The 288,358-nt window shown below is 39.8% G+C and overlaps 1 protein-coding gene, 1 long non-coding RNA gene, 1 other non-coding gene and 3 pseudogenes across 37 annotated transcripts, besides 10 other annotated features; 3 read left to right on the top strand and 3 right to left on the bottom strand.

The window, feature by feature from the left end:
* Positions 6,294-6,795: an enhancer, noted in NCBI's record as "NANOG hESC enhancer chrX:123057919-123058420 (GRCh37/hg19 assembly coordinates)". NCBI's record gives its function as "activates a minimal SCP1, AML or CMV promoter by ChIP-STARR-seq in primed H9 embryonic stem cells {active_cell/tissue: H9 hESC(primed)}" and the evidence as "EXISTENCE:reporter gene assay evidence [ECO:0000049][PMID:30033119]".
* Positions 41,458-43,566, bottom strand: STAG2-AS1 (STAG2 antisense RNA 1). Its single transcript, NR_130770.1, has 2 exons — positions 43,414-43,566; positions 41,458-41,630 (listed from the first exon to the last, which is right to left on the bottom strand). It is a non-coding gene; the product is annotated as an STAG2 antisense RNA 1 (long non-coding RNA).
* Positions 41,897-42,812: an enhancer, noted in NCBI's record as "H3K27ac hESC enhancer chrX:123093522-123094437 (GRCh37/hg19 assembly coordinates)". NCBI's record gives its function as "activates a minimal SCP1, AML or CMV promoter by ChIP-STARR-seq in naive H9 embryonic stem cells {active_cell/tissue: H9 hESC(naive)}" and the evidence as "EXISTENCE:reporter gene assay evidence [ECO:0000049][PMID:30033119]".
* Positions 42,341-42,530: an enhancer, noted in NCBI's record as "active region_29911". NCBI's record gives its function as "activates an Ori minimal core promoter by ATAC-STARR-seq in GM12878 lymphoblastoid cells {active_cell/tissue: GM12878}" and the evidence as "EXISTENCE:reporter gene assay evidence [ECO:0000049][PMID:35858748]".
* STAG2 (STAG2 cohesin complex component) lies at positions 42,785-184,881 on the top strand. Of its 35 annotated transcripts, none has more exons than NM_001441081.1 (36): positions 43,537-43,660; positions 43,951-44,331; positions 103,592-103,656; positions 104,756-104,896; positions 108,065-108,143; positions 113,186-113,350; positions 119,752-119,848; positions 124,794-124,870; positions 127,389-127,593; positions 129,579-129,730; positions 131,230-131,303; positions 132,411-132,534; positions 133,346-133,444; positions 133,540-133,619; positions 138,353-138,460; positions 140,091-140,202; positions 143,449-143,566; positions 143,996-144,099; positions 145,127-145,219; positions 145,341-145,430; positions 146,073-146,276; positions 148,101-148,171; positions 148,400-148,487; positions 148,581-148,661; positions 150,789-150,881; positions 153,374-153,548; positions 158,557-158,696; positions 160,182-160,283; positions 163,605-163,753; positions 165,646-165,774; positions 168,772-168,995; positions 172,800-172,989; positions 173,079-173,189; positions 176,243-176,369; positions 177,597-177,674; positions 182,799-184,881. In NM_001441081.1, exons 4-36 carry the CDS (start codon positions 104,853-104,855, stop codon positions 182,820-182,822), a joined length of 3,807 nt encoding a protein of 1,268 aa, NP_001428010.1. In that variant the 5' UTR covers positions 43,537-43,660; positions 43,951-44,331; positions 103,592-103,656; positions 104,756-104,852; the 3' UTR covers positions 182,823-184,881. The 35 variants fall into 35 exon arrangements, with proteins under 35 accessions (NP_001036214.1, XP_047297739.1, NP_001428006.1 ...); XM_006724727.2 differs by having other exon boundaries at positions 43,951-44,081; NM_001042749.2 differs by lacking the exons at positions 43,537-43,660; positions 43,951-44,331 and adding an exon at positions 42,785-43,091.
* Positions 43,511-43,560: an enhancer, noted in NCBI's record as "active region_29912". NCBI's record gives its function as "activates an Ori minimal core promoter by ATAC-STARR-seq in GM12878 lymphoblastoid cells {active_cell/tissue: GM12878}" and the evidence as "EXISTENCE:reporter gene assay evidence [ECO:0000049][PMID:35858748]".
* Positions 43,881-44,020: a silencer, noted in NCBI's record as "silent region_20972". NCBI's record gives its function as "represses an Ori minimal core promoter by ATAC-STARR-seq in GM12878 lymphoblastoid cells {active_cell/tissue: GM12878}" and the evidence as "EXISTENCE:reporter gene assay evidence [ECO:0000049][PMID:35858748]".
* Positions 44,989-45,088: an enhancer, noted in NCBI's record as "active region_29913". NCBI's record gives its function as "activates an Ori minimal core promoter by ATAC-STARR-seq in GM12878 lymphoblastoid cells {active_cell/tissue: GM12878}" and the evidence as "EXISTENCE:reporter gene assay evidence [ECO:0000049][PMID:35858748]".
* Positions 45,179-45,438: an enhancer, noted in NCBI's record as "active region_29914". NCBI's record gives its function as "activates an Ori minimal core promoter by ATAC-STARR-seq in GM12878 lymphoblastoid cells {active_cell/tissue: GM12878}" and the evidence as "EXISTENCE:reporter gene assay evidence [ECO:0000049][PMID:35858748]".
* Positions 69,156-69,358: a silencer, noted in NCBI's record as "fragment chrX:123120781-123120983 (GRCh37/hg19 assembly coordinates)". NCBI's record gives its function as "represses an EF-1alpha promoter that drives an FKBP-Casp9 reporter gene in an ReSE screen in K562 erythroleukemia cells {active_cell/tissue: K562}" and the evidence as "EXISTENCE:reporter gene assay evidence [ECO:0000049][PMID:32094911]".
* Positions 195,131-195,331: a silencer, noted in NCBI's record as "peak7422 fragment used in MPRA reporter construct". NCBI's record gives its function as "represses an SCP1 promoter by STARR-seq MPRAs in K562 erythroleukemia cells {active_cell/tissue: K562}" and the evidence as "EXISTENCE:reporter gene assay evidence [ECO:0000049][PMID:32103011]".
* Positions 209,508-210,165: an enhancer, noted in NCBI's record as "NANOG-H3K27ac-H3K4me1 hESC enhancer chrX:123261133-123261790 (GRCh37/hg19 assembly coordinates)". NCBI's record gives its function as "activates a minimal SCP1, AML or CMV promoter by ChIP-STARR-seq in primed H9 embryonic stem cells {active_cell/tissue: H9 hESC(primed)}" and the evidence as "EXISTENCE:reporter gene assay evidence [ECO:0000049][PMID:30033119]".
* On the top strand, positions 215,501-215,602 carry LOC124905280 (small nucleolar RNA U13). The gene has a single exon (XR_007068443.1). It is a non-coding gene; the product is annotated as a small nucleolar RNA U13 (small nucleolar RNA).
* Positions 254,960-256,923, bottom strand: ZIK1P1 (zinc finger protein interacting with K protein 1 pseudogene 1; annotated as a pseudogene).
* Positions 279,968-280,074, top strand: LOC124900500 (uncharacterized; annotated as a pseudogene).
* On the bottom strand, positions 286,957-288,101 carry HSPA8P20 (heat shock protein family A (Hsp70) member 8 pseudogene 20; annotated as a pseudogene).

The following is a 288,358-nucleotide window of genomic DNA, read 5'->3' on the forward strand; positions in this document are numbered from 1 at the left end:
TACTCCAGCTTGCGCAACGTAGTAAGACCCCTTCTCTAAGAAAGAAAACAGAAACAAAGAATAAGAACCCAAGAGAAATCAAAACTGTTATTTTCTTCTTGTAATTTCCCAGAACTTAAATTTGCGAAGAAAGACTAGGATATAATAAATTGAGATATGTATTTAAACAATGATCTAGCTTCAAAATTTAATTTTTCTTACAATAGACCTTACTGTTCCAAAAATATATTTTACATACAAAATTATTAATGTCTATTTGTTATGTGAACTTTTATTTTGAGAGTCAGTTTTCTTTGTGTGTGTGTTGTTTATTTTTTATTTTTTCAGATAAGTGACTTGGAAATGTTTCTTTAGCTTTTTCCTGTTACTAGGTACTGAGGATTTCTTTTTTAATTCCATTAGCTTATATAAGGGGCTTTGCATTTTTGGCTAAGGCATAAAAAGTGTATTTTCTCGTTGAATACTGGAATTTTGTTTGGCAGAGATTAGGCTCTGCTTCTGCCAGATTACTGACAATTATGTTGAGGAAGAAAGGCAAACACATGAGTATGTTCATGAACACCTAACTGTTGTTTCAGGGAAACTAGGATTAAAAACAAAAGAAAGACTCCAAATCTCCTCCCATAAAATTAATCTTCTGAAGTTGAGAAAAACTTGCTAAAAATCATTTTATTTTTCATTAAACAAACATTACACATGGATTTCTTAGTAGAAATTTAACAAAGGTCTGTGTTAATCATTAAGTAAAGAGAATGATCTAACAAATCTGGAAAAACCTGTTTTTCTTTCAACTAGATTTTGTTGTTGTTGTTGTTATTTGATTACTAAAAAGAATGTACTCTATGCTGTACCGTTCTTGGTTTTCTGTTATAAATTTTTAGATACATTAGATTTTTATGTGATCCATAATAACTAAGTGAAAAAGCCCGGACAGGGTGGCTCACGCCTGTAATCCCAGCACTTTGGGAGGCTGAAGTGGGTGGATCGCTTTAGTCCAGGAGTTCGAGACCAGTCTGGGCAACATGGCGAAACCCCGTCTCTACAAAAAAAAATAGAAAAATTAGCCAGGTGTGGTGGCATGTGCCTGTAGTCCCAGCTACTCAGGAGGCTGAGCTGGGAGGATCACTTGAGCCCAAGAGGTCGAGGCTGCAGTGAGCCGTGATTGTGCCACGGCACTCCAGCTTGAGTGACAGAGCAAGAGCCTGTCTCAAAAAAAATTAAAAAATAAAAAAAATTAAGTGAAAAGACCTATATTGTGTGAATTGTAAGTCAATATTTGACTAGTTATATGAAGTGAAACATAAAAATATCAATACAAGAGCGTAATAATTTCTGTTCACCTACCTCAGAGGATTGTTGTAAGGATCATATGAGAAAATGTACATGAAAGAGATTCAAAAAGTACAAACCCTCTATATAAGCCTGAGGAATCATTCCTCTAATTAGAGTTTATTGGACTAATTATGTGTTAGTTTCACATGAAATGAAACAGTCGTGAAACAGTATGATTAATCAGGGATATAGCATGATGAAATTCATTTATACAGCTTCTTAGCCATTTCCATGGCTCTCAAAACCCTTTATATACATTATCTCTTTGCCTTCTACTCTCTATATGGTTACTCCTTATGTTTAAATCAGTATATGGGTAATGGCACTGAGATAATTGGAGAAATCGTTGTTGTGTACCATTGTGGAAATTGTGTTCTTAAGTCCTGCCATTCAAGGGGCCCTCAGATTTACTTGGACAGTCAAATCAGTTCTGTTTTCTAACATGAAAATAAGAATGTATGAAACAGATAAATTTAGGGATGTTAATTTGTACTCTCAAAGGATCTCTTGATACATAGTAGTGATATCAATTTACACAACAGCATCTCTGAAACTGTAATTTTCTTTTCTTTTCTTTTCTTTTTTTTTTTGAGGTGGAGTCTCGCTCTGTCTCCCAGGATGGAGTGTAGTGGCGCAATCTCGGCTCACTGCAAGCTCCGCCTCCCGGGTTCACGCCATTCTCCTGCCTCAGCCTCCCGAGTAGCTGGGACTACAGGCGCCCGCCACCACGCCCAGGTAATTTTTTGTATTTTGTAGTAGAGACGGGGTTTCACCGTGTTAGCCAGGATGGTCTCGAGCTCCTGACCTTGTGATCTGCCCGCCTCAGCCTCCCAAAGTGCTGGGATTACAGGCGTGAGCCACCGCTCCCAACCTGAAACTATAATTTTCAAAGCACTTTACCTGCTTTGTTTTGTAACATCTCTCTAAAGTGAGCAGTTTATTATAATTCTGCAGTTAATGAAATGGCCACTGAAAGGTTAGGTGACTTGCCCAGGGTCATACAGATAGGTAGAAGCAAAGCCATAAAAATAACTCTGACTTCTGGTCTGGTACTCTTGCACTATGCCATTGTGTTTCTTATTCATTATATTCCTAGCATCTCTGTAATTTACAGCTGAGAAACCCCAGACATAGAGGTTATATGACTCACCTAAATCATATGGTGAATCACCAGTCAAGCTGTTCTTATAGGCAACAAAGCTGTTTCTAGCTAATTTTTGGCATCATTTAGCTAAATTGGCTGCCTCACTGTCTGATGTATATACGTCTAAATCTAAGCTCCTTTTTGGATGGCAAGACCTGGCTGGCCATATGATACCAAACCACAAAACCAAATCTATTCAACTTGAATTGAAAAATTAAAGTAATTCTTAAAAAAAAAATAGTTTAACTACATTTCTGATCTCAGGAATTTGGAAATGGGAAAGATAACTTTTCACTACACTGCCAAGGCAAACCTTGGAAGTCAGGAACCATGTCTCCCTAGTCCCTATGTTATCATGACTAGCACACTATCTAGTCCATTAGTAGGCACTGAGTTAATTTTTGCTCAGTACCTAAATATATGAGTGAAGGAATGAATGAACAAATGAATAAATAAATGGAGTGGGAAGACCTCCCCATCCAAAAACTGTGCATTGACAAGTACAATACAATTTGGATCAATACTGATGTTTTTACAAATTTTTCTTTTCTTTTCTTTTCTTTTTTCTTTGAGACAGAGTTTTGCTCTTGTTGCCCAGGCTGGAGTGCAATGGCGTGTTCTTGGCTCACCGCAACCTCTGTCTCCTGGGTTCAAGTGATACTCCTGCCTCAGCCTCGCCGGCTAATTTTTGTATTTTTAGTAGAAACGGGGTTTCTCCATGTTGGTCAGGCTGGTCTCGAACTCCTGACGTCAGGTTATCCACCCGCCTCAGCCTCCCAAAGTGCTAGGATTACAGGCGTGAGCCACTGCGTCCGGCCTCCTTTCTTTTTTTCTTTTTTTTTTTTGAGACAGAGTCTTGCTCTGTTGCCCAGGCTAGAGTGCAGTGGTACAATTCCAGCTCACTGCAACCTCTGTCTCCCAGGCTCAAGGGAAACTCCCACTTCAGCCTCCTGAGTAGCTGGGACTACAGGTGTGCCAGCATGCCTGCCTAATTTTTGTATTTCTTTTTCTTTTTTTTTGAGACAGAGTCTCACTCTGTCCCCAGGCTAGAGTGCAGTGGCTGATCTCTGCTCACTGCAACCTCTGCCGCCCGGGTTCAAGTGATTCTCCTGCCTCAGCCTCCCGAGTAGCTGGAACTACAGGCGAGCACCACCATGCCCAGCTAATTTTTGTATTTTTAGTAGAGACGGGGTTTCACCATGTTGGCCAGGATGGTCTCGATCTCTTGACCTCGTGATCCGCCCGCCTTGGTCTCCCAAAGTGCTGAGATTACAGGCGTAAGCCACCGCGCCTGGCCCTTTTTTTTATTTTTTGAGATGGAGTTTTACTCTGTCGCCCAGGCTGGAGTGCAGTGGGCGATCTCGGCTCGCTGCAACCTCCGCCTCCCGGATTCAAGCGATTCTCCTGCCTCAGCCTCTCCGGTAGCTGGGATTACAGGCGTGTGCTACCACGCCCAGCAAACTTTTGTATTTTTAGTAAAGACAGGGTTTCTCCATGTTGGTCAGGCCAGTCTCCAACTCCTGACCTTGTGATCCACCTGCCTTGGCCTCCCAAAGTGCTGGGATTACAGGCATGAGCCACCATGCCCGGCCTGAAATATATATTTATTTTATTTTATTTTATTTTATTTTATTTTATTTTATTTTATTTTATTTTACTTTTTTGAGATGGAGTCTCACTCTGTCGCCCAGGCTGGAGTGCAGTGGCATGATCTTGGGTCACTGCAAACTCTGCCTCCCGGGTTCAAGCCATTCTCCTGCCCCAGCCTCCCAAGTAGCCGGGACTACAGGCACCCGCCACCATGTTCGGCTGATTTTTTTTGTATTTTTAGTAGAGACGAGGTTTCACCGTGTTAGCCAGGATGGTCTTGTTCTCCTGACCTCGTGATCCGCCTGCCTCGGCCTCCCAAAGTGCTGGGATTACAGGCGTGAGCCACCGCGCCCGGCCACCTGAAATATATATTTAAATTCAGCCACCTTGATTAATGAGTTTAATAGAACCCATTTCACTTCACTGTTACCCTCACCACCGTCTCTCAATCCTATTAAATCAAACTAACACTGTGTGTTAAGTGTTTGATGTGTACCCAGAAATTCTGGGAAGAAGGATATAAGAAAACAAGACTCAAACTCAGCCCTCCTGGGGTTTATAGTCTCGTTGGCAGAAAGAGACTTACATACATCATTCACAAGCTATTCCCTGATTCCAAATACAATACAGGGGCATTGATAACTGTTGTGTTGTTTAACCCAAAAAAATCAAAAGAACAAAAGAGTATAAGTACAGTGTGATACAGCGATAGATTGTGTGTAATAGACTATCATTACAACAGGAACACAGAAGGACAAATGAGGTGTGGCCCAATAATTGGAGTAGGTTTTCTGAAAGGAGTGTCACAAAAGCTAAAAGATCTGAGATTGACCAGGTGCAGTGGCTCACGTCTATAATCCCAGCACTTTGGGAGGCCGAGGTGGGTGGATCACCTGAGGTCTGGAGTTTAAGACCAGCCTGACCAGTATGGTGAAACCCCATCTCTACTAAAAATACAAAAATTAGCTGGGCATGGTGGTGCGCACCTGTGTTCCCAGCTACTAGGGAGGCTGAGACAGGAGAACTGCTTGAGCCCAGGAGGTGGAGGTTGCAGTGGGCAACCAGTGCACTCCAGCCTGGGTGACAGAGTGAGACTCTGTCTCACAAAAAAAAAAAAAAAAAAAAAAGATCTGAGGTTGTTCCAGATCCTAAAGCTGTATGATCGTATATGATACATTTGTCATTTTGTTTTGTTTTGTTTTCTGTGCAAGGTGAATGATGGAGGACAAAAGGACCCACTTGGTCTATTATGTTATAAACTTATATGTGTGTGCTGGCATATGTCTTGCATATTTTAATATGTTTCCATGTACATTTTATTGAATAGTAACTCTTCAAACAGATTACAGCTTAAAATGAATCTAGCGTCCCTTGCTTCCAAACAAACAAACAAAAATTAGAAGCCAAAATTTACTCAAAGCACTGCTCAAGCAGTCTGTCTTCATTTGGAAATGGTCAATTAACTCAAATGACAAATCAATCTGGAATAGGAGCAACTCCACAGATGATTCATGGTGACTGAAGGCGCCTGGTAACCTTTCTGTCTCCATTTCTTCATCTGTCTGTAGGGAATAATGGTCTTACAGAGGTGTTACAAAAAACAATTAAAGTTGGTAATGTGCTTTGAGAGCCATGGATGAACCAAGCTTTCAAAGTGCATAATTACATACTGCAGCGAGTCTCTCATACTTGCATCCTCTACTCAACTCTTTAATAGGTATTTGAAATGACACAACTCAGGTAGGTTTTCCATGTTCTCAAGTTACTACTACATTATTTATCCACTGATACCAGTTGTCTTTAAAATAGAATGCAACCCACAGTAGTAGTAAGGACCATTAATCCTTTGGACTTTAGGATACTTAAAGTCTTTCTTCTGTTTTTTTGTTTTTTTTTTTTTGAGACGGAGTCTAGCTCTGTCGCCCAGGCTGGAGTGCAGTGGCGCGATCTCGGCTCACTGCAAGCTCCGCCTCCCGGGTTCACACCATTCTCCTGCCTCAGCCTCCCGAGTAGCTGGGATTACAAGCGCCTGCCACCATGCCCAGCTAATTTTTGTATTTTTAGTAGAGACACGGTCTCGTCATGTTGGCCAGGCTGGTCTTGAACTCCTGACCTCGGGTGATCCACCCGCCTTGGCCTCCCAAAGTGCTGGGATTACAGGCGTCAGCCACCACACCCGGCCCAAGTCTTTCTTCTTGGGGAGTATAGTTTTCCAGATCATTTTCTACCTTCATTTTTCAATTTTTCCACTTCAGTTGGCTCACTCATCTCCTCTCTGACAACAGTCCGTGAAGATTGTAAAAGATCAGCTCAGTGGCTTCACTGAAACCTAATAGGAGGCCCCTCTTTGCTTTGCTGAATACTTGGTAATTTCTTGTTTGCTGTTCTTATTCCTCTTCTTTCCCTCCACCTGCTCCATATTTTAATTGGCCTGTTGGAAACACACAGCAGGTGAAATTCTTTAGATGTCTCCACAGCAGGAGAAGGAAAAAGATGTTGAAATCAGAATGTTGAATATTTAAGTCGGGAAGGAGAAGGGCTGGGATTGGCCAAGCAGAAAACAAGAGGGGAGAAACCAGCAAGATGTAGTGACAACATCCCAGTCACTCTGGGTAGTAAGGGGAAACCTAGAACAACAAAGCCAGTTGAGAACACATGAAAAAAGAACTACTGACCCATAACCTGGGCAACCTTCCCACACACTCCTTTTGCCATTCTGCCATATGAGAGAAGGAAAGGAGAGAGTGTAGTATCCCTCTCCATTACAGGAAAGCAGTGTCAAGCTTATATCTTCTAATGAACTTGGATAAACTTGGATCCTACTTAGTGGCAACTTTATGTTCAAAGGAAAGCACATTTTCTCTGATAGCCCCAAAGAATCTAAATATTTGGTTCCAAGATGGAATATGAAATGGAATATGAGACTATGAGTATAAATCAAATATTTTTCTTTTTATCTTTTTTTTTGGGGGGGGCAGGAGGGACAGGGTCTTCTTCTGTCACCCAGGCTGGAGTACAGTGGCACGATCATAGCTCACAGCAGCCTCAACCTCCTGGGCTCAAGTCATCCTCCCACCTCACCCTCCCGAGTAGCTAGGACCACAGGCTGTGCCACCACACTCAGCTAATTTTAAAAAATTTTTTTGTAGAGATGGGGTCTCCCTATGTTGTCCAGGCTGGTCTTGAACTCCTGGACTTAATTGGATCTTCCTGCCTCAGCCTCTCAAAGTACTGGGACTACAGGCATGAGCCACCACGCCCAGCCCCATTTTCGTATGTTAGGTTTGAATTCTGTCCTTTATCAATGTGTGATGATTTTGATACATGAATTTCAAGCAAAAACTTTTCTTTCCTCCAGCCCCAAAGTTCTGTCTGAACTATATAGGGTGTGGGGAGGCTGTTTTCCTTCATAGAAACTACTACTTGAAGCAGTGACCATTGCTAAGGGGATTCAGCTGCCATTACTAAAGTAGAAATTTACTAAAGTACCCAGAAAGTGAGTCAATTTTACTCTGCTGGAAGGAAATATTTTCCTTTAAATGGAGTAAGAAAACACAAGAGGGTTCCACCCTTCTTGAAATACTGTAGCACTGCATATGTTTCTCACTCTGAGTGCAGAAAACTTTTGAAAAGTGCCTATTTATATAGCATTTTTTGAAATAACAAAATTTAAGAAGTGGAGGGCCAGAGTAAGTGGTTGCCATGGATTGGGGAAGGGAGGGTGGCGGTAGATGGGTGTGGTTATAAAAGGGCAACAGGAAGAATCTGTGATGCTGTAATTGTTCCGTATCCTGACTGTGGTGGTGGGTACATGAATCTACACAGTTGATAAAATGGTATATAAGCTGGGTGGAGTGCTGCCCACCTGTAGTCCCAGCTACTTGGGAGGGTGAGGTGGGAGGATTGATTGAGTCAAGGAGTTCAAGGCTAATGAGCCAGAGGAAAGATTGGGTGGAAGGAAATGAAGAAAGTATTATTATTATTATTATTATTATTATTATTATTATTATTAGAGACAGAGTCTCACTCTGTCACCCAGGCTGGAGTGCAGTGGCATGATCTCAGCTCATTGCAACATCTACCTCCTGGGTTGAAGCAATTCTTATGCCTCAGTCTCCCAAGTAGTTAAGATTACAGGTGTGTGCCACCATACCCAGCTAATTTTTGTATTATTATTATTATTATTATTATGATTTTTGAGGCAGAGTTTCACTCTTGTTGCCCAGGTTGGAGTGCTATGGCGTGATCTTGGCTCACTGCAACCTCCGCCTCTTGAGTTCAAGCAATTCTCCTGCCTCAGCTTCTCAAGTAGCTGGGATTACAAGTGTGCGCCACCATGCCTGGCTAATTTTGTATTTTTAGTAGAGACAGGGTTTCACCATGTTAGTCAGGCTGGTCTTGAACTCCTGACCTCAAGTGATCCACCGGCTTCGGCCTCCCAAAGTGCTAGGATTACAGGCGTGAGCCACCTCGCCCAGCCAATTTTTGTATTTTTTAGTAGAGATGGGATTTCTCCATGTTGGTCAGGCTGGTCTCGAACTCCTGGCCTCAAGTGATCTACCCGACTTGGACTCCCAAAGTGCTAGGATGAAAGGCATGGGCCACTATACCTTGCCTGTATTGTCTTTTTTTTTTTTTTTTTTTTTTGAGACGGAGTCTCACTCTGACAGCCAGGCTGAAGTGCAGTGGCACATCGGCTCACCGCAACCTCCGCCTCCTGGGTTCAAGCGATTCTCCTGTCTCAACCTCCCGAGTAGCTGGGATTACAAGCGCCCGCCACCATGCCCGGCTAATTTTTGTATATTTAGTAGAGACGGGGTTTCACCATTTTGGCCAGGCTGGTCTTGAACTCCTGACCTCATGATCCACCCGTCTTGGCCTCCCAAAGTGCTGGGATTACAGGCGTGAGCCACTGCGCCCGGCCTGTATCATCTTAATCAGATGAAATTCTCTCTTTCCTCTCTGGGGCTAAGCATGCTGTATTGTAGTTTCCTACTGCCTGTCCATCTCTTCAGATGGTCTATAAACTTCTAGAATGCAAGAACTGTGGCTTATTTTTCTGAATCCCAAGTGCCTGCCATATGCTAGGAGCTCAATGTTTGCTTCTTTAATAAATGAACGGTAAAGGCCGGGCACGGTGGCTCACGCCTGTAATCCCAGCACTTTCGGAGGCTGAGGCTGGCGGATCAGAAGGTCAGGAGATCGAGACCATCCTGGCTAACACGGTGAAACCCCATCTCTACTAAAAATACAAAAAATCAGCCGGGCATGGTGGCGGGCGCCTGTAGTCCCAGCTACTCGGGAGGTTGAGGCAGGAGAATGGCGTGAACCCGGAAGGCAGAGTTTGCAGTGAGCCGAGATCGCGCCACTGCACTCCAGCCTGGGCGACAGAGTGAGACTCCGTCTCAAAAAAACCCAAAAAATCCCTTCTCTACAAAAAATACAAAATTAGCTGGGCGTGGTGGTGGGTGCCTATAATCCCAGCTACTCGGGAGGCTGAGGCAAGAGAATCGCTTGAACCCAGGAGGCAGAGGTTGCAGTGAGCCAAGATCACGCCATTGCACTCCAGCCTGGGCAACAAGAGCAAAACTCAGTCTCAAAAAAAAAAGTAATCTCTACATAATCGCATTGAAGAAAACCAGATAATGACCTGATAACGATCATTTATTTGAGGAAGTTTGGGAGTAAACTGTTCACAAATGAAAGGAACAATACAGGAGAAACACAACTCCTATATGATATTCTAAGATGCAGTATAGCCAAAGCTCATAATTAAATTGCAACTGGTTCCAACACATTTCTCTTCCAAACTGAGACCCAGTTTACTTTTTCATTCCACTACTCTGATGGGCACCTTCAATTTTTTCTTTAACCACACAGTACTACTTGCCATTCCTGAGATTGACATACACTTTTCCTCCTCTGCATCTTTGCTTCACTTTGCCCAGAAAGCTTTTTCCTCCATTACCTTCCCGGAGAATTCCTATTCATCTTTCCATTGCCAGCTTGTCTCACTTGCTTATTGCTGCATAACAAAATCCCCCAAAACTGAGTGGCTTAAAACAACGTGCTTTATTATTTCCTAAGATTTTTGTGGATTGGCTGGACAGTTCTGCTGGTCTTGCCTGGGTTCACTCATGTGGCTGCAGTCAGCTGGTGGGTCATCTGGGGGCTTGGCTCAACTGGGACATTGTCATAGCTGGTCTTCTCTCTTTACATGGCTTCTTTCCAGCAGCATAGCCTGCACTTCTTTATATGGCAACTGGGTTCCAAGGGCAAAAGCAGAAGCTGCTAGTTCTCATAAGGCCTGCCTGGGCTCAGAGATCCCAAGATGTTGCGTTTGATTGGTCAAAGCAAGGTACATGGTCAGAGACTCAAGGGGAGGGGAAAGAGACTCTACCACTTGATGGAAGGAGCAGTAGAGTCACATTGCAAAGGGGCATGGATACAGAGAAGAATAATTCATTGGGAGCCATTTTAACAATCATACAGCTGAAATGTCACCTCTTAATTCATCATTTGTGATATGTATATATGTGTGTGTATATGTATATATACATGTATGTACACATACTCATCACATTTTCTAATTACTTGTTCCTATGTTTCCTCTGATGATATTCTGGCATGCTCCTGACACATAACTGAAGGAGTCAAGAGTTTAAAAAAATAGGTACAGCCCAGACATGATGGCTCATACCTGTAGTCCTAACACTTTGAGAGGCCAAAGCAGGAGGATGGCTTGTGCCCAGGAGTTCAAGAGCAGCCTGGGCAACATAGCAAGACCCCCATCTCTACAGAAAAAAAACATTTTTTAAGGTATACAGTCTGAAAGGACAGCTTTTGGTAATCTTATATGCAAAAAGCGGTATTGGGGAGATGAAGCTGGAAATATAGTTTGGGGTCATATCATCAAAAACCTTGAATGCCATGCCAAGGGATTTAGATTTAATTTTGCCAGCACTTAAAACTGAAGTCAAGAACATAATCTCACTAGGTGCAGTGGCTCACACCTGTGATCCCAGCACTTTGCTAGGCCGAGGCGAATGGATCGCCCCATCCCTACAAAAAAAAACAAAACAAAATATTAGCCTGGCGTAGTGGCATGCACCTGTACTCCCAGCCACTTGAGAGGCTGAGGTGGGAGGATCCCTTGAGCCCAGGAGGCAGAGGTTGTAGTGAGCGTGAAGATCGTGCCACTGCACTCCAGCCTGGGCGACACAAAGAGACTCCGTATCCAAACAAACAAACAAACAAAAAAAAAACGATAATCTCTTCCCAAACTACTTCTTTCCTGTTCAGGCGAATGTCAGAAACATGGACTCACAGCCCCACCCCCTTCATTCATCCAAATGGCTTCCAAGTTCTTATCACAATTCCTAACTATCTCTTGACTCATTCTCCCATCTACACTGCCACAACCTTATTTCAGGGCCTTGTCATTTCTTCTCTGACCTGTTATCATAGCCTCTTTTTTTTTAGACAGAGTTTTGCTCTTGTTGCCCAGGCTGGAGAGCAAGGCTGGAGTGCAATGTCACAATCCCAGCTCACTGCAACCTCTGCCTCCTGGGTTCAAATGATTCTCCTGCCTCAGGCTCCCGAGTAGCTGGGATTACAGGCATGTGCCACCACGCCCGGCTAATTTTGTTGGTCTGGCTGGTCTCGAACTCCCAACCTCAGGTGATCCGCCTGCCTCGGTCTCCCAAAGTGCTGGGATTACAGGTGTGAACCACCGCACCCAGCCCATAGCCTCTTAATAGGTTTCCTGATATCAGTCTTGCTCACTTGTCCATGCTCCATACTTCTACCAAAAGCATCTGCTGCTCGTTCCCTCATTATAAGCTTTTGTGGATTCCCATCACTCTCAAGATAAAGTTCAGTCTTTAGCACTCATTGCAAGAGCCCTCCACAATTTGGCCCCTGCCTAATCTCTCTCCACTGTTCTTTGCCCCTTCTCCTTTAGATTTCAGCAGTACCAAACTTCTTGTAGTTCCTCAGTTCATGCCTTCTTTACGTCTTGGTGTATTTGCCCATGCTAGACTCTCTCTCAAATACTGAATACTCTCTCATCCCTTCTCTGCCTAGGTAAACTCCCAGTTTTCTTTCAGTCTCAATCTCAGACCAGGCACGTTGGCTCACACCTGCAATGCCAGCACTTTGGGAGGCTGAGGCAGGAAGATTATTTGAGCCAGGAGTTCAAGACCAGCCTAGGCAATATAATGAGACCCCCATCTCTACAAAAAATATATTATAGAAAAATTAACCAGATGTGGTGGCACACATCTGTGCTCTCAGCTACTGGGGAGGCTGAGGTGGGAGTATCACTTGAGCCCAGGAGGTTAAGACTGCAGTGAGCTGTGTTCGTGCCACTGCACTCCAGCCTGGGCGACAGAGCCAGACCTGTCTCAAGAAAAAAAAAAGAGAAAATATACAATAGTGGAATGAAGAAGGCACTAGATAACAGCAAGACTTCCCTCACCTTCTCCTCAATAAGGTAAAAAATGAAAAGAAACTTATATTGTACTACACCAAACTAGAGAGGGACACAAAGAAAGTTTGAAAAACATGTAAGCTTGACCAGAATTAATATATTAATAATATGTGAAATACAATACAATAATACAGTGACAGGAAGCTTGGTGATATGGTTTGGCTCTGTGTCCTCACCCAAATCTTACCTTGAATTGTAATAATCCCATGTGTCAAGGGTAGGAACAGATGGATATAATCGAATCATGGGTGCAGTTCCCCCATGCTGGTCTGATAATAGTGAGTTTTCACAACATCTAATGGGTTTCTTTTTTCTTTTTCTTTTTCTTTTTTTTTTTTTTGAGATGGAGTCTCGCTCTGTCGCCAGGCTGGAGCGCAGTGGCACAATCTCGGCTCACTGCAACCTCCACCTCCCGGGTTCAAGCGATTCTCCTGCCTCAGCCTCCCGAGTAGCTGGGACTACAGGCATGCACCACCATGCCCAGCTAATTTTTGTATTTTTAGTAGAGACGAGGTTTCACCATGTTGGCCAGGATGGTCTTGATCTCTTGACCTCGTGATCTGCCTGCCTCGGCCTCCCAAAGTGCCGGGATTACAGGCGTGAGGCACCGCGCCCAGCCAATTTGATGGTTTTAAAAGCATCTGGCATTTCCGCTTCTGGCACTTCTCTCTCCTGCTGCCATGAGAAAAAGAACGTGTTTGCTTCCCCTCTGCCATGATTGTTAAGTTTCCTGAGGCCTCCCCAGGCATGCAGAACTGTGAGTCAATTAAACCTCTTTCTTTTATAAACTACCCAGTCTTGGGTATTTCTTCATAGCAGTGTGAAAATGAACCAGTAACAGTAAATTGGCACAGGGATTGAGTGGGGCTTTGTTAAAAGATACTTGAGAATGTGGAAGTGACTTTGGAACTGCGTAATGGGCAGAGGTTGGAATAGCTTGGAGGACTCAGGAAAAGACAGGAAGATGTGGGAAAATTTGGAACTTCCTAGAGACTTGTTGAATGGCTTTGACCAAAATGATGATAGTGATGTGGACAATGAAGTCCAGGCTGAGGTGGTCTCATATGGAGATGAGAAAATTGTTGGGAATGGAGTAAAGGCCACTCTTGCTGTGCTTTAACAAAGAGACTGGTGGCCTTTTCACCCTGCCCTAGAGAACTTTGAACTTGAGAGAGATGATTTAACGTATCTGGTGGAAGAACTTTCTTTCTTTCTTTCTTTCTTTCTTTTTTTTTTTTTTGAGATGGAGTTTCACTCTTGTTGCTCAGGCTGGAGTGCAATGGCATGATCTTGGCTCACTGCAACCTCTGCCTCCTGGGATTACAGGCGCATGTCACCACACTTGGCTAATTTTTGTTTGTTCGTTTTTTGAGATGGAGTTTCGCTCTTGTTGCCAAGGCTGGAGTGCAATGGTGCTCACTGCAACCTCCTCCTCCCGGGTTCAAATGATTCTCCTGCCTCAGGCTCCCGAGTAGCTGGAATTATGGGCATGTGCCACCATGCCCAGCTAATTTTGTATTTTTAGTAGAGACGAGGTTTCTCCATGTTGGTCAGGCTGGTCTTGAACTCCTGAAATCAGGTGATCTGCCAGCCTCGGCCTCTCAAAGTGCTGGGATTACAGGCATGAGCCACTGTGCCCGGCCTTCTGGTGGAAGAACTTTCTAATCAGCAAAGCATTCAAGAGGTGACAGAGCATGAAAGTTTGGAAAATTTGCAGCCTGATGATACAGTAGAAAAGAAAAACCCATTTTCTGGGGAGAAATTCAAGCTGGCTGCAGAAATTTGCATAAGTAACCAGGAGCCAAATGTGAATCACCAAGACAATGGGGAAAATGTCTCCAGGGCACGTTAGAGACCTTCAAGACAACCCCTCCCATCACAGGCCTGGAGGCCTAGGAGGGAAAAATGGTTTCCTGGGGCAGGTCCAGGGCCCAGCTGCTGTGTGCAGCCTTGGGACTTGGTGCCCTATGTCCCAGCCACTCCACCCATGGCTAAAAGGGGCCGAGGTACAGCTCCAGCCATTGCTTCAGAGGGTGCAGGTCCCAACCCTTGGCAGCTTCCATGTGGTGTTGAGCTTGTGGGTGCATAGAAGTCAAAAACTGAGGTTGGGGAACCTCTGCCTACATTTCAGAGGATGTATGGAAATGCCTGGATGTTTATGCAGAATTTTGCTGCAGGAGTGGAGACTTCATGCAGAACCTCTGCTAGGGCAGTGTGGAAGGGAAATATGGGGTGGGATCCCCCACACAGAGTTCCCACTGGGGCACTGCCTAGTGGAGCTGTGACAAGAGGGCCACCATCCTCCAGACCCCAGAATGGTAGATCCATTGACAGCTTGCACCATATGCCTGGAAAAAGCTGCAGACCCTCAATGCCAGCCTATGAAAGCACCTGGGCGGGGGGGTGGGGGGCTATACCCTGCAAAGCCATGGGGGTGGAGCTGCCCAAGGCCATGGGAGCCCACTTCTTGCATCGGCATGACCTGGATGTGAGACATGGAGTCAAAGGAGATCATTATGGAACTGTAAGATTTAATGACTGCCTTATTAGATTTCGGACTTGCATGGGGCTTGTAGCCACATTTTAGTCAATTTCTGCCATTTGGAATGGGTGTATTTTTATTTTTTATTTTATTTATTTATTTATTTTTGAGACAGAGTTTCGCTCTGCCCAGGCTGGAGTACAATGGCGCAATCTCGGCTCACCGCAAACTCCACCTCCTGGGTTCAAGTGATTCTCCTGCCTTGGCCTCCTGAATAGCTGGGATTACAGGCATATGCCACCATGCCTGGCTAATTTTGTATTTTTAGTAGAGACAGTGTTTCTTCATGTTGGTCAGGCTGGTCTCAAACTCCCGACCTCAGGTGATCCACCCACCTCGGCCTCCCAAAGTGCTGGGATTACAGGTGTGAGCCACCGTGCCCCACCTGGAATGGGTGTATTTACCCAACACCTGTACTCCCACCATATCAGGGAAGTAACTAACTTGCTATTTTACAGGCTTCTAGGCGGAAGGGACTTGCCTTGTCTTAGATGAAACTTTGGACTTGGACTTTTGGGTTAGTGCTGGAATGAGTTAAGACTTTGGGGGACTCAGGACAGGTGTAGTGGCTCACGCCTGTAATCCCAGCACTTTGGGAAGCTAAGGCGGGCAGATCACCTAAGGTCAGGAGTTCAAGACTAGCCTGGCCAACATGGTGAAACTCCATCTTTACATAAAAATACAAAAAATTAGCCTGGCATGGTGGCACATGCCTGTAGTCCCAGCTACTTGGGAGGCTGAGGCAGGAGAATTGCTTGAACCCGGGAGGCAGAGGTTGCAGTGAACCGAGATCATGTCACTGGACTCCAGCCTGGGTGACACAGTGAGACCCTATCTCAAAAAAAAAAAAAAAGATTTTGGGGGACTGTTGGAAGGGTATGATTGTGTTTTGAAATGTGAGGACATGAGAGTTGGGAGGGGCCAGGGGCAGAAGGATATGGTTTTGCTTTGTGTCCCCACCCAAATCGTACATTGAATTGTAATAATCCTCATGTGTCAAGGCCGGGACCAGGTGGAGATAATTGAATCATGAGGGCAGTTCCCGCATGCTGTTCTTGTGATAATGAGTGAGTTCTCATGAGATCTGACAGTTTTCTAAGAGGCTTCCCACTTTGCTCGGCTCTCATTCTCTCTCCTGCCACCCTATGAAGAGGTGCTTCCTGCCATGATTGTAAGTTTCTTGAGGCCTCCCCAGCCCCACAGAACGGTGAGTCCATAAAACATTTGTTCTTTATAAATTACTCAGTCTCAGGTATTTCCTTATAGCAACGTGAGAATAGACTAATACACTTGGTTATAGTGGAAATCACATAAATTTTGCATCCTAATGGACCTGAGTTTTAATTCTGTCCCTGACCTCCTTGTACAAGTCATTTAAATTATCTAAACTTCAATTTTTTTCACCTATATCATGGAGATAATAATATATAATATCGAGATAATAATATGGGAGGTTTAAAGATAAGGTACTGGGCTGGGCACAGTGGCTCACACCTGTAATCCCGGCACTTTTGGAGGCCGAGGTGGGTAGATCACTTGAGGCCAGGAGTTCAAGACCATCTTGGCCAACATGGTGCAACCTCGTTTCTACTAAAAATACAAAAATTAGATGGGTGTGGTGGCGCATGCCTGTAGTCCCACAGCTACTCGGGAGGCTGAGGCAGGTGAATCACTTTAACCCAGGAGGTTGAGGCTACAGTGAGCTGTGATCGTGCCACTGCACTCCAGCCTGGATGACAGAGCAAGACTCTGTCAAAAAAAGATAAGGTACTGTATGTAGTCCAGTGCTTGACACAGAGTAAGTCTTCAAAAAATGGTAACTTTTGCCCTTTATATCTCAAAACTCCTCATTCCTTTACTATGTCTTTTCCCCTCCCTCCCTCCCTCCCTCCCTGGTCCAATGACAATCCCAGTACCTGGGATTCCTTCCTTCCTTCCTTTTTTTTTTTTTTTTGAGACAGGGTCTCCCTCTTTCACTCAGGCTGGAGTGCAGTGGCATGATCAGGGCTCCCTGCAGCCTCAACTTCCCAGACTCAAGTGATCCTTCCACCTCAGCCTCCCAAGTAGCTGGGACTACAGGCACGCACCATCACGCCTGGCTAATTTTTGTATTTTTTGTAGAGATGGGGTCTCGCTATGTTGTGATCTGTCTGCCTCAGCCTCCCAAAGTGCTGGGATTACAGACATGCACCATCTGCACCATCTTTCTTTCTCTTTCTCTCTCTTTATTTCTCTCTCTCTCTCTCTCTCTCTTTCCTTTCTCACTTTCTTGATGGGATCTCACTATGTTGCCCAGGCTGGCATTCAGTGGCTATTCATAGGCACAATCATAGCATGCTACAGCCTTGAATCCTGGGCTCAAGTGATCCTTCTGCTTCAGTCTCCCGAGTAGCTGGGACTACAGGCATGTGCCATTGTGCCTGGCATCAAAGCACTTTCATACACATTGTCACAAGATCAGTTAGGGATAGAGAAAGAAAATATACCATGCAAGGCTACAGGGTACTCTGGAGAAAGTGCTGGGCTTGAAATCAAACAGACCTGGGATGGAATTGGCTCCATTATTTCCCGAGATATATGACCAAAAGGAAATTCCCTTTACCTTAGAAAAAAATTTTTTTGGCCAGGCACGGTGGCTCACACCTGTAATCCCAGCACTTTGGGAGGCTGAGGCTGGTGGATCACATGAGGTCAGAAGTTTGAGATCAGCCTGGCCAACATGGTGAAACCCCCTCTCTACCAAAAAATACAAAAATTAGCTAGGTGTGGTGGCGGGCATCTGTAGTCCCAGTTACTTGGGAGGCTGAGGTGGGAGAATAGCTTGAGCCCAGGAGGTGGAGGTTGCAGTGAGCAGAGATCACACCACTGCCCTTCAGCCTGGGCAACAGAGTGAGACCCTGTCTCAAAAAAAAATTAATATAGGTTCTCACTATGTTGCCCAGATTAGTTTCTTTTGTGCAGTGGTGCTATCTGCAATCTCCGCCTCTTGAGGCTAGCCCGGCCAGCCCAGACTAGTTTCAAACTCCTGGGCTCAAGCAATTCTCCTGCCTCAGCCTCCTGAGTACCTGAGATTACAGACACATGCCACTGTGCCCCACTTTCCTTAACCTCTTTTTGAGCCTCAGTTTCCACATCTGTAAAATAGGGATAACAGTATCTAGTTACTAAATGAGGGATTTTGTGCACTTATACATAGGCCTAAAAACCAGTAAATGAGGCCGGGCGCAGTGGCTCACGCCTGTAATCCTAGCACTTTGGGAGGCAGAGGTGGGCGGATCACGAGGTCAGGAGTTCGAGACCAGCCTGGCCAATATGGTGAAACCCCATCTCTACTAAAAATACAAAAATTAGCCGGGTGTGGCGGCACACACCTGTAGTCCCAGCTACTTGGGAGGCTGAGGCAGAAGAATCACTCAAACCCCGGAGGTGGAGGTTGCAGTGAGCCAAGATCATGCCACTGCACTCCAGCCTGGGTGACAGAGCAAGGCTGTCTCAAAAAAAAAAAAAAAAAAAGAAAGAAAGAAAGAAAAAACATACAAACAAAGAAAAACGACAACAAGAAAAACAGTAAATGAGTATTTTGGCTGGGAGCAGTGGCTCCTGCTTGTAATCCAAGCACTTTGGGAGGCCAAGGTGGGAGGATCACTTGAGCCCAGGAGTTGGAGACCAGCCTGGAACCTCATCTCTAAAATAAATAAATAAATAAAAATAAAAGCTGGGAATGGTGGCACGTGCCTGTAGTCCCAAGTACTTGGGATGTTGAGGTGGGAGGATCACTTGAGCCTAGGAGGTCAAGGCTGCAGTGAGCCATAATTGTGCCACTGCACTCCAGCCTAGTTGACAGAGTGAGACCCTGTATCAAAAAACAAAACAAAAATGTAAATCAGTATTTCAATTTGTGAGCTCTGAAAAATCAAAGCTTGTGCTTATTTGTGAGCTCTGAAAAATCAAAGCTTGTGCTTATAAATGACAACTAAATTTAGGAGTCATAGGCACCACCAAAAAGCTCAAATAATCTTGTGTGATTCCAATGACTTTGAGAAGAAATTTTTGTATAAAACCTACGTAATGCTTTGAATTCCTTGGTTCAAGCAATCATCCTACCTCAGCCTCCCAAGTTTCTAGGACTACAGGCGTGGATCCCTACACCTGGTTAACTAAAAAAATATTTTGTAGAGATGGGGGTATTCCTATGTTGCCCAGGATGGTCTTGAACTCGTGGCTTCAATCATCCTCTTGCCTCAACCTTTCAAGTAGCTGGGATTATAGCCGCATGCCACTATGCCCAGCTCCAAAATCTACTTTCTTTTTTTTTTTTTTTTGAGACGGAGTCTCACTCTGTTGCCCAGGCTGGAGTGCAGTGGCGTGATCTCGGCTCACTGCAAGTTCCACCTCCCGGGTTCACGCCATTCTCCTGCCTCAGCCTCCCGAGTAGCTGGGACTACAGGCGCCCGCCACCACACCCGGCTAATTTTTTTGGTATTTTTTTTTAGTAGAGATGGGGTTTCACCGTGTTAGCCTGGATGGTCTCAGTCTTCTGACCTCATGATCTGCCAGCCTCGACCTCCCAAAGTGCTAGGATTACAGGCGTGAGCCACCGCGCCTGGCCCAAAATCTACTTTCTTATTCCTAAGGTGGCTTCAATGGTGCCTGGATACTGTAAACAGGGTTACCAATTAGTGCACTGACAGAAATTAGACGCTGGATTTGCAGAAGTGAGTTGTGAACCCTGAATTATGTCAAATCCCTCCAAACTACAGCCTCTCTGCAAAGCCCTGTTTGGGTGGGTAGCTGGTCTCTTAGTGTGTCTATCCATAGGCTCTCCATCAAAAGGTAGCAATTCAGCCGGGCATGGTAGCTTACGCCTGTAATCCCAGCACTTTGGGAGGCTGATGGGGTCGGATCACAAGGTCAGGAGTTCAAGACCAGCCTGGCCAACATGGCGAAACCCCGTCTCTACTAAAAATACAAAAATGTGGTGGGCGCCTGTAATCCCAGCTACTTGGGAGGCTGAGGCAGGAGAATCGCTTCAACCCGGGAGGCAGAGGTTGCAGTGAGCCAAGATCGTGCCATTGCACTCCAGCCTGGGCGACTAGAGCAAGATTCCGTCTCAAAAAAAAAAAAGAAAAAAAAAAGTAACAATTCACAAGTTTACACACAAAGAAAAAAGACTAACTTAAAATGTTACATTCAGTTTTTATTAAACTAGTTGTCTCCTATTGAAAGAATTACATACATTGCACTTCTAGGTAGAGAAACACACCCACAGGTACACAAGGATGTTTACTATAGAACGGTTGTTAGCTGTGAAAAATAAACAATTTCTGTGTCTATCAGTGGGGGAATGACTAAATAAAATGTAGCTCATTCATGTAATAGAACACTATACAGTAGTTAATAATCATGAAGTATTATATGTATCAACAGGGATAAATCTCTAAAACATAATGTTGAATGAAAAGCACATGTCACAAAAGGGTATGTACAGTATGACACGATTTATGTCAAACACTATGATACAATACTATGTTCTATACTTTAGGCTTATAAACAAATTGGTATGTATGTATGTATTTATTTATTTATTGAGATGGAGTTCCACTCTTGTTGCCCAGGCTGGAGTGCAGTGCCACAATCTTGGCTCACTGCCACCTCTGCCTCCCGGGTTCAAGTGATTCTCCTGTCTCAGCCTCCCGAGTAGCTGGGATTACAGGTGCCCGTCATCATACCCACCTACGCAAATTAGTATTTAAAATACCAATTCTATGCCTACTTAAGTAGAAGTATTTAAAATATTTGTCGGGAAGGATGTGTACCAACCTAAAAAATGATTATCTATGGAAAGAAGGGAAAGAAGCAGGTTGGGATGGTGGCCAAGGGGACTGTGATGGTTAATTTTTTTTTTTTTTTTGAGACGGAGTCTCACTCTATTGCCCATGCTGGAGTGCAGTGGCATGACCTCGGCTCACCGCAACCTCCACCTCCCAGGTTCAAGTGATTCTCCTGCCTCAACCTCCCAAGTAGCTGGGACTACAGGCGTGCAACACCATGCCCAGCTATTTTTTTTTTTTTTTTTGTATTTTTAGTAGAGACGGGGTTTTGCCATGTTGGCCAGGTTGCTCTCGAACTCCTGAACCCAGGTGACCTGCCCGCATTGGCCTCCCAAAGTGCTGGGATTACAGGAGTGAGCCACCAAGCTCGGCCAGTGATGGTTAATTTTATGTGCAAACTTGATTGGGTCAAAGTGTACCTAGATATTTGGTCAAACATTATTCTTGGTGTGTCTGTGAGGGTGTTTTTGGAGGAGATTAACATTTGAATTGGTAGACTGAGTAAAGCAGATGGCCCTCCCCAGTGTGGGTGGGCCTCATATAATCAGTTGAAGGCCTGAATAGAACAAAAAGGCTGACCCTCTCAAGAGTAACGGGTAGTTCCTACTACTTGACTGCTTGAACTGAGACATTGGTCTTTTTCTGCCTTTGGACTCAAACGGAAATATTAGCTCTTGTTGGGTCTTGTGCTGGCTCTCAGAGTGGAACCACACCATTGACTCACCTTGGTCTCCAGCTTGCCAACTGCAGATCTTTGGACTTTTCAGCCTCCATGATCACGTGAGCCAATTCCTTAACACACACACACACACACACACACACACACACACACACACACACACAGTGGTTCTGTTTCTCTGGGGAATCATGACTAATACAAAGACTTTAGCTTCATCTTTTTAATGTTCTGATTTTTTTTTTTTTTTTGAGACAGAGTCTCGTTCTGTCACCCAGGCTGGAGTGCAGTGGCATGATCTCGGCTCACTGCGAACTCTGCCTGCCGGGTTCACGCCATTCTCCTGCCTCAGCCTCCCAAGTAGCTGGGACTACAGGTGCCTGCCACCACGCCCGGCTAATTTTTTGTATTTTTAGTAGTTTCACTGTGTTAGCCAGGATGGTCTTGATCTCCTGACCTCGTGATCCGCCCGCCTCGGCCTCCCAAAGTGCTGGGATTACAGGTGTGAGCCACTGTGCCTGGCCAATGTTCTGATTAAAAAAACATTTTTTGGGGGGGGGTACAGGGTCTTGCTCTGTTGCCCAGGCTGGAGTGCAGTGGCATGATCAGGGCCCAGTGCAACCTCAACCTCCCAGGCTCAAGCGATCCTCTTACCTCAGCCCCCCTGAGTAGCTGGAACTACATGCGCCACCACACGTATCTAATTTTTTTGAATTTTGATAGAGACGAGGTCTCACAATGTTGCCCATGCTGGTCTTGAACTCCTGAGCTCAAGCAATCCTCCCACATCAGCCTCCCAAAGTGTGGAGATTACAGGTGTGAGCCACTGTGCCTGCCCTATTCTGACTTTTTTTTTTTTTTTTTTTTTTGAGGCGAAGTCTCACTTCCCCAGGCTGGAGTGCAGTGGCGCTATCTAGGCTCACTGCAACCTCCGCCTCCTGGGTTCAAGCGATTCTCCTGCTGCGGCCCCTTGAGTAGCTGGGATTACAGACGCCTGCCTCCACGCCTGGCTAATTTTTGTATTTTTAGTAGAGATGGGGTTTCACCATGTTGGCCAGGCTGGTCTAGAACTCCTGACCTCAGGTGATCCACCTGCCTTGGCCTCCCAAAGTGCTGGGATTACAGGCATGAACCACCATGCCCGGCCAATTCTGACTTTTTAAAAGGAGAATGGATTCATGTATTACATTTATTATTAACTCTATCTTCAGAGAACCAAAATATGTCAAGCCTGTATTGTTATTCCCAGGTAAGATATAATGAAACTGAAAGGTTAAATGATTGTCCCAGTCTTTCCCCTTAGCTCTCCCTGACACATTCACAGGGAAGTTGCAAAGACAAATGCAGCATTATAATATAAAAGTATTTGGAACTCCTTGTTAACACATAGAAATATAAGGTATTGTCATTTCCTGATTTTTCCTTCTCACCTTCTTTTCTTAGATATTCCACACCAAAGGAGTGAGCTCACACACATTGAGGAAGACAGTGGAGGCAACAAATGTCTCATAAACATGGGAATTAACTCCATGTTACTTTCAAGGTTTGAGGATGTGCCAAAAGTTGTCTGACCCTCGGAGCATGGAGTGAATACGACTTTGGAAATCATTGAGAATCAATGCTTTAGAAACATAATTTATGGGCACAGTAGCTAGACAGCAACATTTGCAGTGGAAAATTCCTCTAACTCCCAGGTTAAAGGATGGGGATAATTATTCTGGAGAAGAAAAATGTACTTTGAAATATGTAAGAGGAAGGCAGAAAAAATTTAAAAGGGGGGAAAACTTTATGTGAATATGTGAATATTTATAAAATCCTGAAGTCTCTTGACTGTATTTTTGAGGAAAAGCATATTGACCTGAAATCTATTTGGGAGACTTTCTATTTTACTTAAACAGAGAAAAAGGAATAAAGGTGGTTCTGTTATCAACAGTGTTTTAAAACCCTCTTTCCACCAAATTAAGAAAAAGCTACTGCATCTTAGATCTCAGAAGGTCTTGTGTAACTACTTGAATCTGTAAACAGGGAAGTGGAACAGTCTCCATACCCTTCCCCCTTACTCCAAATCAATTGTTTGAACTTTATTTTTATTTATTTATTTATTTATTTATTTTTGAAACAGAGTCTCACTCTGTCGCCTGCACTATGCCCAGCTAATTTTTTGTATTTTTAGTAGAGACGGGGTTTCACCATGTTGGCCAGGCCACTCAGAACTCCTGACCTCGTCATTCGCCCACCTTGGCCTCGCAAAGTGCTGGGATTATAGGCGTGAGCCACTGTGCCTGGCCTGTTTGACCTTTAAATTAATAATGTTGTATTAGTTGTTACACGAAATGCCCTATTATACAAGTAGAATTATTCATCTTATCAAACTTGGTAGTTTATCAGGATACTTCTGAAAGCTGTTTTCAGAATTTTTCCTTTTCCCTGATTAAGTATGGCTTTCTTTAAGCAATGTACTTTATTTATTTATTTATTTATTGAGATGGAGTTTCCCTAGGTTGCCCATGCTGGAGTGCAGTGGCGCAATCTCAGCTCACCGCAGCCTCTGCCTCCCGGGTTCAAGCAATTCTCCTGCCTCAGCCTCCTGAGTAGCTGGGATTACAGGCGCATGACCCTATGCCCAGATAAATTTTGTATTTTTGGTAGAGATGGGGTTTCACCATGTCGGGCAGGCTGGTCTCGAACTCCTGACCTCAGGTGATCCACCCGCCTCAGCCTCCCAAAGTGCTGAGATTACAGGCATGAGCCACTGCGCCCGGCCTAAGCAATGTACTTTAAATGTATAAACAACAGTATTGCGTTTAAGGAATTCTAAAATGATTATGTGGACCTCTGGTTTGAGTTTGGCCATAGTTTTTCAAGAGACTTTATATGGTGTTTACATGAAAGTATGCTAATAATATTTTATTGTGAGGTTTTCATTACTTTTATCTGTAGAATCTAATTTTTCTCAGACTCTATCATTGAGCTTTTATTAAATATCCTAGTGCATTTCAACTACAATGAAAAAGGTTTTCTGAACTTCACATAATCTTTATTTTGCATTATTTGTATAAATATTTAAAATTACAATCAGAATTTTTCATTACATTTGAGATCCAAGACAAATATTCTGGCTTCATATTACACCTTTTCATTTCTTTTTTTTTTTTTGAGACAGAGTCTCGCTCTGTCACCCAGGCTGGAGTGCAATGGCGTGATCTTGGCTCACTGCAACCTCTGCCTCCTGGGTTCAAGCAATTCTGCCTCAGCTTCCTGAGTAGCCGGGATTACAGGCACCTGCCACTACACCTGGCTAATTTTTGTATTTTTAGGTGAGACAGGGTTTCACCATGTTGGTCAGGCTGGTCTCGAACTTCTGATCTCATGATCCACCCGCCTTGGCCTCCCAAAGTGCTAGGATTACAGGCGTGAGCCACTGCACCCGGCCCTAGAAAGATAATTTTTTAAAAACTTATGGTTTTGATTTATTTTTCGCAGGCAAAGGCACTATGTCTCACCCATTTCCCTGTCTTCAAAATAAATTGTTTGTAACTTTCTAAACATTTGCAACTATCCTCTTGAGCATCAAAACCACAATTTGGTTGAAGTAATGATGTCATGACAGCAACTTATCTTACATATTTTTGATTCTCTTTTAATTTTCATATACTGCTATTTGTAGATTGAAGGATAGAACCTGATTTTCCATCAAACAGCATACCATTTTTTGTACTATATATAAAAAATCTGATCACTGTACTTCAAAGCTCTTTGAACTCTATTTCACAACAGTTGTTATGAATGAGTGTCTTTTCCAACTCTGTTTTGTTATTTCTTCTTGGGTTGTAAGACTGAATTCATCAGGTGGGTGTTTTATTGGTCTTAACTTGCTGAATGGTAGGCTGTAAACCTTAAGAATGTTTCAACAACTCATAAAGGAGTAAAGACCCCTGTTTAAAAGTTTCTGATGATTGAGATCTTAAATAGACTACTAACCTCATTAAGTTTCATCTGGTAGTCCTTTTGACAACTTATAATATTTAGATTTTTATCACTTTCTCTTTCTAAAGGTTGTGGAAAAGCGTCATTTATTTATTTTTTTTAATAGGGACAAACAACTTGGTATAGCCCCTATTTTTTTTGCTTTTTCTTGTGCTACTAGTTGATATACTTCTTTAAGAATATCTAATTGGCTATAATGTTTTGCCCTGGAAAGTGACTTTAAATTGATTCTCAAAGTGTTCTATAAGCCATATTTAAATCTGAAAGGATAAAACCTCAGTAAAGACTCCAAGGCTGATGTCATTTTCTAATTTGGCACCTAGACATTTGGAAGTCCCACCCTCTGTGAAACAAGTCATCGACTTTCATTGTTGGTAGCCAGCTCTTCATTTACAGCTCTGAGAAAATGCATGCCAAGTTTTATAGCTTCGTAAATAAATCAAAAAGCATCTTAAAAAAAAAAGACTATATGAAAGGCATTCCAAACTAATGGATATATCAAATATTTATTGATCACCAAGTTTTATTTATTGAGCATCTACTGTGCTAGACAGATGTTTCTACTCTTGAAATGAATAAGTACACTAAGTTTGGCTAGGCAGCAGAAAACTTGATCTTGTATCCACTCTCTGTAAAATGTGTTCTCTAGTGGTGCAGAGAAACAGCCTAGGACTTGGGGATGAGAGGATTAGGGTGTTGCTTTTAACTGTTACTGGACAATGTGTTATACTGGGGAAGTTAATCTCCTGACTCTTCGGTTTCTTCTCTGAAAAGTGAGGTAGTTGGTGTGGATGCCCCTCTATGTATCTTCCACACATTCTTCCAAATGAAGGGAAGGGACAAATGTGGAACGCGATATTCAAGACAGATTTTATGCCAAGCATGTTAGCTCACGCCTGTAATTCCGGCACTTTGGGAGGCCGAGGTGGGTGGATCACTTGAGGTCAGGAGTTTGAGACTAGCCTGGCCAACATGGTGAAACCCCGTCTCTACTAAAAATACAAAAATCAGCCAGGCATGGTGGCAGGCGCCTGTAATCCCAGCTACTTGGGAGGCTGAGGCAGGAGAATTGCTTGAACTCGGGAGGTGGAGGTTGCAGTGAGCCGAGATCCTACCACTGCACTCCAGCCTGGGCAACAGAGTTGAGACTCTGTCTCAAAAAAAAAGAAAAAAAAGAGAGACTTTGTGGGGAATATGAGGCTTGACGAAGTCCATTGAAGGATTTAGAAGCCTGGGAAGCAAGCAGTGTGTCTGGGCATAGCTAAATTGGTTCCTGCTGCTAGGTATGTGATTACTTTTCGTTTATGGCATATAATAAATAACTACAAAGCTAAGATAATGTATATATTTACCTACTTCCTTGGGAAGACAAGTTTGAAAGATGCTTCAGGTGATTTGAGGATGAGAAAAGATGGCATATTAAAATATATTATTATCATTATTAGGTACTTATCACTAGGTTTTTCTTTTTGTTTTTGAGATAGGGTCTGGCTCTATCGTCCAGGCTGGAGTGCAGTGGCACAATCTTGGCTCACTGCAGCCTCCACCTCCTGGGCTCAAACCATCCTCCCATCTCATCCTCCCAAGTCAGTAGCTGGGACTACAGGCACACGCCACCACATCTGGTTAATTTTTGTATTTTTAGTAGAGAGGGGTTTTTGCCATGTTGCCCAGGCTTGTCTTGAACTCCTGAGCTCAAGCGATCCACTCGCCTTGGCCTCCCGAAGTGCTGGGATTACAGGCCTGAGCCACTGCGTCTGCCCTTATCACTAGGTTGGTTGGTTGGTTTGTTTTTGAAAATGTATCAACTCAGGTTAAAAGTAAAACAGAATAACTCATTGGTTATAATCACACACACAAAAATTCATAAATCTGGACATGATCTTTGAATTAGATTCCTGACAAATATGTTTTAACTACTGGCTCTCCTGGGGGAAAAATAGACTGGTCTCTAGTGTTTGCTGATTTCCATGGTGTAAATACTCCCATCATGGCTGATTTCAAGCTATCAACCTGAAATCACTGAACCAGAGTTGGGAAGACATGTGTACAATCAATTCTAGTGAGATGGTGCTAGAAGACTGTAGCACACCGCCACTGTATATAAAGTATGCATAAGGAATATATTTATATTACCTTTCTTTCTGAACCATTTGAGGATAAGTTGCAGGCATAATGCACCTTTTACCCCTAAATATTTCAGCATGTACTTCTTTTTTTTTTTTTTTTTTTTTTGAGACGGAGTCTTGCTCTGTTGCCCAGGCTGGAGTGCAGTGGCGCGATCTCAGCTCACTGCAAGCTCCACTTCCTGGTTCACGCCATTCTCCTGCCTCAGCCTCCTGAGTGGCTGGGACTACAGGCTCCCGCCACCATGCTCGGCTAATTTTTGTATTTTTAGTAGAGACGGGGTTTCACCGTGTTAGCCAGGATGGTCTCGATCTCCTGACCTTGTGATCTGCCTGCCTTGGCCTCCCAAAGTGCTGGGATTACAGGCGTGAGCCACTGTGCCCGGCCCAGCATGCACTTCTTTTTTTTTTTTTTTTTTTGAGACGGAGTCTCGCTCTGTCGCCCGGACTGGAGTGCAGTGGCGTTATTTCAGCGCACTGCAAGCTCCGCCTCCCGGGTTCAGGCCATTCTCCTGCCTCAGCCTGCCAAGTAGATGGGACTACAGGCACCCACCACCACGCCCGGCTAATTTTTTATATTTTTAGTAGCGACGGGGTTTCACCATGTTAGCCATGATGGTCTCTATCTCCTGACCTTGTGATCTGCCCGCCTCGGCCTCTCTGGGATTACAGGCATGAGCCACCGCGCCCGGCCTGTACTTCTTAAGAATAAAGATATCCTCCTACATAACCACAATGTAATTGTCAAAATCAGGAAATTAACACTAATTCAGTATTATTAGTCCAGGCATGGTGGCTCATGCCTGTAATCCCAGCACTTTGGGAGGTCAAAGCAGATGGATCACTTGAGGTCAGGAGTTTGAGACCAGCTTGGCCAGCAAAGTGAAACCCTGTCTCTACTAAAAATACAAAAATTAGCCAGGTGTGGTGGCACACACCTGTAATTCCACTACTTGGGAGTCTGAGGCACAAGAATGGCTTGAACCCGGGAGGTGGCGGTTGCAGTGAGCCGAGATAGTGTCATTGCACTCCAGCCTGGGTGACAGAGCAAGACTCCATCTCCAAAAAAAAAAAAAAAAAAAAAGTTTGGTCCAGAATCTAATCTGGTACTGTCTATATATTTGAGATAAATGTATTTTCTCAGAAGTTTCTATCCTTAGCACTCTTTTACTTTGCAAACCTCCACTCATCCTCTCTTCACACCTCTTAATCTTTCCACAAGCAGTTCTAGCATTAATTTCTAGTGTCTAACATTAGAAGTGCTATCAGCATATAACAGTAAACTTGCTACCAATGATAGACATCAAATGCTGATAGTAGTGATAGTGTTTTAATTCTGTTTCTTTTTTCCATTTTTTTTTTCCTTTTTGCTTTTGCTGATTTTCCTTTTTTATTGACCACCATGGCTAAGGCCAATAGTGTTTGAATTTTACTTAATGTTGGTAGTTACAGTAGCAAATACTTCACTTAAACTTAAATAGTCTTTATTGTCATTAATATGAGTGTCCTCCTTAATTATTAATATGACCTTGGCTTTATAAGCTTGTATGTGTACCAATAAAAGAGAGTCTTGTTGGAGGTTCTGGGCAATATTAATTTTAACTAAATCACTTTCAGCAATATAGGGAAAGAGCCAAAAAATATTTGTTTTTGGGGGTAGGGTTTATTTTTTCTGTTAACAACAATGCTTCTGTTTCTGTAAGTCTGAGTTGATAGGTCTGCTTGTGGCTTGATAAATGTTTTGTTGTTTATTAAAAGTTTGCACTGAGGCCGGGTGTGGTGGCTCACGCCTGTAATTCCAGCACTTTGTAAGGCCGGGGCAGGCGGATCACGAGGTCAGGAGTTTGAGACCAGCCTGACCAACATGGTAAAACCCCGTCTCTAGTAAAAGTACAAAAATTAGCTGGGCATGGTGGCGCACGCCTGTAATCCCAGCTACTTAGGAGGCTGAGGCAGGAGAATCACTTGAACCCAGGAGGCAGGGGTTGCAGTGAGCCGAGATCATGCCACTGCACTCCAGCCTGGGTGACAGAGCAAGACTCTGTCTCAAAAAAAAAAAAAAAAAAAAAGAAAGAAAAAAAAGTCTGCACTGAAAAAATAATGCAAATGTCATTTGTCTACACAAACTAACCCTATGACATGTTTACTTAATACAGATAACTAGCATCAATGGCAGTGTTAAGTCATGATATAATTAGTTCCTGATAGGAAACAATTATTTTGGCTAGTATTTCTCAAATGATTTAGGCAGAAGGTAGTTTTTCCTTGAAATTTCCAGATATTCATAAGTTTCAACTTTGCTTCCATGGAGACACCACCATTCAGTGAAGGCTGTGCCTCTATATGCAAAAGTACACAAAAAAAGAAAACTGAATGGATTATCAAAAAAGACAAAATGAAGTTGTTCACTGTAGTTACCATCTTGTTTCAGGCTAAAAAGCATATATACCTCATCTAAACCCTGGCTACATTTTCACTGCCACTGCTTAGTTTGGCCGCATCACTTCTTAGACTGTGTATCTCTTTCCAGTGCATCACGCAGATCGACATCTTTCTAAAATGTCAATCTGAATATGTAGCTTCCATGGCTCTCTATTGCCTATGGGATGCCAAAATCCTTCCTCAGCACTGCATACAAGGGCACTCTATGATTGGGCTCTTGCTTATGTCTCCAGCACAAACTTCTCCAGTTCTTTGTTTTAGTATTTCAAATTATTTATTTATTTTTTAAGAGGTAGCGTCTTGCTCTGTTGCCCAGGCTGGAGTACAGTGGTGTGATCATACCTCACTGCAACCTTGAACACATGGGCTCAAGTGATCTTCCTGCCTCAGCCCCAGTTATTATATATATATATATATATATATATATATATTTTTTTTTTTTTTTTAATTTGAGACAGGGTCTCACTTCCATTGGCCAGGTTGGAGTGCAGTGGCAAGATCACAGCTCACTGCAGCCTCGATTTCCTGGGCTCAGGTCATTCTCCCACCTCAGCCTCTCGAGTTATCTGGGACTACTGGCATGCACCACCCCACCTGGCTAACTTTTTGTATTTTTAGTAGAGATGGGGTTTCGCCATGTTGCCCAGGCTTCAGTTCTTTTAGTAGAAATCCCTGCCCTCCATTTTCTAGGTGTTAGCTAAATTAACTACTTGTAGTTCCAGGAGGAGATGGGCTCTCTGTTTTGATTTCCCATTCCTTTGTTCATACTCTTCCCTGGGCAAAGCTATCTTTTGTTTGCCTAATGAAGACTATGTCACTTTAATGCTTTTTAAAATTTTATTTTTAAAATAATTTTAATAGAGATGGGAGGTCTCACCATGTTGCCCAGGCTGATCTTAAACTCCTGGGCTCAGACGATCCTCCTGCCTCGGCCTCTCAAAGTGCTAGGATTACAGGCGTGAGCCACTGTGCCTAGTTCATCATTTGAGCTCTTACCATCCTTTTCTGACTCCCGACTCCAGAATCCTTTTCTGACTCTTGCCCACATTCTCCTTTGTGTGCACATTCTACTTTTGTCAATCTTCTATAATAGCACCTACAACACTTGATTGAATTTCTTTGATCCCGACTATCTTTTCTTAATAGGTTGCAAGCTCTTTAAGGTCAAGAGTTGTGAATTACAGTCCTCCCTCTGTATCCATGGGTTCCTCATTCTTGGATTCAGCCAACTGTCGATCAAAAATATTTGAAAAAGGCCGGGCGTGGTTGCTCACGCCTGTAATCCTAGCACTTTGGGAGGCCGAGGCAGGTGGATCACGAGGTCAAGAGATCAAGACTGTCCTGGCCAACCTGGTGAAAACCCTGTCTCTACTATAAATACAAAAATTAGCTGGGCATGGTGGTGCATGCCTGTAGTCCCAGCTACTCAGGGGGCTGAGACAGAAGAATCGCTTGAACCCAGGAGGCGGAGATTGCAGTGAGCCGAGATTGCGCCACTGCACTCCAGCCTGGGCGACAGAGCGAGACACTGTCTCAAAAACAAAAGCAAAAGCAAAAACAAAAAAAAACAACAAAAAAGAAAATAATACAAATTAAAAAACCAATACAGTAGAACAATTGTATTGTGTGTGTATATATATATGTAGTATTTACATTGTATTAGGTATTATAAGTAATATAGAGATGATTTAAAATATGTGGGAGAATGTGTGTAGGTTATATGCAAATACTGTGCCATTTTATATTAGGGACTTGAACATTTTGATATTCTGGGGGGATCCTGGAACCAACCTCCCTTGGATATGGAAGGATGACTATATTCATTTTTCTATGACCAGCCCATAGAATACTGTGTGGCTGGCTGGCAGAAGGCACTCAGTAAATACTGTTGAATGAAGAACAATTTTAATCAGAATTATCTGGATAGCCACTGTTCAATGTGGTAGCCACTAGTCACATGTGGCCATTTACATTTAAATTTGAATGAGTTAAAATTAAAAGAAATAAAAAATTCAGTTCCTCAGTTGCACTAGCCACATTTCAAGTGCTCAGTAGCTACATGTGACTACCATGCTAGATTAACACAGGTTATAGAAATTGCCATCCTTGCAAAAAGTTCTAAAAGTGCTGATTTAGATAATTATTTCTTCTCCTATTTCAATATAATAAACATGTATTACCAGCCTGGGCAACAAAGAAAGATCCCCATCTCCACAAAAAATTTAAAAACAAAATTAGCTGGGCACGGTGGTGTGCGCCTGTAATTCCAGCTACTTGGGAGGCTGAACTGGGAGGATCACTTGAGCCCAGGAGTTCCAAGTTGCAGTGAGCCATGATTGCACCACTACACTCCAGCCTGGGTGACAGAGCAAGACCCTGTCTCATAAAAAAGAGTTACTGATTTTCTATATGTCAACATTTGTGCTAGGCACAGTGGTTATAGCAAATGTGAACAAAACATTATTACTACTATAATTATTATTTGCAAGGCAGCCAAAATCTGGTAGGGAGAAGACTTCCAAACTCAAAGAGATAATTTCCCAAGGGGACAGCAGGGGAGGCTTTATGGAGACATTTTCATTTAAACCGGGCACTCAAGGATGAAGAGAATTTGAATGGAGGAAATATACAGAGGCGGGAAAGTTCATGGAAAACAGCAAGAATTTTATTTTATTTTTTGAGATAGGGTTTTGCTCTGTCACCTAGGCTGGAGTGCAGTGGCACGATCACAGCTTATTGCAGCCTTGACTTCCCGGGCTCAAACGATCTTCCCACCTCAGCCTCCCAGTAGCTGGGACCACAGGTGCGCATCACCATGCCCAGCTAATTTTTTAATTTTTAAATTTTTTTTTGAGACAGAATCTCGCTGTTATCCAGGATGGAGTGCAGTGGCGCGATCTCGGATCACTGCAACCTCTGCCTCCCAGGTTCAAGCAATTCTCCTGTCTCAGCCTCCTGAGTAGCTGGGACTACAGGTGCACGCCACCACGCCCAGCTAATTTTTTTTCTTTTTGTTTTTTTGAGACGGAGTCTTGTTCTGTTGCCCAGGCTGGAGTGCAGTGGTGTAATCTCTCCTCACTGCAACCTCCGCCTCCCGGGTTCAAGCAGTTCTCTGCCTCAGCCACCCGAGTAGCTGGGATTACAGGCACCTGCCATGACGCCCGGCTAATTTTTGTATTTTTAGTAGAGATGGGGTTTCACCATGAGGCCAGGCTGGTCTTGAACCCCTGACCTTGTGATTCACCCACCTTGGCCTCCCAAAGTCCTGGGATTACAGGCCTGAGCCACCGCGCTCAGCCTAATTTTTGTATTTTTAGTAGGGATGGGGTTTCACCATATTGGTCAGGCGCCCAGCTAATTTTTGTGATGCAGTTTCACCATGTTGGCCAGGCTGGTCTCGAACTCCTGACCTCAAGTGATCTGTCTGCCTGGGCCTCCCAAAGTGCTGGGATTATGGATGTGAGCCACTGTTCCTGGCCTAATTTTTAATTTTTTTTTGGAGATGGAGTCTCGCTCTGTTGCCCAGGCTGGAGTGCAGTGCACTGCACCTCCGCCTCCTGGGTTCAAGCAATTCTCCTGTCTCAGCCTCCCAAGTAGTTGGGACTACAGGCACCCACCACCACGCCCAGCTAATTTTTGTATTTTTAATAGAGATGGGGTTTCACCATGAGGCCAGGCTGGTCTTCAACTCCTGACCTTGTGATCCACCTGCCTCGACCTCCCAAAGTGCTGGGATTACAGGCATGAGCCACCATGGCTGACCTAATTTTTGTATTTTTAGTGGAGACGGGGTTTCACCATGTTGGCCAGGCTAGTCTTGAGCAATCCTCCTGCCTCAGCCTCCTAAAGTGCTGGGATTACAGGCATGAGTCACGGTGTCCAGCCTGCAAGTAATTTAGTTTGCTTTGAATGCATGGCATAATGAACAGGGAGTAGCTGTTTGTTCATTCATTCCTTCAATCATTCAACAAATATTTTTTGAGCACCTATCCTATTTCAGGCTCTATACTAAGGGCTAAGGATGCAACAATGAACGTTACCTCAGCAGAGTTCACTGTTATGAGATTTGGATACGACTGTGGAATGCACTGAAAACTACCCTAAAGAGTTTGTACTTGGTTCTTCAGATCCTCACTGCGCAAACTGTGGACTTTAGACCAGCAACCTGGGAGTGTACCGGAAGTTTGTTAGAAATGCAAAATCTCAGCCAGGCAAGCGTGGTGGCTCGCGCCAGTAATCCCAGCACTTTGGGAGGGCAAGGCAGGTGGATTGCTTGAGCCCAGGAGTTTGAGACTAGCCTGGGCAACATGGCGGAAATCCTGTCTCTTAAAAAAATGCAAAAAAATATTAGCTGAGTATGGTGGCAGGCGCCTGTAGTCCCAACTACTTGGGAGGCTGAGATGGGAGGATGGCTTGAGCCCAGAAGGCAGACGTTGCAGTGAGCCAAGATTGTGCCATTGCACTCCAGCCTGGGCAACATAGTGAGACCCTGTTTCTACAAAAACAAAACAAAAAAACAAATCCAAAGTCTTAGGTTCTGCCCTAGCCACAAACTTACAGAATCAGAATTTGCATTTCAGCAAGATCCTTAGGTGATTCTTATGCACATTAGTGTTAGAGGAGCATTGTTGTAGGCCAACTAAGACAATAAGAGAGTATGTACATTGGTCACTAAGTTAAAAAAAAAAGAAAAAAGAGCATGTAAATGAATGAGCCAGAGTAAGCAAGAAAGTAAGAGAGCTAGTAAGCATGCACAAAAATAAGGAAGTAATCTAATCAGGATTGGATTGGATGTGAAAGAAACCGGACATGGGACTATTACTGTAGTTAGATGAGAAGTGGAAGGGGTTAGATGTGAGAGATAGAATCTTTTGTAAAAAGATAGAGCGGGCCGGGCGCGGTGGCTCATGCCTGTAATCCCAGCACTTTGGGAGGCCGAGGTGGGTGGATCACAAGGTCAGGAGTTCAAGACCAGCCTGACCAAGATGGCGAAACCCCGTCTCTACTAAAAATACAAAAAAATTAGCCGGGCGTGATGGTGGGCGCCTGTAATCCCAGCCACTCGGGAGGCTGAGGCAGAGAACTGCTTGAATCCGGGAGGTGGAGGTTGCAGTGAGCTGAGATCGCGCCACTGCACTCCAGCCTGGGCGACAGAGCGAGACTCGTCTCAAAAAAAAAAAAAAAAAAATAGAGCTTTGGCTGGCTAACATGGTGAAACCCTGTCTCTACTAAAAATACATTAAAAAAAAAATTAAAAAAAAAATTAGCCAGGCGTGGTGGCAGGCGCCTGTAGTCCCAGCTACTTGGGAGGCTGAGGCAGGAGAATGGCATGAATCCGGGAGGCGGAGCCTGCAATGAGTCGAGATCACGCCACTGCACTCCAGCCTGGGCGACAAAGTGAGACTCCGTTTCAAAAAAAAAAACAAAAACAACAACAAAAAAAGATAGAGCTTTGGTTCCATTAACTCATACTGGGAACATTGCATATCATTCAAAGTAAAAAAAAATCAGCAAATCTAGTAACAGGGTATTTAAGATGTCTTAAAAGGTGCCAGTTATTTGTTTTAGACAAGGCTTATTGGTATGTCTATTTCCTGTTAACGCCACAGGTCCAAGGTCTATTTCTAAGTATTGCAGCATCAAGCCCTTAATCATGTAAGTTCACACAGGGGTAATGATAAGGATCTTGGAAATTAAGTCATTATATCCAAGTTTACAAAAAGCTGATTTGTAAACCAGAAATTCAATTTATTAATTTGCAATAGAGTAATTATCTTTCCACTAACCAGAGAATTTTTTCAGTTATTACCACTGTCATTTTTTTTTCTTTTCTTTTTTTTTTTTTTTTTTGAGATAGGGTCTCACTCTGTCTTCCAGGCCGGAGTGCAGTACTGCAATCTCGGCTCACTGCAGCCTTGACTTCAAGCGATCCTCCACCTCCAGGGCTCAAACCAGCCTCCCACCTCAGCCTCCAGAACAGCTGGGACTACAGGAGCATGCTACCGCGCCTGGCTAGTCTCAAACTCCTGGACTCAAATGATCCTCTCACCTCAGCCTCCCAAAGTGTTGGAATTACTGGCATGAGCCACCATGCCCAGCCCCAGTGTTAAATTTTTTATTACAACTTTTTATTTTGAAATAGTTTAGGACTATTTTATTTTGAAATAGTTTAGTTTGCTACAAGAAGTAGCAAAAATAGTAGACAGAATTCCCACGTACCCTTCACAAAGCTTTGCCCCAATAGCACCTTGTCAAATCCAGGAAATTGACAATCGATACAACACTATCAACTCAAGTGCAGACCTTATTTGGATTTCACCAGGTTTTTTCATGTACTTATGTGTGTGTATTTGTAGTTCTCTAAAATTTTATCACCTGTAGATTTGAGTAACCATCACCAAAATCAGGATGCACAATTGTTCCATCACCACAAAAAAATCTCTCGTGTTACCCCTTAATACTCAGTCTTTTCCCAACCCTAATCCTTGCCAACCACTGATCTGTCCTCCATAACTATAATTTTTCATTTTGATAATATCATATAATGGAATCATTGTAACTCTGATTTTTTTCCCACTAAGCATAATGCCCTTCAGATCCATGTAAGTTTTTTGTATGTATTAAGTTTATTTTTATTTTTATTTTTTTTGAGACAGAGTTTCGCTCTTGTCGTCCAGGCTGGAGTGAAGTGGCACAATCTCGGCTCACTGCAACCTCCGCTTCCTGGGTTTAAGCAATTCTCCCATCTCAGCCTCCCGAGTAACTGGGACTACAGGTGCCTGCCACCATGCCTGGCTAATTTTTGTATTTTTAATAGAGACGGGGTTTCACTATGTTGGCCAGGGTGGTCTTGAACTCCTGACCTAGGGTGATCCAACTGCCGTGGCCTCCCAAAGTGCGAGGATTACAGGCATGAGCCACCGTGCCTGGCCAATAGTTTCTTTTTATTGCTGAATAGTATTCCATTCCCTGATGGAACCAGTTTGCTTAACCATTCACCAGGTGATAGATATTTTGGTTGTTTTCTGTTTTTGGCTATCACAAATAAAAGCTGCTATAAGTACTTGTGTGCAGGTTTTTGTGTAAACATAAATTTTAATTTCTTTGGGATAAATGCTCAGGAATGAGATTGCTGGGTCAGATGGTAAGTATGTATTTAACTTTGTAGGAAAGTGCCAAACTGTTTTCTGGGGCAACCAGTATAAGATCTTAAAACTTCCATAAGTAATACATGCTCACTGTAAAAAAAAAAAAAAAAAGAATAAAATAAGGTGGAAATATATAAAACGAAAAGTAAAATGACAAGTCATGGAACTGTACTGCCTCTTTCCTGAGTAGTAACTGTTGTTAGGTTTCCTGTATATTCAAGAATGTTTTGGCTGGGCGTGGTGGCCCATGACTGTAATCCCAGAACTTTGGGAGGCTAAGGCAGGAGAATTTCTTGAGATCAGGAGTTTGTAACCAGCCTGGGCAACATAGTGAGATGCCGTCTCTATCAAAAAAATGTTTTATGCATATGCAAGCAAATACATGTGTATATAAATATATATATATTCCAAAATGTGATCACAGTATACAGGTAATTGCAACTTGATTTTTTCTCATAACTTAGACATATTTTTTTTTTTTTTTGAGACAGAGTCTCGCTCTGTTGCCCAGGCTGGAGTGCAGTGGCATGATCTCGGCTGACTGCAAGCTCTGCCTCCCGGGTTCACTCACGCCATTCTCCTGCCTCAGCCTCCCGAGTAGCCGGGACTACAGGCGCCCGCCACCACGCCCGGCTAATTTTTTTGTATTTTTAGTAGAGACAGGGTTTCACCGTGTTAGCCAGGATGGTCTCGATCTCCTGACCTCGTGATCCACCCACCTCGGCCTCCGAAAGTGCTGGGATTACAGGTGTGAGCCACCGCGCCCGGCCCATATTTGCAATATTAATAAATATATACTTGTTTTAATGGTGGGCATAGGACTATTGTATGCCCACCATTATCCAATGTATCTATTGTATGGATGTATTATAATTTCTTTACTCAGTCCCCTGATGATGACCATTTCTATTGTTGTCAGTTTCTATTACAAAGCTATAATGAAAATCTTTCTATATATATTTCTTTATAATTTGTATGAGCATATCTGTATGGTAAACTCCTAGAAATGGAATTGCTAGATCGATTTTACATTTAACTGCTCCGAGATACTTTCAACTTTTTCTCCAGTTTTTAAAATTTTTGTAGAGATGGGGTTTTGCTATGTTGCCCAGGCTGGTCTCAAACTCCTGGGCTCAAGTGATTCTCCTGCCTTGGCCTTCCAGTGTTAGAATTGCAGATGTGAGCCACTGCATCCGACCTTTTAAAAATTTTTATTTTTCAGTTTTTTTTTAAAATTTACTCTCCCCTCAATGATATATGAGAGTTCTCAGTTCTTTACCAACACTAAGTATTATCAACATTTTAAATCTCTGGCAATCTGGTAGGAGAGTTTGTATTTAATTTGCATTTATTTTATTTTATTATTTTTTTGAGACAGAGTCTCGCTCTTTCGCCCGGCTGGAGTGCAGTGACACGATTTAAGCTCAGTGCAACCTCTGCTTCCTGGGTTCAAGAGATTCTCGTGCCTCAGCCTCCTGAGTAGCTGGGACTACAGGTGAGCTACCACGCTCAGCTAATTTTTGTATTTTTAGTAGAGACGGGGTTTCACCATATTGGCCAGGATGGTCTCGAGTGATCTGCCCGCCTCGGCCTCCCAAAGTGCTGGGATTACAGGCGTGAGCCACTGCGCCCGGCCTTAACTTGCATTTCTTAGTGGCAAATGAAGTTGAGCACTATTTTATGTATGTATTAGCCATCTGTATTTCTTATTTCTTTTTTTTCTTTTTTTTATTTTTGAGAAGGATTCTCGCTCTGTCGCCCAGGCTGGAGTGCAGTGACACTATCTCGGCTCACTGCAACCTCCGCCTCCTGGGTTCAAGCGATTCTTCTGCCTCAGCCTCCTAAGTAGGTGGGACTACAGGTGTGTGCCACCATGACCATCTAATTTTTTGTATTTTTAGTAGAGACGGAGTTTCCTTGTGTTAGCCAGGATGGTCTCGATCTCCTGACCTTGTGATCCGCCCGCCTCGGCCTCCCAAAGTACTGGGATTACAGGCGTGAGCCACCGCGCCCGGCCTAGCCATCTGTATTTCTTCTCCCACAAGTAGACTATATTCTTTGTCCACTTTTCTACTGGAGTTTTAAATTTTACCATATTGATTTTGACAGTTCTCCGTATCTTGAAGAAATTAGCTTTTTTCATCCATATAGCAAACATTTTCTCACAGTTTCTAGTTTATCTTTTGACTTTGTTTCTGGTGTCTTGGTATACATAATTTTTTAATTTCTGTGGACTTAAATTTATTTATCTACTTTTAGGTTTCTGGGTTTTATGTTTAGAATGGTGTTTAAAAATATAAAAAATGGGCTGGCGCGGTGGCTCACGCCTATAATCCCAGCCCTTTGGGAGGCCAGGCGGGCGGATCACGTGTGGTCGGGAGTTGAAGACCAGCCTGACCAACATGGAGAAACTCCATCTCTACTAAAAATACAAAAATTAGCTGGGCGTGGTGGCGCTTGCCTGTGATCCCAGCTTACTCAGGAGGCTGAGGCAGGAGAATCGCTTGAACCCTGGAGGTGGAGGTTGCAGTGAGCTGAGATCGCACCACTGCACTCCAGCTTGGGTGACAGAGCGAGAGTTTGTCTCAAAAAAAAAAAAAAAAAAGAAAATAAAATAAAATATAAAATATATATATATGCTGTCCAGAGGAGAAGACTATCTGGAAAACCTAATTTATAATCAGAAGTCTGTTCCATTTGCATGGAGTTAAAGCAAAGAGATCTGTGGGATGTTTTAGTCCGTCTATGGTAAACCTGGAGGATTATCTTTGTTGTACTGTGGCATATGAATTTCTTGTGACCAGAACATTTCTGCATCAAATAGTGTCTTGCCTTTTATATAGTATCAGAGGTTTGTAAGTTTTAACTATTCAACTCTCCTTTTTCACTATTTCTTATTAGGCACCCAAAGCTTCTGCCTTTACAATATTATCTCATAAAGGACATGTTACAAACAAGATTAAAATTATTTTCCATCAGTTATTTCATTTTTCATTATTTCATATTTCGTTTGATGGCATTTTCTCCCTTTGTCCTCACATTCAAAGGGTGAATTGTTTATATTTTTCAGTACCCCATGAAATAAACTCCACTTCTTATGATAGGACTGGGGCACCTAGCATTCTGTACATATTGAAGTCTTGATAAGTATTTTTTTGAAAGAGCTCTAACAAAAAAAATGGTTACTGTAAAATATTCTTAAATATTAGTAAAAATTTGCTACAACATTTATTTCTGATGTTATACCAGTTTGTTATTAATCTTCAGTGGTATTTTTCACAAAATCAGAGCTAATTTGCTAAACAGAAGAACTTTTCAGTTTTGTTCTAAGCATAAAATTGTTTAAAATCTCAGTTGCTACATAGATAATTAACTGAGAATACAAATTTATAAAATAGATAAAAAACTATTTGTACCATGTACCATAAATGTGATGTTTGGAGCAGAAAATCAGTAGTTTTCAGCTAATACTAAGACAGGAAATCATTTAATATCAATTGAGATTAAATTGGCACAATTGAACTAAATTAATGTAAAAATGACTTGGTACACGGCCCAATTTTTCTATTACTTCAAGTGGAATTTTGCATTAACTTATATAACTCTGTAAATTTTCCACTACTCTCTATTTAATGTTCTAGCTGCATCATTCTGTAACTTGAATCTATTAAAAACTGTATAGCATTCTACCAAAGATGGTCTATAAAAGAAATGGAAATTTATTTTGAATAGTATTCCACTCTCCAGAGCTTTAGAGGTAAGTAAAAATGTCTCAGATTTTACTTCTTGTTATTGATATTCAGATGTTTCTGTTTAACTTTTATTGTCCAGTTGATTAAATATACTATAACTCTTTTTGTAAAGTTGCAGAAAAAACAATAAGCACAGAGGATGGGAGAGAAACTAACAAGAGATATGGAAGGAATATAATTTAAGGACTGAAAATAATCGTTATATTACATTAGGAATGTTTCAGAAGTGATATCGGGGTGAAAGCTTCATGATTTACACGGGGCTCACCCTATTTCTCAGTTGGAAAATTTGTTTTGTTATTAATACGTTTTATTTCTTTTCTTCTAATTGAAATGTAATTTAATATTTAAGAAATATTTTAACCAAAATTTCAAAAATGGAACAGAAACGAAGACTTCTTAAGCAAACACTATTTTATGAATCTACGAACTTCTATAACAGCAATGGAGACACTGCAATAGGTCACTTCTTCCTGTCCAAGGAAAAAGCGGCGCTTTGGAGGGGATAGGCCCTCCTCGAGTTTTTCTCCCCCGAGTAAAGAGCTCTTGGCGGTCAAAGGTCCAATACACTGGATTCGAAACAAACAAAAAAAAAGGGTGACAAAGATTTTAGTTAACAGGGGTCGGAGGAGCAGAAAGGGTCTTTTCGCACTTCAAACATCTTGGGGGAGGGATGGGAAGGCAGGATGCGAAGTAACCTAAATTCCCAACCATTTCGCGTGGTTGCACCCGCCCAGGAAGGCAGTGGATGCGCGGGGGAGGCGGGGTAGGTCCCCCTCCACTCCTTTTGCCCAAATTTCGATTTCCCTCCACTTCGCTCGGTCCTATCTCTTCCCCCGCCCCGAGAGTGGCGAACAAATTGGTCGAGCGCCCGGCCTAGCCTAGTAGTCCAGTTCTTTAGGACTCCTAGAACCTGGAGATACAGACCACGTTTTCTCGGAGACGGGACCAGTGGGCTGTAAAGCAAAACAATTTTTCTTTCTTTTCCAGGGCTAGGTCTTACTGGTAGAGAATCAGCTCGCTCTCTCTCCACACCCGAAGCAAAAAGCAAAACAAAACCAACCCGTATTCCGCCCCCGATCTAGCCCAAGTAGCTCCATTAAACCATTTAGGATCAGGTGCCAGAGTTAAGCGACTTGGGTTCTTTTGGTGGGAAGGGGTAGGGACAAGGGGGCATCGAAGGTACGGGAACTAGGGCCACAGGCCCCTCACAGGGGTGTGTCAGAAGAGGGGACTTCGAAGGGTGATGCCCGACTGGGCTGCCACCTTAGCGCCTCGCGAGGGGCGGAGGGGCCCGGGGAACGAGTCCCGGAGCGAACCCAGCCAGCCTCTGGATTCCCACGGCCCAGGGCTCCGCCGGACATTCCTACCGCCCTCCCCTCGACACCCCACTAAAGACAGAAGAACCGCGGCTCGATCGGGTCCGCGGCGGAAGCGCGGCCAAACGAATGAGTAAGTCAGGCGCGGGCACGGCACCTTGTTTACCCCACTCGGCGGCGCGCCCCTGCGGGCGCCTGGTTTGCGGGCGGCGTCGGAGACGCTGAACCCGGGAGTCAGTCGGCCACGATTGGTCGGTGACTGGGAGGAGGACGCTGGGTGGGAGGGCTGGGAGCCAGGCGTTGCAGTGGCAACTCTCTGCCGCTAGATGCCGCTCCCTCCCAACGGGAGCCGGGCGCGGGTTCGTGGCCGACAGATGGCGCCTGCGCGTTCCATTCGCCTCCAAGTCGCCGAAGAGCGAACACCCCAAACAATCCCGAAGCGCCACCAAAAAAAAAAAAAAAAAAAAAAAAAAAAAAAAAAAAAAAAAGAAAAAAAACCCCGCCGGATCCGACCGCCACTTTCAAAACCCCCCACCGCTCTAGAACCGCGGGAGCTTCCGTCCCTGAGTAGAATTCGAGGGTGTAAAGAAGAGGAAGGGGAAAAATATCTTGTACCAGCCCAGGGGTGAAGAAGCCCCCGGCCTGAGAAAGAAGGAGGAGTGGGGGAGGCGAACAGTCTCGTTGCTGCCTCTGTGTACGCTGAGGGGGGAGGTAAGTTATAAAATGGCGGAGGCGAAGCTTCTAGAAGTTTGGAGGGGCACCCGGAGGGCGCTTGGCCCACCGTGAGGTGTGTATGATTGAAACAGGGCGAGAGAGAGGAGTTGGGAGGGAAAGAGGTTGGGCACTCTGTTGCCATTGAATTTCCCCTCTGCTTTCTTCGCCCCCATGGGGGGCAGCCATGGAACGGGGGGCAGAGTCCAGGCGGGAGGATCTTTCTCGCCCCCGCGGCGCCCCCCGCCCTCCTTTCTCCCTTCTCCCCCCAAGTCGCTACCCCAACACTTCCAAGGAACTTCCAGCCCCCCTTCCTCCCTACCTCCTACTCCTAGAGTGGCTTTCTACCGCAGGGCTCTTCTTTTCGACTACCCTCGCTGAAGATTTTCTCTTCCTTCCCTCGCCCAACTCTCCCTCGGGGCCTCTACGGAGACCCCCCCCCCCCATGGGTGGCCCAAAATGGAGAACGCGGAGCAGCGCAAGATGGAGGCTCCGCTTCTCTGTGTAGCAGTAGATTTAGGTTCCTTTTCTCCGGCAGGCTCCTAAGCCTAGGAGAGCCCGAACTGGAGGTGGGGTGGGGTGCGAGCCGTAGTCGGGGGAGGAAAGCCGGGAGGCTGTGGTTGGGGTGGGGGAGAGCGCGGTGTCGCGGTGAGGGGAAGGCAGAGAGCAAAATGGTGGTGCTGGGAACCTAGGGGGGAGGGGAGAAAGGAGGCTCAGTTGTGTATATTTGGGCCTCGGACCGAGGGAGGCGAGGGAAAATCTACTCTGATCACACCCCTCCCTCGTGCCCCCTCCCTTCTCCCTTCCCCTCCTCCCTTCCCTCCCTCCCCCCTCCCTCCCTCTCTTCCTCCCTTCCTAGAGAGGGAACAACATTCATGTGACGGGCCCCTCTGCTTCTCCCCCGCCCCATCATCTCCAGCGCGTGGTGGGGGAACTGCTGGGGAAGGCGATTGGCATCGATCTCTCCATCCCTTCCGAGGCCCGACTTCGGTCAGTTTTCTTCGGGCAACAATTTTCTAAATTGGCTGGGGTCTGGCGGTGTTGGCCCCCGCGCGCAGACCTTGCCCCGAAGGGGGCCCTGCCTGCCTGGCATGGGCGGAGGGGGGAAGGGCGGGAGTGGAAGGCTGTTTGTTGGGGGGTTTTGGCGCCACTTTTGTTTTAGTTTTAGTGCTGCTTTTCATTCCCACCCCCACCCGCACTGTCTTTCTCAAGGCACGAACTGAGCTGATCCTTGCCCCAGGTAGGCAGCCTGTGCGTTTTCACTCCACACTTTTATTCTTGCTCGGGGTCGACTTTCTTTTTTCTTCTCCCCTGGATCCGGAGATCTGCGGACGGCGATTTTGGGACGAAAAGGGTCGGATGGGCCGTGGGAGAGAGAAGGTGTGGGAAACAGCATCAAGTAGTTCCGCAAAACTTTGAGCCCCGTTCCCATTTTCTTTTGGCCTAGAATTGTGAACGTATTGTTGATTTCGGCCTTTTTTTCCCCCCGTCGCGAGAATGTCTTGTTTTGCCTTTAGTTTTTTATAAACCGCTGTACTTTCGACATTTAGTTTCCGCTCCCCCTTGGTGCATATGTCATTTTATTTTTAATCCTTAACTGTAATGGGTTATCGTGTGATTTTCGTGCTTCAGTGCTCGGCTTTAATTTTTAATATTGTATTAGTAGTTTCATCCGGTTTGTGAGACTTTCTCTTCCGTGGCCTAGAATGTTTTTTATGTTGTTGCCTACCACCCCTCTTCCCTCTCCCTCCTTCTTTCTCTTGGATGTAGTTTTTAAATTGAGGGCCATGGTGTTGGATTAAATGGTAATTTACAGTTTACATGATATATCTATTGGAAACTTTTGATCTGTAAGGTTAGATTTAAAGTAAACGAGGCGCTTGTGTTGGTTTGCAATGGTTCCTTAAAATGCGCGGGCCACCCCCTTCTCCCACCATAAAGCCCCATCTTCCCTTCACACTGGAGTGTAAATTCCATACCCCTTTTCTCCCACGGACCGCCGTATTTCGCAGCAGCCACACCCTGTATTTGTCTCTGTGGATTGGACTCATTATCAGCTTAATTTAGTGACTCTTAAACCACCATGATGGGACTTGCTTAAGCACGAAGCTTCTTTTCCTGTTTAGTCCTAGTGGTTAGTGTCGAAAGAGGAATCATCGAGGTTTCTTGATGAAACCTAGTGCGGTCCAACCTCTGCCTTTTTTTCTGTTGTCTTTTTTCCTACTCCGGGCTGTTGGCGGTGTCAGCACCGCTGCTGGGGGCGGGGGTGGAGGGGAGAAAGAGTCGGGTTACCGAAGTGCGTCATTCCTGGCTCTAGCAGGGCCTGCTCGGGAGCTGCTGGTGTTTGTTACTGTCCTCGCAGCACTTTTCTGCCAACCTTCTCTCTCTGCGTATTGGTTAGGAGCAAAAGCAGGAGGCGGTCTCCTAATTCTGTCTGTAGCCTAGCGCGTTGCGTTTAAGGGTATATCTGAACTTATTTTGTTAAAAAAAAGGCTCTGGGAAGTGGATGCATTTGTTTAATGACATATAATTCAGGTAGTTTAGGCTTGCTCTCATATACTTTCCGATGAACAGTGGGGTTAATTTTCAACATTTTCAACCACTTAACGTTAAAATGCCTGGTTTTCTTTCTACATTGATATCAATCTATAATTAGGGATCAGAAGGACCAGTTTAAGGTATATAAGTGTTCAGCAGTTTTTCAAGTGGTTGAATTGCAGTTTTATGACACATTATGTTAAATAGTCGATTTTTTTTTTTCATTTTGAACTAAGGTGCCACGTTAAGTAAGTTAATTGCAGATGTTTAAGTTCGTTTTCATCACATTTCCCTATTTGTCTTTTTAGGTATAATTTTAAATATGCCCTTTGGGTTTATGGACTTCATTAAAATTCTTAAAGATGGTTATATCTTTGTGTTTAACTGAATTCTTAAATTTATCACCTACCAAAGAATTGTGTAAGGCGTAAGGCGGCTGTATAGTTACATTGTTGGATTTTGACTTAACATGCTAGTTTTTGATACTTTTGCTATCTTTGGGTAGAAGTGTACTTAGAGAACATAGTATCTTCCTCTTAATTCTTTTTGAAGATAATAATGAGAGGAGGGAGTGGGTAGGAGGTAGGTGTGAAGCAGAAGTGGCCTTGAGTTGATTATTGTAGCTGGATGAATACAGAAGCGCTCATTGTTACTATTATTCTCTCTACTTTTGTGCGTGCTGTTAAACATTTCCATAGTTTAAGATAAACTTTTTTTGCAGTAGAATTTCCAGATTGTCTTACAGTCTTGGGGGTAATGACTTAAGTTTATATTTACATGTCAAAATTACTTGCATAGGAAATTTAGCCTTGTGTAAGTGATTACACAATGCTTGGCAAAACTTTCAAAAAAAAAAAAACGTTTAAACGGGAACTAGTATAAAACAGGCAACATAAATACTTATAAATTGGTTGAACTTTAAATGTTTATAACTTAGCCTGAATGTGCTCTACTTTTAGTTTCCTTTTTAATTCTTTGAAAACAGGAAAATTCCATTTGCAATTTTTGTAAATTCTGCTTAGTGTCTATTTCATCAAGTTGGAGTTACAGTGAGTCAGTATGAAAGGGATTTACTATTAATAGGAGGGGCTTTGGCAGTTGCAGTAAGTGACAGTGGAAGGGATTGAGGTACCATAGGGAGCATTCCTGGTAGAAAGATCTAGGTAGCTGAATTCAGTTTCAGAATTTGGTGTTTAATGACTAGGTAGAGAAGTGGGTTGGAAAAGAAATGTACTTATTAGCTATTCCTTCCCACTGTGAAGTAACTATAGTATTCTAAGGTGTATCAGAGACTGGCAGAGAGGGTGGAGTGGGTTTTTTTTTTTTTAACTGATAAGAAAATGAGTGTTTACATTTAAAATGGTTTAAATCACCTCATGCCCCAAGGATCTGGTGCTATAACTAGTTAGAAGTTGATATGTAAAATATTTCAATATTGTCTGTTAACATTCTGACCATTACCCGTAAACAGTAAAAATGTGTTGCAATGACAATCCTTGGTCTCCCTTAATTAGTGCATTTGTGAACTGCTCCTAAATTCTATTAAGGTAAGTGCCTTTTTTTTTTTTTTTTTTGGCAGTTCTATACTGTTCAGTGTCAGGTTTATTTTTTTCCCCCAGGAGATACATTTTAAAAATACATGTCACAGTTCCGAAAGGAATCCAAAACAATGGATATTTAATTTATAGCAAAATTTCACCCCAATCTGGGAACAGACATTTTGTAACTGTTACCATTAGTCTGTTTGTGTATTTCATATTCAGGATTTTAGCTTTAGAAGGATGTTAAAGGAAAATAGGTGACATATTTCAAATTTTTATTCATATACAAATATTCTTAGTAGATGGTAAGGATTGTGGCATCAGATTTATTTTATTGTGGTGAGGCAATAGCTAAACTACTACACTAACACATGATGAGTTTGGTAACTTTCAAGTATATTTAGTTAGGATTTTTTAAAGCCCAAATGCTCAAATAAGATTTTCATGAAATCAAATTCTACATTTCTTTTTCAACTGTATTGACTTCTGCGGTCACCTGAGGACTTATGAATTAAAGTGAATGGGATGGGCTTGGGGGACAGGCTAAGGCTCAGATCTATTCCTTTGGGAATTTAGGGTTAGATGTGAAAATATGCAGTTTAGTAATGCTTAATATTGTGCATGTTTAACTGATACCACCCACAGTCATATGTGGGAAGGTAGTAAACAGAGAATAGCATAATCTTTCTGCTTCGGGTTCTTTATAATAGATGGCAGACTTCAGTTTTTGATGCTGCAAGTTGACTTTTGAACTTAAACCAAAATCGGCGGGGCACAGTGGCTCACACCTGTAATACCAACACTTTGGGAGGCTGAGAGGCTGAAGTGGGGGGATCACTTGAGCCCAAGGAGTTCAAGACCAGCCTGGGCAACATAGGGAGACCCCATGTTTATAGATAATTTAAAAATTAGGTGTGGTGGTGCACACCTGTGGTCCCAGCTATTTGGGAGGCTGAGGCAGGAGGATCACCTGAGCCCGGTACATAGAGGCTGCAGTAAGCCACGATTGCGCCACTGCACCCAGCCTGGGCAACAGAGCAAGACCCTGTCTCAAAAAAAAATTAAAAATAAACTAAAATGTACAGTTTACTATATAATGGAGTACCGTTTTGGGAGTTGGGGAGAATAGCGAGGGAGAGGGATAGTTTCAGGTATGGGCATCAGTATATACTGAAGTGTGATTGTTGGAGAGTAAGGAAGGAACTTTAAAGACATAGGCTATTTTAAAAGTTTTTGGCTGGGCACCATGGCTCACGCCTGTAATCCTAGCACTTTGGAAGGCTGAGGCAGGCGGATCATGAGGTCAGGAGTTCAAGACCAGCCTGGCCAACATGGTGAAACCCCCATCTCTACTAAAAATACTAAAATTAGCTGGACGTGGTGGTGCGCGTCTGTAGTCCCAGCTGCTTGGGAGGCTGAGGCAGGAGAATCGCTTGAACCTGGGAGGCAGAGGTTGCAGTGAGCTGAGATCGCGCCACTGCACTGTAGCCTGGGCGACAGCGAGACTCCGTTTAAAAAAAAAAAAAGTTCTTAACATTTTTCTGCATTGGCTACATGTTCAGGACTTTAGTTCGTGTTTCAGTACTGTCCCTGTGTAATAATTCTTTATGTTTCTGGGTATCATAAATGATGGTTATTGCGTGTTCTGATTGGCAAAGATATATGATAAAGCAAAATTATCAGTTTGATTTTTCAGTCTCTTGAGTTGACTGCTTTACGTTTAATTTACCCAAATTTTATATTTCTTCAGTGTAAGTGGTGTTGCTTAGTGGAGTCTAATTTTTGTTGATGTGCCTTTTAAAAATCTATGCATCTTCAGCAGCTGTGGTAATCTGCTACCTGAATTGTGTTTTTAATGTGTGCTTGCTATAGATCTTTGATACTCACCAGTAGACACCAAGAAGTCTTTACATATGGTTATTGTAGTAAGTCAAGAAGAGATTTATTTATTTTTTGAGACGGAGTTTTGCTCTTGTTGCCCAGGCTGGAGTGCAGTGGCATGATCTTGGGCTCCCTGCAACCTTTGCCTCCCGGGTTCAAGTGATTCTCCTGCCTCAACCTCCCAGTAGCTGGGATTACAGGTGTCCGCTACCACGCCCAGCTAATTTTTTGTGTTTTTAGTAGAGACAGAGTTTCACCATGTTGGTCAGGGTGGTCTCAAACTCCTGACCTCAGGTGATCCACCCACCACAGCCTCCCAAAGTGCTGGGATTACAGGCGGAGCCACCGTGCCTGGCCAAGAAGAGATTATTGAAATTGTTTTCCATTCCTTCTGCCGAAGAAAGAGAGGATGAATAATGTCAATGGTGTATTTTTTTTTTTTTTTTTTTTTTTTTTGAGACGGAGTTTTGCTCTTGTTGCCCAGGCTAGAGTGCAATGGTGCGATCTTGGCTCACTGCAACCTCCACCTACTGGGTTCAAGCGATTCTCCTGCCTCGGCCTCCCGAGTAGCTGGGATTACAGGCATGTGCCACCACACCGGGCTAATTTTGTACTTTTAGTAGAGACGGGGTTTTTTCCATGTTGGTCAGGCTGGTCTCGAACTCCCGACCTCAGGTGATCTGCCTGCCTCGGCCTTCCAAAGTTCTGGGATTACAGGCGTGAGCCACTGCGCCCAGCTGGCCTATTCTTTTTTATTACAGTCATGCATTGCTTAACGGCGGGCATACCTTCTGAGAAATGCATCTTTAGGTGATTTTGTTGTGTGAGCATCATACAGTGTACCTACACACACCTAGATGGAATAGCCTACTATACATCTATGCCATATGGTATGACCTGTTGCTCCTAGGCTACAATCCTGTACAGCATGTTGCTGTACTGAATATCGTAGGCAGTTATAATACAGTGGTAAGTATTTGTGTTTGAAAACAAAAAAGATACAATAAAAATACGGTATAAAAGAAAAAATAGTACACCTCTATAGGGCAGCTCCCTTATAATCTTATGGGACCACTGTCTTTTTTTTTTTTTTAGATGGAGTCTCCCTCTGTCGCTCAGGCTGGGGTGCAGTGGCGAGATCTTGGCTCACTGCAACCTCTGCCTCCTGAGTTCAAGCGATTCTCCTGCCTTAGCCTCTCAAGTAGCTGGGATTACAGATGCATGCCACCATACCCGGCTAATCTTTGTATTTTTGGTAGAGACGGGCTTTCACCATATTGGTCAGGCTGGTCTCAAACGCCTGACCTCGTGATCCGCCTGCCTCAGCCTCCCCAAGTGCTGGGATTACAGGCATGAGCCACTACACCCAGCTGGGACCACCGTCTTATATGCAGTCTGTTGTGGACTAAAATGTCATTATATGGCACATGACTGTATTTTAATTGGGAAATACATTACTAGGCTTGATGAGACAAACTAGGGAGATTTCAGTAAGCTCTGCCTAACTTAAGGGACCATTCAAAGGTAAAATTTCTTTGTAAGAAATAAGTTGGCTGGGCGTGGTGACTCACCCTCTGAATCCCAGCACTTTGGTAGGCCAAGGTGGGAAGATCTGTTGAGCCCAGGAGTTTGAGACCATCCTGGGCAACGTAGGGAGACCCCATCTCTACAAAAAAATTTAACAATTAGCTGGGTATGGTTGTGCAGCCTGTGGCCCCAGTTACTGGGGAGGCTGAGGTGGGAGGATCACTTGAGCCCCAGCAGGTTGAGCCTGCAGTGAGCCATGATCATGCCTTTGCACTTCAGCCTGGGCAAAAGAGTAAGACCCTATCTCAAAAAGTTGTTTAAATTCTGTTGTACATCGTTCAAGGGGGGTGAAAAACAAGTCCTATTTACATTTTTGCAAGAATAACTTTTGAAACCTGAAGCATTCTAAGAAACTTAATTTAACTGCTATTTAAGTTCCTACTGAATGCCAGTAATGCTTTAATCTTCTGTTTAATCTTCTCAACCACTTTGCAGGATAGGTTGTCCTCATCATTTTACACGTGGGGAAATTGACGCTCTCAGAGAGTAAATGCCTTGTCTCAAGTCACATGGATTCACACTCAGATTAGCCTGGCCTCAAAACCTTTGTGCTTTTTTGTTAAACTCAGTTGTTTCCCTTATCTGGTTTAGGTCTTGGGCTATCTGTCATCAGAGAGCATGCATTCTTATTTTAATTTTACAAAATCAAGATTCTTTTTCATGTATAGTGCAAGGTAAATATAGATTTTTACCCAGAGTCAGATAAGTTGCTGCCTGAGGTCTATATTGTCTTTTAATAGTAATAGAAGTAGTTGAAATAAATCTGAGCATTGGTTTTGTTTGCATATGCTTATTAAAGTTTGTGGGATAATGAATTGTATTCTTGAATTTTTTGGGGGGGGAATCATGTGATACATGAAATGGTTTCATAGATATTTTTTCTTTTAGGTCATTTATGCTCTATTTAAAATGGAGATTACATGTGTCTGAGAATTGTTCCCCAGTCCTTCAGCTTGTTTTACTGAGTGGTTAGATTCGAAGTAAAAAGTTTAGGCTAATCTTTAATAATTCAGCGCTCTGGTTCTTTAGGGGTATTTTTTGTTATTTAATTGTACCTTAAAAATTCTTTTTTATTCTGTTAATATCTCCTGTTTGCTTATACTTCCTATTTTAGTTCATCTTTCACTATTAAGTTTTCTTGTTCTTACTGTTATCAGGTGATAAATAGTTAATATCAGGGCCCCAAGTTATTAGGTTCATTAGTGATCGGTATCTTAGTCTCAGTTTTCTTTTTCCTTTCTGTTTTTTTTTTAGATGGAGTTTCGCGCTTGTTGCCCAGGCTGTGGTGCAGTGGCATGATTGGCTCACTGCAACCTCCGCCTCCCAGGTTCAAGCGATTTCCTCGCCTCAGCCTCCCGAGTAGCTGGGACTACAGGCGCGTACCACCACACCCGGCTAATTTTTTGTATTTTTGGTAGAGACGGGATTTCCCCATGTTGGCCAGGCTGGTCTCGAACTCCTGACCTCAGGTGATTCACCCATCTCCACCCCACAAAGTGCTGGGATTACAGGCGTGAGCCACCGCACCCGGTCTTCCTGTTTTTTTTTTTTTTTTTTTTTTTTTTTAATTGTAACTGAAGTTTTTTTTATCTGAAGGAATTCTGGTTGTTGGACTTATGACCTAAGATAAATTTATGGAGACAAGGAAAACAAAATATATATATTTGTGCTTTTCATAGCCATGAGTCAAATTTATATGTTTATATTGATCATTCCTTTAAGCTTTAACATGTAGGAAATACTTTTTTCCCAGGTGATGAACAGCAGTCTTATACTCAGACTCTTTGTTCATTGAGGAGTCTTTTCATCCATATTTCCCCCTTTGTATTCCAAGAAAACCAAGAACTGGTGTTCCATGACAGAATTATTCCCCGAGGCATCCATTGTATATTATAAATTAGTTTCTCCCCTGCACATCTAGAAAGATATTAGTTAGGTATCATTCTTGGGAGACTTCAGGAATAGTCACTGAAGTCATTTTCTGAGTTCTGTAGTCAAGTCATTTTCTGAGTTCTGTAGTTAACATGAGGAACACTGGTTGAGAAAGGCTGCTAGAATATTAAGGGACTTGGTTTGGCACTAAATAAAGTTTTACTTTTCACTGTCACTTTCCTGTTAGTAACTCTAATATGGCCTCTATTAAAATTCGTGATACAATGTGAATGCTGTTGATACTGCTATTGCTGTGGGATAAATTGGTTAGTGTTGATTTCAAGCAGTTAGTGCTGCTTAGTTGTTTGAAAGAATTTAATGTGGGACATTAAATGCATCATTTTATTTATAAGAAGGAATATTGTGGGAGCACTGTTCATTATACAGTTCAAAATCTATAAAAAGTCACTGACAGTGACTAACATGAACAAGAACTAATACTAACTGAACTCTTACCATATGCCAGATACTCTTAAAAATGCTTTGTGTGTATTAGCTTACTTTATCTTAGTAACTCTATGAGGTAGGATGACCATATGATTTATTGTTCAAGCCAGGATACTTTTGAACGTGAAAGGGATTGCTTCTTGGCCTTTTGGCTAAGATCAAGGGAAGAGTGAGTGAAAGGGGGCACTCACTGAATGGCATGCTGAGATAATAGCAGAAACTAGGACTGTTTGAGAGAAAGGATGTGTGATGACCCTAATTAATACCTTCTTTTTCAGAAGAAACTGAAGCATAGGGAGACCAAATAACTTGCCCACTTAGTAAGCGGTAAGAAGGGATTTAAAACCTCTGTAGAGGCTGGGCGCGGTGGCTCATGCCTGTAATCCCAGCACTTTGGGAGGCCGAGGCAGGTGGACCACCTGAGGTCAGGAGTTCGAGCCAGCCTGGCCAATATGGTGAAACCCCGTCTCTACTAAAAATATAAAAATTAGCCAGGTGTGGTGGCATGTGCCTGTAATCCCAGCTTCTTGGGAGGCTGAGGTAGGAGAATTGCCTGAAGCTGGGGGTAGAGGTTACAGTGAGCTGAGATTGCGTCACTGCACTCCAGCCTGGGCAACAGAGCAAGACTCTTGTCTCTAAAATAAAATAAAACCTGTAGAGATTTCTATGGGAATGAAAGTGATTTAAATTATTTTAAATTGCCATATTCTGGGAGTTTGTTTACTTTTACCCTTTTGGGGGAGTTTTTGTTGGTACATGGTCAATAGTAAAAAGACAAGATAGTGTTTTTTAAAATCCAGGAGAATTTCCACTTGGATTTTTTTCAAGTGGCTGTTAGACTGAGGTGATTATATTGTCTTAATGTTGAAAAGCAACTTTCCTGAGGGCCACCTAAGTTAAAACAAAACTCTAAGATAACGACATCTGAGTTTGTTTTCCGTATGTATTATTCAGGTTCCCTTTACCATTTTCTTAGGCAGAAATGTGGATTGTAGAAATTTTTACTGAGAAGACAGTAGAAAGAAGATGAATACTTTTGTGACTAGGGAGAAGTGTTACTAGAAAAGAAAGAAAAAGGTCCAGTTTAGAGACTTTTGAAGGTAAACTGATTCTGTAGCATAGTTTGAGAGTTAAGTCTTGTAGAGATTAATATGTCATTTCATAAAAAATATCCCTCTTTTATTGTGATTTTTAAAGCTATTTTATATTTCTGGCCTGTTTATGCTTGTGCTGTCACCTGAAAAAATATTACTGGTGAATTCAAATGTGGAGAAATGATTTTGGCACAGTTGTGGAAACAACTATATTGTAAACTAAGATCTTTTTTTTTCCTTTGAGTGGGAGTGAATGGTAGTATCTGATCTTAAGGAGACTTCCAGTTTTGTTTTCATACTTGGCTATTTTAATAGTTCATTGAGTAATTTGTGTTTTTTTTTTTCCCTCTAGCTAGTTGACGTTTGGAGGTTTTGTTGGTGTAACTATCATTTTTTTTTTTTCTTTTTTTTTGAGGTGGAGTCGCCCAGGCTGGAGTGCAGTGGCGCAATCTCAGCTCACTGCAAGCTCCACCTCCGGGGTTCACGCCATTCTCCTGCCTCAGCCTCCCGAGTAGCTGGGACTACAGGCGCCTGCCACCATGGCCGGCTAATTTTTTTGTATTTTTAGTAGAGACGGGGTTTCACCGTGTTAGCCAGGATGGTCTTGATCTCCTGACCTCGTGATCCGCCCGCCTCGGCCTCCCAAAGTGCCGGGATTACAGGCGTGAGCCACCGCGCCCGGCCAATTTTTAAGGTCTTTTATTTAGTTCATTGAAACCATTATGAGACAAGATATAGCTTGAAGGGGGACTGCATTTCTCACCAGATGAAGGAATTTGTGGCCTGTGTAGTGACTACGGGAGACAAAAGGTTATTTTGAGGAGATTTGATTTATTATATAAGATTAATGGGCTGGGCTAGGTGGCTCATGCCTGTATTCCCAGCACTTTGGGAGGCTGAGGCTGGTGGATCACTTGAGCTCAGGAGTTCAAGACCAGTCTGGGCAACATGGTGAAACTCCCCCCCTCTACCAAAAATACAAAAAAAAAAAAAAAAAAAAAAAAAGAACCGAATCAGCCTGGCGTGGTGGCGCTCACCTGTGGTCTCAGCTACTCAGGAGGCAGAGGTGGGAGGATCACTTGAGCCTGGGAGGCGGAGGTTGCAGTGAGCTGAGATTGTGACATTGTACTCCAGCCTGGGTGATAGAGTGAGACCCCCACTCAAAAGAGAAAAAAAACAGTAGTAAAATAAAATAAAAAAAAAATGCAGTTGGATTTTAAATACTATATTGCTGGTTTTTAAGCTGGGGTCCATGAATGGGATGGAGATTTGTGAACCCTCTCAAATTATGTACAAACTGTATACATGCATTTCATCAGTTTCTCTAGGGCTCATTGTTAAAATCAGCTGGTATTTAAAGTACTTATGGGGGACCGGGTGCGGTAGCTCATCATGCCTGTAATCCCAGCACTTTGGGAGGCTGAGGCAGGCAGATCATGAGGTCAGGAGATCGAGACCATCCTGGCCAACACGGTGAGACCCCGTCTCTACTAAAATAACAAAAAATTAGCCGGGCATGGTGGCGCGTGCCTGTAGTCCCAGCTACTCGGGTGGCTGAGGCAGGGGAATTGCTTGAACCCGGGAGGCTGAGATTGCAGTGAGCCGAGATCGTGCCACAGCACTCCAGCCTGGCAACAGAGTGAGACTCTGTCTCAAAAAAAAAAAAAAAAAAAATAGACTGGGCGCGGTGGCTCACACCTGTAATCCCAGCACTTTGGGAGGCTGAGGTGGGCAGATCACCTGAGGTCAGGAATTCAAGACTAGCCTGAGCAATGTGGAGAAACCCCATCTCTACTAAAAATGCAAAATTAGCTGGGTGTGGTGGTGCATGCCTGTAGTCCCAGCTATTCGGGAGGCTGAGGCAGGAGAATTGCTTGAACCTGGGAGGTGGAGGTTGCAGTGAGCTGAGATCACGCCATTGCACTCCAGCCTGGACAACAAGAGTGAAACTCCCTCTCAAAAAAAAAAAAAAGTACCTATGAAAGATGGGATATACAATGGTAAACTAGATTACATAGTCTCTGCCCTTAGGGGAATATAGTCAGTTGGACTTTGTCACTACAGAAGGGTTAAAAAAATACCTATTAAAATACCGTGTATTGGGTTTACATTAAAGAATATTGGGCTAAAACCAGCCATCAATGCAGTTTTGGCACTGTGTTCCTAATGTGAGATTAGTGACATACTGAAAAATTAGGGCTGCACTGAAAAACTTCAGGGAAAAATAACAACTGAGAAAACAAGCAGAACAACCGAGGGCTTTAATGTAGCCTTGGAATGCTTCAGTCTTTGGCAGTTGTTAATAAACAAAGTTAAAAGAGCCCATGATCATCTTTTCTTTTCTTTTTTCTTTTTTTTTTTTTTGAGACGGAGCCTTACTCTGTTGGCCAGGCTGGAGTGTAGTGGCACAATCTTGGCTTACTGAAACCTCCACCTCCTGAGTTCAAGTGATTCTCCTGCCTTAGCCTCCCAAGTAGTTGGGATTACAGGCACCCGCCACCAGGCCTGGCTAATTTTTGTATAGAGAAAGGGTTTCACTGTGTTGGCCAGGCTTGTATCGAACTCCTGAGCTCAAGTGATAACACCCGTCTTGGCCTCCCAAAGTGCTGGGATTACAGGCATGAGCTACCGTGCCTGGCCCCATGATCATCTTATATATGCAGTTACTGTTATCCAAAGGTTGATACCTTCTTTTTTTTTTTTTTTTTTTGAGATGGAGTCTCGCTCTGTCGCCCAGACTGGAGTGCAGTGGCGTGATCTCGGCTCACTGCAACCTCTGCCTCCTGGGTTCAGGCGATTCTCCTGCTTCAGCCTCTTGAGTAGCTGGGATTACAGGTGCATGCCACCACGCCTGGCTAATTTTTGTATTTTTAGTACAGATGGGGTTTCACCATATTTGTGAGGCTGGTCTCGAACTCCTGATGTAGTGATCCGCCCGCCTTGGCCTCCCAAAGTGCTGGGATTACAGGCATGAGCCACCACACCCGGCCTAGTATTTGATTTTCATTACATTCACTCACCCACACACTCATCATATAAAATGATTGAGGTTTGGTATACTTGAAGTATTTTCATTTCAGGATTGGGATATATGATAACCTCTTTCCTTAGATTTCCAATCTTTTTTTCCTTTCAAAAGCAAGGGTAATTTTTACAGTCACCAGTGTGTCTACTGCCTTGTACCTAATTTGCAAACTTTATGGTGGCTAGAATGTTATTACAAAGAACATGTTTGATATCTTCTTACTAAAATAGAGGCATTTTTTGTAGTCTAAAGAAATAGTATATATATAAAGATAGGAAAATGAACCTTTGAGAATTTCCCTTCTACACTATTAAAAAGAAGAAGATAAAATGTAGGAAATATTATTAGCAAAACCATAATATTTTTCCTTTGGGATATGTCCCTCCCTGTTTCCACCACTCATTCAGTCCAAAAGACATTCCTCAGACTTTACTCCTGGCAGGAGAATTGAGGAAGTGGTGGTAGTCATGGTTGGCAGAGAAGCAGAAGCATGAAGGTATGTTTTTGAAAAGCAAACTTGTCAATGACAAATGGATTTTTCCAGTTGTGAGTATACGTACTTTTTTTTGAGCCAGAGTTTCGCTCTTGTTGCCCAGGCTGGAGTGCAATGGCGTGATCTCAGCTCACCGGCAACCTCCGCCTCCTGGGTTCAAGCGATTCTCCTGCCTCAGCCTCCTGATTAGCTGGGATTACAGGCATGTGCCACCATGTCCGGCTAATTTTGTACTTTTAGTAGAGATGGGGGTTTCTCCATGTTGGTCAGGCTGGTCTCGAACTCCCAACCTCAGGTGATCCGCCCACCTTGGCCTCCCAAAGTGCTGGGATTACAGGCATGAGCCACCATGCCCTGCGGAATATGTACTTTTTGAGTTTTGATTAAATATCAGTGCATAAAGTGCTACTGTTCATTGAGGAATATTTAGTAGTTATATTCATATTTGGGTATTCTGAATATACTTGAAAAATTTCAGAAGGATCATTTGGACAATATGGGATTTTATTAGAAAAGTTCCTATAGTAGGACATTTGTTCCTAATCCTTTTAAGTTAGACTGAAGCAGTTTTCTAAGTTACTATGGAAAAATAGGTTTCTGCCGGGAGCAGTGGCTCACACCTATAATCCCAACACTTTGGGAGGCAGAGGTAGGAGCCCAGGAGTTCCAGACCGGCCTGGGCAACAGAGCGAGACCCTGTCTCTACCAAAAATTCAAAAATTAGCCAGGCATGGCAGTGTACATCTGTAATCTCAGCAACTTGGGAGGCTGAGATGGGAGGATTACTTGAGCCCAGGAGGTTGAGGCTGCAGTGAGCCAAGGTCGTGCCACTGCACTCCAACCTGGGTGACAGTAGTGACCTTTTCTCTTAAAAAAAAATTTAAAAAGATGAAATTAAATTTTAAAAAAGAAAGATTTGTAACTGGAGGCAATTGTGTGTGCATATATGTATAAATATATAGTATTTGAATGTACAATATTGGCAAATATCCAGATTTATCTCATAGCAAGATTAACCTTTTCAGTCTAGGAACTGTTTTCATCTGATTTTGAATCCTTGTTTCATTGTGCAGTATATATTATACAGGTTCTCAAATGGTAATTGAATTGAAACCTTCGTTTTTTTTTAAAGAAATGTAAACCTGCATTATAATTGCATTATTGGTATTCATATTTAAAAGCTGCATATTGGAAGAAAAATAGTTTCCCATAGTTGGTTTTACATTAATGATAAAGTTTGTATCGACAGGATACCACTTACAGCATCTTCTTACTATATGACAAGTTGTACTAGGCTCCCTAACATTTAATTTTTTGTTTCTCACAACAACCCTATTGAGGTTGTTTACTGAGGTTCAGAATTGTTAGAGACTTGCCCAAGATCACTTAGCTAATAAGTGGCCAAGCTTACTTTTTGAATCCAATTCTGCCTAATTCCAGAACACTCCTTTACATGGTGATACACTGCCTCCCAGTGGGATGATTTATAGATTTCATAGTGATACTTTCTTTGGGGAAAGAGAATATAAAGGATACAAGAACTCTAAATGGAAAAGACAGAGGAGGAAGTTAAACTTCTCATAGTGGTCAGGAACCTTTTGGGGGATTAAGTAGGAGGAAAGCTTATTTTCAGCTGAGAGCTGATGGATGTTTGAAGTTGCATGTGATATGTGTCATGTTTTATAATAAACATCAAGTAGCAACTAGAAAAGGCTTAGCGGCAGGGAGATGATAAAGTTTCTTACACTGTAGTGATGATAAAGTTTCTTACACTGTACTGATGATAAAGTTTCTTATACTGTACTGTTTTAATCTTGAGTAAAGTGACATCTGAATTAATTTTAAGGAATTAACCTTTATAGAAAATAAACTGAAACAAAATGTTAATCTAAAGCATTGTCTCCATAGGTAGTGTTCCCACCAAAGAACAATAATTCTAATAAGAATAATCTGTTCAGGTAAACTGGTCTAAGTCAGGCAGCATTATGATTCCAGTTTGTGTTTTGGTTTTCATATTCCACTAGCCTCCCTTTTCTGCTGTTTTTTTTCCCCCCCTCCGGTATCTTTACAGTTTCTGTAGTTCTTCATAAAAAGTAGAAATGTTTTGATGGCGATTTCCTTATTTTACTTTTATGCTGTTACTGCTAACAGTAGACAGCCTTATTTGTGAGGCACTGAAATAGAAGTGATTTCAAAAATTAATCCATTTCGTGACTCAGAAACATTTCCTTTAAAAATAATGAAAAAAAATAGAAAAATTAGTCCATTTAAATTTCCCTACAAGCCTGTGAGGTGTTGATGCTATTATTATTTTCTGTTTGTGTGTGAGGAAACGGAGGCATAGTGAGCTTAAACTTTTTCTAAGCACACACATACTTAGGAAGTGTTGGAGCCTTAATGTGAACCCAGGCAATCTGGTTCCCAAGTGTTTTTTTTTTTTTTTTTTTTTTTTTTTGAGATAGGGTCTCATTCTGTTGCCCAGGGTGGAGTGCAAGTGGCACTATCATGGCTCACTGCAGCCTTGACTTTCTGGGCTCAAGCGGTACTCTTACCTCAGCCTCCTGAGTAACTGGGACTACAGGTGCATGCCACCAAGCCCAGCTTATTTTCATATTTTTTGCAGAGATGGGGTCTTAACCATATTGCTTAGGCTGGTTTTGAACTCGTGGGCTCAAGCCACCTGGCCGCTTTGGCCTCCCAAGTGTTGGGATTGCAGGCGTGAACCACCGTGCCTGGCCACTACTGAGTTCTTTTTTTTTTTTTTTTTTTAACTTTTAAGTTGAGAGGTACATGTGCAGGATGTGCAGGTTTGTTAACATAGGTAAACCTGTGGTTTGCTGCACAGATCATCCCATCACCTAGGTATTAAGCCCAGTTTCCATTAGCTATTCTTCCTGATGCTCTTCCCCCACTCCCACAGGCCCCATTGTGTGTTGTTTCCCCCCATATGTCCATGTGTTCTCATCATTCAGCTCCCACTTATAAGTGAGAACATGTGGTGTTTGGTTTTCTGTTCCTGAGTTCTTAATGCTACACTACCATACTGCTGATCAGTGGACAATAATGTGAGTGGTTTCTTCATCTTGGCAGTGTACTTTTAAGTCCTCTATTTAATTGTGGAGTATGTTTGTGCATCCTTATAGGAATTTTAGGAGATAGCAGAGGATTGGGCAAATCTTTGATCCTCAAGATTCCCCAGCTGTACAATAGGTGTAATCCCATTTGCCTTATAGGTTATTTATAGAGACTATATAGTAATACAGGTTGAGCATCCCAAATCCAAAATCTTCCAAAATCTGAAACCTTTTAAGCACCCACGTGATGCTCCAAAGAAATGTTCATTGGAACATTTTGGATATGGGATGCTCAACTGGTAAGTATAATACAAATAATCCCAAATCCAAACAATATTAATATTTGGATTTTGGAATATTTATGTTTGAAACACTTTTGGTCCCAAGCATTTTGGATAAGGGATACTCAACCTGTACTTTTTCTGGGATTTTTCTGTGTGCCAGATAATAGGCTGAGGGTTTTGCTGGCATGGTAGGCCCCCCAGATAGCTCAGTAATTCCATTTATTGAGTACATTCCATGTGTCAGATACTTGAGGTAATATACTACCTTTAGTTATTACATGATAGGGGATATTATACCCATTTTATGGATGAGAAAACTGAACCTAAAGAAATTCAGTAATTTGCTCAAATAGGTTTTTACTTTGCGGCCTTTGTACTTGTTGATCCCTCTGCCTGGCTTGGTTTCTCATTTCTCTAGGATATTTTGCTCAAATATTACCCTTTCAGTGGAACGTTCCTTGGCCATCTCATTAAAATAATATCCCTTGCTTTGCCAGCCCTCCTTTTTCAGTTTATTTTGCTTAATATTACCATCAAACATACATTTACATGAGTTGTCTCTTTCCCCACTCTAGAATGTTAAGTGAGAGGAAGGATATTTGTCAGCCGCCTTTATATTGCTTTAACCCCAGCACCTAGAACAGTGCTTGGAGTGTAGTAAGTATTTAATATTTGTTGAGCTAATGTTTATGTGGCATCCAGGGATACACTGGACTTATTTGCAAGCTGATCCTGAAGTAAACTAATTTCATATTTAACAGACCAAAATGGGCATTCCTTAGAAGTGAAATGCTGTGGCAGGTGTTTGGGCCTGTTTTGGGTGGGGGTTGGGAGGCAGTTGAGTCTCCTGTAGTTTTTAGAGGCCTATTCTCATGAATTGCCTTGAGTTCCAGGAGGAGTATATGCCTTCAGCTCAGCTTCTAGGTTCTGTAGAGCCTTTTATCTATTAGTACAGGTCTCTTAAAGCTGCTGCTTCTTACTTAACTTGCAACCCCTCATTTTGCCCAAAGATTCTTTGAGTGACCATTTATAGTGTATTTGTGATGATCACAGCATAGAGCTTGATGTGAAGCAGAGGGTTAGCTTTGAACAGGGGGATCCTAGCTTTGCCATTTATAACTTAGTAGGAGATAACATAGCATACATATGTACATTTCTAGATAGATACATATGTGTGTATATTTTAAAAATGCATTGTGCTGAAACTTTCAATAATTAGGTTTTGGTTAATATTTAATATTTTGATAGCACATAGTTTTTTCTGACATCTTGGAATGCATACCCTTTTTGTTTCTGCTTCTCAAAACATTTCTTGCAATAATGTGTGTAGTTGGAACATAGTAGTAATAATATTTTACTGTACTCTTGCATCCAAATGCAAGCTGATTTTGGAGAGAAAGAGACATTGGATTTTAGATACTTCAACCTTAAGTTGATATTATGTAACTGTGGTTCAGCAGAGATAAGAGCAGGAGATTTTTTTGGGATCATTATGCATAGTGTACATTGGCTTTTGGTGGGGGTACTTAGAATTAAAGAGCCGGAGGGTCAGAGGTGAAAACATCATGCTTAACTTGGCAGGAGGAAGAAGTAGGATCACTGATAAGAGTGGTCAAAGAGGTAGGAGAAAATTTAGGATAATGTAGCATACAATCCATAAGCATCTCAAATTTGAAAAGAATCCAGATGGCATGTTCTCCCATCTGGGAGATGCTTTTAAATTGTATACAGTATAAAAACTGTTCTTCCAATTATGTCAAGTTAAAATTATCTTTAAAGCTGATATGATCAACAATTATCCTTATGTAGATTGTTTCCTTTGTCGCATCTCATGGGAATTGGGTTCTTCTCCCACACTGGGTCCCAGGTTACAAATAATAGGTTTAAGCTGGGAAGTGGTCAGGGACAGGAAGGGAGGGCATATTTGGCTTTATTGAATTCTACAAAGTCAAATAGAATTGTATTGGAATTATTTTACATGCAACATTGGTATTAGTGTGGCTGATCAAAGAATTGATTGTACTTAAATATGCAAATAGTATTAGGATAATACAATACTGCAATTTGATGTCCTCTTCAAAATAGCTCTGAAAAATATGATTGGAATTTCTGGAGTCTATTTTGAAAAGGAAAACTTTTTTTTTCTTTTTTCCTTCTGTACTTCATGTGAAATAAGTGTGTAGGCAACTACTTTAGTTTCTTTAAGTTTTGTGTAAAAGCTAACTTGGGTAGAAATAATGCTGGAGATGAGTATCTTATAAAAATCACTTCATTTTTCTGCTTCTTGAGAGAATATTTTACAGGGAAATTATTATCAATATGAAAAATGACTCATAATTCTACTTTTCTCATTCCAGAAGTTTTTTTTCTTAATTTTGGTAAAATATATATAAAATTTGCCATTGTAACCATTTTAAGTATACAGTTCAGTGGCATTGAGAACATTTACGTTGTTGTGCAACCATTGTCACCATTCATACCCAGAATTTTTTTACTATCTCATAATAAAACTGTACCCATTAAACAATAGGGCCCTGTTCCTCCCTCCCTCCCTCGCTCCCTCCCACCTCCCAGCCCCTGGTAATCACTGTTCTTCTTTCTTTATATTTGACTATTCTAAGTATTTCATGTAAGTGGAATGATACAAAATTTGTTCTTTGTGGCTATTTCATTTAGCATGTATTCCAGGTGATACATGTTGTAACGTTTATCAGAATTCATTCCTTTTTAAAAGTGAATAATATTCCATTGTATGTATATACCATATTTTGCTTATCTACTCATCAGTTGACAGATGCTTGGGTTACTTATACCTTTTGGCTATTATAGGCATTATTCAAGCATGAATAATGGTGACAGGAACATTGGTGTACAAATATCTGTTCAAGTCACTGCATTCGATTCTTTTGTGTATATACCCAGAAGTGGAATTGCTCCACAAATATTTGAGTACCTAGTATATGGCAGGCACTGTGCTAAGCACTGGGGATGCAGCAGTGAAAAAGAGGGGCCTGGTTCTTGCCCTTATGGAATTTACAGTCTAGTAGGGAAAAAAGATGTTAAATAAGCAGTTGCAGTTAAGTGGGTTAAATGTTACAAAAACGTTAAGCACAGAGTGCCGTGTGTATGTTTCATATAATTGTAATAATATATATATGTTAAGCCAAAAGAGACTATAAAACATCAAATACTTTTTCCCCTTCCAATATAATCCCCTGCAGCACCTCACTACCCCTGGCCACCTACCACATGGAAATGTCTTCTGCTGCTTTTCTTCACATTTAAAAATGCAATGCCGCTGGGTGAGGTGGCTCACGCCTGTAATCCCAGCACTTTGGGAGGCTAAGGTGGGTGGATTGCTTGAGGCTAGGAGTTCCAGAAGAGACTGGGTAACAGCAAGACCCTGTCTCTACTAAAAAAAAAAAAAAAAAAGCCATAGTGGCATGTACCCACAGTCCTAGCTACTCGAGAAGCTGAGGCTGGAGGATCCCTTGCTCCCAGGAGTTTGAGGCTGCAGTGAGCTGTGGTCATACCACTGAACTCCAGCTTGGGTGGCAGAGTGAGACCCTGTCTTTAAAAAAAAGAAAATGCATCCAGAATTTACTTTTTTTGTTTTTTTGAGATGGAGTCTTGCTCTGTCACCCAGGCTGGAATGCAGTGGCACGATCGTGGCACGATCTTGGCTCACTGCAACTTTCGCACCACTGCAACCTCCACCTCCTGGGTTCAAGCGATTCTTGTGTTTTGGCCTTCTGAGTAGCTGGGATTACAGTGCCACCACGCCTGGCCAATTTTTGTATTTTTAGTAGAGATGGAGTTTCACCATGTTGGCCAGGCTGGTCTCGAACTCCTGACCTCAAGTGATCCGCCCACCTTGGCCTTCCAAAATGTTGAGATTATAGGCGTGAGCCACCGCACCCTGCCGGAATTTACTTTTGAATATGATGTGAGGCAGGGCTGTACACTTTAGTCTTTTTTTTTTTTTTTGCCTTTTTTTTTGCCCTTTTTTTTTTTTTTGCCGTATCATGAACCAAAACCAACTACTTTCCTTGTACATTTGTCTGTTTCTATATCCTCATTTTTAGGTAGCAATACTTCTATAAGTAGCTTTATCTTTTTCCCTATCTAATTGTGTCCAGCAGTTGGAATCACGCTGTCAGTCAGCATGAACATTTTTAAAGCTCTTGGTAACTGAAGTTATATTGTTTTCTAATAGGGTTGTACTGATTTTACAGTGCCATCAGTGCTGTGATACGTGGTAACCACATTTTCCCTGCTTCGGAGATGTTAAACAGTCCGTGCAGTTCCTCAGATTTCTTTAATTTGCATTTCTTTGATTACTAGCTGAAATTAATATTTCCCCTTGTTTTTCAGCAAGGTATTGTGAATGTGACTGACAAACTTAAGTTTAACCTGAGAGGGCCTTATAAATTATGAGTATACAGTAGTTTTTAGTAAATTACTGGCACTTTTTTTTTTTTAGTATTTAGATGTATCTACTTTTTTTAAATTGAGTTTGTGTATTTTGTAATGTCTGTTCACCTTATTTGTGGTTCTCCTAGTTCATTTCAATTTACTACTTAGGAAACCTGAAGTAATCTATCCATCCTCTTGTTTAGCCTAGTAGTGCTAAGTTGCATTCAGTGGATAGCCAATTCGTGGATGAGCTGAGTTCAAGTGTTTTGTAAATAGAGTATGAGAGAATCAGTGGGAAGAGCCCAGATTTTTTTTTCTTACTGTAGTGTAATCTTTTTAGCAGTGAAGCCTATAGTGAAATGAGATTTTTATTAGTAACTTAGCCTGCTTCTTGATAGTAATAGTTATTTATAGTCATGAGCCGGACGGATAAAGTAAAATTGGCTGTTTGACATAATTCTTTTGAAAAATAATTATATAATTGTATTTATCTTTATGCCAGGTGGTAGTAGTCTACATAAACTACTTCCAGGTAGGAAGTCCGCAGTATTCTCCTTTTGGGGATTTGTCAGTACCAAGGCATTGCAGAACCTATGGAAAAAGATATCCTTTATGATATCTGAGAATGTTCTGGACTAGCTAACTTTAGAGTGGTTAAAGAGACACTAACAACTTAGTGGTGAAAAATTTTCCAGGTGTAGAAAGAGAAGTTAGGGGCAAATAAAACATTGTATAGAGCAGTTAATTTTGTTTCCTTTAACCTGTGTCAGAAAAAGAATAATTTTCTTTTCTTTTCTTTTTTTTTTTTTTTTTTTTTGAGACGGGGTTTCGCTCTTGTTGCCCAGGCTGGAGTACAATGGCGCGATCTTGGCTCACTGCAACCTCTGCCTCCCAGGTTCAAGTGATTCGCCTGCCTCAGCCTTCCTGAGTAGCTGGGATTACAGGCATGCGCCACCATGCCCGGCTAATTTTGTGTTTTTAGTAGAGACGGGGTTCTCTATGTTGATCAGGCTGGTCCCGAACTCCCAACCTCAGGTGATTCGCTGGCCTCAGCCTCCCAAAGTGCTGGGATTACAGGCATGAAGCATCATGCCCGGCCAAAAGAATAATTTTCAAACATCCTTTATAGATTGACTTATTTAGGAAGATAGAATGTATTATTTATAGTTTTGCTGAAAATAATCATGCATGTTACATTACATTTAAATGCAGTGAATGGAGAGCCCTGTTCCCCTTTCAGCGTAATCATCTTGTTTTATTTTCATGCTAGCATTTACCAGTACTTGGTATTTTCTCATTTTTCTTCCCCCTCAATAGACTTTAAGCTCCATGGGGGCAAAAACTTCTCTCTTCAATGTTGTAAACATGGTGTCTCTAATAGTGCCTGATATATAGCAGGCTCTCAAGAAATATTTGTTGAATGATTTAATTTAGTGCTTTATCTGGATACTGATCAAAATATTTTATTTAATTTAAATTTTTTTTTGAGGTGAGGTCTCACTCTGTCACCGAGGCTGGAGTGATCTCAGTTCACTGCAGCTTCTGCCTCCCAGGGCTCAAGTGATCCTCCCACCTCAGCCTACGGAGTAGTTGGGCCCACAGGCACACGCCACCACACCTGGTTCATTTTTTGTATTTTTGGTAAAGGCAGGGCTTCACCATGTTGCTCAGGCTGGTCTCGAACTCCTGAGCTCAAGCAATCTGTCTGCCCTCCTTGGCCTCCCAAAGTGGTGTGATTACAGGCACAAGCCACCGTGCCCAGCTTCTGATTAAAATATTTATAAATAAATAAATTTAGTCTTAGTTGTGAATATAACTGCATTTCTGAACCTACCACTCAGATTCTTAAACATCAGTCTATGAAGCAGGAAAAAGTTTTGAGATCTGAGAGGCTTGTCAGTATTACTGTAGAATACAAGAAATTGGAGCCAAGGTTAAAAAATACAGTCTGAAGCTCATTAAATACTTTTTTTTTTGCTCTATTTAACTATGTCTGAACTCATTATTGGCATGTTTTCTTCTGATCAGTTGTCCTTACAAGTTAAGACAACCGTTTATTCCTTTTTTTTGAAACAAGGTCTCACTTTTTCACCCAGGCTGGAGTGCAGTGGTGTGATCACAGCTCATTGTAGCCTTGGCGTCCTGTGCCCAAGGGATCCTCCTGCCTTAGCCTCCTGAGTAGCTGGGACTACAGATGTCTGCCACCATGCCTGGCTAATATTTTTTATTTTTTGTAGAGATGGCGTCTTACTTTGTTCCCCAGGCTGGTCATTATGTGCTTTAATCAAATGTAATAGTAGCAATGATTCCACGATAGTTTTAGTTTGCATAGCACTTTCACTCTGTCTTCATCATAATAATGATCCTTTAGGGAGGGAGGTCTTATGGTATTTTTTATTTTTTATTTTTAGACACGATTTTGCTCTGTTGCCCAGACTGGAATACAGTAGCAAGACCACATAGCTCACTGCAACCTCAAACTCCTGGGCTCCAGTAATCCACCCCCTTCAGCCTCCTGAGTAGCTGGGATTACAGGCACGCTCTACCGTACCAGGCTAATTTTTTTTTTTTTTATTTTCGGTAGATACGAGGTCTTGCTATGTTGCCTAGGCTGGTCTCGAACTCCTGGGCTTAAGCCATCCTCCCTGCTCCACAGCCAGCCTCTTGTATTCATGCTACTTTACAAAGAAGGAATTAGCCTTTCAGAGGAGCTAAGAAACTTGGCCCAGGGTTACACAATTAGAATTAGTAATATGAACACTGGGACATATATCCTGTGTTCTCTGGTTCTGGTTCTGTGTTTTTTAGAACCATAGAATTTTAGAGGAGGAAGAAGCCTTGAAGAGTAGTACTCTAACCTCACATATATATATATCATATATATGTGTCATATATCATATATACATATATGATATATATCATGTATATATGCATGTATCTATATATACATATATGTATCATATATGTATATATGATATATATGATACATATGTGATACATATATGATATATAATATATGTATATATGTGTGTATATATGGGAAATATTTATTTACAAATATATATGATGTTAATATATATAATAAACTAACTTTATAAAGCTAATATGGCAGAGTTAGGATTCCAACCCAGGTCTCTTCCTTAGATCAGTCCTGTGATCTTTCTAATCTTCCATGTCTTTGATTCTGGAGATGTGTATGCTACCTGATGAAATGTCTGATAACAAAGGTATTTGAGTTTCTTAATAGTTTTCTGTCACATGTTTGTTCTTGTAATGGTGAATAGCTTCCAAAAACATTTGAATTTATTTTGAGGCAGCTTGGGATGGTGGAAAGAACTTATGCTTTAGAGACAAGTAGATTTAAGAGCACCTATGACACCTTTATTGACTGTGTGACCCTGTTGTTTACTAATCTGTAAAATGGGCAGAATATCATCTACCTTGAACTAAAACATAGTGTATTATGTTGAGTGTCTGACATAGAATGTGCTCGATAATGTTACCATTGTTTTAGAAAATGTTACAGAGATGAAATGTACTTCATTACAGTATAGAAAGGGACAACTAAGATGAAAAAACGTTTTGGAAAGCATTTGACCAAAGGTTTTATATCTGCATTCATACAGATTGATATGAATAACTTATGATTTTAAATGTTAGTGAACATTTTTTTTTTTTTAGAATATCTTTTTTGAAACAGGGCCTGCGCAGTTTTCTCTCAAACTTCTGGGCTCAAGCAATCCTCCCACCTCAGCCTTCTGAGTAGCTGGGACTGGAGGTGTGCGCCACCATGTCCAGCTACTTAAAAAAAAATTTTTTTTTTAATTTTTTTTAGACGGAGTCTCGCTCTGTCACCCAGGCTGGAGTGCAGTGGTGCGATCTCAGCTCACTGCAACCTCCACCCCCTGGGTTCAAGCGATTCTCCTGCCTTAGCCTCCTGAGTAGCTGGGATTACAGGTGTGCGCCACCATGCCCAGCTAATTTTTGTGTTTTTAGTACAGACGGGTTTCACCATGTTGGTCAGGCTGATCTCGAACTCCTGACCTCGTGATCCACCCACCTCAGCCTCCCAAAGTGCTGGGATTACAGGCGTGAGCCACCGTGGTGTCGCCCAGGCTGGAGTGCAATGGAGTGATGTCGGTTCACTGCAACCTCCGCCTCCCAAGTTCAGGCGATTCTCCTGCCTCACCCTCCTGAGTACCTGGGACTACAGGCATGCACCACCATGCCCGGCTAATTTTGTATTTTTAGTAGTGACGGGGTTTTGCCTTGTTGGCCAGGCTGGTCTCAAACTCCTGATCTCAGGTGATCTGCCTGCCTTGGCCTCCCAAAGTGCTGAGATTACAGGCGTGAGCCACCATGCCCGGCCTTTAAATTTTTTTGTAGCGACGATATCTCCCTGTGTTTCCCAGGCTAGACATCTATCATTTTAAGTTCTTCATAACTTTTCAAGGAATAGGTGCAAATCTCTGCATTTTACAAATAGAAAAAATTGTAGAGATGCATCTTGTCTTTAATCAAGAGCCCTAAAGTAAATCTACTTGGGTCTAATAATGAGAAAATAAGGGATAATTCAACATAAAATCTGTACATAGGAAGCGTTGTTAGTTATTACAATGAAGTGTTGGGGTCAGTCTTAATGTCTAATAATAAATGAGTAGATTATCACATCTGGTGGAATCTCATAAAACTATTAGAAGTTTGTATTATGAATATTACAGAAGTGCCTAGAAGTGCATATGGAGATGAAAAGTTGTGTACAATTGTATCCATTTTGTGGTTATAGTTTTGAAAAATCTACAAAGTCATACAGGCATATACATGTGGACAAAGGCTGGGAAGGAAAATGAAAATAGGTGATTTTTCAGGGTATTATAATGCTATGTGATTGTTCTGATTATTTTTAAAGATAATTTTGTGTAATAAAGAGGGAGAAAACCAAGATGATATATTTCCCATGTAGTGTGCACTGAAGAGCATTGGCATTAAAACAGTCAGGGGTTCCACCTAGATGATGTGGTTTATAGTATATTGTATCTTATACTTTGGGGGAATTTTAATAGTCTTGACTACTGGCTTTTAATTTTTTATTAGTAAACTTTTAGCATACTATCATTCAACCCATTGCATTTTACCATGGAGTTTCACTATTATTTTATTATTTTCTTCTTCTTCTTGAGAATTATGGCCACAATAAGTAGACTTGTATGTTATGTAAATAAATCTTAATGGACTTTTTTTTTTTGAGAATCTTCAACTTGGTGTCATTAAAGAAGCATTTTTAAGCCCGAGATATATGTTCCATTGCAGTATTATGAGGGAAATCATCCATTATAAACTTCTATGCCCATAGCTTTTTGTGTAGCTTGTCTTGTCAATCAGCAAAGCAAATACTTTACTGCTCTCTGCCTTCCAAATTACTTCATATATTTTATGGTTGATATACTTTATGGTATGTGTGTTCTTTTCTGTTTCATTGCTTCCATAAAAAAGACTGGTTGAGGTGTTAGTTTGATTTCTTCTCTTTTTCCATTCATCTGTGAGTACTACTACAAGACACAGTGCACCATTGATTCTTGCATTCCTCATTTACATTCTGATTTTAAAAGAAGCTTGTTAAAAAGAATTTGCCTGGGTAAATGGTACTATAGTCTTGGTGGTTTGAAAACTTAGAGAATGCTTTTTCAGTTGTTTCATTCCAGTTAAGCATATTGTTAAACTGATAAGGTTCATTCTCTCTGTGTGTCTCTGTCTATCTGTGTGTGTCTTGCCTGTCTCTCCCACCACCTTCTCCCCTCAGCCCCCACCATTTTGTTTTAAACTAATCTTCAGGGAGTATGTCCACAGTGAAACTATTCAGAGTTCCCTGTACTGTATGTAATTCCTTGGAATGTTTGCCTTTCTTGAGTTGTTGTGTATTTTACAGAAGTAGTTAGTATCCGGTAGACTTAATGAGTTTTGTAGCATGGTCTTCACATCTTCAAAGAGTTTTTGACTGTTTAGAGCATACTACTTCAAAAGAAGGAATAATTTTATTAATAATTGTGTAAAAATAATGATCCCTGCCCATAGCAAAAATTTAGTACAAAAGGGGTATAAAGTGAAAGATTTCATTTCTTCCATTCCAAGTTTTTAGAAGTAACCACTGCTGATAGTTTTTTGTATCCTAGAAATTTCCTAATCATAAACGAATTGAATTATATGTATTGCATTGTAACTTGCTCTTTTCACTTTATTATAGTACCTTATATTTTACAATATCAGCATATTTTAAAGCAGCATATACATTGTATTTATAAATCTAATCATCCCCATGGCTTTTAGAAATGCAAAAATTTTATTTAAAACTCATATATGTATATGTATGTGACTTAGTGTTTTTTCTTCCAGGAAAAGTGGTATTATATAATTATTTTCTTTTTTTCTTTCTTTTTTTTTTTTTTTGAGACAGAATTTTGCTCTGTTGCCCAGGCTGGAGTGCAGTGGCTCCATCTCGGCTCACTGCAACCTCCGCCTCCCGTGTTCAAGCAGTTCTCTGCCTCAGCCTCCCGAGTAGCTGGGATTACAGGCGCCCGCCACCATGCCTGGGTAATTTTTGTATTTTTAGTGGAAACAGGGTTTCGCCATCTTGGCCAGGCTGGTCTTGAACTCCTGACCTTGTGATCCACCCACCTCAGCCTCCCAAAGTGCTGGGATTACAGGCGTGAGCCACCACCCCTGGCAATTATTTCTTTATACTACGTTAGCCTAACATTTTTTTTTGTTGCATTGAGGATGTGATTTAGGGCATACTTTATGTTAAAAGTGTTACTGGTAGAGGGTCTTGACTGCAAGTTGTCCAGGTTCTTGGCATTTTGAACGAAGAATTGGACAAAACACACATCAAAGCAAGGAAAGAATGAAGCAAGGAAAGCAGATATTTATTGAAAATGAAAGTACACTCCACAGAGTAGAAGCGGCTGGACCAGCGGCTCAAGAGCCCTGGTTACAGGATCTTCTGGGGTCCAAATACCCTCTAGAGGTTTTCCGTTGGCCACTTGGTGTACACCCCATGCAAATGAAGTAGTGGCCTGTGATCAGTCTGATTGATTGTGGAAAGCAAGCAATTGGGGGCTGAAGTGAAGTTACAAAGTTACGCTCCTATGCAAACTTTGTAACTATACAAAGTGATACTCTTAAGAAAGGTACTTTCAGTTTTCCCTCTGCCACACAGAGGTACTTTAGTATGGAGAGTTACTTAGGTATGGAGGGTTGAGGTTTTCCTTTTGATTTAGTTCTAGGAAGTCAGGGTGAATAGGCCTTATTCCACCTGCCTCCAGACCCCATTCTCTTGCCTCAAAAGAACAAACTTTACTATGTACATATTTTGATGGTGTCTTTTCAGAGTTGTGTTTAAGATGCAGTTTTTGTTCTCAATGTCCACAGTCTTAATACAGAAGGTAGCTAATGAAACAAAAATACTAGAATAGAGTCATTATTGTAATGATGGAAACTTACATAAAGTATAGGAACAGAAAGAGGTAGTGATTATCTCAGAGATTTCAAGGAGTGTGTCTTACAGAGGAGGCGTAGTGATTGAGGTTCAGTAGTTTATCACGACATTCCAAACCACCTGACCTCCATCTCGCATAACTCTAACTGCTCTTAGTTCCCTGGGGACACCAGGCTGTTTGCCTAGATATTTCTTTGCTTGGGCTGTTTCTAATGCCTAGAATATTCCTGTACCCACTTGCCAGCATAACAGTACATGTCCTTCCAGATTTAGATTGAGGTTACTTGAAAACCATACCTGAGGTTTCCTTTCCCAGAAGAGCTACTTTCTGGTGCCCTGAGGCTTCCTAAGCATATTCATGCCAGTGTGCTTTCAGTGTACCCTATAGTAATCACTTGTGTGACACCTTCACTATACTTTAAATTCACTGGGGGGAGAGAGTATGTTTTATTCATTTTCCCTGAACATTTTATTATGAAAAACTCCAATGTACATAATTGTATAGTGAATACTCATATACCTATCACCTAGATTTGACTTTTAGCTTTTTGCTCTACAGTCAGCCCTTCATATCCATGGTTACCCATTTGTGGATTCAGCCAGTATTTGAAAAAACCTGCTTTAATCTGCACTGAACATATAGAGATTTTTTCTTGTCATTTTCCACTAAGTAATATGGTATAACAATTTTTTTTTTTTTGAGACGGAGTCTGACTCTGTTGCCCAGGTTGGAGTGCAATGGCATGATCTCAGCTCACTGCAACCTCCGCCTCCCGGGTTCAAATGATTCTCCTGCCTCAGCCTCCCAAGTAGCTGGGACTACAAGCATGTGCCACCATGCCTGGCTAATTTTTGTATTTTTAGTATAGATGGTGTTTCACCATGTTGGCAAGGCTGGTCTTGAACTCCTGACCTCAGGTGATCTGCCCGCCTCTGCCTCCCTAAGTGCTGGGATTACAGGCGTGAGCCACCATGCCCGGCCCAACAACTATTTTCTTTTTTTTTTTTTTTGAGACAGAGTTTCGCTCTTGTTGCCCAGGCTGGAGTGCAATGGCGCGATCTCGGCTCACCGCAACCTCCGCCTCCCGGGTTCAAGCGATTCTCCCGCCTCAGCCTTCCGAGTAGCTGGGATTACAGGTGCACGCCACCACGCCCAGCTAATTTTGTATTTTTAGTAGAGACGGGGTTTTTCCCTGTTGGTCAGGCTGGTCTCGAACTCCCAACCTCAGGTGATCCACCCGCCTCAGCGGGATTACAGTGCTGGGATTAGAGGCGTGAGCAACGACGCCTGGCCACAACAACTATTTTCATAGCACTTTCATTATATTTGCTATTACAAGTAATCTAGAAGTGATTTAAAGTATATGGGAGGATGTACGTAGGTTAGATGCAAATATTGGGCCATTTTATATAAGGGACTTGAGCAACTATGGATTTTGGTGTCCTTGGGGTGTGCTGGAACCAATCCCCCATGGATACTGAGGGATGACTGTATTTGTTTTGTCAGGTACCATCCATCTAGCTTTTGTGCTCTGCGTTTTTAAACATGCACTCCAAAGTAAGTTGCAGACATTGGTGTATGTCACCTCTGAAGAATTCAGCATTAAAATCCTTAATTTTATTTATTATTAACTCTTTATTTTAATCCTTTTTTACATTTTAAAATGTGTATTATTTTTATCATCAGGCCTACCACAGTGCTGCTACAGATATACTTAATATTTGAATTGAAATCTCTTAAAATTTTTAAATTTTACTTTTTTTTTAAATTTCCGTAGCCTTTTTACTTTGTGCATTTGAGTCTAAGTTTACTGCACTCGAAGAGATCAATTCATTGAGGGCTGTAGTAGGGAGAGTTTCATGGAACAAATGCTGTGTTTTTCTTGGAGACAGGGTCTCCCTCTGTCTCCCAGGCTGGAGTGCAGTGGCTCAATCTCGGCTCACTGAAACGTCTACCTCCCAGACTTAAGCAATTCTCCAACATCAACCTCCCAAGTAGCTGGGACCACAGGCACACACCACCATGTCCAGCTAATTTTTGAATTTTTTTGTAGAGACGGGGTCTCACCATGTTCCCCAGGCTGGTCTGAAATTCCTGAGCTCAAGAGATCTGCCCGCCTTGGCCTCCGAAAGTGCTGGGGTTACAGGCGTGAGCTACTGTGCCTGTCCTATGGTTTTAACTGGTCCTTAAAGAATGATTCTGCATTGAGTACAAAGGGGGTGGTTATGGTTACAGGCTGGAGAAACAGAGATGGGAATGAGTACTTTCCATGGAATAATGAGACAAACATTGTGATTGAAACTGTAGGTTCAATTTTATTAATAGAAAAAGCAGGTCTTTGGTTTTTGCAGGATCTTGTTGGGATTGATTATATTTAAATATAAGTGCCTAAAAATGATACCTTGTATTTTTCTTAAACGATACATTTTTCTAGTTGGGTAAACTTTTGAGTTATTTAGACTAAAAACTGGGTGGCTTAGTGTTTCTGTAGAAGATAGAAAATGAACAGAGGAGCCAGTCACAGTGACTCACACCTGTAATCCCAGCCCTTTAGGAGGCTGAGTCCAGGAGTTCAAGACCAGCCTGGGCAACTTGGTGAGACCTTGACTCTACACAAAAAACAATTTTTAAAAAAATTCCATTTAAAGAAAATCGGGGAAGATCCCAGTGGTGAGTTGAAATCTATATGGAATGAACTTCCTGGAGATTTTCAATCTCGCTTACCTTAAATTTGAGCAATACCTTTCAGGAAAGGTACATTTTTTTTTTCTTGTGGAAAGAAGAGTAGTGTGGCCACTGGTGGCTTATTCTCTGGAAAGCTTCTTAAGGACATTCTGGGGAAATGCATCATTGAGCTGTGGGTTCCTGGCATTTGAGTGAATAATGTTCAGATGATTAAGTGGCCCAAGGCAGGAAGCAGGGAGAATGTTTGCTTCTCTTCCCTAGCTACTCATACCTCCTGTTTCTCTAAAACTGGGTAATCCTATATATAACAGGTTGCTGATTCCATGACTTAGAATAGCTTTTCTTAAAGTGGAGTATGGATTCACCTATATTAGGGGATTTATGAATAATACAAATACCTGAGACCTGTATACAGATCTACTGAATGAGTCCTTGGATGTCGGACCTGTGACCATGCATTTAAACGAACATTTTATATGATTTTTATGCATATTGGAATTTAAGAGAACTGCTCTCATATAGGTGGAATTTTCCATAATTTATTTATTAAACAACCACCTATAGGCATTATGGGGGAGTTACTGCTCCTCTTTAGGAAGTATAATTACAGGCAGTAAATGCTGTCTTAGTCCATTTGTGTTTTGCTGTAACAGAACACCCGAGGCTGGGTAATTTATAAACAAAAGAGGTTTTAGCTCAGTGTTCTACAGTCTGGAAAATAAGAGAAGCATTGCACCATATCTACTTGGCTTCTGGTGATGGTTACTTGCTAGGTCAAAACATGGTAGATAAGGTCAAAGGGGAAGTGGACACATTCAAAGAGAGAACCCAAGGGATAGCTTGGCTTTATAGCAACAGCCCCACTCTCTTGGGAATGAATCCATTTCCAGGAGAACTAATCCAGTCTCACCAGAGTGAGAACTCAGAATCTCACTCATTACCAAAAGATTGGCAACAAGTCATTCATGAGGGATCTGCCACCATGACCCAAACACCTCTCAGTAGGCTTTACCTCCCAACACAGCCACGTTGGGGATCAAATTTCAACATGAGTTTTGGTGGGGACAAACAAACCATATCTAACCCAAAGCAAATGCCTATTGCTTTATAATAAGATTGATGGTAAAGTGCAGCTGTTGGGGATTTTCTGCTGCTCAAGATTTTGCTAAAGATCGTTTTGTGTACACAATTGTAAGGAAACTATTATTTTTATTGCATGTATTGAATGAAGAGTAAGATATTTCAGGGGTTTCTATGTGATAGTTTTAGATAGTTCCTTAAGTACAAAGGAAGGAAATTAAGACCTTATGTTTGAAATTGAGTGATTCACAATACTTTAAGAGTGTAGTCTTATTTTTGTTCTGAAGAGCTATTATGTGGATTATCCTAGTAAGACAAGTATATATTTATGAGACAAATATGTAGAAGATGAGTTCAAGCCTAGATTCTTGCCTCTTAGCTGTGTGACCTTGGGAAAAGCTTTTAACTTAAAAACAAATTCAGCGTTGATTAGTATTTAGGGGAAGTTGATTTGCTGTAGAAACCATGTTATGCTATTACTTGCGTAAGTATTTTGGTAACACTTCTGGTATTACCATGGTAGTATAAAAGCATTTTTTTCCCTCTCGTATAATACAGAAACAACAACGTAAACAAAAAACCTCTGCAAACTCCTATTTTTAGCACACTTGGAGACATAAAATGTGCCGATTACAAAAAATGTGTAGAGGGGCCGGTAGGTCGTGCATCAAAGAAGTGTGGAGAATAGTGAGCTGGCCCAGAGATGGTAGATCTTAGAAAGCTTGACTGTAAAATACAATAATATCCTTTGTATGTGACAATGGGAGCAGGTAAAGAGATGAGCAGGCTACAAGATAAAGCCTTTATGGAAAAGGTTTAGTCACGACTAGGGAGATATGGTAGGGCTTTTGCACAACGAATCCGTTTTAGCAGGAAATCATCTCTGTGGAAGCAGTGGAGAGAACTTTTGACTTAAGAAGCCTGAAAGGCTATTTATCCTAACATATAAAGAGCTCTTTGGAGTCAGTAAGAAAAAGATCATTAGCAGTGGCTCACGCCTGTAATCTCAGCACTTTGGGAGGCCGAGGCGGGTGGATCACGAGGTGAGGAGATCGAGACCATCCTGGCTAACATGGTGAAACCCCGCCTCTACTAAAAATACAAAAAATTAGCTGGGCATGGTGGCGGGCGCCTGTAGTCCCAGCTACTCGGGAGGCTGAGGCAGGAGAATGGCGTGAACCCGGGAGGCAGAGCTTGCAGTGAGTCGAGATTGCACTGCTGCACTCCAGCCTGGGTGACAAAGCAAGACTCTGTTTCAGAAAAAAAAAAGAAATCATTAGCTTGTTAAGAAAATGCAAGCAGCATTTATGAAAAAGATAATATGAATGGCGCTTAAATAAGAAAAATAGAGAAGTGCTTATTAAAATGACAGATATCCCTTCTTAGACCTGTTTGGTTCCTGATTTCCTTAGCAAGAGTTCAGATAGTGATTAATACTGCATTATCCAAATCTGTTTGGTTGATGTTTTGAGTAACAAGGGATTTATTGAAAATGTATGCTTGGTTCCTGAGATTGTGAAGTAGAATTTTGTGTAGGGAGGTTCACCAGTATCCTGAATACCACTGTTCACTTAGCAGATTGCCAAAAATCTCTAAAGTCTTGACAGCACTGTTGGTGACTGTATAGAAACTGACAGATCCGTACATACATTGCCGGTGGAAGTATAATTCGATATAACCCCCGAACATGGAGGGCAATTTTGATATCTGTTAAAATTACAAATGCATATCGCCTTTGGCCAATGCCTTCAATCATGTTTCAGTCAGTATGAGGGACTACTTATGTGTTAATTGGTTAAAACAATCACAGCAACATAGAATTAAATATTAAATATTATTCAGATAGCTGAAACAGATAGCTTTGAGGTTCCAATGTAGATGTTGATGAAATAACATCAGAAGAAAGCATTTGAGTATGGGCAGGCGAACACTGATGGACATAAATTAAAAAATTAAGATATTTATATACAGTCTAATTTACACTTTTTAGCGGATAGTTCTGGGAGTTTTGACAAATGTATACAGTTGTCTAACCATCACTACAATTAAGATATAGATCAGTTCCAGTACCTCTATTTCCACATCCCTCCAATATTCCTTGGTAGTCCTTCTTTCCTCCCCAACCATAGCCCCTGGCAACCACTGATTTCTTTCTCATTTATATGTTTTTTTTGCTCTTTCCAGACTGTCATATACATGGAGTCATATAGTAAGTAGCCAGTTGAGTCTGGCTTCTTTCACTTAGCATAATGCATTTGAGATTCATCCGGGGTGTTGTGTTAGCAGAAATTTGTTCCTTTTTATTACTGAGTAGTATTCCATTGTATGAGTATAACATAATTTGCTTATCCATTTACCACCAGTTGAAGGACATTTGGGTTATTTCTGCTTTTGGTGACTACAAATAAAGCTGCCTAGAAGTTTTGATAGTTTTAGGTTTTTACATTTGAGTCTAGCATCCATTTTGAGTTAAATTTTTGCATATGGTACAAGGTATGGAAAGAATTAACTTTTTTTGACATATGGATATCCAGTCATTCCAGCACCATTTGTTGAAAAGACTATCTTTCTTCATTGAATTGCCTTGGCACCTTTGTCAAAAATCAAATGACCATATGTGTGTAGGTCCATTTCAGGACTTTCTATTCTATTTCATTGATCTGTCTTGATCACCATTCGCACTGTCTTACCGTAGCTTTATAGAAAGCCTTGACATCAAGTAGTGTGAGTCTTCCAACTTTGTTCTTTTTCAAAATGGTTTTGGTTATTCTAACTTCTTTGCCTTTTCACCTAAGAATCAGCTTGCTGATTTTGAAAAAAATTTTAGTAGAATTTTGATGAGACAGATTTCTAAAAATTGTGGTAGCATATATATAACAAAATTTTCTATTTTAACTTTTGAAGTGCACAGTTTAGTGGCATTAAGTACATTCACATTGTTTTGCAACTATCGCTACCATCTGTTTCTAGCAACTTAAAAAATTTTCCCAAACTGAAACTCTGGACCCATAAACAATGACTCCACAGTGGAGGACCACTACACCCAGCACCTGGCAAACCACCATTCTACTTTGTCTCTTTGAATCTGACACCTTTAGGTACTTCATCCCGTATTTGTAGAATAATAGAATATTTGTCCTTTTGTGACTGGCTTTTATTTCACTTAGCCCATTGTCTTCAAGGTTTATCCTTGGTTGGTTGGTTGGTTTTTGTTTTTTTGAGACAGAGTCTCATTCTGTCACCTAGGCGGGAGTGCATTGGCACGATCTCGGCTCACTGCAACCTCCTCCGCCTCCCAGGTTCAAGTGATTCTCTCGCCTCGGCCTCCCAGGTAGCTGGGATTATAGGCACCCGTCACCCTGCCTGGCTAAATTTTGTATTTTTAGTAGAGACAAGGTTTCACCATGTTGGCCAGGCTGGTCTCTAACTCCTAATCTCAGGTGATCCGCCCACCTCGGCCTCCCAAAGTGCTGGGATCACAGGCGTGAGCCACTGCGCCTGGTCCCTTGTTGTTTAATATGTCAGAGTTTATAATCTATTGTATGTATATACCACATTTTGTTTGTCCATTCATCTGTTGATGGCTCCTCGGGTTGCTTCCACATTGACTGTTGTGAATAATGTCGCTATGAACATGGGTACATAAATGTCTTTTTGAGTGCTTGCTTTGAATTCTTTGGGGTATATGCCCAGAAGTGCAATTACTGGATCATATGGTAATACTGTGTTTAATTTTTTTTTTTTTTTTTTGCGATGGAGTCTCACTCTGTCACCCAGGCTGGAGTGTGGTGGCATGATCTCCGTTCACTGCAACCTCTGCTTCCCAGTTTCGAGATTCTCCTGCCTCAGCCTCCTGGGTAGCTGGGATTACAGGTGCTCGCCACCATGCCCAACTAATTTTTTTTTTTTTTTTAAGTAGAGATGGGATTTTGCCATGTTGGCCAGGCTGGTCTCGAACTCCTGACCTCAAGTAATCCACCCGTCTTAGCCTCTCAAAGTGCTGGGATTACAGGTGTGAGCCACCACGCCCTGCCGTGTGTGTGTATGTGTTTTTTTTTTTTTTAAGGAACAGTTATATCGTTTTCCACAGTTACATCCCCACAGTTTCAGTTTCTCCATTTTCTCACCAATATTTTTTTGTCTGTCTATCCATCTATCTATCTATCTATCTATCTATCTATCTATCTATCTATCTATCTAACTAACTGATGGCCTTCGTAATAGATATGAAGTCAAATCTTAATGTGATTTGATTTGTACTTCCCTAATAATTAGTGACCTGAGTCTCTTTCAAGTGCTTTGGATAGATTTTTAAATATAGTTTTAAATATTCTTATAAAAGTTGTATATGTACATTGTAGAAAAAATCTACAGATAACTAAAAATAAGAAAGCAAAACCAGGCCGGACATAGTGGCTCATGCTTGTAATCCAAGTGCTTTGGGAGGCCAAGGCCGGGAGTATCACGAGACCAGCCTGGGCAACATAGCGAGACCCCATCTCTACAGAAAATGAAAAAAAAAAATTAGCCAAGCATGGTGGTGCCTGGGTGCATGTCTGTAGTCCCAGCTATTCAGGAGGCTGAGGCAGGAGGATCACTTGAGCCCAGGAGTTCGAGGTGACAGTGCTCTCCAGCCTGGGTGACAGTGAGACTCTGTCTCTAAAAAAATAGAAAGAAAATAAAACCATCCTGTTTTTATCTTTCAGACATTTTTCTATACACATATATATGTGCCATTAAAAAAGAAACACCCCTTCAGAGTAGAGGAAGCAGAGAGACATTATTCTATACATGTGCTTTTGTGTCTGTCTTGTCTTTTTCTTCCCTCCTTTTCTTCCTTTTTTATTTAGCTCCACCATTTCATGTCAGTAACATTTAATTTTAATGCCCAGTCCACATTCACATTTCTCCAAGTATTCATAAACATGTATCATATCTGGTTTATCCAAACCATACATGCATTGAATCTGGTTTCTCTCTCCCTCCTCCTACCCTCCTCCCTCCCCCTTCTCTCCCTGTCTCTCTCAGACAGGATCTCCCTCTGTCACCCAGGCTAGAGTGCAGTGGCATAATCATAGCTCACTGCAATCTCCCAACTTGTGGGTTCAAGTGATTCTCTGGCCTCAGCCACCCAAGTAGCTGGGACTACGGGTGTGTGTCCCCATGTATGCCTAATTTTTTTGTTTGTTTGTTTGAGACAGTCTTGCCTCTGTCGCTCAGGGTGGAGTGCAGTGGTGCTATCTCGGCTCACTGCAACAACCTCCGCCTCCTGGGCCAAAGTGATCCTCCTGCCTCAGCCTCCTGAGTAGCTGGGACTAGAGATGTGTGTCACCATGCCCATCTAATTTTTATATATTTTGTGTAGCCGGGGTTTCTGCATGTTGCTCAGACTGGTCTTGAATTCTTGGGCTCAAGTGATCCACCCACTTGGCCTCCTGAAGTGTTGGGATTACAGCTGTGAGCCACCCTGCCCGGCCATAGTTTTTTTTTTTTTTTATTTTTTGTAGCGACAGGGTCTTGCTATGTTGCCCAGGCTGGTCTTGAACTCCTGGTCTCAAGTGATCCTTCCATGTGAATCTGGTCTCTTAAGCCTCAACTCTAATAACCTAGCACAGCTCACCCTCCTTTTATATAAACTACAGTCATGTGCTGAATAATGACGTTTCAGTCAACGATGGACCACGTACAGCATGATCGTCCTATAATATTGTAATGGAGCTAAAAATTCCTTTCACCTAGTCATGTCGTAGCCTTTATAACGTCTTAGTGCAGTGCATTTCTCATGTGTTTGTGGGGATGCTGGTGTAAATTAACCTGCCCTGCCAGTTGTATAAAAGTATAGCACATACAGTTATGTATAGTACATAATACTTGGTAATAACTGTGTTACTTGTTTACATATTTACTATTTATCATTATTTTAGAATGTACTATTACTTATAACAAATTGTGGCCAGGCATGGTGGCTGATGCCTGTAATCCCAACACTTTGGGAGGCTGAGACGGGAGGATCAGTTGAGCCCAGGAGCTTGAGATCATCCTGGGCAACATAGTGAGATGCCATCTTTACAAGAAAAATACCCAAAAAAATTAGCCAGACATGGTGGTGCATGCCTGTAGTCTCAGCTACTTGAGAGGCTGAGGCAAGAGGATCGCTTGAGCCAGGGAGTTCAAGGTTGCAGTGAGCAGTGATCACACCACTGCATTCCACCCTGGATGAGAGAGTGAGACGAGACCCTGTCTCAAGGGAAAAAAAGAAAAAGTTAACTGTAAAACAGTCTTAGGTCCTTCAGTGGGTATTCCAGAAAAAGGCACTGTTATGACAGATGACAGCTCCACATGTTATTGTCCCTGAAGACCTTCCAGTAGGACAAGATGTAGAAGTGTAAGACAGTTATATTGATGATCCTGACCCTATGTAGGCCTAGGCTAATGTATATTTGTGTCTTAGCGTTTAACGAAAAAGTTTGAAAACAAAACAAATAAAAATTTTAAAAATAGAAAACTTACAGAATAAGAATATAAAGAAAGTATTTTTCTACAGCTGTGCAATATGTGTTTTAAGCTAAGTGTTATAATTAGGAGTCAGTGTAAAAGTTTATAAAACAAAAAAGTTACAGTAAATGAAGTTTAATTTATTATTGAAGAAGAAAAAAAATTTTTTTTTCTTTAGAGACGGAGTCTTGCTTTGTCACCCAGGCTGGAGTGCAGTGGCGCAATCTTGGCTCACTGCAACCTCGGCCTTCTGGGTTCAAGCGATTCTCCTGCCTCAGCCTCCCGAGTAGCTGGGACTACAGGCGCGTGCCACCACGCCTGGCTAATTTTTTCTATTTTTAGTAGAGATGGGGTTTCACCGTGTTAGCCAGGATGGTCTTGATCTCCTGACCTCTTGATCCATCCGCCTCGGCCTCCCAAAGTGCTGAGATTACAGGCGTGAGCCACTGCACCCGGCCAAAATATTTAAAAAAATACATTCAGTGTCTCCTAAATGTACAGTGTTTATAAAGTGTACAATAGTGTCTAGTAATGTCCTAGACCTTCACGTTCACTCACCACTCACTCACTGACTCACTCAGAGCAACTTTCAGTCCTGCAAGCTCCATTCATGGTGAGTACCCTATACAGGTATACCATTTTTTATCTTTTATATGGTATTTTTACTGTACCCTTTTTTAGGTTTATATATGCTTATATACACAAATACTTACCATTGTGTTAGTTGCCTACAGTATTTAGTACAGTAACATACTGTATAGGTTTGTAGCCTAGGAGCAGTAAGCTATGCCATGTAACCTAGTGTGTAGTAAGCCTAGGCTATACCATCCAGGCTTGTGTAAGTACACTCTGTGATATTTGCACAACGACGAATTGCCCAGTGATGCATTTCTCAGAACTTACCCCATTGTTAAGCAGCACATGACTATATATTGAGGTATAATTTACATACAATAGACATCACCCATGATATATACTCCCTTGCAACCATCCACAACAATCAAGATAACATCATGGCTGGGTGGCTCACACCTGTAATCTCAGCACTTTGGGAAGCTGAGGCAGGAGTATCGCTTGAGGCTAGGAGTTTGAGTCAGGCCTAGGCAGCAAAGCAAGACCCTGTCTCTACAAAATAAACACACAAAAACACAAAAATATTAGCTGAGCATGGTGGGATGCAGTTACTGAGGAGGGAGGATGGCTTGAGCCCAGGAATTTGAGGTTGCAGTGAACTGTGATCATGCCACTGCACTGTAGTCTGGGCGACAGAGGGAGACCCTGTCTCAAGACAACAACAACATAAAAACCCCATCTCCATTACCCTCAAGTTTCTTCTTGCCTCCTTTCTGTCAAGGTAGATTAGTTTGCATTTTTTGTAATTTAGAATTTCATATAAGTAAAATCTTACAATAGTAGATACACCACAGTCTTCATATAATCCCAACTCTTTGGGAGGCCAAGGCGGGAGCATTGCTTGCACTCGGGAGTTATAGGTTTGAATATATCCTAGGTGATTTTGTATATTTGTTGTATCTTTCCTGTAGATACGTTAGTGATGATAAAGTTAATTCCTGGCTTAGGGTGATGACTGTCCAATTTTCTTATTGTACTGCTAGGTTTTCACCTTATGAGTAGAAAATTACCTGTGTGGTTTTACTTGGGAACTAAAAGATGGCCAGTTCTGCGTCAGCCATACACCTGATTTTTTTTGAGACGAAGTTTCACTCTTGTTACCCAGGCTGGAGTGCAATGGCGCGATCTTGGCTCACTACAACCTCTGCCTCCCAGGTTCAAGCGATTCTCCTGCTTCAGCCTCCTGAGTAGCTGGGATTAGAGGTGCCTGCCACCACGCTTGGCAATTTTTCTTTCTTTCTTTCTTTCTTTTTTTTTTTTTTTGTATTTTTAGTAGAGACGGGGTTTCACCTTGTTGGCCAGGCTGGTCTTGAACTCCTGACCTCAGGTGATCCACCCGCCTAGGCCTCCCAAAGTGTTGGGATTACAGGTGTGAGCCACTGCACCCGGCCACACCTGATTTTTTGTTTGTTTGTTTTTTTGAGGTGGAGTCTTGTTCTGTCACCCAGGCTGGTGTGCAGTGGTGCGATCTCGGCTCACTGCAACTTCTACCTCCTGGGTTCATGCAATTCTCCTGCCTCAGCCTCCCGAGTAGCTGGGATTACAGGGATGTGCCACCACGCCTGGCTAATTTTTGTATTTTTAGTAGAGACAGGGTTTCACCATGTTGACCAGGGTGGTCTCAAACTCCTGACCTCAAGTGATCCACTCAACTCAGCCTCCCAAAGTGCTGGATTACAGGCGTGAGCCACCGAGTCCAGCCCACACCTGATATTTTTAATTACAGTTGCTAATCTTGTTTGCGTCACTGATTTCATTGTTAGTTAGGGAATAATTTCCAAAATCACTCCTGTATTCACTGGCTTCTTTAGTTTTCTTTCATCAACTGAGATTGCTTGTTACCTGAAATATAATTTTTTTTTAATATATTTTTTGAGACTGAGTTTTGTTCTTGTCACTCAGGCTGGAGTGCAATGGCGTGATCTCAGCTCACTGCACCCTCCACCTTCCGGGTTCAAGCGATTCTCCTGCCTCAGCCTCCCGAGTAGCTGGGATTACAGGCGCCTGCCACCACGCCCGGCAATTTTTTTTGTATTTTTAGTAGAAATGGGGTTTCACCATGTTGGCCAGGCTGGTCTTGAACTCCTGACCTCAGGTGATCCACCCTCCTTGGCCTCTCAAAGTGCTGGGATTACAGGCGTGAGCCACCGTGCCCAGCCTGAAATATAATTCTTAATGAAAAGGTAGGGTAAATACTTAATTTTTTCCTTTAGTTACCAATTTTCAAATTAAGGTGTTAATTTAGTAACTATAATGATAACATAGATTTGTTCTTTTATCTTTTTTTGAGGTTTATTATAGATTTTTATTGGTTTAATATATTTTAATACACTATAGTCATGTGTATTTGTTTTTGATGTATTTTAAAAATCAGTTTATATTGATACTCCTGATGAAACATTTTTTGCTTTAACTTTTTTATGGTAAAATACAGATAACATATACATTTGAACCATTTTTAAGTGTACAGTTCAGTAGCATTAAGTGCTTTCACATTTGTTGTGCAGCCGTCACCACCATCCATCTCTGGAACTTTTTCTTTTTTGAAAACTTTCTAGAGGTTCATATTTATTGGCATTTGACCTAGAGTCTTCCTCATGGGCAAGGTGCAGCCCTGGGCAGGACTATCAGCATCCTGCTGTCTCCTCAATTCTGTTAATCCACCAATCCTAATCCCTCCTAACCCCACTCATAGTCCAGAGAAGATAAAAAGTTCAGGGACATGGTGTACTGCTCTCCAGATCCTTTCCCAGCTGAAACTCTATACCCATTTAGCACTAATTTCCCATTTTCCCTAGCCCAAGATAACCAACCACCATTCTACTTTCTCTTTGAATTTGACTCCTAGGTACCTCACATATATATTCCTATTTAGTGGAATTGTAGACTATTTATCCTTTTGTGACTGGCTTATTTCACTTAGCACTGTTTTCTAGGTTCATCCATGTTGTAGCTTCTGTCATAATTTCCTTCCCTTTTAAGGCTGAATAATTTTCCATTGTGTATATGTACCATATTTTGTTCATCCATTCATTCATTGATAGATACTTGAGTTGCTTCTACCTTTTGGCAATTGTGAGTGATGCTGTTATGAACATGGGTGTACAAATGTCTGTTTTGAGTCCTTGTTTTGCTTTCGTGCATTCTATTAAAAATGTTAAGGTTCTTTGCTTTTTACTTTTTTTTCTCTTTTATCCACCTTTTGACTTTATTCTTAAAGTTTTATCTTGGTATAATAATTTATGGTATGTTGCAGAATTAGGAGCAAAGTCCCGTGTGTCCTTCACTCAGTTTCCCCCAATGGTAACATTTTTCATAATTACAGCACAATGTCAAGACCGGGAAATTGACATTGATACAGTCCATATACAGGTGTCCCTTGGTATCTGTGGGGGATTGGTTCCAGAACCCTCGATGATACCAAAATCCATGGATGCTTAAGTTTATTAGATAAAATGGCATAGTGTTTTCACATAACCTACACACATCTTCCTGTATACTTTAAATCATCTTTCGATTACTTATAACACCTAATATAATATAAATGCCGTGTAAATAGTTATATTGTATTGATTTTATTTGTATTTTTTTTATTGTTGTTATTTTTCATTGTGTTTTTTCCCTGAATATTTTCTATCTGTGGTTGGTTGAATCTGAGCATGGGGAACCCATGGATATGGAGGGCTAACTGTATTTATTCAGATCTTGCTAGTTATACATGGACTCATTTAGATAACTATGTTTGCATGTTTTATGTGTATAATTCTATGCAGTTTTATCATGTGTGGATAGGTGTAAGCACTACCACCACCATCACCATCACCATCAAGACACAGAACTGTCCCATCATCACAGATATCCCTCACACTACTCATTTAGTTACACTCACTCCCCCACCCCTTCTCTCCTTCCTCTATTTGGTTTCTAATCTGTGTCAACCACTAACCTGTTATTCATAATTTTGACATTTTCATGGAGTCATATAAATGGAAATCATACTGTATATAACTATTGAGTTTTTGTTTTGTTTTGTTTTTGCATTTAGCATAGTTTCCTTGGGATCCATCCATGTTGTTATATTTCAGTAATTCATTTCTTTCTATTACTGAGATGTAGTCTGCGGTACAGATGTACCACAGTTTGTTTAACCATGTACTCATTGAGGGATTTTTGGGTTTGTATTAGTTTTTTAGGGCTGCCTAACAAAGTAGCACAAACTGGGTGGCTTAAACAACAGAAATTTATTGTTCTGGAGGCAAGAAGTCCAAGATCAAGGAGTTGGCAGGGTTAGTTCCTTCTGAGAGAATCTATTCTGTCCCCCTCTCTTAGCTTCTGGTGGTTTGCTGGCAATCTTTGGTGTCCTTTGGCTGGTAGAAGCATTACCTCCCATCTCTGCCTTCATTTTCACATGGTGTTCTCCTTGTGTGTATGTCTCTTTGCAAATTGTCCTTTTTTTTATTAGAGTACCACTCATATTGCATTCCTCCCTAAGGACTTCGTTTTAACTTGATAACTTCAGTAAAGATCCTGACTCCAAATAAGGTCATATTCTGAGGTACTGGGGGATAGGACTTCAACATATGAATGTTTGGGAGACACAATTAAACCCATAGCAGAGTTGCTTTCATGTTTTGGCTATTACAAACAAAGGTCCTATGGATGTTTATGTACATGTTTTTACGTAGACATAGGTTTTCATTTCTCTGGGATAAATGCTCAGGTGTAAGGTTACTGGTGGTTATGGTAAGTGCATGTATGGTTTTTAAAGAAACGTCTAAGCTCTTTGCCAGAGTGGCTGTAGTTTACATTTCCACCAGCAGTGTATAAGAATCAGTTTCTCTGCATCTTTGCTATCATTTGGTGTTGTCACTATTTTTTTTTTTTTTTTTTTTGAGAGGGAGTCTCGCTCTGTTGCCCAGGCTGGAGTGCAGTGGCACAATTTGAGCTCACTGCAAGCTCTGCCTCCCGGGTTCACACCATTCTCCTGCCTCAGCCTCCCGAGTAGCTGGGACTACAGGTGCCCACCACCACGCCCGGCTAATTTTTTTGTATTTTTAGTAGAGACGGGGTTTCACTGTGTTCATCAGGATGGTCTTGATCTCCTGACCTTGTGATCCGCCCACCTCGGCCTCCCAAAGTGTTGGGATTACAGGCGTGAGCCACCGTGCCCGGGCTGTCACTATTTTTTTATTTTGGCAATTCTTACAGATGTAGTGATATCATGTTGTGGTTTTAATTTGTGTTTTCTTCTATTCAGTTTAACATGTGTTTTAAAAGTTTGTTTGCTAATTATCTCTTTTATACTTAATATCTTGATTCTTAGGGTCATTAACAAGATTGCTTGCCTTCTCCTATAGTATAAAGAAAATAACTTCAGAAAAACAGAATTAGTGTAGCAGACAACAGAAGTATTGTATGAAGTTTAATTTTCTTTCCTTCTTTTTTTTAAAAATAGAGACATAGTCTTGCTCTGTCACCTAGGCTGCAGTGCAGTGACCTAATCACAGCTCACTGCAGCCTCGTACTCCTGGGCTCAAGCGATCTCTCTCTCTCTCTCTCTTTCTTCCCTCCCCCTCCACCCTTTCCCCCTCTCCCTTCCCCGCTTTCCTCCCTCTCCCTCCCTCTCCTTTTTTGTAGAGAACAGGTCTCGCTGTGTTGACCAGGCTGGTCTCAAACCCCTGGCCTCAAGCGATCCCCCCACCTTGGCCTCCCAAAGTGCTGGGATTACAAGTGTGAGCCATCCCATCCTGCTTTAAATTTTCTTCTTTTTGTCCTTAAAATTCTTCCCACTAAGGATAAGCAAAGTGTTGTGTTCTGACCTCACTTTATATGAATACTTTCTCTGTATGTCTGTGTTATTGATTTGATGTACATGATTAGGTTTTTTTTTCCAATTTGTCTTTAATTTCAGAAATTTCTGTTTCTATGACAGTGACATAACCTAACAAAATTCAGTTTCATTTGAATGAGTATGACATTTTCCTTATTCAAAAGTTAAAATTATATGCAAAGGTATATATAGAAGTCTTCCACAGATTCCTGTCTCGTATATTTCTTTTATCATCCCTTCCTCCTTACAACTTGGAAAAAGTGTTTCTTGTTAATCCTCTCAGTATTTTTTTGTGCAAACAAATACATCCATTCATATACATGTTCTTACTTTGTGAAAGGCATCACATTTTACATTATATTACATAATTTGATGTAAACTTAAATATTAAGTAGCAGACCTAACAGAAGACTTTCAGAGTTGTGTTAATGCTGTTTTTTATGTTGTGAGAGTTGAATCTGCTACACTGACTTCCACATTATTTTGTGATCTATGAGTTATGATCAACATGAGATAGTAGGTTCACTAGTAACTAAGTTCAAGTATGTAACACTGGAAAAACTGCTTGTTGCTTTATGACTTTGGGCAGAAAAACAGACAGGTGAAATGCAGTTGAATACTTTGTAAATTATGGTTAGCCAAAGTAGGTGACATAGGACTAACCTGTGAAAGGGGACATAATGAAGTAAAACATTCAAGTAAAATGACATGATAATGGCATATTTGGCAAACATCTTCAGAATAGATTATATGTAGAAGTTGGAGGAGAAAAGTTTTTCCCTTTCCTAGTTGCAATTTATTATTATTATTAATTTTCTTTCTTTTTTTTTTTTTTTGAGATGGAGTTTCACTCTTGTTGCCCAGGCTAGAGTGCAATGGTGCGATCTCGGCTCACTGCAACCTCCGCTTCCCAGGTTCAAGCGATTCTCCTGCCTCAGCCTCCTGAGTTGCTGGGATTACAGGCATGCGCCACCACGCCTGGCTAATTTTTGTATTTTAGTAGAGACAGGGTTTCACCATGTTGGTCAGGCTGGTCTCAAACTCCCGACCTCAGGTGATCCGCCTGCCTCAGCCTCCCAAAGTGCTGGGATTACAGGCGTGAGCCACCGTGCCCAGCCCTATTATTAATTTTTTAGAGACAGTCTCGCTGTGTTGCCCAGGCTAGTTTCAAACGCTTGGGCTCAAGTAATCCTCCTGCCTCAGTCTCCTAAAGTGCTGGATTAGGGGCATGAGCCACCATGCCCAGCTGCTAGTTGCAATTAATTTATTAATCAGGATAGCTAAGCACAGTCATTTATGGTGGGTGGAGGGAGACAGAGGGAGAGGGAGATTGTGTTTCATGATGAAAAGATCATTTTGAGTATTTTTGCCAAAATAATAATCATAGAATAAGATGGAGATCCTTGCATATGAATAATCTTCTCAATCATGTTGTTCTCAGTGTTGCTACGTTATTTGGCAGATAACTTTTTGCCAGGAGGATAATTATAACACATTTTTTTTTGAAAGAGTTTTCTAATTGAGAAGTTTCTTTCCTGACTAATGACTTAACAAATAAACCATTGTTACAACAAACTGTGTCATAACAGCAAAGTTGCAATAACTATGAATCTAAGATAGTTTCAAGTTCTCTGTAGTAGAGTGTACTTTCAAGTCTATCCAAAACAAAAACGTTAGCTCTAATATATATTTGTTTTTAATAATATATTGCTCTTAATATTAAATATATGTTGAGTCATTATTTCGCCTCCTTTCTTAGCATCTCGATAGTTCTTTTGGGGATATTGATTTTGCAGGATGCTTTAATGTATTTGTTGTTGTTTAGAAATAAGGCAGTCTTTTGGTCATAGTTCTAGGGAAGGTTTAAAAACTTCAGTCATCTTAGAGCTCAGATTGAGTTGGTCTGTTTGGATGGCATGCTAAAGTATATGAAATTTGCTTGGTTACAGGGCAAAATGTGAGAGTCCCCTAATGATATCTGGTACCAGTAATCTAACCAGGTAGGTAGGTAGGTAGGTAGGTAGGTAGGTAGGTAGGTAGGTAGGTAGGTAGATAGATAGATAGATAGATAGATAGATAGATATCTCTTCTTACTGGATCTTTTTCATGCTGTATGCTTCCTCTCGAGTTTAATGGAATCAAGTGTTGCATTTTAGGGTAATTCCTAAATCTTAGTATCATCACATGAGGCCATTTAGTATGCTAACCGTTGGATGCAGTTAGTTTGCGTTGCTGCTGGAAGATTGTTGCTGCTTTTTACCCTGGCTTTAAGTTGTGTGCTCTTGTGGGTAACTATGGGACTTGACTTGTACTGTCATATTTTGAACAAGGGAAATAAATGTTTAACATTTGTTAAATAGGTTTCAATGACAGTTTTCATACTCTATGGTGAGCAACTTAAATGTAAGGTTAGCTCTGGTTGTTCAAGTGTTTCCATGTTTTTTTGGAAAAGTTAGATTATTTCTTTTGATATTTTGCTGTAAATTTAACATAAGCTTTGGTGCATTTTACCTTATTAAACGGGAGACAAAAAGTCTCAAAATATTCTGAGTGTAGATATCAATGATTAGTGTCTTAATTTACAAAATGACATCTCAATAGATCAGTAGTTATATGGTATGTGGTATGCTTGTTTAGTAGAAAGGTGTTCTTAAATGATCGATGATTTAAGTAAAATCCTGTGAGTTTATACCATATGAGAGAAGCTTGCTTGATAAAAGAGGTTTCAAATTTAATTTTTTATTGTGGTAAACAACAACATTTACCATTTAACCATTTTTTAAGTGTATAATTGAGTAACGTTAAATATATCCAACTGCTGTGAAACAGATCTACAGAAATTTTTCATCTTGAAAGCCAGAAACTCTATACCTATTAAACAACAACTCCCGTTTTTCTCTTCCCCTAGTCCCTGGTAACCATTCTACTTTCTGTTTCTATGAATTTGACTACTTCAGATACCTCATAAGTTGAATCATATGGTATTTGTCTTTTTTGTGACTAGCTTATTTCAGTTAGCATAATGCCCTTAGGGTCCATCCGTGTTGTAATGTAGTACAGATGTTCCTTCCTTTTAAAAGGTGTGTAACTCATTTTATGTATCTACTACATTTTGTTTATCCATATCTGTTCTATTCCACTGGTCTATTTGTCTTTATGCCAGTACCTCACAGTTTTGATTACTGTAGCTTTGTACAGTAAGTTCTCACTTAGTGCCGTTCTTAGGTTCTTGGAAACTTGGGCTTTAAGCAAAGCGGTGTACAGCAGATCTTTGAACAATATCAATTTGTTCAGTGTTGTTTTGTTATAATGTTGATGAGGAAAAAAATTGGTTTCATTCATTATACGTCATTTTGCTTAACATTGGAGTTTCCAAGAACCTGTTGGTGATATTGAGGACTTTCTCTAAAATGCTTTGAAATTAGGAAGTGTGAGTCCTCCAACTTTGTTCTTTTCTTCCTAAAATTGTTTGGGCTTTTTGGGGTCCCTTGAGATTCTATATGAATTTTCAGCTTAATTTTTTTCATTTTTGCAAAAAGTGCTATTGGAATTTTGATAGGGATTGTGTTGAATCTGTAGATTTCTTTGGGTAGTATGGACTTCATGATAATATTAAGTCTTCGAATTCATGAACACAGGATGCCTTTCTATTTGTGTCATCTTTCATTTCAGCAGTATTTTGTAGTTTTCAGTGTACAAGTCTTCTACGTGCTTGGTTAGGTTTAGTATTTTACAGTTTTTGATGCTGTTGTAAATGGAATTGTTTTCTTAATTTCCTTTTTGGATTGTTAGTATATACAAGAATTTTGTGTGTTGATTTAATATCCTGCGACTTTATTGAATTTGTGGTTATTAGTTCTAAGAGTTTTTATGTGTGTGTAAACTTTGGGATTTTCTACATATAAGATTGTGTCATCTGGGAACAGAGATAATTTTACTTCTTTCTTTCTTTCTAACTTGGATGCCTTTTATTTGTTACTTTTCCTGCCTAATTGCTTTGGCTAGGCCTTCCAATACTATGTTGAATAGACACGTAGTGGGAGTGGGCATCCTTGCCTTGTTCTGTATGTTAGAGTAAAAACTTTCAGTCTTTTACCCTTGAGTATAATATTAGCTATGAGTTTTTGACTTTTACTATGTAGAGATAGCGTCTTAGTCCATTTTCTGTTCCTTACAACAGAATATCTGAAATTAGGTACTTTATAAAGAAAAAGAATTTATTTCTTACAGTTAAGGAGGCTGAGAAGTCCAAGTTTTGAGGGTCCACATCTGATGAGAGTCTTCTTGCTAGTGGGAACTCTGCACAGTTCCTAGGTGTTGCAAGGCATCACATGGCAATGGGACTGAGGGTGCTTGCTCAGGTCTCTTTCTCTTCTAAAGCCACCTGTCCCACTCTCATAACTATTAAATCATTAATCCAGTAATCCATGAATGGATTAACCTATTCATGATGGCAGAGCCCTCCTTACCCAATCTCCTATTAAAGACCCCACTTCTCAGTACTGCCACATTGGGGATTAAATTTCCACGAGTTTTTGAGGGGACAAATATTCAAACCATAGCAGGTGATTTTTTTCTAGTTTTAACTTGAGTGTTTTTTATAGTGAAAGGGTGTTGAATCTTGTCAAATGCTTTTCCTGCATCAACTGAGATGATCATGTGGTTTTTGTCCTTCATTCTGTTGATGTCCTGTGTTACATTGATTGATTTTTGTATGTTGAAACAGTCTTGCATTTCAGCAATAAATCTCACTTGGTCATGGTGTATAATATTTTAAATGTTTTAAATGATGAATTCTGGTTTGCTAGTATTTTGTTAGGAATTTTCGCATCAATATTCATCAGGGATATTGGTCTGTAGTTTTCTTATAGTGTCTTTTTCTGGCTTGAATTTAATTTTTAAAATGTAATTTGCATGCCTTACTCTTTGTCTAGGAATGTTTAAGATTAGAGAGAATTAAAAGAATTTTAGAGTACCACATATGTGTCTCCTGTTGTTACCACTGTGTGGAATTACCAAGTGAAGAATCAAACTCTTAGATCTGAAATACGAATTGGGAAGTACTATAGTGTGTTGACAAACTGAATTATGAAAGCATATTTGATTTCTGAACTTGAATATGCATATAATTCAAGCCTATGAATTGTGTACTGTGGTTGTTAGCTAAAAGGTTAGTGGGTAATATCAAGTGGCTGGTAATGCTAAATATTTTAATAAGGTCAGCTAATCAGAAGTGAAAGGAACAAAAAAATTGGACATGTGACATATATGTGTTCTTATATAGTCATGCTAAAATGAAAAAAGAGGCATTACATATTAATAGTCACCACATTTTTAAATTTTGGGTTAAAATTTTTCATTCTCTATAAAGTGGTTTATTTTTCACATTGGTTTTATTGTTTTTAATCTACTGAATTGTTTTTTGGCTACAGTTCTATCTTCATTATCATGCAAATTATTAATAAAAATTCAGTAATTCATTGAGATACTTTTTACTACCTTGAGTAAATAAATGTGAAAACTTGTGATGTAATCTATTGAGAGTATGTGAAATGAAAATTTAGATTTCCCCCAACATCAAGCAGGATTATCCTGTGTTCATCTACTCTTCTATGAAATCTGCCTTTTTTTGAAATTTGCCAGTGAGCCAGTGATGCCCAGTGTGAAATGGTTTAGATGGCAATAATATATTGTGCTTATATCATGCTGTATACCATTTAACCCTTCTTGTAAATTTGATTTTTGGATCTGGATATTCATTTATACCAGCTAATATGGTCTCATTGGAAATGTTGATAGCCACTACACCAAGTTGTAATTACCCATGTTTATTTGTTATGTCTTAACATTACAAATTGACATCACAAGTTACATCACAAAGTTATGTTAATAAGATGGAGATGTATACACATGCACACACACACACACAAACACACACACACACACACACACACGCACACCAGTCCAGAAAGCTAACTGTAGAATGTGGTATTCAGATATAAGTGAGATGAAGAGTGGATAATGACAGTATTAAAACAATTATTAGCTATTGACCTTGGCAGACTGAGAAATGATTTTAAGGTGATAGTATATGATAAAACAAATATTCTATCTGTTTTGATATTTGTCTTAGGATAGAGCCAGATAATGTCTAGTCAGCTGCAGCTTATTAGGGCTGACTGGGGAAAATAGTAGTCTTCAAATTAGATAGCAGATATGTATCCAATATGTCAACTATAATATGGTATCCAGTGTCTAGCAGCAGCCAGTGCCAGTATGGTCAGACAGATGAGAGGACAATATTGCGGCATTCAGGTTAAGGCAACTCAAGAGACAAATGGAGACTTTTTAGGGTGGGTTTATGGGCAGGATTCCAGTACCAGAATGAAGGTAGATGTATTACAGCAGGAACATGTCAGACGGGGTAGGATCTTTGGGTGATTCAGGTACAGGTTACAATTGAGTACTGAGCACAAGTTGGCTCTGTGGGAATAGGACATAAGCCTTTTCTTGTCTCCCTCCAACCCCTAACTAAGGGGGTTGCTAAGTTCACAAGGCGTGCTAGGTTTTCTACAGACATCAAAAATGGTCATTGAGAACTGGGACAGCCTGAGTATGTAGGTTTGTCAAGGTGATCACAGTTGTGGTGATGGCTCGAGTCATGTTTTGAAAGTATTGGGGAAAGTGAGTAGACAAGAAAACTAGGAATATTGCTGTGCACCTACTATAATACGCTTAAAAATAGGAAGGGAGCAGGTGGATGTATCCCGTTTTGTAAATTTTAGTTTCTGGCAGTGTGTAGTGATGCTGTATCTGTAGACTGCCCCAGCTTGCTCCTTCCCCAATTCCTGAAAATAAAAGTTATTTTTGTAATGTTGTGGCCTTAGGCCTGTTCAGTTTGTCTACTTAGTTATTTTAGAAAGGCCTTTTACTTTGGCCTCCTTCCATCCTTTATATATATGTATGTATAAAATTTTTTTTTTTTTGAGACAGTCTTGCTCTGTTGCCCAGGCTGGAGTGCAGTGGCACGATCTCGGCTCACTGCAGCCTCCACCTCCTGGGTTTAAGCGATTCTCATGCCTCAGCCTCTGGAGTAGCTGGGATTACAGGCCTGTGCCACCATGCCCAGCTAATTTTTGTATTTTTAGTAGAGATGGTATTTCTCCACGTTGGCCAGGCTGGTCTGGAACTCCTGGCCTCAAGTGATCTGCCTGTCTTGGCCTCCCAAAGTGCTGGGATTACAGGCCTGAGCTACTGCACCCGGCCTGTCCTTTATATTATTTTTAAAGTTTGTAAATATAGATTTCCTACTATTAGTTAGGAAATATAGACAGGGTCATTAATCTTCTTACATATGCAGATTTCTTCCAGGCATGCCTTCTCTGGTTTACCTATTCCTGTACCAGAGCAGGGACTACCATTAGGAATTCTGTAGGACTCCATCCAGGTTTGTGTAAAAGAAAAGATATTTGCGAATGATATATGTGGTAGCTGTAATGTGAGTGTGTTGTCAAGAAACTTTTAGGTTAAGATTTTACTACTGGGCTGAGTACACATGATCATTGCTTAGTTTGACGTACTTTTCTTTTTTTTTTTTTTTTTTTTTTTTTGAGACGGAGTCTCACTCTGTCGCCCAGGCTGGAGTGCAGTGGCTTGATCTTGGCTCACTGCAAGCTCCACCTCCCGGGTTCACGCCATTCTTCTGCCTCAGCCTCCCGAGTAGCTGGGACTACAGACCCCCAACCACCAAGTCCGGCTAATTTTTTGTTGTTTAGTAGAGATGGGGTTTCACCGTGTTAGCCAGGATGGTCTCGATCTCTTGACCTCGTGATCCTCCCGCCTCGGCCTCCCAAAGTGCTGGGATTACAGGTGTGAGCCACCGTGCCTGGCCTAGTTTGAAGTATTTTCACCATGTCATTTACTTAGAATAGTATAGCACAAATTAGGGAGATTAACAGAGGGAGGACAAATATCTTTTAGGTAAGAAGAATTTCTTTTTTTTTTTTTTGAGATGGCATCTTGCTCCGTTGCCCAGTCTAGAGTGCAGTGGCATGATCTTGGCTCACTGCAACCTCTGTCCCCCGGGTTCAAGCGATTCTCCTGCCTCAGCCTCCCAAGTAGCTGGGATTACAGGTGCATGCCACCATGCCCAACTGATTTTTCTATTTTAGTAGAGATGGGGTTTCACCATGTTGGTCTTGAACTCCTGACCTCGTGATCCGCCTGCCTCCACCTCCCAAAGTGCTGGGATTACAGGTGGGAGCCACCACACCCGGCCGAATTCTTGTTAAAGATTGTTACTCATCAAAGGGGCAGTAGTTTTTTTCTTTTTGAAGGTAGATATTTATGTCCACATTTTGGGTTAGCTTTTCATTTTTTTGCCCGCATGTACATCATTTGACATAGAAATGATAGTAACTTTCCTGTTTGGATCAAATGTACTACTGCAGGAAGTAGTCTACCTTTTAGCATTCACAACCTCAAACTAAACAACAGACTTCTGTATGCTGTCTCCTGAGAAAGTACATAGGCCAATAAAAGGAACATACCTTTGGGTCTTGTTGTCAGGAGCCTGTAAGAAAGTTTATGTTCCCTGCTAATCTTGAGTAGGCAAACATAATAAAGGTAATTTTATGATAGAACTCAGAGTTTTTGTACATTTAATTTTATATGATTATAAACATGAAATATGAATAGATTTTAGCAGCATAGTTTTGTAATTCCTTAGGTAGCTTAGGTTTTTAAACAGTTTTTTTTTTCTCCTGAGGACAGTCTCACTCTATTGCCCAGACTGGAGTGCAGTGGCATGTTCTCAGCTCACTGTAGCCTTGACCTCCCAGGCTCAAGCGATCCTCCCACCTCAGCCTCTCAAGTAGCTGGGACTATAGGCACGCGCCACCATGCCCAGCTAGTAGTTCACGTTTTAACAGAGTACATTAAAAACTGAATTTCCCCTTCATAATTTCCTTTTTTGTACTAACAATAAGATTGTAAATAAAAAATTAAAAAATTACCCACCTTGATTTGTTACTGTATTCCTTTGCTTCTTTTTTGTTGTTATTATGTCTGTTTACCCACATTGGTACACAGTCATAAATAGTTTCAGTGTATGAATATTACATTAATTACATTGATGTACTATCAGTGGTACTTGGTTGGATGAATTTTTAGTATTTAGAAGCTTTAAAAATCCTATTTCACTAGAATAGGGAGTTGGCCAGGTCAATAATTTTTTCTGTGTCTATCAGACCTTGACACAACATTTTTTTCTTTTAAAATTATATGTACCTGTCTGGGCGCAGTGGCTCACACCTGTAATCTCAGTACTCTGGGAGGTTGAGGTGGACAGATTGCTTGACCCTGGGAGTTCAAGACTAGCCTGGGCAACATGGTGAAACCCTGTTTCTACAAAATACACAAAAATTAGCTGGGCATGGTGGTGCTCGCCTATAGTCTATGGATAATTGGACATTTTGGTAATTCCTAATTTTAAGTGTTTGTATTATAGTGATGGTGGCATTTTAGAAGGGTGTATACATTTCCTGGATGTGATCCTTACATATAGAAGTATGTGACCCTTTTGGGAGGAGTGTTAAGGGTATGGCATGTGGTGTGTGAATTTGCCAGCTTTTAGCAGTTGAATATTTCTGCATTTTTAGTGAGAGAATTAACATACCAGCTACTTAAGTGTTCCCCTCCCCTGTGCTCTCCAGTAATATATTATTAATATATGGATTCTGGGGAACCTTGTTAGTGATGGCTTTGTTGGTAGCTTTTCATTTTTTTGTCTTGAGACCACTTGGGATTGAATTAAATACCTTTTTTTTTTTATGGAGATGGAGTCTCACTCTGTTGCCCAGGCTGGATTGCAGTGGTGTGTTCTCGGCTCACTGCAACCTCCGCTTCCCGGGTTCAAGCGATTCTCCTGCCTCAGCCTCCCGAGTAGCTGGGACTATAGGTGCACACCACTGTGCCCAGCTAATTTTTGTATTTTTGTTTTAGAGACGAGGTTTCATCATGTTGGCCAGACTGGTCCTGAACCCCTGACCTCGTGATCTGCCCGCCTCAGCCTCCCAAAGTGTTTGGATTACAGGCGTGAGCCACCGTGCCTGGCCCCTAAATTAAAGACCTTTAAAACAGTAATTATTTTGGGGGGAAAAAAATTAAATCATATCAAAGCAAGATATTAGGATGTTTTGTGTGTGCTTTTATTTTGTTGGGGGGTACTTTTGATGAATGTAGGAAGTCATTCTTTTTTTGGAGTTGCAAAGATTCAAGCATCATCATAATTTTTACTTGCTTGTATTAATGTGCTATAGTAATAGGTATCTGACAGGTGTTTCTTGTTATTGAATTTAACTTGTAATCTAAACTTTGAGTAACAGCCCATAAATATATACTAATTATGGATAACCTGAGAAGTTACGGTGATTAAGTTTCAGCTTTTAGGTCTGTTTATATTAAAAGCAGTGTTACTTGAATTTAATATTTAGAATTAGAAATAACGCGATCATCTGTTACTTTTTAATCTAATAATTAATAGCCTTTAATGGCAGCTCACTATACATGTGAACTTAAGCAAGTAGTTTTACTTTAATATATATTGTTTAGCTTATCTACAAATGGGATTGCCTGGTTTTCAGTAAGGAAAAGCAGAAGCTAGTTGTTGCTGGATAGGTTTTTTTCCCAGAAGGAAAATAGTGATTGAGACTTAATGCAAATTTTATTTCTATGCTTTATCCTCCAAAGCTGTTAGAATGTTAACTCTTTTATAGTAGGTATAGAGAATTGTTACATATGATGAAAACCTCAAAAGTTTTTTCTAGACACTAGGAGAGAGCTCCACCTTGTGATCTTGGAGCATATTTTTTAAAAAGTTAATAACCCGCAATAGTGCAGAAATTGTTTGGTGAGTTTGATTTTTAAACTGATACTTTTCTTTGAGCATTACATGTTTTTATAGTTTTGGGTTACCCAGCTGAAGTCAAATGGTATTAAGCACATTTGAAGATACTCTGAATTTGTTAATGTAAGTCTGTGGGGGAAACACATTGGATGGATGGATGGATGGATGGATGGATGGATGGATGGACAGACGGACGGATGGATGGATAGATGGATGGATTGACAGAGTCTTACCCCATTGCCCAGGCTGGAGTGCAATGGTGTGATCATGGCTCACTGCAGCTTCTACCTCCTGGGCTCAAGCAATCTTCCTGCCTCAGCCTCCCAAGTAGCTAGGTCTATAGGTGTGTGCCATCATGCCCGGCTGATTTTTTGATTTTTTGTTGAGATACGGTCTCACTGTGTTGTCCAGGCTGGTCTCGAACTCCTGGGTTTAAGCCATTCTCCAACCTCATCCTCCCAAAGCGCTGGGATTGTAGGTGTGAGCCATCATGCATGGCCTGCAAATTGTATTTATATGCAGCTGTAGACATTTAAAATAAAGATGTAAACATTCTCAGCTCTTCCTGTAGATTAAAGTTTACATTTAGAAACTACTAATCCCAACTCATCCGTTGGGTTCCTTCCCTTCTAAATTACAAAGCAATTTTAATATTTGTAATTTTTTGTTGAGCTATGATGAACTGTTTTTATGGCAAATAAGTCATTTAGAGAATGACTAGCAAACACTCGGATACATGGAATTTAGCACTCTTTTTTTTTTTTTTTTTTTTTTATTTAAGATGGAGTCTCGCTCTGTCACCCAGGCTGGAGTGCAGTGGCGCAGTCTTGGCTCACTGCAAGCTCCACCTTCCGGGTTCACGCCATTCTCCTGCCTCAGCCTCTGGAGTAGCTGGGACTACAGGCGCCTGCCACCACGCCTGGCTAATTTTTTGTATTTTTAGTAGAGATGGGGTTTCACCATGTTATCCAGGATGGTCTCCCTGACCTTATGATCCGCCTGCCTTGGCCTCCCAAAGTGCTGGGATTACAGGCGTGAGCCACCGCGCCCGGCCAGCATTCTTATATTTAATAATAATAAGTGGCAAGTAGGTACCTTCTCGTAGAAATAATAATCACATTTCTTAACAGGTATTAAGGACAAGGATCATTGTTCTCCTGTTCACTGTTGTATTCTCATTGCCCAGCACTACATTTGGCACATGGTGGATACTTTCACTTGGTTGGATGAATTTTCAACATTTAGAGACTTTAAAAAAATCTTATTTCACTAGGATAGGGAATTGGCCAGTTCAATAATTTTTCTATCAGACCCTGACACAACTTTTTTTTTCTTTTAAAAATATATGTACCTGGCTGGGCGCAGTGGCTCACGCCTGTAATCTCAGCACTTTGGGAGGCTAAGGTGGGTGAATTGCTTGAGCCCAGGAGTTCAAGACTAACCTGAGCAGCATGGTGAAACCCTGTCTCTACAAAATAAGAAAAAATTAGCTGGGCCATGGTAGTGTGTGCCTATAGTCCCAGCTACTTGGGAGGCTGAGATGGGAGGATCACTTGAGCCTGGGGAGGTCAAGGCTGTAGTGAGTTGTGATTGCGCCACTGCACTCCAGTGCGGGTGACAGAGTAAGACCTTGTCTGTCTGTCTCTATTTTTTATATACGTATAATACGCACATGCGCGCATCTATCTTGTCTTGAGAGATACATCTTACATCTTTGATTTTGCTTTTGTGTTTGCTTTGGTTTCTAATTACAAAGTACATGTTAGTATAGCCTATGCTTTGCAAAATAATTTGGCCTGGGAATGCTTCTTTCTTTTACAGTAGAAATTAATTTTGTGCTATTTAGAAGAATCCAGTATATCGCACAATATTCATTTTATTTAGTATTCTCTGCTTCTCAGAGATGATGCATTCTTTATATTCATCACCTGTGATTCCTTAGGTGACTGTATTTACGAACTACCTTTAAAGTGTGCTTAGAAATTATATTGAAGGAAAGCAGCAACTTTGGTTTTGATGAAATGCTCAGAGACGCAGACAGATACAGCAAGGATCACATGACCTTTTTTATTTTCATCTTGCCGTCTAGATGACCTGACCTGTTCATTAGAATTTATTAGTTCTGTGCCTCTCCAGTTCCTTTAAAAGAAACAAAATGATTTTCTTTTATAAATAAGTTAGCATTTTAGGAGGTGAATGTGTATCTTACATATGATGACAAACTTCAGAAAAGAAAAAATTAGCCAGATGTGGTGAGTACCTATAGTCCTAGCTACTCAGAAAGCTGAGGTAGAAGGATCTCTTGAGCCCTGAAGTTTGAGGCTGCAGTGAGCTATGATTTGTGCCACTGCACTCCAGCCTGGGTGACAGAGTAAGCCCTGTCTCAACGAAAATAAGATTTTAAAATTTATGTATGTATGTATGTTTGAGACAGAGTCTCGCTTTGTCACCCAGGCTGGAGTGCAGTGGCATGATCTCAGCTTGCTTCAGCCTCCCGAGTAGCTGGGACTACAGGTGTGCACCAACACACGAGGCTAATTTTTGTATTTTTAGTAGAGACAGGGTTTCGCCATGTTGGCCAGGCTGGTCTGGAACTCCTCACCTCAAGTGACCTGCCCGCCTTGGCCTCCCAAAGTGCTGGGATTACAGGCGTGAGCCACTGCGCCTGGCTGAAAACAAGATTTTAAAATCTGAGTATCTTTCAGAAAAAAAATAAAGTGGTGGTATATGTTATTTGATTATTCAGGATTTAATTTGTGGATTATTCATTCTTGTTTCTCCTATTGCCTCATTTGTTATTTTGCTGTTCACAAAACATAAAATTAATATTTTTCTGTTTTAGCTTAAGTAAGCTAGGAAATACAATGTTTTGAACTTTGTATATTAATTAAATATTAGTAACCATTGATGATGTTTTCTAGAGAGATAAAATTACCAAGACAAATTGAGCTGTTTCTTGTGTGATATCTAACCTACTGGGAGAAGTCATTAGGAGTTTGTCAGTATGTTATATTTGAGCATTTAATATTAATTGGATATGTTTAATCTTACCTGCTTTTTCTTTAGGTGGCCACCGAGTACTAAATTCACTTGGGAATAAAAGAAAAACATAAGAAAATTATAAGAGAAAGGTACACATAAGACTAAGAGCTTTAGACTTTAGCTTCAGCCTGTTTTCTCCTTCCTTGTTTGCTTTTAGGTCATTTTCTTCATTTAGGAAATGCATCCTTGACTTTCAAAACATAGACATAATACCCTTTCTGTCTGCCATTTTTACATGTACTTTGGTCAAAAATGGCATTCATTTGTTGTTCGTATGAAATTATTGGCATTTAAATTGATCGTAAGTTCCTTGAGGGAGAGGAATAGATCAGATCTAACATTTTTTCCCCCTTCTCTTCTCAACAAAGTTTGTTATTATCATGAAGTGGTTATTTATTTAATAAGCCAGGCTTTGGACTGTATGTTTCCAGGGCAGGAAAATCTGTTTTAAAGTTATATCTTAGGTTTTTTTTATTAGCTCCTTTTAACTGTATGTGCATGATACCAGCAAAAGGTTGTATTTTCAGGCATCTCATATTATGGTTTAAAGTTCTCATAGGGATTTCAGGACCAGTAAGAGTCATATCCTGTTTCTATTTAGGATGTATTAATATATATATAAAGCCAGGCGGAGAATCACAAGAAAATTTAAAAACAATTGTTTTATAAGCTTCTTTTTCCCCTATGTGTTATTACTGTGGGGCTGCGAGTGTTACAACAAGTCCATATCTAGATTAAGCAGTCAAGGTCAGGCACGGTGGCTCATGCCTGTAATCCCAGCACTTTGGGAGGCCGAGGCAGGTGGGTCACCTGAGGTCAGGAGTTCGAGACCAGCCTGGCCAACATGGCAAAACCCCATCTCTACTAAAAATACAAAAATTAGCTGGTCATGGTGGCCCGCGCCTGTAATCTCAGCTACTCGGGAGGCTGAGGTAGGAGAATCGCTTGAACCTGGGAGGCAGAGGTTGCAGTGAGCCGAGATCGTGCCACTGCACCCCAGCCTGGGTGACAGAGTGAGACTGTGTCTCAAAAAAAAAAAAAAAAGAAAGCAGTCAAATGCAAGGGAATGAAATCCTTATTTACTAAAACACATTAGTAGGCACTGGGGAATTTAACTTTTGAGTATGGATATCCTTTCCGAATATTTTTGGTGCATTTGTAATAAATGTCATTTTCTCCTTTTTAAAGGAATTGTCTTAGAAGAAAGAAGGCAAGCCACCATTTTACCCACGTAAATATATGAATATATTTCTGACATTGAGGTGTTCCAGAAGATGATAAAGAAATGATAGCAGCTCCAGAAATACCAACTGATTTTAATCTACTACAGTAAGTAAATTATATTCTGATAATTTTTAAATACTTGTTTATTCCACAAAATGGGGAATGCATTAACTTCAGTTAAATTTCCTTCTGCTCGAGAAGATCTAATATATAAAATAGCTTTTATGCTTTGCAAGAGTTTATATCAGCACTCATCAAGGCTCTGTAATAATAATTATTCTGTACTTTTTTGTTGTTGTGTTTTAAATTTGTCTTTTAGTTTACATGCTGCAGTTTATTATTTTTTGTTGTGTAGTTCTGAGTCCATACTTGGTTTTGCAATAGCAACTGTTTTGAGAGAGCATCATAAAATTCCTAAAAATAAAGTTTTCTCATTAGTGAGGTATACCATGTGGCACTATTTAGGATGTAATGTCAGATTTCTGTTACAAAATCAAATGATGATTGCAGAAATAAGTTACATGTATATTGGTCCAGAAAGTGTTTTCAACATAGGTATCCTCTTTACCCCCATCTGAAAAGCTAACTGTACTCCTTAGCTTTTATTCTAATTACTCCTTGGTTTTGAAAGATTTTGAACTACTCTATGTAACAGTGATTTTCATACTAAGGTACAGTTTCATGAGTTGCCTCAGTGAAAAGTGAACTTTTAAATTGCCCGTGAATCCCTTTATTTACCCACCCCCACCACTGTATTTTTTATTAGGATCTTTATGAGACTTGACTTGAAAAGAGAGTTTAGTTGCTAAAAATTTTGAAAACAACAGACTAATACCTTTGTACATAATGGCAGCCAGCATTTACTTTTGATCATATGTAGATTTTCATATTTTTAATAATTTTGTTATCTTCAGTGGAGTTTATGAATCTTCTGGGACCAAATACATTCAGGTTCCCACAAAACAGCATTTTTAGTGAGGATTTTATGTATTCTAAGTCTCATATCTTTGTAAAAGTTAATTATTACCTTTGTTAATATTAAGTGTCTGCTGTATACAGGATGTTACATTAGATCCTGTGAGGAATTAAGTTAGGTACTTCCTGCTGCCTTTATGAGTTCATATTTTAAAGATATAAAGAGAAGATTATGAAGTTTCTTATATACTTGGTTAGAGACTATAAAAAGGGTTTATATTATGGACTAGACTATTGACTGTTAGAATATCTCAAATAATGAGGACCTGAAATAGGATAATGAATAAAAGGGAATTGATGTTGTTCGGGTGGAACAGGCCCAGCATTTGACTGGGTATGTGGGGTGCAGGGCACAGTAAAGAGGAATGGAAGATTCAGTCGTGTGATAGATGACTCAGGATGTTTCAGGTCACTGAATGGTTAATACAGTATGTTTAATAAACATAACTGTTATTTCACCTAGGGTAGTTTTTGTTGTTCTTTTGATCTTAAAAACACAGGAAAGCATTGAAGAACGGCTTAGGAGAGTATTTCTTCTTTGGTTGGGAGTATTTTAGACTTCCATTCTGATTACTCACTTAAGCTTTCTTTAGAAAGTTTTTCAGTAAGTTACCAAACCTCTAGTGCTTCACTCTTAGTTGGGATAGCTTGGAGATGAGTATTAAGAGGATAATTGAGCCCTTGATTACTCTGGCCATTGGAACATTGTGAAGACTATAGTGATTTTCTTCAGACTTAAAGCAGTTACTTAGCTCTTTAAGAGAGCTGGTGTCCTACGAAACGCTTGGGAAGAAATAAATATTACTTATACATCAAGATATTTTAAATTTTCATTTTTTTTTTGCAAGACCATATAGACATGTGAGAAGATTATTGATGACAACAATCTTCTTAAGATGTAACACACATGAGCTTCAGGGTTAATATTATAGTAGTCATTCAGTTTTTGGTGCATTAACTCTAGGGAATGGTATTTATTACAGGCCCTTTCCTCTCAACATTGTAGGATATAGTTAGGATTGCCACCACCTTCCATACATTGTTTAAATTACTTTATATGTAAGTGCTGTATAAATAGTATTTTTTTTCCTGCTAGCATCTTAATCATTATTTTAGATTTATGAAATATTCTTACCTCACAGCCTCTGCTACCTCATAGCCTCTGGGCAACTGGTTATTGTAGCAATAAAATGGAAATAGAAGAAATCTAGATTGAGAATACTAGTTTTATAAAGATAGCCTTTCACTTCGATTCCATTTATTTTAAGCAGAGCTGGTGCTAGGTTTACACATTTAGGGTGGAAAAACCTTTATCTTTTATGGATGTGGCTCAATTCTAAAATCCAGTGTGACCCAAATACTAATATAAGTATGCCTTGCTTTAAGCATTTAAATGAGGGTATGTTACTACTATTTAGATAGACTCATGTTTACTCATTTGGAAAGCATCACACATATTTATTTAAATCGGTCGGCTTCCATATGTTTGTGAGAAAATCCAGATTATACAAACTAGCCTTACCCCAACCCAGAACAAGGGACAGTTGTTTAGGACTATAGATTCATATGTTGGAGATTGTAGAGACTTTAGAGATTTCGTTCTTTCCTGCGTATATATTATTTATAGATGAGAAGATTGAGATTGTCACTTGTATAAGATCCACAGTTACTTAGTACCAAAACTGTTCTCCTGACTATAGCTCATCACCTCTTTACTTCATAAAGGATATTGATCACTTAGCATAATTCCCTAGTGTATTTCAAATGCTTTAGTTTATAAAAAGGTTTTATAAGTACCCTTTCAGAAATACATGTTTTGTATATTGACTCACCTAGATTTATAAATACTTTTCGAGTGAGGTAGGAGAGATCAGAGGATCCATAATCATAAAACTCCCTAATAAAGTTCCTCCAATGCCTAGTATTAAAATACAGTTTTTCCGCAGCACTGTGATCTTTGAAGTAGGAAATGGAACCAACGATTACATGGAACACCACAGTTCCTAGGGTTAAATTTTGAGACCCACTGGATTAGTTTTCATACTTTGATTAAAAATTAACAAAAATGTTTAGGTATTTGTATTTTAGATTATTATTTTTGTAGCTGCTTATGTAATCTTGTGTGTTTGGTAACGTGCTATAGTATGATGTTTTGGGGAAACATCTTAATTACTTATAATGCTAATATGAAGTTTTGTAATGAGTTAACCAAGCCTTTCTTTTAGAAAATATGGCAAAAATTAGAAACTCAATATAAATTTCTAAGGAAGGGTTTTAATTCTTATCTTTCTGTCACAGGGAGTCAGAAACACATTTTTCTTCTGACACAGATTTTGAAGATATCGAAGGAAAAAACCAAAAGCAAGGCAAAGGCAAAGTATGTATCAAATATTTGACTTTATTTTGTTTCCTAAGATCTCACACACACACAGATTTAAGTTATGTCTCAGATAGTTTTATCTTTTAAAAATGGCTTTTTAAGGGGGTGGGAGCTGATTGGTATGGTAAGCCTTCTGAGTAAATGTGGTCCTTTTGTCTTCTAGACCAGGTAGCCTTTGGGATCTATTTACACTGCTGTAAAGTTGCAAATAATAATAATAATAATAATAATAATAATAATAATAATAATACATTTCCAGTAGTTTATTTCGTAAAGCACAGTATGTGAAGCAGAATGCAATGTTCTGTTGGCTTTATTTTTGTTTTCCCACAAGTAATAAAATGTAAAGGAAAGCAATATATAAAATCTTTAAAGCACTCTAAAAATGTAACATACAACCAGTTTAAGGCTAATGGGTTACAAATGACAATAGTTTTACTCTTTATAAGTAATATGAAAGATAAAAAATTACAAAGTTAAGTTCTGAGTCAATATAATGTAAGTTTAAAGTGTGAGTGGGTTAGCCTGAGGGCTGGATATAACTTGGCGAATGGCTAAATTATTTTGTTGTTTTGGAAAGTATATTTGACTCTGCATGTGTGTAAATACATTATGCAAAAGATAACTTGTTTTTGTTGTTCAGCATTTGTTTTTCAAAATGAATTTTGGATTTATATTGTCTCATGACATACTTTGAAAAAGTCTTAACAATACAGAAGTTTACGATGACCAAAGTGAAATTTTTCCATAATCCTATCACCTGGAGGTAATTTATTCTTTAAACATTTTGATGCACATACTTCTATTCATACACCTATGTATAAACATGATGATAACATTTTATTTAAGTGGAGTCATACTATGCAAACAGTTTAATGTGCTTTTAAAACTCAATGGTATGTTGTCAACAGCTTTCCCATAAGTGACTGTAAAACTCTCTTTTATTTTTTTTCTATTTTTTAAATTAAATTTATTTGTTTTTTTGGAGATGGGGTCTCTCTATGTTGCCTAGACTGGAGTGCAGTGGCTATTCACTGGCACAGTCATGGCACACTACAGCCTCAAACTCTTGGGCTAAAGCAATTATCCTGCCTCAGCCTCTCGACTGGACTACAGGCACCACAGGCCTGTGCCACGATGCCTGGCTTCTCTGTAATTCCTTTTATTTTTTATTTTTGTAGAGATGAGATTTCACTATGTTCCCCAGGCTGGTCCTGTACTACTGGGCTCAAGCAGTCCTCCTGCCTCAGCCTCCCAAAGTGCTGGGATTTACAGGTGTGAGCCACCACGCCTGGCCATTCTCTTGTGATTTCTAATTGTGGCAAAACATCACGTTTAATGTATGGAACATAATTTATTTAACTAATGCTTGGAATATTTTTTGAGTGCTCATAATTCATGTGTTTCATAATTTTGTGTGCTCTCTTATTTCTTTAAAAAGACTCGAGAGAGGGATATGAATAGAAATATTAACTTACGGCTATCCAAAGATAACCTTAATTCTATTGGACAGTATAATTTATTAGAAAACCATTTTTTTTCCATTAACCTATTTTGCCTTTGATTTAATTTACAAGTTTGGACAAGATTCTTGGTGGCACCTGAGTAGATGACTCTGAAGTTTTTGTGCCACAGTTTGGTTAAGGTTATATAGCTACTACTGTGGGTGAGGTGTTGGGACAGGTCAAGGATTTATTACAATAATAGCAACTGCATTTTGAGACTATACTATGTATGTTCCATGTGTTGTGCTAACAATTTCACATGTTAATCTAATATTTGAACAACTGCGTAGATGAGAAAACACCATTATTTTATAGGTAGGAAACTGAAGTCCAGAGAATCCCAGTGGTTAAAGGATTTGAGTTCAGGTCTGTGCCCTTAACCCTCTATACTATACCACTTCCTAAAGTCTTTATGTAGAAGTTTTTTTTCTCTCCAAGGTTGTACACAGGTTAGCGTATTTGCTTTTTGTATAATGCTTCCTTTGTTATTATCACTCCTTGCACATTTTTTTTTCTAGCACAGCATACCCATTCTGCCATTTTAATTGTCCCAATTAGTTTTTCATACTGACAGGGACTATTGAGGCATTTGATAGATAAACTGCAAATATACAGCTCCATGTTAATTAACATTTTATATTTTACTAGTCTATTCTGTTGTAGTTGATCTTTTCTTTCAACCTTATCTCTGAAAATGCTTTTACTGGGGACAAAAGCCTTTCATTGTGCAATCAGGAATTAATGAATTAGGTTCACAAAGACTGAATCTCATTTACAGAATATAGCAGTCTCCCTTATTCTCAGGGATACATTCTAAGACCCCCAGTGGATGCCTGAAATTGCGGATAGTACAGAACCTTGCATATTGAATTTTTTCAATATGGTAACCAAAATGGCTAGTAAGTGACTAATGAGCTGCGTGGATATGCTGGACAAAGGGATGATTCACGTCCTGGGTGGGATACAGCAGGATGATGAGTGATTCTATCATGCTACTCAGAATGGTGTGCAATTTAAAACTTTTGAATTGTTTATTTCTAGAATTTCCTACTGAATATTTTTGGACTGCAGCAGACCAAGGGTAACTGAAACTGAATAAAGTAAAACCCAGGGGAGGACTACTGTATTGCAAATTAACAAGTAATATGTTTCAGATGTTTCAGGTGTTCCCCTTCAGGGAAGGGGTTTAAAGTAACTGTTAAGAGTTGAGTCGTTTTGGACTCTTGGAGGAAGAAGGGACCCTCTAAGGAATAAAGTACATAAATACCACAGGCTTTCAGTGGAAAGAAATTTGTAGGCATCGCTATAGATCAGAGATCCGCAATCTGTGGCTTGTTTTTGTACTGTCCAGGAGCTCTAAGAATAGTTTATATATATATATATATATATATATATATTTTTTTTTTTATAGAGATGGGGTCTCGCTCTGTTGACCAGGCTTGTCTTGAACTCCTGGCCTTAAGCAATCTTCCCATCTCAACCTCCGAAAGTATTGGAATTACAGGTGGGAGCCACTGCTCCCGGTCGTTTTAATATTTATTTATTTATTTATTTTTATTTATATATATATATATATATATATATATATTTATTTATTTATTTATTTTTGAGACGGAGTCTTGCTCTGTCGCCCAGGCTGGAGTGCAGTGGCGCAGTCTTGGCTCACTGCAAGCTCCGCCTTCTGGGTTCACGCCATTCTCCTGCCTCAGCCTCCTGAGTAGCTGGGACTGCAGGTGCCTGCCACCACGCCCAGCTAATTTTTTTGTAATTTTAGTAGAGATGGGGTTTCACCGTGTTAGCCAGGATGGTCTCGATCTCCTGACCTCGTGATCCGCCCACCTTGGCCTCCCAAAGTGCTGGGATTACAGGCTTGAGCCACTGCGCCCGGCCTATTTATTGCTCGAGACAGAGTTTCGCTCTGTCACCCAGGCTGGAGTGCAGTGGTGTGATCTCGGCTCACTGCAGCCTCCACCTCCTGGGTTCAAGCAATTTTCCTGCCTCAGCCTCCCGAGTAGCTGGGACTATAGGCGTATGCCGCCATGCCTGGCTAATTTTTTGTATTTTAGTAGAGACAGGGCTTCACCGTGTTGGCCAGGCTGGTCTCGAACTTCTGAGCTCAGGCAATCCGCCCACCTCGGCCTCCCAAAGTGCTAGGATTACAGGCGTGAGCCACCACGCTGGGCTGTTTTTATAATTTTAAATAGTTTTAAAAATAAAGAATGTGCTACAGAGACTGTATGTGGCCCACAAAGCCTAACATATTTACTATCCAGTTCTTTACAGAAAGTTGGCCAACACTTGCTTTCTAGATCGTAGAGATGTGTTGGTCTAAAAGAGACCTTTAAGAAATCATCAAATCCAGGGGTCGGAATACCTTTCTGTAAAGTATTTTAATTCAACCCTGGCATTTGAGAAATGAGGATTCCGAGTTAGGGAATGGCTTGTTTTCTTAAAGTATAAGAGCTATGGGAGGTATTTTTATAGCTTAGGCATATAGGGAACCTTTTCACTGATTTTTTTGATGCCCCTACCCGCGCGTCCCCACCCCCCACCAATACTGACAACTTTTGTTATAATGGGCTTCATTTCCATAGTTTTCATTAATTGAATTTTCATGATGACTAAATGTTGGAGGGAGGCCTAGAACAAGAATGAGATTGATAAACCTACTCCTAATGTTCAGAATTCCTTGTTCAGAGCACTGCAATGATTTCTAAGACTAACAATACAAATAAAATGTTGAACTGAGTATAAGGTACATATTTGATAATGAGTTTGGTTATTCTTGCTGCCCACTTCAGTCTGCATCCAAAAGCTGCATAAGGGAGTAATATAAAACTTGGAGATAGCTACCTTGATTTACTACACCCTTGAGAATTCTCTGATTATACTTGAGAGATATTTTTGCAGTGTTTTTCAAACTTTGTTGATATTTTGAGGGCTTTTAAGTCTGTGATTTTATATTACTTTTCAAAATAGATTCAAATCAGTATTTTGTGTCATTGTTTCTGTTGGTCTTCCTACCAGATTAAGATTCATGTAACATTTACTGAACTCCTTTTAACATAATTTTTTCATTTTACAGTGATAACAATAGCTGACATTTTTTGACTTTATTATATGCTGGGTATGTTGCTAAGTACTTTGTGTTTTCATTATCGCAGCAACCCTATGGGGTAGGCACAGTTTTATCCTCACTTTACAAATTAGAAAAACATCACTGAAACATAGTGTGGTTAAGTAATTTGCCTAAAATCACTCAGCTAATAGTAGCAGAAATTTGCACCCACAGAGTCTGTCTGTCTGCAGAGGCTATGCTGCTAACTACTATGTCATGTGAGGCATGGTAGTATACTTGAAAAAATGGACACCACAAAGAGGCTGTCACAGTTATATCATTTTGTTATAAGTGGATGGAATTCTTTAGGGCAAGTTTAAGCATGTTATGTACCCTATCAGCTACTTCTACTGTAGCTGTGTTTTGAACTCTCAAGGATAGTGATATAACTTAACCACCTCGTATTTTTTATGCAGACTTGTAAAAAAGGCAAAAAGGGCCCAGCAGAAAAGGGCAAAGGTGGAAATGGAGGAGGAAAACCTCCTTCTGGTCCAAACCGAATGAATGGTCATCACCAACAGAATGGAGTGGAAAACATGATGTTGTTTGAAGTTGTTAAAATGGGCAAGAGTGCTATGCAGGTAAGATTTATGTTGTTCTTCCCAGTTCATTTGTACATTTTAAACTTTAATGAGTTATATAGAGTGTAGCTCTGATTTTTCTAATTGCATTTTAAACATACACTACTTATTAGAAAAAAGCAACAAAATCATCAGAAAACTCTTGGGATGTATTTCTTCATATATAAGACTTTTGTGCTGTGTTTTGATTCATTTTCTGCTGCATGCTTTTTTCTTTTTTCTTATTTATTTTATTTTATTTTATTTTTTTTTGAGACAGAGTCTCGCTCTGTTGCCCAGGCTGGAGTACAGTGGCATAGTCTCGGCTCACCACAACCTCCACCTCCTGGGTTCAAGCGATTCTCCTGCCTCAGCCTCCCAAGTAGCTGGGATTACAGGTACAAACCACCATGCCTGGCTAGTGTTTTTTGTTTGTTTGTTTGTTTGTTTTTTTTGTTTTTTTGTTTTTTTGTTTTTTTTGGTGGGTATTTTCAGTGGAGACGGGGTTTCACCATGTTGGCCAGGCTTGTCTCAAACTCCTAGCCTCAAGTAATCTGCCCTCCTTGGCCTCCCAAAGTGCTGGGATTACAGGCGGAAGCCACCATGCCCAGCCCATTATTTATTATTATTATTATTATTTTTTTGAGATGGAGTCTCACTCTATTGCCCAGGCTGGAGTGCAGTGGCACGATCTCTGCTCACTGCAACCTCCGCCTCCTGGGTTCAGGCGATTCTCCTGCCTCAGCCTCCCGAGTAGCTGGGATTACAGGTGCCCGCCACCATGGCTGGCTAATTTTTGGTTTTTAGTAGAGATGGGGTTTCACCATGTTGGCCAGGCTGGTCTCAAACTCCTGACCTTAAGTAATCCACCTGCCTCGGCCTCCCAAAGTGCTGGGATTACAGGCGTGAGCCACCACGCCCAGCCCCAACCCATTATTTTTTTTTAATGGCCTAAGGTAAAAAATAATTTGGTCAAAAATATGCTGATGTAAACCATGGCTATGAGGTCTCAATTTTCCCTGAATTTATATAGATGCCATTAAAATACGAAGTCTTCTACCCATATGGAATTCCTGGTTGAGTGACCTAATATAATTATTATCCACTTTAGTGGAATGAATTATTTTAGTTACTGTTGTCTATTACAAATTTTATTATTTGTGCTTGTTTCTTAGAAGAATAAAAAGTTGGAGGCATATTCATGTCGAATCATTCGAATTATGTTTTCTCTGCATACTTTTATGACAATAGAAGCATTTAGGCTTTCTAATGTTGGCTAAACCATTAGAAAGTGGAATAAATACAATACTCAAGGAGTATATATACTTAATAAAGTTTTAATTTAATTTATAAAAGCTACAGGCAATAGTTTTTTTTTTTAATTTCAACTTTTAGATACAGGGATTACATATACAGGTTTGTACATGAGTATATTGCACCTAGGAAGTGAGGGTAGTATCCAGTGGGTAGTTTTTCAGTCCCCACCCCCTACCCCCAGTAGTCCGCAGTGTCTATGTTTTCCACATTTGTGTCCACATGTGCTCAATATTTAGCTTCCACTTACAAGTGAGAACATGTGGTATTTGGTTTTCTGTTCCTGCGTTAATTCACTTAGGATTATTGCCTCCAACTCTACCCATGTTGCTGTGAAAGACACAATTGCATTCTTTTTTATGACTGTGGAGAATAGTATTTCTTCATAGAAATAACTTTAATCAGTGATGGGTGCACATGAATGGTTATCTGAGAACTATCCGTTCAGGCTTTTTGTTAATAAAAACTGACACAAATACCTTGTTTAGAAATATAGAATTAGCTTAATATGTGTGGTTTTATAAATAAAATGTGTCAAATGAGGCTAATAAAGAACAGTTTTACATGTAAAATGTGAAAATACTTGTTAATTGTTTGAGCTTTCGCCAATTTTACAGAGCAAAGAACTTAAAAGGTGCCAGATTTATTCATACCATTCTAATGCACCTTTTTAAATCCGTTTATTAATGTTTGCTTGTATATCATGATTAGAGTGTGGATTCTTTTTCTTGTGTAATGTTTTAAATTACTGTTTTGAATATGTTTGGCTTTTAAAAAATAAATAATGTCTTATTATATTGCTGTACTATGGTTTATTTAGTCATTCCCCAATTTTAAAAATTACTTTTCTCTCTCTAGTTCTCCTTTTGGGTTATTTTTATCAAGAGGATAAATTATTTCAGTTACATTGTATTGCATTTCATTACTTTCCTTCTTTTTTTTGTATTATACATTTTCTCTAATATTTTGTTCTAAGTAGTTAAATGCACTAATCTTCTTTCTTCTGCTATCTTTTTAACATCAGTGTCTTAGTCCATTTGGGCTGCTATTAAAGAAACTAACATAGGCCAGGTGTAGCAGCTCACATAATCCCAGCACTTTGGGAGGCCAAGGTAGGTGGATCGCCTGAGGTCAGGAGTTGGAGACCAGCCTGCCCAACATGGTGAAACCCAGTCTCTACTAAAAATAAAAAAGTTAGCTGGGCTTGGTGGTGAGCACCTGTAATCTCAGCTACTCAGGAGGCTTAGGCAGGAGAATCACTTGAACCCTGGAGGCGTAGGTTGCAGTGAGCTGAGATCGCACCATTGCACTCCAGCCTGGGCAACAAGAGTGAAACCCTGTCTAAAAAAACAAACAAAAACAAAAAACCAACATAAACTAGAAAGCTTATAAAAAACAGAAATTTATTTCTTACAGTTTTGCAGGCTGCGAAGTTCAATATTAGGTGCCTACAGATTCATTATCTGGTGAAGGCCTGTTTTCTGGTTCATAGATGGCATCCTCTTACTGTGTCCTCACATGGAAGGGGCAAGGCAGCTCTCAGGGGCCTTGTGATCTTATTGCCATCTATAGGCTCCACTTCTTAATACCATAACATTGACTACAGTTCAACATACAGTTTGAACACAAAACCCTTCAGACCACAGCTATGAGAAATCCTGACTCATAACCACAGCTAATTGGGCTATTCCATTTTTATCTAAAAATGAATATTTTCTTTATTTTTGTGTTGCTTATGGCTTGTCATATTAAGATTGTACCTCTATCTGTGCCATTTTTGTTTTCATTTTTTATTTTAAGATGAGGTTTCATTATGTTGCTCAGGCTGGACTTGAACTCCTGGGCTCAAGCAATCCTCCTGCCTCAGCCTCCCCAGTAAGTGGGACTACAGGCACATGCCATTGTGCCTAGCTTGTTTTTCTGTTTTGAAATGTGTTTCCCTCTTAAGAGAGAATGTCTGCACTGTCTTTCCATTGATTTCCTGGAATCTTTTCAACAATTTTATTTTGTTATGTGTGTTCCCACTTGTGTTACCCTTTTAAGACCAAATTTGATGGAGGAAGTCCTCTGTTTAGAAACTTCCAAGGGTTCTTATCTAAAATTTCTAGCTCAGATTTCCTTATGCCATGTTTTCTGTCCTCCAGTCACAGTATATACTCTGCCCTTAGACTTTTCTTTTTGTTTTTCTTGTTGTTTGCAATAGTTTTATTTTACTCCCCCCTTGCATATCAAATAGGACTGAGCGAATCAAATGTCAGTCTTCTGAAAAGCATTCTCAGACACTACTACTTTTCCTTTCCAATGTGTTTTTTACTCTTATCTTTTCATTATATAGCACTTATACTGTGCCTGACTTTGACTCTAGATTGCTAATTCTTTGATCAAAGATCATGTGTTATTCATTATTTTTGCATTGCCAGGATATACCTATCTCAGTAGTTGTTGTTGTTGTTGTTGTTGTTATTATTATTATTATTATTATTATTATCATTATTCGAGACAAGATCTCACTCTGTCACCCAGGCTGGAGTGCAGTGGCATGATCTCGGCTCACTGCAACCTCCGCCTCCCGGGTTCAAGTGATTCTCATGCCTCAGCCTCCCAAGTAGCTGGGATTACAGGTGCATGCCACCACGCCCAGCTAATTTTTGTTTGTACCTTTTGGTAGAGACGGAGCTTCATCATGTTGGCCAGGCTGTCTCTCTCAGTAATTATAAGTGATAGTCAATAAATGCAAGAATGGCTGTTGGTTTAAAACTGGTTGTTATGTTTTAAGAATGGAGAAAGTATGCGTGTGCCCCTTAATTTTATTATATAACAGATGTTGAATTTTGTTACATAAGTTCTCAGCATACTATTTGATTAAAAATTTTAAGCATATTTCAGTAGCTCGCATTATTTTTATTATAGCAGACTTATTTTCCTAGTGTAAACTCTACTTGATCTTAATGAATTACTTTTTAATGTGATGTAGTGGTCTCTTTGTAAGAGTTCATTGAATATTTTGCATCTTTATTGATGAGAGTAGCCATTGTTCCAGTTATCTATTGATGCATAACAAACCACCCCAAACTTAGTGATGTGAAACAACAATCATTTTATTATGCCTAATGATTCTTTGGGTCTGGAATTCAGACAGAACTAAGTGGAGATGACTTGTGTCTGCTTTATGATGTCAAGGGCCTTAGCTTGGACCATTTGAGTGCCTGGCACTAACACAGTTAGGGACTATAATCATTTGGAAGCTTCTTTACTCATGTTTAGTGCCTAGTCTGTAGTGATATGAAGGCTGGACTTAGCCAGAACTGTTAGCTGCATAACTACAAATGGCCTTTCTATGTGGCTACGGCTTCTTACAGTATGGCGTCTGGGTTTGGAGAGAATGTCCTGAGAGAAGTGTCCAGTTTGCTAGTGCTCCAAGAGACCAGTGCAGTTGCTGCCTGGCATTCTGTGACCTAATTTTGGAAGCATCACTGCATTCTATTCTAGAGAAGATGACATAGACCCTCTTACTGGGGAGCAATGTCCAATAATTTGGGGCCATGTTTTAAAACTGTCACAGTCTCTATGATATATTCTTTTGCTGTTTATTGCCTATATCATATTTGGGAAAAATACTGAGCACATTTCTTTTGTAAATTATGTTGGTTAATATAAACAAGCTGTTGTAAATACAACAAAGTAGAAATTAAGTAAAGTTTTAGAATAATTCCAGTCAGTCTATCTGAACCAGGTATTTCTTAGATATTTTTCCTTGATTTATCTTTATTGTGTAATCATAGTATCTTTTTTGTACATTAGATTCTACATGTTTTAGTCATTGTTTGTACCTGGATTTCCTATTTATTGGTATATAACTTAGAAACATTTCCCTCTCCCAACCTTTTGTTTTTTATACTAGCTCTTGTTTATCATCTTGATTTTATTTAATTTGCTCTATTTAAAAAGTTTTGTTGTTGTTGTTTTTGTTTGTTTGTTTGTTTGGAGACAGAGTCTTGCTCTCTTGCCCAGGCGGGAGTGCAGTGGTGCGACCTCAGCTCACTGCAGCCTTCATCTCCCGGGTTCAAGTGATTCTTCTGCCTCAGCCTCCCGAGTAGCTGGGATTATAGGCATGCACCACCACACCCAGCTAATTTTTGTATTTTTAGTAGAGACGGGGTTTCACCATGTTGGCCTCTCGAACTCCTGACCTCAAGTGATCCGCTGGCTTCAGCCTCCCAAAGTGCTGGGATTACAGGCGTGAGCTACCGCACCCAGCCTAAAAATTGAAAATCAGTTTTGTCGTTGCCTCTCTTGCCCCGAAAGGAATAAAGTATTCCTTTTATTTTTAGTTCTAGCCTATTTTCTTTTTTAAGAAATAACCATATTGAGATATATTTACCATACTATAAAATTTACCCTTTAAAGTGCAAATTCAGAGTTGTACAGCCACCATTACAATATAATTTTAGAATATTTTATTTATTTTTATTATTTTTTTTGAGATGGAGTCTCACTCACTCTGTTGTCCAGGTTGGGGTACAGTGGCATGATCTTGGCTCACTGCAACCTCCATCTCCTGGATTCAAGTGATACTCCTGCCTCAGCCTCGCGAGTAGTTGGGATTACAGGCGTGCACCACCACGCCTGGCTAATTTTTGTATTGGTAGTAGAGACAAGGTTTTACCATGTCAGCCAGGCTGGTCTCGAACTCCTAACTTCAAGTGATCCACTCACCTCGGCCTCCCAAAGTTCTGGGATTATAGACATGAGCCAGCACACCTGCCCTGTATTGTCTTAATTATTTGAAATTCTCTCCTTTCTTTAATGTCACTGAGAAATCATAAGTAATTATACTTGATGGAATTGACTTCCATAGTTTCCACATTCTTTTCAATGCAAAATAAATAGAAGATTGATAGGTCATTTTGTGTTATCAGATAATTGTTTTACTGAATTCGATTCTATTTTATTATTGTTAAAATTGAACTTTAAATTTCAGTGTATAAGTATTTATATTAAAGTAATGTGATACTATATAATCTTGAATTTTATGACTTTATCAGACTTAATTGATTTTGAGAAAATTAGAAGAAGCTAATGATTTTATTTTTTTCCCTCTGCTGTAGTCGGTGGTAGATGATTGGATAGAATCATACAAGCATGACCGAGATATAGCACTTCTTGACCTTATCAACTTTTTTATTCAGTGTTCAGGCTGTAAAGGTAAGATATATTTATTTTGAAATCAGCAGCTCTCAAATAGTCACTTCGTTGTTCCACCTAAAGAGATGTTGTTAGCACTTTACATGGTAAATAACGCTAAGGCATTATTTGCATCATATCCATATAAAATTTGTAAGGAAAAAAGAGCAAAGGACAAAGTAAGAGAGAAAGTCTATTGACAAAGTTTTATTCATATGTGAAAGTTATCTAAAAACTTAGCAGTTTATAATTATTATGTTACTTTTATTAGATATATTTCCCACTTTCAGCATCTGGTTTTAGGAACAAAGAAATTGATTAAGAAGGGAGGAGGAAGATAATGAAGAGATACAGGTTCAGATGACAGGTAATCGTACAGTGTAGGGAGTTAAAAAGTGCCATGAATAACAGTAAGTAAGCAAGCAAGCAAGTAAGTAAGTTACGTTAAGTAAGTTAAATAAGGTATTGATAAAATCGACATTTCTTCTAAAAGGTAAAGAAATTTTGTTGTGTGTAGTGGTGTCTTTAAAGTGTTTTCACTTTATTTTAAAAATATTTTGAACTGGGAAAGATGAAAGTACAAAATACAGAAATTTCTTCCCTAAGACAGAAGTATTTAGGACAAACATTTGGCAGGGGGACAAAATTATGTAAGTTGGGGAGTCATATATCCTCATATGGATCAATAAATGAGCCAGTCAAGATTACGGGCAGGTTCTGATGTATCTGGTGTCTCCCAATACTTAGCTCATCCTTGAAATTTCAGATGATGCCCGGGCAAATACATTTTATGGAGATTTCTGGGGGTATTTTTTTTTTTTAATGAAAGTGGCATCAACAACATTAGAGCATTAGAAATTGGGAGAGGAAGTTGCTTAAAAATAGATATAAAACGTTAAGATGGTAAAGAATGATTTATTTAAACAAATGCAGAAACTGAATTGTAAGAAGCAATTCAATTCTGCAGTATTCCTTTAAAGATACCGTAATATCTTTGAAAAACAAGTAACATTGGTAGAGTTTGATCACAACATTCAGTGTAGTATGTGTATTAAATGTTACCTGTCTGTGAGGCCTGAAAGATAGACAACTATATTAAATTCTTGAGCCTGTGATCTTTATAATGTCACTAAGGTGTTGAGAAATTTAAAAAATTGTCTTAATCATAGCATATAGAAAGCTGCCTAGTTTACTTCATTTGCCTAAAATAAAAGTAGCTTTAATTCAATATTAGAAAATTCAGCTGACTTCTGCTCAGAGGAGATGTTGTCATGATGTTACTATGGTATCCTTAAGGTTCTGAACCAGATTGACTGTTTAAAGATGAGCTATACTAAAATTATTTTTCCCTATATCCAGTCATTTTTTTCTGGGGTAGGATGGATATAAGTACCTGCTTGTTGTGTCATATAATCAAGGGCTATGTCCTTTCTCATTAGGCTCTTTGCAAATGGAAGGTTGAGTGCAGACAGCTGAACAGATGCCAGAAATAACGTAATGAGTTGAAATTTTAAATCTTAAGTCTCCCCTTTTATTTATTATTATTATTATTATTATTATTATTATTTTATGAGAGAGAGTCTTGTTCTTTCATCCAGGCTGGAGTGTAGTGTCGTGATCATGGCTCACTGCGGCCTTGACCTCCTGGGCTCAGGTGATCCTCCCACCTTAACCTCCTGAATAGCTGGGACTACAGGCTCACGACAACACGCCCAGCTAATTTTTTGTTTCTGTTTTTATTTTTTGTGGACATGGGGTTTTGCCATGTTGCCCAGGCCGCAAGTGATCCTCTTGCCTCATCCTCCGAAGTAGCTGGGGCTACAGGCGTGCACCACCATGCCCAGCTAGTTTTTATTTTTCGTAGAGACAGATCTGGCTGTGTTGCCCAGGCTGATCCTCAATCTCCTAAACTCAGGCAGTTGTCCCACCTCAGCCTCCAAAGTGCTGGGATTACAGGCATGAGCCACCTTCCTGGCATGAGTGAGTTTGTTTGTTTGTTTGTTTGTTTGTCTGTTTTTGGCATGAGTTTCTTTCTTTCTTTTTTTTTTTTTTTAATTTAATTTTTTTTTGTAGAGACAGGTCTTTCTCTGTTGCCCAGGCTGGTCTCAATCTCCTAGCCTGAAGAAGTTGTCCCACCTTGGCCTCCCAAAGTGCTGGAATTACAGGTGTGAGCCACCCCTCCCGCCTGAGTTTCTTAATTAGGCTTCTGAGTTGTAGTTTTTTTTAAAACAAGGCCGCAGAGCATGTTCCCTTTGTCAAATTCATTCCTTTTTTGGCATCAGTTTGTTTACAAATCAGGAGCTTGCTAACTCAACATTTGGACCTTGTCACAAGTGAGTTTGTCAAGATTTCTAAAAACTTAAGGTGTTGAAAACTTAAATTGTAAGGTTAATTTAAGCACTGCTGTAATATTTATCTTAGAATCAGGCAATCTCCATGAAGGGGAATTTACTATATAATCAAAGATAAAGCCATTAATTACTTATACACACAAAATTATTTTAATATAATTCTTTTATAAATGACTTAGAAACTTCTTTAAGTATACTTATTGTAATTTAACATTTCCTGCAGACCCAAAGTTGTTATAAGCATCAGTTATTTTTTCTACAATACATTGATGGCTTCTGTAGCTGTTGAAGCATGGAGGGATATTTAACTCCATGCTGCTCCTGACTGCTCCGTTGGTGATTCTGTGGCCAGTGTTTTCTTCTTTTTTTCCTAGTCAGCTGTCACTTTTCTTTTTTTCTTTCTCTTTTCTTTTAAAATAGAGATAGGGTCTTGCTCTATCACTTTTAGATTTACCGGATTTTAGCAGTCTTGCTAAAAATGTCCCCCACATTTTTAAGGCAGCAGGCTCTGGCCTTATGTCCTAATGGTGGCTTCATACCTGCCTCAAGAGTTAAATGAATGGAGTTTGTGATAGCTACTTTCTTTTCTGCTCTGAGGTCCTTTTCTGCTTGTTTTTGGGTTTCTGGATGTCTTGTGGTTTATGAGACGGGGAGGAGCTTTAGAAATGAGGGATTGTTGAAAAGTATGCAGTATGTTTGCTTTGAGATATATTTATATGTAAATGTTAATTTCACAGAAATGTTCAGGTCATTAGTTACTTTTTGTTCTCTAGCATTCCCAGGTATACAGCACCTGGGTATGAAGTATGGGAAGATTTTGAAGAGAGATACGTGATTCTAGATTAAAAACAAAAGCCTTTCAAAAGGTTTTTGAGAGTGTTTTCTCTTCTCCTCTTCTCTCTTTTTTTTTTTTTTTTTTTTGTGAGACAGAGTCTCACTCTGTTGCCCAGGCTCTGGAGTGCAGTGGTGTGATCTCGGCTCACTGCAACCTCTGCCTCCCAGATTCAAGCGTTTCTCCTACCTCAGCCTCCCAAGTAGCTGCGATTACAGGCATGCCCAGCTAATTTTTGTATTTTTAGTAGTGACGGGGTTTCACCATATTGGCCAGGCTGGTCTTGAACTCCAGACCTCAAGTGACTCGCCCGCCTCAGCCTCCCAAAGTGCTAGGATTACAGGCATGAGCCACCGCACCCGGCCAAGAGTGTGTTTCTTTAGCCAGAGAAATGGTGCTTTCTCCTGAGTTCATCAACTTTTTAAAACAATCATTTTTTTTTTTTTTTAAGTTGCGGTAAGTAAGGATTCTTCTAGGGTACGACTAGAAATTAATCTCACCCAGATAAGAGGGAGGCAGCATGATTTAGGTGAATAGTCTCAGACAAATTATTTAATTTCTTTTAGCCTTAGCCTAAGCCTTAGTTTCCTCATCTTTGAAGCTGGGATTATGGATTTACAGCTATGTATATACACAGGCGCGCGCACACACACAGATGCATGCATATACAAAATATTGCTCTGGTCAATTGAAAAAAATCTATGTTAATTATATCTAGTTCTTATTTATAAATCTCATCTTCTTGTACCAAGACATTCTTCTTTTAGATATTACTATATTTATGGTATTTCTAGTGAGAAGACTAGTAAGCAAATAATTCAACAATAAAAACAGGATTTTGAAAATCTAGTATTTACGTTGATTACCCCTGCCCCCATCTCTCTCTTTCTCAGTCTGATGCCCCATCAGTGGAAGTTCATGTATCTCTTCTTACTGCACACTAGAAATTTCCTTTCTGATGTTTGGTCTCCACCTGACTAATGTTTTACTACTTCTAATGTGTACCTTTTCTTTTTTCCTCTCCCATCCTCCTGTGTAAGATTCTAAAGGTCCTTATCAAATTGTTTCTCTTTGACATAGTTCTTTATTTTCTAACTTATAACATGTGTGGTTTTTCTGGTGGGTATGGAGTGGAGGTGGAGTCAGAGCTATAGCATTTGGCATTTCCACACATCAGGGCTTTGATTATGTACTACTTTTGACAGCTTCTTTTTCTTTTTGGTATTCTTTAGTTTTAACTTTTAACTAGATTACAGGCGTCTAGGTGGGCAGGAACTACAATTTACTACTTAGCTCTTTTAGAGGATATTAGGATGTAGTTACTTTACATGCAATAGTGCTTAATAAAGAGACTTGACTAAAGTGAACTCTAGCTATTACTCTTTTCCTTATCTTCAGCTTCATCCCCAAGGTTTTAAGTGTTATACTAGATGCTATCTCACTCTTGATAACATATGGTTTATGTTAAAGAGACAAAGCCAATATAAATATTACAGCATGAGTAAAGTGAGTCAGGTAGAAATGGCCAAAGTTAATTGTGTTAGGAAAAAAGATATCTGTCAGAAGTATGGGGCTGTTTTCTTGTGCATACTGAGAATAGATAGCATTTGTTTGTGCTTTATTTATAGATTAGAGTATCATGGTAAAGATTATTAGATGATGGTTGAAGAAGTATGCCTTTTATTGTGTGACCATAGACTTCTTAGTGTTAGAGACTTACTTGGAAGTTTTCTTTATTTTTTTATCACACCATATATTAACTTCTGACATTTGCAAATTTCAGGAGTTGTCACAGCAGAAATGTTTAGACATATGCAGAACTCTGAGATAATTCGAAAAATGACTGAAGAATTCGATGAGGTAACTTACTACCTTAAGTGTTTTGATAACTTATGCATGTTTATCTTGACTTATTTTTGAAAGTATTATTAAATTGTAAGCATTAGGCTGGGCATGGTGGCTCATGCCTGTAATCCCACACTTTCAGAGGCCGAGGCAGGCGGATCACCTGAGGTCAGGAGTTCGAGACCAGCTTGACCAATATGGTGAAACCCTGTCTCTGCTAAAAATACAAAAAAAATTAGCCGGGAGTCGTGGTGTGTGCCTGTAGTCCCAGCTACTTGGGAGGCTGAGATAGGAGAATTGCTTGAACCTGGGAGGCGGAGGTTGCAGTGAGCCGAGCTCTCGCCACTGTACTCCAGCCTGGGCAACAGAGTGAGACTCCATCAAAAAAAAAGGAAAAAAAAAATTGTAAGCATTAATGTTGTAAATAAGAGCTTTGGCATTAGATTTAATCAAATGATGCCTGTGCGACCTTTGGCAGGTTGTTGTCTTAGTGTCAGTTGTTTTTTTTTTTCTTTTTTCCTGAGACAAAGTCTCACTCTGTCGCCCAGGCTGGAGTGCAGTGGCATGATCTCACTGCAACCTCTGCCTCCTGGGTTCAAGCAATTCTCCTGCCACAGCCTTCCAAGTAGCTGGGATTACAGGCACCCACCACCACACCTGAATAATTTCTGTATTTTTAGTAGAGACATGGTGGGGGGTGGTGGGCGGTGTGGGTTTACCATGTTGGCCAGGCTGGTCTCGAACTCATTACCTCAAGTGACCCGCCCACCTTGGCCTCCCAAAGTGCGGGGATTACAGCAGGTAGGCGCCACTGCATCTGGCCAGTATCAATTTCATTATCTGTAAAATGGGCCTAATAGTACTTTACTCATAAGGCTGTTACGAAGATTGAATTGAGTAATGTTTGAAAATTGCTTAACATTTTATGGTTCCCAGAACATAGCAAGGACTTAATAAATGGTAGTTATTATTGACAAAAATGAAAATGTCAAGGAAAAGTATAAGAACATATCCTGGAATGTTGTAAAAGGAAGGTTTCAGCAATATTTAGGGAACCTGATAGCTAGGGCAAAGGAGTATATAGATACTTTTATTGTTTAAAAACTCTTAAGAACAACAAAGATTACATATTAGTTTAGACTGAGTTGTCCCCCCCTTACCTCCCTAGGGCTAGATTGAGTTGATTATTTCATTGAGCTCTTTGAAGTATTGTTACCAATAAATACATACATAGATTTACTATAAATTAAGCTTCTTCAAGGAAGGGATTTGGGTTTGTTTGGGTCACGGCTGTATTTCAGCACCAGTACTTTTACTCTTCCAAAATTTTTCGCTGTGGGTTTTCAAGTAGAAAATGTTGTCTGATTTGAGTTTTATTTGGTCTTTTTTTTCTTGCTTACTCTGATGAAGGAGCTTTGAACTATTATTCTAAAAGATAGATGAGTTAAAATGGCTTTGATGATCGCTAAGTGCTATTAATCACTCCCCAAGTAGTTGAGAAGTAATTTTGAATAGTGGCATTTTTTACCCTTTTAATATTGAATGTTTTAGTGAGAACTTTCTCACTAAAAGGGAACAACTATTTGAGATAATTGTCCTGAAATATGATTTGAAAATGTCAGCAAACCAAGTTGCTAACAATTAAGATGCTATATTTCAATATAGTCACTAAATTAGCCAATCAGAAAATACCAAAAAAACTTTTTTTGTGGAATATCAGGACCTTATTCTCAGATGAGACGCAACTGCACTTACATGTGACATGACTTCAGATTTTAAAAAATGTTCTGTTGACAAAAATTAATTTTTAAAATTTACTGAACTGAATTACCTTACATCTCTAGGATACTCTTGTCAGAGACCGTTACTTTTAGATGTTCTATATGGTATTGGTCTCTGCTTTTATTTCTAAGTACTTCATTGTTTTTAATGATTTGTGGAGAATCTCAGTTTACCCTGAGACTAGAGAATGCCCTCTTGTTGTGCAAAGGAAAACCAGAGTACCAGTCTTCCAAGGCAATACTAGCTACATTTCCATTTCTTTAAAAAATTATGATTGTTTATATCTGTTGACTGTGTGATGTATTTGAAGCTAATAACATATTTCTAATGTTTTGTTGATTTATACATCATACATTTTATTTGAGAGTATAATTTCCATCATTTTGAATCCATTTAAAAATATAATTTTGGTTTGGTTTGGGTTTGCTTTTGCTTTATATCTGTGCTTATCACAAGGATGTTTTGTTTTGATGAGGGAGGCTTTTAAAATTTTTAACCTGAGTAATTGGTATATATTTTCATTGATTAAAGTGAATTCAGAATATCTATCTTGATCTTAAATAAAGAGCTGAAGTGTTCAGAGGTACCCCTACCTTTATATATTGTTCTCTTGCCTACTTTGAGGATTTATTGGAGAAGAAAGGTGAGATAAAGATACCTTTTCATGCTTTTGTCTAGGGTATTTCAAAAGCAAGTGATATGTTAAGTCATGCATTCTAAATGAAATTGCTGTTTTAAATTTTTGTTTTAGGATAGTGGAGATTATCCACTTACCATGGCTGGTCCTCAGTGGAAGAAGTTCAAATCCAGTTTTTGTGAATTCATTGGCGTGTTAGTACGGCAATGTCAATATAGTATCATATATGATGAGTATATGATGGATACAGTCATTTCACTTCTTACAGGATTGTCTGACTCACAAGTCAGAGCATTTCGACATACAAGCACCCTGGCAGGTCGGTATTTAGAAATATTTTCTGCATATTGTCTTAGATTTGAGATGAAAAAGATTCTCATTTAAAGAGAAAGGAAATAACAGAGATACAAATTAATTTTATTTATAAAGTGACCACTAAGAGGACACTCCCCCATCCCTCCTGCGAATTCCTGGAAATGGGATGATAATTTCAGTTTTGATTTTGTGAAGGTATACTATAACTAGTATTTGGTAATTTTCTTGTATACTATGCATACTGTGCCACAGCAGGGGAGAATTGGACAATAGGTATGTGTTGGGTTCTTGAAAAATACTATGCCACAGCAAGGGAAAATTGGACTATAGGTATGCATTGGATTATTGAAAAATACCATGCCACAAGAAGGGAAAATTGGATGATAGGTATGTATTGGGTTTTTGAAAGATATGTTACCAGGGAAGATATTGACAGCAGATTTGGAGATATCATCACAGTCATTTTGGATATGTGATCCTGATGCCATTTAGTTTGTCTTTGGTGTGCGTTGCCTCTCCAGGTAGGATGGCCCCTACTAGATGATGCCTGTTCTTTCAGTCACACTGCAAAAAATTGATTTTTCTTATGTTTCTGGGTAACTTTAGGCTGGGGCAAATTCTTTGATCTTTAAAGTTTAATGAAATAAGGTATATTTTTATACCTCATAACATCTGTTAGTTCCTCTTTTGTGCTTAAGGTAAAATTGGTGATACACTGCTGTTGAATTTGTTGCTTTTGAGTTTCAATAAATAAAATAGGCATTAATTGTTATGATAGTATTCTGAATCTTCTGAATCTTAATGATATTTTGATTTTTAACTAAAAAAACTTTATATTCTCTGTTGGTTTGTTTTTTATTTATAAGATTTTCTCAAAGAATTAAATCTATGATTAAAGATATGCTTCTACGTCCTTCATTATTAAAGAGAAAATGCAGTTTCCCGTATGTTGTTTTTGTTTTTAGATTTGAAGTCAGAAAATATGAATGTGATCTTGCTTTATGCACTTGTGGTAGCAATGTCAATAACTTGATGGCTAAAGTAAATTAAAACAGGGATTATGGTGCAAGATGGATACTTTTAGATCAGAGTGACAGACTGGTTTGCTGGGAGCATGAAATTAACTTAGAGCAGAAAATTGGGAAATCTTTCTTTAAGAGAGCCAATAGCCACAAATTTAAGATGTAGTTTTATTGTTGTTGTATCATGCAATGCACCAAGTCTGAGAAGTAGTCTGGAGTAAGCTAAAGAAAGCAAAAAGTGATCAGATCTTTCAGTTAATAAATTTTAAATCCCAGGCAATAAGAATCTTGTATCAGGAGTAAGAGTTTAGTAACAGAAGGTAGAGATCTGGAGGAAGTTTTATGAAAAAGCACTTTAATTAAGTCACATTTTGCCCTTTGTTCTTTTGACTTTCCATGGAGATCTGTTCACAGTTTCATCAGTCATGTTATAGAGTAAAATGAAAGGAAAGCAAATACTGATAAAATTCCTCAACATTTTCATAAAATATAATTTGATGTAAAGCCATCAAGTTCCTTTTAATTACTGAATAGCTAAATAACTTCTGTGTGAACTAAAATTTACTTTAGAAGGTGAATCATGATCTATGAAAATGATTATTTTAGAGGACATATTATAGAATAATGGGATTTAAGGATAGACTGGAGTCAGATTGCCTTGGTTTGAATCCTGGTTTGACTGCTTATATGAACTGAGGCAAATTTTAAAATTTCCCTGAGCTTCAATTTTGCCGTGAATGAAATGGGTATAATACTTACCTTTGAGAGGGCCATTGTGAGGATTAGGAGATAATTCCTGAAAAGTTATTTTATTTTATGTTATTTTATTGTCATTTGTAGCAGCTGCATCTTTCTTTTGTTAGAAGCAGATTAGCTCATTTCTGCTTAATATTTCTATTTGATCTTAAATTGTAAATTTTTGTGTCTGTTAGATTAGTTTCACCATACTTTTACTCTTTAAAAATAGCTATGAAGTTGATGACAGCTTTGGTGAATGTGGCACTAAATCTTAGCATTAATATGGATAATACACAAAGACAATATGAAGCAGAACGGAATAAAATGATTGGAAAACGAGCCAATGAGAGGCTAGAACTCCTGCTACAAAAGCGGAAAGAGGTAAACTTTTATATTGAATATTTAGGCTATTGTGTGACCAACTTGGTCACCATTAATTAGGATATAACTTTGCTAGTGGCTCAGATAATTGTTTTTGAAATATTTAAATGTAAATAACATTTCAAACTATTTGCCCAACAAAATTCTGATGAATATCCGTGCCAACAATACTGTTTTCTTATTTTCAACCTGCGTGGACTAGTATTAAGAGTGGCTTTAAGTAAGGGGACTGGGGTTAGTCTGACAAGTTGTCTTAAGCTTTAGTATTATTCATCTCTACGGTGAAAAACCTTTTGTCAGGATGAAAAGAGATTTCACAATTAAAATCACTTTGGAAAATAAAATCACTTTGAAAAATAACATAAGCTGTTTATTGGCATCTAAATCAGTGTTTTTTATACAGTAGAAGGCATTTGTTTAACATTAATGACTGACCACCAAATTCAACTCTGAATGAGGAAAATAATTTTTTCAGCCTTATGCGAAATAACAGTAAATAAAATCTTTTGATGCTGCGGCTGTAATTTAAATTCTTTCTTCATTGGTGATAAAATATTTTGCTATCTCATAATGGAGATGTTTGTTTTCATATCAAATAGGCAAAGTCTGATTTTTCAAAAATATTAGTAATGCAGTTGAATTCAGTAGTTATCATGGTTATCTACGAATTATTGACCTGATCTTGAATTTTTTTGGGGAGGGGAATTAGTAGCTAATTTTAAATTGGTTATTTCTGAAATAGTTAATAACTTTAAAACATATCCAGACTCAAGAATTGACTAAGAAAAATCCTGATCATATTTCACCCATGTCTAAATTCCTCATATTTTTCATATAATTTGAAATAAAGTGTTGATACTTTTTCCCTTTAATTTATGTATATGCTATATAGTAAGTGATATGTAGTAGCAAACTACATTACAGATTTCTTTACAGTGTTTTTTTTGGAGGCAGAATCTCACTCTGTCTCCCAGGCTGGAGTACAGTGGCACTATCTCAGCTGACTGCAACCTCTGCCTCCCAGGTTCAAGCTCCTGCCTCAGCCTCCTCAGTAGCTGGAATTATAGGCTTGTGCCACCATGCCTGGCTAATTTTTGTATTTTTAGTAGAGTCGGGGTTTTGCCATGTTGGCCAGGCTGGTCTCGAACTCCTGACCTCAAGTGATCCGTCTGTCTTGGCCTCCCCGAGTGCTGAGATTACAGGCATGAGCCACTGCACCCGGCCTTCTTTACAGTTCTTTAGTGGAAATTTATGAGCATTAGAAAAAAAATCTACTAGCTAAATATTAAAATCCCAATCAAATATTTCAGGTATTAAGGGACTTTATCTACCTGGTAATATAACTGTTAATTTTTCTATATGGTTACTGTTGTCTAGTATAATTCAAAATTCCCCAAAATACTGGGGAATTCTGCTTTTTTTGTGCTTGTAACAACTTACAGGTGTTCATTTGGTTGTCTTCCTTTACAATTGAAAAGAAATGATGTGTTTTTTTACAGCTTCAGGAAAATCAAGATGAAATAGAAAATATGATGAATGCAATATTTAAAGGAGTGTTTGTACATAGATACCGGTAAGTTGTGACAGTTTTTTTCATAAATAGCATTATGTAATTTCTACTCAGCAAGTTTGCATATTTCGTGGTGTAGGGAATCTAAATTAGCAGGAAGAATGTTATAGTAAAATCAATGTTAGACTCCATTAGTGCCACTGAGTCACTCTGGGCAAGTTATTTAACTCATGTGAGTTTGGTGTTTCCCATCTGAAAAATGGGATAATGCTGTGCTTGACTTGCAGCCAGTAGAAGTTACTGCTATTTGGAGTTGGGCTACACAATACTTAATTGCCTTTGGATGCACTATGTTAGTAGAGCCTGCACGTGCTGACTCCTGACTCTCTTCCCTTCCATTGAATATCAGTGGGAACAATTGGATAGGTTAAAGTGAGATATTTTCTTTTGCTGTTTTGAATGAACAGAGGAAAGAAATAGTAATCTTATAAATTTATGCTGTAACCTATTCTTAAATTTTGGTAGTATTTTTATTCAGCTTCCACATATCCTCAACTTGGCAGTTACTGAATCAGGTTAATGCTTACTTTTTGTAATGTCTCCATGTCCATTCTTACCTTTTCACTTCTATTGTCACCATTACCTTAGTCTGTTTCCTCATTCTCATGCCTAGAGATTATTGCAGTTTTGCCAAAATATCCTTTTATTGTGTTATTCCTCTGCCTTCAATGACTCACCAGTACTTACAAGATGAATTTAAAATCATTTATTCTAACATTCAAATCCCAGTTGAGCTTGACCTCAGTGTAATGTATAAATAATACTTACCTGGAAATTACGCTCTAGCCAGACAAGTGTGCCTGCTGTCTTCTGAACACACCATGCCCAGCAGGTGTGAGCAAAGGCTGGGATATGGTATGGTATAAAAGGTGGGGATGGGATTTTGTTTGTAGTTTTATATAATTTTAAATGTTTATGTGTTGATAATTATGCTTTGCCACCTAAGCTTTTGGCATTCAGGCCCATGCTTCATTTCTATTTTTTAATCCCTAGTAATAAGATAATGTCATATTCATAGTAGATCTGAAGTACTTGGCATCTCTTGAATAAACCATAAGTTTTGTGGTATATTGGCACTAATTATGCATCGTTTTTCCTTCCCCCATTCAGTGATGCGATAGCTGAAATTCGAGCTATTTGCATTGAAGAGATTGGCATTTGGATGAAGATGTATAGTGATGCCTTTCTTAATGACAGTTATTTAAAATATGTTGGTTGGACTATGCATGATAAGGTAAGATGTGCCCTTCAGACTGCTTCTTTCTACACATCGGCGTGGCTGTCTGCACCTCTCATTCATGAGTTATCTCCCAGTATGTATACCTGGTGACACATTTCTGGAAGCCTCCCCTTTATTCTTTTCTATCTTCTCTGTAAAAACTTATTTTCTATCACATAAAGTCTGCTAGATATTTTTGAATCCTGGCCACTGATTTAACCATTAATGGTGAATCATTTTTTTGCTGAAATATTACAGTCATGAAGGTAGTAGGAGTGAGGCATTTCTTAGGGCACGAAGAAGAACCATTACGCTGTTGTTATCTGAGAGCTATATACTTAAAAAAAAAATTATTCAATTTTGATCCTCTCTTTTGACAAACCTGTATCTTAGCCAGATTATACCTTACTACTTGGTTTCTGACCTTTTTAATATGTTTTCATTAAACTACCATTCTCTTAGGCTGCCTCTTCACTTGCCTTGAAGAAATTGATTGTATATAATTCTTTCCAAACATTACTTCCCATAGTGGAAAATATACTGTGACACATGCTTCTATTGTTTTTCACAATAGATTTGTTCTGAACAAATTTTCAAAAATTATCCTTTGAACTACAGAAATAGTAACCCCATAGGTATTTAGTCATAAATGTATGTACTGATTACTATTTTTGCATTATCAAACATGATAGTTTCTGAAGGAATGCTATGGTATGAAACATTTAAAATTTTAAAGTAGAAAATATTGTGTACATCTTGAATATTGAAGTTGAAAATACATAGAGTTTTAATGCATTGTCTCATCTTTTTTTTTTTTTTTTTTTAGCAAGGTGAAGTAAGACTCAAATGTCTTACTGCTCTACAAGGGCTTTATTATAACAAAGAGCTTAATTCCAAACTGGAACTTTTTACCAGTCGGTTCAAGGTTAGTATTACTTAAGAATTTACAAATAACTTGTCATTTGCAAACACTTTTCTCTTGCTTTCCTTTTAAAAATATTTTAATTTTTTTGTCCTTAGGATAGAATTGTGTCTATGACCCTTGACAAAGAATATGATGTTGCAGTACAAGCAATAAAATTACTCACTCTTGTTTTACAGTAAGTATGTATTTGTTGCATATTTGCACTAATGTTCAGATATCTAAATAATATATTAGAGTATTTGGTTCAGACTCATCTAGGTCTAAATTTTAGTAGCTTACGTCATGGAGGTTTACAGCTAGAAGTTGAATTTCTTCATGTATAGTTGAGAAAACACAGGAAGAAGGAACCATAGAATATGGAAATTCTTTTTTTTTTCTTTTTTTTTTCTGAGACGGAGTCTCACTCTGTCCCCCAGGCTGGAGTGCAGTGGTACGATCTCAGCTCACTGCAAGCTCCACCTCCCAGGTTCACGCCATTCTCCTGCCTCAGCCTCCCGAGTAGCTGGGACTACAGGCGCCCGCCACGACGCCTGGCTTATTTTTTGTATTTTTAGTAGAGACGGGGTTTCACTGTGTTAGCCAGGATGGTCTCGATCTCCTGACCTCGTGATCCGCCCGCCTTGGCCTCCCAAGGTGCTGGGATTACAGGCGTGAGCCACTGCGCCTGACCGAATATGGAAATTCTAACTGAGCTAGGAATTCATGTGTTCCCATTCTCTTGGCAGATTGATTTCCTTCCTGTTTTTCTGTTTTTGATGCTCTTGAAATAAGCACATCAGTGTATTAAAAAACATGCTTATTGTATTTTGTTACACTTTTAGAGTATGAGCATTTATAAGAATGTCTGTTATACTTCTCATAGCACCTTTAAACAATCTGAATTTAAGACCTATTCTGTGTTAATATCTGATAGTGATGTTATTCATATTTTTCCTTTTTAAAAAATGGTAGTAAAATATAGATTATGTAAAATTCACCATTTTAACCATTTTAAAGTATGGTTTACTGTCATTACCTATATTTACGTTGTTGTACAACTGCCACCACTATCCATTGTCAGAACCTTTTCATCACTTTATTCTGGAGCTCTGTACCCATTAAACACTGATTCTTCATTGTCCCCTTTCCCCAGATCCTGGTAACCACTGTTTTATTTTCTATCTCTATGAACTTGCCTATTCTAGATATTTCGTATAAGTGGAATCATACAATATTTGTTTTTTGCATCTGGCTTATTTCACTTGGCATAATTTCTTCAAGTTTCATACATTATTATAGCACGTACTCCTGTTTATAGCTGAATATTTCACTATATGTATATTCCACATTTTATTTATCCATTTTTGCATTGATGGACATTTGGACTGTTTCCAAATGTTATTGTCAGTTATTGTCAGTAATGCTGCTATGAACATAGATGTGTACAAGTATCTGTTTGAGTCTCTGCTTTCAGTTCTTTTATGTATACCCAGAAGTGGAATTGCTGGATCATATGGTAATTCTGTTTAATTTTTTTTTGAGGAACTGCCATAATGCTTTTTACAAAGGTTGCACTGTTTCACATTCCCACCAGCAATGTACAAGATTTCCAATTTCTTTTTTTTTTTTTTTTCCTGAGATGGAGTCTCACTCTGTCGCCCAGGCTGGAGTGCAGTGGCATGATCTCGGCTCACCGCAACCTCCACCTCCCGGGTTCAAGCGATTCCCCTGCCTCAGCTTCCCAAATAGCTGGGATTACAGGTGCCTGCCACCACGCCTGGGTAATTTTTGTATTTTTAGTAGAGACGAAGTTTCACCATGTTGGCCAGGCTGGTCTCGAACTCCTGACCTCAGGTGATCCACCTGCCTTGGCCTCCCAAAGTGCTGGGATTACAGGCATGAGCTACCACACCCAGCCAAGATTTCCAATTTCTGTACGTCCTCACCAACACTTGTTTTCTGCATTTCAGGATAAATATTTATCAAGTGATGTCTCTATACCAAGCACTTGGGTGGTATGTTGAGAGAGTTAAAAATCAGAGCCTTCTCATTTCAAAATAATATGACGTTTTATAAAAATACCTAGAAATAAGAAATCCACCAGATATATGCAAAGAAACATTAATAAAATGCAACTAAGGGACATAAAAGAAGGCTTGAATTTGGAAAGCTTACCTAGGAAAACTCAGTATTTAAAGGCTTGTAATCTTCCCATTCTGTATATTTACCACAATGTAAATAGTAAAGGCAAAGGAATTTTTTTTTTTTGGCCATAGCAAGCAAATTGTGACATTTCATATGGAAAATTTATCATGTAAGAGTTGCCAGAAGAATATGATACAAACTAATGAGTGAGGACTAGCCCAATGTATTTTTAAGTCATGTATTATAAAATCATAGTAATTTAAAAATTTTGGTCCTGGTACATGAATAGACAAAAAAGATCAATGAAGCAGAATAAAAATAGAGATGAACACATATGCACCACTAAAATGACCATGTAAGGCTTTCATGAGCATGACACAAAAGCTAGATATAAAAGGATCAATGAATTAACTATATAAAAACCTAAAAATGTCTGTATGGCATAAAATACCATAAACTGAGAAAACAGATCTCAGATTGGGCAAGATATTTTTGCATCAAAGGAGTTAATTTCTGCAAATCAATTAAAGAAATCTGTAATAATAGGAAAACAGTCAAATATTATAAATCAGATTATTGACAGAAAAGTATGAATTTAAACATATGAAAAGATGTTGGGCCACACTTACAAACATATATATTAAAGTGAGACTTTTAAATCTGTTTGCTTGGCAAAGATAGAAAGTGTTTGGTAATTACACTATATTGTTGAGGCTATGACGTAACAGGCCCTTTTACATTGTTGATGGGAGTATAAATTGGTCTAAGCTCCTTGGAGAAAAACTTGACAGTATCTGTCAGAATTTCAAATGCTCATGTTCTCTAACAAAGCATTGTTTGTAATAGCAGAATTTTGAAAACAACCAAGGGTGCATATCACTAGAGGAAGAATTAAATTAGTATGTAAGATAATAGCTAATATAAGCACTTTATATGGATAATTTCATTTAATACTGCAGCTCAGTGAGATGGTAGTGGCTATTCCCATTTCTGTGAATCGGACAACATTGCAGTAATTAAAAAGAAGGCAGTTCTACAGATATTGACAATTCAGGGAACTCACTTACCTTGGAATTTCTTGAGCAGTCTGTTAACTGTTGCATTCTTTAATTTTTAATTATATTTTAAAATCATAAATGTTATACACACATGTTGTATATAAAAATTTTGAAAGAATTCTGAAATAAAGTAACAGTATGCTACATATATTTCTATAGCTTCTTTCCCACCATCCTCCACAGTACACTAGAAACATCTTCTTTCTGATATTTTTATCAAAGGTAATAGACATACCCATTCATGTTGATTTTCAGCCATCTATATACCTAATAATTTAAATTTCTTAGAAACGTTCCTTTTCAAAAAGTTAAAATGAGTGAACTTCTGTAGAGTTACAGTACTTTAACTTGTTTGATTCAGTGTTTTTTTTGTTTTGTTTTTTAGAGACAGGGTCTTGCTTTGTCACCCAGGTGGTATGATCATGGCTCACTCCAGCCTCGCCCTCCCAGGCTCAATCCATCTTCCCACCTCAGCCTCCTAAGTAGCTGGGACTATAGCTACTGTAGTCCCACCATGTCCGGCTAATTTTTTTTTTCTTTCCGTTTTTTGTAGAGATGAGGTCTCATGTTGCCCAGCCTAGTCTCGAACACCTGGGCTCAAGTGATCCACCCACTTCAGCCTCCCAAAGTGCTGGGATTACAGGTGTGAGTGACCACACCCAGCCTGATTCAGTGTTATTTTGTTAAAAACACACAAGTTATTTTTCCAAGAACAATCTGATATTATATAAAGAGCAATTGAAATCAGTGTGCTTTTGAAACTTGAATTTTAACAATTTAGTTCTTTTTCTCTCAAAAAGAAGTAATACTTCTTAGACATCAGACTTCTGGAAGCTTTCAGCACAACAGAAAACCAAAAAGTAAAGAGGATCTGTGTGCTTCAACTATCCAGTATTCTTAGGCTTTTTTCCTCTGGCAGTGGTCCTATGATTTGAATTTACATATAATGGTAAAAACCTAGATTATATATATCACAGTAGACTAGAAGCATATTGGGAGAGAAAGAGCTGCCAGGGGCCAGGACTCTGAATGCAGTTGCAAGGGAAGAATGCAACAGCGTTTACCCTGGGGTACTGTGGTTGATGGGCCTTAATGATGATGATTTATCGAAAATATTTTGTTAGGCTTATTTTGTTCTTTAAAGATAAGAAAAATAAAATGAGCATTACATTTTAGTAAGATTTTTTTCCCCAGTGATTGCAGTTAAAGATCTTTGGCACTTAGATTTTAGTTATTTGGGAAAACCACTTGCATTGCCTTACATGGTGTTCAGTACATGGTGGATGAAGCATTTTTGATTGATGTGATATAAATGGGCCATTAGTATATTTTGATGTAATGTTGTGACTTAATATTACTATGAAATATAAGGAAAGTATTATATTATCTGTGATTTTTAACTCTAAGCTCTTAGCTTGCTGCCCCTTTACTTTCTATATGGGTTTTCATTATTTTGTCTTCCTTTTCTGTTAGCATCCATGTGACATAATTCTTTTAAACGTTTATTTGTTTACCTTCTGCATTCACTTTTAATTTTACCTGCCATTTATCTTTGATAGATTTTGGTAGATGGTAATTAAATAAGCTTGATTTGGTTTTTTTTTTCCTTTAACACAAATTCATGAAACTTTACAACTTTTTAAAAGTATGAGCATAAGTTTTTGTACTGTTAATATGCTTAGAATTAGGACGTTACTAAAAGCACCTGTTACTGCTTATTTCTTAGGAGTAGTGAAGAAGTTCTCACTGCAGAAGATTGTGAAAATGTCTATCATCTGGTTTATTCAGCTCACCGGCCAGTAGCAGTAGCAGCTGGAGAATTTCTCTACAAAAAGTAAATCTATATATCTGTTACTCATTTTCTAAGGCATACTTTCATAACAGTAATTTGTTATGTTATACTTGACATTAAGATTATATATATATAACTTATTTTAAAAATTACTACAGATCATATCGAAGCTTTCACATTTTACTTTTTCCTTTAAAAGTTTAGATTTCTCCTAAGTTCTTTGATTTATTTTAAGTTAGATCTTTAAAGGGAAATGTAGGCTGGGCGCAGTGGCTCATGCCTGTAATCTCAGCACTTTGGGAGGCCGAGGCGGGTGGATCACGAGGTCAGGAGATCGAGACCATCCTGGCTAACACGGTGAAACCCCGTCTCTACTAAAAATACAAAAAATCAGCCGGGCCTGGTGGCGGGCGCCTGTAGTCCCAGCTACTCGGGAGGCTGAGGCAGGAGAATGGCGTGAACTCGGGAGGCGGAGCTTGCACTGAGCCGAGATTGGGCCACTGCACTCCAGCCTGGGCGACAGAGCGAGACTCCATCTAAAAAAAAAAAAAAAAAAAAAAAGGGAAATGTACCCATGTCTTTCAGTAAACATGCTTAGAAAGATACCTAACTATATTATAATATTAAGACTGATCTCTTCCTAATTGTTTACCCTTTTATTACCTGCTTCAGCATCTAAATATTGCTTATGCTATAATTAGGCTTTTTTTTTTTTGAGACAGAGCCTCTCTCTGTTGCCCAGGCTGGAGTGTGCAGTGGTGCGATCTCAGCTCACTGTAACCAACCTCTGCCTCCTGGGTTCAGGTGCTTCTCATGGCTCACCCTCCTGAGTAGCTGGGACTACAGGCTGTATTTAGTCTTCAACTTATTTTTCCTTTCCTTTAGAAAATATTAAAAGGTTCTTCAAGTATTTAATAAAGTTTGACATAAGAATCCCAAGAATTCTACAGTCTCTTTACTTTTGTGATCCTATTTAACTCAGATTAGGTAGTATGAGTAGAAGTGTGAATATCTGTTCACAGAAAACAAAGATTGTTATATAATGGCTTTCAAAGAGACTCTTTTGAGCCATATAGATTAAACTTTTCTTGTTCCTATGATGTTATTAAAATGCCTGTTGGGGGTGCAGCAATTATTAGGAAGAGTAGGTGGTATAAAACATTTACACTACAGTTTTCTATTCATTGCTGTTTAGTGTTAATTCTCTTTGTTGTTTATGAGGAAAAATGCTCATGCTATCCATAGTAAAAGGACAGTAAGTTGGGGTAATTTTGCCAGAAGGATGGAAGGAAAGTATATGTTTAGTTTTCAAGATGAATATGTATCATAGATTTTTTAGCATAAATGGTGTAGCTTTGTCAATGTACTACTTTTATGGAAGGCAACAGTTATATAAAATACAGTAAGGTTTTTAAAAACAAATAGTTTATAACTCAGTACAATTAACTTGAGAAATTAGTTTAAAAGGACTTAGAATTACCATCAAACATGAAATGAAAAAGGTTTATAGCAATTATTTGCGTGGTGTGCCATGTTGGATGATATTGTACCTACCCAGTTCTCCTTTACTCCTTTGTTAGATCCTTAGATATGAAATTGAAACAGTTAATTTTTTTATTAGAAAATTTTTTGTTGTTGTTGTCGTAAAATAAATATTTTACTTTTTTCACAGGCTCTTCAGTCGTAGAGATCCAGAGGAGGATGGAATGATGAAAAGAAGAGGAAGACAAGGTCCAAATGCCAACCTTGTTAAGACATTGGTTTTTTTCTTTCTAGAAAGTGAGGTTAGTTGATAGTATTTATTTTATACTTAGGTTCGAAAAATTTTGGAAAAGGGGTTAAAATGAGGCACATTTAAAAAAATATTCCTTGTAGCACAGTAAATTGTGAATAGAATGGAGAGCCACCCACTCCCCCACTCCCCCAATTTTTTTTTTTAAATATGCTTTCTACTTTTCTTCTTTTTTTTTTTTTTTTTTTTTGAGACGGAGTCTTGCTCTGTCACCCAGGCTGGAATACAGTGGCGCCATCTTGGCTCACTGCAGCCTCTGCCTCCCAGGTTCAAGCAGTTCTCCTGCCTCAGCCTCCCGAGTAGCTGGGCTTCCAGGCGTGTGCCACCACGCCCAGCTAATTTTTAGTACAGACGGGGTTTCACCATGTTGACCAGGCTGGTCTTAAACTCCTGACCTCAGGTGATCCGCCTGCCTTGGCCTCCCAAAGTGTTGGGATTTACAGGCATGAGCCACTGCGCCCGGTCACTTTCTTCTTCTAGTAAGATGTTCAAACAGTAGGATTTATGTATAGTGCTGAGAATATTAATTTTAAAGTTCAAAATCCTAATTGTCAGTTGGGCTACTCTGCTTACTATTTGTGTGACCTTGGTTTAGCTACTTATTCTTTCAAAGCCTCAGTTTCCTAGTAAAAAGATGGGTAATAAATTCTTAGTTAACACTGAAATAATCTGTATAAAACTTAACACAGATCTCTAGAACATTGTAAGATTTCAGATGTTGGTACCTGCCATTGCAATTGTAGATGTAGACTTAAACTAGTCTCCCTAAAGTTGGAAACCTACAATGTTAGCCAGATTTTGAGAGGGCTCAAAATTTATTTTTGGTGTTCATATTACATACTATTATTTAATTAGTGATCAGGCCTTTTAATTTTCTAGTTATTTCTATATATGGATATATAATTGGTTTTTTATTCTTTAGGATTTTCTACATTACACCATCAGGTCATTTGTAAATAAAGATAATTTTCCTTTTCCTCTCCAACATTTTTTTTTTCATTTGTTTTCTTGCCTTATTGAATTGTCTAAGACCTTCAGTAGAATGTTGCGCTTAGGTGCGGTGGCTGACGCCTGTACTCTCACCACTTGAGGAGGCTGAGGCGGGTGGATCACTTGAGGCCAGGAGTTTGAGACCAGCCTGGCCAACATGGCAAAACCCCGTCTCTACTAAAAATACAAAAATTATCCAGGCATGGTGGTGCATGCCTGTAATCCCAGCTACTTGGAAGGCTGAGGCACAAGAATCGCTTGAACCGGGGAGGCAGAGGTTGCAGTGAGTCAAGATCATGCTGCTGCACTCCAGCTTGGGTGACAGAGCAAGACTCTGTCTCAAGTAGACATCTTTGGATTGCTCCTGATCTTATGGGAGAAGTGTCCAATATTTCGACATTAATTACATTGTTAGCTATAGGTGTTTTGTAGATATTTATAATCCGATTGAGAATGTTCCCTTTTATTCTTTTCTTTGCTGAAAGTTTCTAACATGAATGGAAATTGAATTCTGTAAAATGCTTCTGCATTACTTGAGATGATTGTTTTATTTTTATCCTTTATTATGTTAATGTGTCGAGTTATGTTGAATGACTTTTTAAATGTTGAATCAACCTACTTGTTCATGATGTTATTCTTTTTCTATATTGTTGGATTCAGTTTGCAAATATTTTATTTTATTTTATTTATTTTATTTTTTTAAGCAACAGTGTCTTGCTCTGTCACTCAGCCTGAAGTGCAGTGGCGTAATCATAGCTCATTGCAGCCTTGAACTTGTGGGTTCAGTTGATCCTCTTGCCTCAGCCTCCCTAGTAGCTCCGACTACAACTTCGTGCCACCACACCCAGCTAGTTTATTTTAGAATTTTGTAGACAGTAGGGGTGTCTTGTGTCCCAGGCTAGTCTTCAACTCTTGGGCCCAAGCAGTCCTCCCTCCTTGGCCTCCCAAAGTGCTGGGATTACAGGCATAAACCACAGCACGTGGCCCGGTTTGCCAGTTTTTGAGGGCATTCCCTCTATGTTCATAAAGGATTTAGATTTAGATTTTTTATTATTTGTAATTGCTTTGACAGCTTTTTTTTGTATAATGATTATGATTTGCACACCCCCTCCTCCCCCCGCCAAAGGAGTCGGGAAACAGTAGGGTTTGTTTTTTGTTGTTGTTGTTTTTTGATACAAAGTCTCGCTCTATTGCCCAGGCTGGAGTGCAGTGGTGTGATCTCGGCTCACTGCCAATCTCTGCCTCCCACGTTCAAGTGATTCTCCCACCTCAGCCTCCAGAGTAGCTGGAATTACAGGCACCCATCACCACACCTAATTTTTGTATTTTTGCTAAAGACAGGGTTTTGCCACGTTGGCCAGGCTGGTCTCGAACTCCTGACCTCAGGTGATCTGCCTGCCTCGGCCTCCCAGAGTGCTGGGATTACAGGCGTGAGCCACCATGCCCAGCTAACAGTAGGGTCATTTAAGCTTCACATAATGAAGAGAATGATTTGCTTATATATTGAATTGACAAACATGCATTTTGTGTTTTAATTAACCATTATCACTCCCCTTCAGTTAAAATAAATTCATAGCATACCTAAGAATTGAGAGTAGCTGACTAATACATTAGGTCCAAATAAGCAGTAAGTATGTATATAATCTTTTTATAAAATACTTTTCAGGACGGGTGCAGTGGCTCACACCTGTAATCCCAGCACTTTTTGGAGGCTGAGGTGGGTGGATCACCTGAGGTCAGGAGTTTGAGACCAGCCTGGCCAACATGGTGAAACCTCATCTCTACTAAAAATACATAAATTAGCCGGGCGTGGTGGTGCATGCCTGTAGTCCTAGCTACATGGGAGGCTGAGGCAGGTGAATCATTTGAACCTGGGAGGCAGAGGTTGCAGTGAGCCGAGATAGCACCACTTCCCAACAGCCTGGGCGAGAGCGAGACTCCATCTCCGCCACCCCCCCAAATATATATAATTTATTATAAATATATATATTTTATATAAAAATAATAAAAAATTTTTTTCATATTAATGTTTTAATGATAATTGTTAATGTGTAATGATGCTACCTAACACGTCTTTCTTACAGCAAGCAAACTAAGGCAGTTTCTTCTCTGTCCTTTCATCTATTTGACGTCAAAAAATAGATTGCTGTTTGAGAGTTTGTAGATGATGTCAATAAAGTTTCCATTCTTTTGAGTTAAGGCTAGTATGATAATTGTCTAAGACCACATTGCTCTTTTTAAATTTTAGTTACATGAGCATGCAGCATACCTTGTGGATAGCATGTGGGACTGTGCTACTGAGCTGCTGAAAGACTGGGAATGTATGAATAGCTTGTTACTGGAAGAGCCACTTAGTGGAGAGGAAGGTAAGGATGTTTAATTATGATATTTTTGTTTAGACAGTTTTGTAAGTAGATTTTTACTCATTCCATTTATTTGTCCTTTTAGTTTTAAGACAATTTGATAGAAAAATCTTACTTCGTGCATAGTTTTGTTTTCATATAAATATTATGCTATGTAAAAAGATGTAATTGCTGTCAACATTCTTTATTTTTTTGTATCTGGGTTATTTTTTTTACCCAAATGTATGGATCTGTGGTGGATAGATTTGGGATGCTGAGGGTTTTAGGAAGGTGATGTTTTCTGTGATAAAGTAATGGGATTTTCTTTAGTACCTTAGGGCAGATTCTGTTTACAGGCAGAAGAAACTGTTATGTAATAATTACAAGTGGCATATAGGGAGAAGAAATAAGCTAACTCTTTCTGACTTTTTTTTTTTTTTTTTTTTTTTTTAGCACTAACAGATAGGCAAGAGAGTGCTCTGATTGAAATAATGCTTTGTACCATTAGACAAGCGGCTGAATGTCATCCTCCCGTGGGAAGAGGGACAGGAAAAAGGGTATGCCAATCAATGTCTTTTCAATATTCTAAACTCCATTTCTCCTTTTTCAGTATCTTTTTAAAAATTCCATTTTAGCCATGAAACAATTTTGTTTTATTTTTCAGACAACCTTTGCTTATAAATTTGTTAGAGGTAAATTTTAAAGCATTAGCAATTTGAGAAATTTGAGTTCTCTGTAATATACTTTTTTAGTTGCTGCAGGAGATATGATTGACAGTCCCTGCCTTCATGACTGAATGTAGCATACACCATTTGGAATGGTGCAGTTGTATGTTTTATTTATGGATTTGCTTTCTATTTCTTCTAAAATAAAATCAGAAATAAAAATGGAGATAATTTTTTATTAAAATAGGGAAATTTCTATTTCCTGGAATCAGATTTTAATGCATTATTGTAAAGTTTACATGAACTTGCATTTTATACCAACAATTCCACAGGCTTTCAAACTTTTGACTGTAAAGCATAAAAATTCATTCTTATATTGTGACGTATTACACATGAATATGTTTGTGTGTGCATAACTGAAACAAAATTTTATCAAAGACAATGTGATGCTTTCTGTGTTTTCTATTTCTGTTTTTTAAAAATTTCTGTTTCTTTTTTGCTAATTGCTGATAGCAATTTAGTGTTTTGAATTTGTTACTTATGTGTCATGTCCCACAGCCTAGAGTAAGCAGAAATGCTGGTCAATCCCAGTATTTTATATATAAGCTCTTAAACTATATTTCCTATTTTTAACTGATTCTCCTACCATCTGAAGGTAGAGTTGGTTAGTCTTATTGGATATTGATTTTCCCTATAGGACTATCCAAATTTTTTTTTGTTATTTCAGGTGGCTTTTTGTTTTTATAATGTGTAGTTTTCTCTTTCATGTCACTTTTAGGGTTAATGTTTTATAGTGAAATTTTTGTGTCCATCTCTTAAAATATAGTTTTAGTAATCATTTTGTATGTTTTAACTAAAACTTGAACACTTAACAGTGCTAATGGGCTTAATAAATACAGAAGTCTTTCTGTTCCTTTAGGTGCTTACAGCAAAGGAGAAGAAGACACAGTTGGATGATAGGACAAAAATCACTGAGCTTTTTGCCGTGGCCCTTCCTCAGTTATTAGCAAAAGTAAGTTTGTGTCAATATCATAGTGTTACTAAGAAATGAGTTTTTTTTCCCTAAATGCCTCACAGAATATTATAATGCTTTCTTATTGTGATATTTTTAACGTGATCTTTATATTTCACAGTACTCTGTAGATGCAGAAAAGGTGACTAACTTGTTGCAGTTGCCTCAGTACTTTGATTTGGAAATATATACCACTGGACGATTAGAAAAGGTAAGATTATTTTGTGTAAAAAAAACCTTTAAGAAAAATTATTCAGTTCATTATATCATAGCGTTTGTTTATATTTCTTAAAATGTTTTTTTGGAACGTATTTTAAGAAAGGAAACCTATAGCTTAGGTCTTCTGTACTTTAGTTTGACTTACAGAATGGCGGTAATGATGCTTCCCTTTGCTTCATGCCCACAACTGTACCTTCATTCTTAGCTATTATATGACTATGTCACTGATCATTTATAGAGACTGGGGGTGGATAACTAGATAATAACAATTAGATGAGATTGGGCTCATTCAGGGTGGTATGGCCATAGACGATAATAACAATTATAAGACAAAATCAACTAATATTTATTGAACACTTTTGCTATGTTCTGTGGATTAATGTAAGCTCTTAGTATATGTTAGCATTCTCACCATAGCCCTATGAGGTAGGTAATATCTCCCTTAAAGTTGAGGAAAAAGTATGGATGGATCAGTGTATTTATTTATCATGATTAGAAAAGCACCTTAAAATGTACGCTCTGTGTTGTAGACTTACTGTATTTGAAAATTTTTTCCATGGTGGTATGGTCATGTAGTCACTTTATACCTATCATATATGCCTTAGTTTTGATGAAAAATATTATTATTTTGCAGCATTTGGATGCCTTATTGCGACAGATCCGGAATATTGTAGAGAAGCACACAGATACAGATGTTTTGGAAGCATGTTCTAAAACTTACCATGCACTCTGTAATGAAGAGTTCACAATCTTCAACAGAGTAGATATTTCAAGAAGTCAACTGATAGATGAATTGGCAGATAAATTTAACCGGCTTCTTGAAGATTTTCTGCAAGAGGTATATATTATAACTATTACAAGTATTTTGTCAGTTGAGCCCCTCTACTGCAGTAAGCTAATTAGTCACCCAAGTGTTAAGTCTTGGTGATAGTCCCTAGCAGTATTTTGAAAAGATGTTCAGGCTTTTCATTCTATGACTCATCAGGCTACTCCTCCACCAAAATAGGAAAGTGGTAAGAATCTGTGACTCAGAGAAGGTGAAAGCAAAACTAACATCTTTTTTGTTTTGAGAAATGATCTGAACAGTTACCTGGTTTTTATTGAACCAGGGCTGTTAAGGAATAGGGTGTTAATGGAACAGAAAAGGAGAGCTAGATTTAGACTAGGTAGCCTAAAAAAAGTAGAGTATTTCTAAGTGTTTTGGCAGTGTAGGTTAGGGAAGGACATTATGTTTTTTTTTTTTTTTTGGAGACGGAGTCTTTCTCTGTTGCCCAGGCTGGAGCGCAGTGGTACGATCTCGGCTCACTGCAGCTTCTGCCTCCCAGGTTCAAGCGATTCTCCGGCCTCAGTCTTCTGAGTAGCTGGGACTATAGGCGTGTGCCACTGTACCAGGCTAATTTTTGTATTTTTAGTAGAGATGGGGTTTCACCACATTGGCCAGGCTGGTCTCGAATTCCTGACCTCAGGTGATCCACTCACCTCGGCCTTGCAAAGTGCTGGGATTACAGGCGTGAGCCACACATCCAGTCTGGGTTTTGATATTATAAAACTTTAATAAGTTATTATTATTATAGCCGCTGCTACTGTTGGAGTTTCCTGTGTTTTCTCTTGTATTTCCAAAGAGGCTTAGTGCATAGTACTTAAATACACTTGTATTTTTGTTGTGATTGTTATTTTTTCCAGAAATATATATTTACATTCAGTTTTTTTGATTAAAATAAAAATTCATAATTGTCAAATTAATGCCATTAGCCTTTTCCACATCACTTTTATCATTAATGCTGTAAGATCATATGGACTTTGTGATTTCTAGTTTTCTTGTTTTATTAATTACTCATTTAACTTTTATTTGGTGTATATTGTTATTCCGGGCTTATTAAGTTTTACTAATTGGAGGTTTGTGCAAATATGTTGATGTACGATGATTACATTCTTAGTTAAAAATTTTAATAGCTCTACTCTTGGCTGAATATAATTTTGATTAGGACAAATTAAAATCAAGCAATGGTTTAATTAAATTTAATTACTTTGTAGAAGAGTTATAGTTTAAAAACAAGTGCTTTTTTGAGAGAACTAGAGTTCAACACAGTAGATTGAGTAATGTGTAAGCAATTTTATGTTTCCTGTAGTAAGACTGGTAAAATTTTTCGAAAGTTAAGTTACCCTAAGTTGAAAAGTATATTAATAGATGTTGATATCCAAATGGGACCAGCATATCTAGTCATTTTTCAGAGGGTTTTTCCCTGTTTATCTGTGATTAGTGTCATATGTCTTCATGATGATATATGTTTAAGGTACTTAGATTTTGTCCTTTAGGTATTGTCCTTCTGATCTTCTTGTCATTTAAGTATTTTATTGTCCTAGTGCATTTATTACTGTGAAAAAATAGATGCCTTTATAATTTTGTGTCAAGTTTACTTAGAAGAAAAAGAAGAATGTCATTTTCGTTTTTTCTCTCAGTTGTGATGTTTCTATGATAAACTTGTGTTGACTTACTTCCCCAGCCATATTGCCTTAAATTTGGCCAGATCTAGGTATTGAATGACAAAGTTCATTTGTGGGTTTTGTTATGTTATTTTTCATTTTTCAAGGTAATAGTGACATTTTGATAGCCTAGGAGTTTTCACTTTGATGGTTCTTAATGTATAATTAATATTTATAGGGTGAAGAACCTGATGAAGATGATGCATATCAGGTATTGTCAACATTGAAGAGGATCACTGCTTTTCATAAGTAAGTTGAATTTTGAAGTTCCTGTTTTCTTAAATCTGTAGAAATAAACTTGCATGTTTTGTGGGTTATGTTAATTTCTAAGCTAATTTGTTGTTGTCGTTGTGGGGGCATTTTAAAGTTTACTGCATTTACTGCATTCTGTTAACAGTCAAGTCCAAAACAATTGTCATTAGGCTTAGCTTTTTAATAAAACTTAATTTTTTTTTTTTTTTTTTTTTTTTTTTACAGTGCCCATGACCTTTCAAAGTGGGATTTATTTGCTTGTAATTACAAACTCTTGAAAACTGGAATCGAAAATGGAGACATGCCTGAGCAGGTTTTTATTTATTTGCTAGTTACACATTTATCTTTGAAAAGTGAAGTCTTGTGACTTTTAAATTTTAACTGTATCCTTTGATTCTTTTTACAGATTGTTATTCACGCACTGCAGTGTACTCACTATGTAATCCTTTGGCAACTTGCTAAGATAACTGAAAGCAGCTCTACAAAGGTTTGTGGTGGTTCAGTAGTGTTTTTATTAGACTAAATATCATTAACTGTTTTCAGCAAACTCACACATTTAATGAGATCAGTTATTTCAGTGAAATGTTGCTTGTTTCTAATGTACTGTTATTTGTAGTTTGATGTATATTCAGTGGAGAGGATATCGATATGGTTTGTTTCAAGGTATGATTTTTAATTAAAAATTGTTGTTCACATTTGAAGGTGGCATAATCTGTGGTTTTCTGTATTCTCAAAGTTGGTGAGCAAGAGCCTTTGAAACAGATATAAGTATTAGATTACATAAATTGAAGATAATAAACCAACTCCCCCTAGATCTTCTTATGCTCTGGTATTGTTTTGGGATAACCTTATTCATATTCAAGATCTCTCTAGTGATGTTCCAAATTCATGATCAATCATTTTCTGATTGAATATATAATGTGCCAGCGCCAGCTATTAGTACATATAGAGCTTTTAAAGCTTTACCCATAATGATAATCCTTAATGTGTTTAGTAATTGAACTAAACAGGACTGCCTTTTCCATTTGTAAACTGGAAGCTTAAACATTGTACTTGTAGTGCTGGATATTACCTTAAATATTGTTTGGGCTCATTTTTAGAAATATCACACAGTTTCTAAGAGTTCTGGAGTTAGGTGTTTGTAGGCATTTTCTTCAAAAAGTAATCCTCTTGATAATAAGTTTGTGTTGCCTAAACCCACAGAATAATGTTAAATACTTAGAATTTCTCTGGGCTTTTAAGATGTTGTTATATCTACAAATGGATTTTTCCTCTTGAAAAATCAATATAGTATTGTTAACATTGTGTGCTTCCCGCCCCCCCACCCCCACCACCTTCTGAGGCAGTCTTGCTCTGTCATCCAGGCGGGAGTGTAGTGGTACAATCTCGGCTCACTGCAACCTCTGACTTGCGGGTTCAAGCAATCCTCGTGCCTCAGCCTCCTAAGTAGCTGAAACTGCAGTCATGCATCTCCACGCCCACTAACTTTTGCATTTTTAGTAGACATGGAGTTTCACCATGTTGACCAGGCTTGTGAACTCCTGGCCTCAACTGATCCGCGCATTTTGGCCTTCCAAAGTGCTGGGATTACAAGCCTGAGCCACTGTGCCCTGCCCATTGTGTGCTTTTTATCAAACACTTAGGAAAAAGTTAATTTAACTAAATGTTAAGCTTGTAGTAGGAACGGTGACTATATTACCATGTATAATTGCTCACCTATGTTGGAAGTTAAAAACTAAACTGGAAAAAAGGCAGTATTTTTAGTAGAGGAAAGGGATGAATATAAAATTATTTATGGTAAGCCAGGCACAGTGGCTCACGCCTGTACTCCCAATGCTTTGGGAGGCTGAGGAAGGCCACTCACTTGAAGTCAGGAGTTCGAGACCAGCCTGGCCAACATGGTGAAACCTTGTCTCTATTAAAAATACAAAAATTAGCCAGGTGTGATGGTATGCACCTGTAATCTCAGCTACTCAGGATGCTGAGGCAGGAGAATTAATTGCCTGAACCCAGGAGGTAGAAGTTGCAGTGAGCTGAGATCATGTCACTGCACTTCAGCCTGGGCAATAGAGTGAGCTCCATCTCAAAAAAAAAAAACCCAATAAAAATAAAAAGTTTGAGATATTTTAAAGTTTATAGTAATACCACAAAATATTTTCCATTCTGAGTTTTTATAAAATACAGCAGTATCCTTCCAACAAGAAATGGAAGATGCTGTTTCTTTTTTATTATTTTATTCCATTTATGGGTTGACCACCCTTGAAATAATGTGAGCATGGAGCGTAAATCTTTATTAGCATTCTGTGCTAGTGGCTTTATTAAAGATTGCCATATCAATTATATAAGTCTTCTCATCCTCTTAATATCCTAAAGCCTTAGGATATTATCTATTAATGTACCTCATATTTTTAAGGCTGCAATTTGGTGAGATTTGTAAGACAAACCGTCTCTTTGTTTTCATTTCTTATAAATTATAAGGAAGAAATTTAAATCAAATGCAGAAGTAGAGTTAATAAAGCTATGAGATAATGTTTTACATAATTGAAAACATTTTAAAGAAATGCTGAATTGTTTATACAATATTTTTTAAAAGTTAATGTTAAATTTTTTCAAGGAGGACTTGCTGCGTTTAAAGAAACAAATGAGAGTATTTTGTCAGATATGTCAACATTACCTGACCAACGTGAATACTACTGTTAAGGAACAGGTTAGTAATTACTATAGATGGTAATCTTTTTGTAAGCAACCTTTATAAAATCTGAACTAATGTAGAAAGTTTAAATAATACTAAGATTGAGCAAAGCAGAAATATCTTGTATCTGCCTATGTATATTATACTAAAAAAATAGGTTAATATATTGGATTTGTGCATAATAAAATTGATTAATTTCATATGGGGTTTATAATTGCATTATAGATTACCCTTATTGTCATTTTATGTTGTTGTTTCTTTATGACACATGGTAAACAGACTTCATACAAATTATAGATGTATGAAATTAACAAAAGTCATTCCTGAAAGCAACTAATATGACAAGTTTGTTCCAGGGTAGAAAAGTCCACAGGGTTTTGTTATCTCTGAGAGTATCAGATGTTGGCATTCTCGCTCATCCTGATCTTCCTGTGGACCTTCTCTGAAATAAACATTTATAATCACTTCCCTGTCTTCCAAGTGTTACCTTCCCAACGCGTATGCCTTCATGCTTCCATTACTTCTAACCTTTTCAGTTCTCGAAATAGACTGTTACCTGGTTTGATCCTAGAACTAACATCATGTTCAATTCTAATTCCCTAATTGAGAGGATTAAGCTTCGTTGGAAACGTGCTTTTCAAATGCTTTTATGGGAAGATGTTTTCACAAGCATTCCATAAGAACTATTAATATGGTATAGTCAAAATGATTATGGTGATTTCAAGGTTTGCAACCATTTCATACAGCTTAACCTTTGTTTTTTCAGGTAGAATCCCAATAGTCAACCTGACTATGATTTTTGGACACTGTGATATGTTAGGTACTATTTATTTTAGTTCAGTGTTATTCAAATATAACCAGCCCTTTGTTTGGCACTTGTCTTTATTTAATTTAAAAATACCGAAGCTAATTTTAATAAAACATATTTGGATTTTTATAGTTTAAAATGTTCATTCAATGCCCAGCTGGTAGTCTCTTTTTTTCTTATTTCCAGCTCTCTCTTGTCCCTACCATACATATATGCTTGGTCACACATGCCAAGATGCAGTTACTGAATTTTGCTATTTTTTTCCAAAAATATGAAGTATATTGCCATAACTATTGCATTGCAGAATTCTCTCCAATTTTACGTGTGTAGTTTTGAACTATAGCAATAAAGGGTGTGGTACTTTAATTTTCATCTCTATAATTCAGATGAAAGGAACAAGATTTCTGATGGTAGTAAATTGAATTTAGATTTAAACTCTTGGAATAGGATTTTAATGACATGCACAGATCGAAACCTAATGCACGAAATATTACTTTATAATTGCATGGGACACCAAGATATTCAGCATAATAATCCCTATTTTTATAGCATTAACACATAATCCTTGTGGGTTATCCTGTGTAACCTCCTATATAATCCCTTGCTCAGGCCATAGAGATTAATTATTTAGTTATTAAACAGCTTATGTGCCCAGTCTTCCCAACAGCTTCCCAGAATGTGTCCTGGTCAGCTCACTTGATTTGCCAGTTCAGCTAATTAGTAAATATCATCATACTTAATACTTTATATCCTTACTCTTTATGTTGCAAGTTTTTGTAGACTGAAATATGCTAATAGGTATAAATTACTACTATAGTAGTTAGGAGAAGAGACTGAAGGAAGGGGTAAAAACATAAAGAGAAAAAGTAAATGTGGTTAGTTCCAAAGTGGCAAAACTCTTAATAAGATCTGCTTTGTGCTCTGTATTATATTGTCTTTCCAGGAATGATCTTCCTTTAAATGTATTTTCTGGTTTACTTTGTGACCCTAAATTTCTATTTTCATTACCCCTTCCCAACAAATAATTAATTAGTCTGTGACTCCATTTAAAACCCATGGCAGAGTTTTTATTAAGCTCCTTGAGATACAACTTCAGCCTTATGTTTATTATAATATGTTCAGGTTTACCTGATAAATAGTAAGCAGCCCTGTATCTGGTTATGTTTTCGCTACTTAATCAGTACACGTGTGAACAATGAGAGTGCTTAATAAGTACCATAGATTTTGTGATCTCTATTCTAATACTTATCTCTTTAATGTTTTTTCTTCTGTAGAGTGAAGAGTGGTACCAAGTTTATACATTATTTCATATTTGAGAATGAATACCTTGGGGCATTGCAATATAGAGCAAAGTAGGGGATTTGGAGTTAGAAAACATGAGTTTGAGTCCTGACCCTGCATATTTTTGTAGTGTGTAACATATTGTACAAGTCACTTAATGTTGCTGAAAATTAAAAAAAATTTGTGAAATTACTTTGCAGTTAGTAAAGCCTTATACAAATATAAGCATTCGTTGTTACATAAATTATACTTCGCAGCTTTAGAATCTTAGGAAAATACTAAACATTGATTTCTCTTAAGATTTTTAAATATAGAAAGTTGGATTCTGTTTCTGTGTTAAATATGTAAATTATTTGTGGCAGTTAGTGAGAAACCTTGGATTATAGCATGCTTTCCTCTTTTTTTTTTTTTTAAATAGGCCTTCACTATTCTGTGTGATATTTTGATGATCTTCAGCCATCAGATTATGTCAGGAGGGCGTGACATGTTAGAGCCATTAGTGTATACCCCTGATTCTTCATTGCAGTCTGAGTTGCTCAGCTTTATTTTGGATCATGTCTTCATTGAACAGGATGATGATAATAATAGTGCAGGTAATTTTATTGCCATCTTTTTATTAAATCTGTGTCCACCATAAAATCAAACTTAAGTAACAATGATGTACATCGGTGCACTAAAATATATTTTATCCTTAAAAACGTGAAACACAGGTATATATTCCAGCACAATTTATGTTCATTTTTTTGTACTATTGTAAAGAAAACGTGATGTTGCAGAGTATAGGCTTTCAAGTCAGATCGCTGCTTCTCACTAGCACTGAGTCTGCTTTCTAATTTCTAACTACCTCATAAAACTGTTAAAAATTGAGTCAAATGACTAGTACAGTGCCTGGACATATAGCAGGTACTCAATAAAATTTATTCCCTCTTGCCCTTATTCATTGGTAATACCAATATGCAGATAATTTGGAAAGAATAAAGTATTTATGTGACTTTTTGTTGTGTACTTGTATACCGTAGGTTTTTTTTGTTTTTTAATTTGGGGAGTATTAATTTGATTTCTGAATGTTAGAAAAATGTTTGAAACTGCTCTGTAAAAGTCTGGGGCAGTATATAATGTTTACAGGAAAAGAATCAAACCAGCCTTTCCTAGTGTTAAGTTACTCTTCACACCCTAATTGTTTACACACCCTAATTGCCTTACTTTAGCATGAGGTTATGGAAAAGAAGTGATATTTGGCGGCATCTTTCTGGGTTTGTTTTTAGTTTGAAGGTATATTTTTTGTTTATTTTTATTTTTTAGAAACAGAGTCTCACTCTGTTGCCCAGCCTGGAGTACAGTAGCATGATATTAGCTCACTGCACCCTCAAACTCTGACCAAAGCAGTCCTCCCCCTTTAGCCTCCTGAGTAGCTAGGACTACAGGTGGTGTGCCACCGTGCTTGGCTAATTTTTTGTAGACATGGGGTCTTGATATGTTGCCCAGGCTGGTCTTGAATTCCTGGTCTCAAGTGATCTTCTTGCCTCGGCCTCCCAAACTGTGAAGTTAAAACTTAAAGGAAAATACAACATCAACATGTATATATCCATACTGATGTATCACTGCATATCAGGGTGTAAGTATATATGTAATTCTGTATATGGCATGTAGCTTACTTTTAGCAATAGAGAGCTTTGTGCTCATGTACTAAAAACTTAACCTCAACACAAATGAGAAACCCAGAGTAGCCAAAACAGTTGTCAGAATCCATGTAGTGAAGTTTATATACTTTGAGTTTTTCATCTGTCACTCTAAGCTATTGGCTTAGTTATGCTTTTGTTCATAACATTGATTTGACAAACATTTATTGGTCAGCAGGCAGTTTACTAGATGGTATGGATATGAAAAGATGAGACAAGGTCTCATCCTTCAAGAATTAAATTCAGGATGAAAAGAACCAAGTAATTATAGTGTTGTTGTTGTTGTTTGTTTGTTTGTTTGTTTGTTTTGAGATGGAGTCTCACTCTGCTATCCAGGGTGGAGTGCAGTGGCACAATCTTGGCTCACTGCAACCTCTGCCTCCCGGGTTCAAATGGTTTTCCTGCCTTAGCCTCCTGAGTAGCTGGGATTATAGGTGCCCACCACCACGCCCAGCTAATTTTTCTTTTTTTTTTCTTTCTTTCTTTCTTTCTTTCTTTTTTTTTTTTTTTTTTTTAGTAGAGACGGGGTTTCACCATGTTGGCCAGGCTGGTCTTGAACTCTTGACCTCAGGTCATCTGCCTGCCTGGGCCTCCCAAAGTACTGGGATTACAGGCATGAGCCACTGCGCCCGGCCTATAGTGCAATTTTTGATAAGTAATGGAGGCATGTACAAAGTGTTGTGGGCATGTAGAGTAAGTTCTCACTGATCTGCAGGTATTGAAACATCTTTTGAGAAGCTAACAACTGAAGTTAATCCAAAAAATGAATAGGACTTTATAAAACGTCTTTTTTTAAAACTTCTAAAACGTCTATGAGAAAGTACAGTTGGATTCTAAAACCTGATACAAAATAAGTTTTAGTACATAACCGTTTTGTTAATTTGGGGCTGCCTTAGCTTCATTTAGTCCATGGGGAGTTGAATTAGAGTAAGCTTGCCAAAACTCTTGATTTATCTAGGAGCTTCCTAGAATTACCCACACTTCTTATCTCCTTAGACTTGTGTGTGTGTATGTGTGTGTTTGTGTGTGACAGGGTCTCACTGTGTCACCCAGGCTGGAGTGAAGTGGTGTGGACTTCATATAGCTCATTGCAGCCTAAATCTCCCAGGTACAAATGATTCTCCCACCTCAGTCTCTGGAGTAGCTGGGACTCAAGCGTGTGCCACTCTGCCTGGCTAATTTATTTAATTTTTAGTAGAGACGAGGTCTCGCTGTGTAGCCCAGCGTGGTTTCAAACTCCTGGGCTCAAGCAGTCCTCTCATCTTGGCTTCTCAAGGTGCTGGGATTACAGATGTGAGCCACTACACCTGGCACTATTTTCACTTTTAAAATGAAGTGCATTCTAGTCCAATGGAAGAGTATAAAATATAACAGATTTTTACATAACCATTCCATCAGTCTTTGTCAAATTTAGCTGTGTTTGTTTTAGGTTTTTTAAAGAAATAAAAGCACAGTTACAAAAGAAGCCCTCATTTGTATTCCTCCCTTATCCCATTATCCTCCCATTTTCCCTAGAGATAACTGCTACCCCAAATTTGTTGTTTATCACACCTTTGCATTTCAATTTTATTTTACTAAGAATTTGTATCTGTTAATAATACATAGTTCATTTATTCTTGCTAACTTCCATGTAAATGATATTAGGTTGAACATTTTGCAATTTACCTTTTTTCTTCTTTTTAAAATATGAAATGAGATCTTGCTATATTGCTCAGGCTGGCCTCAACCTCCTGGGCTCAAACAGTACTCTTGCCTCAGCCTCCTCAGTATCCGGGATTATAGGCACATGCCACTGCACCCAGTGCAGTTTTCCTTTTTGAATTTACATTCTTGAGATTTTTTTCAGTGTTGACATGTGGCTACAATTCATTTATTCTAACTGCTGAATATTATATGATACAAGTTAACTACAGTTTATCCATTTTCTTATTTTTAGACATTTAGGTTATTTCTACTTTTTCCTCAATTAAAATAGCGTTACAACAAATATTTCAATGCTTAGCTCCTTGAGCACATATACATTTGCTTTTCTAGTGTATACCTGAGTGGAATTGCTAGATTATGTAGTGTGTGTGCATCTTAAACTTGATCATATTTTGCTAAAGTGGTTGTATTGTTTTACCCTCCTTCCAGCAGCATATGATAGTTTCCATTGTTACTCATCCTCACCTAACATCTAGTATTGTAGACCCTTGGATATTGTATTTGTTAGCCTACATCAGATTAGAAAGGGAGAGTAAAATAGGGAATGCTCCTAGAGGCATTTCATTGACAATACATAATAATAATGGCAGCTGACACTTATGAAAGGCCCAGTGTGTTAGGTACTTCTCTACATTCCTTAACATCCACAAGAGAAAAAGTTGGCTAATTCTTGACAAGCCATTAGTGGAGAAAAATAAAAATCAGGACTTAAAAACTCTGAATATCATAGGATAGTTTAGTCTTTAGAGGGAAAATGTCTGTATGCGATTGGAAACAATGTCATGTAGAAATTGTCCATTATAGTGACAGAGCTATTAAGAAAATGTTACTTTATGTATTCAGTGTAATGATATGTCTTAGGTTTCTAAGCAAATAGTGTTGCATCTTGGGACATACATTTGAGATAAAACTTTCTCTGATGGTCTATCTTAAATTCTTACTCTTTAAATTTGGTTTTAGTTTACTAGAAGTTATCAAAGATTACCAGAGACAGGATGAAAAATTAATTAAATGAAGGAACATTCTTACTATACATAAAATAGTTTTTGATATTGGGAACCTTATATTGGAGCTTATAGGATATGCGCAGACTGTTCACCAGAGGAATTATAAATGGCTAATAAACATAAACAATTTTAATTTCATTTAACAAGGGATAGTGGTTTGTTTGTTTGTTTAGATGGAGTTTCACTCTTGTTGCCCAGTCTGGAGTGCAGTGGCGTGATCTTGGCTCACTGCAACCTCCACCTCCCGGGTTCAAGCAATTCTCCTGCCTCAGCCTCCCAACTAGGTGGGAGTATAGGCGCGTGCTACCACACCCAGCTGATTTTTGTATTTTTAGTAGAGATGGGGTTTCACCATGTTGGCCAAGCTGGTCTCAAACTCCTGACCTCAGATGATCCGCCTGCTTTGGCCTCCCAAAGTGCTGGGATTATAGGTGTGAGCCACCACACCCGGCCTGGGATAGTGGTTTTTGTTTTGTTTTTTTACAAGTAATTTCATTTGTAAAATCTGTCCAGAGGGAAAAATTTTTGTATGCAGCTTTTTTTTTTAATATAAAAAGCTTCATCTAGTTTTATTTACAGTATCCAATAAGTAAAACAATTATTTTGCATTACTTGGAGGCTGCAGTGGGGCTTCCCTGACTGCGAATTTGGAAATAAGTTTGTCTTCTTGAGAATTGAATGTCAAGATTTCACATAATGGATCAGAGTAGAAATATGCAAGATTATTTTAAAAAGACAGAATGGTTTCTGGGGCCTGTCTAGCTGAATATATGTACAAAGGAGGACTGTTATAGCCAGATTTTGGGGTTTGAGGTAAGGTGGGATCATCCTTGGAAGGGATAGGAGAAATTCTGAGGTTGGCAGTGTTCAGGAACGTAGGAGCCTTAACTAACAGACTTTGAGTGTGCAGATTTTGTTGACAAACTATCCTGCTAGGGAAGTAGACAAATGTTAGGCAAGTTTAGCCTGACTTCAGTAGGTGAACATGGAATACGAACAAATGGAGTGATTCAGTTCCATTTGTTCTGATCATCATTTGATGTCACAAAAATTTAGTCTATTGGAATAAATTATGAATGGTTATAATTTTAATTTTAATGTTTTTCCCTTTTCAAATTCTCTTATAAAAGCATGTTTCATAGTGAGAATTAAAAAAAATACATGGTTGAAATAAAATACAAGATGCTTAATGTTTGGGACTTTTTCTCCAGATGGTCAGCAAGAGGATGAAGCCAGTAAAATTGAAGCTCTGCACAAGAGAAGAAATTTACTTGCAGCATTTTGTAAGCTAATTGTATATACTGTGGTGGAGATGAATACAGCTGCAGATATCTTCAAACAGTATATGAAGGTAAAGTTGAAAAATGGATAGCAAGATAGTTTTAAAATGCAACGCTAGTTTTTATGCATGGCTGCCATTGAATTCTTTAAGGGCAAATTACATTTCTAGTGTAAAAGAGTTGTATTTTAAAATATTTAGTGTTTTCAATACATTTCCTTATACCTCTACTCCAGTTAATGGACATTTTGGGTTTATTGTGTTCGTTTGCATTTAGAATATTGGAGATGGCCCCTCTCAATTTGTCACTATCAGAAATAGCATGTATGATTCAGTTTAAGATAATAGGATGGCATTCCTCCTCTGCTTGATGTAGCATTAAAAAGAGTTTCAGGAGTCAGAAGACTTGGGTGGTAGTTTTGGCTTGGTTACTATGCATCTTGCGACCTTGAATAACTCCAAGCATTTTGTGACCTGAGTTCCTTTATCTGTTCCACTGTGATTGTTAAGGTTTTCCCCTTTGGTTCTCAAAGTCTGATTTGATTAACCATAGGTTATTCATAATTTTCATAACTATATGTGAGGTTTTGTTAAGTTGAAAGTAGTGATAAACAGGATATTGTTGATTATACTAACAGAATGTGACTAAATGTGGTAAGATAGCTTAAAAATCCTTCCTCAACTAAAATCTAATTATAAATGTAAACTTTTTAAAGCCTTTGCTTTCAAGAAATAAAATATGTAATATATTTAAACCTAGTTAATCCTCTCTGGAATATTTTGCTACTTGAACTCTAATATCATTGAAAATTATTTTGGAACTTAAATCATTTGGGATGATAATTACCAGGTTTTTTTTTTTTTAAACTAAGGTTGTTTATGAAGTTATTTAACAAATTTTAAAGTTTTAGTCTTAGGTATTCTAAAGTCACTTACTAGTCATAGGGACGTGGTTATTCTGTTATCTCTGATAATTGTTATTGTACGTGTTTGAAACACAATCTTAAATTAGGAAAAAATTTCATGTGCAATGTGTAATGTAAATGTCATATAAACAACTTTTAAAAGTTGTTTATATGCTTTCCTTTTAAAAGTTGTTTATAGGCTGTTAGATTCTATAAGCCAAATTAATAAAGTTTTAAACTGCTCGTGGCCTGTATACCCGGTATCAATGAATTAGTTATAAGTGTAACTGAGATTATATTTATTGTTTTACAAAGAGAATTTTGTTTGTACATTTTGTGTTACTTCTGAAAATCTGCATAACCTAATTGTTGTTTTGACTAAAACTGACCAGTATACCGTCTTTATTTTAACCAAGTCTGGAGCTTAATTTGATTAGATCTTAACTGTTTTGTATATATGATTTTACTGAAGTTAGGGATTGTATGCTTAGAAATGATCTTTAGGTTTCAGTAACATTCTTTCCTGCCTTTGAAGGCATAATTTTGGCTAAATACATACTTTGTGACGTGTTTACATGACTAACCTAAAATTTGTCTTATTGTCAAGTAGTTTTAAGAGATAAAGCTCTAATTTGTACAAATTTCTTTATAGTATTATAATGACTATGGAGATATCATCAAAGAAACAATGAGTAAAACAAGGCAGATAGACAAAATTCAGTGTGCTAAGACCCTTATTCTCAGTCTGCAACAGGTAAGCATTAAGAGTACCAACTTTAGCTAACACAATTAACACCTAATAGTTAGCAAAATAAGGTAGCAGTTGAAATTGGGCAAAGTGTGCAATAGGCAATTTATAAAAGTAGAAATACAAGAAAGTATAAGTGAGATTATTTTTTTGCTTTCAAACTGTCAAGATTGGCAAAACCTATAGCTATCTAAGGTATGGAGGAAATATAGATATGGTAGGCAATTTGGCAATTTATGTAAAAATTTATAATGTGTATGCCATTTGAGGCAGCAATTCTACTTTTTAAATCTACTCTTTTATCCAAGGTGATAAGACAAGTTTGCAAAAGTTGATATACAAAGTTGTATATTGCAATGTTGTTTATAGGAAGTAAGACATAATCTAAAAGTCTATTAGGATATTAGATAAATTTACTGTATAGTACATTTCTGCGATGACCGTTGTACAACACTTAAAATTAGTGTAGATCTATATTCATTAATGTATAAAGAGCTTCATAATCACAAAATATATTAACAGTGGTTAACTTGTTTTGGTAGATTTCATGTTGAATTCTACTTTTTTCTCTGTATATTTCCAAACTTATTTTTGTGAGCATATATTAATTTTATAACTAAAACACAATAGTTTTGGCCAGGCACAGTGGCTCATTCCTGTAATCCCAGTGCTTTGGGAGGCTGAGGTGGGTGGATCACCTGAGATCAGGAATTCGAGACCAGCCTGGCCAACATGGTGAAACCCCGTCTCTACTAAAAATACAAAAATTAGCTGGGCATGATGATGTGAGCCTATAATCCCAGCCACTTGGGAGGCTGAGGCACGAGAATTGCTTGAACCTCGTAGGTGGAGGTTGCAATGAGCCAAGATCATGCCACTGCACTCCAGCCTGGGCGACAGAGTGAGACTCTGTCTCAAAACAAACAAACAAAAAAACCAATAGTTTTCATTTTGGCAGTGTTGAGGCATTTAATTAGATAAAATTACTGACTTAGTATACTTTTGTCTTTGGAGACAAAATTTGCATGCAAAACCCAACCCAACCCATTCCAACTTAATGAACTTTCTTTTAGGAATGTCCTTTTTTTTTTTTCCTTTTCTTTTGAGACGGAGTCTCGCCCTGTCGCCCAGGCTGGAGTGCAGTGGCGTGATCTTGGCTCACTGCAGGCTCCACCTCCCAGGTTCACGCCATTCTCCTGCCTCAGCCTCCCAAGTAGCTGGGACTACAGGCACCCGCCACCACACCCGGCTAATTTTTTTGTATTTTTAGTAGAGACGGGGTTTCACCGTGTTAGCTAGGATGGTCTCAATCTCCTGACCTCGTGATCCACCTGCCTCGGCCTCCCAAAGTGCTGGGATTACAGGCGTGAGCCACCGTACCCAGCCAGGAATGTTCTTAATTTTATTTGAGAATTTGAATTTTCTCTATTAAAATTAATAAAATGTAGGCTGGGTGTAGTGGCTGATGCCTGTAATCCCAGCACTTTGGGAGGCCAAGGTTGAGAATTGCTTGAGCCCAGGAGTTGGAGGCCAGCCTGGGCAACATAGCAAGAGCCCATCTCTACAGAAAATGAAGAAAGAAAAATAAATAAAATTTAAAAGGTTGAAAAGATGGCATTTAAAAAATAACTTTTGCTATAAAGTAATAGCTGCTAGCTGTACTGTTTAGAAAATATAAAAAGGAACAAATGCAAATTATCCTTAATGTTTTCACTTCACAATAACCTTTTTGTTTTTTGATGGCCTTGTTACTCTTTTTTATGCGTACATGAAATCTGATTTTTTAACAAAATTAAATTGTGCATTCCATTTTGTAAGGCTGCATTTTAATATTAATAAACACTGAACACATTTATGCCATTAAATAATTTCCTCAGCATCTTTTTTTTTTTTGGAGCAGGAGAGGTTCATTTATTTTTTTTTCTAGATTTTTGTGAAGGTATAATTGAAAAGTAAGAATTCTGTGTACTTAACGGTATACAGCATGATGTTTTGATAGGTATGCATTGTGAAATGATTAAATTTAGCTAATTAACATAAACATTACATCACATACTTACTTGTGGTAAGAACATTTAAGACCAACTGTTCTAGCAGTTTTTAGATAAACAGTACAGTACATTACTCTTAACTATGGTCACCATGCTGTACAATAGATCTTCAGAACTTACTTATCCTGTCCTACTGAAACGTTGTTCCCTTTGACCAAAGTCTCAGCCTCCCCCAACCCCCAGTCCCTGGCAACCACCATTCTGTTCTCTGCTTCTATGAGTGCAGATATTTCCTCAACATGTGGATTTCATTTTCTCTGGGTGTATACCCAGAAGTCTTCCTCCTTTTAAAAAGTTGACACACGACCGGGCGCGGTGGCTCACATCTGTAATCCAAGCACTTTGGGAGACTGAGGCGGGCAGATCACGAGGTCAGGAGTTCGAAAGCAGCCTGGCCAATATGGTGAAACCCCATCTCTACTACAAATACAAAAATTAGCTGGGCTTGGTGGCACACACCTTTAATCGCAGCTACTCGGGAGGCTGAGGCAGGAGAATGGCGTGAACCCGGGAGGTGGAGGTTGCAGTGAGCCAAGATCATGCCACTGCACTCCAGCCTGGGTGATAGAACGAGACTCTGTCTCCAAAAAAAAAAAGTTGACACATAATTGTACATATTTATGGGGTGTACATAGTGATGTTTTGACACAGTGTATAGTTAACCAAAGCAGGATGATTAGCATATCCATTTTGACGACTATATAATATTCCATTTTATAGATAGACCACAATTTAACCAAAGTCTCCTTGTTTACGCTGAGGTTTTTTTACAAGTTTTGTTATTACAAATAGCACTAAAACTTTTTTGTACATATTATTGTGCATAAATATTATTTCTTTTGGTTCAAGTCCTATAATTAGAATTGCTTTGTCAAAGAAGATTAAAATTCTTAAGCTTTTGCTATTTCATGTTAAGAGTTCTTGATGTAAAGATTCACCACTTAAACGTAAATAACAGAGCATGGTTGCCTAATAATTTGCTGGGGTTTTTTTTCCCCTTTATATTTTTATATGCTATGTTAATATCCAATTAATACCAGCAGGATAGCATTCTGCCAAAACTAACCTGAAGGGTTTCTAATGTTAATAAAAACCTCCAGTTTAAATATACGAAGTACTGCACTTTTGGTCATTTGCATCATGTTTTAGTGTTTTGCAATAAAATACAGTGCCTCATTTATTGAACACCTGTATTTTAAATGAAAATGTAATATTTTAAAAGATGTTAATCTCCAGGTATTAAGAACTTTAACATGCTTTCTTTCTTTCCAAACAGCTTTTTAATGAAATGATACAAGAAAATGGCTATAATTTTGATAGATCATCCTCTACATTTAGTGGCATAAAAGAACTTGCTCGACGTTTTGCTTTAACTTTTGGACTTGATCAGTTGAAAACAAGAGAAGCCATTGCCATGCTACACAAGTAATCTCCAGATATTTTATTCAGCTCTCATATTTTTTAGTCATGAAACTTTATTTTTAAATCTAGCCCTTTCATTTGGAATAACTAAATTAAATTTATGCTTTATTATTAGCTTATAAATCTCTACCCTATCTCCTTTCTTAATTTTAAAGAACCAGTTACAGTGCTATCTCAATTAACAAATGAGTTGGGCCAGGCTTGGTGCTCATGCCTGTAATCCCAGCACTTTGGGAGGCTGAGGCAGGAGGATCACTTGAGGCCAGTAGTTTGAGAACAGCCTGGCCAACATGGTGAAACCCGTCTCTACTAAAAATAGAAAAATTAGCTGGGAGTGGGGGTGTGCACCTCTAGTCCCAGCAACTCAGGTATGAGAATGGCTCGAACCTTGGAGGCAGAGGGTGCAGTGAGCTGAGATTGCGCCACTGCACTCCAGCCTGGGGGACAGAGCGAGGCTCTGTCTCAACAACAACAACAATAAAATGAGTTAGGATTAAAACTCCGTTTATAAGCCTTTGTTTAAATTTAAACCATACAAAGTCTATAAATTATGTGAATCAAAGCAGCATAAATTCAAGCATTACACATCTTTTTTATCAACTTTTGTCATGATCTCATTGTCAGATAGAGAAATCTTTGAGGTTTGATTCCTTTGTCTCAAGTTTTTTCTTTGGTTCTGCACTCTTACTTTGTAGTGACCTTTTCCCATGTTTTGATCCACACCCTTCTTTCCATCTGCATATTTTGTTGCCCTTATCAAAATTGGAAGTCGTTTTATTTTATACTGGGCATGTAATTTAGTGATCAATTGCACTTTTAAAGTATGGGTACATTTTAGACCTTTAACATAACCAACATTTGTGTATTAAAACCCTTTATCTGTTACCTGTGGGTTAAAGAACCTTGCTTTTAGATTCTCGGACTCTCCTTCATCCTCTTGCTCATTTAGTTATAAAAGTGCTAACTGTCTCTCTGAGGAAAATATGCTGCTCTTGTTTAAGTTTTGCTTCTACTCCCTCAACTTAATTATTATTATTATTTTGTTTTTTGTAGAGACAGGGTCTCACCATGTTGCCCAGGCTGGTCTTGAACCCCTGGCCTCAAGAGATCCTCCCACTTAGGCCACCAAAAGCACTAGGATTATAGGTGTGAACCACCACACCCAGCTTCCTCCCTCAACTTTAATTAACTCTCTCCTTTCACTTTCTTCTAAAACTGAAGTTTATTTTTATGCATCCATTAGATGGTAATTTTACATAATATTTAAGGACTACCTGTATATTATTTTCAGAAATAATATCTTTTTTTCATGTAATATCCTTTTTTCCTTCTTGATTCCATCTGGATTGTTTTTTACTCAGTTACATATTTGATAGAGTTATAATGTTGGGTTGTTATTTTGATGAATAGAGGTATTTATCGTCACATAAATATAGTTAAAATGGGCCTTAGATGGGGTTTAATTTTACTCTTGAATTGTTTATTACAAATGTTTGTGAATTATTTTTTAACGTTCTATATGTTAGAGTAGGTCTCCTTTATGTCTTGAAAAATACAGATAATGTATTGATCATTATGTGAGAGAATTTACATTATTTTCTATGGAAAAAAGTACTGATTAAAGAATGTAGATATACCAGACCATATTCAGACTGAAAGCTAAGTGGCGTGTGTGTGTGTTTGTGTGTGTGTGTGTGTATTGTTTTAAAGAAAGTAACAGTGACATAAAATGTCAGTATATCTGCACATTCTCACACTTTACAACCTGCTTATTTTCTATTCCTCAAATTAAAAGCTTGGCAAAGGAAGTAGTGAGTGAAATTTCCTAAGTTATTGACTTTTTTATTATAGTCCCTCAAATATTTATTTCAATTATTTTTTGTTTTCCTTTGCAGAGATGGCATAGAATTTGCTTTTAAAGAGCCTAATCCGCAAGGGGAGAGCCATCCACCTTTAAATTTGGCATTTCTTGATATTCTGAGTGAATTTTCTTCTAAACTACTTCGACAAGACAAAAGAACAGTGTATGTATTTGCTGGAAATGTCCTATTTAATTTCATTTTGGGATTCTTAAGGGCAATTTTTATACTTGGTTTCTCTCCTTTCTACTCACACAGAATTGTAGGATTGCATTAATACACAAAAAAGTTTATACTTCAGCAACTTTATAATTTAAGGATTATAACTGTGTTTTATGCATAATACTCTATTTTAATATTGTGAGTTTTCCTCCAGTATAATTTTGGCTTTTGACACGTAATTTGAATACTTTATGTATTATTTAAGAGACTGGACTCACTATGTTGCCCAGACTGGCTTTGAACTCCTGGGCTCCAGTGATTTTCCTGCCTTAATCTGAGTAGCTGGGACTGTAGGCAGGAACCACTGCCTGGCTGCTTTTTGTGTTATTATCTGCATTTGTGCCTTAACCCAACTAAGGAGGGAGCATTTGAAAAAGAATAATAAAGGCAATCCATCAGGAACATCCTTTAATTCTCAAACAGGGCACTTTTCTGGTTTAGTCTCCAATAATAGTGACTTATAAAAGAGCCCCCAAAATGGATTTAAATTCTCAAAAATCTTCTACCTTTCGCCATGGCTTTGAGGTGTAAAAGGGCAGAAGCGTATGGATACCTCATATTGTAAATAATCTTGTCTGAAAACTCACTAGTATTTTGCATTTAAAGACTATAGATTTTATATGAAATTCTAAAGCAGGCAAAACTAATGTATGGTGATAAAAATTACAGTAACGGTTACTTCTAGTGTTGGAGAGTTTGAATGGGAACACTAGGGTACTAGAGTTCTGTATCTTTTTTTTTTTTTGAAATGAAGTTAGGTCTGTCCTTCAGGCACCATCTCGGCCCACTGCAAACTCTGCCTCCTGGGTTCAAGTGATTCTCCTGCCTCAGCCTCCTGCGTAGGTGGGATTACAGGCGTGCACCACCATGCCCGGCTAATTTTGTATTTTTAGTAGAGACAGGGTTTCACCATGTTGGCCAGGCTAGTCTCAAACTCGTGACCTCAGGTGATCTGTCCACCTTGGCCTCGCAAAGTGCTGGGATTACAGACGTGAACCACTGTGCCCTGCCAAGTTCTGTATCTTGTTAGGTATGTGGGTCACACAGGTCTATGTTCAGTTATAAAACTGATACAACTGTGCTCTTAGTTTTGTGTGTTCTATTGTATATAAATTTATCCCAGTTAAAATTGCATAAGCAGTATTAATCAGAGAAATAAAAATTAAAACAAATACCATTTCTCACCTAGCACATTAGGAAAAATTAAGAAGTCTGATAGTGTCAAGTATTGCCAAGGATGTGAGGCAGCAGAGCCTTTTATACATTGTTGGTGACAGTACAAGACCATTTTGTGGAGCTCTTTGGCAATGCCTAGTAAAGTTTAAGATTCTCTCTACCTCATGATCCAGTAATTTCATTCATAAGTAGATACCCCACAGAAACTCCTGAATACATGCACAAGGAGACCGATAAAAGAATGATGGCTGTTTGATTGTTTGAAATAGTGGAAAAACTCAAAATAACCTAAACATCCATCAACTGAAAATGGATCAATAGATTGATATATAATGGAATACCATACAACAGTAAAAATAGCTGGATTTCATTGAGTACAAACAGCAAAGTACAAAACTGTACTATGATGTTTACAGACAACTATGTATTGAATGTACAAAATGTGCATGGGGGTGATAAGTAGTGGTAACCTCTGGGCACGAGGAGGAAGCAAAATGGGGATAGCTTTAGTGCGGGCTACTTATCTGTAATGTCCTATTTAGGTATGTGGTGGGTACATAATTGTAAATCTCTCTGCCAGTGAGTATATTTTGGCTCAAGTTTTGTATCTTGTTGCAGACTTAACAGTTTTTGGAGTGGTAGCCAGTTCACAGGCCACACTTGGAGGAGTACTGTACTACTATATATGACTGAAGTGTATTGTAATACAGAAAGACATACTGGGAGTCGGGTGCCGCGGCTCACACCTGTAATCCCAGCATTTTGGGAGGTCAAGGCGGGCAGAGAGTTCGAGAGCAATCTGGCCAACATGGTGAAACCCTGTCTCTACAAAAGATGCAAAAATTAGCCAGGCATGGCAGTGTGCACCTGTAATCCCAGCTACTCAGGAGGCCGAGGCAGGAGAATCGCTTGAACCTGGGAGACGGAGTTGCAGTGAGCCGAGATGGCACCACTGCACTACAGCCTCGATGACAGAGTGAGACTGTGTCTCAAAAAAAAAAAAAAAAAAAAAAAGAGAAAGGCACACTGAACAGCTAACAAAGCAGTATGCTTTGTGACTGATTTCTCCTATTCTCTTTAATGCTGTTCACACTGGTGAATCTGAATTGATAGAAATCAGTCATTACAATGACAGCAAATATTTGAATTGCACTTTACAGTTAATTGACAAATAGTTGTCTTTATTTGAAGCATAATTTAGCCTTATAGAACTCTTGGTGTCAGAGCCTTGGACTTGAATCATAGTTATGCTGCCTACTCATTTTTATTACTGTGGGATTACTTCTTAATTTCAATTATCCTTTCTTTCGTCACCTGTAAAATTGGGAAAACATTTCCCTCATAGAATTGTAAGAATAGTTAAGGAACCTGAGGAAAAAAAAAATATCTAGCACATAGTCGTCACATGAACGTTAGTTGAATTTTGATTGCAAAATTACATATAAGCCTTGAGATACTTGGATCCAAGGGTAGATTTATGATTTCCATCAGGCTGAAACTTTTTTGCAGGTAGGTATCATATCATATCCATCTTTGTATCTATCCATAGTGCCTGGGACATAATAGGTACTCAGCAAATGTTAAACTGAGTGCTCTGAATTATTTCATTTGATGTGAAAATCTTGGCAGAGACAACATTGTTCATTAATGTCCTGTAAGGCTGAGTTTGAGTAGTGAAGTAATATGCCTATGCTCGCACAACTATGAGTTAATATAACCCACAGATTTCTGTATCAAAGCTAACAGTTTCGATTTCTTTTCAAGGTATGTTTACTTGGAAAAGTTCATGACCTTTCAGATGTCACTCCGAAGAGAGGATGTGTGGCTTCCACTGATGTCTTACCGAAATTCTTTGCTAGCTGGTGGTGATGATGACACCATGTCAGTCATTAGTGGAATCAGCAGCCGGGGGTCAACAGTACGGAGTAAAAAATCAAAACCATCTACAGGAAAACGGAAAGTGGTTGAGGGCATGCAGCTTTCACTCAGTAAGGATATAATTTATTCTCTTTATATTTATCCCTAATGTTTACCAACTGAATTGTCATTAAGGTTCACCTTATTTTTTATTTGAGATGTGTTCAATAATAGCTTACAAAATGTGTTCATTATGTGTAAACATGCTGTTGTAGGCATTTTAGATACATAAACTCAGTTCTCACAACTTTTTGGGTACATCTTCATTTTTCAGATGACAGTACTTAACACAGAGAGGTTAAGTAACATACTCATGTCACAGTTATTAAGTAGGAGAGCCATGCAGTTTCACTGTAGAGTGCCTGCTTTTTAAAATCTGTGCTACACTGTATGCATAGGGAAATGGACTCAGTATTATAGAGCTAGTTATTACCCAAGAGATCAGATCATCTAGTTAAAGTGGAACAACAGATTCAGAGAGGTTGCAACTTCTGAATTCCTATGAAGAGGCCATTAATCATGAAGAACTTCATAGAAATAGAGTGCTATCGTATTAGAGGTAGGAATGCATTATGACGCTTGAAGCTCTTAGACTCCTAGCACTCCAGAGTTGGTTCAAAATGGGCCTGGGGACTTTTTTCTTTTTCTTAGGAATTATTAAATTAGCATAGTTGTCAAAATTTGTCCCAGTTATTATTGTTGAATAGCAAATTACCTCAAAACTTAGGACATAGCCAGGATCATGGTGTCTGGTACCTCAGCCAGGAAGGCTCAAAGGCTGGTGGCTGAAATCATACGGAGGCATCTTCACTTACATATCTGATGCTGGCTGTCATTTGGGACCTCAGCTGTACTGTCTGCCAGAACACCAACGTGTGACTTCTCCATGTCAGCATAACACTAGGCTCCAAGAGCAAGTGTCCCGAAAGACCAGAAGTGGAAGGTGCCAATTTCTTAAGGCCTGGGCCCAAAAACTAGCATAGCGTAATTTCTGCCATATTCTATTGGCCAAGCAATCACAGAGATTCTAGGGGAGAGGACATAATTCTTAACCTCTTAATGTGAGGAACGTCAAAGAATTTTGGGGCCATATTTTTAAATTGCCACATAACTCATCAGCTTTCATTTATGATCAAGTGCTTAGTGTTTAAAACTTGATTGTCCTATGAATTTTAGTATCTTTTGTCCAGTAGTATAAAGGCATAACCTTATATTTCTAACTTGTACAATTTTACACTGGTTAGTTATATAGTCCCAACATCACAGTTGATGGGGAAATCTCTTTTATTACCCTGGGCCAGTTAAAGTAGTTAGGGCTGATGGTTTATAAGTTAAAAGAAACTTTTCTGTTTTTTAAAAACAAAATGTTATCAAATTGAAAGATGATGTTTTCTCATATCACTAAATTTTTGAAAGTTTTTATCATCTGAACTAGTAGTTAATAGTTATAGGTGTGTGCTGGGCCATCAAATCTCTCTCTCTCTTTTTTTTTAGACCTCATGGAAACACATGAATGGGTATTTATATTACAGAAATCTCTCTTTTTTTTTTAGACCTCATGGAAACACATATGAATTGGTATTTATATCACATTTTACAAATAGATTATTAAACCAGATACGTCAATTTTTACAGGAAGAATCAATGCTCTCATTCAGGTTTTTGGGGAGAATCATAGAAATTGGGGCATTAATAAGTTAACAGAAGGAAGTATGAATACTGATAGGTTGGCCAAGTCAATGCAATTTTGAAGACAGTATTGGAGCCTGAATGCAGTAGAACTTAAAGGCTGATGTAATTATATTGCAAAATGTGGAGTTTATGTTTAATCTATTATTAGAGTATTAGCTATTCATGCATTTTCTTTCCACTCTTATTCCTTAAAACCTTACACACATTTGCAAATATGTATAATCTTTTTTTTTTTTTTTTTTGATGGAGTTTTGCTCTTTTTGCCCAGGCTGGAGTGCAATGGTGTGATGTTGGCTCACCGCAACCTCCCCCTCCCTTGTTCAAGCGATTCTCCTGCCTCAGCCTCCCAAGTAGCTGGGATTACAGGCATGCGCCACCACACCTGGCTAATTTTGTATTTTTAGTAGAGACAGGGTTTCTCCATGTTGGTCAGGCTGGTCTCGAACTCCCAACCTCAGGTGATCTGCCCACCTCGGCCTCCCAAAGTGCTGGGATTACAGGTGTGAGCCACTGCGCCTGGCCTTTTTTTTTTTTTTTCTTTTGAGATGGAGTCTTGCTCTGTTGCTGAGGCTGGAGTGCAGTGGTGTGATCTGAGCTCACTGCAACCTCCACCTCCCAGGTTGAAGCAATTCTCTTGCCTCAGCCTCCCAAGTAGCTGGGATTACAAGCGCCCGCCACCGCACCTGGCTAATTTTTGTATTTTTAGTAAAGATGGGATTTCACCATCTTTGCCAGGCTCGAACTCCTGACCTCGTGATCCGCCTGTCTCAGCCTCCCAAAGTGCTGGGATTATAGGCGTGAGCCACTACGCCTGGCCTCATATGTATAATCTTCTAATGAAATAGTTTTCTTCTAAATTCACAATCAAAAAGTGCTATCAATTTTTTTCTCCCAGGTCAGTGATTTTAAAAATTACTATTAATTCAGTAACAATTGTACACAAATTTGACTTATTAATTATGGCAACATTTACAGACATTTGAAAAAAGTAGCTTTTGCAGGTGTGAAACCTTTTTTCTTTTTAGTCCAATGCTTAATTAATATTTGTATAGATTTGTGGCCCCCTTGCAGTTGCCTCTTACTACCTGCTCAGTGGTCTGCATCCCATAGGTTGGGAACCAGTCTCCTATTGCTTCCATCCCTGTTGCCATTTCTCACTCACCTAGGCCACACAATTAGCCTTTTAACTGGTCTGTTTGCTCACCGGTATTCTGTTTTTAAGTTCACTCCCCACACTGCCACCACATTGACTAAAACATGTAACTCACCAAATTGCTTCCCTACCTTAAAACCTTCAGCAGCAGTTCCCTGTTACCTTAGAAGAGCTCACAAGATTTTCCACAGTTTGATTCCTGCTTCTTTATCCAGCCTTGTCTTTTGCTACCCTTTCAATCTTTATGCCCCAGGAGTAGCAAACTGTTAGTTTTGAACCATATGAAATTGCCCTTTTTGTAGGTCAAATATCAGCAGATTAATAGGGTTCAGTCGACTGGGTGCGATGTCTCACACTTGTAATCCCAGCACTATAGGAGGCCAAGGCAGGCAGATCATTTGAGGCCAGGAATTCAAGACCAGCCTAGCCAACGTGCTGAAACCCTGTCTCTACTAAAAATATAAAAATTAGCCAGACATGGTAATGCATTCCTGTAATCTAAGCTACTTGGGAGGCTGAGGCAGGAGAATTGATTGAACCCAGGAGGTGGAGGTTGCAGTGAGCTGAGATTGCGCCACTATACTCCAGCCTGGGTGACAGAGCGAGACTCTGTCTCAAAAAAAAAAAAAAAAAAAAAAAAAAGGTTTAGTCCTTGTTTCCTGCCTTAGTGTTCTTGCTTTATGTTCTTCTCCCTGCCTAGAATAAAAAGCCTTTCTAGCCCACCTGATACCTACTCTAGTTAGAAGTTGCTTCTGGATAGCTGGCTCTGACCCCTTTCACTGCCCCCATTCCCCTTATACTTCCCTCTCTCCTTGCATTTACCACACTGTATTTTAATTGCCTGGTTGTTTTGTGTCGCAACTAGACTCTAAGGCCAGGTCAGGGACTGCCCCTTACATAGGTTTGTGTCCCCCGTTCCTGTGACTTGCATGTGGAAATCAACAGATGTTTATTGACCTGAACAGGTTGTATTAGACATCTGAATAGTCAAAATTAGTGACTAAACCTCGTCGTTAATTTTCTTTTCCAGCTGAAGAAAGTAGTAGTAGTGACAGTATGTGGTTAAGCAGAGAACAAACACTGCACACCCCTGTTATGATGCAGACACCACAACTCACCTCCACTATTATGAGAGAGCCCAAAAGATTACGGCCTGAGGATAGCTTCATGAGTGTTTATCCAATGCAGACTGAACATCATCAAACACCTCTTGATTATAAGTAAGTACATTTGATCATTTTCTGTACTATAACTTTATTAATTACATAGAAAAAGTTAAGTTAAAAGAGGAATAAAATTCTCCTTGAAGCACGCAGGTAACATGGATGTTAGCTCAAAGACAACAAGAGGAAGCAAGGCAACAGCAGGAGAGAGCAGCAATGAGCTATGTTAAACTGCGAACTAATCTTCAGCATGCCATGTAAGTGAGAGTGCCTTATTGTCTGAGTCTAGGAAGTTCACTAATTCATTTTAACATTTTAATGTGTGCCTTATCTAAAAATTTCAGCAAACTCTCTAGAGTAACCTAAGCTGAAATAATCAAGGAACTAAAAATTGGTCTTTCCAACAGAAAAGCAAAATATTTTAATTAAAATACTACCTAGTTAGCCAAAGGACCAATCTTAGGTTGATCTGTTGGAAAAGTTTAAATATCAATCCTTGTTTATTTTGGTACACAGCATTAAAAATACAGTTGTGTTACATCCTAATTGATTTTCCCAACTTAGTTCAGGCCCTCATCTCTCACCTGAACTATTGTATTAGCTTTCTAACTGGTTTTCTTCCCTCAAATCTCCCATTTATTTTCTCACCAAACCTCTCCCTTCACCCCCCGCTCCATCATTCACACCACCATCAAGAATTACTATTCTAGAATAAAAATCTTACCATGTAACTCTTACTTAAAACCTTTCTGTGGCTCCCCATTGCCTGCTGGATAAACTCCCAACTTCCTTAGCTCATGGCATGCAAGATGTTTCAAAATATGGCCCCTGCCACGTTTTAGTATCATTTCCTATTCCCTGGCAGCTGGTAAAATCATCATAAAAGAACAAGCTCAGGTGTCACTTTAACTGAAGCTTTGGTCATCTATGCTCCCATAACACTATGTATATCCATATTTCTTATAGCACTTGCCACATTGTATTGTAAATATTTGTTTATGAGTTTGTCCCGTTTGTCTAGACTGTGAGCTCCTCAAGGGCAGGGACCACATTCATTGCCTATCAGTGCTTGGCACGTAAAAGGTGCTAAGTAAATGTTCATTGAATGAATAAATGTTCAATGCTAAAAAAATGAAGTTTATCTTTTAAATACTTTGTTTTTACTGGATTATGTATGATAACTTTATAAATCTTTCTAAAATCTTCATTAGCTTTGGCTCTAAAAAACATGGCAGACAAGCAGTCTTTAGATAATTTTTTTAAATGTCTTGATTGGTATACAGGGAAAAGTGTGATGATTATGATTAAGTTTTTGAGTTTGAAAGCATTGTATTTATAATGTGGTATATGTTTTACTATTGGGAGATAGTAGTTGTTACCCTCTTCTTTTTTTAATTTATATTTTGTTCTGTCTTGTTGGTTTTTAGATGTTAAGAATTTTACCTGTTTTTCTTACAAAATGATCATTTACTATGAGTGGTGGCCTGCATAAATTCACTTTAGTTATCTCCATAGTGGTCTTAACCTCTAGAGACACAAGGTATACTCTATTACACGTATAGATTCTGATCCTGGTTAATATGGTCATCATCTATATTGTCACATAGTTCTATCCCCTTTTGTCTGTTTCTGTGACCACATTCCTTTTAATATAAGTTCTTATTTTATGCTGGATCCTACAACTGATTTCTTGGCTTCCAAGTAGTCGCCGGTCCATATATTCCAGAATTCTGCCATGCAATCATTTGGTCTATATCTCTCCCCATAAAACATTACACCAGTTCCTAAGATCCTATATAGCATGTCACTACTTAGTACCATTTTAATTCCCAATTATAGTTAACTCCCCCGCCTCCCGGCAACTACAAGAAATTATCTCAGTTAAATGACTATTACCAAAGGATTCTTTGGTGGTTGTACCATAAGTCATCTATTGCATGGGACTCTAAAGCATTTTCATCTTACAATGATTTTTCTATAATGGTATCTGCCCTATAACTAAAAATACTTCCAAATTTTCTTTTTTATTTTTCATAGCTTGTATCACATATATCTTCCTTGTACTTCAAACAAAATGCAGAACGGCTTTCTGATTTTCTGTCACATAGTTCATACAGCACATATATTCCCTTCACGGTTGCCTCTACAAAATATAGTAAAATTGTCTTTCTACCCAGAACTGTTAGGAAGTAAGGACCATTATAAACATATTTGTCCAGGTAACATGGATCAGAGATCGTATCTTGTTATCTTTATATCTTTTAAGAACCAGCATAGTATTGTGTAAATTGTAAGCATTCGGTAAATAATTGCTGGGGTTTTGGCAACTTTCTTGACTGTGGGGGTGTCTTTGGATGAGAAAAGAAGGTAATGTTGGCCAAACTAGGGAAAAACAAGTCCTACTCAGTTTCACTATTATGTTGGCTACTTTATGCTGATCTGGGCTAATTTGTGAACTTAATTTATTCCCCATAATTATGTAATAACATATATAACTTTTGGTCTTAGTTTTTCATTTTAAATTTCTAAATATGTCTTAGTTTTGAGTTTCATAGGGCACACGAATCTGAAGTTTCAGCATGAGTGTTCCTCATTTCTTCCTGAGGCAGAATTAATTCCTTATTTTAGTATGTCCTTATAACACTTGATGCATAGTTTTCTTGTAATATTTATCACATTTTGTCATAATTAATTGTTTATCTCTGTTTGCCATGGTAGACTGTAAGCTCCTTGAGGGCAGGAATCATGTCTTAGTCTTATTCATCTTTTTTTTTTTTTTTTTTTTAACATCCATAGGACACAGTAGAAGCCTGTCACGTAGTAGGCATTGTGTGAGTGAGTGCGCGCATGCCTGGTACACATTAGGTACTGAATGAATGAGGGAGTGATGATGGGTAAAATTAGCATTATATATTGATGAAAATATATGTTTTCTGAAAATGTCATTTTTTTGGTCTCTGTTTTATGTTTGTTTATTAATTTGTACCCTGCCTACTTTCAAAAAGGATTTGAGGTATCTTGTATGTTCCCATGTGGGAAATTCTCATTGAACCTTGTATATGGGATATCAGAACTATAAAGCTAAATGTACTGAAGTAATGTAGAATAAACATAACTCCTTAGCATTTTTAGACAAGTAAACATTGGGTTTTGATATCATTGATGACATAATCAATGCCTAATCATTCTCCCTGACCTTTAATTCCATCATTTTCCATTATACTTGAATATAGAGAGCCACATACTGCTGCCTAGATATTAATAGTCACGACATTAGTTCAGATCTTGACTTTGTTTTATATTTCTCTAGTCGGCGTGGCACAAGCCTAATGGAAGATGATGAAGAGCCAATTGTGGAAGATGTTATGATGTCCTCAGAAGGGAGGATTGAGGATCTTAATGAGGGAATGGATTTTGACACCATGGATATAGATTTGGTAAGAAACTTAATGATTTCTGTAAGATTTTCAGTTTAGATCTTTTGAAAATTATGTTGGATATTTATTAGAGTAGAGAAATACTTACCAAGAGAAGTAAGTTTTGCAAAAATATTAAAATAGTTGCCAGGGGTTTAGATATATGGGAAGGGATTTAGAAGAGAGTAAGGTTGGTGAAGGTGGTAGATCCTAGATTAAGATGATAACAATTGTCTGTTTGTTTCTGAGATTAATTTAGGAATATATAGGTTTAAAGGGTATATTTTGATTAATACTAATTTGACTATGAAAATCAATTTTTATTTAATTATGCATTTTAAAAAATATGAGTTAGTATAAAAGTATACCATTATCAAAACAATATATTAATACTACTTGTTGAGACAAATTCCGTATCAGATAATGAAGTAAAATTACTTAAACTTGGAAGGAAATTAAATACAGGTAGGAGTGTATTCTTTATTAATAATTAAATATGTGGTTAGGGTTGATCATATACAAAATGGTTTTACATATTTCATCTTGCTACATATCTCATTAAACTTTGTGAAGTAGGTTGAAAGGATTGAGGATATTGAAGCTTACTCTCTCCAAAGAGGCAAAACTAGCAAACAGTAAAGTTGATACTTATAAGTCCAGTCTTATGATTCTTTTTAGTATATTGTGTATTCTTCTTAAATAATTAAATTTTTAGAATGGTATAATTTGGTGCCTCGAAAGGAATATGATTTTTAAAGTAAAATGAAAAGTGAGTTTTCCGGTTTTTGTCTCTTAGGATAATTTTCCATGAGTTTTTTTTTTGAGATGGAGTCTTGCTCTGTTGCCCAGACTTCAGTGCAGTGGCACAATCTCAGCTCACTGCAAGCTCCACCTCCTGGGTTCACGCCATTCTCCTCCCTCAGCCTCCCGAGTAGCTGGGACTGCAGGCGCCCGCAACCACGCCCGGATAATTTTTTGTATTTTTAGTAGAGGCCGGGTTTCACCGTGTTAGCCAGGATGGTCTCGATCTCCTGACCTCGTGATCCACCCGCCTCGGCCTCCCAAAGTGCTGGGATTACAGGCGTGAGCCACCGCACCCGGCTGATAATTTTCCATGAGTTTTTAAAATATTGTGTCAGGTACACTTGGAATCACATAGACCATGTGAAGAACTTGGATATTTTCAGTTACTATCTGGTTTGTAGATATAGCTAAACTAATGTCAACTTATTTCCTTTTTTCCTTTAGCCACCATCAAAGAACAGACGAGAGAGAACAGAACTGAAGCCTGATTTCTTTGATCCAGCTTCAATTATGGATGAATCAGTAGGTTTAATTTAAATGTACCCTAGGATTGCAAAATCAGAAGTATAGGCAGTCTCTCAGTTTGAGGTTGAAGACCTGGGGCAGCATACTGAGAATAGATGAAAACAGCTGGATGTGAGAAAAAGAGGCAGGCAGGCAGGATTTCAGTGGGAGGGGAAGAGAGTGCTGCAATAGTGTTGACAGATTAGAAAAGTACTTTTGAATCCTGGCTGACTGGGACTTGAATATTAAGGAATTTGGACTGTTCTTCCAGGTTTGTACTGTTCTTCAATGGGTTGCCCATTGAAAGATTTTAAATAAGGTAATGGCATGATCAGAATTGTGTTTCAGAAAGATTTCCTTGACATTTATGGATGGGACAGGATGAATGAGGGGCGTCATATAAAGGCATGGTGAAAAATAATGAGAACTTGAACAAAGGCTTTGATAATGAAGAGAAGGGTATCTAGCTATCTAGGATGAGAGTCAGTTACCACTCCCACCATCCTTAATTGGTTATTATTGGGTTTTGTCAGTTATTTTTCTTAAGTACCTCTTATATCAGTCCCCTGTGCCATATTCTCCTTGACAGTGCCTTGATTCGGGTCCTCCTCAGTTTTCACATGGGCTGTTGCAAAGCCTTTAAGCTGATATTGCAGTCCCGCTGCTCCTTTATGCCTCTTGTGGGGTCATCTTTCTAAAAATGCAGATCTGATATTCTCACTTATCGTTCTAAGTCTTTTATTGATTTTTTTCCCCCCCATTGCCATTAGGAAGAAAATTCTAGCTCCTCAGCCTAGCAAACAAAGCCTTTTATGATCTGGTTCCCTTGCCATCTTAACCTTGGCCTTTTCCTTACATGTATTCTATGCTCTAGCCATATCAAATCTTGTAGTTCCACTCAGATACACTATGCTCTTTCCTGACTCCATAACTTTGTATAAGCTTTTTTCTGCCAGAAATTCCCCTTTATTTTTCCTCCTAGTAAAGTCTTTCTTTGATACTAATTCTGACATTACCTGTGGAATTTTTGCTGACTTCCACAGATTTTTTTTTCTCTCCTTCTTTAACTGTTTGTACACACTTTATTGTAATAATTACCAGACTTGTGTAGTGAGATAGGATATTACATGCCCTGGTCCTTCACTAGACTGAACTCCCTGAGGCAGTGATGATGTTATTCATTCTTAGTTCTGCCCAGCACAATAGATATTTAGTTTTGTCAAATGAATAAATCATTTAAATGCCCTGCCATCTCCCTTTTTAGAATCTACCCATTTTATGTTCCTTGTTCCTCACACCTACTGCCTCAGGTGACGGTTATACCATCCTCAAAGGCCTGCCTTCTATGTACAATTTCTACCATTCCCACCTTGCCCTCTCCTACCTCATAATCTGCTTTCAGATAGCTTTTAGAACTATTTTGACAAACTAATTCACACTAACATGTTTACTAATAAGGCCAAGGGGCCGGGCTCAGTGGCTCATGCCTGTAATCCCAATACTTTGGAAGGCCAAGGTGGGAGGATTGTTTGAGCCCAAGAGCTTGAGACCAGCTTGGGCAACACAGTGAGACCCCATCTTTACAAAAACTAAAAAAATTAGCTGGGCATGAAGATGCATACCTGCGGTCCCAGCTACTCAGGAGGGCGAGGTGGGAGGATTGCTTGAGCCCAGGAGGTTGAGGCTGCAGTGAGCTGTGTTCACAATACTGCACTCCAGCCTGGGTGACAGAGCCGAGACCCTGTCTCAAAAAAAAAAAAAAAAAAAAAAAAAGTAGAATCTGCTTCAATTGGTCTTAAGTGTGGCCTGAGATTCTGCACTGCTAACAAATGCTGTCAGTGCTTCAGGTCTGCAAACCATACTTTGAGTAGCAAGACTTTATAGTACCTAATGACCTGTTGCACTCATAAGTCTATAGTTTAACTGCACACTGAAGTTTATGGTTTTCTTGATAATTAATCTAACAGTATGTATCATCTTAGTTTGTTAAATAAAACATGGAGGTAGTGATTGTGATGAGGGGTAAAGGAATATTTTCAAGCAGGTGCGATGAAATGCATTTATTCAACAATTTATTACATCAGAAGTTGGTGCTAAAGCGAATAAGACACTCCCTGTCCTTAAGGAATTCATATTCTAGTGCACCTTGACTATCACTTTGAAATGAAAAGTATGGAAGGTAGTAGCTGAGAGTTTGGGTGACAGACACTGTGCTAGGTATGATTTATTTTGATCCTCTCAGCAACCGTGTGAGAAAGGTAATGGGAATTTCCACTTTCATACCATAGCAAGCTGAGACTGAAGAGATCATTTAGTGACTTTGCTCAGTTATACAGTTAGCAAGTGTCCGAGTAGTAATTTGATGCCAGTTCCTTTTGATTTAATAATCTCATGCTGTCTTCTACTGTTGTGCTTCCCAAAACTAAAATCCCCATTTGGATGAGAACACCAACAAAAGTAATTAAGAAATCGAAATGGTTAACTGTGATCAAAATTAATATGGGCAGTTAGGATCACCATTTTTTAATGTATTTGTCTAATGTCAGGAGAACTTTTAACATTCGTTTTCTTAGTTACATACTAGATTTGCAAAAAGGTGTTCTTCAGATTACTAAAATAATGAAACAGCAATATTAACTATGTGTATCTATTTTTGACATTTAACATTTAGAGAAAAATAGGGGCCTAATAGTCATTTTTTATTTATAGTGATTTTATAGCATTCTCATGTATATTGAATGTTACAACTGAGGGGCTTTTATTTATTCTTAATTTGATAATAGTTTAGCTGCTTCTGCTACAAAAATTAGGAAAATTAGCACATGTACTTATAACTGTAGTTTTATAGCATTACCACATGATGGCAGCAGTCACATAACTGAATGCTCAGTAATCTTTAAAGGCTTAGGTGTCTTTAGAAGTCTTTGACCATGTAATTTTTTTTTTAAAGTTAACAGTTTATTTTTTAAATATACACTAAACTATACTCCATACTGTCTTAACCATAACTTAAGAAATGGAATAATGGAAAATTTTGAATGTCAAATTCTGTTTGCCTTTATACAATACCCCACATCTGTTCTTACTGAAGCCCATAATACCGGAGTCATCTAAACAGTAGCAAAATTGGGATTTAAATTCTTTAATGTCCAGTTCTGAGATTCTCCAATTCTAAGGGAAGTAACTCAAAGCACCCTAATGTAGACACTTCAGTTTGTTACTAAATAAATTGTAAAAATATCTTTTTAAACACTTAATTTTTAAACATGATTTTCTAAATAAATCATAAAAAATATCTTTTTAAACACTTAATTTTTAAACAAGATTTTCTAAATAAATCGTAAAAATATCTTTTTAAACATGATTTTCACATTATCCAGGAGTGGTAATATAAAAACTCTGAACATATTTTGTGTTGCATATACATAAAATTCTAGATTTATGGTGTAGCTGGTTTTATATTTGGACACAAAATTGGTTTATACCATTTTGATAACAGTTGTTTTCTGCCAGAATTGCCAAAATACACTGAAGTTTGATATTAAATATGTTTAAGTATTTATTAATGTTAACATCAGAAACAGGCAGAGTTTGTGTTGGCACAGAAAAGAAAGTGTCACTACTCTCATTCTCTTGTGTTGAGATTCTCTTATTAGAATTATTTATAGTATAAAATTGGTAAAGAAGGGCTCCATGTAATGGAGCTAATTTAATGTTCTAGTAAGAGAATCTACTTATAACCTAGTCTGTACAAAACAAAAAGAATCTCAAGTGTTTGGGTGCTTTCTAGTCAGGCACTCTGTTTGGAAAGAACTTGAGTTCGTCTTCATCCCATACTCAATACTAAATTGCTAATTAAGATTTTGTACTTTCATTCATCATCAGACCTTTTCTACCGAGATTCATAGAGTGTTATGGTAAGAATTGGCCTTTAAACATTATCTCGGTCTTTTTGGTGGAAACGTTCTAACCACCCAAACTCTGACTTGAACCAAAAAAGGAGAACCCTGAAGCATGCGGGAAGGGGAGAGGACAAGGGATTAGTAGTGTGGTAGTTACTGTGAATGGACAGGTAAGAAATTGGGTGCACGAGTCCTCTTTGTTTTCATTACTTGGGATTCCAAACACTACTTGATAATTCATTATAAAGAGGCTGCAATCAGATACTTGTTTCTGGATCTGCAAATACACAGTTTCTTCAGCTCAAAACAATACATGAGTTCTATGACTTTTGTTCATAGAACTTATAAGAGATTTAACTTACAAGTAAGAGCTCTTTGTAATATTTCAGCTCATTACATCTGGCTTTGATATCAGTTCTTAATAGCTTATTATAGTATTCTAAAATATTACTTAATGGGCATAAGTGCTAGAATTTTAATTGAACAACCTAACTTTTAGTATATATACTAAGAGTCACATGCCATTCTTGTTTAGTGAACAAGGGAGAGTTGCTCCATTCATCATCTGCTTTTACTTTTAGACAAGTAATTATTAGATTTTACCTAACATTCCTTTCTCAGTTGGAGTATATAGAAAGCATCAATGTAAGTCATTTTGCCCAGATTTTACCTTACCCTTTTGATTTCTTAAAATTTGTAGTTCTGTTCCATTCACTTTGGCCAGATTTTCTAAAGAAAGCTTCTTGCTTTCTACATACTTGAATTGTTCTTAGATTTTTTTTGGTCTGCATACTCAAATGCCTTTTTGAAAAACCATATCCACTTCCCAGCACAAATAGCCAAGTTTGCAAGACTTTCTTAACCCCTTTCCAAGGAACCTGTGCCAGAAATATATGTGAAGAAGCACATTCATTTATTCATTTAACAAATACCTATGTTGAGTGCCTATGTTTAGGGTATTATCTAGACATTAGTGGTACATATAAGCATAATTAATCCAAGGTTCCTACTTTAATTATATGTGAGGTAAGTAGCATCTTGATTAGTCCTGATGTTATTTCATTATATATCATGGTCAATTTAATTTTAGAATTATACATCTGAAGAGAGGGGAAGTTTTCAAAGTGGTTTTATTAGCATGTTATTTAACATAATAAAGTATTAATGTAATATTTATGGATATATTTAAAGAAATGAATGACTTTTAACGAGATTTTCTCCCCTCTCTCTCTCTCATTAGGTTCTTGGAGTGTCAATGTTTTAATACCAGTACACAATTAAATCTGTGGTGAAGTCATTTTCTAAGTGGAAGAGGAAATTTTAAAGTGTGGTAGATACAGTGAAATTCTGTACAGATTTTTCTCTAAGGAGAATATGACATGCTTATGCTTACCAAGATCAAGTGCATTGAGGGGCAGTTTTGTTTGCCTGAATAAACGTAAAGGACAAGTAAACAATTTGATGATAAGCTACAGTTTTTCTTAGAAAGTAAATATTTTATTTATGCGCTGTTAGTTGGCTTTTGAATCGATTATTTCATGCTTTTTTTTAAAAAAAAAAAAAAACAAAATAACAATCTGAAGAGGCATTTGGTACAGATATGAATTCTCTTACATTTATTTACTGGTTGTACTAAATAATGATGACCTCTGCTGGATTTCTGTTTACATCCAGAAAACAATGTTAAGGATGTATTTATTCCCCTACCCTGAAGAAAGTGTAGGATAGAATTGTTTTTAGCATTCTAAATTTAAATGCTTAAAACGTCAATCAACAAAACTTTGTTTTAAATATTGTAATTGTGGAGAAAAGTAAACTTATAAGCAGAACTTTTACAATTTTTTCATCTAAAAGTATTTTAAGATATTTTTAAAATCCAAGAGCTTCTCTATACTTTTCAGAAATATCCAGATGCAGTGAACTGCCAGAAGGTAACCAGTCTCAAACATGCTTATCCCATTATCAACCCTGAAAGTTTGCTTGTCCTTTAAGATAAAAATGTAATGTTGTGATATTCCTTCCAGTAATGCCACTGTATTTTGTCTCCAAATAAAAGAAGCTTATTGTAGTATGTTTGCAGAAAAATTCTAAACAAAAATTATACAGCTTATTAGAGTGTGGGAATAGGGATCTAAATTTTAAATAAAATTATATATATATATAAATTGGTGCTGATTTTATAATTGCGCAGTTTGTTTAGTTTTTTCTTACTTTTAAATTCCAACTTAAAATTATGAGGTTTCAGAAATATATTGAAAGTTTAACAATGTTTAAAAATAGAAAAGCATGAGTGTTCATGCTTTAAAATGATTTTTAAATTTGTATTTTATATTGTTTTATCTATCTGTCTTTGCAAGCAGTCTTCAGGTTAAAGATACTTCTAACAGGTTACAGTACATTTCCTCTGTATGTAAATTAGATGGGATAATAGAATTCATAACCCATAATATTCTTTGAAAGCTAAGCTTTAAACTTCATTTTATGTCCTTTCACAAATAAATTAGTTTAAAACAGAAAGTGGCTACTTGCCATTTTGACATCAACTCATTTTGCGAGGCTTAGGCAGCTAGACATCGTTTAAAACAAAATATTAACTTATATTACATGTGTATCTATCTATTGTCAGTCGTCTCTCAGTTCTTGAGGTATATTATTTTAATCATTCCATGCCTTAATATGCTTGCAATACAAGAATATCTTCAGATGGGTGAATACCAAAAGGCTTTCAGTTTTTAGTCAGAAATCAAGCATTGGGCTGTGGTAGCCAAAAACCATAGGTTAGCTAAAAAGATCATGATACAATTATTTTATTAAGTCATGGTTAATAACAAATGAATCCAGACTTGTCTAACAGATTTTCCATCAACAAATATTGTTATGTGCAAAAGTATTGCCTATGTTGTTTTACACACCACTGCATTAACTAGAACTGCTGAGAGGACTGTATATATGATTTTAAACCTAAGTTGATTTTTTTTCTCACTCTTGAAAGGAGTACTTCTTTGTGAAAGCAGTTCTTACAGCTTTGTTTTCAACCAGCTAAAAATGTTTTATATATTACTCTAACCTGTTGTCCTCCACATTCTATTGTCCTAATTGTACTGTTTTCTGATTTGTATTTATGTCTTGAGACAGTAACTTTTTGAATAAAAATAAACCTACAGTATGTTGTATGTTTTCTCTTGTACTCAAAGGGGGAGGGTGGCTATAAATGGTTTGCAAATTTATATCTATTATCACATCTTTTAATGTGTTTGGGGAATAATTTATAGAGAATACCATCAGTTTATATTTTTAATAAATCATATGTATTTACAATGAAACCAAATCCCTAATTGGATTATTACTTTAAAATAGGAACCTGTAACCATTATTGCTTTAATTTTCATCTGGTATGAGTTAAACACATTTACAAATGTTTACATTGTTTATACAGGGTACATTTGAGTGCCTACTGTGTGCTAGCATGTGTTAAGAGATCTCTCCTTCATAGATCCATTGGGGAAAACAAAATAATGAAACTTGTAATAAATGCCAGGAAGGAAACAAGCAGGATATGCTGAGGTAGAGAATGAGAGAGAGACAGTAAGAGAGAAACCTGCCTTAAATAAGGGGCTCATGGCATGGAGGTAAAACCATTTGAAAAAGAATTTACTAATTGAATTCTTATTGAAAACTCATCAAAGAAAGTGTTAAGATTTGCATTGTACTCTTTAAGAGATTCATGTCAGTGTAACACTAGCACATTGTTCATTTGGGCTAGTTTGTATATCAGAATTGTCTTCTGTCATTAGTGATTCAGAACTGAACATATAAAATGATAGCTAAAACAGCTGCGTGCTGTTTTAAGTAGTTTACATGTAATAACTCATTAAGCCTCATGACAAGAGTTGATAATGCTGTCATTCCCCCACCCTCTGCCACCAATTTTTTTTTTTTTTTTTAACAAATCAGAAGAAGGTGAGAATGAGGTACAAAGAAGTTTAAATACCTTAGACCAGGGGTACCAGAACGTGGCCTGTTAGGGACTGGGCCGCACAGCAGGAGGTGAGTGGCAGCCTAGTGAGCAAGCATTAACCACCTGAGCTTTCCTACTGTCAGAGCAGCCGTGGCATTAGATTCTCATAGGAGCGCGAACCCTAAAGTGAACTGCACGTGCAAAGGATCTAGGTTGAGCATTCCTTATGAGAATGCTTGATGATCTGAGGTGCAACAGTTTCATCCTGAGCCCCCCTTCCCACCCTGCCCCCAAAGTCTATGGAAAAAATTATATTCCATGAAACTGGCCGCTGGTGCCAGGAAGGTTGGATACTGATACCTTAGACAAGGTTATATGGCTAGTAAATAATGGAGTTGGTATTCCAGCCCAGGCAGTCTGGCTGCATTAAGTCCTAGAAAGCATTGAAACTATTTGATAGATAAGGGAAATATTCATAATTGCATACACATAAAATGGTACATTGTTCATTGTGCCATAGTGCATCTATCTACTTAGAGTTCAGCTGGTTATAGAGTTGGTAGGTGTAAATAAATAATTGTCCTTAATATGCTACCTAACCGGCTTTCATAAAGAAGATGTAAGTTGAATCTGAGTCCTGAGCTTATCAGTGGTTTAGTTAATAAAGCTGAGAGACTGGGGAAGATGAGTAGGAAAATTGAAATGTCTTCAATATTCTGCCACAAAGGGAACTTTAAGGGGTCACGTGGTTGAATACAGATCAGACAGACTATTCTGGTGGCTGTAATGATCCAGCAAAAGAAAATGATTCGATAAAGCACCATGCCTTTGGTTATGAGGAAACTCGGTGTTGAAGTCCACTAAATAAATGTCACTTCAGGTCAACAAATTATTGATTGATGTGTGCCTGGCCTAGTGCTAGCTGGTGAGAAGGCAAAGACCAACAAGACAGGTTTTGTGCTTACAGTTCTGCTGGGGGTTAGGATGCAGGTGCCAAAAGAATAAAATGAAGTAAGTTCAGTGTTTTTACTGTGTGTTAGGGGAGCACAGACGAGGGGCGCAAACAGTGGATGTGCTCAGGGAGCCTTCCTATAAGGCTGATGCTAGAATTCTCCCCTGCAACATTTTTATTTATTTATTTTTTATTATACTTTTAAGTTTTAGGGTACATGTGCACAATGTGCAGGTTTGTTACATATGTATACATGTGCCATGTTGGCATGCTGCACCCATTAACTCGTCATTTAACATTAGGTGTATCTCCTAATGCTATCCCACCCCACAACAGGCCCCGGTGTGTGATGTTCCCTTTCCTGTGTCCACGTGTTCTCATTGTTCCAATTCCCACCTATGAGTGAGAACATGCAGTGTTTGGTTTTTTGTCCTTGCGATAGTTTGCTGAGAATGATGGTTTCCAGTTTTATTCATGTCCCTACAAAGGACATGAACTCATCATTTTTTATGGCTGCATAGTATTCCATGGTGTATATGTGCCACATTTTCTTAGTCCAGTCTATCATTGTTGGACATTTGGGTTGTTTCCAAGTCTTTGCGATTGTGAATAGTGCCGCAATAAACATACGTGTGCATGTGTCTTTATAGCAGCATGATTTATAATCTTTTGGTATATACCCAGTAATGGGACGGCTGGGTCAAATGGTATTTCTAGTTCTAGATCCCTGAGGAATCGCCACACTGACTTCCACAATGGTTGAACTAGTTTACAGTCCCACCAACGGTGTAAAAGTGTTCCTATTTCTCCACATCCTCTCCAGCACCTGTTGTTTCCTGACTTTTTAATGATTGCCATTCTAACTGGTGTGAGATGGTATCTCATTGTGGTTTTGATTTGCATTTCTCTGGTGGCCAGTGATGAGCATTTTTTCATGTGTTTTTTGGCTGCAAAAATGTCTTCTTTTGAGAAGTGTCTGTTCACATCCTTCGCCCACTTTTTGATGGGGTTGTTTGTTTTTTTCTTGTAAATTTGAGTTCTTTGTAGATTCTGGATATTAGCCCTTTGTCAGATGAGTAGATTGCAAAAATTTTCTCCCATTTTGTAGGTTGCCTGTTTACTCTGATGGTAGTTTCTTTTGCTGTGCAGAAGCTCTTGAGTTTAATTAGATCCCATTTGTCAATTTTGGCTTTTGTTGCCATTGCTTTTGGTGTTTTAGACATGAAGTCCTTGCCCATGCCTATGTCCTGAATAGTATTGCCTAGGTTTTCTAATAGGGTTTTTATGGTTTTAGGTCTAAGATTTAAGTCTTTAATCCCTCTCGAATTAATTTTTGTATAAGGTATAAGGAAGGGATCCAGTTTCAGCTTTCTACATATGGCTAGCCAGTTTTCCCAACACCATTTATTAAATAGGGAATCTTTTCCCCATTGCTTATTTTTGTCAGGTTTGTCAAAGATCAGATAGTTGTAGATGTGTGGTATTATTTCTGAGGGCTCTGTTCTGTTCCATTGGTCTATATTTCTGTTTTGGTACCAGTACCATGCTGTTTTGGTTACTGTATCCTTGTATAGTTTGAAGTCAGGTAGCGTGATGCCTCCAGCTTTGTTCTTTTGGCTTAGGATTGACTTGACAATGCTGGCTCTTTTTTGGTCCCATATGAACTTTAAAGTAGTTTTTTCCAATTGTGTGAAGAAAGTCATTGGTAGCTTGATGGGGATGGCATTGAATCTATAAATTACCTTGGGCAGTGTGGCCATTTTCACGATATTGATTCTTCCTACCCATGAGCATGGAATGTTCTTCCATTTGTTTGTATCCTCTTTTATTTCATTGAGCAGTGGTTTGTAGTTCTCCTTGAAGAGGTCCTTCACATCCCTTGTAAGTTGGATTCCTAGGTATTTTATTCTCTTTGAAGCAATTGTGAATGGGAATTCACTCATGATTTGCCTCTCTGTTTGTCTGTTATTGGTGTATAAGAATGCTTGTCATTTTTGTACATTGATTTTGTATCCTGAGACTTTGCTGAAGTTGCTTATCAGCTTAAGGAGATTTTGGGCTGAGACTATGGGGTTATCTAGATATACAATCATGTCATCTGCAAACAGGGACAATTTGACTTCCTCTTTTCCTAATTGAATACCCTTTATTTCCTTCTCCTGCCTAATTGCCCTGGCCAGAACTTCCAACGCTATGTGGAATAGGAGTGGTGAGAGAGGGCATCCCTGTCTTGTGCCAGTTTTCAAAGGGAATGCTTCCAGTTTTTGCCCATTCAGTATGATATTGGCTGTGGGTTTGTCATATATGGCTCTTATTATTTTGAGATACGTCCCATCAATACCTACTTTATTGAGAGTTTTTAGCATGAAGAGTTGTTGAATTTTGCCAAAGGCCTTTACTGCATCTATTGAGATAATCATATGGTTTTTGTCTTTGGTTCTGTTTATATGCTGGATTACATTTATTGATTTGCGTATGTTGAACCAGACTTGCATCCCAGGGGTGAAGCCCACTTGATCATGGTGGATAAGCTTTTTGATGTGCTGCTGGATTCCGTTTGCCAGTATTTTATTGAGGATCTTTGCATTGATGTTCATCAGGGATATGGGTCTAAAATTCTCTTTTTTGGTTGTGTCTCTGCCAGGCTTTGGTATCAGGATGATGCTGGCCTCATAAAATGAGTTAGGGAGGATTCCCTCTTTTTCTATTGATTGGAATAGTTTCAGAAGGAATGGTACCAGCTCCTCCTTGTACCTCTGGTAGAATTCAGCTGTGAATCCATCTGGTCCTGGACTTTTTTTGGTTGGTAAGCTATTAATTATTGCCTCAATTTCAGAGCCTGTTATTGGTCTATTCAGAGATTCAACTTCTTCCTGGTTTAGTCTTGGGAGGGTGTATGTGTCAAGGAATTTATCCATTTCTTCTAGATTTTCTAGTTTATTTGCACAGAGGTGTTTGTAGTATTCTCTGATGATAGTTTCTATTTCTGTGGGATCGGTGGTGATATCCCCTTTATCATTTTTTATTGTGTCTATTTGATTCTTCTCTCTTTTCTTCTTTATTAGTCTTGCTAGCGGTCTATCAATTTTGTTGATCTTTTCAAAAAACCAGCTCCTGGATTCATTGATTTTTTGAAGGGTTTTTTTGTGTCTCTATTTCCTTCAGTTCTGCTCTGATCTTAGTTATTTCTTGCCTTCTGCTAGCTTTTGAATGTGTTTGCTGTTGCTTCTCTAGTTCTTTTAATTGTGATGTTAGGGTGTCAATTTTAGATCTTTCCTGCTTTCTCTTGTGGGCATTTAGTGCTATAAATTTCCCTCTACACACTGCTTTGAAAGTGTCCCAGAGATTCTGGTATGTTGTGTCTTTGTTCTCGTTGGTTTCAAAGAACATCTTTATTTCTGCCTTCATTTTGTTATGTACCCAGTAGTCATTCAGGAGCAGGTGTTCAGTTTCCATGTAGTTGAGCAGTTTTGAGTGAGTTTCTTAATCCTGAGATCTAGTTTGATTGCACTGTGGTCTCAGAGACAGTTTGTTGTGATTTCTGTTTTACATTTGCTGAGGAGTGCTTTACTTTCAACTATGTGGTCAATTTTGGAATAGATGTGGTGTGGTGCCGAAAAGAATGTATATTCTGTTGATTTGGGGTGGAGAGTTCTGTAGATGTCTATTAGGTCCGCTTGGTGCAGAGCTGAGTTCAATTCCTGGATATCCTTGTTAACTTTCTGTCTCGTTGATCTGTCCAATGTTGACAGTGGGGTGTTAAAGTCTCTCATTATAATTGTGTGGGAGTCTAAGTCTCTTTGTAAGTCTCTAAGGACTTGCTTTGTGAATCTGGGTGTTCCTGTATTGGGTGCGTATATATTTAGGATAGTTAGCTCTTCTTGTTGAATTGATCCCTTTACCATTATGTAATGGCCTTCTTTGTCTCTTTTGATCTTTGTTGGTTTAAAGTCTGTTTTATCAGAGACTAGGATTGCAACCCCTGCCTTTTTTTGTTTTCCATTTGCTTGGTAGATCTTCCTCCATCCCTTTATTTTGAGCCTATGTGTGTGTCTGCATGTGAGATGGGTTTCCTGAATACAGCACACTGATGGGTCTTGACTCTTTATCCAATTTGCCAGTCTGTGTCTTTTAATTGGAGCATTTAGCCCATTTACATTTAAGGTTAATATTGTTATGTGTGAATTTGATCCTGTCATTATGATGTTAGCTGGTTATTTTGCTCATTAGTTGATGCAGTTTCTTCCTAGCCTCAATGGTCTTTACAATTTAGCATGATTTTGCAGTGGCTGGTACCGGTTCCTTTCCATGTTTAGTGCTTCCTTCAGGAGCTCTTTTAGGGCAGGCCTGGTGGTGACAAAATCTCTCAGCATTTGCTTGTCTGTAAAGTATTTTATTTCTCCTTCACTTATGAAGCTTAGTTTGGCTGGATATGAAATTCTGGGTTGAAAATTCTTTTCTTTAAGAACGTTGAATATCAGCCCCTACTCTCTTCTGGCTTGTAGAGTTTCTGCCAAGAGATCAGCTGTTAGTCTGATGGGCTTCCCTTTGTGGGTAACCCGACCTTTCTCTCTGGCTGCCCTTAACATTTTTTCCTTCATTTCAACTTTGGTGAATCTGACAATTATGTGTCTTGGAGTTGCTCTTCTCGAGGAGTATCTTTGTGGCATTCTCTGTATTTCCTGAATTTGAATATTGGCCTGCCTTGCTAGATTGGGGAAGTTCTCCTGGATAATATCCTGCAGAGTGTTTTCCAACTTGGTTGCATTCTCCCCATCACTTTCAGGTACACCAATCAGACGTAGATTTGGTCTTTTCACATAGTCCCATATTTCCTGGAGGCTTTGTTCATTTCTTTTTATTCTTTTTTCTCTAAACTTCTCTTCTCGCTTCATTTCATTCATTTGATCTTCCATCACTGATACCCTTTCTTCCAGTTGATCGAATCGGCTACTGAGGCTTGTGCATTCGTCACATAGTTCTCGTGCTGTGGTTTTCAGCTCCAGCAGGTCCTTTAAGGACTTCTCTGCATTGATTATTCTAGTTAGCCATTCGTCTAATCTTTTCTCAAGGTTTTTAACTTCTTTTTGATGGGTTCGAACTTCCTCCTTTACCTTGGAGTAGTTTGATCGTCTGAAGCCTTCTTCTCTCAACTCATCAAAGTCATTCTCCGTCCAGCTTTGTTGCGTTGCTGGCGAGGAGCTGCATTCCTTTGGAGGAGGAGAGGTGCTCTGATTTTTAGAATTTCTAGTTTTTCTGCTCTGTTTTTTCCCCATCTTTGTGGTTTTTATCTACCTTTGGTTTTTGATGATGGTGACGTACAGATGGGGTTTTGTTGTGGATGACATTTCTGTTTGTTAGTTTTCCTTCTAACAGTCAGGACCCTCAGCTGCAGGTCTGTTGGAGTTTGCTGGAGGTCCACTCCAGACCCTGTTTGCCTGGGTATCAGCAGCAGAGGCTGCAGAATGGCGGATATTGGTGAATTTGCCTGATCGTTCCTCTGGAAGTTTTGTCTCAGAGGAATACCCGGCCGTGTGAGGTGTCAGTCTACCCCTACTAGGGGGTGCCTCCCAGTTAGGGTACTTGGGGGGTCAGGGACCCACTTGAGGAGGCAGTCTGTCCGTTCTCCGATCCCAAGCTGCGTGCTGGGAGAACCACTACTCTCTTTGAAGCTGTCAGACAGGGACATTTAAGTCTGCAGAGGTTTCTGCTGCCTTTTGTTTGGCTATGCCCTGCCCCCAGAGGTGGAGTCTACAGAGGCAGGCAGGCCTCCTTGAGCTGTGGTGGGCTCCACCCAGTTCAAGCTTCCCAGCCACTCTGTTTACCTACTCAAGGGGCAATGGCGGGCACCCCTCCCCCAGCCTCGCTGCCGCCTTGCAGTTTGATCTCAGACTGCTGTGCTAGCAATGAGCGAGGCTCTGTGGGCATAGGACCCTCTGAGCCATGCGCGGGATATAATCTCCTGGTGTGCCGTTTGCTAAGACCATTGGAAAAGCACAGTATTAGGGTGGGAGTGACCTGATTTTCCAGGTGCCATCTGTCACCCCTTTCTTTGACTAGGAAAGGTCATTCCCTGACCCCTTGCGCTTCCCAGGTGAGGCGATGCCTCGCCCTGCTTCAGCTCACTCTTGGTGCACTGCACCCACTGTCCTGCACTCACTGTTCGACACTCCCCAGTGAGATGAACCCGGTACCTCAGTTGGAAATACAGAAATCACCCGTCTTCTGTGTCGCTCACGCTGGGAGCTGTAGAGTGGAGCTGTTCCTATTTGGCCATCTTGGTTCCACCCCCTACCCCTGCAACATTTTATGCAAATTTTCACACAACAAGGTTGAAAGAATTTTACTTTGAATACACTGTTGTACTTGCCTTTACCACATATCCATCTGTCTCTCATTTATGTATTTCAAAGTAAATTGCAAACACCGGCACACTACCTCCTAACTACTTCAGTGTGCATATCATTAAAAGTTTACTGTTTTCTATTTTGGTGTATAATTTATATATAGCGAATACACAAACTATATATATTTGCTGTTTTGACAAATGCTTACACTGCTTAACCCAAATCTGTATTTGAACATTACCATCAACCTAGAAAGTTTATTTATTCTCCTTAACCAATCTGTTCATCTATCCTCTAGAAACAATAGCTATTATGTTTCCATCATAGACTAAATTTGGCTCTTCTAGAACTTCATATAAGTGGAATCATAACAGTATTTTTGTGCAAGGTTTCTTTCAGCATGTTTTTGAGATGTATCCATGTTTCATATATCAACAATTCATTCTTTTTAATGTGTTTCATTGTAAAGATATACTACAATTTGTTATGGGTTGTTTCTGCTTTTTTGGCTATTATGAATAAAGCTGCTACCTGAGTTGCATTTTAAAAGCCAAGAGGTGGAATAGGAGAAAGGAGGACTGGGTGACGAGGGCTGAAAATTTCAGGCAAAGGAGACAACATAAATGACCATCTTAGATGTGAGAACTATTTAGTAATTGCTTAAGGGTGGATGGGGCAAGACTGGAAAGGATAGTTGACTATCCAATACCTCATCAGCTTTAAAAATGAAAAAAGACATTCACAAGTGATACCTTTGGTAACTGAAGTGTTTTCGTTTTATGTGTGATGTGCTCAGAATTGGCGAAGATCCAAAATAGTAGCAGGGTGCCTTTAAATGACTTGTGAGAAATTGATTTAATAATATGGGTGTTTTCATCACATCAGGCCTTATTCTACCATTGAGGAAAATGAAAGGCCAGCTACTATAAGTTTGTTTTTCATTTTTTATTTTTACTTGTTTTAATTGACTATATATATATGTGTGTGTGTGTACATATTGACAAGAACTATTCATGTGTATGTGTTTTAAAATATGTATACATTGTGGAATGGCTAAATCAAGCTAACTAACATGCATTACCTCACATTTTTTGTGGAGAGGGGTCTTTTGCTCTTACTGTATTGTGTATTCTCCCTTCAAATTTATTAATATTTGCCATATATATACTTAGGTGCTCCAATGTTGGATACATCTATATTTACAATTGTTATATCCTCATGATGAATCGTCCCCTTTATCATTATATAATGACCTTCTTTGTGTCTTTTTACAGATTTTACTCAAATTCTGTTTTATCTAAAGTATAGCTACCCCTGCTCTCTTCAGGTTTTCACTTGTGTAAAATAGATTTTTCCATCCCTTCACTATCTGTGTGTGTCCTTAAAGGTGAAGTGAGTTTCTTTTAGGCAGTATATAGTTAGGTTTTACTTTTTAAAAATCCATTCAACCAGTTTTTTGATTGGAGAATTTATTCCATTTATACTCATAGTAATTATTGATAGGTAAGGACTTATTACTGCTATTTTGTTCATTGTTTTCTGGTTGTTTCATAGATGCTTTGCTCCTTTCTTCCTCTCTTGCTACCTTCCTTAGTCATTAGGTGATTTTCTTCAGTGATATTTTTATTCCTTACTTTATATCTTTTGTGTATCTTCTATAGCTTTTTGCTTTGTGGTTACTATGAGGTTTACATAAAACATTTTACAATTACAACAGGCTATGTTAAGCTGATAACAAGTTAATTTTGATTGCATTAAAAAACTATACTTTTACTCCCCCCATTTTATGTTTTTGAAGGCAGAATTTACATCTTTTTATATTGTACATTCTTTAACACATTATTGTAGCTATTATTACTATTATTGTTTTTTTTTTTTTTTTGAGGCAGTGTTTCACTCTTGTTGCCCAGGCTGGAGTGCAATGGTGCCATCTCAGCTCACCGCAACCTCTGCCTCCCAGATTCAAGCGATTCTCCTGCCTCAGCCTCCCCAGTAGCTGGGATTACAGGCACGCACCACCATGCCTGGCAAATTTTGTATTTTTAGTAGAGGTGGGGTTTCTCTATGTTGGCCAGGTGGTCTCGAACTCCCAACCTTAGGTAATCTGCCCATTTCGGCCTCCCAAAGTGCTGGGATTACAGGCGTGAGCCACTGTGCCCGGCCCTATTATTTTTAATAATTTTATCTTCTAACCGTCATAGTAAAGATATAATTGATTTACACACTATCATTACAGTATTAGAGTATTCTGAATTTGTATATTTACTTTTACCAGTGAGTTTTATACTTTTATATGTTTTTGTGTTACTAATTAGCATTATCTTTTATCTTGAAGAACTCCCGTTAGCATTCCTTGTTAGACAAGTCTGGTGGTAATGAACTCGCTCAGCTTTTGTTTGTCTGGAAAAGTCTTATCTCTCCTTCATTTCTCAGGGACAGCTTTGCCAGGAACATGTTCGTGGTTAGCAGGTTTTTCCTTTAGCACTTTGAATATAATCATCTCACTTTCTCCTGGCCTGTAAGGTTTCTGCTAAGAAATTCACTGCTGACTTTACTGGACCTCCCTTATATGTGATATGCATTTTTTTCTCTTGCTGCTTTCATTATCTGCGCTTTGTCTTATTTTTGACAGTGTGATTATAATATGTCTTGGTGTAGTCTTATTTGGATTGAATTTGATTTCAGATCTTTGACCTTCCTTTACATGGTATTTATATGTTTTCTCAGGTTTAGAAAGCTTTTTGCAATTATTTTCGTAAGTAAGCTTTCTGTTCTGTTGTCTCTGTCTTCTACTTGAACACCTATAATTTATATAATGCTCTTTTGATCCTGTACCATAAATCCTGTAAGCTTTCTTCACTTCTTTTTATTCTTTTTTCTTTTTTCTCTGACTTTATATTTTCAAATAGACTGTCTTCAAGTTCACATATTTGTCTGCTTCATTAATTCTGCCACTCGCTATTTCATTTTATTCACTATATTTTTCAGTTCCAGAATTTTTTTCTTAAATTTCAATTCCTGTTAAATTTCTTGTTTATTCTTTTCCTAATTTTGTTGAGTTGTTTCTTTGTATTTCTTGAAGTTCAATCAACTTCCTTAAAACAATTATTTTAAAGTTTTTGGCTGGCAGTTCATAAATCTCCATTTCTTTAGGTTCACTTCCTGGTGCTTTCCTTTGTTCCTTTGATGGTGTCATGTTCCCCTGATTGTTCTTTATCCTTACGGCTGTGCGTTGGTTTCTGTGCAATTTGAAGAAGTTGGAACTTATTTCAGCCTTTGTAGACTGGCTTTGTCTTGGAAAGCCCTTCCACATTCAGCCTGTCCAGAGATTCTTAGCAGGTAGTCTGATGTGGTCTATGAGTGGGCTTGCTGCTGGTGTCCTTAGGCAGGCTGGCCAGGTAGCTGGGTAAGGAAGTGAGTGGGCCCAGCACCTGGGTCCACAGGGTGGGGCCTTGAGCCTCAGTTTTCAGGGGCTGGCCAGGCATTAGAATGGGTCTGGAATCTAAGTCCATAGGAGCAGTGCTATAGCCTGAGTCCATGGGGGCTGGCTCAGTGCTAGGCTCTATTGGGATGAACCTGGACCCTGGGTCTGCTGGAGGATGGGGCTGCAGTGGCTGGCCTGGCATTGTGCAAGCCTGGAACTTGTGTCCACAGGTGCTGTCCTGGTGCCTGAAGCCAGGATTGTCAACCTGGCGATTGGACCAGGGATTCCAGCCTGATGAGTAGGGCTAAGGGTGGGGGCAGCCTAGTGCTGGGGTGGGCCTGAAGCCTGTGGCTGTGGAGGTGGTCCAGAATCTGAGGCTGCTCGGATGGACCTGTCTATAGGGGCTGGCTTGATGCTAGGGTTGGCCCAGAGACCAAATCCATGGGGCAGGCCTGGAGCCTGGGGCTACAGGGTCTGGCCTAGCACTGGGGCAAGTCTGGAGGCTCAGTTTGGGGATACTGGCCTAGAGTTTGGGGCCATGGGGGCACAGGATTTTACTGGGATGGGCCCAGTGTTGGTTTTACTGGGATGGACAAAGTCTGGTGCTCACTTCCCTCTTCCCCCAAGCGGAGGGTCTCTGTCCACACTGCTGACTGGGATTGAGGAAGGGGTTATGAGGATAATATAAAACTGTCCTTCCTACCATCTTCAATGTAGTTTTTCTTATTTCTGCATTAAACTCAGGTGCTATAAGCTCTCATCTGGTTTCTTTAGCTCTTGAGAAGGTATTTTTGTGTGAGGATAGTTGTTCAAATTGATGTTCCTGTGAGGAGCCAAGCACTGGAAAGTTCTATTGTGCTTTCTTGCTCACATCTGAACTCGTACCTTGATTCTTTTTTACATTAACTTATTTATCCTCTACTATCTTTTGCTGAGTATATGCCTGAGGATTTTACTCTAGTGAACCTGTGACAAGTTAGCTTTTAAACAATTTTATAGTGTTTATAGCAAAATTGTAACTAACATTGAAAAAATAATAGCTAATATGTGTTGTGTTTACTGTATAACAAGCACTATTCTCCAGCAAATTATAGTTGATATTATCCGCATTTTACAGAGAAGGAAACTGATGCACAGGTTAAATCAACTTGCCGAAGGATGCGTAACATGTAAGTGATGAGGTCTAGATTTTAACTCACGGTTTCTGATTCCGCAGGCTATGAATGTAACTTTCTCTCTTCATCCTCCTGCTACTAAATGTATGCACCTACTTGTGTCTGTCTTTATTCGTATAGTTTGTGTTTCATTCTGTTATAGTGGACAAGCTATCCTTGTTTCTAAGATACTGGATCCTATCCTGTATTTTTCTCCTCTCTCCCCTCCCCTCTCTTATTCTTTTTATTGGAGAATGGTATTTAGAAGCCAGAATTTGGCAACTACATATGCTCATTGGTACTGGTTTTAATTGCTTCTACAGGCTTTCTTAGAGGACAAAGCTGAGAAATATATGTATGTATACATATGCATACTTCTATATGTATTTATCTGTCTGTATGTTCTGTGCTACCTCCTTCACTGCCACTACCTCCACAATGTAGTTATGTTATTCATTTGACATATAGTTAGGTTTGTTTATATTGCATCTTAGGGTCCTCCCCCATTTTTGTTGATTTTATTTATTTATGAATATGTGAGGAATTATTAACAAGATTCTAAAAGCCAAAACTATACAGAAATATATACTCAAAGAAGTCTCACTCCCACCCTTGATTCTTTCTATCCCATTCCTAGCCTCCATTCTTTTTTTTTTTTTTTTTATGAGATGGAGTTTCGCTCTTGTTGCCCAGGCTGGAGTGCAATGGCATGATCTCGGCTCACTGCAACCTCTGCCTCCCGGGTTCAAGCGACTCTCTTGCCTCAGCCTCCCAAGTAGCTGGGATTACAGGCATGTGCCACCACGCCTGGCTAATTTTTTTTTTTTTGTATTTTTAGTAGAGACAAGGTTTCACCATGTTGGTCATGTTGGTCTTGAACTCCTGACCTCAGGTGATCCACCCGCCTTGGCCTCCCAAAGTGCTGGGACTACAGGCATGACCCATGGTGCCCGGCCTGCTAGCCTCCATTCTTTCCATCCTATTTCCACTCACCACCTGTAGGTAACCAATCTCTTTACTTCCTGCTTAACATTTTCTGTGTTTCTTCCTGCACAATGAGCAGATATGTGTACATTTTCTTATTTTCCCTTTATTACTCTTTTGCACTCATTTTATTTTATTGTAGAGATGGGGTCTTGCTATGTTGCCCAGGCTGGTCTGAAACTCTTGGCCTCAAAGGACCTTTCTGCCTCAGCCACCCAAAGTGCTGAGATTACAGGCAGGAGCCACCACGCCTGGCCTGCATTCTACTTTTCTTAAAACTTAACATGTCCTAGAAATCATTTCATATTATTCATAGATTCTTATTCTGTTTTTGCAGTTCATACTACTTCATTGTGTGGGTACACTATAGTTTAACCACTCTTCTATGTATGGGCATTTAGGTTGTTTTCATTGTTTTGTATCTACAAAGGAAATACTGCACTGAATAACTGTGTGTATAGGTATTTTTGTATTGTTGAAGATATAACTTCGGGGCAAATTCCAATGTTCTTCAAATGGCTATGTGTGTGGATTTCTGTTAGATACTGCCAAATTCTCCCCCCTAAAAGGATTGGCTAATTTTTCTATTTTTAGTAGAGACAGGGTTTCACTATGTTGGCCAGTCTGGTCTCAAACTCTTGACCTTGTGATCTGCCCACCTCAGCCTCCCAAAGTGCTAGGATTACAGGCGTGAGCCACCATGCCTGGCTTTTTTTTTTTTTCTATGTTTTGTTTTGATTTTGAGACAGCATCTCACTCTGTCACCCAGCCTGGAGTGCAGTGGCAGAATCACAGCTTACTGCATCCTCAACCTCCGGAGCTTAAGTGATCCTCCTACCTTGGCCTCCCAAGGTCCTGGGATTACAGGCGTGAGCCACCCTTGCCCAGCTTCTCCTCAATTTTTAAGAGTTCTTTAGATATTAGAAATATTTGCCCTTTGTGATACATGTTGCAAATATTTTCCTTGAGTTTGTCATTGTCTTTGACTTTGCTTATGCTATTTTTCTGCCATGCAAAAGATTTTAAAAACCTTTATGTGGTCAAATGTGTTAACTTTTTATTTCATCAGGACTTTGAGTCATAGTTAGAAACCCAGGTTATACAGGAATTCACCCAAATTTTCTTGTAGGACTTATATGGTTATATCATTTAATTTCTTTATTCAGATTTCTAATCCATTTGAAATTGATTCTTGTGTAAGGTGTGAGGTATGAATCTAATTTTATCTTTTTCCAAATGGCTATCCAGCCCTGTTTATTAAAATGGTCATCTTTGCCCCAGTGGTTTGAGCTGTCACCCTTATCAGACAGTAAATTTCCCTATGTACTTAGCATACATCTCTGGACTTTCTTTTCTGTTTCACTTGTCAGCCTGTCTATTCATGCAGGGAGTACCACACTGTTTTGTTTGTAAGGCTTTTTAGTCGGCTTTAACATTCCATTTATTATTTCCTTTTTCAGTGTTTTGCAAGCTATTGTTGCATGCTTATTATATGGAAAGTGTCAACTTGTCTAGCTCCATTAAAAACCTTGTTAGTATTTTATTAGGATTGTGTTAAATTTAAAAATTAACTTGGCCAGAAATTGTGACTCATGCCTACAATCCCAGCACTTTGGGAGGCTGAGGTGGGAAGATCACTTGGGCCCAGAAATTCGAGACTAGACTGGGTAACATAAGGAGACCCCGTCTCTACTAGATAGGTAGACAGACAGACACACAGATATGAACAAAAAATTAACTACAGGAGGACTGATATCTCCTCCTCATCAGTCCTTGCAAAGGTGAGTTGTTCTAGTTAAGAACAGGGATATCTTTCCATTTGTTCAAATCTACTTTGTGTCTTTCAGAAGTGTTTTAAACTTTTCCTCAAATAGGTTTTGCACATTTCTTAAGTTTATTTTATCTTCATTATTGCTATTTGAAGGTGGTTTTCCTCTACCATTATCTTCTCTAACTGGTTTTAGTGTACATGAAGGCTATTGATTTCTGTATCTTAATTTTATATATTGCTAGCTTACTGAGTAAAATAGTGTTGGAAAAACTGGATAACGATATGAAAAAAAAATTCAGCTCAACTCCTATCTCACACTATACATAAAGTCAGTTTGAGGCAGATTATAGATCTGTCACCACAGTTTGTGCCCCGAGTTCTTGGCTTTCGTGTAAATGGAAATTAACGCCAGGATGGGGCTGGGTGTGGTGGCTCGACGGTAGTCCCAGCACTTTGGGAGGCCGAGGTGGGCGGATCGCGTGAGGTCAAGAGTTTGAGACCAGCCTGGCCAACATGGTGAAACCCCATCTCTACTAAAAATACAAAAATTAGCCAGGCGTGGTGGCACGTGCCTGAAGTCCCAGCTACTCGGGTGGCTGAGGAGGGAGGATCCCTTGAGCCCAGGAGGCGGAAGTTGCAGTGAGCTGAGATCGCACCACTCCTCTCCAGCCTGGGGGACAGAGGAAGACTCTGTCTCAAAAACAAAAACAAAACCCAGAAATTAACACCAGGCCAAACAAATTTTTCACAGATAAGGTATAATAGGCTTGTGGCTCAAGCAAAGCAAGTGAGCAGCGTACAGGAAAGGGGTCCCAGTGCTAGCTCCCTGAAGGGCTTTAGCTCTTGCCATTTTAAGGAAGCTGAGGTGAAAAAGGGTGATATATAGGCATGTACTACCTGCACAGTTTGATAATATGCTTCTTCATGTATTGTGTGTCTCATTAGCTGTTAAATCTCCACCCCGGGTGTGATTTTTAGCATTATAATGAGATTATTAGGAGGAAGACCTTGATGAAAGGTCAGCGCTGGAGTCTATCTTGTCTAGCTGGGTGCATCTGGTCAGGTTCTTATCAGGAATGCTAGAGTCTCACTTTAATAGCCTTGGGAGAAGTAACTCAAGGAAATAAACGGTTACGTTCTTTTTTTTTTTATGGTTGGGAATTCAGAGGAGGCAGCAGCTATCTGCTACGTGACTTGGGTCAACCCTTTAAGGGAGGCAAGAAGGTAGAGGAAGGCATATGCCTGGGCATGTGAGGACCCTGGGGTTTTGGTTACCATGTCTCTTCCCTGCCAGACTGAGTCTCTTCGCTATGTTGTCCCAAATCTAAATGTAAAAGACAAAATTATAATACTTTTAGAAGAAAACATAGGAGAATATGTTTGTGATTTGACAGTAGGCAAAAAATTTCTTAGGATGTAAATAACTATCAAAGAAAAACCTGATAAAATAGACTTCATCAATGGCCGGGCATGGTGGCTCAGGCCTGTAATCCCAGCACTTTGGGAGGCCGAGGCAGGTGGATCACTTGAGGTCAGGAGTTCAAGAACAGCCTGGCCAACATGGTGAAACCCCATCTCTACCAAAAATACAAAAATATTAGCTGGCCTGGTGGTGCAGGCCTGTAGTCCCGGCTACTCAGGAGGCTGAGGCAGGAGGATCGCTTGAGCCTGGGAAACGGAAGTTGCAATGAGCTGAGATTCTGCCACTGCACTCCAGCCTGGGCGACGGAGCAAGATTCTCTCTCAAAAAACAAGAAAACGAAAACAAAACATCAAAATTTAAAACTTCTGCCAAAGAAATGACACCATTAAGAAAATATATAGGCAAGCCATAGACTGGAAGAAAATATTCACAAAACATTTATCTGAAAAAGGACTGGTATCCAGGATATATAAAGAACTCCTGACAACTCAGTGAAATAAATACCCAATAAAATGGGCAAAAGATTTGAACATAACACTTTACAATAGAAGATAGATGAGTAGGCAGGGTGCGGTGGCTCACGCCTGTAATCCCAGCACTTTGGGAGGTCGAGGTGGGTGGATCACCTGAGGTCAGGAGTTCGAGACCAGCCTGACCAACATGGTGAAACCACATCTCGACTAAAAATGCAAAAATTAGCTGGGCATGGTGGCACATGCCTGTAATCCCAGCTACTCAGGAGGCTGAGGCAGGAGAATCACTTGAACCTGGGAGGTGGAGGCTGCAATGAGTCAAGATCCCGCCACTATACTCCAGCCTGGGCGACAGAGTGAGACGGTGTCTCAAGTTAAAAAAAAAAAAAAAAAACATAGATGAGTAGACAATAAACACTTGAAAAACATGTTCAACAGCATTAGTTATAAAGGAAATGAAAATTCAAAATCACAGACATACTACTACACATCTACCAGAATGACTAAAATTTAAAAAGACAGACAATACAAGATATTGGTGAGGATGTGGAACAAGTGAAATTCACATTTTGTTTTGGAAAAGGGCTGGCCATTTCTTAATAAGCTAAACACTCACATACCCCGTGATCCAGCAATTCCTTTCTTAGGTGTTTACCCAAGATAAATTAAAGTCCACAAAAAGACTTGTGCAAGAATGTTCATAGCAGCTTTATTGATAGTAGTTCCAAATGGGAAATAGCCCAAGTTTTATCAACAGAAAAATGGATAAATGAACCTAAGTATATTTATACAGTGGAATACAACTCAGCAATGAAAAGGAATGAACTACCAATCCACACAACGAGGAGGACAAATATCAACATTATACTAAAAGAATCCAGATATAAAAGTATACATACTGTATAATTTCACTTATATGAAGTTCTAACACAGATGAAACTGTTCTGTGGTGGAAAAAATCCTAACGGTCATTGTATTAGGAGTGTAGAGGCCAGGATTGACATGAGAACATGAGGGAACTTGCTGTGGTGATGGTACTATCCTATAACATAAGTTTTGGCCTATGTGACTCAAACCCTTACACAAAAGATTTGTGCATTTCACATTATATTTTACCTAATAACAAAAACCATAAGTAAAAGTTTAACTTTAGTTGACATGTATACTGAAATATTTTGGTGTGAAATACACTGATGTCTTCAACTTATCTCAAAATGCATCAAAAATAAGATTAGTTTATGGATGAGATGAATAGATATAGGTGTAGATAAAATGTTAGTTGTAAACTCCAGAACTCCAGGTGGTGGGTATATGAATGTTAACCGTAAAATGCTTTCAACTTCTGTGTTTAAAAATTTCCATATCAAAATATTGAAAGCAAAAAAGTGGATGGGAGGAGGAGGGGAGAAAGGAACGAAAAGAAGAAAGGAAAGAAAGAATTACTTACAAGCTAAGAGGATTTGATCTGTGGAAACAGACCTTTCAGGCTAACAATCTGTTCCCGCTACCAAATAAATAGACTCTGAGGTGATCATACACAGACAGTATATGGTGGTTTAGGAAGACTAGTTAATTTACTATTGTTTAAAAGATATTTCTAGGTCCTCGAGCCAGGGGGGAAAATATGTATTCTTCACAGCTGTGCTAAAAAAAAGAAAGAAAAAATATGTATAGTTGTAATTAGAGAGCTTAAACAACAACCGCAACAAGAACAAAAGCCTTAAAAAAAAGGAAGCAAATCCTGCCATTGTGACAAGGATGAACCTAGAGGATATTATGCTAAGTGAAATAAGCCAGGCACAGAAAGACAAATACTGCATGACCTCACTCATGTATGGAATCTAAAACAGTCAAACTCATAGAAACAGAAAGTAGAAAGATGGTTGCTATGGTCTGAGAGGGAGCAGAGAAATGGGATTTTGATCAAAGGGTACAAACTTTTAGTAATAAGATGAATAAGTTCCGGAGATCAAATGTGCAGCATGGTGAGTATAGTTAATAACGTATACTTGAAATTTACTATAAGTCTTAAGTGTTCTCACCGCAAAACATGTAACTATGTGAGGTGATGATATAGGAGTTAAGAAGGAATTACTTAGGCAGATAGCAAGGGCATGGGAGCCCTCGGTAAGGCTTTTCTTTTTCATGAAAAGCAGCCCCAAATCATTTTCTAACAAAGAGCAGCCTGTAAGGTCAAGCCACAGACATAGGCAAACCAGCTAAGAGCTTGCAAGGGTGAATGCCGGCAGGAACTAGTTACTAGACATGTTCAAGAGGGCGGGTCCATCTTCCCTTCTCTTTGTCAGCCACGTGTACAGTAAAGAGCAGACAAGATGGATCAACTGGAAAGCCCATTTGCCATAACTTTAGAGTGAGCTAAATCGCCACTAATGTTTATCCCCATTTTGTTAAAAAATAATACAACAATGTAAAAAGAAGCAAGATGAACACCAAGAATGAAAAATAATTTGTTACAGCATTCATGTTGTCTCTGAGCATATAAAACAAAACCAGTTTTTCAGATTAAGCCTACCACTTATGGGTTGTCATAAAATAGTATCCTGGCAATGGAAGAAAGAACCTGACAGTAAGTAAAACTTCATGTTTCTAGTATTTCTTATGATATCCCTTAGTATAGGCCATTAGTGTAATGCCAAAGTGGAATTCATTAAAGGATAGCCAAAAAGTGGAAATAACCAAAATATCCATCAATGAATGAATGAATGAATAAAATGTATTATATCTATGCAATGGAACATTAGTTAACCACACACAAAAAAATGAAGTACTCATTCACGCTACAACATGGGTGAAACTTGAAAACTATTATGCTTAGTGAAAGAATGCAGTCACTACAGAGACCCAAAAGAGATTATTGTTCTAGGGGATGAGGGTGGTGTTGAAGAAAAAGGGGCCACAATTGCTAATGGGTATGTTTTTGGAGGGGGGTGACGAAAATGTTTCAAAGAATAACTGTGGTGATGATTGCACGACCCTGAAGATGTATTAAAAACCACTGTACATTTAAAATAGTTGAAATCTAAGGTATGTTGGTTATATCCCAATTAAAAAAAGCAATTCTCGGCCAGGTGTGGTGGCTCACGCCTGTAATCCCAGCACTTTGGGAGGCTGAGGCGGGTGGATCACCTGAGGTCAGGAATTCAAGACTAGTCTGGCCAACATGGTGAAACCCTGTCTCTACTAAAAATACAAAAATTAGCCAGCCATGGTGGCTTGCACCTGTAGTTCCAGCTACTCAGGAGGCTGAGGTAGGAGAATCACTTGAATCCGGGAGGTGGAGGTGGCAGTGAGCTGAGATCGCACCACTGCACTCCAGCCTGGGTGACAGAGTGAGACTCTGTTAAAAAAAAAAATGCAATTCTCCATAGACTAGGAGAAAATATCTGCAAAAGGCATTTATGATAAAGGACTGTTATAAAAAATATGTGATATGATTTGGATATTTGTCCCTGCCCAAATCTCATGTTGAATTGTAATCCTCAATGTTGGAGGTGGGGCCTGCTTGGGTCATGTGGGCGGATCCCTCATGGCTTGGTGTTATCTTCATGACAGTGAGTGAATTCTCACGAGATCTGGTGGTTTAAAAGAAGTGCGGTACCTCTCCCACACCCGACTCTCTCTCGCTCCCATTCTCACCATGTGATTTGCCTGCTCCCTTTTTGCCTTCCATAATGACTGGAAGCTTTCGGAGGCCTCCCCAAAAGCATATTCTCCTATGCTTCCTGTATAGCCTGCAGAACTTATGGGCCAATTAAATCTCTTTTCTTACAGATTATTCAGTTTCAGTTATTTCTTTATAGCAATGCAAGAGTGGCCTAATACAGTAAACAAATAACTCTTTTTTTTTTTTTTTTTTCTTGTGACAGAGTCTCACTCTGTTACCCGGGCTGGAGTACAGTGGTGCATTCTCGGCTCACTGCAACCTCCGCTTCCTGGTTTCAAGCAATTTTCCTGCTGGGATTACAAGTGTGCACCACCACGCTCTGCTAATTTTTATATTTTTGGTAGAGAAGGGGTTTCACCATGTTGGCCATGCTGGTCTCAAACTCTTAACCTCAGGTGATCCGCCCACCTTGGGGTCTCCAAGTGCTGAGATTATAGGGATGAACCACCACGCCCGGCCACAAAGAACTCTTAAAACTCAACAATAAGTAAATAGCCCACTTTAAAAACTGGCCAAAGTCTTTAACATACATATTGCTAAAAAAGATATGCAGATGGTAAATAAGCACATGAAAAGATGGTTCATATTATATGTCATCAGGGAAATATAAATCTAAGTTAAAATGACCATTACCCGTTAGAATGGCCAAAATCCAGAACACTGACAACACCAAATGTTGATGAGGATGTGGAGCAATAGGAGCTCTCATTCATTGCTGGTGGGAATGCAAAATGGTACAGCAACTTTGAAAGACAGCGGCTGTTTCTTACAAAACTAAACATACTCTTACCATATGATGCATATGGTACCAATATCAATCATGGTCCTTGGTATTTACTCAAAGGAATTGAGAACTTGCATCCACACATAAACCTGCACATGTATGTTTATTTATAGCACATTTGTTCCCAATTACAAAACTTGAAAGCAATCAAGATGTTCTTCAGAAGGTGAATGGACGAAATGTGGTACATCCAGACAATGGAATGTAAAATTCAATGCTAAAAAGAAATGAGCTATCAGGCCATGAAAATACGTGGAGGAACCTTAAACGCATATTTCTAAGTGAAAGAAGCCAGTCTGAAAAGGCTAAATACTGTATCATTCCAACTATATGACATTCTGGAGAAAGCAAACCTATGGAGACAGTTAAAAAGATTAGTGGTTGCCTAGGGTTGGTGGAGAGGGAAGGATGAATAGGAGAAACACAGAGGATTGTTAGGGCAGTGAAACTATTCTGTATGATACTCTAATGGTGGATACATGTGGATACAGTTGTCCAAACCCATAGAAAGTACAACACTAAGTGTTACCCTAATGTAAACTGTGGACTTTGGGCAATAGTGATGTGTTAGTGTACTAGTGTATGTTCATCAATTGTAACAAACATACCACTCTTGTTGGGGATGTTGATAATGGGAAGGGCTGTGCTTGTGTAGGGGCAGGGAGTGTATTGGAAATCTCTATACCCTCTTTTTTTTTTTTTTTTTTTCTGAGATGGAGTTTCACTATTGTTACCCAGGCTGGAGTGCAATGGCATGATCTCGGCTCACTGCAACCTCTGCCTCCAGAGTTCAAACGATTCTCTGGCCTCAGCCTCCCGAGTAGCTGAGATTACAGGCATGCACCACCATGCCCGGCTAATTTTTGTATTTTTAGCAGAGATGGGGTTTCACCATGTTGGCCAGGCTGGTCTCGAACTCCTGACCTCAGGTGATCCAACTGCCTCGGCCTCCCAAAGTGCTGGGATTACAGGCATGAGCCACCCCCCCCCAGCCTCTTTACCCTCCTGTAGATTTTGCCATGATTCTAAAATTTCTTTAAAAAATATAAAGTCTTTACACCTAAAGTAATTTTGTGTGTGTGTGTGTGTGTATGTGTAGGGGTAGGCAAGTCAATTCAGTCCACAAATACAGTTTTCTTGATGATCTCACTTTTATCCAGGGATACATGTTTGACTAGAGAAATATAGGCTTCTTAGACTTCAGGCGATCCTCTATAAGTATTATATCTCTCAGCTGAGCTTTCCGTTAAGTATTGAGCAACTGTGGGTTTGAGGGTATGTTCTCTGACAAATCCTTAGAGCACAACTATTCTGTGTTTGCCAAAGCACAGAGCCATGTGTCTTAAAAGTCAACCCAAATGAAAGATGAGCCAAACAGGAATCAGTCCTTGAATTGAAAGCCACTGCCCTTCTGTGTGGAGGTAGGCCAAGGGAATATTCACTGTCAGGGCCAATATAACTCTTGGGAAGCAAGTTGTGGTCTGCTTTAGCACAGAGATGAACCAGACCCCTAAACTCTAAACTAGAGATCATCACCATAGTGATTTTAGGCAGCAAAAATTTAAAACAAGAACGAAATCTCGGTCCTGAAAAAGCTCAGGAAAGATCTAGCTTTGAACAGTGAAACTTCCTAATGAGCCAGCCACCAAAGAGAAACTAGTTTAAAAGATATGTCTAAGTAACTGAATGAATCAATGTACTGTACAGGATTGTTATTGCCGAACTTGATAAATGTTGAGGAATGTCTACTCAGAATGGTGATTTTGATTTTTTTTTTTCCAAGATGGGGTCTTGCTCTGTTGCCAAGGCTGCAGTTCAGTGTTATAGCTCACTGCAGCCTCAACCTCCGGGGCTCATCCTCCCACCTCAGCCTCCCGAGTAGCTGGGACTACAGGCATGCACCACCAAGCCTGACTAATTTTTGTGTTTTTAGTAGGGATGGGGTTTTGCCATGTTACCCAGACTGGTCTGAAACTCCTGACCTCAAGTGATCCATCCGCCTCGGCCTCCCAAAGTGTTGGGATTACAGGCATGAGCCTCCGCACCCAGCCTGAAGCTTCTCTTTTGTAGCTGTCATGCCTAGCTTGTGACAAACCTTCTGCTAATGGGGATAGATAAAGCATCTATCTTCCTACTTCAAAGTGATATTAAGTTATGAAAGTACTGCTCAATTTCAGCAAGACTTTCACAGCTTAATATCACTTTGAAGTAGTAGATAGATGCTTTATTTCAGAATTTCCTCAGAAATTGAGGAAAAGCCAGTACACACAACTTGTTGGCTGAATCGGAAAATGCCCATCAGGTTAAATGGAGCATAGTCCTATTGATGCTGCCATTCTTGTTTAATTGGCAACTAGGAGTGACTGAAAATACATTTAGGCAAAAATGCTAAATGGTCAAGTGTTAAAATCAATATTTACCTGAAGCCAAGGCCTAAACTAAATAATGCTGTCAGAAAATTTCTGGAATGCAACAGTAAATCCAAAATTGTATTGAAACATTATTAAATGTCTTTAGTTTAAAAATGAGGTTTTCAGCTACACAAGGTGGCTCACGCCTATAATCCGAACACTTTGGAAGGCTGAGGCAGGAGGATCGCTTGAGGCCAGGAGTTCAAAACTGGCTGCCTGGGCAACAAAGCAAGACACTGTCTCTACAAAAATATTTTCAAAATTATCCAGGTGTGGTAGCACAGCCTGTAGTCCCAGTGATATGGGAGCCGGGCAGGGAAGTGCTGGGTAGAGAAGGGTGGGGTCCCTGGCCAAGGCCTCCACCCTTGGGCCTGTGCCCATGGACCTGAATGAGGACAGGTATTTCTGTTTTCAAGCCCAAAAATTGCCTTTTGGCCCGCCACTGCCCCCCGCCCCGACGCCCGCTGGCATCCTGTGCCCATAAAAACCCGAGACCTAGCGGGCACAGACACAAGCAGCCAGACATTGTGAGGAGCAGAGGAACACACCAGCAGACACCTGCAGACCAGCAACAGTGGAATGGCGCAGATGCCGAGGGGATTTCCGCCCAGGGCAGTTGGAGAAGAGTCCCGCCGCTGGGTGGCCCGACTCCAGGGGAAGACCACCTTCCCACTCCATTCCTTGATTCCGGTTCAGCATCCATCTAGCCACCTCCACCACTCAATAAAACCTTGCACTCTACCTTCCAGCCCACGTGTGATCTGATTCTTCCGGTACACTGGGCAAGAACTCAGGAGAGATAGTGTCTTGCTTTGTTGCCCAGGCAGCCAGTTTTGAACTCCTGTCACACTCGCCCCATGTCCTTGCGATAAGGCAGAGGGTCTGCTGAGCTGACTAACCCAAGCCATGGAACACACGCCCACTTGGGCTTTGGGAGTCCTGCTGTGGGGACAGAGCCCAAAAGCACTCTTCACGGCCTCTGCACCCGCTTGTCTGCATGCTCCCCCTAGGGGTTTGAGCAGCAGGGCACTGAATAAGGGAACCACACCTCTGTTGCATGCCCTGCAAGGGGAATAAGAGAACTCTCTCATTTCACCAGCTAGTCCGGAGGCTGAGGCAGGAGGATCACTTGAGCCCGGGAGTTCTAGGCTGCAGGGAGCTGTGACTGTGTCACTGCACTCCAACCTGGGCAACAGAGTGAGGCCTTGTCTCAAAAAAAAAAAAAAAAAAAAAAGAAGTTTTCACATTGAACATTTATTTATTTATTTATTTTTTATTGATCATTCTTGGGTGTTTCTCGCAGAGGGGGATTTGGCAGGGTCATAGGACAATAGTGGAGGGAAGGTCAGCAGATAAACAAGTGAACAAAGGTCTCTGGTTTTCCTAGGCAGAGGACCCTGCGGCCTTCCGCAGTGTTTGTGTCCCTGGGTACTTGAGATTAGGGAGTGGTGATGACTCTTAACGAGCCTGCCGCCTTCAAGCATCTGTTTAACAAAGCCCATCTTGCACCGCCCTTAATCCATTTAACCCTGAGTGGACACGGCACATGTTTCAGAGAGCACAGGGTTGGGGGTAAGGTTATAGATTAACAGGATAAGAATTTTTCTTAATACACAACAAAATGAAAAGTCTCCCATGTCTACCTCTTTCCACACAGACGCAGCAACCATCCGATTTCTCAATCTTTTCCCCACCTTTCCCCCCTTTCTATTCCACAAAACCGCCATTGTCATCATGGCCCGTTCTCAATGAGCTGTTGGGTACACCTCCCAGACGGGGTGGTGGCCGGGCAGAGGGGCTCCTCACTTCCCAGTAGGGGCGGCCGGGCAGAGGCGCCCGTCACCTCCCGTGCGGGGCGGCTGGCCGGGCGGGGGGCTGACCCCCCCACCTCCCTCCCGGACGGGGCGGCTGGCCGGGCGGGGGGGCTCCTCACTTCCCAGTAGCGGCAGCCGGGCAGAGGCGCCCCTCACCTCCCGGACGGGGCGGCTGGCCGGGCGGGGGGCTGACCCCCCCCACCTCCCTCCCGGACGGGGCGGCTGGCCGGGCGGGGGGCTGACCCCCCCACCTCCCTCCCGGACGGGGTGGCTGCCGGGCGGAGACGCTCCTCACTTCCCAGACGGGGTGGCTGCCGGGCGGAGGGGCTCCTCACTTCTCAGACGGGGCGGCCGGGCAGAGACGCTCCTCACCTCCCAGACGGGGTCGCGGCCGGGTAGAGGCGCTCCTCACATCCCAGACGGGGCGGCGGGGCAGAGCCGCTCCCCACATCTCAGACGATGGGCGGCCGGGCAGAGACGCTCCTCACTTCCTAGATGGGATGGCGGCCGGGAAGAGGCGCTCCTCACTTCCTAGATGGGATGGCAGCCGGGCAGAGACGCTCCTCACTTTCGAGACTGGGCAGCCAGGCAGAGGGGCTCCTCATGTCCCAGACGATGGGTGGCCAGGCAGAGACGCTCCTCACTTCCCAGACGGGGTGGCGGCCGGGCAGAGGCTGCAATCTCGGCACTTTGGGAGGCCAAGGCAGGCGGCTGGGAGCTGAACATTTTTATTAATAGGTATATTTTTTGAGACAGAGTCTTGTTCTGTCACCCAGGCTGGAGTGCAGTGGCAAGATCTTGGCTCACTGCAGCCTGTGCCTCTCAGGTTTAAGTGATTCTCATCATGCCTGAGCCTGTCGAATAGCCGGGATTACAGGCGTCTGCCACTACCCATGCTAACTTTTGTATTTTTTGTGGAGACGGGGTTTCACCATGTTGCCCAGGCTGGTCTGGAGCTCCTGACCTCAAGTGATCCACCCACCTTGGTCTCCCAAAGTGCTGGGATTACAGGCATGAGCCATCGCGCCCGGCCAATATAACATACTTTTAAATGACATTTTTTTTTTTGGTGTATAGGTCTCTAAGGAGTTCATAAACAATTTTATGGTGTCATTTTTCTGAATTTCCCCTCTTTCCCTCTCTGCCATCTTTCTGATACTTTCAGGTTTCTAAGGCTTCCATATTCAGTCCTCTGACCAGGAAACTGGCATTTTTAGTTAGTTCATTCTGCCATATATTAATACTTCTTGTGACTGTGCCCATGTCTGGAAGGAAAGAGACAGAGGGAAATGAACCAATGGGTGTTTGCTCCCCTGTCTTGTTACCACACCTCCTCAGAGTTTTAGGCCCCTGAGAGGCCCTTTGACTGCTGCAGCCACTGCTGCTGTCCATGCTGTGATAGGATTGCAAGTTTACTTTGAATTCTTGTCTTCTTTTCCAATATGTCCGCTACCACATACTTTATGGAGTTCTCAAATAGATGCTCCATGCATTCTATCCAGGTTTTATAGCTGCATTCAGTGGGAGAGGCAGAGTGGAATGTGCTTCTACAACTTAACTAGAAAACCAGCTCTTGATGTTTTATACAATCTTTTGAGAGAAATTTGTCTTTGAACAGTGGACCTAGATGTGTTAATAGAGCAATGTAATAGACTCTTAAGATACTGGCTGGTCACGGTGGCTCACGTCTGTAATCCCAGCACTTTGGGAGGTTGAGGTGGGCAGATCACTGGAGGTCGGGAGTTCATGACCAGCCTGGCCAACATCGTGAAACCCCGCCTCTACTGAAAATACAAAAATCAGCTGGGTGTGGTGGTGCACGCCTGTAATCCCAGCTACTCAGGAGGCTGAGGCAGGAGAATCTCTTGAACCCGGGAGGCAGAGGTTGCAGTGAGCCAAGATGACACCACTGCACTCCAGCCTGAGTGACAGAGTGAGACTCCATCTCAAAAAAAAAAAAAAAAAAATCTACGAATTGCCACCTGTATCTTAGCATTCATTGCATGTATGCATCTAGTCAAATTCCGGAAGCCGATTTGCCTAGCTCATCTACAGTTGACCATAGACGCATGAAGGAGCCCAGCTAAGACTGGAAGAACTGCCCAGCTGAGCCCGAATTAAACTCACAACCTGCAGAATTGTTAGCCAAATAAATGGTGCTTTATTAAAACCACTAAGTTTTTGGGTGGTTTTTAAAATAACATAGCAATAGCTAACTGCTACTGTAAGCAAAGTACAACAAAGCATTAATCCATTGTGCTGTGATTTTAAAAAAGATTTCTGGTTGATTTTGCATTTCCAAGGGTACAATGAACAAAGTTTTAAAAGTAGCATAGCTAATAGTATTGCTAATCATTTTTGTGCACAGTAGAATATAATTCAGACAAAACATTTTTCAGTAATTTAATTTTTAGAAGGAATTTTGTACCTGAGATTCATAGCTTGGGCACATTTCAAAAATCCTTCAATTTCAACTACTGAAAATTGTTGGCAGTCTATAAGCATCATTTCAACAAGTTTTGTTTAGATTCTTAAACTCCATAGACTCAACACAATAAGGAATTGCCTTAAAGGATTCCTGTAAAGTCTGTTTTTTTGAAGCTTGCTTAATGAGAATCAAATGAGCTTTGGTTACCTTACTTGTCTCTAACACTTTCTTGTCTTTATAGTCATTACGTTCTTTGTTACTATATTTGGATGAAACATGATTTATCATGGCTGTTGCAAGTGATTTTGGATTTTTTTCCTCATGAACTTCTGAGGCAGAAAAGTTGACATTTAGCTTTTATTTTGTCTTCATAACTATGAAGGATTTTCAAATAAGACTTTTTCTTAAAACACTCATGGCCTTATAATTAAACAATTAAAAATTAAATAAAGTTATTTATTTATTTATTTTTTGAGACAGAGTCTCACTCAGAGTGCAATGGCGTGATCTCAGCTCACTGCAACTTCCGCCTCCCGGGTTCAAGCAATTCTCCTGCCTCAGCCTCCCGAATAGCTGGGATTACAGGCATGCGCCACCACGCCAGGCTAATTTTTGTATTTTTAGTAGGGACAGGGTTTTGTCACGTTGGCCAGGCTGGTCTTGAATTCCTGACCTCAGGTGATCCACCAGCCTCGGCCTCCCAAAGTGCTGGGATTACTGACGTGAGCCACTGCCGCCAGCCAATAAAATTCTTAAAGGCTATTTTGTTTATTGTTCCAAATGCCGATGCAAAAAAAAAATTCTACAAAGATTAGAATTATATCTAATTTTTATTTTTGTTTTATAATTTAAAAAAGTATTTGCTCCAAAAGAATATGATTATCTTAAATGTATTTGGCTACTGCATATTAACCTAATATTTTATTTTATTTTATTCTTGGATTTTGAGACAGGGTCTCACTCTATGGCTCAGGATGGAGTGCAGTGGTGCAATCATAGCTCACTGTAACCTCAAACTCCTGGGCTCAAGTGATCTTCCCACCTTAGCCTCCGGAATAGCTGGAACTACAGATGTGTGCCACCACACCTGGCTAAGTTTAAAAAAAAACTTTGGTAGTCTAAAACTCCTGGCCTCAAGCAATCTTCCCATTTTGACCCCTCAAAGTGCTGGGGTTACAGGCATGAGCCACAATGTCTGGCCCTTAATATTTGTATTGACTGTTCACCTATTTCCCTATTTATTAATAACTTTTTGTAAGTTCCTATGTTTGTACATAAAATTACTTTCATAATCCCCATTAAGTATTGTAGCATTTAACTCCTGCCATAATAAATATATATTTATACTTCAAATGACTGAAACATTTCGACATACAAGGCATATAGGGAGGTTTTTACCCCAGTTGACCTCTAGAATGCTTACCTATATTTAAAATGCTTAGATATTAAAAATAAACCTAAATTATATTCTTTGTTCATATTACCGACAGTTTGGTATTGATTATATATGATGATAACATATAAGATCACATCTTGCACCAGTTCTGGGATGGCAGAAGTAATGTTGAGGTAGACATTTGGCCTTCCAAAGGATAAGGCCAAAGGTGAGAGCAGATTTTGGGCAAATATTAAGGCCAAAGCTAACTTTCTTTACTTTTCTCTTTCTTTCTTTCCTTTCTTTCCTTTCTTTCCTTTCTCTCTTTCTCTCTTTCTTTCCTTCTTTCCTTCTGACAGACTCTCGCTCTGTCACCCGGGCTGGAGTGCAGTGGCACGATCTCAGCTCACTGCAACCTCCACCTCCCGGGTTCAAGTGTTTCTCCTGCCTCAGCCTCCTAAGTAGCTGGGATTACAGGCACCCGCCACCATGCCCAGCTAATTTTTATATTTTTAGTAGAGATGGGGTTTCACCACGTTGGCCAGGCTGGTCTCGATTTCCTGGCCTCAAGTGATCCAGCTGCCTTGGCCTACCCAAAGTGTTGGAATTATGGGCGTGGGCCACCGCGCCTGGCTCCAAAGCTAACTTTCAATGCATCCCTACAGCTGACTCTTACTTTCTCCCCTGCTCCAGAACTGTCCTAGATGATGTGACTTAGAAAGTGTCTGGGATGATTTTAATCCATAAGAGCACACAGAGGAACATTATAACATCCTGCTTCATTTGGCTTCACTTCCACATAGCATCCCGTGCCTTCACTAATACCACCCCCACCCCTGCCCCAGAAGACATAAGTCTCTTCCTTTTGTGAGCTGGGTCCTTTTAAAATTACTAGGGTGGGCAAGTTAAGTGGAGAGTGCACCTGCAGTGAAAAAAGGGAGATAACTGAAAAAAGAAAGACTCTTTCATCTTTTTTGTGATGACTGGATTTTCATGCTGTTATGTGAGATGTGCCTCCCTCAAACCTTGTCATGACATCTTGGCACATTACCCATCTGATGTGAAAAAAAAAAATGGAGGGAAAGAAGTTGACCAGGAGACCGAATATAAGAAGAGCCAGAGAGGACCATGGTTTTCTTTAGAGAAGAAGAGGCTGCAGAGGTGAAGCATCACTGGAATCATTAAATGATTGTTGGAGGTTATGCATTGTTTCTAATTTCCCCTAAGTATAGATGTAAAAATTGCAGGAAACCACTCTTGGATGGAAGAAGGTACATTAAATGTTGGAGAAAGTTGCTGAGGCAGGATCTCAAGAGTCGGGTGGAAGAAGAACCAGTGGAGCAATGATGTCCTCAGAAACCAGCAAACGTACTAGGCAGACTTTCCAGTTTTAATGCTCTTTATGGTGTTGTAAAAAGTAAGAACAGCCTTTCTCTAACAAGGGATATCCTGAACAAGAGATGGGCTGCCCTCAAATTTCTGGTTGTCTATTGCTGATTAAAAGGAAGGCCAGCTAAACACAATGCAGTATCCTAGATTGGATCCTGCAATAGAAAAAGGACATTAGTGGAAAAACTAGTGAAATCTAAGCCTGGAGTTTTGAAAATGTACCAGGATAGGCCGGGCGCGGTGGCTCACACTTGTAATCCCAGCACTTTGGGAGGCCAAGGCTGGTGGATCACCTGAGGTCAGGAGTTCAAGACCAGCCTGACCAACATGGTGAAACCCCATCTCTACTAAAAGTACAAAAATTAGCTGGGCCTGGTGGCACACGCCTGTAATCCCAGCTACTTGGGAGGCTGAGGCAGGAGAATCGCTTGAACCCAGGAGGCAGAGATTGCAGTGAGCTGAGATCGCACCACTGCACTCCAGCCTGGGCGACAGAGTGAGACTCTTTCTCAAAAAAAAAAAAAAAAAAAAAAAAAGAAGAAAGAAAAAGAAAGAGAGAGAGAGAAAGAAAGAAAGAAAAAGAAAGAAAGAAAGGAAAGAAAGAAAGAAAGAAAAGAAAGAAAGAAAGAAAGAAAGAAAGAAAGAAAGAAAGAAAGAAAGAAAGAAAGAAAGAACGAACCAGGATAATATAATGTGTTAACCTTGGTGAAAACTGGATGGGAATATGTGAGAATTCTCTGTACTATCTCTGCAAATTTTCTGCAAATCTAAATTTATTCCAAAAGTGAAAAACAAACAAAAAGAAAAAACCTAAAACTGAGGGAAAATAAGAAGGCATGAATTTGAAAGCAGGCTAGTGGGTTTTTACAGGGAGGCATTTCCTTCAGGGCTAGGCAGAGCCCCCAGAGAAGGTTAAATGGGAAGAACGTAATGACTACTCCAAATATGGACTAGAAAGTAAAGTAATGAAACACAACTGAGGGAAAGTAAGTAGAGGATAGACTCACATCAGGATACTTCGTGTAAATTTTGAGAAAATGATGTCAATATTAACATGTATATTATAATGAGATAGCAATGGTCTAATACAAACTCATTCTCTCATACAGATTATCCTTTAGTGTTTAGCCAATGTTCGATTCACATGGAATTGACATCTGCCACCTTTGGTGAGAGTTATAAGGAACCAGATGTTTTTTTTTTCTCCCTTCCTCCATGCAGATGTGAACTGTGGTTAAACAGTGGTTTTGGAGTGAGATGGTCCAATATTTTTTCTTACCATGTTGTTTCATAGTTTCAAATTCTGCATTAAAAAATTAAACAGCTTAAAAAATGAACAAGTAAAATTATATCAAACTAAAAATCTTCCACATAATGAACTAAATAATCAACAAAATGAAAAGGCTACCCACAGAATGGGAGAAAATACTTGCAAACTATATAGCTGATAAAAGGTACTATGGTCTTAATGTTTGTGTCCCCCCAGATTCATATATTGAAGCCTAATCCCCAATGTGACAGTGTTTCCATTAGGGCAGAGCCCTAATGAATGGTATTAGTGGCCCTATAATGATATTCCCAAAATTCCTTCTGTATGTACTCCATGTGCTTTCTCGATTATCCTATTCTAGTGCAACCACTTTTTGCAATACTGAATTATCAGGCATTAATACCTTAGCATAGATTTGTTTATCTCATCCTAGAGACTGGTAAATGTTTTACTCATTTATTTATTTATTTTAGAGACAGGATCTCACTATGCTGCCCAGGCTGGCCCTGAACTCCTGGGCTCAAGGTATCCTCCCACCTCAATTTACCAAGTAGCTGGGACTGTGGGCACATGCCACCATGCCTGGGAAGACTGGTTAACTTTGATGGGAAATCAGAAAAGACCTTGAGTACCGAGGATGGACTGTGAAAGTGAATGATGAGGTGTAGAACAAAATGGGGAGAGGACACTGGAAATTGCCTCACTTACCTCAGGCTAAGAGTTCTGAAAGCTCCCCTAGCAACTTCAGTCCGTGGGAAGCTTCTGTAAAAATCTTTATTTTAAACTTTTATTTTAGGTTCAGAAGTACATGTGCAGGTTTATTATATAGGTAAACTCATTTCACAAGGGTTTGCTGTACAGATTATTTCATCATCCAAGTGTTAAGCCTAGTACCCAATAGTTATTTTTTCTGCTCCTCTCCCTCCTCCTAACCTCCGCCCTCAAGTAGGCCCCAGTGTCTGTTATTCCTTCTTTGTGTTCATGAGTTCTCATCATTTAGCTCTCACATATAAGTGACAACATGCAATATTTAGTTTTCTGTTACTGCATTCGTTTGCTAAGGATAATAACCTCCAGCTCCATCCATGTTCCCGCAAAAGACACAATTGCATTCTTTTCTATGGCTGCATAGTATTCTATGGTGTGTAAGTACCATATTTTCTTTATCCGGTCTGACATTGATGGGCATTTAGGTTGATTCCATATCTTTGCTATTGTGAATAGTGCTGCAATGAACATTCACATACATGTGTCTTTAAGGTAAAATGATTTATATTCCTCTGGGTGTATACCCAGTATTGGGATTGCTGGGTTGAATGGTAGTTCTGTTTATATCTCTTTGAGGAATTGCCATACTGCTTTCCACAATGGTTGAACTAATTTACACTTGCACCAACAGTGTGTAAGTGTTCCCTTTTCTCCACAACCTCATCAGCATCTGTTATTTTTTGACTTCTTAATAATTGTGGGCGGCAAGCCACCCAGGCGCCGAGGCAAGAGACCGAGGACACGAGCTGTTCCAGCATAATAAAATATAAAAGAATAGTTATACCAGATATAGATCTTAGATATGATTATATACGAATATCATTAATCATTAGTTGGTAGTAATTACTCTTTATCCCAATATTATATAATCCTCGCTCTACAATCATAACCTAGGAAAAACCAGGCCATACAGAGATAGGAGCTGAGGGGACACAGTGAGAAGTGACCAGAAGACAAGAGTGCGAGCCTTCTGTTATACGCAGACAGGGCCACCAGAAGGGCTCCTTGGTCTAGCGGTGACGCCAGCGTCTGGGAAGATGCCCGTTGCCGAGCAGACGGTGGTCTAGCGGTAGCCTCAGTGTCAAGGAAAAACACCAGCTACTTAGCAGACCGGGAAAGGGAGTCTCCCTTTCCCTGGGGGAGTTTAGAGAAGACTCTGCTCCTCCACCTCCTGTGGAAGGCCTGACATCAGTCAGCCTTGCCCGCAGTTATCCAGAGGCCTAACCATCTCCCTGTGATGCTGTGCTTCAGTGGTCACGCTCCTAGTCCGCCTTCATGTTCCATCCTGTACACCTGGCTCTGCCTTCTAGATAGCAGTAGTAAATTAGTGAAAGTACTAATAGTCCCTGATATGCAGAAATAATGGCGTAAGCTGTCTTTCTCTCTGTCTCCTCTCCCTCTCTGCCTTGGCTGCCAGGCAGGGAAGGGCCCCCTGTCCAGTGGACACGTGACCTTACCTATCATTGGAGATGACTCACACCCTTTACCTTGCCCCTTTTGCCTTGTATCCAATAAATAACAGCGCAGCCAGACATTCAGGGCCACTACCGGTCTCGCGCATTGGTGGTAGTGGTCCCCCGGGCCCAGCTGCCTTTTCTTTTATCTCTTTGTCTTGTGTCTTTATTTCTACACTCTCTCGTCGCCGCACACGGGGAGAGACCCACCAACCCTGTGGGACTGGTCCCTACAATAATAGCCATTCTGACTGGGGTGTGAGATAGCATCTCATTGTAATTTTGATTTGCATTTCTCTAATGATCGGTGATGTTGAGCTTTTTTGCATATGCTTGTTGGCCGCATATATGTCTTCTTTTGAAAAGTGTCTGTTCATGTCCTTTGCCTATGTTTTAATGGGGTTGTTTGTTTTTCTCTTGTAAATTTGTTTAAGTTCCTTATGGATGCTGGATATTACACCTTTGTCAGAGGCATGGTTTCCAAAATAGTTTCCCTCATTCTGTAGGTCGTCTGTTTACTCTGTTGATAATTTCTTTTGCTGTGCAGAAGCTCTTAAGTTTAGTTAGATCCCATTTGTCAATTTTTGCTTTTGTTGCAATTGCTTTTGACATTTTTGTCATGAAATCTTTGTCCATTCCTATGCCCAGGATGGTATTGCCTACGTTGTCTTCCAGGATTTTTATAGTTTTAGGTTTTATATTTAAGTCTTTAATCCATCTGGACTTGATTTTTGTATATGGTGTAAGGAAGGGGTCCAGCTTCAATTTCCTGCATATGGATAGTACCAATAGTACCATTTATTGAATAGAGAATCTTTTCCCCATTTCTTGTTTCTGTCAGCTTTGTCAAAGACCAGATGGTTGTAGGTGTGCAGCCCTATTTCTGGGCTCTCTATTCTGTTCCATTGGGCTATGTGCCTGTTTTTGTACCAGTACCATGTTGGTTTGGTTACTGTAGCCCTGTAGTATAGTTTGAAATCGGGCAATGTGATGCCTCCAGCTTTGTTTTTTTTTGCTTAGGATTGCCTTGGTTACTCAGGCTTTTTTTGTTGTTGTTGTTCCATATGAATTTTTAAATAGTTTTTTTCTAGTTCTGTGAAGAATATTGTTGGTAATTTGATAGGAATAGCATTGAATCTGTAAATTGCTTTGGGCCATATGGCCATTTTAATGACATTGATTCCTCCTGTCCATGACCATGGAATGTTTAGTCGTTTGTTTGTGTTATCTCTGATTTCTTTCAGCAGTGTTTTGTAATTCTCCTTGTAGAGAGTTTTCACCTCCCTGGTTAGCTGTATTCCTAGATATGTTATTCTTTTTGTGGCAATTGTGAATGGAATCGCCTTCCTGATTTGGCTCTCAGCTTGGTTTTTGTTGCTGTATAGGAATGCTAGTGATTTTTGTATGTTGATTTGGTATCTTGAAACTTTGCTTAAGTTGTTTATCAGCTGAAGACCATGGGGATTTCTCGATATAGAATCCTGTTGTCTGCCAACAGGGATAGTTTTACTTCTTCTCTTCCTATTTGGATGCCCCTTACTTCTTTTTCTTGCCTGATTGCTCTGTCTAGGACTTCCAATACTGTATTGAATAGGAGTGGTGAGAGAGTGCATTCTTGTCTTGTGCTAGTTTTCAAGGGGAATGCTTCCAGCCTTTGTCCATTCAAGTATGATATTGGCTATGGGTTTGTCATAGATGGCTATTATTATAATATTTTGAGGTATGTTCCTTCAATACCCAGCTTATTGAGAGTTTTTAATATGAAGGAATGTTGAATTTTATCAAAAGCCTTTCCTGCATCTATTGAGGTAATCATGTGGTTTTTGTCTTTAGTTCTGTTTATGTGATGAATCACATTTATTGATTTGCATATGTTGAACCAACCTTGCATCCCTGGTGTTAACGGTGGTGGGTGTCCAGGTTCTTGGCATCTTGAACAAAGAAATGGACAAAATGCACAAATAAGGCAAAGAAGGGATGAAAAGGCTTATTGAAAATGAAAGTACACTCCACAGTGTGGGAGCAGGCCTGAGCATAGGGGCTTAAAGGCCCTGTTACAGAGTTTTTATGAGTTTAAATGCCCTCTACTTGGGGAATGCCCTATGTAAATGAAGAGCATGAAGTGAAGTTACAAAGTCATTTACAGCGTACGCCCTATGGAGAGGATATTTCCTGTCATAGCTGAAGTGTGAACCGGCCTTAGGTTCCCTGCCTCCAGACCCTATTTTCCTGCCTCATCTCCCCCGCTGAGAGATATGATCCCCATAAATCTTTATGGGAGGAAGAGGGACTAATGGTCTTTTTTCTGTAACTGCTTCATGCTGGCTTGAGGCATAGTCCCTACCTATTGGGGATCACAGAACTTGCCCTGCTGTATCTAGTTGAGGCAGGGCAGCTTCTTGATGACCAGGGGTGGTGTCTTCACCTGGAACTGGCTGGAAGCTTTGTTGCATGATCATCTGAAGCTTAATGGTCTCTAGGTGAGAGGAAATGAATTTGGTTAAAAGATTTAATGGGAACTTCAGGGGGTGGATACCTATGCTGTCAGAAATGTTTGTTATAGAGATTTGCAGGAGAAAAAACAAAACCTGGTCTGTTCTAGAATCTATGTGTTTCCTTAGGACAAATCTTAGCACGAGTGACTCCATTTTGGTTTGGTTTGATTTACTGGGGACTAGTGCATGAGCTCAGTTCAAAACAATGGACTCCAGAATTTTGTTTAAAAAAATTTTCCCTTTTTTGTCAGGTTCTAACTTAGGTGAGCATGTGACCAAAACTTAGGGCCTTAGCGCCACTCTCAGTTGCCATCATTGTGGGTTTCCAGTCTCAGCACATCATTTATAGGTTAGTGTCCTCATGGTTGCACATTTCTTTTAGCTCTTGTCATTCCAGTTGCAGAGAGACCATACGACATTCTAGAAATGGCTGCATGCAAACATTTAAAACCTTTGAGAGAATACAACGCATCAGGGAGACTATTATTATGACTATTGTGAGTAAAATACCAAGAGTTTGGAGTATTCTCCTTACTCAAGGTTCCCATAAACAAAATCTCCTAAAATGAAATAGATCAAAGAATGAGCTAGATAAACAGTTTACTCACTTGACTAAGCAATTTTTTCATCAGTCCTCTACCACTGAATTTCTATATTCTTCATTTGATGTATTTCCCCATAGGCCACAAGTGCCAGCAGCTGCACAGGTACTTTTCCGTTTAGCTAATTCTATTATTTAGCATAACTTTCACGAGAGAATCTAAAGTCTGTTGTGTAACTGTAGCCTTTACAGTAGAATTTGCTGTAGAACCTATCATGAGGGATACATTTCTAATCATTGCATCTTTTACTTTAAACCATGGAGAAAGTTGCTAACAAATGATGCACTTTTAGAAAAGTGAAGGCCTTCTGGCAATGTTCTCTTTAACCCACGATGTGGGTTAAGAGGAGTGAACCAGTGTTTTGTTTTTGACTGATTATGAGGCAACACATGTACCGCTAAAGTTTCTTACCCACATTGGGACTTTATCTATCAAAGTATAAGGTTATCTATGTATAAGGGTGGCTGCAAACTCCTTCACAAATAAAAGTATACACCATAAGTGCACACAACAGACCCCTTTTCTACTTCTATTGTTCATAGAGGCATAAGCAAGAAAAAACATTGAAAGATAAGAGTTTCTTGACAGTAGAAGTCTTAATCTGTGAACTTGGGAAAAGCTGTTCACATCAAATATGCCATCTTCTTCTTGGGAGAAATTTCCCTGGTTAGCTTTACCTCAAGGGTTCCAATGGGTGCACAGTTCCAAAAGTGTGGAGGGACCCTTCTCAGTTGTGAGACCATGAACCCAAAGCCTAAGGTCCTGAAGTTTTGTTGTAGTGTAAATAGCAAGGCGAGTCTTTCTCCGATGTTCTCAGAAGATCCATACCATGAAAAGCTTTCTTTACCTAGTGAAAATACACTGTAGCATAATAATCTACTGTTATAACATCAGCACTCTTGCATGGGAAAGCTTTTCTACAACCAGAAAACATGCATTGAGAATAACAATGGAATGAAATCCCTTTATACAATGTTTAAATGACCCTCCAGGTGACCAGATGTATCTGAAGCTTTAATTGTTTTCCCAGGAATATGGGATCAAGTACTGGTTATAAACTATTTTAGTAATTTGTAAGTCACTACACCAATGTATTCAATTTGGATCATTATATCTTTTCCATGATGAGTCATGAAATGCAGAACTTTTATAATGAAAGCTTTAAGAACTCAGGAAGGACAAGGTGGCCATCCAGGTTCTCCATGAGTCCACGCTTAATTAACATTAGACTTATATCCTCTCGGATACCAGTTGTTTTTCCAAATTAGGTACATAGCACTGACAAGAAAATTTGGTTATTTTTGTGGTTTACAATAACTTAACATAATAACCGTAATTATAATTGATAGCATATACTTAGACATTAGAATTTTAGAAATCCCGTACAATTTAGGAATATGTATTAGTATTATTCACAAAAATATAGCCTAAAGAAGATTGAACATTATTTTGGGAATCCCATGTATCTAAACATGTCAAATAATCCTGTTTACCTCTTTTCTGGATGTTTTCAGGGACCCTCTGATTCATCCAGAAAGCCAGGCATTAGGAAAGACAATTTTGAAACTGAAGTTTGATTTTGGAATTCCAGATTACCATAAATTATTTATTTTGCCAAAATGATGACTCAGAAATTTTAAAGAAGCAAAAATCTTTTATAACCTTAAAAAAACCCCCACACATTCTACTGTTCTTACACACCTCACATGTAAAACTATTTCTAGTAGTCTTAATTGCATGTTATAATGGCGAATTTTAATGTAAGACCCGGTAAGTTATGTTCTGATAAGGTTTGACTATTTCCAGCATAGCTAGGGGCGTGGCTAACTTCACATGTCCCCAGGCCTTACCTAGCTGGAAAGCAGGCAAGTTAAACAATTTCCAAAAGCCAAAGAAGCAGTTTATGGTCTTAAAGCATTTAGCAAACCTAATATTTGAACATAATTTACACCACATGTTTACATTTTGAAGACATTTGTATTTTACCAAGAATCTTGAAAACCATCTTTATTTTCCAAAGATTGCTAAAGTCACACATGAACTAAAAGACATTACATTTTCTACTTTTTTGACAAAATATTTGATTTAAGCTATTATTATTAAACCAATTAATTTAAAACTTCACAGAGGAGATTAACCAGTTTGCACAGAGAGAAAGAGGCCAGAGACTGACAGGTAAGAAATTCTTACCCTTTTGCTGGCAGGCCAGGTTTCTGGGTTCTCTCTCCCTGAGCGGCCCTAGTGAACCTGCTTGACTGCATGCAAAAAAACACATTGCTATGAATTAAGAATATTCATAGATAGTTTACAAATTTTGGAGAAACTAGGCAGAGAGAGAAATATGACTCAAATTCTATTTGTAAGCATATACTCAATACACTTAAAGTGTCAGGAAGCCTAAAATCCATAAAGTTAGTTGAAGGATAAAAAGCTGGTGTGCTCCAATAATTCCTGCAGCCCAACAAGGGTAGTTTAGGAATTCCAGATAAATAGAAAGGATGATAACTTGCTAGAAATGCACAGGAAACAAAATAACTATTCACAGAACCAAATAAAAGGCTTACACTAGCATGGTTTTATGTATATGGATACACAAGCAAAGCCAGAGGAAAATAAATAGCAAACAAATGAAAACTAGAAGCAAAAACAAACAAAAAATTAACCTAAATTTTCCTACTCAATTTACCATGGAGGCTACAGTTTTACCTAGGGCCCCCCCTAAAACCCCACATAATGAATATTTTATTCCTGATACACAATTCAATATCCTTAAGTTCACCAATATCATTATACATTCTGAGCAATCAGGAAATCTACTTTAGGCACATGACCAGTAAGTACTCCAGCACCATCCACGCAAAACAGTAAACATACTGTGAAGCAATGCAAGCATGTATGTGAAATTTGGCTTCACACTAAATCCAGCTTCATGGTTAACTATATTAAAAAAAATTGCCAAACTGCCAATGCATTTTTACAATACTTCTTACTTTAATCAAGACTAAGAGCTTTAACTATGAAAATGTTAATTAGCCAAATGTTTCCAATTCTTTATCAGGTTTTAAAGAATATTTTATTTAAACTTTTTCCACATCTTTCTCTCCTACTTAATGGTTCCTTACTACATTGTTTCATAAATAACCTTTTCAAATCTGTAATTTGAACGAACTTTTAGATAACTTCTGAATTAGACAAAAATTATTCTTTTTTCACTAATAACATAACCCTTTCTGGCACATTTTGTATACAGAATAACGTGTTAACTAGAATTTTATCCTTAGTAACCTAAACTTTAGCGAAACCCTAAGAAGCAAGAAATCCTGAACTGTCAGAAATGGGCATTTATAGATAAGAACAATTCCACAATTTTAGAAACATATTTCCCCATATCACAATCCTTTCTTAATTGGAAATGACCCAGATATTAAATGAACATCAAAAATAACTTTAAGATTTTAATTTACACAAAAAGTTTACCTAAAACATGTATCTCATTCACTGTAGTTAATTTTTACTTTTAACAAGGGAGACATGAGACATCAAGCAACATATGTAAAATGAACACTGGTTTGGTACAGAAAGGTGGGACAACTCGAGGCAAGGAGAGGGCTTGGGGGCTTTCAGATCACAGGTGGGAGACAAATGGTTGCATTCTTTTGAGTTTCTGATGAGCCTTTCCAAAGGAAACAGTCAGATATGCATGTATCTCAGTGAGACTTTGAATAGAAGGGGAGGCAGGCTTCCCCCCAAGCAGCTCCCAGCTTGAATTAACACTGACATTTTAAAATATCTAACAAAGACTAACATAACATTCAGATGAAATGTATGCTGACAATTCTGAAGGCCTTTCTATTTTTATTCCACCAATAATTTTAAAGCTAGCTTTTTTAGTAAAGTTATACTTAGATCACGTGAACTTGAACTTGAAAATAGACTTATTTACTTAATTGATGAATGCTCTTTTACTTATAAGCTAATTTGGCAGACACAACATATAACAATAAGTGTACACACAAACACATCTAGTCGTGTATACACACACATAAACAAAGATCCAATAGCTTGGAACCTCAGCTATGAGGTAGCAATACAAGCTTGCCGGTTTTACTTTGCCCCAGTAGATAATCCAAGGAAGGCTGTGAACCAAAATTTTGGGTAAAGCAGTCTCCATGGCAGTTTGATTTTCAAAAACTAAACCTCCCCAGACTCCAAGGAGCACTGGGCCAAACAGTACCAAATGAGGGCGTCACACGTTAACCACGCCCCCTGCTTAGAACAGCAGCACAAAGGCCTGGATACATGCAATGCCATCCCACTTTCCCATTAGAGAGTAAACTTCAGATTCTAAACAATTTTGGGGCCAAGCAGCACTGCAACTGCGAAAGAAAATTCTATGGAGGGCTTATTACTAGACCTCAGAACCTCTGCTGAGAGCATCCTCTTTGGAGAGTTTGAGGTCTGGAGTATCCCCCAGAGCATCCTGCTGTGGGGTCCAATCTTAGAGTTCCAGACATCTCTTGCCTTAGGTGGGCACTGGTGCCACTTCGCATGCATTCCCTCCAGAGCCTGCTATGAGCTTTCCTTTGGAACCTGGGTGTAATCCTCAACGTTTAGCATCTTTATAATTTGGTAAGGCCACGCTTTCCCATGCTTCCCATTCCATGAACTTTAATGATAGGAACTGGAGGCTGGGTGGGTTTCCTTTGCCTTTAGCCAGTTGAATAGGGGAAGGGAAGAATTTAGCATAAAAAAAAGAAGGTTTAAGTCATCTGAAACGTTTGGGTTTGCTCCAAGCTGCCCTGCACATAGGGATCAGGGACCACGTGTGGAAAAGATTTTTTAAAAAGTCATTCACCCTTTGGGGCAGGGAAATTATTCCCATTCATTCCTTGGCCTTCAGGCAATACTGAGCAGTGACCCCAGCCAATTTGCCCTCATTTTCAAGGAGCTATTAGGAAACAGCCGCTGAAAAACTGAAAAAGAAAGAGGAAAAGGAAAAATGAAAAAGACCCGGATCCCTTAAACTAACCAACTGGTGGCAGTTAGGCTTCTCCACATGGAAACCCCTTAGTTTCACTGACTATGACCAGAAACCTGCAGTTGCTTCCATGTTTAGATGCTGCCCATCAAGGGTCCTGCGTTGGAAAGGAAAAGAGAGAGAAAGAGATTCCCTTGTATGGAGCAGAAAGGAAAAGGAGAAAGGAGAAGAATAAATCCCAAACTTTTGTAAGATACCATAAATCTTTCTGAGTTTCTCTTCAAAGGGTTTAGCCTGTTAACTTTCTTATCCTTTGTTCTCAAACTCAACTTTCTTGTTCTTCCTTGCCCCCTAGTTACCGTAAACAGCCTCTTCCTGTCAGCTCTAATCAACAACTCACATCTGTTCCCTTGGTTACCTGTACCCATTGTTCCCCCGAAACTGTACGTCTCACATGTTCCACCTCTGTACCTTACATCCCCCTCCCCTTCTATATTTAGGAAAATATGTACAAGTAGCCAATCGGGTCAGCTCAGACTGTGCGGTCCAACCGCAGCCCATGGAGGAGTGACACACAGAGAGGGACTGCGTTAAGGATAAAACCCTCCTGGTCTCCTTTGTTCTCTGTGCTCTTGTGATCTTGATTGACGCAAATAGTACCCTTCTGCAGAAGTAAATTGCCTTGCTGAGATAATTAAACTTTTGCCCGAGTGCTTGTTTTACTTCATGGCGCTGAGCATTTATTCCTGGAGCATTTTATATCCAAGAATTCGGGCTTACCTCTTCCTCCTGGCTGGCTTACCAAATATATATTACCAAATATATTAACAGTGGAGGGGGTCCAGGTTCTTGGTGTGTTGGAGAAAGTATTGGATAAAATGCACAAACAGAGCAAGGAAGGGACGAAGGGACTTATTGAAAGTGAAAGTGCGCTCCACAGCGTGGGAGTGGGCCTGAGCATAGTGGCTCAAAGGCCCTGTTACAGAGTTTTGTGAGTTTAAATGCCCTCTACTTGGGGTATGCCCTATGTAAATGAAGAGGATGAAGTAAAGTTTCAAAGTCATTTGGCCTACGCCCTATGGAGAGGGTATTTCCTGTCATTGTTGAAGTGTGAATCGGCCTTATGTTCCCTGCCTCCAGACCCTATTTTCCTGCCTCACTGGGATAAAGCCTACTTGATTGTGGTGAATAAGCTTTTTGATGTGCTGCTGGATTCAGTTTGCCTGTATTTTGTTGAGGATTTTTGCATCGATGTTCATCAAGGATATTGGCCTGAAGTTTTCTTTTATTGCTGTGTCTCTGCCAGGTTTAGGTGTCAGGATGCTGCTGGCCTCATAGAATGAGTTAGGGAGAAGCTCCTCCTCTTCAATGTTTTGGAATAGTTTCAGTAGAAATGGTACCAGCTGTTTTTTGTACATCTGGTAGAATTTGGCTGTGAATCCATCTTTCATTTGGTAGGCTATTTATTACTAATTCAATTCAGAGCTCATTATCATTGTGGTATAATAATATATTTGGTGTTTGTCCCAGGTTCCTGGCACAGAGCTCTTTTAAAAATTTCCTGAATTATAGGAATGTCTTTTGTTTTCATAACAAGCCCTTTAAATCGCACCTGAGTTTATGCTAATGAGGTGACTTAAAATGGAGCCCCTAGGTAGCCACAGGATGTGGATGGACACCACAAAGACCAAGTAATTAGAGGGTTGGAGATTTCAGGCTTGCCAACAAACCTCCTGGAAGGGAGAATAAGAAGGGTTGTTACCAGAAAAACTGGTCCCCCATAATGGGGTCTATCCCTGTTTGGTACCATGAAGCCAATACACAAAACCGCAAGTGAGCATCAAAAAGCGGAGGCTTTCAAAATTGACAAATGGGATCTAATTAAACTAAAGAGCTTCGGCACAGCAAAAGAAACTATCATCAGAGTGAACAGGCAACCTACAGAATGGGAGAAAATTTTTGCAATCTATCCGTCTGACAAAGGGCTAATATCCAGAATCTACAAGGAACTTAAGCAAATTTAAAAGAAAAAACAACCCCATCAAAAAGTGGGCAAAGGATATGAACAGACACTTCTCAAAATAAGACATTTATGCGGCCAACAGACATATAAAAAAAGTTCATAATCGCTGCTCATTAGAGAAATGCAAATCAAACCCACAATGAGATACCATCTCACACCAGTGAGAATGGCGATCATTAAAAAGGAAACAACAGATGCAGGAGAGGATGTGGAGAAATAGGAATGCTTTTACACTGTTGGTGGGAGTGTAAATTAGTTCAGCCATTGTGGAAGACAGTGTGGCAGTTCCTCAAGGATCTAGAACCAGAAATACCATTTGACCCAGCAATCCCATTACTGAGTATATACCCAAAGGATTATAAATCAATCTACTATAAAGACACATGCACATATATGTTTATTGCAGCACTATTCACGATAGCAAAGACCTGCAACCAACCCAAATGCCCATCAATGGCAGATTGGATAAAGAATATGTGGCACATATACACCATGGAATACTATGCAGCCATAAAAAAGGATGCATTCATGTCCTTTGCAGGGACATGGATGAAGCTGGAAACCATCATTCTCAGCAAACTAGCACAGGAACAGAAAACCAAACACTACATGTTCTCACTCATAAGTGGGAGTTGAACAATGATAACACATGGACACAGGGAGGGGACCATCACACACTGGGGACTGTTGAGGGGTGGGGGACTAGGGGGGAGATAGCATTAGGAGAAATACCTAATGTAGATGACGGGTTTATGGGTGCAGCAAACCACCCATCCTGGGCAACATATATAAACATAATTTTTTTAAAAAAAATTAGCTAGGCAGGTTAGCATGCACCTGTAGTCATAGCTACTCAGGAGGCTGAGGTGGGAGGATTGAGCCTAGGAGTTCAAGGTTAGACTGAGCTATAATTGCACCACTGCACTCCAGCCTAGATTGTTAGATATGAGTTCTAAATTTCTCTTCAGAAAACCAATATGTCAGTCTGTTCAATTCTTTGCCTTCTACTTTTAAACTTAACTTTCTCATAAAGCAACCTTTTTTGATTACCTGCTCCACCCTGACTCATTCCGATTACCTGCTCCACCCTGACTTATTCTCCACCCTGACTCATTCTGATTTCCTGCTCTGCCATAACCATTTTTCCTGCCAAACCACTCACCCCGTCACTCTCTTTAAGTTAGCCAATCGGAATTAATTTAGCCTGTGCAGTCTCACCCTAGCCAATAGGGGAACCACACAGCAGCAGTGGCCACGTGCGTCAGGGATAAGAACCCCTTCCCCTCCCTTGTCCAAGTGTGTGCTACCATTGCTCCATCTATAAGGGCGCACCCTTCTATAAAAGTAACTTGCCTTGCTGAGAATTAAAAATAAAATTTTATATTCGAGTGCTATTTCTTTTGTGGCACCAAAACTTTATTTATAACAAGATGACAGAATGAGACCCTGTCTCTCTAAAAGTAAATGAATAAATAAATAATAAATAGATTGTGAGAACAGATAAAAGTAAATAAATACATAAAAATTTTAAAAATACAAAAAATGATGTAAGTAGTTGTTTATTGCAGTGCTATCTATAATGTCAAAATATTGGTGATATCCTGCATGTCTATTGATAGAGGATTGGTTAAATAAGTTATGATACATCCATTTAGTGGGTCACTAAGTATTGGTTAAACATGGTGATGTTTATCAGTCATTGAAAGGCAAAGAGTGTGTGGGGTTGGGAAGGAGTGTTGTATACAAGGAGGTTGTGGGGGTGGGGGTGGGGGTGTGTGGCGGTATACAAGGAAAGATTTTTGGAAATATGTTTACCAAAATGTTAACAGTGGTCACTTCTGTGTGGTGGGATTCAGAAGTGATTTTTAGTTTCTTAATACATTTCTGTATTGTTTAAAGTTTCTACCATATCCATGAAGCATTTTTACAATAAAGAGACAACTGTAAGAAATTTTTATTTTGAAAAAGTAATAGAGCTACTTTGATTATAGTATGATTGGACTTTGATTCAGTTATGAATAATAAGCTAGCCCGCTCCCAATTATAAAGTACCTGGATAAATTAGTGTAAAACCTGTCTTTTCTCTTCAAGTCCCATATGTTCCCCTTTATATGTCTCTGACTCCAAAGTGTTTACTAACCTGAGGTTGGGGGTGGGCATTGTGTATTAGAGCATCTTACTTACTCATCTCCTTGTGCTGAAATTGGAACCTTTGATCCTGGATAATATTGTTACCAGAAACCACTTGATTAGAGCTGAACTGTAGTGAATTCTCTAGAGGTTTGTTCAGCCATTGGCTTAAGCTCTCTAGATAAAGTTTAAAAAATTTCCTGAGTTCATACAGCAGTGTTGCCTCAGTGGGTGGTACCCAAAATGATAAAGTCAGTGTTATACCCCCTGTTCCTGTTATTATCATGGGTGCTAGCAGATTCCAGCACCAGCCACACATGAATGCTTTAAGACAAACAGTCCAAGCAGCTCACAAAGTTACAGGACCAGGGCATGGTTTACCTTCAGGAGGAAGCAGGCAGGATCAATTTTGAGGTTCATCAGCTTATTAACCCAGAACTACTGGCCCCCATTTTCCACAATGACTCAAGCATCGGCTCACCCATTGGATTATCTCTTTATTTTCTTGGTGATTTTTTCTGGGATCTGCTTTCTCTTCCAGGTCCCTGCCTTGGTAAGGACCTTTGTGGTTTAGTTCAAGTTGACAGGTTTCCTCAGCTTGGAATCTGAAGGGAGAGGTTCGCTTCTCATTCTTTTCATTCATCTTCACCACAGAAGGCCCTATGCTCTACAGCTTTCTTCCCAGATTTGCATACTAGAGGGGCAGACTTAGTGAAGACCTGAAAGATCCTCCTGTTATCAATTTACTCAGAGCAATAACTACTTACTCTCCTTTGAACAAGAGAAACTCTCAAAACCTTTGCCCTGAATATATATGCTCCAAGAGAATTTTTTTGTATCTTCTCTACAATGAAGAAGATGGCAGTTTTAAAAAATTTAAGTAAATAATAGTTTGTTCAAATTACTCTCCTCAGCAGCTACTCCACTACAAAAGAGCTTCCTGCCAATTTGAGTAAGTGTGTGGTAGCTCCACAGAGACAAGTAAGTCTTGGTACATTGACTGAACTGTTTCTAGACCTACAGAAGTGAGGATCAGATCCTGGACCATTGTGATCCCACCCAGGCAATAGCCCTTATAAGAAACCAGCAGAACTCATTAATCCATTCATTTAGGAAATATTTCTTGTTCACCTGCTATGTGGTCAGCACTGTTACAGGCACTGGGGAATACTGTAACTGCCCAATGAGTTCTTCTTGCCTGCTTCCCAGATACAGCCAATTCATCAAGACAGGGGAATTACAATAGAGAAAGAGTTTAACACATGTAGAGTCAGCTAAACAGGATACCAGAGTTTTATTATTACTCACATCAGCCTCCCCCAAACTTCAGAGGCTAGGGTCTTTCAGGGATAGTTTGGCAGGCAGGAGGCTAGGGAATGGGTGCTGCTGATTGGTTGTGGATGGAAATATAGGGGTGTGGAAAATGGTCCTCCTGTGCTGAGTTCACTTCTGGGTGAAGGCCACAGGTTGGGATAGTGGGTCTGGATGGAGTCATCTGGTCATCAGAAATGCAAAAGCCAGAAAAGACATCTCAATCTTAGGTTATACTATAGTGATGTTATTTGCTAGAGTAATTGAGGAAGTTGCAAATCTTGTGACCTCTAGAATAATGGCTGGTAATCATTTATGCCTACATCTTAGCAGAATTCAGGCCCCCCTCATCCTCTTAACTGGGTGGACCTTTCATTAGTTTTACAAAGGTAGTTTAGTTTTGGGAATGGCTATTATCATTTAAAATATAAACTAAATATCTCCCAAAGTTAGCTTGGCCCATGGCCAGGGAGTTTGGAGGTTAAAGGCAATATGTAGTTGCTTTGGTCAGATCTCTTTTACTGTTACAATTTCCTAACTGTTATAATTTTTGCAAAGGTGGTTTCAATCCCCCATGTTGGGTTTCACCACACCTTATTCTTAGGTGTGAGCTACAGAGATGGGAAAAGGCCAAAAACTGCTCTAACTTCTTTCTGCTGACAGGAGGTGCTGTTGGGATAGGGTTGGCTCCAGGGTAAGAGTAGTGAAACTGCTTTACAGCTGTCCAGATGTATTCACAGCCTGGTTGGAGGTTGACAGCAAACTATAAGATAATGAGTCCTAATATAAGGAATGAAAGTCCTAGCTTCAGAAGTCCTTGTAGAATTTATCTAAAGCCCTAAGGGATCCAGGTGAATAGCTCTGAGAACCAGTCAGACACAGGGTCACCAGTCGAGAAAGATTTGTGTTAGAGGTTGTTGGTAGACAAATTGGGATGAACAGGAAAGAGTAAATTTAAATATACCATGCCATATCTTTTTAAGTCAGTTTTTAGTTCAGAGAACAGATCAATTCAGTTAAACAACTCTGTCCTATTTCAGGAAGTGGTATTGCAGATGGGCTAGGGCTCTATATGTGATGAAGGCAAACAGATTTTTAATAGGAGGCATTTCTATGGAAACAGAAGAAAAGCAAAGGTTAGTGTTGGTCACAATTTATCCAGATGTTGGTCTCAAAGCATCTTTAGCTATATAGGAAGAAGACAGTGGCAATCTGACACATTTTTTCTTGCCTTTATTACAAGGAATAAGCTCCAGCTTGCAGGGCCTCAGGAAAAAGGTAATAGCAATTTCATTGAGTCCAGGTCAGAAAAATGGAAGAAAAATTGGAAAGCATGAGTTTGGAGACTTGTAGCTCAGAGAGAATTCAGGATTCAGTCCAAATTGCAGAAAATAATAAAAACAACAACAACCAAAAACAGACAAGACTAGAATCTAACAGGTGTCCTATAGTGTTTTTTTTTCCTTTTATGTTTTTGAGACAGGGTATCACTCTGTCACCCAGGCTGGAGTGCAGTGGCATAATCTTGGCTCACTGCAACCTTCGCCTCCCGGGGTTCAAGTAATTCTCCTGCCTGTCTCCCAAGTAGCTGAGATTTCAGGCACAAGCCACCACACCTGGCTAATTATTTTTGTATTTTTAGTAGAAACGGTGTTTCACCATGTTAGCGAGGCTGGTCTTGAACTGCTGACCTCAAGTGATCCACCCGCCTCAGCCTCTCAAAGTGCTGGAATTATAGGCATGAGCCACCACCGACCTTATAGAATTTTTTGAAACATAATTTTTCTCTCTCCAGTCCCCATTTTTACGAAAGACAAATCATAATTGGAAAAATGTATTTGCAAAATAAGTTTTAGTCTTATTATACTTTGCCTGACTGTTTGCATAAAGTGCAGCAATAATAATTATTTGACATGAAGGCTCTTTTAATAAAATTGGCTTACTGGTACTGCTTTTTCATAAGGAATCTCAGATTGGACTCTTAAAATCCTCGAGCTCAGCCATGGATTTATCTGTGCCTGCAAATATTTGTATTAATTGGTTGAATTCCTCTCCTCTCAGTCTCAAGATAACTTGGGGCTCCTGGGCTTGTCAGAAAGTGACATTCTTTACTTATCACAGGTCAGGAACCGTGTACAGGGACTGTATACACAAGGTATGAGGCCAATTTTCCCAAGGGGCTATTACCAGCTCTATAAGTCAACTTTGATTCCTTAAAGCAATCTGTTTATATCTGAAAGCATATCATTCCAGTCAAAGCCTTGGTAATATAACCAGTATCTCCAATTTTGTCCTGTTACAAAAGAAAACAGATTCTTATTGCAATTATGCAAATAACTATATTGGTAAAAGTTAAAAATACTCATGAATACTTTCCAAAGACTTATGTTCAAGAACACTTGTCAAGGCCAGGTGCAGTGGCTCACACCTATAATTCCAGCTGACTTTGGGAGGCCAAGGCGAGTGGGTCACCTGAGGTCAGGAGTTTGAGACCAGCCTGATCAACATGCTGAAACCCCATCTCTACTAAAAATACAAAAATTAACCAGGTGTGGTGGTGGCCTCAGCTACCTGGGAGGCTGTGACAGGAGAATTGCTTGAACCTGGAAGGCAGAAGTTGCAGTGAGTTGAGATCGTGTCATTGAACGCCAGCCTGGGCAACAAGAGCAAAGACTCCATCTCAAAAAAACAAAAAACAAGAAAACACTTGTCAGGGTCCTATAGATGATTATAAACTGCCTTTTGAAAAGGATCAAAATAAGATGACAATTGTCTGTGGATGGCAAGTCTTAGGACAGCCACAGTTAAAGATGCAGTCAACAAGGAAATCTGGTCATTTTTGTGGCACATAATAATTTAATACAACAGTCATAATTATTACTCATAGCATATACCAAGACATATCAGAATTATAGGAATCATATAGTTTTGGAACTCATACTAGTAACATATGTATATGAATATAACCCAAGAAAAATTAAATACCATTTTATATTTGACAATGGTCCTTGTATGATTTTAATATACCAAATAAACCAGGTATGTCTCTCTCTCTCTCTCTTTTTTTTTTTTTTAATTAAGACAGAGTCTCACTCTGTCACCCAGGCTGGAATGCAATGTCATAATCTTGGCTCACTGCAATCCCTGCCTCCCGGATTCAAGTGATTCTCACGCATCAGCCTCCTGAGTAGCTGAGATTACATGTACACCACCGCACCTGGCTAATTTTTTGTATTTTTAGTAAAGATGGAGTTTTGCCATGTTGGCCAAGCTGGTCTCAAACTCCCGGCCTTAAGTGATCTGCCCGCTTCAGCCTCCCAAAGTCCTGGGATTACAGGCATGAACTACCGTGCCCAGCCGAATATGTCTCTTTTGCACTTAAAAAGGTTAATGAGGCAAAAAAAAAAAAAAAGACACAATTTAGAATATGATTTTGGAAAGTTTGTCGAATATCAAAGGTTTAAAACAATTGATATCACTAAATAGGATCACAAATCATTCATTTAGCTGAAGTGATAGCTCAAAAATGTTTTTTTTTCTTTCTTTTTTTTTTCTTTCTTGAGATGGAATTTCCCTCTTGTTGCCCAGGCTGGAGTGCAATGGTGCGATCTTGGCTCACCGCAACCTCCGCCTCTCGGGTACAAGCGAATCTCCTGCCTCAGCCTCCTGAGTAGTTGGGATTAGAGGCATGCACCACCACACCTGGCTGATTTTGTATTTTTAGTAGGGATGGGGTTTCTCCATGTTGGTCAGGCTGGTCTCGAACTCCTGACCTCAAGTGATCCACCTGCCTTGGCCTCCCAAAGTGCTGGGATCACAGGCGTGGGCCACCGTGCCTGGCCTCAAAAATTTAAGAAAAGGCAAAAACCTTTAGTTTGATAGAGGGGAGACAGCTTTTCAAACAAGACCCGATAAAGATGGCATGAGACAAACTCAATCTGTCTCTTCTCTCTCCCCCCTTTTTGTTCCTGTAGTTTACTCAAAGGGCAACATCAAGAAATCCTGTCCTCACAAAAAATAGACAAATTAGCAGGGTGTGGTGGCATGTGCCTGTAGTTCCAGCTACTCATGAGGCTGAAGTGGAAGGATTACCTGAGCCCGGGAGGTAGAGTTTGCAGTGAGCCATGATGGTACCACTGCACTCCAGCCTGGTGACAGAGTGAGATTCTGTCTAAAAAAATATATAAATAAATAAAAGGATGGCCGGGAAAAGCGGACACCTTTACAGGTGGAGATTTCCTTAAAGATGTAAGGTAATTGGATTACTGGCTTTAGGGTGGAGCCTTTTAAGGAACAGGGCCAGGAAGGCATGCAGTTTCTAGGGCCTAATAGGCAGGCATAGCTGGGAGGCAGAACAGATCCCCAAAAATTAAGGATCCCATTTTTACACCAAATCCTGAATCCCCAAAAGAGGGAAACACTATGGGAAGAGACAGTGCATAAAGTTCTTTTTGTGGGCATGTGGGAGTGCTTTCTCCTAGTCTCCACCATCTGGAGGGTGGGAATTTTTGGGTACATGTCATGGCTAGCCTTAAGAATTCTCTTGAGCAGTTAAAATCCTTTCCAAGCTCAAAAATGACTACCCTAGACTCCTTATGGGAAAAGCAATGGCGACTTCCCCATGTTGTAACTCACTAGCTAAGGCCTTGGCCTTTTACTAATGGTGGCCTGGGTTCTATTTCTGGTTAGGGAATGAGCCCTTTCTGGATTAATACTTGTGCAGCTTTTGCCATTTAGTGATTATTTTTCCCTCCAGGGACAGCTTCTGATATCCTGTCTTGAATTTTCCTTTCTCTGAGCTACTTTTGGGGCAATTCAGATCTTGTAAAAATGACTTGCCATCTTATGCATCTGTGGTTATGCATAAGTTCAGTTAAGGCTTATTGATTTCACATATGAAGTTACCTTTTATAAAAAAAAATTTCAAAAGCCAGAAATATAGGCTGTTTGTCTCAGCTAAAATCTAGTAATAAAAGATTTCAAAGTATTTTTCTTTTGAGATCTCTGTTGTTAAAAATCAACTTAATTAAGGCTGATATTTGGGTTATATACATACAGATACTGTTTTAGAGCCCCTGCTCTGCCTCTGTAAAAACTCAGCCAACAGAATTCTGTCTGATTCTCTGTTTCCTCCTATCTGTTCCTTCTTTCTCTTGTATCTAATCTTTTTGACTTTTAGGGGGACCAGAAATTACATTGCATTATGAGAAAATTTTAACCTTGATTTATAATAGCTATATAAAACATATACTTTTAAAAATGGTTAATAGCCGTTGCTTAGAGTGAGTGATTATTACTACAGGGCTATACTCCTATCTTTGTTCATTTAAATAAGAAGCGCATCCTCTTGGACACTTAGGAGCTATGGAATGGCGGGGTGAGAGATGATTACAGAGTGGGCTGATTGGCACTAGGTTGCACAGCAGCCTCAGGGAAACATCCTTTCAATGAGATGTATTGTGGAACATTGCACTGTCTCGCTCTCTATAAGTATATATGTCTATATATATATATGTAAATATATGAGAGTTTATTAAGTATTAACTCACACAATCACAAGGTCCCACAATAGGCCATCTGCAAGCTGAGGAGCAAGGAGAGCCAATCTGAGTCCCAAAACTGAAGAACTTGGAGTTCAGTTCAAGGGCAGGAAGCATCCAGCATGGGAGAAAGACGTAGGTTGGGAGGCTAGGCCAGTCTAGTCCTTTCACACTTTTCTGCCTGCTTTATATTGTAGCCATGCTGGTAGCTGATTAGATGATGCCCACCCAGATTGAGGGTGGGTCTGCCTTTCCCAGCCCACTGACTCAGATGTTAATCTCCTTTGGCAACACTCTCACAGACACACCCAGGATAAGTAATTTGTATCCTTCAATCCAATCAAGTTGACACTCAGTATTAACCATCACAAGTCCACCCCTTGTCAACTTGAACCCATACACATCTCCTGAGATCATACATAATCTTCAAATAAAGACAATAGTAAGGTCATAATTACACCTGACATAATACAACTATCCTTCAGACAACCAGAAATGCACCAATTCCCAACCCAGATACTATTACATAAAATTAACAATACTTAAATGCTAATATGAAGTCAATAAATCTTATGGTACATGATAAAAGAAAAAGGAAATAAAATGGAGATATTTTCTTAATACAAGTGTATAAATGCACAAACATATTTTTAAGAAAAGAAGGAAGAAATACTCATGACAATTACAGTCCTCATTTCTGCAGCTGGTCACGTGGTTGTAGCTCGTATTGATGACTACTTTCTTCTACTACCCCTTCTGTATTCCTTTTGCCTTCAGCAAACACCTCAGCAGGTCATGTTTTTTTTCCTGGTGGAGTGACCCAAACCTTTAATTCCTGAAGTGTCTGGGCCGTTTGTACTCCTGCCTGGATATTAGCTGTTGTAGTTTCCCATTGACCTTAATCACAGGGCATGGTAATATTAAGAGATGCTACTAAGAGATGCCCTAATGGATCTCCTGTATTCCGTGCATACTCTTCCTTACCTTTATTGCAGAGTAGTAGACTGATTTCATCTTGATAGTCCGGGTCAATCACCACAGTCAACACTGTAACTCTCTTCTTAGCCTGTTGACTTAAAGGTAGGAGGAGCCCTAAGTGTCCGGGTGGCAATCTTAACTTCCAGTTTAATGGAATTGCTGTTGTGTCTCTTGGTGGCAGCGTTCCTCCCTTTGGCACTAAGACCTCTAGGCCAGCAGAACGTAATGTCGCGGGAACAGGAAGCACAAATTTTGCTAGTGGGTCACTAGGGGAGATGGTGAGTGGTGCTACTTTCACTTCTACTCCTTGATTCCTGGGTCTGTGAATCCTGGCTGTGGGAGAAAGAGTACCATATATTGGACGCTGATTCAGAGCATACATGGCCTTCTGGAGAACTTTGCCCCAGCCCTGCAAAGTATTGTCACCTAGTTGGCATTGTAATTGTGACTTCAAAAGGCCATTCCACCATTCTATCAATCCAGCTGCTACAGGATGATGGGGAACATGGTAAGACCAGTGAAATCCATGAGCATGAGCCCACTGCTGCACTTCTTTAGCCATAATAATGAGTGCCTTGATCAGAGGCAATGCTGTGTGGAATACCATGACGGTGGATAAAGCATTGCATGAGTCCATGGATGGTAGTCTTGGCAGAAGCATTGCCTGCAGGATAGGCAAACCCATATGCAGAGTAAGTATCTTTTCCAGTGAGAACAACCCTCTGTACTTGCCATGATGGAAAAGGTCCAATATAATCAACCTGCCACCAGGTAGTTGGTTGATCACCCAGAGGAATGGTGCCATATCGAGGGCTCAGTGTTGGTCTCTGATGCTGGCAAATTGGGCACTCAGCAGTGGCTGTAGCCAGGTCAGCCTTGGTGAGTGGAAGTCCATGTTGCTGAACCCATGTGTAACCTCCATCCCTGCTACCATGGCCACTTTGTTCATGGGCCCATTGGGCGATGACAGAGGTGGCTGGGGAAAGAAGCTGAGTGGTGTCCACAGAACGGGTCATCCTATCCATATTATTATTAAAATCCTCCTCTGCTGAGGTCACCCGTTGGTGAGTACTCACATGGGATACACAGTTTTTGACCACTCAGAGATGTCCATCCACATACCTCTTCCCCAAATTTCTTTGTCACCAATTTTCCAATCATGCTTCTTCCAAGTCCCTGACTATCCAGCCAAACCATTGGCTTTAGCCCATGAATTAGTATAAAATCACACATCTGGCCATTTCTCCTTCCATGCAAAGTGCACAACCAGGTGCACTGCTCGAAGTTCTGCTCACTGGGAAGATTTCCCTTCACCCATGTCCTTCAGGAATGTGATAGAAAGGGGCTGTAGTGCTGCAGCTGTCCACTTTTGAGTGGTGCCTGCATACGGTGCAGAACCATCTGTGAACCAGGCCCTAGTCTTCTCTTCTTCTGTCAACTGATCATAGGGAACTCCCTATGTGGCCATCAGTGCAGGCTGGGGAAGAGAAGGCAGAGTGGCAGGAGTGTAGACAACGGGCATTTGAGCCACCTCCTCAAGTAACTTACTTGTGCCTTCGGGACCTGCTTGAGCCCAATCATGTATATACCACTTCCATGTGATGATGGAATTGCTGCTGTGCATGACTCACTTTATGGCTTGATGGGTCAGAAAGCACGCAGTTCATAATAGGCAGTTCGGGTCACATGGTGACTTGATGACCCATAGTCAAACGTTCAGTTTCCACTAAAACCCAGTAACAGGCCAAGAGCTGTCTCTCAAAAGGAGAGTAGTTATCTGCAGAAGATGGCAGGGCCTCGCTCCAAAATACTAGAGGCCTCTGCTGTGATTCACCTATGGTGGCCTGGCAAAGTCTCCAGACAGCATCCCTATCTGCCACTGACACCTCAATCACCATTGGATCTGCTGGGTCATGTGTCCCAAGTGGCAGAGCAGCTTGCACAGCAGCCTGGGCCTGTTGCAGAGCCTTCTCCTGTTCTGGACCCCACTCAAAATTGGTAGCCTTTTGGGTCACTTAATAAATGATCCGGCATAACACACCCAAATGAGGAATGTGTTGCCTCCAAAATCCAAATAGGCTCACTAAGTGCTGTGTCCCTTTTTTGGTTGTAGGAGGGGCCAAATGCAGCAACTTCTCTTTCACCTTAGAAGGAATATCTCAACAGGCCCCACACCATTGGACTCCTAGAAATTTTATTGAGGTAGAAGGTCCCTGAATTTTAGTCAGATTTATTTCCCATCCTCTGGCATGGAAGTGTCTCACCAACAAGTCCAGTGAGTTTGCTACTTCTTGCTCACTGGATCCAATCAGCCTAATGTCATCAATGTAATGGGCCAGTGTGATATCCTATGACAGTGAACAGTGATCAAGGTCTCTCTGAATAAGATTATGACACAAAGCTAGAGAGTTTATATACCACTGAGGTAGGATAGTAAAGATATATTGCTGGCCTTGCCAGCTGAAGGCAAATTGCTTCTGGTGGGCCTTATGGACAGGAATGGACAAAAAGGCATTTGCCAAGTCAATTGCTGCATACTAGGTACCAGGAGATGTGTTAATTTGCTCAAGCAATGGAACCACATCTGGTACAGCAGCTGCAATTGGATTCACCACTTGGTTAAGCTTACGATAATCCACTGTCATTCTCCAAGATCCATCTGTCTTCTGCCCAGGCCAAATGGGAGAATTGAATGGGGATGTGGTGGGCATCACCACCCCTGCATCTTTCAAGTCCTTGATGGTGGCACTAATCTCCACAATCCCTGCAGGGATGGAATATTGTTTTTGATATACTATTTTTCTAGGTAGAGGAAGCTTTAATGGCTTCCATTTGGCCTTTCCCATCATAATAGCCCTCACCCTACCAGTCAGGGAGCCAATGTGGGGGTTCTGCCAGCTGCTAAGTATGCCTACGGCAGTTATGCATTCTGGTACTGGGGAAAATGACCACAGGATGAGTCTGGGGACCCACTGGACCCACTGTCAGTTAGACCTGAGCTAAAACTCCATTAATTACCTGACCTCCATAAGCCCCTACTTTTTTTTCTTTTTAAGATGGAGTCTCGCTCTGTCACCCAGGCTGGAGTGCAGTGGCATGATCTCGGCTCACTGCAACATCCGACTCCTGGGTTCAAGCGATTCTCCTGCCTCGGCCTCCTGAGTAGCTGGGATTACAGGCACAAGCCACCATGCCCGGCTAATTTTTGTATTTTTAGTAGAGATGGGGTTTCACAATGTTTGTCAGGCTGGTCTTGAACTGCTGACCTCATGATCTGCCTGCCTTGGCCTCCCAAAGTGTTGGGATTACAGGTGTAAGGCACTGCACCCGGCCCATAAGCCCCTACTTTAACTGGAGGACCACAGTGATGTTTTGAGTCCCCTGGAATCAACATCAGCTCCGAGCCAGTGTCCAGTAGTCCCTGAAATGTCTGATCATTTTCCTTTCCCCAGTGCACAGTTACCCTGGTAAAAGGCCAGAGGTCTCCTTGGGGAAGGATGGAAGAAAGATTAACAGCATAAATTGTCAGTAATGTAGTGGGGTCTTTCCTCAAGGGGACCCAGCCTCCCATTCATTCAAGGGGTCCTGGGTCTGTAAACTGGCTCAAGTCTGGAAATTGATTGATGGGTCATGATTCTCTGTTTTTATAATTCAAATTAGTCTTTTGTTCATTAGGCCTAGAAGTTTTCTCCTTGTATGAATTAAGTAGGAATGCAGTAGGCTTCCTATCAACTTCACTTATAGGAACACTGTGATTAATTGGTCAATGCCAGAGCTCTACACAAGTCAGACTATTATGATTGCTGCTTTGCCTCTGCTGTCCATTACAGTAGCTACACCCACCTGGCCTTTGACGGTTGAGTGCTGCCACTTGACCCCTGCCACCTCGGCATCCAATTATTCCCATTGTATTTAAATTTTGTAGTTGAATGACTGCAGTTCCCACTGTTATTAGATCTGATATACAGAGAAGAGCAATTACAGGGCTCTTCAAAGATGCAGGTGGTGCCCTCATAAATCTATTTCACATGGCATTGGTCAAGGATATATCTTCTGGACCCTCCCAGCTGGGATGAGCAGGTCTAAAGTGATTAATCTACTCCACCATCTCAATCTGCCTAAGCCTTTGGATCCCTTCTTCTACATTAAACCAAGGGAGATCAGGCATTTCCAGCTTGCTTACAGTGGGCTATCTTTTAATCCATATTTCAGCTAATCAAGCAAATAAACTTTTAGAACCTTTTTTTAACTCCCTGACTCTACACCATTAAATGCAGAGTCCCTACTTAGTGTGCCCAAATCAATAAATTCAGCCTGATCCTACTATATATTCCTTCCACCATTACCCTACACCTTTAATATCCATTCCCATGCCTGTTCTCCAGATTTCTGTTTATATAAATTAGAAAACTCAAGCAGTTCTTTTCAAGTGTAGTGTGTCTCCTTATGGGTCATACGCTCAACCTCACCTCTAAGGGTCTGCCAGAACTTTAGTCTAGCTGTAGGTCCAGAAGCAAATAGGGGTGTTGGGGGTGGCTCCTGAGGAGAATCAACATTATCTTGCTTGGCAACTGCCTCAGGGGAGGCCATCACTGTTGCCTCAGGCAGCGCAGGGTTTATCTCCCCAGACAAAGGTGGAAAGGCTGATGGCAGCATGAATTGGGGAGGGGATGTTGTCACTATTGGGAATGGGAAGCTGTTTCTTCGGGCAAAAAAGGTTCATCAGAGTTTACAAACTCAGTGTACCCAGCTTCATCATGGTCCTCCCACATGTCCCCATTCCAAGTTTCAGGGTGTAATTCTTTTCCAGTCAATGCCCTCACTCTAATAGTAGACAGCTGGCGAGGCTGTGCATGCAGTTTTCATTGCAGGTCAGCTACTCACATGATAAGAGCTTGTGTGTGTTTTTCTACAATTTCAGCTCTTTCTCTACAGGAGATAAGACTCTCAATCCGGGAAATCTTAGCAGACTTGAGACTCAGTATCTCCTTCTGAAGACGGGAGTTAGAATCCCTGAGTTCATCATTTTCTTTCATCACTTTGACCACTGAACTTAGGAGCAACCAACCAGCTTCATTATGTTCCTTGGTTCTCCACATGTGGTCAAAGGTATTATGTATAGAGTCACTAAACTCCTTGTCTCTCACAAGCAGTGAATTAGGAGTGTCAAATGCATTTATTTTGCATAACTCTCTAAACAGTTCACACCAACAACTATCAGTGTTCTCCATACTACTAGAAGTAGAGTCCTTAGCATTGGGTCTAAGCATATTAAGCAGCCAACTCCAGAAACACCCAAACCAATGAGAGAACTCCATCCTTAACATTCTGTCCCTCTAGAACCACTCCTGGTACAAAAATCTGTATTAGTCATGGTTCTCTAGAGTGACAGAACTAATAGGATAGATATAAAGGAGAGTTTATTAAGTATTAACTCAAACAATCACAAGGTCCCACAATAGGTTGTCTGCAAGCTGAGGAGCAAGGAGAGCCAGGCTGAGTCCCAAAACTGAAGAACCTGGAGTCCAATGTTCGAGGTCAGAAAGCATTCAGCACAGGAGAAAGATGTAGGCTGGGAGGCTAGGCCAGTCTAGTCTTTTCGCGTTTTTCTGCCTGCTTTATATTGTAGCCGTGCTGACAGCTGATTAGATGGCGCCCACACAGATTAAGGGTGGGTCTGCCTTTCCCAGCCCACTGACTCAAATGTTAATCTTTCGCAACATCCTCACAGACACACCCAGGATCAATACTTTGCATCCTTCAATCCAATCAAGTTGACACTCAATATTAACTATCACATGGAACAATACAGAAAGACAAATTATGGCACAAAGTACACAAGATTCACTGGAGCCTAAGATTAGTCTCATAAATTCTTTTTCCTATTAAACAATAGCTTGCAGAGGTGATAAACAGTGACTTTTACCATTTACTCAATTGGTTTGCACAGAGAAAGAGACCAGAAACTTGGCTGGTAAGAAATTCTTACACTTTTAATGGCATGCCAGGTTTCTGGGTGATATGGAGCCAAGTAACATCACAAAAAAAATCATTCTTTTCTGTTTCATGGAAGCATAGACAAAAACCTCTCAGTTTTGCAAGATGCAGCCCAACAGTCCAACAGGCTGCATGGGGGAACCCAATTAACATGTTCCCTTCTGGCCAGAGAAAAATCACGTGACAAAACACAGACACTAGTCACCCTGCTCAGCACTCAATATCAACCTTCCAAGGCTCAAACTTGCCTTCATTGGTCCCTGACATCCTTGATTCAGTCAAAGTAGGGTAGGATGACCTCCAACCAGAAGTTTCAACAGATGGTCTGTGAGCAAGATGGAAGAGCAGATGGTCCCTGAGTTAGGACTGTTGAGTTTCCTTCAGGGCTCACCAAATGTGACCAACCAGACACACTAGGAGAGCCTGCTGGACTTCTATCAGCAATTCCTTTGAGGAATCCTGTCCATGCTTACAAATATGCACAATGAGGTAAAGATGGACAAAAGGACTTCCAAACCAAAATTCCAGACTAGATTCTAAACCAGAAGAGTATTCCTCCAAATAGGCCCCATATTCTCCATCTAACTGGGGAGAAATCTCCCCAAACCAAGACTCTTTCTACAACCTAGGGAGAGTCAAACAGTCCCTGGGATGGGCCTACAGATAGGGCCTCTAGGGAGGCCAACAGATGAGGAGAAGGAAGCAAGTGTTGCCAGATCCTGGAATACTCACCAAACCAGGTTACAAGATGTCTTCCAGGAACTATTTCTCCATTGCAATTAGATGCATGCACTATGGGTTGACAGCACCCCAGCAGTAGAGATAGTGCCAGGGGAAGCCCTTGGTCCAAGAGAACTAAGTAGCTGCTCGGGCTGGCCTCCGGATCTGTTGCTAGTGAAGAGCTACCAAACTGTGGGAAAGTAGCCACAAGGGCTATCCCAGATGAGCTCCCAAATTTGTAACTGCCCAATGGGTCCTTCTTGCCCACTGCCCAGATAGAGCAAGACAGGGAATTTGCAATAAAGACTTTAATACATGTAGAGAAAGCTAAATGGAAAACTCGAGATTTATTGTTACTCAGATCGGCCTCTCTGAAAATTTGGAGGCTAGAGTTTTTCAAGGATAGTTTGGTGGGCAGAGTCTAGGGAATAGTGCTGCTGATTGGTTGGGGATGCAAAACATAGCCATGTGGAAAATGGTCCTTGTTCACTGAGTTGGCTTCTGGGTGGTAGCCACAGAGGAGTTGCTGGTCTAGTTGGGGCCATCTGGTCATCAGAAATGTGAAAGCCTGAAAAGACATCTCAAAAGGCCAATCTCAGGTTATACTATAGTGATGTTATTTACAGGAATAATTGGGGAAGTTTCAAGTCTTGTGACTTCCAGAAAAATGGCTGGTAATCGTTTATCTTAGCAGAGTTTAGGCCCCTCTCATCCTCCTAGCCTGGTGGCCCTTTCATTAGTTTTACAAAGGCAGTTTAGTTTTGGGAATGGCTATTATCAGTTAAACTATACTTTTATCCTAAAATTAGCTTTGCCCATGTCCAGGAATGACCAAGGGCAGTTTGGAGGTTAAAGTCTAGATGGAATTAGTTAAATCAGATCTCTTTCACTGTCTTAATTTTCTAACTGTTATAAATTTTGCAAACGAGGTTTCAATATTGCAATGAACAAAACAGACAAAAATCTTTGCCTGATGGAGCTTGCAGTCGACTATGTTTGATGGGTGTTTCTATTTATTAATTTACTCATTTGAACATTCATTTAATAAATGTATATTGAGCATAGACTAGATATCAGACACTATATTGGATCAGGAGTTAAGTCCAGTAGAATCAGAGTTAACAGTTTTAGGGATTTTTTATTTTTGAAAATTGAGAAAAAGTAATCCCTTTAGCAATTTTAAAATGTACAATTCAGTGTTTTTTAGTAGATTCACCATGCGGTGCAACCATCACTATGATCTAATTTCAGAGTATTTTCATTACCCTAGAAAGAAACCTCATGCCAATTAACCAGTCATATCTCATTGCCCCTCCCCTAAAGCCCTTGGCAAATAATAATCTAGTTTCTATCTATAGATTTGCCTTTTCTGGGCCTTTATATAAATGGAATCATATAGTATATGGCCTTTTTTTGTCTGGTTTCTTTCACTTAACATAATGTTTTCAAGGTACATCCATGTTGTGATGTATATCAGTACTTCATTCCTTTATATGGTTGAATAAATATTTCATTGTATGGATATACCATATTGTGCTTATCCCTTCATCAGTTGATGAACATTTGGATTGTTTCCACTTTTTGGCTATTAAGAATAATGTTGCTATGAAGGTTTGTTACAAGTTTTTGTGTGAATGGATGTTTTCATTTCTCACGGGTATATACCTAGGAGGGTAATTGCTGGTTCGTATAGTATCTGTTTAACTTACTCAGGAACCACCAAACCTATTTCTGTGGCAGTTGTGCCATTTTATATTACGACCAGAAATGTATTAAAATTCCCATTTATCCACATCCTTACCAACACTTATTTTCCTTTTTTTAAAAAATGGCAATTCTAGTGGGTGTGTTGTGATAGCTTGTTGTGGTTTTGATTTGCATGTACATGACTAGTATCTGTTCATGTGCTAGTTGGCCATTTGTATATCTTCTCAGAATAAATGTCGATTCAAGTTCTTTGTTCATTTTTTAAAGCATTCTATCAACTGAGGCTAATTTATCTTTTTCCTAAAATTCATTTTTATTTTTTAAAATTAAATTTTAAAAATTATTTATTTGTTTACTCATTTATTTATTTTGAGACGGTCTCACTCTATCATCCAGCCTAGAGTGCAGTGGCGTGATCATAATTCGCTGCAGCCTCCAACTCCTGGGCTCAAGCGATCCTCCAACCTCAGCCTCATGAGTAGCTGGGACTACAGGCTCACATCGCCACGTATGGCTAATTTTTTAAAGTTTTTGTAGAGGCAGGGTCTTGTTGTATTGCCCAGGCTGGTCTGGAACTCCTGGTCTCAAGTGATCCTTCCATCTCAGCCTCCCAAAATGCTGGGATTACAGGAGTGAGCCACTGCACCTGGCTAATTTGTCCAATTTTAATTGAGTTGTTTTTCTTTTTGTTCTTGAGGTTTAAGCATTTTTTTGGTTTATTCTGGATACTACACTATTATCAGATACATAATTTAAAAATATATTTCGGCCGGGTGCGGTGGCTCACACCTGTAATCCCAGCACTTTGGGAGGCCGAGGCGGGTGGATCACCTGAGGTCAGGAGTTGGAGACCAGCCTGACAAACATGGAGAAACCCCGTCTCTACTAAAAATAGAAAATTAGCCGGGCACAGTGGCACGTGCCTGTAATCCCAGCTACTCGGGAGGCTGAGGCAGGAGACTCGCTTGAACCCAGGAGGTGGAGGTTGTGGTGAGTCGAGATTGTGCCATTGCACTCCAGCCTGGGCAACAAGAGTGAAACAAACAAACAACAAAAACAAAAACAAAAATATATATTTTTTCCATTTAATATTAACAGGTTCTCCTTTTACTTTTTAGATGGTGTCCCTTGAAGCACAGAAGTTTTTTATTGTGATGAAGTCCAAATTATCTATTTTTTCTTTTGTTGCTTGTGCTTTTGGTGTCACATCTAAGAAACCATTGCCAATGAACATTAACATATACCCTTATGCTTTCTTCTAAAAGTTTTAAGATTTTGAGGCGGGGCACAATGACTCATGCCTGTAATCCCAGCACTTTGGGAGGCTGAGGCAGGAGGATCGTTTGAGCCTGGGAGTTTGAGGCTGCAGTGAGCTATGATAATACCACTGCATTCCAGCCTGGGCTACATAGCAAGAATATCTTTTGGTCATTGATGTACTTTGAGTTAATTTTTGTATATATTCTGAAGTAGGGGTCCAACTTTATTCTTTTGCATATGAATATCCACTTGTCCCAGCACCATTTGATGAAGAGACAATTGTCTCCCTATTGAATGATTTGGCATCCTCGTTGAAAATTAATTGGCTATAGATGTATGGGCTTATTTCTATATGCTTAATTCTATTCCACTGCTCTGTATGTATATCTTTATGCCAGTACCACACTGTTTTTAATTATTGTAGCTTTGTATTATGACTTAAAATAGGAAAGTGTGAGTCTTCTTTGTTTTAATTTTCAAGATTGTTTTGTTTTTTTCAGGGTCCCATGCAATTCCATATGAACTCAATAACTGACTTTTTCTTTTGCTTTTTTTTTTCTTTCTTTTTTTGGGTGGGGGGGTGGGGACGGGGTCTCACTCTGTTGCCCAGGCTGGAGTACAGTGGCACGATCATGGCTCGTTGCAGCTTCAACCTCCCTGGCTCAAGCCATCCTCCCACCTCAGCCTCCTGAGTAGGTGGGACCACAGATGCACACCACCACACCCAGCTAATTTTTTATTTTTAGTAGAGATGAGGTCTCACTATGTTGCCCAGGCTGGGCTCAAATTCCTGGGCTCAAGTGATCCTCCTGCCTTGGCCTCCCAAAATGCCATGACTTTTCTTTATCTGCTAAAAAGGCCATTGGAATTTTGATAGGAATTGCCTTGAATCTGTAGATCACTTTGAGTGGTATTGCCATCTCAAACAATATTATGTCTTCCAATCCATGCACACAGGAAGTCTTTCAATTTGTTTAGGGCTTCTTGGATTTCTTTCAGACATGTTTTGTAGTTTTCAGTTTACAAGTCTTTGACTTCCTTGGTAAAATTTACTCCTAGGCATTTTATTCTTTTGGATGCTATTGTACACAGAAATATTTTCTTAATTTCCTTTCAGGATTGTTCATTGCTAGTGTATAGAAATACAATTGATATTTGTATATTGATCTTGTATCTTGTGAATTTGCTGCATTCATTTGTTAGCTCAAGTACATTTTTTCTGGAATCTTTGGAATTTTTTGTATATGGGATTATGTCATCTGTGAATAGAGATAATTTTATATCTTCCTTTCTACTTTGGATGCTGTTTTTTCTTCCTGTCCCATTGACCTGACTAGAACTTACAGTACAATGTTGAATGACCGTGGAAAGAGAGAGAGCCTTGTCTTATTCCTGAACTTAGGTGGGAAGCTTTCAGTCTTTCACTATTGAGGGTGATGTCAGTTGTGTGTTTTTCATAAATATCCTTTATCAGGTTGAGAAAATTTGCTTCTAAATTTCTGAGAGTTTTTATCCTGAAAGGGTGTCAAATGCTTTTTCTGTGTCAATTGAGATGATCATGTGGATTTTTTCCTTCATTCGATTAATGTTGTGGTTTACCACATTGATTAATTTTCTTATGTGAATCACTCTTGCTGTTGTAGGTAAAGCCTTCTTGGTCATGGTTTATAATCCTTTTAACATGCTGGAGAATCTGGTTTGTTAGTACTTCCTTGAGGATTTTTACATCTGTATTCATAAAGGATATTGGTCTGTAATTGTTTTTTCTTGTGATGTCTTTGGCTGTGGTTTCAGGGTAATGCTGTCTTCGTAGGATGAGCTAAGAAGTATTCCTTTTGCTTCTAGTTTTTGGAAGAAATTAAGAAGGATCAATGTTAATTCTTTAAATGTTTGGTAGCCTTCTTGGACTTGTTTTTGTTAGAAGGTGTTGGAAGGTGTTTGATTACTGATTCTCTTTACTTATTATAAATGTGTTCATATTTTTTATTTATTCTTAGGTCAGTTTTGGTAATTTGTGTCTTATTCATTTAAAAATATGTTTTCAACATATGGATGAAGTACCCTTTTCATCTCTGATCCTGTTTTGGTAATTTGTATGTTCTCTTTTTCTCTCTTTTTTTCTCAAATAATCTCACCAAAAGTTTGCCAGTTTTATTAACTACTCTTAAAAAAAACTTTTGGCTGGGCACGGTGGCTCACTCTTGTAATCCTAGCACTTTGGGAGGCCGAGGTGGGTGGATCGCCTGAGGTCAGGGGTTCGAGACCAGCCTGACCAACACAGTGAAACCCTGTCTCTACTAAAAATACAAAAATTAGCCGGGCGTGGTGGTGGGCGCCTATAATCCCAGCTACTTGGGAGGCTGAGGCAGGAGAATAGCTTGAACCCAGGAGGTTGCAGTGAGCCGAGATTGCGCCATTGCCCTCCAACCTGGGCAACAAGAGCAAAACTCCGTCTCAAAAAAAAAAAAAGTTTGTCTTTGTTGATTTTCTCTGTTTTCTGTATGGTTACTATGCCATTTATTTCTATTTGTTTTTGCTTTTATTTTCCTCCACCCTTTGGTTTTTGTTTTTCTGTTTATAGCTTCTTGAGGTGGATGCTTAATCCACTAATTTTCAGCCTTTCTTCTTTCTCTCTTTCTATATATTTGGCCAGGCAATATAAATTTGTCTTTTTTGTTATACATGTCTATTTATTAATGAAAAAGGAACGATCACCAACATTCATTTAAAAATAGGCAAAAGACATTAACAAACATTTTTCCAAAGAAGATATACAGGTGGCAAATAGACACAAAAAAATGGTCAATACCATAAGATACCAGAAAAATGCAATAAAATCACAGAAGGATGCTATTATACAGCTATTAAAACAACTAAAGTTAAAAAGACTAACCACACCAAGTATTGGCAAGAATGTAGAGAAACAGGAAGGCTCACATACTGTTGATGGGAATGCAAATGGTACAGTTAGGTTATAGTTTGGTAGTTTCTTTAAAAGTGAAGCATTCACATACACTGTACTATTGGAACAGGAGAAATAAAACATTTATGCATCTTAAGAATTATATGCCTATGTTCATAGTAGCATTATTTATAACAGCCCCAAACTGGAAAACATCCAATTATTTATCTGAATTGTGGCATATCCACAGAATAAATATTTCTCAGCAATACAAATGAACTATTCACATAAACAACATTGCTAAATCTTAAAATAATTATGCAGTATGAAAAACATTAGGAAAAGAGGAGTAAATATTTTATGATTCCATTCACATAAAATTCTAGAAAACACAAACTATTCTCTTGTACTGAAAGTAAATCACTGGACTCTTAAAGGCCTTGGAAAGTGCAGGCAGACTGTAAAACAGCATGAGTTGAATCATGAATATGTTCATGATCATGACTACGGTGGTGTGTTAGCCCGTTTTCACACTGCAGATAAAGACATACCTGAGACTGGGCAATTTACCAGAGAAAGACGTTTAATTGGACTTACAGTTCCACATAGCTGGGGAAGTCTCACAATCCTGGCAGAAGTCAAGGAGGAGCAAGTCACATCTTATGTGGATGGAGGCAGGAAAAAAAGAGAGCTTGTGCAGGGAAACTCCTCTTTATAGAACCATCAGATCTTGTGAAACTTATTCACTATCATGAGAACAGCACGGGAAAGACTTGCCCCCATGATTCAATTACCTCCCACCGGGTCCCTCCCACAACACATGGGAATTCAAGATGAGATTTGGGTGGGGACACAGACAAACCATATCAAGTGGTTTCATGGACTTATATGACAAACTCTTCAAATTATACACCATAAATACATATATACTATGGCATGTCACTTATACATCAAGGAAGTTTGTAAAACATGTTTCAAAATAAAATACCTGATCTCCCACTTTTCTTTTTTCTTTCTTTCTTTCTTTTTTTTTTTTTTTTGAGATGGAGTGTCACTCTGTTGCCCAGGCTGGAGTGCAGTGGTGCTATCTTGGCTCACTGCAGCCCCCGCCTCCCGGGTTCAAGTGATTCTCCTGCCTCAGCCTCCCAAGTACCTGGGATTACAGGCGCCCACCACTATGCCTGGCTATTTTTTTTTTAATCTTTAGTAGAGATTGGGTTTCACCACGTTGGGCAGGCTGGTCTTGTACTCCTGACCTCAGGTGATCTGCTCCCGTTGGCCTCCCAAAGTGCTAAGATTATAGGCGTGAGCCACTGCGCCTGGCCTGATCTCCCACTTTTCAGAAACCAGAAGGCTTGGCATCCTCATGTTGACTGAACTGTCTTTTCCTTCAGGCTGGAGGAAGGGCAACCCTGCATCCATCAGTTCAGGAAATATCGGCAAGCACTGTAGGGTGCTGTGGTCTGAGACAATAGCAACACTGGTGGAAATCACAAGTCCTACATCCCTGTCAAGTAAGGCTTCTATTATCTGGAGTGCAGTGGTGCAATCTCAACTCATTGCAACCTCTGCCCCCCGGGTTCAAGCGATTCTTGTGTCTCAGCCTCCTGAGTAACTGGGATTACTGATGTGCACCACCACGCCTGGTTAATTTTTGTAGTAGAGATGGGGTTTTACCATGTTGGCCAGGCTGGTCTTGAACTCCTGGCCTCAAGTGATCTGCCTGCCTTGGCCTCCCAAAGTGCTGGGGTTACAGGTGTGAGCCACTGGGCCCAGCCAGACTTCTATTATCTTTATCCTTTTCCTGCTTCTACAGCAACAGACTTGACGTAAACAACCCAGAAAGTCAACAAGAATAAAAAAAACTAATTATTTTTGCTGACAATGACCTCAGCTATTGGTGATACACAGATTTCTAGGTCCTGTCACTTGCTCAAAGCCACAGTCACAGGAAGATTTGTAAATGCACTTTTATAAGGGGCACATTCCAAGTAGCTTGCTGCAGTCTCCGCCATATCCAGTATTTCTGGACCAATTATAGTTCACACCTGACTCCCATTGTCTTCTGAGTGACATCAGCCTATGGAATGTTTGATATCAGGGCATGTCTCCTTATAGAATCTTGTGAAAAACTTCTCAACAGTCCTGGGCATCATATGACGTCCTCTAGGAACAATGGAACAAATTTGTCCTATTCCCCGAAGCACAGGTGCTTGTCATAATAGCTGGCTTTTCCTCAGGATAACCTCTAGTCTCACAGAAAGTATAGGCTCCAGGCCACAAATTAGAATAACCAAAACCTTGCATTGTTTCCTAGGAGATCTTAGGTAGCAAAACAAATATGACCAAAATCAGAGTGAGAATTACTCTGTCATTTTACTTTTTCTGTAGAGGCCCACAAAAGCTGTCCACTCCTTCATATAGAGTTCAAGTCTGTTTGCCACCCACCCCACATAGTAAACAAAACCCCAAGATTACAGGTAGATTCAAATATAAGGCCTTTAGTGGTGGTGCATGCCTGTAGTCCCAGCTACTCAGGAGGCTGAGGTGTGATAATTGTTTGAACCTGGGAGGTGGAGGTTGCAGTGAGCTGAAATCTCACCACTGCACTCCAGCCTGGGTGACAGAGGGAGACCCTGTCTAAAAAAAAGGTATATATATATATATATATATATATATATAGAGAGAGAGAGAGAGAGAGAGAGAGCGCCTTTGTTAGTGCACAAACTGGAACAATGTGAGGCAGCCAGTTGCCAGGTGGTGACTTGGAGGCTGGAAGAATGACCAAGAGTCGTGTGAGACCAAGAATTTCCATGAAGGGAAGCCTTCTTCCACCAGAACCCAGGCTGGGACCTCCTGACCAAAACTGGGTCAGATGTGTGCTGTGATCAGTCAGAAAAGAGAATGAATTTCCCCAATAGGCTCAGACTGCTCAAGATTTCCTCCAAAGAAGAAAAGAACACACAGATGTCTGCCTTGCCTCAGAATATCAGGGTGACCAATGCCTACTGTGCAAGGTGGTAGAGGGGAGACGGTTTCTACCAAAGAAACTTGGAAGCATAAGGTTCAACTTCAGGCAGGTGGCTCCCTCCTAAAGGCTCTCCACTGCCACAATACTACAGAGACAGCACATTCTCTCTAGGTCTAAGGCTCTTCTGAAGTGTGGACTTTCAGGAGCTAAAAGATGATAGATCTTGAAGGTAAACACTCTTCCACATTTGCTGCATTCATGAGGCCTCCACGTGTTATGACATTTTTGGTGATGAATGAGGCTGGCGCACTGGCTAAAGGAATTCCCACATTGGTTGCACTCATAAGGCCTTTCTCCAGTGAGAACCACCTGGTGTTGAATAAGGCCAGACTTTTGACTAAAGAACTTTCCATGCTGGCCACACTCATAAGGCCTTGCTCCAATATGAATTCTCCCATGTTGAATAAGGATGGAGGCCTTTCTCCAGTGTGAACTCTCTGGTGCTAAACAAGTGAGTACTTGCCACAGAAGGCTTCCCCACATTTGCCATTTTTTGTTTTGTTTTGTTTTTTGTTTTTGAGACAGACTTTCACTCTGTTGTCCAGGCTAGAGTGCAGTGATGTGATGTCAGCTCACTGCAACCTTTGCCTCCTGGGTTCAAGCAATTCTCCTACCTCAGCCTCCCAAGTAGCTGGGACTACAGGTGCACACCACCACACCTGGCTAATTTTTTTTTTTTTTGTATTTTTAGTAGAGAGGGTTTCACCATATTGGCCAGGCTGGTCTCAAACTCCTGACCTCAGGTGATCCGCCCACCTCGGCCTTGAAAAGTGTTGGGATTACAGGTGTAAGCCACTGCGCCCAGCCAGCTTTCCCACATTTGATACACTCATAAAGGCTTTGTCCAGTGTAAACTCTTAGACAGTGAACAGGAGTGCTTGTGCCTGGAAGCCTTCCCACACTGACCTGACTTGTAATGACTTTTTTGACTGTGAGTGTCCTCTCCACATTTGGTGATCGTGTTGGGCTTCTCAGTTTTAGGAAAGACCAGGGACCTAGAAGCCCCAAGATGGCTGGGAGGTCCTTCCCAACCTCGCATTTGCGGAAGGGCTTCCCTGACATATGGAAAAGGCAGTGCTTCACTTACGAGGCTCTGTCCATGTCCCTCTTCAAGGATTTCTTTGCACTGTGATGTTTCTGGTGCTGGTACTGGTTTGCACGTGCTCCAACCAAGTAAGGTTCCCGCCCAGGGAGATTAGCCAGAGGCAAGATATCTTTCAGGAATGGAACATATATCTCCCGGGGTTGAGTCTTCAGTGTGGATGAACCTGCCTTAAACTGTGACACTCCCACAGAAACATTCTGCTCAGAAGGTGTCTCTTCATCCTCTTTACCATGCCCACAACCCAGTGAGGCTACTTTTACAAGAGGCACATTCCAACTAGTTTGCTGCAGGCTCCACCACGCCCAGTATTTCTGTACAAAATCCTGGGTAAAATACAAGTGCAAAGTTCTCCAGCATCACTTCAAGGTATAGGAGCCTCCAAGCCTCATCAGGCAGTCCCTACTCGTCCTGTGAGAAGTAAATGGCGATGTCCTCAAAGGTCATACAGCCCTTTGTGAGATTTATATGTTCTTCTGTAGTCATGGTAACCTGAGCCAGGGCCCTCAGTTCTGCCGCTGCCATTGGAACCTGTGGACGGTGCGGGACCTGGACCGGGACCGGGACAAGGACCAAGACCAGCGCGGTGACCCGAGCAAAGCTGTCACCCCCGCCGCCGCCGACCCCCATACCCGCCACTGTTCAGCAGGAGGGCCCCTCCCCTCGCCCCTTCCTGCCCTCTCGCCAAACGATGCGCTCCCAAAGCTCTGACGGCCTGGATGGACTCAAGAGCTGCTAAAATGACTGTCACTGGAGCAATACCCTGTCTTTTTTTTTTTTTTTTTTTTTTTTTTTTTGAGACAGAGTCTCGCTCTGTCGCCCAGGCTGGAGTGCAATGGCGCGATCTCGGCTCACTGCAACCTCCGCCTCCTGGGTTCAAGCGATTCTCCTGACTCAGCCTCCCAAGTAGCTGGGATTACAGGCACCCACCACCACGCCCAGCTAATTTTTGTATTTTTAGTAGAGACGGGGTTTCACCATGTTGGTCAGGCTGGTCTCAAAATCCTGACCTCAGGTGATCCACCCGCCTCAGCCTCCCAAAGTGATGGGATTACAGGCGTAAGCCACTGCGCCCGGCCTCTTTTGTATAGGTAAATAATGATCAAATATTGCAACTTTATACGGTTTATCCTAATATTTAAGGCTAAAAACTTGCTGTAAGCACTGGTATTTCCCGTAAGTTAAAATATTGATGTTACAAAATTATTTCTTGTTGATGAGTGCATTTATTTATAGTAAAAGTGCAAATCAGGCATAGGAAAGATACACACCAGTTTTAGGATAGTAGTTACTTTAGAGAAGGAAGGGATGATGAAGGAATATAGATGTAACATTTTATTTCTTACAAATACAGCATTAAAATATAAATAAACATGTATAGCAAATAAGGCAGGAGAGTAACATCTGTTTAATTTTGTTAGTGGGTAAATCCCACAAGATTTTATACTTAGATTTTTTTATCATTCAGTTGAAAATATTTCTTATTTAATTATGATCTGTGATTTCTTTTTTTTCCCCTCAGGCCTGGCCTGGGAGAGCGTGTCGTCACCACATGGATCTATGATTTCTTTTTAAAAAGTCTTTGAGTTGTTTGGAAGTCTATTTTAAGACTTCTGAGCACATAGATATTTTCTAGTTATATTTATTTGTGTGTGTGTGTGTGTGTGTGTGCGCGCGTGTGTTTGTATAAAAAGAGAAAAAGAGAGAGAGAGATGTGGTAACATCTCGCATTACATTTGGGAAATTTTGGTGAAGGGTATGCCATAATTCTTTTTTAGTATTCTTACAACTTTTCTATAACTCTAAAATTACGTCAAAATAAAAGTTTATAAAAAATAAAAAAAAGCCTTCTCTGCAGACTCATGTTTAAAATAAAATTTGCTTCATATGATATTGATTTTTTAAATGCTATATATTTTGTATGATCATAGCTGTAAATAGCCATCGCACTCCAGCCTGGGCAACATAGTGAGACCCCATCTTTAAAAACCAACCAAACAAGGCCGAGTGTGGTGGCTCATGCCTGTAATCCCAGCACTGTGGGAGGCCGAGGTGGGCAGATCACTTGAGGTCAGGAGTTCGAGACCAGCCTGGCTAACATGGCAAAACCCCATCTCTACTAAAAATACAAAAATTAGCCAGGCATGGTGGCACGTGCCTGTAGTCCTAGCTACTTGGGAAGCTGAGGTATGAAAATCGCTTGAAACCGGGAGGTGGAGATTGCAATGAGCCAAGTTTGCACCACTGCACTCCAGCCTGGGTGACAGAGCGAGACCCTGTCTCAAAATAAAATAAAATAAAATCCAACCAAATAAATAAACAACCTTTTATTTTAAACTTTATCCTTTTAGTTCTTTCTTTTACAGTATATTTAAGGAATTGATATGCTAAAATACTGTAATACTCTTATATTTGATATTGAGTATTCCTCATGACTATTTCCAGTTATGGTGTATCTGATTCAGTTATCAAAATTAGCCTGTGTTTTTCCTATCTGGAGAAATGCATCATGTTATTAAATATTTTAATTTTTATAAATTTCCATAAAAATTATTAATATTGTTTTATATAGTCAATATCCATTTGCCCACATAGTATTTTCTTTGCTCTTCGTTAAAAAAAAAAAAATCTCAGTTCTGGCTGGGCATAGTGGCTCATGCCTGTAATTTGAGCACTTTGCGAGGCTGAGGTGGGAGGATCACTTGAGGCCAGGGGTTCAAGACTTTAAGACCAGCCTGGGCAACATAATGAGACCCCATCTCTAGCAAAAATAAAAAATTGGCCAGGTGTGGCGGTGCATGACTGTAGTCCCAGCTACTTGGGAGGATGAGGCAGGAGGATCACTGAGCCCAGGAATTCATGGCTGAGCCAAGATTACACCACTGCACTCCCGCTTGGGTGACAGAGTGAGACTCCGTCTTTAAAAAAAAGTAAAGAAAAAAATCTCAGCTTTGACATTTAGAATAATTTTTCTTTCTCAGGTACATCATTTAGAATTACCTGTAGTGTGAGTCTACTGCTAGCAAACTCTCACGTTTTGCTTGTCTAAAAATATATTTCACTTCAATTTTTTTACTTAGAACTACTTAAAAAAATACATGTAAAATTTAACAATGTCATGATTGTTCTCTTATTGTTTCATTTTTTTTTCTTTGAGACAGGATCTCACTCTGTTGCCCAGGCTGGAGTGCAGTGACATGATCACAGGTCACTGCAGCCTCAACCTCCTGGGCTCAAGCGATCCTCCTACCTCAGCCTCCCAAGTAGCAGGGACAACAGGTGCACACTACCATGCTTGGCTAATTTGTTTTAAAAGTTTTTGTAGAGATGGGGGTCTCACTATCCTTCTCAGGCTGGATTTGAACTCCTGGACTCAACTGATCCTACTGTCCTGGCCTCCCAAAGTGCTGGGATTACAGGCCTGAGCCACTGCACATGGCTTATTGTTTCTTTTTTTCACCCCGAATCAACCTTTTTGCTTTGTCTTATTGTTGTTTTCATTTGTGTAACTTTTTCCTATATTTTGAATATTTCAAACTACAGAGAAGTGGAAAGAATTGGACAATAAACACCTGTATACTCTTTATTTGGATTCACTAATTGTTAATGTTTTGCCACAGTTTCTCTTTTTTCTTCTCATCTTTTCCCCCTTTTTCTTCCTCTGTTCTTCCTCTTCCTCTCTGTCTCCTACCAAGGCCACTGCTGCCTCCTTCTCTTTCTCCTCCTCTTCCTCCTCTTCTTTTTCTATTTCTTGTTCATGCTAAACCAATTAAAGCATATTGCTGCTGGCTGGGCGCAATCGCTCATGCCTGTAATCCTGGCACTATAGGAGGCTGAGGCAGAAGGATCATTTGAGCTTAGGAGTTCGAGGTGAGCATGGGCAACATAGTAAGATCCCTTTCTCAACAAAAATAAAAATAAGAAAATTAGCTGGGCATGGTGGTATGTGCCTGTAGTCCCAGCTACTCAGGCGGCTGAAGCAGGAGGATCATTGCTTGAGCCTGGGAGGTCAAGGCTACAGTGAGCTATGATCACACTGCTGCACTGCAGTCTGGGCAACAGAGCAAGACCCTGTCACACACACACACACACACACACACACACACACAAAGCCCAAAATAAAACAAAAAAGAGTATGTTACTGACATTATGCCACTTCACTCCTAACATTTTCAGGATATATTGCCTAAGAACAAGGACATTCTCCTACATAACCATAACTTAATTATTACAGTTCAGGATTTTAACATTAGTACAATATTATTACCAAATACTAAGTCCATATGGAAAATTTTCCAATTGTTCCAATAATGTTCTATACAGTTTTTAAAAATCCAGGATCCAGGCCAGGCGTGGTGGCTTATGCCTGTAATCCCAGCACTTTGGGAGGCCAAGGCCGGTGTATCACTTGAGATCAGGAGTTCGAGACCAACCTGGCCAACATGGTGAAACCCTGTCTTTACTAAAAATTAGCTGGGCATGGTGGTGCATGCCTATAATCCCAGCTACTGCAGAGGCTGAGACAGGAGAATCACTTGAACCCAGGAGGTGGAGGTTGCAGTGAGCAGAGATCACACCACTGCAACCTCTGTCTCCCAATTTCAAGTGATTTTCATACCTTGGCCTCCCAAGTAGCTAGGACTACAGGCGTGTGCCACCACACCCAGCTAATTTTTCTGTTTTTAGTAGAGATGGGGTTTCACCATGTTAGCCAGGCTGGTCTCGAACTCCTGACCTCAAGTGATCTGCCCACCTCGGCCTCCCACAGTGCTGGGATTACAGGCATGAGCCACCACACTCGGCCTTGTTTGGTTGGTTTTTAAAGATGGGGTCTCACTATGTTGCCCAGGCTGGAGTGTGATGGCTATTTACAGCTGTGATCATACAAAATATAGCATTTTGAAAATCAATATCATATGAAGCAAATTTTATTTTAAACCTGAGTCTGCAGAGAAGGCATTTTTTTTTATTTTTTATAAACTTTTATTTTGACGTAATTTTAGAGTTATAGAAAAGTTGTAAGAATACTAAAAAAGAATTATGGCATACCCTTCACCAAAATTTCCCAAATCTAATGAGAAATTTACCACATCTCTCTCTCTTTTTCTCTTTTTACACACACACACAAAGATAACTAGAAAATATCTATGTGCTCAGAAGTTTTTTATTTATTTATTTTTATTTTTTATTTTTATTTTTATTTATTTTTTAATTAGTATACTTTAAGTTTTAGGGTACATGTGCACATTGTGAAGGTTAGTTATATACGTATACATGTGCCATGCTGGTGTGCTGCACCCACTAACTCGTCATCTAGCATTAGGTATATCTCCCAATGCTATCCCTCCCCCCTCCTCCCACCCCACAACAGTCCCCAGAGTGTGATGTTCCCCTTCCTGTGTCCATGTGATCTCATTGTTCAATTCCCACCTATGAGTGAGAATATGCGGTGTTTGTTTTTTTGTTCTTGCGATAGTTTACTGAGAATGATGGTTTCCAATTTCATCCATGTCCCTACAAAGGACATGAACTCATCATTTTTTATGGCTGCATAGTATTCCATGGTGTATATGTGCCACATTTTCTTAATCCAGTCTATCATTGTTGGACATTTGGGTTGGTTCCAAGTCTTTGCTATTGTGAATAATGCTGCAATAAACATACGTGTGCATGTGTCTTTATAGCAGCATGATTTATAGTCCTTTGGGTATATACCCAGTAATGGGATGGCTGGGTCAAATGGTATTTCTAGTTCTAGATCCCTGAGGCATCGCCACACTGACTTCCACAATGGTTGAACTAGTTTACAGTCCCACCAACAGTGTAAAAGCATTCCTATTTCTCCACATCCTCTCCAGCACCTGTTGTTTCCTGACTTTTTAATGATTGCCATTCTAACTGGTGTGAGATGGTGTCTCATTGTGGTTTTGATTTGCATTTCTCTGATGGCCAGTGATGGTGAGCATCAGAAGTTTTAAAATAGACTTCCAAACAAGTCAAAGACTTTTTAAAAAGAAAGAAATCATAGATCCATGTGGTGACATCATGCTCTCCCAGGCCAGGCCTGAGGGGAAAAAAAAAGAAATCACAGATCATAATTAAATAAGAAATATTTTCAACTGAATGATAAAAAAATCTAAGTATAAAATCTTGTGGGATTTACCCACTAACAAAATTAAACAGATGTTACTCTCCTGCCTTATTTGCTGTACATGTTTATTTATATTTTAATGCTGTATTGGTAAGAAATAAAATGTTACATCTATATTCCTTCATCATCCCTTCCTTCTCTAAAGTAACTACTATCCTAAAACTGGTGTGTATCTTTCCCATGCCTGATTTGCATTTTTACTATAAATAAATGCACTCATCAACAAGAAATAATTTTGTAATATCAATATTTTAACTTATGGGAAATACCAGTGCTTACAGCAAGTTTTTAGCCTTAAATATTAGGATAAACCGTATAAAGTTGCCAATATTTGATCATTATTTACCTATACAAAAGAGACCGGGTACAGTGGCTTATGCCTGTAATCCCATCACTTTGGGAGGCTGAGGCGGGTGGATCACCTGAGGTCAGGATTTTGAGACCAGCCTGACCAACATGGTGAAACCCTGTCTCTACTAAAAATACAAAAATTAGCTGGGCGTGGTGGCGGGTGCCTGTAATCCCAGCTACTTGGGAGGCTGAGTCAGGAGAATTGCTTGAACCCAGGAGGCGGAGGTTGCAGTGAGCAGAGATCACACCACTGCACTCCAGCCTGGGCAACAGAGTGAGACTCCGTCTCAGAACAACAACAACAACAAAAAATCCAGGATCCAATTTAGGATCATAAAATACATTTAGTTGTCAGTGTTTGTTTAATTTTCCTTAATCTAGAGCAGTTCCCCTGTACTTTTTTTTCTTCAGGCTTTCATGACATTGTCTTTTTCAAAAGTCCAAGCTAGTTATTTTATATTTGTCTGATTGTTTTATTTTGATTAAATCCAAATTAAAAATACTTGGCAAAATACTACATAGGTAATGTTATGTCCTTTGTGCATCTTATCAGGAGACATAAGTTTGTCCCATTATTTACCTCCGTTCTTTTTTGTTCCTTTTTTTTTTTTTTGAGACAAGGTTGTCTCTGTTGCCCAGGCTGCAGTGCAGTGGCGTGATCACTCACTGCATCCTTGAACTCCTGGACTCAAGTGATCTTCTCATCCCAGCCTCCTGAGTAGTTGGGACTACAGGCATGCCACCACCATGCCCAGCTGATTTTTAAAATTTTTTGTAGAGACGGGATCTCATTATGTTGCCCAGGCTGGTCTTGAACTCCTGGCCTCAAAGGATCCTCCTGCCTCAGCCTCCCAAACTACTGGGATCACAGGCATGACCCAGTGTGCCCAGCCTCACCTCCATTCTTTTTTTTGTTTGTTTTCAGAAAAGCACAATTTTAATGCTGCTAGCAGTATTGACAAATATTTGAGCTCAGATTTGACACCACATGGATCTATGGCTATTTTAACAAGACATCATAGAACTTATCTGTTCATAATGTTGACAATGAGGCATTAAGAAAGGATATATGTTGATCAATATCTTTAAAGAGCATATTTTGCTAGTAGCTTCAATAATATTTACCATTTCTGAAATTCCTATTTTGTATAATGACATTTTTACAATCACCGTTTGATTGATTGATTGATTGATTGATTTTGAGATGGAGTCTCGCTCTGTCACTCAGGCTGGAGTGCGGTTGCGCAATCTCGGCTCATTGCAACCTCTATCTTACAGGCTCAAGCGATTCTCGTGCCTCAGCCTGCCAAGTAGCTGGGATTACAGGTGTGCCACCACGCCCAGCTAATTTTTTGTATTTTTAGTAGAGACAGGGTTTGGTCATGTTGCCCAGGCTGGTCTTGAACTCCTGAGCTCAGGCAATCTGCCCACCTTGGCTTTCCAAAGTGCTAGAATTACAGGCGTGAGTCGGCGCACCTGACCTCATTTTTGTGTTTTTTAGTAGACACGTGGTTTCTTTCTTTTTTTTTTTTTGAGACAGAGTCTCGCTCTGTCGCCCAGGCTGGAGTGCAGTGGCGGGATCTCGGCTCACTGCAAGCTCCGCCTCCCGGGTTCACGCCATTCTCCTGCCTCAGCCTCCTGAGTAGCTGGGACTACAGGCGCCTGCCATGACGCCCGGCTAATTTTTTGTATTTTTAGTAGAGACGGGGTTTCACCATGTTAGCCAGGATGGTCTCGATCTCCTGACCTCGTGATCCGCCCGCCTCGGTCTCCCAAAGTGCTGGGATTACAGGCGTGAGCCACTGCACCCGGCCAAGAGGGGGTTTCACCATGTTGGCCAGGCTGATATTGAACTCCTGGCCTCAAGTGATCCACCCACCTCAGTCTCCCAAAGTTCTTTTTTTTCTTTTTATTTTTTCCCCCTTTTCCCCTCCCCCCTTCCTGGGCTTCACTGGGTTTTGAACAGTCTTGGGAGTTATTTTCTTTTCCCACAACATTTCACTTTCTCCTGGCTTCCACTGTTGCTGATAAGAAGTCAGTCTTATCGTTACTTGATGTTTTGCTGTCTTTTTCTCTGGTTGCTTTTAAGATTTTCTCTTTGTCTTTCTGTACTTTCACTGTTATGAATCAAGAAGTGGGTTTCTTTTCATTCATTTTGCTTTGGGTTTCTTTAATCTGTCAGTTGGTGTCTTTCGTAGGTTCTAAGAAATTCTGTCATTATGTTTCTGAATGTTGCCTTTTTCTCATCTTTCTTTCCTCTTTGTCTCTCTGGAACTCCGAGTGTAATCAATCCTCATTATTTGTGGATTGCATATGTGCAGATTCACCTACTTGCTAAAATCTATTTGTAACCCCCAAATTAATCTTATTTTCATGGTCATTCATGGACATGCTCAGAGTGGCAAAAAATTGGAGTCACCTGATGTACATGTTCCCAGCTGAAGTCAAACAAGGTGATGCTCTGCCTTCTTGCTTCAGCTCTCATACTGTACACACATGTCATTTTTGCTATCTGTTTAGTGCTTTGGTTTTGTTTTTTGGATTTTTGTGCTTTTTGTTGGTGATTACTCTGTTTAAAATGCCCCCCAAGCATCTTTCTAGGTACAAGAAGGCTGTGAAAATCCGTGTGTTCACATGTTCTCACTCATAGGTGGGAATTGAACAATGAGAACACATGGACACAGGAAGGGGAACATCACACACCGGGGACTGTTGCGGGGTGGGGGGAGGGGGAAGGGATAGCATTAGGAGATATACCTAATGCTAAATGACGAGTTAATGGGTGCAGCACACCAACATGGCACATGTATACATATGTAACAAACCTGCACGTTGTGCACATGTACCCTAAAACTTAAAGTATAATAATAATAATAATAATAATAATAATAATAATAAAAAGAAAATCCGTGTGTTAAATAAGCTTCATTCAAACATGAGTTAAAGTACTGTTGGCCATGGGTATGTTAAGTAAGCTGCCTTTAAACAAAAACACACATAAAACAAAGTTATATATTGATTAATTAATGAAATAATTGTGAACATATGCTCACAAGAACTTAACCTTTTATTTCTCCTAGGAACAATGGTTCAGTATTCACTAATCCACTATTCACAATGACTTTATAGAACGTAACTCTTGTCAACAACGAGAAGTGACTGTGTTAGAACATCTTCTGTCTTATTTCTTTCTCTTTTCTTCTTTTCTTTTCTTTTTTTTTTTTTGAGACGGAGTTTTGCTCTTGTTGCCCAGGCTAGAATTTCACTCTTGTTGAATGGCACAAACTTGGCTCACTGCAACCTCTGCCTCCCGGGTTCAAGTGATTCTCCTGCCTCAGCCTCCTGAGTAGCTAGAATTACAGACCTGCGCCACCATGCCTGGCTAATTTTGTATTTTTAGTAGAGACAGGGCTTCTCCATGTTGGCCAGGCTGGTTTCGAACTCCCAACCTCAGGTGATCCACCTGCCTCGGCCTCCCAAAGTGCTAGGATTACAGGCGTGAGCCACCGTGCCCAGCTTCTCTTTTTTTATTTTCTATTGTTTTGTCTCTCTGTGTAGCATAATAGATAATTTATTTTGATTTAATTTCCAGTTCATTATTTGCCCTTCAGTTGCACCGTATGACTACTGAAGTATTGAGTTTTAAACTTCAGTTATTTGTTTTGCTGTAAGTTTTATTTGGTTTCTTTTTAAGTCTTCAGTGTCACTTTTTAGGGTTTCCTATTCTCTGTAGATTTGATCTAGCTTATGTTTCATTTCATTTAAAATGGTAAGCATACCTCACAGTTATTTAATCAGATAATCTGTATTATCTGAAGTTAGCATTATCTGAATAGTCTTCACTATCTGAAGTTTTTGAGGGTCTGTTTTTGTTGCTGGTTGTAGCCACTGGTTATTGCTCTTGGGGTCTAGTTTTCTTGTGCACTTGGTCATCTTGTATTGAGACAGGATGTTGCTGTCTTGCCCAGGTTGGAATGCAGTGACATGATCATGGCTCACTGCAGCCTCAACCTCCTGGGCTCAAGTGATCCTCCCACCTCAGACTCTTAAGTAGCCAGGACTACAGATGCATGCCACCATGCCCATACTTGGTTATCTTTGACCATGTGTTCCTCACTGAATTTAAAAATTATTTGTAAGGAATAATTTGAGATCAAGAATAAAGGTATCTTTCTCCAAACATATGTGTTTGTTTCTCTCAGGTACTTGGGGTTACCAGCAATATGGCATTTCCTTAAACCTCGTTCAAGGCTGGAGGTTCTGTGATCAACCCAGAGAAACAGACTTGGATTTTAATCCCATGTGAGGACGGTCCCAGCTCTGGTTCAACCTTTTCCTGAGGGTGTAGGGTCCTAGTTTATTGAGGGGGGATCTACTATTTGTGGGGGCTCCAGGCTTTGACTTCTGTCCTGATGTCACTTGCTCTGTGAATTATTCAAAGTGAACGTTCAAAAATTTACGATTGTCAAGAACTCTCAGAGAAAAAGTTTCTTTTCCTCTTATTCACCTCACTGGTAAATATTTAACCTTCAATTGTGGCCTAGTAATTCCTTACCATTTTGTCAGAATTTTTATGCTGTTTTTTTTTTTTTTTGATGGAGTCTTGCTCTGTTAACAGCCCAGGCTGGAGTGTGGTGGCATAATCTTGGCTCACTGCAACTTCTGCCTCCAGGGTTCAAGCCATTCTCCTGCCTCAGCCACCCAGGTAGCTGAGATTACAGGTTCCTGCCACCATGCCTGGCTTTTTTTTTTTGTATTTTTAGTAGAGATGAAGTTTCACCTTTTTGGCCAGGTTGGTCTCGAACTCCTGACCTCAAGTGATCCAACCACCTCGGCCTCCCAAAGTGCCGGGATTACAGGCGTGAGCCACTGGGTCCGACTGAAAGCTAGCATCTAATTCAGCCCCTTCTGTCTCTTCTGCTTAAGGTGAAGGCAATTCCTACTTTTTCTTCCTGGCTTATTTATTTGCTTTTATTTTCTAGAGACAGGATCTCACTCTGTCATCTAGGCTGGAGTGCAGTTGCATGACCATGGCTCATTGCAGCCTCAAATTCCAGAGCTCAAGCAATCCTCCCACCTCAGCCTCCCAAGTAGCTGAGACTACAGGTGTGTGCCACCACTCCTAGTTAATTTTTAAAATTTTTTACAGAGATGAGGGGCTCACTTTGTTGCCCAGGCTAGTCTTGAACTCCTAGCTTCAAGCAATCCTCCCTCTTTGGCTCCCCTAAATTGCTGGGATTACAAGCATGAGCCACCATGACCTCTTCCTGGCTTAATTCCTCATCTTCTGTGTGTGATCACTCAGATGGGAGAAGACATATCTCCAGAAGAATAAGCAGTAGGTATAAGGCACAGGACACTTCCTCAGGGCAATAAGTTCTGCAGAAACATAAAGTAACTCTAGTTCAACTACACACAGCTATTTTTGCAACACTTTATATTACAAATCAAAACTCGGTTCATCAATCTAAAAACATCTTCATTCAGGTTGCTCCATAGTTTCCATCAAGAACAAAGTATAGGGTTGAAGAACATTCAAAAAACAAAACAAAACAAAAACAAAGGGCAGGTACTTTCTTTGCATGTATGGAACTGAAGAGTTCATTTATGGGTTATCTCCAACCCTCTCCCCTAAAAGGAGCAGCTGGAACTAAAGATGAATTCACATTTCTACTTCCCGATCTTGGTGCTTGTACTTTTTAAATAACAGCTTTCTCAACTTTTATCCATCAATATTTTCCCCAAAATTCTCAGACCTCATAATTCATCCTAGACATCTTGTTAACTTTCCATCAAAACAGCAGATTCCAACTGCCTCTTTCCTCCATCTTTCCCCTTCCCCACCTTGGATAGTTTAGATGGAACAAGAGTTAATGGCCTACAGTGCTGCCTTTCATAAAAGCTGCTTGCTACTAAGTAGGTCTTGCCAACATATTTGCTTATAAAAACAGGCACCTCTGTGGCAATATTTTATTCCTATGATGCTTTTTCCATTCTATCAGGACATGCCAGAAATGTGACCATTTTGGTTGATGGTCTTTAGTACAGTGGACTCAACTGTTCAGCTTCAGCATACTTTGATCTGGGTTTTGACTTGCTAAGAACCTTAAACTGAGATATTTTAACACATCAGTGAGACACTGAATCTCTTATGAAGAAGGCAGAGAGTAGTGCTTGAAGAAACTGTCTATTGGTTATTAAATGTGAAAATTAGTGCTTATAGTCCAGCAAGTTTTTAAAAATTATCTGACAGAAATGCAAGATATCTCAAGAAAGTGTCTTAAAGCATTACCTTTTAGAACAATTTGCTTTCCACCAGGATATGTGTATATTGAATGTGAATGGGAAATGGAGTGAAAGTGTCTGTGTATAATATAAAGTGCACCAGAAAGAGGAATGGATGGAGGGTGAGAGATGGCTGTTCCTCAGGCAGAGGAAAAGAAGGAATAATTTATTTAAACCTGGCCATCTGCCTCCTCCTGTCCCTACAAGTTTGTAGGGACAATTAGTTGAGGATATACTAGGTTACGGTGTAGTAGTAACTCCAAATCTTAGTCGCTTAACGCAAGAAATATTTATTTGTCTCTCATATCCAGTGTAGGTCTGAGGGACTTTCTAGCATGACTGTATCTCTATGTGTCAACTAAGCTAGTCAGCCTGATGGAGGCTTTACCATCCGGTAATTGTACCATTTTAAACACATGGTTGTTTTAAACTTGCTTGATGTAACTTGGGAAGAAAGAGTTTGAGGCTCAGCTACATGCTACCCTCTAACTGGGCACCTTTCTTCTCAATGCAACTAGACTCATCTCTCTAAAATGCAAACTGGTTCACGCCACTCCCTTGCTTACAACTCCCACTGCCATTACAGTAAAGTCCAAATTCTGATTCCATGGTTTGTAAGATTCTCCAATACCTGTTTTTGGATTATTTCTCTAGCTTCACTCCCCGTTAGTCCCCTATTGCCCTCTTGCACTCTACGATCCTGCTATGCATTCTTTTTCTGGTTCTTGAATTGCGTGGTTTACCTGCATGCTTTTGCATACTGTCTTTCTCCACCTCATTCATCTGGCAAACTCCTATTCGTCCTGAGGGCTTACATGTCACTAGAATCTCTCCCTTTGCCTCCTCCACCATGCTGGGGGTCCCTCCTCTGTGCCTCTATGGCCATCAGTATTTTTTGTGTCATAGCACTACCCTTGTGATATCATAATTAACAGTTTATTATCTCCCTCACTGCAATGTGAGCTCCATATGAGCAGGGACTATGTCTGTCTTGTCCAATGCCCAGAACATGGCTTAGCAAAATATTTGTGAACAAAAAACTAAGTAAAAGAATGATTGAATGTCAGAAATTCTGTATTCTTCTGGTGTCAGGATTCTCCTGGTGCCTTGGCTTCCAGTCAATTTGCCTGCCTTTCCTGAGAAGGAACTTGGCACCTATCACCTCCTTTGACGATAGTGCATGCAGCACTATTTTCCATCAACACTTAGGGCAAAGCAACAAATTAAGGGGTTGGAGGAAGGGGCAGTTGTTCCTAGTGGGCTAGTGGTATTGCCTGCATACTTGAGGCCCCGCCCCGCCCCGCCCCGCCCCGCCCCGCCTCGCCTCGCCTCACCTCTCTTTTTTTTTCCTCTTGTCACCCAGGCTGGAGTGCAGTGGCACAATCTCAGCTCACTGCAACCTCCGCTTCCCGGGTTCAAGCGATTCTCCTGCCTCAGCCTCCCAAGTAGCTGGGATTATAGGTGCCCACCACCACGCCAGGCTCATTTTTGTATTTTTAGTAGAGATGGGGTTTCACCATGTTGGCCAGGCTGGTCTCAAACTCCTGACCTCAGATGATCTGCCCGCCTCTGCCTCCCAAAGTGCTGGGATTACAGGCGTGAGCCACCATGCCCGGCCTATTTTTTTCGTATTTGCAATTACAATTTTAAAAATATCAGATCTTTCCCTCTCAAGTGGGCAGTAAATTCCCTGAGTTCTGGTGCCATGTTTTCTACCACTTTTGAAGATCTCCAAGCTCATTGGCCCAGTGCTTAACACTTGGTAAGCAGCAGCCCCAGGGACCAATGGACAGTTCGCGGGCAGGGAGATTGAATGCATTGTTTAGCTCACCTTGTCAGAGGTGGCAAAATTTGGCTATGCATTGGTTGCTCATGATTTTGAGGCATACTGGGGAAGATAACAGGACTAGAAGTGTGCTCTAGCCGTTGGTTTAAGCGGTTTACCCTTGGGTGAAGGCCTTGCCATATGCTATTATTGGATTATTGCTGTGGGAAAAAATTTGCTTCCCAGATCTTTGTTGTTCATTTTAACATGTGAACATGCAAATTGAGTTTTGTTGGAAAACCCCACCAGCCACTGCTGAAAGAAAAACTGGGGCTTTACATCTCACAGAAGAGACCACTCTTGTCTTGTTCTGGAGGCTGAATTTCTTATTCTGCAGAATTAATGTCACAGTTCTGATTATACAGTGCATTTCAGTCTTCTTTTTCTTGGGTTTGACTAACCATGGGCCCTTTACAGCTTGGCCTAGAGAAACCGTGGATTAATGTATATGTTTTGCCTAGACACACAGATAGGCAAGGTACAGTAAAAACTCAAAGTCGTATGTATTAAGAGTTAACCTAAGGTTCAACACAAAGTTTGCAGAATTCTTTGGTAAATTATCTGTAAATAAATATTTAGATGTGTTAAGAAATTCAAAGTTTTAAAAAGATCCTAAGCTGAATCCTTTTATAAATTAAATAATTCATGCACTGTGAGTAAGTAACCCATACTTGATCTGATTTAATAATTTGTATTTTCATACTGGATTTTTCTAAGATCAAGGACGATAATACTGAGAAATCACCTATCCATATGATTTTTTTTGTAAGTTTCATTCACCCACTCTCCAATATATACAGTTGTAAATCAATGTTGTAGACATTAGTGCTATTCATCAAGTTTTTCTTGTTCTCCTTGAGCTCATGGTAGGATTTCACTTTCTGGTCTCTTTGGGATTGGGTTGGGCCATGTGAGTTGTGAGTGGTAATAATATATCACTTCTAGGCCAGAGAATTTCATTACCAATGTGAGACCTTCTGGAACCTTTTCTTCCCATTAGGCTGGGTCTATGAGTGATCATGATGAGCAGAGACCTGTGCCAACTCACGATGGACATGAAGCATAAATGAGAAATTTTTATTATTTTTATTATTTTTTTTTTTGAGACGAGTCTCGCTCTGTCGCCCGGGCTGGAGTGCAGTGGCGCGATCTCGGCTCACTGCAAGCTCCGCCTCCCGGGTTCACGCCATTCTCCTGCCTCAGCCTCCCGAGTAGCTGGGACTACAGGAGCCTGCCACCATGCCTGGCTAATTTTTTTGTGTTTTTAGTAGAGACGGGGTTTCACTGTGTTAGCCAGGATGGTCTCGATCTCCTGACCTCGTGATCCGCCCGTCTCGGCCTCCCAAAGTGCTGGGATTACAGGCGTGAGCCACCGCGCCCGGCCGAAATTTTTATTATCTTAAGCCACTGAGATTTGAAGGTTGTTACCCTGGCAGATCCTAGCTTATCCTGAATGATACACACCGGTACAGCATGAGCCATCCTTTTCTGTCTCACAGCATGTGTTCCTTGTTTCTATACTGAAGTGGTTTGGATGTTTTGTCCCTCCAAATCTCGTGGTGAAATATGACCTCCAATGTTGGTGGTGGGGCCTAGTGGGAAGTTTTTGAGTCACGGGAGTAGATCTCTCATGAATAGCTTGGTGCCCTCCCTTTGGTAATGAGTGCATTCTTCCTCTGTTAGTTCATGAGAGAGTTGGTTGTTTAAGGGAGCCTGGTACCTCTCTCCTTTCTTTCTCTCTCCATGTGACACACATGCTCCCCCTTTGCCTTCTGCCATCATAGTAAGTTTCCTGAAGCCTCACCAGAAGCAGAGCAGATGTTGGTGCCATGCTTCTTGTACAGCCTACAAAACCGTGAGCCAAATAAACTCCTTTTCTTTATGAATTACCCAGACTCAGGCATTTCTTTGTGGCAATGAAAAACGGACTGACACACATATGGAAGAGGAGTCAGGGGTGTTAAAGTCTCTTATGCTAGAAAATGCATCTGTCAGTCTACAGATTTCCAAGGCTATTTGATGGCTCTAGTTAATAATTTACTTGGGAAGGACTAGTGACCCTCAGTTCTATAACATCTGGAGTCCTGGAAGGTAATCAGAAAGCTGATAACATTCTCTTCCAGAAACCTTCCAATCCTTTCTCTTTCAGATCAAAGGCACACTAAACTACATGCAGATTTTGGAAAACAAAAATTCAGGGACTGTCAGAGTCATGATTCCCATGGTGACTATTTTGCTAACAGACTCTATACCACCTGCTGTGGCCACCTGACCTTAGGTAGGCTAATTAGAATCCTTCCCCAGAATTTTATATACTAATATAGGACACAAACTATAAAGATATAGGCTCAAATCTGTTGAAAGCCCTCTTCCCTGCCCCACATACAAAATCTGATGGTAGGTCAGGTGCGGTGGCTCATGTCTGTAATCCCAACACTTTGGGAGGCGGAGGCAGGCCGACTGCTTGAGCCCAGGAATTATAGACCAGCCTGGGAAACATGGTGAAACCCCATCTTTACAAAATATACAAAAAATTAGCCTGGTGTGGTGGTGCATGCCTGTAGTCCCAGCTACTCTGGAGGCTGATGTGGGAGGATTGCTTGAGCCCGGGAGGTAGAGGCTGCACTGCAGTGAGCCAAGATTGCACCATTGCACTCCAGCCTGAGTGACAGAGTGAGACTCTGTCTCAAAACAAACAAACAAACATACAAAAAACCACACACACACACACACACGCACACACACACACAAAGGCAGGAAAAGAAAGAAAGAAAACGTGATGGCAGAGGAGGTGGGAAAGTAAATATTCTGAGAGCAGCAATGAGAAATGGAGATGTAGAGACAGTGAGTGAGAGTGAGCTAGTTGTATTCCTGTCCTTTCATCCAGTCATCACTGAGGCCAGTGGCATCCTTGCCATTTATACATTTTTGGTTCTTGAGTCCATAAATGTACTCCCCAATCCCACTGCTTATTTGGCTTAAGATAGTTCTGGTCGGACTTCTGCCACTTACAATGAAATGAGTCCTGATTAATAAAGTGGTATAAGCAACTCTTTTTCTTATCGTTATTCTTATCTCAGTGTTTCTCAGCTCTTTTATATCATGACACAAATGGAAAATGATATTTTTACAGCACCTGGGGGTAAACTGGAGGGGATTTGTGGGTGTCTATGTGGGACTCACTGACAACATCCATTCCTTTTTTGCATCATATACAGACATTCTCCAATTGAGTGCCCATGTGACCATTCTGTTTTTCACTTTCGGTACGGTATTTAATAAATTATATGAGATATTCAACACTTTATTATAAAATAGCCTTTGTGTTAGATGATTTTGCCCAATGGTAGGCTAATATAACTGTTCTGGGCATGTTAAAAGTAAGCTGGTCTAAGCTATGATGTTTGGTAGGTTAGGTGTATTAAATGCATTTTTGACTTATTTTTAACTGATGGTGGGTTTATGGGGATTTAAGTATCTGTAAGTTACCCCATAGTAAGTATCTGTAATTATGATAATTAAAATAAATATATTTTATTTATTTATTTATTTGATATGGAGTTTTGCCCTCGTTACCTAGGCTGGAGTGCAATGGCGTGATCTCGGCTCACGGCAACCTCTGCCTCCTGGGTTCAAGCAATTCTCCTGCCTCAGCCTCCCAAGCAGCTGGGATTGCAGGCGCCCGCCACCAGGCCCAGCTAATTTTTGTAGTTTTAGTAGAGATGGGGTTTCACCATGTAGGCCAGGCTGGTCTCGAACTCCTGACCTCAAGTGATCCACCTGTCTTGGCCTCCCAAAGTGCTGCGATTACAGGTGTAAGCCACAGCACCCAGCCCAAGATATTTTAAAAGATATTCAATATTTGTGTTAAATTTATAAATGAAATATTTTTAAAAATGTTTAATGAAAAAAACCTGAGCTTGCTTCTGTCAGTATAACTTTTTCTATCAAGTATGTGCTTGAAATGATTTCACACAGTTCCCTATCAAGGTTTTAATTATGACTATTTGTTTTTATTTCTTAAAATTTAATTTAATTTAAAATTTTTGTATAGACAGGGTCTCCCTATATTGCCCAGACTGGTCTTGAACTCCTGGTCTCAAGTGATCCTTCTGCCTCAGCCTCCCAAAGTGCTGGGATTACAGGCATGAGCCACCGTGCCCAGCCCACTGATGACTTTTTGAATTTTTTATTGTCACTATTGACAAGAAACTTTGTTCCCACAAGTAGGTGATAAAAACAACTTAAAAAAAATTTTCCAAAACTTAACAACAGTTGAATTTTTTAGACAACTCGTGGCTAGAGTAAAAAAATAAAAAACAATTTAATTTTTTGTAAATTGTATTTTTTTTTAGAGACAAGGTCTTGCTCTATTGTCCTTTTTCTCAGGCTGCATTTGAACTCCTGGGCTCCAGTGATCCTCTTGCCTCAGCCTCCGCAAGTAGCTGAGACTACAGTCACGAGCCACCAGTCCTGGCAATAGTTGAAATATATTTTAAAAGTCTAACAGTTCTTCCTTTTCTTTCACTGATAAGCACTATGATGAAATACCTTGTGATGACACAAATGGATTCCAAATCCAATCCATTTTTTTTTTGAGACAGTGTCTGGCTCTGTTGCCCAGGCTGTAGTGCAGTGGTACAATCTCAGCTCACTCCACCTGCAACCTCCACCTCCCAGGCTCAAGCCGTCCTCTCATCTAAGCCTTCCAAGTAGCTGGGAATACAGGTGCACACAACCACACCCGGCTAATTTTTTATATGTTTTGTACAGATGGGGTTTTGCCATGTTGCCCAGGCTGGTCTTGAATTCATGAGCTCAAGTGATCCGCCTGTCTCGGCCTCCCAAAGTGCTGGGGTTACAGGCATGAGCCACCGTGCCCAGACCCAATCCAAATTTTTTAATGTCAAGCACAGTATTTCAAAATAATGATGATGCTGTAATTTTCAGAACACATGGGCAGTCATCATGTGGCTAGCTTGGATGCCTCTAAGACAGCATATCAACAGCAGACAGACATATGTGAAGATATGAATTTGGGGCCGGTACACGGAGCTGGGCCTACTGGCATTTTCTCTCCTCATTCCCTCCCCTAGTCTCAAATAGATGACGTGGTGGTTGATCACTTCCTTGGGTATACTCAGCATGAAACAGTGAAGCAGTGAGGGACAGAAGTTCCTTTAGTGCTGGCTGGCTGTGGAGACGGGAGGGCAAAATTCTAGATTCTGTTCTACAGAGCCTGCCCTCTGCAAAAAAGCCCAGCTAAGTTGCTAGCAGCTGGTGGTGACTGGCATGAAGGCTCTGGCTCCCTCAAGCTCTGCCTGACTGCCCCAAACCCTGAGGGAATCAATAATTCTTGCCCTACTTATAATCCCTTGACAGTACCCCAGTGTCTCAAGGTCCTTCAATTGGGAAGCTCTGCTTTATTAAATCTTTCACTAGAACTACACAATGGGATGGGAGAAAGACTTGCCATTTTAGGCCTTCACAAGAGGGGCATCCCACATGCAGTCACTCTCCCTCAACCTCTCTCTCTAAAGTCCCTCTGGCTTTCCCACCGTCTTCCTCGGGAAGCTATAGCCTAGTCTTCTCCTCAAGAGAAAGAGTTCTAGTGTGTTCTGGTTTCTTTGTCTAGAGGTAGAGGGAGGCTTGCTGCTACCTAGGCTTGGGGGCTCTGGGGCTGAGGCCTGTGGGTGTCGTGGCCTGCCATTCCTCCTGTGGTTACCCCAACACCTCTAAAAGCTTCTGCTGTGCCAACGCAAGCTTCACTCACTAAAACATCACAAATGGGGCTGGACTGCTGGACTCCTAGCAACACTGTGTTGTAGCAACCGTGACAACAGCTGAAGGAAACAGTTCCTACGTGAACAGATTAGGCTTCCAGATTTTTCTCCTTAAGGCAACAGAAGCCAGTAGTGACCCCCTGAAATGAGTATGCACCCCTGCGATTCACAGAACTCTTGTGAGAGGGTGCACTCTAGAGAGGGAAGAAGCATATTCTAATGATAGCTAAGCGAAGGGCTAGGGATAATTTAATTAGACAAATAACCGAAATTTGTTTTACTTTAAGCTAGGTAAGTGGTATATATATTTTTACACTTCAAATTTGTTATTTCCTGAAATGCAATTGCCTTCAATTATTATTGGCTTCTAGCACAAGCGGCCTTAACATAAATGTAATGACGTATTAAACTAGTGAAACAAAGTGGGCTGTTCTCGCTGATAATCTTGCCTGTTGTAGACTTCAAATCTCATTCCAAACCTCACTTTCCTGAGGAAGTGCTCTGCTAATTCCTGCTCTGGCAGCTTATTTAATCCTGGGTGCCCTTGGAAAAGTGAACAAAACTTCCGAGTTTTTCTCATATTTGTTCGTCTGTTCAAATTTGTAGTAAGTCACTCAGCTTACTGAAGTGCTCCTCCTTCTATGCCTCTGGTTTGCCTGAGGAACACGAAGACAACAGCCAAGTACAAAGGAATGTCGGAACCAGGGTCAGGCCCTGGGAGTTGCCTTCTTTTCTTCTCCCCGGAATTAAAAATATCATTTAGGTCATGAAACTGCTACCTGGGTTAACAGCCAAGTCCCTGTCTACCCGCAGCTGTGCTGGCATTTCAGCTGACCAATCTCGCTATTCATTTCTTGTTAACTCTTACTTTTCCTCCCCTATGCTCCCCTAATCACTTTAAGCTTTTCCCGCCATAGCACTTAGCACCCTGGTTATATCTTTTTTTTTATTTCTAATATCTTTCACGCTACACTAAAAGTTCCAGGAGCACAGGGTCACTGACTAGCTTATTTTTCACTATGTCCCTAACATCTAGCCCAGGGTCTGCCGGGCATAGAGCCAGCAGTCAGTAAATATTTGTTGCACACATAAACAAAACTCTATTAGGCTTGGGGACTTGAGCAATTATTTTCTTTTCTCTAAGCCTCAGTTTCCCTATCTGTAAGATGAGGGCTCTGTAGATATTCTTCAAGGTCCTTTATAGTACTGACATTTTATGGTTTACTTTCCTCAAATGTCAATCCCATTCTCAGTGGATTCAAAACATTCCTCACTGATGACTTCATCTTCCACTTCGATGATATCAAAATTGCCCAAAGTGAGATCTTGCAATATATCCTGTCCATTTCTAAATTATTTTGCATAGCCACCTCTTCTGTCTTCTATTACCTCTTGTTTCAAAGAAGAAAGATTTCTCCATTCATAATTCCTGCCCTTCCCCTCTGTTTTCCTCTGGGATCTTACCTTCATCCATTCATTCAACAATTATTTGTTGAGCACCTACCATGTGCCAGATGCTATACTAGGTACCCAGAATAGAACTATAGGCAAATCAAATCCCTTTTATTCAAGAGTTTATACTCTTCCTCTATAATATCTCTGCAGATGCTCTCAAATCTTTATCTTCAGCTTGGATACTTTTCCAAAGCTTCAAACTGTAATATTCCGAGTTTCTTTTGGTCATCTCCACATGGATGTTCCATCAATCCCTCATATCATTTGTAGCATATCCCAAATTAAACTCTTCTCACCAAACTGTTTTTTTCTTCTTATCGAGAGTCTTACTTTGGTTAATGATTCTATCATGGTCTGAGCCACTGATATTTGAGAACCTAGAGTTATAACTGCTTTCCTTAGTTTCACTGTCTGTACAAGGCTGAAATGGCTTTCCAAAAGATATTCACATCTTAATCTCTGGAACCTGTGAATGTTACATTATATAGCAAAAGGAACTTTGCAGATGTGATTAAGACTCTTGAGATGGAAAGATTATTCTGGATAGGCCTGTGGACAAGTGTCCCTTATAAGGACAAGCATCTTTATAAGGGAGAGGTAAGGACATTTGACACGGAAGAGGAGAAGACAATGTGACTATGGAAGCAGAGACTGGAGTGATGTGGCCAAAGAATGCTGGTAGCTACTAAAGCTCAAAGAGGCAAGGAATAGATTCTCCCCTGGAAGCTCCAGAACTAGCCCTGCTGACATCTTGATTTTAGCCCCATAAGACTCATTTTGGACTTCTGGCCTCTAGAGCAGTAAGATAATAAATTTCTATTTTTAGAGATAGAAATTTAAAAATCTTTCTATTGTTTAAACCCACTAAGTTTATGATAATTTATTATAGCAGTCATAGGAAGTTAATACATGATCCTCCCTCAAATCAGTTGCCAAGTCCTTTAAATCTACTTCCACAATGTCTTCCAGATCCATTCTCCCCTCACTGTCTCTACCATTACTGCCCTAGTTCAAGCACTCATCACCTTTATCTGGTGTTACTAAAGTAGCTTTCTAAAAACAAAGTATGGTTCCTAGCTGGTATAAGACCCTCCATAGTTCTTATACCATAAACTTCTGCTTGAACACTTCCAGAGATGAGGAGCTTCCTGCCTATGATGCCATCAATATGATTATTAGACAACTCAAGTAGTTTGAAAGGTGTCCCAGTAATTTCTTTCTATTAGGCCTAGTTCTACCCATCCTGTGGGCTTCTCCCTACCAGATCCTGAGGACCTACTGCTAACTTTTCAGGTTCCAGCCTCTATTTCTGTCTTCCCTGTGGAGTTAACTTGGGTAGGTTGAACTACATTTCCTGGAATTGTCTTCCTTGTGTGTTTCCTCTTAATGTGGGCCACAAGAGGGATTCTTGTGTGAGATTTGAAAGGCGGAAGTGAAACAACAGCCATTTTGCTATCCAGAGTAGGTGTTTAGTAATTGACCCATTATCATGGTTTCTGCACTAATCGCCATTCTCATGAGTCTACTGGATGTAGTCAGATTAGCATTGGGTACAATAGTGAATAAAGACTGGTGCAGTAGAGAGGCCTGATCACTTCTTTGGCTTGGATGGTATGCTTATCTGAATGTGGTCTAGTGAATTCAGATCACATTTAGGAACATGGCAGCAATAGCTTCATGATGACTGCTGGGCTCACTTCTACCCAGAGTCTCATTAACCCCACAAAGGAGTCTAGATGTTTGTTTAACGGGGTTTTCTTGAAGCTGTTTCAGGGCGGGTGCAGTAGCAGCAAACCACTTGGGCCTGTGAAGAACATCATAGCCCACACCAGCATATCTGGATGGATATGCTGCCCAGCAATGCCAATTATAGAGAAATAAAAAAAAATGAGCAAAAAAAAAAAGATAATAAAAACCCATGTAACTTGTGGACAAGGCTTATTGACAGGTGCAAAAAATAAATAATCTTTTGCCACTCAGAACTCATTGTTCAGTATGAGTTTTGATACACATAAGAAGGAATATTATTAAAAGCAAATAAAAAAATCATAATTCCACTGTCCTGAGGCAACAACTGTTAACATTTTGGGTACAACATTGTTTATGTTCTAAGTTTGAATCTGACTCTGCCAATGCTTTTTGACTTGGGCAAGTGTTAATTTTTCCAGCCTCAATTTTCCCATCTGAAAACAGAGATAATAATGCCAACCTAGCAGGGCTGTTGTGAAGATCTGACAAGATACTTTATGTAAAGCACGTAACCCATAGTTGCTCTTAAAATTTTAGCCATTATTATTTTACAAGGTGTATTAGTCTGTTCTCATGCTGCTGATAAAGACATATCCGAGACTGTGTAATTTATAAAGAAAAAGAGGTTTAATGGACTCACAGTTCCACGTGCCTGGGGGGAGGCCTCACAATCATGGCAGAAGGTGAAAGGCGCATCTTACATGGCAGCAGGCAAGAGAGAATGAGAACCACGCAAAAGGGGTTTCCTCTTATAAAACAATCAGATCTCTTGAGACTTATTTACTACCACAAGAACAGTATGGGGGAAACCACCCCCATGATTCAATTGTCTCCCACCAGGTCCCTCCCACAATATGTGGGAATTATGGGAGCTACAATTCAAGATGAGATTTGGGTGGGGACACAGCCAAACCATATCACCAGGTTATTCCAATTCCAAATAACAGTCCTAACTGTTAGGACTGTTATTGATCTTTCTTCTGATCTTTCTTGTGATGTTTTTCTTCCTTAAAAAAAGTGAAAATGTAGATAGAATAAGATTGGCCACAAGTTGATAATTGTTGAGAACGAGGATTCATTATACTATTCTCTCTCTGTCTCTCTCTCTCTTTCTGTGTGTGTGTGTGTGTGTGTGTGTGAATTTTCTACAATAAAATGTTTCTAAAAAAAAACACACACACAAAAAACAAAGAAATAAAGAAGACTTACATGCAGGTTTTGCCCCAATCTCTCGTTATAAACTTGTTTTCTTCAGTTTAGGACCCTGCAAGTTGGGCTTGCAAATATAAACTGGGGCCTTTTACTAAGGATATTTTGAGATGCAACTATATGGCATGAGCCACTACTTTTGGGTTACACCATTTGTGGATAATGAGATGAATGGGTCACTTTCCCCTAAAAGGGCACAAAAATCTATGGGACGTGGTAGGGGCAGTATAGAGGTTTGTGCAGAGAAGCTAATGTGGCAGTGACCTGACAATACTGTTGAGTAGTTCTTGCTTTTTAGGCCCTCTGGTACTGCCTAGTTGATCTTCTTCTGCCTCCCTTCCATCCTGCGGGCTTCTCCCTACCAGATCCTGAGGACCTACCACTAACTTTTCAGGAATTTTGTGAGCTAGATGATGTTACACTGGGAGCTTGCAGTTGGCCGTGGTGGGAGTATTTATATGATGGAAATCAGCAAACATTAGAAATCAGATTTTTTGTTGTTGTGAAGAGCTGTTTGCTAAACATCTACCAGTGCACCACTAGTCATACCATTCCAGTAAGTTCCATTTTTCCTCATATGAGCTAGAGTTGGATTCTGCTACCCTTCTCCTAGCTTCTCCAAGTAAAACAATTAGTAATGAGTATACTGCAGAGAGAGAGAGCAGTTTGTTGCTGCTGTTACTGCTGCTAAGTGCTAAACGTGGCATGCGGCTCTTTTTAAGTCAACGACTCCACAGATACTGATAAAGTGCTTAATTTCCTTTTCTAATTGTCAAATAGCTTTTTGGGGAATTCTAAGTGACACATACCAGCACTGGAGGTCTCAGAGAAGACAAAAGCTACCACAGCTTCTTCATGCATGCCTCCAACTCCATACATTCCATGGTTTCATAACAAGATTTTCACCTTCTCTTCTTCACTTTTCACTGAGATAGAGGACTGGATAAGCTGCAACTGACCTCCTGCAGATGTTTCAGATTTAGTGGTTCATTGATTCCCATTGTCAAGTTTTCCCTCTGGTTTTAGAATCCTGTTTTCTTTTGGCATTAAGGAAACCTGGGTTGTACACTCTGTCACTAACTCACTACATCAACTTGGGCAGGTCTCATCTCTTAAAGCTGTGATTCACAAATTCACTCTGGGCTCTGGCATTGTCTAACTATGCCTATTGTTGTTGCTGTTGTTGCTAGGGTGATGGGACTACCATTGATTCCCTATCCCAATTGTCTTTAATGTTGTTTAAAACCCTTTCTTGGTCCAGTGTTGTGGCTCACACCTGTAATCCCAGCAATTTGGGAAGCCAAGGCAGGAGGATCACTTGAGGCCAAGAGTTTGAGACCAACCTGGGCAATATAGGGAGGCACCGTCTCTACAAAAAATAAAAAATTAGCCAGGTGTGGTGGTATGCCTGCAGTCCCAACAGATTGGGAGACTGAGGAGGGAGGATCGCTTGAGCCCAGGAGGTCAAGGTTACGGTGAGCTATGACTGCACTACTGCACTCCAGTCTGGCCAAGAGAGGGAGGCCCTATTTAGAAAACAAGCGAACAAACAAAACACCTTTTTCTTAAATAAGTTTTTTAATTAGATGATTTTTTTGAGAAACATTCCTATTTCGAAGTTTTAATAACACAGAGTAAAATGTGAGATTCTGTCATTCCTTCCCCATTCCCATTTCCCTTTTTAGAGGTTGCTATGGTTATTAATTTGTGTATTTCTTTCAGGTCTTTTAAAATACATTTACATATATACATAAATACATATACTTGAATATAGTACGCACGCATGGGTAAATGGGATCTTACTACATATCTTGACTTCTGACTTGTTTTCATGGGCTAAATCTGAGGAGACTGAGCCAGAAGACTACTGGAGAAGGTGGTTCATCCCCAATTCCCCCACTTCCCTGTATGTGGCTACCTGCAGTGTTTTTGTCTGATTTTGCCCTTCCCTCCAAGCCCCAAACTCCCTCAATCCCCAACACTATAAGATAAGAACATTAGCCCTCCACATCTGAGATTTGAGTGGAGGAAGAAGCCAATTGTGAATTATGTAAGGTTGGAATGTTACTACAGGATGTATATTGCAGGGATTTATGGTGCCATAATTTACTTAACACCTCCCTATTGAGCACCTGTTTGTCTGATTTTTCATTATTACAATCTTGCAAAGAACATCCTTGTAAATACATATTATGCATGCATGTGTTCATAAGTTAAATTCCCTGAAGTGAAAAAGTCAAAAGGAATGAACCGTGAAAAGTTTGAGAGACTCTGCCAACTGCACACTCAAAGATCTCATTTTATCTACCACCAGTAGCATATGAGTGCCTATTTCCTCACACATTGTTGATATTAGATATTCTCAATCTTTTCAATTTTTGTTTATCTGATGCACCAAGAATAATTTCATTTTAATCAGCATCTCCACCAGTAACTAGTAGGTTGAACAGCTATTTATGACAATTGGTCATCTTTTTTCATCTTAAGAATTGCCTAGTACAAGCTTGTCCAATCCATGGCCTGCAGGCCACATGCAGCTCAGAACATCTTTGAATGTGGCCCAACACAAATTCATAAACTTTCTTAAAACATTGTGATTTTTTTTGTGATTTTTTTTTTTTTTTTTAGCTCATCAGCTATCATTAGTGTTAATGTATTTTATGTGTGGCCCAAGACAATTCTTTTTCTTCCAATATGGCTCAGGGAAGCCAAAAGATTGGACTAGTACATCAGTAAAATGTCAGAATAAGGAGGTTGGGCACGGTGGCTCATACCTGTAATCCCGGCAGTTTGGGGGGCTGAGTCAGGCGGATCATTTGAGGTCAGGAGTTCAAGACTAGCCTGACCAACATGGTTAATCCCTGTCTCTACGAAAAAAAAATTAGCTGGGCATGGTGGTGCACTCCTGTAATCCCAGCTACTGGGGAGGCTGAGGCATGAGAAATACTTGAACCCAGGAGGTGGAGGTTGCAGTGAGCTGAAATTGTTCCACTGAACTCCAGCTTGGGTGACAGAGTGAGACTCTGTCTCAAAAGATAAAAAAAAAGTCAGAATAAGGAACTTCAAAAGTTAATTGCTTCATAAAAGCAATAAATAAACTGGCAAAAACTGTCAGAATCAACTTTTTCAGAACTCTGGAAACTAATAAAAATCTTACAGTAACCAGGGGAATTCTTAATCAGGAAAACATATTTGGATCTCAGTAAGAGCACTTTGTGGCATTTAAACTTAAACTATCTCCCAAACCCAGGCTTGGCAGTGGCTTTGAAGACAATAGCCTTCACTCCTGGAACAAGTACCCAGCATTGGAGGGAGTAGAACAGAGCTTATTCTCAAAGAATTCTGGTGTAATGTTTTGACCTGACTGGTGACTCCCTTGAGGATAGACTCGAAGGACTTGCTTTTATTTTATCTAACTTGAAAATCTCCCAGAGTTGAGATGGCTACTCTGGGAGTGTTTGCCAAAAATATTTAAAGGCAAATGTTTTAGGTGCTCCCACATGGGGAGGGATAACACTTGAGGCAAACAATAGAAAACCGAAAAGCTTGGGAGGAGAGGCTGGAAAGTGAGATGCTTTAGGGAATAAGGGCTTTGAAAACTCCTACATATTCTTGGGAATCTGAATGGCCATATGTATGTCCAGGGCTGTGCACATGCTCAGGAAAGAACTGAGAAGGCCATAAGCTGTCACCTCTGATTCACCTCCAGGCTCTGTGCAAGAAGGTAGTATAGGCTCAGGCAGAGTTTTAAACTGCCTGACTGAGTGTTGAAGATGTACCCCAATATAAACAGAACTTCTCAGTAAAGACTGAAATATTGTGTGTGTGTGCTTTTTTGGTTCCAGGCATGTTAAGAATTATTTGTTGAATCACTGGCTGACCACTAAGTGTATGGAAGAAGGAATCCAGTGGCCACACATGACAAAGAATACAGAATTTACAAAATTAGTTTATAAAAGTCATTAAACAAACAACAACAAACCATGAGGAGGGGGATTTGATTTTTAGAGTTGCCACATTATAATATTCAAAATGTCCACTTTTTTTTTTGTTTTTTAAAAGAGGCATGCAATGAAACAAGAAAGTGTGCCTGTACGCAGGAAAAAAGAAATTAATAGAAATTGTTCACACGGAGGCCCCTACATTAGATTTACTCAAAAAGCCTTTTAATTAACTATTTTAAATATGCTTAGAGATCTAAGGATACCGTGAGTGAAGAACCAGAAGAGATCAGGAGAATGATGTCTCACCAAACGGAGAATATCCAATGAAAATTATAAAAAGAAATCTAATAGAAACTCTGCAGTTGAAAAGTACAATAACTGAAACAAAAAAATTCATAAGAGGGGTTCAGCCACAGACTTGAGCAGGCAGAACGATGAAACAGCAAACTTCAAGATTTGTCCATTGGGATAATCCAGTCCAAGGACCAGAAAGAAAAACAAAAGTGAAGAAAAATGAACAGAACTAAGGGGCTTGTGGGATACCATCAAGAATACCAGCATAAGCATAATGTGAACTCCAGAAGAGAATAAGAGAAAGGCAAAGAAAGAATGTTTAAAGACGTAATGGCCAAAACTTTGAAAATTTGATGAAAGACATTACTTTTTGCCTCTATAGAGCTCAATGAACTCCAAGAAGGATAAACTCAAGGACATCCACACCAACACATATCATAATCAAATTGTACAAAGCCAAAGACAGAATATTGAAAGCAGCAAAGAGAAACAACTCATTATGCACAAAAGATCCTCAATAAAGATTAACAGCTAATCTCTCATCTGAAACAATGGAGGTCAGAAGACTGTGGGATGATGTATTTAAAGTGTAGAAAGAAAATAAAACCCTGCCAATCAATTCTATATTCAGCAAAACAACCTTTCAAAAAGGGAGAAACTGAGACATTCCCAGTTAAACAAAAACTGAAGGAGTTCACTGTTGTTAGAACTTCCCTACAAGAAATGCCAAAGGGCATCCTTCAGGCTGAAATGTAATTACCATATATAGTAACTCTGTAACTGCATGAAAAAAAAACAACACCGTTAAATATAACTACATGGGCAAAAATAAAAGTCAGTATTAATGTGTCTTTTGTTTATAACTCTTCTTTTTTCCCATATGATTTAAAAGACAATTGATTAAAGTATAAATTATAATCTATGTTGGTGAGTACATATTGTATAAAGATGTAATTTGCGACAACAGCTTCAGGGTGGGCTGGAGCTATATAAGAGCAAGGATTTTTTTTAAGTTACATTTTTTATTTTATTGTGGTAAGAACACAACATGATCTACCTGTTTGACACATTTTTAAATGTACAATACATTATTGTTGACTATGGGTACAATGTTGTACAGCAGATCTCTAGAGCTTATTATTCATCTTGCTTCGCTGAAATTTTATGCCTGTTGATTAGTAACTCCCTAGTTCTGCCTTCCCCCAGCCCCTGGCAACCACCGTTTCACTCTGTTTTTGGTGCCAATTTTAAATACAGTTGTATTCAAGACATTGCATTTTGCACTTACAATACAGTGCTTATAAAGTTCAATGCTGTTTCCTTCCTCTGTGCACATGTTCCATATTCAAGTATTGAGAATATCCAGTAATTTACTATAGCAGCTGAACTTTAAAACTGCCATAGAATTTGCTGCAAATTTGGGTCCTTCAAAGTTTTAACTGCGTGGAACAATGTTATATCTATACATGGGTTAGGTTAATCAACCTCTTCAATAGAGGGCACTGAGGAAGCAACACTAGAGGGAGGAGTTCTGTCACCAAGGAAGCTCCCAGGCATTCCTTCAAACGCCTCCTGCACTCTGGTACAGCTTGGTAACGACGGGGTTGCAGACTTCCTCCAGCTCTTTCTGCTGATGTTCAAATTCTTCCTTCTCTGTAGTACCATTCTTATTGAGCCAGTTGCTAATTTCATTACACTTGTCAAGAGTCTTCTGTTTATCCTCATCATTGTCCTTCTTATGGTTGTGCTTGAACTCAGTAATAAAATGGTTGACCATTTGCTTGTTGAAGTCTTCTCCACCTAAGTGGAGAAGCTGTATATTTGACCTCAAAGATTCCATCCTCAATAGTGAGGATTGACAGATCAGAAGTGCCACCTCTTAGGTCAAAGATGAGCACATTTCTTTCTGCTTCAACCTTTTTGTCTAAGCCATAAGCAATAGCAGCCTAAGCCATAAGCAATAGCAGCAATAGTTGGCTCATTGATAATTCTTTTTTTTTTTTTAGATGGAGTCTTGCTCTGTTGCCCAGGCTGGCATGCAGTGGTGGGATCTTGGCTTGCTGCAACCTTTGCCTCCTGGGTTCAAGTGATTCTGGTGCCTGAGCCTCCCGAGTAGCTGGGATTACAGGCACACACCACCAAGCCTGGCTAATTTTTGTATTTTTAGTAGAGACGTGGTTTCGCTATGTTGGCCAGGCTGGTCTCGCACTCCTGACTTTAGGTGATCCACCCGCCTCAGCCTCCCAGAGGGCTGGGATTACAAGGGTGAGCCACCACACCTGGCCTTGATAATTCTAAGTACATTGAGACTAGCAATGGTTCCAACATCCTCGGTAGTCAGATGTTGAGAATCATTAATGTAAGTTGGCATTGTGACCACAGCATTGGTAACAGTCTTCTCAGGGTAGGCTTCTGCAATTTCTTTAATCATTGTCAGACCATAAATGACACCTCCTCTGGATGGAAACTTTTTGTCTCTTACTTGTATTCTACTTGGACTTTGGGACTATCTGCATCATTCACCAGCAAGAACGACCAATGCTTCATATCAGACTGGACAACAGCATCATCATATCTGCATCCAATCAGATGTTTGGCATCAAAAATCATGTTGATGGGGTTCATTGCAACTTGGTTCTTTGTGGGATCACCAATTAGTCATTTGGTATCAGTAAAGGCAACAGAGCTTGGGATGGTTTGATTTCCCTGATCATTGGCAAGTATCTCCAATATTCTGTGCTAAACGACATCCACACAAGAGTAGGTGGTGCCAAGATCAATACCAACTTGATCCCTTAGATCCCTTAGACATAGCAACAGGTCCCTTAGACATAGTTACTTGCATGTAGGTTTGGCTTGGCTTGCAAAGAATACACACGAATCTCGAAGGCTGCCACTATGTTCAATGAGCCATTTCACTTGTTGATTCTGTGAATTTGACAATTTTACATACATCATAAAAATTGAATCATGCTTTATTTGTTATTTGTCCTTTTGTGACTGGCTTATTTTATGCAGTATAATGTCCTCAAGGTCTAATCATGTTGTCACATATTGTAGAATTTCTTTTTTAAAGGCTGAATAGTATTCCAGTGTATATATATACTACATTTT

The sequence above is a fragment of the Homo sapiens genome, chromosome X (genome assembly GCF_000001405.40).
Source record: "Homo sapiens chromosome X, GRCh38.p14 Primary Assembly".
NCBI classification, from domain to species: Eukaryota; Metazoa; Chordata; class Mammalia; order Primates; family Hominidae; genus Homo; species Homo sapiens.

Bases quoted from the DNA above. Each gene is read 5' to 3' on its own strand.
- STAG2 (NM_001042749.2), top strand. From the start codon at position 104,853: ATGATAGCAGCTCCAGAAATACCAACTGATTTTAATCTACTACA. The intron at 160,284-163,604 runs GTAAGCATTAAG...CTTTCCAAACAG, and splicing joins TTATTCTCAGTCTGCAACAG to CTTTTTAATGAAATGATACA. The intron at 172,990-173,078 runs GTAAGTACATTT...TTCTCCTTGAAG, and splicing joins CAAACACCTCTTGATTATAA to CACGCAGGTAACATGGATGT.